Source organism: Phocoena sinus, chromosome X, assembly GCF_008692025.1.
Source record: "Phocoena sinus isolate mPhoSin1 chromosome X, mPhoSin1.pri, whole genome shotgun sequence".
NCBI lineage: Eukaryota > Metazoa > Chordata > Mammalia > Artiodactyla > Phocoenidae > Phocoena > Phocoena sinus.
Genome location: NC_045784.1, coordinates 61,084,461 through 61,349,758, shown reverse-complemented (window position 1 = coordinate 61,349,758; position 265,298 = coordinate 61,084,461). Strand labels below are relative to the sequence as shown.

Genomic DNA, 265,298 nt, shown 5'->3' with positions numbered 1-265,298 from the left:
AGATCTGCAGTATATCTTTTTTGTTGTTGTTATTTCAAGAGAGTGATATTTTAATAATCAAATAGTACATACAAAGAAGTTAAGATTTGTGATATCACACTAATTAGATATTATTAAAAATTTATATCATATGTAAAGCATTCTTAAAATAGCTAAGTTGACTTTTGCTATGATATTAGAAATGGAAATATATATAAATAAAACATGTATATGTAAAACATATTAGGAATTCTGTAAAATTAGTACCTGGTGGTATATAATAGGGCATCATGGAATGAGAAGAAAACAAACTTTTTTTATTTAGCATGATTAAACAAAGTGGAAATGTAGCAAGTATACAAGCTCATTGACCTATTTTAAGAGTAATTTTATTTCTTGGGCTTTTTTTTTGTATTTGCCTCAGTTATTTGTAGACATAGAGGTAAGCCAAATCACTATCTGGGTATATACCTAGATCCAGGTGAGTATAGGGGTGAAATAATGGTGTGAATTGTGTCACATTTCTATTGTAATTATGTATGCCTAAAAAGAGATGGGGACTTTCATTAGAAATTTTTTTTATCTCCTAACAAGAAAAGTGTAATTTAAAAAATTTTTAATACAAATGTATTTGCGTTCATTTCTGAAAGTAAAGGAAGGGTATACAAAGACAAACCACATGCATACAAACTTTTTTTTTTTGACGGTAATTAAGTTAAAAAACACAATAAGGGCTTCCCTGGTGGCGCAGTGGTTGAGAGTCCGCCTGCCGATGCAGGGGACACGGGTTCGTGCCCCGGTCAGGGAAGATCCCACATGCCGCGGAGCGGCTGGGCCCGTGAGCCATGGCCGCTGAGCCTGTGCGTCCGGAGCCTGTGCTCTGCAACGGGAGAGGCCACAACAGTGAGAGGCCCACGTACCGCAAAAAACAAACAAACAAAAAAACACAATAAAGTAGCACAAAATGAACTGAGCTCCTGTATATTTTTAAGAGGCATGTAAAAGCACACAGGATCTTGTGGTGGTTATCAATAAGCTACACTCTATGAAATATTTGTCCTATATTACCACATACATTCCATTTTACCCTGCATCCTAATGCTGCTAAAATATAGTAGAAAGCAGCAGCATAGCACAGGGAGATCAGCTCGGTGCTCTGCGACGACCTACAGGGGTATATCTTTTACAACATTCTTTTCTACATTATTTTTAAGGTTGTGCTAATTTTTTGGTTATGAAAAGTTGAATTTTTCTGTTGCCTTCATTTTCATCTAGTGGTTTGTATATTTTGTAAAAATGGCCTTAGAGGCCAGACACTATAAAACTCTTAGAGGAAAACATCGGCAGAACACTCTATGACATAAATCACAGCAAGATCCTTTTTGACCCACCTCCTAGAGAAATGGAAATAAAAGCAAAAATAAACAAATGGGACCTAATGAAACTTAAAAACTTTTGCACACCAAAGGAAGCCGTAAACAAGACGAAAAGACAACCCTCGGAATGGGAGATAATATTTGCAAATGAAGCAACTGACAAAGGATTAATCTCCAAAATTTACAAGCAGCTCGTGCAGCTCAATATCAAAAAAACAAACACCCCAATCCAAAAATGGGCAGAAGACTTAAACAGACATTTCTCCAAAGAAGATATACAGATTGCCAACAAACACATAAAAGAACGCTCAACATCACTATTAGAGAAATGCAAATCAAAACTACAATGAGGTGTCACCTCCCACCAGTCAGAATGGCCATCATCAAAAAATCTAGAAACAATAAATGCTGGAGAGGGTGTGGAGAAAAGGGAACCCTCTTGCACTGTTGGTGGGAATGTAAATTGATACAGCCACTACGGAGAACAGTATGGAGGTTCCTTAAAAAACTAAAAATAGAACTACCATATGACCCAGCAATCCCACTCCTGGGCATATACCTTGAGAAAACCATAATTCAAAAAGGGTCATGTACCTCAATGTTCACTGCAGCTCTATGTACAATAGCCAGGACATGGAAGCAACCTAAGTGTCCATTGACAGATGAATGGATAAAGAAGATGTGGCACATATATACAATGGAATATTACCCAGCCATAAAAAGAAATGAAACTGAGTTATTTGTAGTGAAGTGGATGGACCTACAGTCTGTCATACAGAGTGAAGTAAGTCAGAAAGAGAAAAACAAATACCGTATGCTAACACATATATATGGGATCTAAAAAAAAAAAAGTGGTTCTGAAAAACCTAGGGGCAGGACAGGAATAAAGATGCAGACATAGAGAATGGACTTGAGGACACAGAGAGGGGGAAGGGTAAGCTGGGACGAAGTGAGAGAGTGGCATGGACATATATACACTACCAAATGTAAAACAGATAGCTAGTGAGAAGCAGCCCCATAGCACAGGGGGAGATCAGCTCGGTGCTTTGTGACCACCTAGCGGGGTGGGATAGGGAGGATGGGAGGGAGCCGCAAGAGGGAGGGAATATGGGGACATATGTATATGTACAGCTGATTCACTTTGTTATACAGCAGAAACTAAAACACCATTGTAAAGCAATTATACTCCAATAAAGATGTTAAAAGAAAATGGCCTTACATTAAAAAATCTTGAAGAGGGCTTCCCTGGTGGCGCAGCGGTTGAGAGTCTGCCTGCCGATGCAGGGGACGCGGGTTCGTGCCCCGGTCCGGAAGGATCCCACATGCCGCGGAGCGGCTGGGCCCGTGAGCCATGGCCGCTGAGCCTGTGCGTCCGGAGCCTGTGCTCCGCGGCGGCAGAGGCCACAACAGTGAGAGGCCCGCGTACCGCAAAAAAAAAAAAAAAAAAGAATCTTGAAGAAATGTAGCCCACCAATTTAGAAATTGTTGCCTTTTCTGCCTTTAAACTCTGATACAGATTGGCATAATATATAAAGACCTATGGAACTAGAACTATTATTAAAGAAATATTACATGAACTTAGCTTCCTATGATAGCAATTTTCTGCATCTATACTTTCCTCTGGCAAACGCTTTACCTCAATTTCTTCAGTTTAGTCACATTTTCTTGGGCAGAACTTGACTGTTCCACTAATTTGCATAAGTGGATTGGCGGATTCTCTTGCAACATTCAAATTTACATTAGGTTTTGAGTTGACTTAGATAAAAAGAAAACATTGTTTTGCAGTTGGATTTATATTTTTCTTTAATGTAGTCACTAGTAAAATGTGCTAGATTTGACCCCTGCCCCCACCAAAGACTCTAGCTGGAAAAAAATGTGGAAAGTGTGAAGCATTATGTGAGAAAAATATTAAACCATATCAGATATATGGAAGTCTTATTGCCTATCATATGTACTGCCATTTTTTATTTGTTTATTTTAAATTTAGCTAAGTCTTGAGCAATTTGGAATCATTAGTTAAGCATTTTATGTCTAATTCAGTAGTCATGAGGGTGGTTATCCCTAATATTTTTAGTTATTTTGAAATGCAGAGTGTTTATTCATTGCACAATGCTGTAATGTAGTGTTTTGAGATTGCCCTGACCAGAAGGTGTTTCCAGTTACACAAGAAAACTCTTTCTATCTAAGATGAAACCTGTAATTCGAGATGTTTCTTCCTTTGTCACTTAGTTTTCCCTACCCTCATTTAATCACAAGGGTAAAAGTCCTAAGTAAGTCAAACTTAATGGCTTTGTCATTCAATCGTAACTGTATCCCCACTTTTTTCTCTATTTGTTTTTTAGGGTCAGAATTGAGATATTACCAGGAAAAGGCACAAAGCCATAATACCATGGCACTATTTCTTTTGACTTGAAGGGGAAAAAGTACTGAATTCTAGCCGATGTTGATCGTACCTTGTCGAGACTCCTCTCATTTTCTGATATGTTTTCACCTAATAAGAAGATGGAGAATATGGAGAATATTATATTAATATCATTTGTGTTCACTATAAGCTATTTGGATTTAGAATTATTACAGAGTTGTAAGCTTGTTATCAAATTAATGTAATACACTTAAACTACTCTTTTGCAAAGTTATTTATTTTTAAACAATTTAACATATATCTAGGGTGAGTTAAAAGTCTTGTGCATCTATATTAGATGGCAGGTATTGTCAGAGAGCCACTGTATATTAATAATAACTGTTGAAATGACTTTTCCATGTTTCTAGAAGCATTTACAAGTGCTTTGTGTGAAACCATAGTGCACAGAGGTCTTTGGACTGCCCTGAAACCCATTTTATCACGTGTACGTAGCTTGTTCCCCACGTTTTCCTCATGTGATACTATGTGTATAAGATCTAGCTATTCAGTGTCAAGTTCAGATTATTCTGATTTTCATCTAAATGTTTTAAAACTTTAAAAAATTTTCACCCGGTGAGCTTTTATTTTATTTTACTATTTTTTATTGAGGTATAGTTGATGTACAATATTATATAGGGTTTCAGGTGTACAATATAGTGATTCACAATTTTTAAAAGTTACATTCCATTTATAGTTATTATAAAATATTGGCTATATTCTCTTGCTGTACGATATATCCTTGTAGCTTATTTATTTTATACATAGTACTTTGTACCTCTTAATCCCCTACCTGTATCTTGCCTCTCCCCCGTCCCTCTCCCCAGTAGTAACCACTAGTTTGTTCTCTATATCTGTGAGTCTGTTTCTGCTTTGTTATGTTCATTTATTTGTTTTATTTTTAAGATCCCACATATAAACGATAACACGCAGTATTTGTCTTTCTATCTCTGACTTATTTCACTAAGCATAATAGCCTCCAGGTCCAACCACGTTGTCGGAAACGGCGAAATTTCATTCTTTTTTAATGGCTGAGTAGTATTCCATTGTATATCTGTATACCACATCTTCTTTATCCATTCCTCTGTAGATGGACACTTAGGTTGCTTCCATATCTCGGCAATTGTAAATAGTGCTGCTATGAACATTGGGTGCATGTATCTTTTTGAATTAGTGTTTTCATTGTCCTCAGATATCTACCCAGGATTGGAGTTGCTGGATCATATAGTAGTTCTACTTTTAGTTTTTTGAGAAACCTCCATACTATTTTCCACAGTGGCTTCACCAATTTACATTCCCACCAACAGTGTAACATTCCCTTTTCTCCACATCCTTGCCAATGTTTATTTGTGTTCTTTTTGATGACAGCCATCCTGACAGGTGTGAGGTGATATCTCATTGTGGTTTTAATTTGCATTTCCTTGATGATTAACGATGTTGAGCGTCTTTTCATGTACCTGTTAGCCATCCGTTTGTCTTCTTTGGAAAAATGTCTATTCAGGTCTTCTGCCCGTTTTTTAAATGGTCTGTTTGTTTAAATGTTTAAAAATTTTATTTTGTGTCATTTTAGAGGGCAAACGTTAATACTGTTCTATTCAGGAAGACAATTTTAATGTGCCTTTGTGTAGCCATATTATAAAATACCTTGAAATACGCCCCGTTATAATGCAGTCTGAAATTAAGTTCTGATTGTATATCAATAAAAATAAAAGTATTTGCCAAAAAATTAATTAAATGTATAAACATTTAATTGTATAAACATTTAGAAAGAAGGAGGTATTGCAATATTTTCTACTTTTGTATATAAAGAGAGCCATTAGACATAGGTAGCACAACCTAATGTGGAAGGTTAATTTTATATGCTACTCAAAGAGTCTAGTTAAAAATGGAAGGTAGGGAATTCCCTGGAGGTCCAGTGGTTGGGACACTGTGCTCTCACTGCCGAGGGCCCAGATTCAATCCCTGGTTGGGTAACTAAGATCCCACAAGCTGTGCAGGGTGCAGCCAAGAAAAAAAATGGAAGGGAAAAAAGAGAGATAAAACTTTAACCCATAGTTTGGCCTAAATAATTTTGATCATATTTTTGGATTCTATTAAATGGTAACTTAAATGACACTTGGAAAAACCTGTACTTGATTTTTAAAATATGTGCTTCTAAAAATCTGAGCTCATGACAAAAAAAGGAAAACAGGAAAGCTGTGTCCATTTGCCATACTAAATGGATCAAAGTGGTTTTTGTCAAATGTTTCATCACAAAACGTGATGAAGGCTAGAGCTATTGTCAGGCTTATTAGGACTCTACTATAAATTTTTACAAATAATAAGCTATAGAAGGAATTTGGAAATTTTCTGTATGCCCCTGATTCTGTCTCTCAATCTGTCTAAGAGAAACTGTTCTCTTTCTACTTGGAGCCATAATCTGAAAATGCAGAAGGTCAAAATATTTATTGCAGGAAATGATCATAGAACTAAAAAATAGGTTTTAAGGAAACCAGCTACACAGGCCAACCATCTTGCTCTTAAAGAAAATCATGTGCCAAAAGCTGCACGGCCAAACAAATAAAAAAACAGTATACATTATAATTTTTTTTGTTTTTTGTTTTTGCGGTACACGGGCCTCTCACTGTTGTGGCCTCTCCCGTTGCGGAGCACAGGCTCCAGACGCGCAGGCTCAGCGGCCATGGCTCACGGGCCCAGCCGCTCCGCGGCATGTGGGATCTTCCCTGACCGGGGCACGAACCCGCGTCCCCTGCATCAGCAGGCGGACTCTCAACCACTGCGCCACCAGGGAAGCCCTACATTATAATTTGAGCCAGCATTCAAAACTGGATAAAAAGATAAAAGTTACTAAAATCTTAAATAGGTTATGTGCAATGTCTCTGCTAAAGCTGTAAGTCTAAACATTTTGTTTAAAATGCCTTCAGAAATTGCGATTTTAATTATTATACATTTCACGTGAGAAATAATGCTTTATGAATGATTCAAAATACCTATTATATATATTTAAACCATAATGGCTTTTCATCAAATGTGAATTTTTTTTCTTTATTGGCCTCACCACGCGGCTTGTGGGATCTCAGTTTCCCGACCAAGGATTGAACCCAGGCCCTCGTCAGTGAAAGCCCAGAATCCTAACCATTAGGCCACCAGGGGACTCCGTGAATTCTTTTTTTTAAATTGAAGTATAGTTGATTTACAATGTTGTGTTAGTTTCAGCTGTACAGCAAAGTGATTCAGTTATACGTATCTATACATATATATATTCTTTTTCAGATTCTTTCCCATTATAGGTTATTACAAGGTATTGAATATAGTTCCCCGTGCTATACAGTAGGTCCTTGTTTTTCAAGTGTGAATTCTTAATTTGAAAATGAAATCATACTATCAGCAATAGACAGTTTTGTTGAATAGTCTAATAAGGAACAATTGCCGGTTCCATAAATAACTTTATATTTCTAAAATAAAGTGTTGGTACACTAGTAATCACAAATTTAGTTTCTTTTAATACTTTTTTAATCCTGTAAAGAAAGTATTTTTATAATCATCCTTTTTATTAATCAATCATGACATGGCAAAATGTTTCGTTACTGTTTCTGGAAAGTGTTACAAATTCTACATCCAGAGATGATGAAAAATTCTTATAGAATTTGTGATAAGTATATATGTTGTGTTAGAAATTTTATAGTTGTGTTGGAGTGTCATGAGATTAATACTTGCAGTCCAGACTGCTGTAGTTTATACTTTTTCTGTATGTTTCAATCAGGTATGTAAAACCATTTGTACTTAGAAGTTCACTTGAATCATCCCAAGTCCACTGATTGTAATATGTGGTTTGGTTTGTAAACAAATAATAGCAATGTCTTGCATATTTCTGGAAATAAATTGTACAAGAATTTATGTATCTACTTCTATATACAGAGTATAAATAAAATTTTAATTTAAAAACACATACCAAACACACACACACACACACACACACACACACACACACACACACACACACTCACACTCACGTTTATTTTCTCACTGTTTCTATGGACCAGAAATCCAGGCACAGGTTACCTGGGTCCTCTGCTCAGGGTCTCACCAGCTGAAATGAAGATGTCAGGCTGCAGACTCACCTGAGGCTTAGGATACTCTTCCAAACTCACGTGGTTGTGGCAGAATTTAGTTCCTCATGGTCATAGGACCGAGGTTCCCACATCTTTGATGTCAGTCAGCTGGAGGCCACTCTCAGCTCGTAGAGGCAACCCACATTACTTGCCACATGGCCCCCTCCATCTACAAAGTCAGCGACGGAGAATCGCCCTCGTGTCAAATTCCTCTCACACTTTGAATCTCACCAGAAAGAGCCCAGTCCCTCCCACTTTTTAAGAATTGTGATAAAAAGTAACATAAAATGTACCATCTTAACCATTTAAAGTGTACAGTTTGGTACTGTTAAGTATATTCACACTGTTGTGCAACAGATCTCCAGAACTTTTTCATCTTGCAAAACTGAAACTCTAGGGACTTCCCTGGTGACGCAGTGGTTAAGAATCCGCCTGGCAATGCAGGGGACACGGGTTCGAGCCCTGGTCTGGGAAGACCCCACATGCCGCGGAGCAACTAAGCCCCTAGGCCACAACTACTGAGCCTGTGTCCTAGAGCCTGTGAGCCACAACAACTGAGCCCACATGCCAGAACTACTGAAGCCCGCGTGCCTAGAACCTGTGCTCCGCAATAAGAGAAGTCACTGTGATGCGCCGCAACAAAGAGTAGCCCCACTCGCCGCAACTAGAGAAAGCCCATGTGCAGCAACGAAGACCCAACACAGCCAAAATTATAAATAAATTAATGAATAAATTAATGTTAAAAAAACACTGAGGGCTTCCCTGGTGGCGCAGTGGTTGAGAGTCCGCCTGCCGATGCAGGGGACGCGGGTTCGTGCCCCGGACCGGGAAGATCCCACATGCCGCGGAGCGGCTGGGCCCGTGAGCCATGGCCGCTGGGCCTGCGCGTCCGGAGCCTGTGCCCCGCAACGGGAGAGGCCACAACAGTGAGAGGCCCGCATACCGCAAAAAAAAAAAAAAAAAAAAAAAAAAAAACATTGAAACTCTAGATTCATTAAACAACTCCCCATTTCCCCCTCCCACAGCCCCTGGTAACCGCCATTTTACTTTCTGTCTCTATGAATTTGACTATTTTTTTAAATAAATTTATTTATTTAGTTAGTTATTTTATTTTTGGCTGCGTTGTGTCTTTGTTGCTGCGCGCGTGCTTTCTCTAGTTGTGGTGAGCAAGGGCTACCTTCGTTGCGGTGCGCGGGCTTCTCATTGTGGTGGCTTCTCCTGTTGCGGAGCATGGGCTCTAGGCACATGGGCTTCAGTAGTTGTGGCTTGTGGGCTCCAGGGCACAGGCTCAGTAGTTACAGTGCATGGGCCCAGCCGCCCCGCGGCATGTGGGATCTTCCCAGACCAGGGTTCGAACCCGTGTCCCCTGAATTGGCAGGTGGATTCTTAACCACTGCGTCACCAGGGAAGCCCTTGACTACTTTAGATATGAGTGAAATCATACAGCATTTGTCTTTTTCTGACTGAAGAGCCCAATCCCTTTTAAGAGCCCAGCTGTTTAGGTCAGCTCCCTTAGGATAATATCTATTTTTTAAAGTTAGCTGATTTGGGATGTGAATTACATCTGCACAATCCCTTCACAGCAGCACCTAGATTAGTTTTTGAGTAAAGAACTGGGAGAAGGTGTGTATTCACCAGGTGGGCAGGAATCCTGGGGGCCATGTTAGAATTCTGCCTACCACAAATGGCAGAGTAACCCTGAAAAGGAAGCAGAGTACTAACTAGGGCCTGTCAGCCAGCTTCACATACTGAGTTCAACTCTCATATACCGTACTAGCCCTTCCAATTTGCCACCTGTGTGCTCCAGGCAACAGAGCACTGAAAAAGAGTGAAACAGCCTGATCCCATAACGTTCAAGATATCAAATTCTTGCTTCAGACTAACTGAAGGATTTGGTAGAGGGGGAAAAAAGCAAGTAAAGACAAGTAAACTAGCTGAGACCAAAAGCCTTTGATAAGTGCATCCCCTGCCCTATCCAGTGGGCAAAGTGGAGATATAACTGATAAGGATCCCATTCTCAAAGGTCCTGACAGCTGCTTCTGGGGTGAAGAGCTGGGCCATAAAAGCATAAACTGAAAGGATAAAGCTACCAGGCTTCATACTGCATATGCTGAAAATAGGTGAAACGGTATAGAGCTGCAAAAACACGTGTGATATCAAAATAGCTCTGGAATTCATCTTCCACCTCCTCTGCCAGTGCCACTTCCCTGGTATTGGCCCAGGCAACTGCGAGAGCCCTCTAACTGGCTTCTAACCCTACCTGACTCTAGTTTTCCACAGTTAACCTTAGAAAATCTAAAATACAAATCAGAATGATGTCTACGCTCTGCTTAAGACCTCTCAGTGGCTGTGCCTCCGATGTCAGTTCCATCTGCTAATCCAGCCTCATCTGCTGGCACATCCCTATGCTCACACTCATACTGGTTTCAGTTCCCTGAAAAGATCAGGCTGTTTCATACATCCAACCATGCCTTTCCCCAATCTGTTCTATCTTGAATGGTCATCCCTCCATCCCAGTCTGCCTAGAAAATTCTTACATATCCTTCACTCCTCCCTCCTTAAGTAAGGATACTGGCACCCAGCCCATGATTTCCCACTCCACCCTAATTCCTGGTGCTCATACTAGGGGATCTCATTGTCCATGGAGATGACAGAACCAGCAACTTCTGTGTCCCATGACTCTCTCAATTACCTTCTCCATTCCGTTTCAGCCACCTGCACTCAAAGCACCACATCTTGAAGTTTACTGAGGCCCAGAATTGCTTACCTCTAACATTGAACCCTTCGGTATTCCATTTTGAGACAAGCTCCTCTCCTACCTGCTTCCTCAGGAGTAAGGGCCTCACAGGACACTGGTTCTTTTACCTCATATGGACCCCTTCAGTCCTCTGGGCCCTCCATTTTCTCCCAGTCTCCCAGCCCCTCCTGGCCTCTTTTCCTTCCTTTCCCAACCTTTCTTAATGTCATGCTTGATCACCAGAACTACTCTCTCCCCAGCAGCCTCAATTCCCTTTGTGTTCCTGCCTGCCAAACCACCCCACAAACCTCTCACCCTGTGTTAGTACTACCAACCACCCTTCTCCCCTCCTTCACCTGGTTGTTTCCACCAGGTGTCTAATCTCTTCTACAAACAAAGCTACATTCACACTCATCCTTGTCTCCATTCCATCTTCCTGTTCAAGATCACCCATCCACTTGGGCCCTATGTGCCATCTTTTTCAATCATCTCCTTTAGAAACTTGCTCCATCAATTAACCCTTCTCTCTTTGATTTCAATCTGTGGTGCCTCTTCTCCTTAAACATGCTTAGGTCTCTCCTGTTTAAAAAAACAGAAAACAAAAATAAAACTCTCTCTTGACCCTGAATCTTCATCAGGTGCCAGTTTCTCTCCTTACTTTCTCAGCTTAAGCTTCTCCAAATAGTAGTAGTCTATGTTTGCTGCCTCTACTTCCTCAAATCCATTCACGCCTCAAACTACTGAAAAATATTTCCATTGAAATTTATTTTGGCAAAAGTCACCAGCGGGCTTCCCTGGCGGCGCAGTGGTTGAGAGTCCGCCTGCCGATGCAGGGGACGCGGGTTCGTGGCCCGGTCCGGGAAGATCCCACATGCTGCGGAGCGGCTGGGCCCGTGAGCCATGGCCGCTGAGCCTGCGCGTCCGGAGCCTGTGCTCCGCAATGGAAGAGGCCACAACAGTGAGAGGCCCGCGTGCCGCAAAAAAAAAAAAAGAAAGTCACCAGTGACTTCCAAACTGCCAAAGCTTTTCGGTCTTGATGCTATTGGACTTCCCTATGCATTTTTTAAAATACTTATTCGGTTTCACTGGGTCTTAGTTGCGGCAGGGGGGCTCCTTAGTTGCGGCTCGCCAGCTCCGTAGTTTGGCATGTGAACTCTTAGTTGCAGCATGCATGTGGGATCTAGTTCCCTGACCAGGGATTGAACCCGGTCCCCCTGAATTGGGAGTGCAGAGTCTTATCCACTGTGCCACCAGGGAACTCCTGGACTTCCCTCTGCATTTGACACTGCAGATAATTGCCACCCCCTTGAAACGTTCCTGTTCCTAGGTTTCCTGTTCCTAGGTTTCCAAAGAACATATATATATGTTCTTTTTTAGATTCTTTTCCATTACAGATTATTAGAAGATATTGAATACATTGCCGTGCGCTATACAGTAGGTCCTCGTTGTTTATTTTATATATAGTAGTGTGTATCTGTCAATCTCAAACTCCTAATTTATTCCCCCCTCCTTTCCCTTTTGGTGACCATAAATTTGTTTTCTATGTCTGTGAGTCTATTTCTGTTTTGTAAATAAGTTGTTCATTTGTATCATTTTTTAAGGTTCTACCTATAAGTGATATCATATGATATTTGTCTTTCTCTAACTTCACTTAGTATAATCATCTCTAGGTCCATCCATGTTTCTGCAAATGGCATTATTTCATTTGTTCTTTTTAATTTTTTTAATTTTTGGCTGCAGTGCGTGGCATGCGGGATCTTAGTTCCCCAACCAGGGATCAAACCCGTGCCCCCTGCAGTGGAAGCGTGCAGTCTGAACCACTGGAACACCAGGGAAGTCCCCTGTTCTCTCTTTTTAAAATCTCTTCCTCCTTCCACCATTTAAATGTTCATGTTTCCCAATGTTTGGTCAAGAGCTGAAAGGGGTCTGAGATGTTACCCCACTTGCACAGTTATGTACATTATATGTATGGATACTAAAGAAACACGAGACACCTGGCTCAGGGAAAAGAGGGGTTTTTTTTTGATTAATACTCACAACCAGATCAACAGCCAGAGTCATATTGCCATGTTGGTCCCCCACACCCAGACCCACAGGTGACAGGGTGAGAACTGATGGAAACTTTCTATGTGAGTGGCGGGTTTCACCCCAAAGATGAGAGAGAACAGTGGATTTTCTCCATTTATATCTGGGAGACAGCCATCCTGCTCCCCTCCGAAAGGAGAGATAAAAAGCTTTGCTCCTCTGAGAGGGGCTGGAAAGGATCCCGGTTCTTACACCAACCTTTTGTAATGTTAACATGTCCTTCCAAGAGCCAGATAAATCCTGTGTCTCCAGCTTTTACAGCCTAGAGATGTCTCCAAAGTCTGGGCTTTATCCGTTTTGAAATGTTAATACTTAGGGAAATAGTGCTCAGTCTTCCTGGAATCTTGGACGCTTCACCTGGGGACCTGGTCTCGGCTGTAACCATTTGGAGCTCTTGGAAAGATAAGAAAAGTTTTATTATCCCTTTGGATCAGAGCAGTGAGCTAGACAAATGACTGGAGATATCCTCATGGTATGTGAAAAGTGAAATGCAGGGGAAGTGAAAGCAAACATTCTCCATCTTTATATTGTGTACATCCCCGTGTCCCAGGTGGCTGGGTCTTTTTACAGGAGCACTGAGAAATTCAGGGAAGTTTTATTTTCCACACCAGGATTCTACCTTCTGTCTTCTTCTGATCTCACTCTACATGCTCTCCCTGGACCATCCCACCTCCTCTTGTTTTTTTAACTGCTACCTCTATGCTAGGACCTTCAAATATCCCACCACCGTCCAGACATCTATATGTGAGTGTTCTAACCCCACATGTTCAAAATGGAACTCATCACCCTGCCCCCAAACTCTTGTATCCTCTACGTCAGTTGGCAGCAGCACCATCTGTGTCATACTTGCGGCTGCCCTCATTATTGGAATAACCTTTCCATACACGGAAGATTTTCCACGTTATGAGCTCCGCCCCCCTCGTGTAAGAGTCAGAACTATCTGCCGGCCTCCCTCGTAGCTAGAACACGGTCCCAGGACTTAGGCTCCTCCACTCAGACACACCTGCATGAGACTGATTCGGAACTGAGCACCATGAGGAAACCAGCTCTACGCAGAGCTTCCATTTTTTGCTATCAGGGAATTCCCAGTGTTTTCAAGGTTGACTTCTTGCAGCAGCAGCGGTAGCAGTTTCCTGTTGGGCTCTGGCTGGGGGCACCTGTAGCATCCGGCCGCTTCTGCAATGGTTTGGGGCTTTGACAAATGTATATGACACATCCACCATTACAGTATCATACAGTATTGTTCCACCGCCCTAAACCCCCCTCTCCCTTCTTCCCCAGAACCTCTGGCGACCACTGATATTTGTATTATCTCCAGAGATACACTTTATTTTTTAGAGCAGTTTTACATTTGTAGAAAAACTAAGATGATAGTACAGAGCGTTCTCGTATACCCACATCCATCCGTATTATTAACATCCTACATTAATGTGATAACATTTGTTACAATTAATGAACCAATATTGGTATGTCATCATTAACCAAAGTCCACACTTTATTCAGACCTCCTTAGGTTTTTTTTGGTTTATTTACTTATTTATTTATTTATTTTTGGCTGTATTGGGTCTTCATTGCTGTGCGCGGGCTTTCTCTAGTTGCAGCTGCGAGCGGGGGCTACTCTTCATTGCGGCAGGCGGGCTTTTCATTGTGGTGGCTTCTCTTGTTGCGGAGCATGGGCTCTAGGCACGCGGGCTTCAGTAGTTGTGGCACGTGGGCTCAGTAGTTGTGGCACACGGGCTTAGGTGCTCCGTGGCATGTGGGACCTTCCCAGACCAGGGCTCAAACCTGTGTCCCCTGCATTGGCAGGCGGAGTCTTAGCCACTGCGCCACCAGGGAAGTCCCCAGACTTCCTTAGTTTTTACCTAATATCCTTTTTCTGTTCCAGAATCCCATCCAGGATGCCACATCACATTTAGTCATCATGTCTTATCTTAGGCTCTTCTTGGTCGTGATAGTTTCTCAGACTTTTCTTGTTTTTGATGACCTTGATGGTTCTGAGAAGTGCTGGTCAACTATTTTGCAGAGTGTCCCTCAATTGGTATTTTTCTGATGTTTTTCTCGTGGTTAGACTAGGATTATAGGTTTGGGGGAGAAGACTACAGAGGTAAAGTGCCATTTTCATTGCATCATAGCTGTGATACATAATATCAACACAATTTTCACTGTTGATGTTGAACTTGATCGCCTGACTGAGGTAGCATTTGTCAGATTTCTCCACTATAAAGTTACTCCTTTCCCCCTTTTGCACATTGTACTCTTTGAAAAGAAGTCATTGTGCATACCCAATCTTAAGAAATAGAGAATAATGCTCTACCTCCTTGAGGGCAGAGTACGTACATAAATTATTTGAAATTCTTCTGCATGGGAGATTTGCCTCTTCTCTTCTACTTATTTATCTATTTATTCAGTCAATCGTTTATTTATGTCAGTATGGACATATAGATATTTATTTTGTACTCTGCCCACTCTCACTTTTATGTTCAATCATTTTTACTTTCTTTTTATGCAATTAACAGCAGTCTGGCATCAACCAACCAACCAACCAACCAATAATAGTTCACTTGACAATGCTAGCACACTGTTCCTCACACTGGGAACCTTTCCTGGCACCTGAAGAATGGTTTCCTTCCAATCAGAGGCAACGATGGCCCTCTGTAAGTATTTACTGAAGTTGATCTTCCCCCTTGAGGAACAGATAAATGAGTTTGGGGAGTGCCTCCCTACACTTGTCAATGAAATGAGGACTTCCCAGACTGGATGGAGAAAATACTTTGAAGGATGTATCAGTCAGAGTTCAACCAGAGAACCAGTAGAAGATATATATTAAGAGATTTATTGCAAGAAATAGGCTTACACAGTTGTGGGGGCTGGTTAGGCAAGTCCAAAACCTGTAGGGCAGTCCATCAAGAAGGGCAGGCCAGAACCCCTGAACAGGCTGGAGCTGCTGTTCACAGGAGGAATTTCTTCTTCATCAGGGAAGCCTCAGCTTAAGGCCTTTGAACTGACTGAATCAGGCCCACCCAGATTATCCAGGATAATCTCCCTTACTTAAAGCTAACTGCTTATGGACCTCAATCACATCTACAAAATACTTTCACAGAGATACAAAGATTAGTTTGATTCAATAACTGGGGACTGTAGCCTAGCCAACCTGACAAATCAAAAACCATCACAGCGACTTCCCTGGTGGCGCAGTGGTTAAGAATCCGCCTGCCAATGCAGGGGACGCGGGTTCAAGCCCTGGTCCGGGAAGATCCCACATGCCAGAGAGCAACTAAGCCCGTGTGCCACAACTACTGAGCTCACGTGCCACAACTACTGAAGCCTGTGTGCCTACAGCCCATGCTCTGCAACAAGAGAAGCCACAAAAATGAGAAGCCCACGCACCACAACAAAGAGTAGCCCCCACTCAACACAACTAGAGAAAGTCTGTGCGCAGCAACAACAACAAAAGAAACATCACAAAGGAGAAAGAGGAAGAGGGGAGAAGTGGAAGAGGAAAAGAAGAAGGGAAAGGAGAACAAGGAGGAGGGAGAGAAAGGGGGAGGGGAGAAAGAAGTGTAGGAAAAAGAGGAAAAGGAGAAGGAACATGCCAGGAGGTCAGCAGAGGGTTTCCATAACCAAGGTTATGATGATAAGTAGAAAAATGTGAAAAGAAAAGCAAGTTGAACCAGCCACATTACACCACAGATATGAAGCATTCTCCATGAAGGCTTTGCACAGACCCACTAAACAAGATGTTTTATCACATACTCCACAGAAGAAGAGGGAGGATTCTGTAAGTGGAAACAAAAGGAAGTGGAAAGAGTTGCCCTTGGCAGCAGTAGCAGAGATTGTGGAAGTGGATGGCTTGCTGCCACAGTGTTCAAGATATCACTGGAAAAAGCCTCCTCACGGCCAATCAAAAGTGATAGTGCCATAGTCTGATCTAGAAATTCCACTTCAAGAGATGCATTCTATATCTACTTATTCTATATATAGTCTATATATTTATTCTACATATATTCTATAAATATATGTTTGAAATGACACATGTAGAAAAATATTCACTGAAACGTTGTTTGCAAGAGCAAAAAGTTGGAAGTAGCCGAAAAGTCTGCCAGTGGGAAACTGGTTAAATAAACTATGGTATAGCTAGCAGTGTAATACTACACATTTACAAAAACAATGAGCAGCTCTCTATGGACTGACTTAGAAAGATCTTCAGGATATAGTGTGAAGTGAAAAAGGCAAGGTGCAAAACTGTGGGCATATTATGCCACAATTTGTGGTTTTTAAAAAGGAATATATGGATATAAGTGGATAAATGTATAGAATCTTTCTGGAAGAATAAACAAGAAACTGATAACTGTAGTTGTCTCTAGGGAGAGCAAGTGAATTGGGGATAGAGGAAGAAGGGAAACTTACTCTTTATCACGTACATTTTTGGAGATTTTAATTCTTGTACTATACATTATATATACAAAAATTAAATATTGTATGCCAAGTAATGTTGAAAGGGGATGAGGTGCTGTCTTCCCACTGTGGATCTGGAGTATGTCATAGAATCTATCAAACTTTCTGACCGCTATCTGCTCAGAGGAGGCAAGTCACTTGCAAAGCAATTCTCTGCAATGATGCTTGGGCAAAAGCTGAAGACCTTGGGAGCAAAAGGGGGCATTTCCATTTCTTCATCCAACTGAAAGAAGGGCTCTGGGAAGAGTGGGGAAGAGTTGACAGTGTCAAGAGAAAGCAGTTTGGGCTTTTGGACCAAGCCTTAAGATATTAGAATAACACGGTGTTCGCTACAGAGACAGCACATTTCATGAGGGTTCGAGAGAGTATTTCCTTGGAAACATGCCAATCTGATCACATGAATTTTAAACAGAAAGCAAAGTAAGCGTTAGAAATATGTTCAAGTGAAACTAAAATCGGTTGTAATGGGGCACATTAAGAATGGTATTAAAAGAGAATGACAAAAAAAAAAAGAGAATGACAGGACTTCTCTGGTGGCTCAGTGGTTAAGAATCTGTCTGCCAGTGCAGGGGACAGGGGTTCGAACTCTGGTCCAGGAAGATCCCACATGCCGCGGAGCAACTAAGCCTGCGCGCCACAACTACTGAGCCTGCACTCTAGAGCCCATACTCCACAGCAAGAGAAGCCACTGCAACGAAGAACAGCCCCCGCTTGCCCCAACTAGAGGAAGCTCGCGCGGAGCAATGAAGACCCAACGCAGCCAAAGCAAAACAAAAAAAAAGAATGACAGCAGAGGAGGTGTCACCACCTTTCTAAGACTGGAAAAGAGGTGAAAACTGATACTAGAGCCCCAGACGCTCTGTTTCCTCCACATACACCTGCAACCTGTTTTTGCCACCACTTGCTTTTCTCAGAGCCCTTTGCACTGTGCCTTCTGGAGCTCCTGTTCCAGGAGAAAGTAACTGCCCTACGCACTGGCTTTCTTTGCTGAGCTTTTCCTTCCAGCCCTTGTCTTAACTGATTGTGGCTTTCTCCTGAGGCTCCTGCTTTCCCGCTCCTCTCCAGGAGACTGCTTCTTCTCTCACACTCTGACCACCACAAAGTTGAGGAGGAGTTGGGGGAATGAGGGAAGCTTTCTCCTTGCTCCCTGTTGCCAAGTCCACCACTCGTGGGTAAACCATTTTTGTTCCTTTGAGACTTGTGGCATCTGGTTTTGTAACTGTCTACACAACCTTAAAACTATGATCCCAGCCTCCTTTATTCAATAAGAATGTTTGAATCTAGCTATCAGTTTTCTTTCCTACCCCATGTCATCAGCTAGATGACTCCAGAATTAATCTGGATGACCATCTGACTCCCTGGCTTCCCAATTTCTTGACTTTCTCAATTGCCTTCAAGAAAATATCCAAATTCCTTAGTATGGGGACTTCCCTGATGCTCCAGTGGTCAAGAATCCATGCTCCCAATGCAGGGGGCCCAGATTGGATCTCTCGTCGGGGAACTAAGATCCCACATACCGCAACTACTAAGCCCGTGCGTTCTAGTGCCGCAACTAGAGAAGCCCACATACTGCAACGAAAAGCCTGTGTGCCGCAATGAAGACCCAGAACAGCCAAAAAAAAATTCTTCAGTATGGCAGACAGCACCCTTCAAATATAGTCACCGGTCTACTTTATTTCCTGGCATGGCTTCTTGGGTACTTTATATTCCAGCTAGAAGAAATATTTTACGGTTCTCCAAAACCACTGTTAATTTATTCCTTCAGGCCCTTTGCCATCCTCCTCCTTCTTTCTGTAACGCCAGTTCCACCCCCACCTAGTTTGCCAGTTGAGCATCCATATGAATGACTCATTTAACAATCCAGCCTTCCAGTTCCTATTCTGCCTTTACTCCAGGAACTTTGATATCCATCCCATTTCAGCCTCCACTCACAGAGCCACATCCTGGGCTTCTTCATTGCCCAGAAAAATAGGACTTCTGAAATCTCACACCCCAGTCTCACAAAAAGCCAGAGGGGACTTCCACTTGTGGCCAAGATGGAATAATTTACCCTCCTGGCCCAAAGAACAACAACAAATGGACAGACTCTATTAAACAATAGTTTTCAGACACTGGACATCAGGTAGCACATGATAATGATCACAGAAAGAGGAGAAACAAACAAGCTGAGTGCCCGAGCATACTGTCAGAAGAGAGTTTCTAGGCCACAGTGCAGAGGGGTGGAATCCAAGCAGAGCCTAGCAGCCTTTGTGAGCTGAGAAGACAGAGTTGGGAGTCCAGGAAGGCCAAGGTAGCTAAAACTCACAGGACAGAATACTAGAGAGAAGAGGGCTGCACAGAGAGAAAGCTCTGGAGATATGCAGAGGATTCGCCTTGAGTCTTCCATCTGAGTACTGGCTAGTGAATACATGTAAAGAAACTACCTAAAGCTGGAGAAAGAACCACCTGAAAGGACTGGAGGGGAAAAATATTCAAAGCTCGGGATTTCCCTGGTGGTCCAGTGGGTAGGACTCCACACTCCCAATGCAGGGGGCCCGGGTTCAATCCCTGGTCGGGGAACTAGATCCTGTGTGCATGCTACAACTAAGAGTCCACATGCTGCAACAGATTAGTCCACATGCTGCAACTAAGAAGTCCGCATGCCACAACTAGGAGCCCGCATGCTGCAACTAAGACCCGGCACAGCCTAAATAAATAAATAAATATTTTAAAAAATATATTAAAAAAAAAAAAAGATTCCGGGCTTCCCTGGTGGTGCAGTGGTTGAGAGTCCGCCTGCCGATGCAGGGGACACGGGTTCGTGCCCCGGTCCGGGAAGATCCCACATGCCGCAGAGAGGCTGGGCCCGTGAGCCATGGCCGCTGAGCCTGCACATCCGGAGCCTGTGCTCTGCAACGGGAGAGGCCACAACAGTGAGAGGCCCGCGTACCGCAAAAAAGAAAAGAAAAAAAAAGATTCAAAGCTCACACAGGGACCAGATAGTTTGCGTTCCCACAGCCTGAGTGGGATATCTTCATAATTCATAAGACAGTGGGTAAAATACTGAGGAGGGTTTTGCCTCAGTAGTAGAGTGAAATTAGCCTGAGACTAAAAGGCTGCTTTGATTCTGGCTTCTAAAAGCTAGACTCAAAAAGATCAAACTGTTTCCAAGTAACAACTTCCCAGAAAAAAGCTTTAAGCACATCTATAGTAGTACAAAAATATCCAGCACCCAATAAGGTAAAATTCACAATGTCTGGCATCCAATATTGTTAAGATGACAATACTACCCAAGGCAATCTACAGATCAATTTAATCTGCATATTTTGCAGAAATAGAAAAACCCATCTTAAAATTCATGTGGAATCTCAAGGGGCCCCCAAAGAGCCAAAACAATCTTGAAAAAGAAGAACAAAGCTGGAGGTCTCACACTTCCTGGTTTCAAAATTTACTACAAAGCTACAGCAGTCAAAACAGTGCGGTACTGGTATAAGGACAGACATGGACCAATGGAACAGAATAGAGAGCCCCAAAATAAACCCTCATATATATGGTCAGTTGATTTTTGACAAGGATGCCAAGACCATTCATTGGGAAAGGACAATATCATTAATAAATGGTGTTGGCTCCCTCCCAGAGCTCGTTCTTCCCTGGGAGGGTGACTTCAGGGCTGGCCACCCCCCTCCCCCCCATTCCCGATCCTCAGCTGAAGTTTGATGAATTGAAATTGGGCCTCTATGCTAACTGATTTCCTTTATTCTCAATAAATGTTGGGTTTGGTTTTTAAAAAAATGGTGCTGGGACAACTGGACATCCACATGCAAAAGAATGAAGTTAGACCACTACCTTACACCATATACAAAAATTAACTCAAAATGGATCAAAGACCTAAACTTTAAAACCATTAGAAGACAACAACAACAACAACAGCAACAACAAATTCAAAAATGGGTAAAGGACTTGAGTAGGCTTTTCTCCAAAGATGATATATAAATGGCCAACAAGCACATGAGATGATACTCAATAGCACTACCCACGAGAGAAATGCAAATCTAAATGACAATGAGATACCACTTCACATCCATTAGGAAGGCTATTATCAAAAAAGAAAAAAAAGGAAACTAACAAGTGTGGTCAAGAATGTGGAGAAATTAGAACCCTCGTGCATTGCTGGTGGGAATGCAAAATTGTGCAACTGCTGTGGAAAACAGTTCGGCAGTTCCTCAAAAAGTTAAACATAGAATTACCATATAATCCAGCAATTCCACACCTAAGTACACACCCAAATGAATTGAAAACAGGGACTCAAATAGATACTTGTACACAAAATCATATCAGCATTATTTACGATAGCCAAAAGGTGGAAACAAATCAAGTGTCCATCAACAGATGAATGGGTAAATAATATGTGATATATACATACAATGGAATACTTTTCAGTCATAAAAAAGAATGAAAGGCTTCCCTGGTGGCGCAGTGGTTAAGAACCTGCCTGCCAACGCAGGGGACAAGGGTTCAATCCCTGGTCCGGGAAGATACCACATGCCGTGGAGCAACTAAGCCTGTGCGCCACAACTACTGAGCCTGTGCTCTAGAGCCCACGAGCCACAACTACTGAAGCCCACGTGCCACAACTACTGAAGCCCGTGCGCCTAGAGCCCGTGCTCTGCAACAAGAGAAGCCACTGCAATGAGAAGCCCACGCACTGCAACCAAGAGGCGTCCCTGCTCGCCGCAACTAGAGAAAGCCCGCGCACAGCAACGAAGACCCAATGCAGCCAAAATAAAAATAAATAAATTTATTAAAAAAAAAAGAATGAAGTTCTCATACATGCTACAACATGGATAAACCTTGAAGACATTATGCCAAGTGAAAGAAGCCAATCACAAATGGACAAATACTGTATGATTCCAGTCATATGAGATACTCAGAGTAGTCAAATTCATAGAGACAGAAAGTAGAATAGAGGTTACCAGGGAAGGGGGAAGGAGGGAATAGGGGGTTATTGCTGAATGGGTACAAAGTTTCTGTTCGGGGTGATAAAGGGTACTGGAAATAGTGGTGATGGATGCACAACGTTGTGAATGTGGTTAATGCCAGTAAATTGTACACGTAAAAATGGTTAAAATAGCAAATTTTATGTATGCATGTTAACCACAATTAAAAAAACACACATACCACAGCACATCATAATCACATTGTTTACAACCGGTGATAAAGAGAAAAATTTTAAAAGCAGCCAGAGAAAAAAGATATGTTATGTATAGAGGAATAAAGATTAAAATGGCAACAGGTTTCTCGTGAGAAACGATGTAAACCAGAAGTCAGCTGAGCAACATCTTTAAAGTACTTAAAGAAAAAAAACCCTGCTAACCCAAAATTCTATGCTCAGGGGCTATAAAAGGGTAGCATGAGCCATCCTGAGATGGAACTGCTCTGTGTTTTGACAGTGGTGGTGGTTGCACAAATATACACATGTGATGAAACTGCACAGAACTAAAGACACACATACAAACACACAGGTTAGCATATGGAAAGCTGGTGCTATGATAAGGTCTATGAATTGTATCCATGTCAGTTTCCTGGTTGTGCAGTGCACTATAGTTATGCAAGATGTTTCCACTGGGAGAAAGTGGGTGAAGGGTGTTGGGATCTCTGTATTACATTTTTTTAAACAACTGTGTAAATCTACAGTTAACTCAAATTAAGAAGTTAAAACAAAACCATACATTTATTAAAAAATAAAACAAAGAAAGGAAAAAAATTTTAGAAAAGAAAAAAACCCAAACCATCCATTTATCATCTCACTGTCTCCTATGGGTCAGGAAACTCGGCACTGCTTACCTAAGTTCTACCGGTCAGGGTCTCTCACAGGGCTTCAATCAAAGTGTCAGCCAGGACTGCATCCATCTCAAGATCTACTTTCACATTCACTCGGTGGTTGTTAGCAGGATTCAGTTCCTTGTGGGCTGTTGCACTGAGGGTCTCAGTTACTTGCCGTTTTGGCCCCTCCACAAGGCAGCTCACAACATGGCAGCTGGTTTCCTTAGAGCAAGCAAGCAAGAGAGAGCAAGAGAGTGCCAGCCAGATGGAAGTCATGGTCCTTCGTAACTTAGTCTTGGAAGCAACGACCCATTACCTTTGCCATCACCTTTGCTGTATTCTATTTCTTAAGTCACAAGGTCCAGCCCACACTCAGGAGGGGACTACACAAAGGCATGAATACCAGGAGGTGGGGATGACTGGAGGCCATCTATCTTCCACAGCAGCCAAAGAAAATACTTTAAAGGATGAATAATAAGGCCATTTGACCCACCAGATATAATTAAATGCATAGTAATTAAAAGTTTTATAGTGGCCTAGAAATAAACAGAAAGATTAAACAGAACGGAATAGAGTCCAGGAGACTCAAGCATTGCTAAGAGCAAAAAATTGGAAAATTAGATGTCTACCAGGGACTTCCCTGGCAGTCCAGTGGTTAAGACTCCACACTCTCAATGCAGGAGCCTGGGTTTGATCCCTGGTCAGGGAACTAGATCTCACATGCATGGCGCAACTAAGAGTTCACATGCCACAACTAAGACCCGGTGTAGCCAAATAAATAAATAAATATTTTTTTAAAAGTGTCTATCAATAGGTTGTTAAAAAATAATGAGGCAGGGCTTCCCTGGTGGTGCAGTGGTTAAGAATCCGCCTGCAGGGGACACGGGTTCGAGCCCTGGTCTGGGAAGATCCCACATGCCACAGAGCAACCAAGCCTGTGTGCTACAACTACTGAGCCTGTGCTCTGGAGCCTGCGAGCCACAACTACTGAGCCCGCGTGCCTAGAGCCTGTGCTCTGCAACAAGAGAAGCCACCGCAATGAGAAGCCCGTGCACCGCAACGAAGAGTAGCCCCCAATCACCACAATTAGAGAAAGCCCATGGGTAGCAACGAAGACCCAACGCAGCCAAAGATAAATAAATAAATTTATTTAAAAAATAATGAGGCAAACTGGAAAAATCTGAAAAAGATTACTGGGTTGCATCAATGTCAATATTCTGGTTGTGATGTACTATACTATAGGCTTGCAAAATGTTACCATTGGGAGATCCTGGGCAAAATGTGCAAGAGATCACTGTTATTTGTTACATTTACCTCAATGAAAATGTCAATTAAAAAAGAATAAGGTGTGTGTGTGTAGATAGAGGACATTCACAATAATTAAGTGTAAAAAGAAATATAACTCCCATCTAACACACACACATATACACACACACTTCTAGATCCTCACATCCCCCTTGAGATACTGTCTCCTTTCTCTGCTCCCCTTAATAGCAAAACTCCTCAAGTATCTACACTCACTGTCTCCACTTCTCACCGCCAATTTTCTCTTTATTTTTTTTTACATCTTTATTGGAGTATAATTGCTTTACAATGGTGTGTTGGTTTCTGCTTTATAACAAAGTAAATCAGTTATACATATACATATGTTCCCATATCTCTTCCCTCTTGCGTCTCCCTCCCTCCAGCCCTCCCTATCCCACCCCTCCAGGCGGTCACAAAGCACTGAGCTGATCTCCCTATGCTATGCAGCTGCTTCGCACTAGTTATCTACCTTACGTTTGGTAGTGTATATATGTCCATGCCTCTTTCTCACTTTGTCACAGCTTACCCTTCCCCCTCCCCATATCCTCAAGTCCATTCTCTAGTAGGTCTGTGTCTTTATTCCTGTCTTACCCCAAGGTTCTTCATGACATTTTTTTTTCTTAAATTCCATATATATGTGTTAGCATACGGTATTTGTCTTTCTCTTTCTGACTGACTTCACTCTGTAAGACAGACTCTAGGTCTATCCACCTCACTACAAATAGCTCAATTTCATTTCTTTTTATGGCTGAGTAATATTCCATTGTATATATGTGCCACATCTTCTTTATCCATTCATCCGATGATGGACACTTAGGTTGCTTCCATCTCCTGGCTACTGTAAATAGAGCTGCAATGAACATTTTGGTACATGACTCTTTTTGAATTATGGTTTTCTCAGGATATATGCCCAGTAGTGGGATTCGATTTTCTCTTAAACCAACTTTAACTAGGCTTTCACTACCACCACTCCACAGAAACTGTTCTTGTCAATAACACAGTTACCTTCATTTTGTCAAATCCATTCTGCCTCAATTCTCAGGCATCATCCTGCCGGAACTCTCAGCAGCATTTTATATAGCTGATCATGACTTACTATTTTTCTTACTGAAGTATAGTTGATTTACGACGTTGTGTTAGTTTCTGGCATACAGCAATGTGATTCAGATATATGTGTGTGTGTGTGTGTGTGTGTGTGTGTGTTTTCTTATTCTTTTCCATTATGGTTTATTACAAGATATTGAATATAGTTCCCTGTACTATACAGTAGGTCCTTGGTGTTTATCTACTTCATATATAGTAGTTTGTATCTGCTAATCCCAAACTCCTAATTTATCCCTCCCCCCCCTTTCCCCTTTCGTAACCATAATGTTATTTTCTATGTCTGTGAGTCTATTTCTGTTTTGTAAATAAGTTCATTTGCATCATTTTTTTAGCTTCCACATATAAGAGATATCATATGTTATTTGTCTTTCTCTGTCTGACCTACTTTACTTAGTAGGATAATCTCTAGATGACTTCCTTATTTTAAATTCTTTTTACTTGGCTTCTAGGTACTGTACTCCCATCCCTTAATTTTCTTCTTACTTCACAGTCTGTTCCTTCTTGGCTTCCTTTAATGAGTCCTCTGCATCTCCCTGGCCTCTGTATTTGTTGGAGGACCTCAAGATTCGGTCCTTTAATCTCTTCTCTTCTTTGCACTCAATTCTTAGGCCATCTCTCCTAATCCCATGGCTTTAAACACCATCTACATAGTGATGATTCCCAAATTCATATCTCTAGCCCCAACCACTCCCCTCAACTCCAGACTCATATAGCCAATTGCTTATTCAACATCTCCACTTGGTTGTCTAAATGGCACCTCAACCTAATATGTCAAAAACGGAACTCTCTTTTTCCCTTCAAACCTTCTTTTCTCTCAATGTTCTCCATTTCACCAAATAGCACCTACAGCCTTCCAGTCTCTCAGGCTTGGGAGTCATCCCTGACTCCTCTCTTTATTTCATACCTTACATGCAATCCATCAGCAAATCTTGTTGGTTCTACCTTCAGAATACATCCCTACTTTTAACCACTTCTTACCATCTCCGTTACTACCAACCTCATCCAAGCCACCACCATCTCTTGCCTGGATTACTACAATCGCCTACTAACTAGTCTCCCTGCTTCCACCATTGCCCCCTAGTATTTACCACAAAGCCTAAGAGATCCCTTAAAACACAGAAATAAAAATCATGTCACTCCAAGCCTAAAATCTTCTAATGGCTCCCCATGCCACAAGGAGTTACATAATCTGGCCCCTGGAAACCTCTCTGACCTCATCACCTTCCACTCTCCCCTTGTTTACGCTGCAGCAGACATGATGGCCTCCTTGCTGTTCCTCTAACATGCCAAGCACCTCAACTGTCTCGGCATCTTTGTACTTGCTGTTCTCTCTGCCTGGAATTATCTTCCCCCAGATTTCCACATGATTTATTTTCTCACTTCATTAAGTTCTCTGCTCAAATGTCACCCTCTCAGAAAGGCCTTCCCTGAACAGTCTAATAACCCACCCCACCCCCAACTCCCTCTCTATACCCTTACCTTACTTGTTTTCTCATGTACTTACCACCACCGTCCATATACAGTCATCCCTCAATATCCTCGGGGAGGCGGGGGGATTGGCTCCAGGACACCCACACACCCACACCAAAATCCCTGGATGCTCAAGTCCCTTATTTGCGTATAACCTATGCACATCCTCCCATATACTTTATTTATTTATTTATTTATTATTTCTTTATTTGGTTGTGTTGGGTCTTAGTTGTGGCATGCGGGGTCTTAGTTGCGGCATGTGGGATCTAGTTCCCTGACCAGGGATCGAACCCAGGCCCCCCTGCATTGGGAGTGCAGAGTCTTAGCCACTGGACCACCAGGGAAGTACCCCTCCCATATACTTTAAAGTTTATTTTATTTTGTTCAGTGCTGTATTCCCAGCACTTAGATCACTGCCTGGAACAGAGTATTCACTCGCTCAATAAATATTTGTTGAATGAATAAATGTATTAATGATTTCTAGCTCTTAGATGAACAGTAACTACATAATTGAATAAATGTATCTCTGTACTCCAGGGCCCAGCATAGTACCCTGTACCTAGTTGGTATCAACAAATTTTTGTTGAATGAATGAAAGAAGCCTGTAAATGTGCTCATATCTTACAAGTATTTAAAAAATCTTCCGATGATCCCATTTCTCCCTCTAGTTATTACTATTATTCTCCTTCCCTTCACAGCCTAGCTTTCTCACCTTCCAATCATTATTTCTTAGCCTAAAAATTTTTATGAAACGTATCACAAATACAAAACAATATATACATACTCTTATGACTTATTTAAATCATATATATAAATAATAAAATCATATGTATGTGATTTAAAGAATAATAAAATGAACACTCATGTAACCCACCAATCAGCTGCAGAAACAGAACATTACCAGAGCTTCTGAAGCCCTCTGTATGCCCGTCTGCACTGCATTCTTCTCCTTTCCCGCAACATATAACTGCCCGCAAGGATTTTGCTTTTCTTTATTATTGCTTTCTCACCTGTTTTTGAACTTTACCTACATAGAATCATACCGTATGAACTCTTCTGAACTTGGCCTTTCTGTAGATTGTGTTTGTGGGATTTATCCATGTTGATATTGTAGATGTAGGTATTCATTTTCACCAATGTGTAGTTTTCCATTTTATGATTATACTGCAATTCATTAAGCCAAATGTCCTGCTGAAGGACATCTGAACTGTTTCCAGCTTTTTGCTATTAAGATCAGTGCTGCTATGAACACCCTTGAACTCTTGTACATACTTTCTGGTACATTTCTGCAAGAATCTTTCTAGTGCTCACAGCTGGAGTAGAATTGCTGAGTCAGAGAGTATGATCATGGGTACTTTTCAGTTCTTACTTGACTTCTTTGTTGCATTTTAAATACTGATTATTGGGAATTCCCTGGCGGTCTAGTGGTTAGAACTCTGTGCTTTCACTGCCAAGGGCCTGGGTTCAATCCTTGGTCGGGGAACTAAGATCCCACAAGCCTCATAGCCAAAAAAACCCAAAAAAAAAATCTTCTGATGGGAAAGAGAAAGAAAGAAAGGAAGGAAGGAAGGAAGGAGGGGAGGGAGGGAGGGAGGGAGGGAGGGAGGGAGGGAGGAAGGAGAAAAGAAAGAAGAAAGAGAAAGACTGACTATTCCTTCATTCCTCACATTCTCTTCCCCCTCTAACTTCTGGATTACACACTTGCTGACTGTTCTTTTGCCATCACCTTGCTGACTCCCCTACCTTTGGTCACCCATTAAATGTTGGATCTTTTCCCCAGAGTTCTGCCCTTGGCCCTGATCTCATTTCCATAACTTCATCTGCCACCCATAGGCTAACGACACAACATGGCCTCTCTCCTAAGCTCCATTATTTCCAATTACTTCCTGAACATCTCCACTTGGATGTCTTACAGACATCTCATCAAACATGACACAACTCCTTATCTACCTCAACCCAAAGCCTATTCCTTCTTTTAAGTTACTCCTCTATTATTCTCCACCCCCCACCCCTAGCTTCCCAAGACAAAAACCTGGAAGAATTCCACTCTCCCCTTTGGTCATTACATTCCAAGTTGCTTTACTCAAGTTGCAACACTTCGGTTCCTCCAATACACCAACCTCTTTTCTGCCTCAGAGCCGTTGTTCTTGCTGTTCCCTCTACCTAGGATGATCTTCCTGAGGCTCAATGCAAGGCTAGCTCTTTCTCATCTTCAAGGCTTAGTGAAAATGTCACCTCCTCATTAGAGACTTCTGCTGTCTATCTTACCTAAAGTAGGTCCACAGCCACCCCAACCTGGCCGCAATGACTAATATTCCACCTTCTTTTATTTCTAACACAGTTTGTGTTTCCTTGTTTACTGTCTCTTTTCCACTCAGGTATAAATTCCATGAGAATAGAGATTTATTTCCATGTTTTTCACTGCTACATCCACAGAGTCTAGAACAGTGCCTGGCACATAATAGGCACACTATAAAGATTTACTGACTGAGTCCTATAAGCCTCCTTATTTCTTGCCCCTCTAACAATTAGTCACCAAGCATGGTTAAGTCTACCTCCTAAACATCTCCCAAATCTATGCCATCTACTCCAACCCAAGTATCATTGTTCTAGTTGAAGTCCACAACACTTCTCACCTGAACAAATGCAATCGCCTTGTAACAGGTACTCTTTCCTCCAGCCTGGCCTCTTCTCTAACACATTCACTAGAGTGAAGCCAGAGTTAATCTCTTTAAAACCAACCCAAATCGAATCACATCCTTCACATTCTTCATTGTCCATCAAGATAAAGTCCAAATTCCTCACTGTGGTCTACAACCCCTTGTGGGATCTGTTTCATAATCTGCTCTGCCTTCCCCACCTTTCCCCTACCCTCACTTGCCCTCCCCACAGGCCCAGTGCTCCAATTCTGCTGGACTACTTGCAGCTCTGCAAACATTCGACGCTGATTCTAGGCTCTGGCTTTTGGATATGTACTATCTGTCTGGAATATCCTCACCCCACCTCACCTGCCAACCCCTCAGTAGCCATTCAAATTCAGCTCAAAGGTCTTTTGAACTGTAAAGCTTTTCTTCACCCTCATCACTGGCCCATAACTTGCAAAATTGATTACTTTTTCCTCTCAACTTTCCCTTTTCCTTTCACATGCTTCCACTGCATTGATCACACTGTACTGTACTCTTGGGTTTTGCTTCTCCTGTCAGTCTGGCTTCCTGTGATGCAACAGAGCAGATGCTGTATCATTCTTCTTCGTAACCTCAGTTGTCTCCTGTAGTAGGTGCTGGAACGGTTATTGAATGAATGAAAATAGGCAAAAACAACTTTTAAATAACATCTAAAATTGACAAAGTTGTAGTGAAATTAGTATGTTCACATAGGATGGGTACAAACTTTTGGAAAGCAATGTGACATTACATATCAAAACCCATAAATACCTTTGTAACAGATAAAAGTGGTTGCTTTGGGGAAAGTGAGTGGAGAAGAAAAGGGAAGTGTGGGTAGGGAAGTTGCTATTCATTATGAGCTCTTCTGATTTTTTGACCGTGTGTTACATAGATAGAAACTTTATAGAATTGTTTTTAACCACTGGCCTAATAATTCCACACTCACGAACTGATGCTAGAGAAACAATTCAACAGAAGTAAAAGCTATATGCATGGGACTTCTCTGGTGGACGAGTGGTTAAGAATCCACCTTCCAATGCAGGGGACGCAGGTTCGATCCCTGGTCAGGGAACTAAGGTCCCACATGCCACGGGTCAACTAAGTCCACGTGCTGCAACCACTGAGCCTGCGTGCCACAACTAGAGAGCCTGTGCACCGCAACTACTGAGCCCCCATGCTCTGGAGCCCACACGCCACAACTGGAGAGAAGCCCACATGCCTCAACGAAAGATCCTGTGTGGTGCAACTAAGACCCAACACAGCCAATAAATAAATAGATACATACATACATATATTAAAAAGTAAAAGCTATATGTATGAAATGTTAATTGTTGAATTATCTAAAACTGGGAAATATTGGAAACAATCTAATGACACAATAATAGGGAAATGGTTAAATAAGTAATGGTAAATTCAATAAACTATTACACAGTCATTAAAAAATGGTATGTGCAAGTATGATCTAATCTTGGTATACATTATATATACACAAGTGTGTAAAGGCCTGGAAGCTAGCTATATACAAAACAAGTTAACGGTGATTTTCTTTGGTGGTGGGATTACAGGTTTGTATTTCCCTCTTTTTTGCCTATCTATATTAATTTCCTACAATGAACAATAATATTTAAATAATAATTATTTTAAAAAATTTTTTAAATAGTAATTTTTAAAAGTTTAAAAAACATATTTTGTACACCATGACTGCTATCAGGTAAAATTATGCAATTACGGGAACAAAGACTGGGAGATGATATGCAAAAATGAAAAGTTATTATGTTGGCATATTTGGATTATAAATGACTTTTTTCTTGTAACAAAACTTATTTTCAACATTTTTATGATGAAAGTAATATATGTTTGTTATAGAAAATTCTCTATAGAAGAAAAATTTTTAAATAAATTTCTTTTTTTAAAGAAATTTTATTTATTTATTGCTGCATTGGGTCTTCGTTGCTGCACACAGGCTTTCTCTAGTTGCAGTGAGTAGGGGCTACTCTTTGTTGTGGTGTGCGGGCTTCTCATTGCAGTGGCTTCTCTTGTTGCGGAGCATGGGCTCTAGGCGTGCGGGCTTCAGTAGTTGTGGCATGCCAGCTCAGTAGCTGCGGCTCGTGGTCTCTCGAGCACAGGCTCAGTAGTTGCAGCGCAGTGGTTAAGAATCCGCCTGCCAATGCAGGGGACACGGGTTCGAGCCCTGGTCCGGGAAGATCCCACATGCCGTGGAGCAGCTAAGCCCGTGTGCCTCAACTACTGAAGCCTGCACGCCTAGAGCCCATGCTCCGCAACAAGAGAAGCCACCGCAATGAGAAGCCTGCACATCACAAGGAACAGTAGTCCCCGCTCGCTGCATAGAGAAAAGCCCGCGTGCAGCAACAAAGACCCAACGCAGCCAAAAATAAAATAAATACATTAAATTAAAATAAAACCCATTCACTTTATAGCAGTACACCATATACACTCAATAAATATTTGTTAATCAATAAATATTTAAAAAAACCCAAAAAACAAAAACAAAAACACTGCACCACCAGGGAAGCCCTCTATGGAAAAATTTTAAAAATAAAATGAAAACCACTCTTCATCCCACTGTGTAGATATAACCAGTGTTGCAATTTTCCTGTATACTTTTTTTATATACTTATTTTTTTTCTATACTTATTTTTTTTCTATATTTTTTTTAACAAAAAATGTGGTCATACTTAATTTTGTATACTGTTTATCTCACTTGACATTGTATCATGAGCATTGTTCCATGTCCCCTGTCCATCTTGTGGCTGTATCTTAATTTAATTCCATATTGTCGAACACTCATGGCTTCCATTTTTTAATTTTTTTGCCGCGCCACGTGGCTTGTGGGATCTCAGTTCCCTGACCAGGAAATGAGCCCAGGCCACGGCAGTGAAAGCCTGGAATCCTAACCACTAGGCCACTGGAGAACTCCCTCCAATTTTTTATATTAAAAATAGAATGCTTCGATGAGCATATTTTACATAAATCTTCATGTTCATCTCTGATTATTCCCTTAGGATAATGTTTTTAAACTGGAGTTACTAGATGCAAAGGATGAAAATTCTTAAGGCTCTTGATGCAGTGTCAAATAGCTTTCAGCAAAATTGTACTGAGTTACACTCCCACACACAGTGTGTCAGTGCCTGCTTTATCATACCCTCATCATAACATTTTCTTTAAAGCAGTATTGTGTTCAAAAACATGGGTTTCAGAAACAGATAGCCCTGTATCCAAATCCTGGCTTTACCATTTATAAATACATGACTGTAGGAAAGTTGCCTAATTATTCTGATCTTCAGTTTTCCCATCTGTAAAAATGGGCATACTACCACCAACCCTGAGGGTTACTGTGAGGATTAAAGAAGATAATATATTAGGTTGGACTTCCCTGGTGGCGCAGTGGTTAAGAATCCACCTGCCAATGCAGGGAACACAGGTTCAAGCCCTGGTCCGGGAAGATCCCACATGCCGCAGAGAAACTGAGCGTGTGTGCCACAACTACTGAGCCTGTGCTCTAGAGCCCGCGAGCCAAAGCTACTGATCCTGTGCGCCTCAACTGCTGAAGCCTGCACACTCTAGGGCCCACGTGCCGCAACTACAGAGCCCGTGTACCACAACTACTGAAGCCTTAGTGCCTAGAGCCCGTGCTTCACAACAAGAGAAGCCACTGCAATGAGAAGCCCGTGCGCCGCAACTAAGACTAGCCCCTGCTCGCTACAACTAGAGAAAGCCCGCGTACAGAAAGGAAGACCTAACGTAGCCAAAAAAAAAAAAACTAGGATAATGTATTAGGTTGAACCATATTAAATCACCAACATTCAATCATTTTGACCTATAAAAATGTTTTCCATATTGTTCAACCTAATACATAAAGCATGCTATCTGACAAATGGTAGTTACTGAAATTATTATTATGGAAGCAGGATAACAAAAATGAATAGCATCCTTACTGAAATCCCTCAGGTTTAGAAGAAATAAGCAGAGATAAACTCCTAAAGAAAAACTTCTGGCCTTTTTACAAAAGCAGTAGAGGCTTCAAGTACAAAAGGGAAAGGGGAAGAAGAGACCAAAACTAGAGGGAAAGAGTTGGGAGACCACCTGCCCTTTCCCAGCTGGAAATATTTCTTGTCATTTACATTCAAATGTCCTTACTCTGTGGAAGATGGGAAAATACAAATTTCCTAAATTTGAAGAAGGAAACAAGGAAACTATATAAATAAGGAAACTATAAACATAAAGAATAGTAAGTTTTGTGTGGATGTTTCACTATTGCAAAACAGGGAGAAGACAGAAATGCTGTAAGCCAGTGTTTCTCAAACTTGGTCTCATAATAAGAATCACCTGGGATGCTTTAACGCTTGTTTCCAAGCCCACATCCCAGTTAAACTGAACCATATTGTAGGGGAGGGGCTGGGGAACTTGTATAGTTACCCCAGGTAATTATGATAATCAGACAAGCCTGGGAAACTGCTGTACAAATACCTATAGCTTTCAAGAAGGCAATGACGAATTCATAATAACCTCATGGATGAAGAAATAGGAAGTAGTTGGTGGATACTGCAGGCAATATTGGTAGTAATAATAAAATTAAGAGGAGTCAAAATATAAGGAGTCGGGTAGACTTGCCTGTAGTTCTTTTTTTTTTTTTTTTTTGCGGTACGCGGGCCTCTCACTGTTGTGGCCTCTCGCGGCCATGGCTCACGGGCCTAGCCACTCCGCGGCATGTGGGATCTTCCTGGACCGGGGCACGAGCCCGTGTCCCCTGCATCGGCAGGCAGACTCTCAACCACTGCGCCACCAGGGAAGCCCCTTGTAGTTCTTCTATAGCAAAGTTATCCCAAATTGCAATTCTCCGTTATTCCTGAATGAACCCATTTTTCTGGTAAAATAATTGGCTGTTTTATTTCTACGGTCAACACCTTCAGTGGACTTTCGTACAAAGCAGCCTTTCCCAACTTCCCTTTTTCCTCTGTAAAATAACATTCCTCCCCTTGGTCTCTGGAGTTGCCTATCGTTTGCTATAGTTGGCATGTTCTTAATTGCTATTCCTCTGCCATTCCTAAATAAACTCATATTGCTGGTTAAAAAAATGTAAGGAGTCTATCAAAAGTTCATTACTTACTTTGGTGGCTTTAACTTATGTTCACAACTTCTTTGCTACTTCTTGCTCTAAGAGATGGAACTTAATTTCCCCTCATCTTGAGTGTGAACAAGTCCTTAGGAACTTGCTCCTAAGGAACAGTACATGGAAAAGGAGAACTAGTAATTTTATAGTGGAGAAACAGCTCCTTAACCAAGTGATTAAGGTTAACATCAACAGTGACAAGTCACGCTGATATTCTGTGCACCGCCTGGTATGATGTGACGAGAAAGGCACTTCACGCTGTGGTCCTCTTCGCCCACATGCATACCACCAGGATAATGAGAAAAATATCAGACAAACCCAAATTGAGGGCCATTCTACAAAATACTGGACCAGTACTCTTCCAAAGCATCAAGGTCATGAGAGACAAGGAAAGACCAAGAAACTTTCACAGACTGGAGGAGACTAAAGAGACATAATGATTAAATGCAACGTGGTATCCTGGATTGGATCCTGGAACAGAAAAAGGACATAGGTGAAAAAACTAGTGAAATTTGAATAGAGTCTCTAGTTTGGTTAATAGAACTGTACCAATGCTAATTTCTTAGTTTTGATAAATGTACCAGATTAAGATGTTAACATTAGGGGAAGTTAGATAAGGGTATAGGGGACCTGTCTGTACTATATTTGAAACTCTACTGTAAATCCAAAGTTCTTTCAACATAAAACTATCGAAGAAAAAAATATAATTTCTTATGTGGTAGGTACACATTTAATGGTTTTATTATTCTTTACATCTAGTACATCCATTATACTCTTTTAAAAAAATTTTATTTTGAACAGTTTTATTTTATATTTTAAATTTTTGTTTATTTGGTTTAATTTTTATTTATTTGGCTGCGTTGGGTCTTCCTTGCTGCACGTGGGCTTTTAGTTGCAGTGAGTGGGGGCTACTCTTCATTGTGGTGCGTGGGCTTCTCACTGCGGTGGCTTCTCTCCTTGTGGAGCCTGCGGTAGTTGCAGCACGTGGGTGCTAGAGCAGGCGAGCTTCAGTAGTTGTGGCGCGCGGGCTGTAGGGCACGTGGGCTTCAGTAGTTGTGGCTCGCGGGCTCTAGAGCACAGGCTCAGTAGTTGTGGTGCACAGGCTTAGCTGCTCCGCAGCATGTGGTATCTTCCAGGACCAGGGATCGAACCCGTGCCTCCTGTGTTGGCAGGCAGATTCTTAACCACTGTGCCACCAGGGAAGTCCCCATCCATTATATTCTTTTCTTAAGTTTATTTTATTGACGTATAGTTGATTTACAATGTTGTGTTAATTTCTGCTGTACAGCAAAGCAATTCAGCTATACAGATATATACATTCTTTTCTTATATTCTTTTCCATGATGATTTATCACAGGATATTGAAGATAGTTCCCTGTGCTATACAGTAGGACCTTGTTTATCCATTCTCTATAGTTTGCATCTGCTAATCCCAAACTCCCAATCCCTCTCTCCCCTACCCCCCATTATATCCTTTTATACACATGAACTATTTTATAATTTAAAAACCAATATAGGAAAAATGTAAGGGATCTAAAACAAGCCATCTGTGGAAGGGACCTACAAAATTTTTAATACCCCAAATTCAATTAAGGTGATTTGGGGTAAGCACAGGATGGATTGTTCCAGTAGGTAAGAAGCTTTTATTTTAGCAAATATATGGGCTTTCTTTAGTTGCGTCGAGTGGGGGCTACTCTTCGTTGTGGTGCGTGGGTCTCTCGTTGCAGTGGCTTCTCTTGTTGCGGAGCACAGGCTCTAGAGTGCAGGCTCAGCAGTTGTGGTGCTTGGGCTTAGTTGCTCCGTGGCATGTGGAATCTTCCCAGACCAGGGCTCGAACCCGTGTACCCTGCATTGGCAGGCGGATTCTTAATCACTGTGCCACCAGGGAAGCCCTACTGAGCTCTATCTGACGAAATGGGATATTAACAGAACAAGGATAGTCTGCAAGTCATCAGATACAAGAGTCCAAGGTAGAGGCCAAAGTCATCAATATTCCCCAGCACTGTCTAGGAGGATGTTCTGGTATCTGGTTATCAAATCCATCCCTATACAGAAGATGGGTACATGAGGTTATGACAGCTTGATCCCAGCCATTCAAATTGGCCCGTGTAACAACCAGATAATCGTGTGCCTCCTGATGTGATACAACAGGAAGCACACACCATCAGTTATGAAACATCTTGTTCCTCCCCCTCCCTCGAAAATAAAAACATTCTGAACTTGACTCTAATCAAGCCTCCTGGTCTAACTTCCCATTTACAGGATATACAGGGAATAGAAGACTACTGGGGATACAGTCAGCCATACTGGGAGAAAGTCAAAGTGACCTGGTTTTCTCAACAACAAATGCCATTAAAAAAAGAGAGAGGGGCTTCCCTGGTGGCGCAGTGATTGGGAATCTGCCTGCCAATGCAGGGGACACGGGTTCGAGCCCTGGTCTGGGAAGATCCCACATGCCGCGGAGCAACTAGGCCCGTGAGCCACAACTACTGAGCCTGCGCGTCTGGAGCCTGTGCTCCGCAACGGGAGAGGCCGCGACAGTGAGAGAGAGGCCTGCGCACCGCGATGAAGAGTGGCCCCTGCTCGCCGTAACTGGAGAAAGCCCTCGCACAGAAACGAAGACCCAACACAGCCAAAAATAAATAAATAAATTTATAAAAAAAAAAAAAAAAAAAAAAAAAGAGAGAGGTGGAACTGTTAAAGATTAGAAAGGACTTAAAAGACGTGAACCAAATATAATGTTTGAATCCTGATTTCAACAAGCCAAATGTATACATTTTTTTGAGAGAATGGGGACATTTGTACATAGATGGGGTATTAGATAGTATAAGGGGATGTTTTTTGGGGGGGGCTGCGCCATGCAATATGAGGGACCTTAGTTCCCCGACCAGGGATCGAACCCGTGCCCCCTGCAGTGGAAGCTCGGAGTCTTAATCACTAGACTGCCAGGGAAGTCCCATGATTATTGTCATTTTTGGTATGTGATAAAGGTAGAGGAGTTTTTAAAGTTTTATCCATAAGAGCTACATAATGAAGAATTTTCTGGCAAAATATGATGTCTGAAAAAAAATATGATGTCTGGGATTTACTTTAAAATACTACAGCACCTCTCCAAGAAAAGTGGGAGGGATAGATGTAAGAAGACTGGCAAAATGTTAATTGTTCAAGCTACATGAGGGGTTCATGAGGGTTCATTATACACCTCTACTTTTAAGTATGTTTGGAATTTTCCATAGTAAAAATATAAAGGTAAAATCCAACTTACTGCCCTGGTTCTGATTGTCTCCTCACTAAGCAACATTCTGATTACAATGTCTTCTCCTGTAGGCTTGTCAACTAGCAGAGAACGTACTAATGAGCAAATATGGGTACTTGCCTATTTGTTAAATTTCTCATTGCTGATTAACAAATTAGTAAATGTTTATATATCAGTTTGCTTTAAGGTTTAGACACAGCTTCTGATTGGTGAGGCAGAGACCATGGGCTGGGATGAATGTGACCACTGGCCAACTAACTGGGTGGCCAACTGGTCTTCCCTGAGTGGACGGATTACCTCCCAACAGTTTTGCATTCACTGTTTTACCAGCGTTCCGTGCTTTCCTACTTGAACTGCAACCCTGGTAAATTGTGATTTAGGAACTGATGAGCTGCGGAATTAGAACAAGGAAAGAAGGTCCACCTCTCTTCTCCTACCCATCATTATTATTTGTAACAATAAAATGAGAGTTAACACATACTGAGTGCCTACTATGTGCCAGACATTATTCTAAGCACTTCACAATGTATTTTTCATTTAATCTTTACGATTATCCTACTATCCTACATTCACAGATGAGGAAACTTAACGTCCAGGGGACTTGCCTAAAGAGCCACAGGAGTCTGACTTAAAAGCATGTTCTTAGGCATTAGGACATATTATCTTCATTTGAAAACAATGTCGTAAGTCATCTGGTTTATTTTGTAAATCACACACAGGAGCATCTCTGAACTGTCTCTAGGCTCTGAAGCAGCATATTACAGACTAGGCAAGTAAATATGTCCCTGGCAAAATGCACAAGGGTAGCATATGTTGGAGAACAGAAGATTTTGTAATGAGTACTGGGGGGGAGCAGACAGGGCAGTATAGCCTCTTATACCTGTATATTGAGAGATTATCTTCTAAGTCTTGGGCACTACCTATGTTAAGACAGGACACCTAGGGAAAGCGCCAGGCTGTCCTCTTTACACAGCTCCCACTGAATCAAAAGCAGTTTAAGTGCTTGAAATTTTAATAATTAGAGGTTTGCATGAAAAGCTTAGAATCTGTGTTATAAAATGAGGAGCCCTTGAAACTAGAAATTAATTGACTAAACTGGTACGTGAAATGTGTATAAATTGAATGGATGTATTACTATATAATAACTTACTTCGAAATAATAATTTAAAAAATCATCATGCTAGGATGGAGTCAAAGAGAACAACTTCTGATTTAGTTGCAAGAAATTTCTCATCTTACCTTTTTAAAGAATTTATATTTTCTGGCAAAAAAATTCTGCCCAGTCTGATATTTATTGCTCAGAGTTAGGAGTAGCCATACTTGCTTGGTGATCTGAGAGTTAAATCTCATAACTTACAATTTGATTCTAAAGTAAAAAAAAAAAAATGAAATGAGAAACAAAACTTTTAAAACCCCAAGTTTTGGGAATTCCCTGTGTAAGGTGGGATCTTAACAAACGGCACCGCGAAACAGAGGAAAGCTTCAAGTGAGCTTTATTAGGGAGCGCTCCCGAGAGAAAGGGGCCAGAGAAGTCGCACCCGGGAGAGGGTTGGGCAAGATTTTATAGGGGAAGAAGGGAAAGGGGTGTGGTGAATCTGGGAGGGCGCAGGGTATTCCTTATTTGGTGGTCTTTTCAGGTATCCTGGGGGACAGTTAGTCCCGCCTCTCGAAAGGCGGGAAGGCTGGGCTGGGCTCAAAGTCCCCAGGTCAGTTTCTGGAACTGGGTGGTCCGGAAAGTCTCCAGGTCAGTTTCTGGAACTGGGTGGTCCGGAGAGTTTCGGTCTGATGCAACCTGTGAATCTGATTGTGTTCCACTGCCTCGGGCCAGTTGGCCTTACACCCTGGCTGTCCAGTGGTTAGGACTTGGCGCTTTCACTGCCTCAGCCCAAATTCAATCCCTGGTCAGGGAACTAAGATCCTGCAAGCCGCGTGGCCAAGCTTTTATTCTAAACTTGAATTTCAGAAACACATCAAGTAACTTGGAAGAAAAGTTAAAATATTTAAATTACAAAAGTTAGTGGTGGACAAATTCTTACGCTTTTTTCATATCTGCATAATTTGGCTTTATTACAGTACTTGGAGCTGTCTAGAGCCGTCAGATATTTGTGTTTTACTTTTATTTGACTGTGTCATAAAGAGTTGTTTATTTTAAATAAAGGAGAGTCAAGTAAACTGAGAAGTTGTTTTCTGGCCCTGCCAGAAGGGAGGTGAAGTCAATACATGGTTCTGAAGCTTTCCCCTCTACCTGTGTAGATTCTCATCCGTAATAGTGACTCACCAAGGCACTGATCTTCAGCCAAGGGGATGATAAAACTCTGGGTGAGAGTGGAAGCAACTCTCCATGTGGGGGGAGAAGATGAACAGGGAATGGGAGTTTGAAAACGTCTCTCAAGTAATTCTGACAAACCCTCCCTTCCTGAGGATTTCTACTTAGTCTGGAATATTTTGCAATTTCACATTAAGATCGAGGTTTCACTTTAAGGAGCTAGAATAACTTAAACTGGTCTAAATGTGTGAACTATTGTTTATTCAGAAGAGATAATAACCACAGCTAACATTTACTGGGTGTGAACCATGTGCCAGGCACTGTGATGAGCACTTCATAGGCACTATCTCATTTAACTCTCACTACAACTCTGTCAGATAGCTGAGGAAGCAATGTTAGTTAATTGCTAGTAAGCTGTTACATGAGTATACATGATACTTAAGTCTGTATTTCAAACCACCACACACTACACTGTTTCTAAGACACTTGGATCTGAAATGTGGGTTTCTGTTGAAATTTTTTTTTTTTTCTGTATGCAGGCCTCTCACCGTTCTGGCCTCTCCCGTTGCGGAGCACAGGCTCCGGACGCGCAGGCTCAGCGACCATGGCTCACGGGCCCAGCCGCTCCGCGGCATGTGGGATCCTCTGGGACCGGGGCACGAACCCGTGTCCCCTGCATCGGCAGGCGGACTCTCAACCACTGCGCCACCAGGAAAGCCCCTGTTGAAATATTTTTTTCCTCATAGTCCACAAAGAGATTCTACTGGAATCTGGAGTTACAGCTGGCAATCACAAGGTTGGAGGAAGTGAAACGACTGATAAATTTACCTCAAGAGAATGAAAAAGTGTTGTCCCAACTTTTCCCTCTATTGTAAATTGGTGATCGAGCCTGTAACTTGCTTATGATATTGTCTAAAGATTTAGGAGTATTTAAATTATGCTCTATTGTTTGCAACTTAGACACCCTTGGTGAGAAAGTTACGTTAAACCTCAGACTACACCTCTTTAAATTACTTTTCTTTTTCTTTTAAATTACTTTCTTAACCAGGAGTCTAATAAGCACCTGATAGTATATACAAAACTTATGTACACACCACTATATTTAAAATAGATAACCAACAAGGACCTCCCGTATAGCACAGGGAACTCTGCTCAATACTCTGTAATAGGGACTTCCCTGGTGGCACAGCGGTTAAGAATCCGCCTGCCAATGCAGGGGACACGGGTTCAAGCCCTGGTCCGGGAAGTTCCCACATGCCGCGGAGCAACTCAGCCCGTGCGCCACAACTACTGAGCCTGCGCTCTAGAGCCCGCTGGCCACCACTACTGAACCTGTGTGCCACAACTACTGAACTCCGCACGCCTAGAGCCCATGCTCTGCAACAAGAGAAGCCACCGCAATGAGAAACCCGCGCACCACAGTGAAGAGTAGCCCCTGCTCCGCTCAGTGCAACTAGAGAAAACCCGCGTGCCACAACGAAGGCCCAACGCAGCCAAAAATTAAAAAAAAAAAAAATTAAAAAAATTACTCTGTAATAACCTAAATGGGAAAAGAACTTGAAAAAGAATAGATATGTGTATATGTATAACTATGTTGTACACCTGAAACTAACACAACATTGTTAATCAGCTATGCTCCACTATAAAATAAATTAAAAAAATTTTTTTTAAAAAATAAAAAAACTTTATGTGTATTTATATCACAGCTTTTACTATATTTTCAAAATTATCCATATCCCCAAACAGGGTAAGATCCATTATTCTAACCACTGTTTGATAGACTGAGAGCTGTTTGATAGAGAACAAAGGTAAAGGCTGAAAATTCCTCGTTGATAAGAAATCCATTAGTTTCAAATTTAAGTATTGAAACCTACGAATTTTGGTAATATAATATCGGGGAAACTTCATCAAATTGTCTAAATCAGGGATTGGGGAAGGACGGGGCTGGGGGTGGGGTGGGGCAGGTCTCCTTATCACTTGGGAGGCTTTAAAAAAAAACCCTCCTCCCAGACTCTGGTGACCTTTCCCACCACCAGAATCTAGAGTCACCCCGTCCCCCGTCTCCCAGAATCTAGAACATTTGTTTACTAATGAATGCTCATTTTAACTCCCAGTGTATTGGGGGAAGAAACAAAGAAACAAATAAGACTGGTTTAAACTCTTGCCTTCAGGGTCATAATATGTGCCCAGCACTATGCTGATGTTATTTTAAAAGATAGGCAGACTGTCAATATTTAGGATAAAGGAATTTAGGAAGTTAGTTGTCTAAAATAAACAGCTTCTAATATACTTTCTTTGATACAGTTGTGAAAACTGAAGCAAAATATATCTGGCACCCTACCAACCTTCATTTTTCATTGATAAATTCTTTTTCCTTCCTAAGTATTTAACTATGTCTCTAGTTTTGGGAACTAGAGCAAATAAATGTGCTCCCAAGTTTTCCCATATAGCTGTTTCCTCCCTTTATAGTATTCCAGATTTCATAAGAAGGAAACACAGGAAAAATGAATAAACTTGTGATCATTGATATGACATACCCTTCACCTACTAAAATGTAATTTAATTCTGCTTACTCTGTTATTTGACCACTTCTTACAGTTAGTCAAATTTTTGGTTGATACAAGTTCTTATTTATACTGTGTAAGTGAGAGTCACAAACACAGGATATAAGTATACATTTTTATTTTACTGTAAATCAGGATGAGTGGGAATTTTTAAAAGTTGAAAAGCTGTAATGTGCAGTTGATTGAAAACACTGCATTCTGAGACCCCAAAATGTGGAAAATCCAAACCTGTACAGGCATTTTTAAATAAATGATTTTTAAAGTCTTACATCTATTTAAACCAACTTGCAGAATTTATAATTTATATGTAATTTGTCAGTTTGTGTATGACACTTATAAATAATAGATTGAATGCATAACACTAAGGGTAATTTATTATTTTTAAAAACCTTGAATATTGTTATTACGAACCAAAAAGCAAAGGATAAATTTGTAATACTATATACCTGATAATTAAAATATTGTGATTCTATATTTCTTCTAAAGTACCTATGTTTACCAAAGGATTATTATGAGTATTGTTGCTAGTATTATTTTAAGGATGATCTGCATCAGAATTATAGATGTGCATGTTAAAAATGCACATTCCAAGCCCAGGAATTTAAATTTACAATAAGCAACCCCTATTCCCATTTTGATGTAACACTAGTTGAAGAACAGTGATGCCAAGCAGGAACCTCTGGGGCTCCTGGGCAGGGAGGCCTTTTTGTCCCCCATTTCTTGCAGGCAAAACTCCAGCCTCCATGACCTTCCCTGAGTTGCAAAGGGCAAACCTGAACAGTTGCTAATCAAGGGCCTGAGGCAAGACTAAAGGGACCAGAGAAGTTCAGGAGATTAGTAGACCCTGCATACACCCTAATCTTGTCAGCAACCCCACCCTTTTGAAACTCTGCAGAAGAAAGAAGAATGCAAGACTGTTACTGCCTTGATCCTTATCACATACCTCTGACTACTACCCCTGACTATATAACCTCTCCCTATTCCCCAGTGAAGGGAGGCACAGTTCTTGAGGTGCTAGCCTACTGTGTTCCCCTTTGCCTGGCAAAGAAAGCAAGCCACTCTTTCTCCTCCATAACACTGTCTCCATATTTCTGTTTGGCATTGCTGCACAGAGAGCCAAGATTTTGGCAACAAATTTAGGGGCTCGTCCGGGATTGACTCGTGGGCAGGAGGCCCCGTAGGGCCCTCGGTTTGATCGGTTGCTCAGGGATTTCTCTCCACATCACCCTCCCCAGGGAGAGCAGAGGGTTGGAGGATTTCTCTGAGGCCAGATTGCCAGGGTTCCCCTGCCATAGGGCCCTGCCCCGATCATACCCGACCCGCCGTCTCAGCTGCAGAACTCCATGGCTGCGGTGGAGATCGGGGGAGAGGTTGCCCTAGCAGCTGCCGAGGCTTTCTTCGCCTTGAGGACACCTTCCTTCTCCCTTCTCCGCATCAGCCCGGACGTCTACCCTGAGACATTAACTCTTGGAGGATCAGAAAGAGGGCGTTTGGTACGTCGCAACAAATCTGCCAGCAATTTGGTAAGTTCCCTGGAGTGCACACCGTGGCCTCTTTGACTTTGTTCCGTTGGGGAACTTCAGTTCCAGTTTGGGGAGTTCTCCCTGTGAAGGGAAATTCCATTTGTAAGGCGCCGCTTCGGACAAAGGTCACAGGTCTAGTGGGACTGGGAAGTCACATTTAGGGCATTTTTGCCATTTGGTTTTTGATTTCTGGGCATCTCTTTGCTGATATTTTTAACTTTGAGTGTGGCTTCCAGCTGGCAAGGTTTGGGTTCGTTTGGTTACTTTGATTTGAGCGCGCAGACATGTTACTAACTGCTCAAGCTAGAATGGGAAGCGCTTCCTGTAAGGTTCCACCCCTACCTGGGAGCCCCTTAGAAAAAATTTTGAATGACTGGTCAACCTATGGCTATGATCCAATGACAAAGAAAAATGGCCTAAAAGTGGGTCTCTTACAATTAGATCTTTATTGCCACAGGATGGGAAAATGGACTGAGGTTCCCTTATGTCCAGGACTTTCTCCTATAATTGAAAGCCTGAGGAATCAGAAAAACTCTCCTGGCTCAGGGAGGAAAACAAGCCTCCCCCACTTCTGCACATTCCCTTACTCCTTCAGATTGTTCTGATAAGCCTTAGTAGACCCTGGAACGTGGAATATTGAGGTTCCCGGCTTGGCCAAAGATATCCAGCCAGTGATTATTAAGTAGAAGGGTTATACAGTGTCTAAATATAAGGTACCAATTTCTTAAACGTAGGGAAGATCCTCAAAAAATGTTTATAAATAGATTGCCAAAATAGGAGGCCACTGGTCTGACTAAACTAACCATAGCTGATATTCAGAGCCTGATAGGAATTTTGGAAGAGGACTCCTCCCCTAAGCTAAATGAGGAAAAGTAAAGCTTTCCAACATGGGTGAATGGGTATGTCAGTCCTTCAATATCATTGAGGTAGCCACCCAATTCGTTGAAAAAGAAAACAAAACTGTCCTTGTTTTACAAATGTAGTCTTTACAGGACCAGAGGTGTGGCTCCGAAAATAATCCAAAACCCACCAATCTCTTTCACCACTCCCAAAACCTTCCCTATTTATTTTAAGAGGCTTATAAGTATTAAACAAAAGGGAAACAAAGTCATCCTAGGAGGAACCTGCCTGTACCATTGAGATGCAAATGTCCTATCTGGTCTTCTCAGGAACACTTAACCTCTGCCATCTTTTTAAACTGGAAATTTTAAAAAGGGTAAAGTAATTTAGAATTTGACTTGTCAAGGATAAATAGAAATCTTTTTTAAAAGTTTTTTTTTTTAAGTGTTTTCAGCCATTCTCTAATGTGGTTTAATTAATTAATTAATTTTTGCTGTGTTGGGTCTTCGTTTCTGTGCGAGGGCTTTCTCCAGCTGTGGCAAGCGGGGGCCACTCTTCATCGCGGTGCACGGGCCTCTCACTATCCTGGCCTCTCTTGTTGCGGAGTACAGGCTCCAGACGCGCAGGCTCAGTAGTTGTGGCTCACGGGCCTAGCTGCTCCACGGCATGTGGGATCCTCCCAGACCAGGGCTCGAACCCGTGTCCCCTGCATTAGCAGGCAGATTCTCAACCACTGCGCCACCAGGGAAGCCCAAATAGAAATCTTAAGTGTCTTTTCTTCTGTAAACACTAGTAAAAAGGGTTTACCATCTAGATAGGTGACCTTGATGTGTTCCATCTGCTAGAAACCCAACTTGAATCCAACCCCTTGTAACTGATGGCTTTTATGTTGTACCTGACTCAGGGCTGAAATTCGAACAGAAACTATTAGGCCTCTATGTTGGTTTGTGTGTTCGTAAGTGTCTATATGTGTGTTGTAGGTGTATGGTATTGCCAAAAATGAATTCGTAAAAGACCTCTACTAGTTGGCTTTTTAAAAATTTAAGTGCTTATGTAAATACTCAGAAAATAATCTGGCTAGAATGAATTTCAGGTTCATGTCATCTGGAAAATATTCAGTACTAAACAGATATCTGGTATTGAAGGTGGCTGAAGCTTGTTGGTTTGATTAATATAGATATGTCAGAGTCATCAATGTCAAGTATAATACTTCTGTTGTACACCTCGGTTTACTAGAGGTCAAATAAGACCTTATTCTGTATCTATTACAAATTTGTCAACAAGAAAAGGAACTCAATGGGAAAAAACTTTTAAGGAAAGTAAGATAAGTGTTTTTAGTAAAAGGTGTGAAGGACTTCCCTGGTGGCGCAGTGGTTAAGAATCCACCTGCCAATGCAGGGGACACGGGTTCGAGCCCGGGTCCTGCAAGATCCCACATGACGTGGAGCAACTAAGCCCGTGCGCCACAAATAGTGAGCCTGCGCTCTAGAGCCCGTGAGCCACAACGACTGAAGCCCGCGTGCCCTAAAGCCTGTGCTCCGCAACGAGAGAAGCCACGGCAATGAGAAGCCCGCGCACCTCAACGAAGAGTAGACCCCGCTCCCACAACTACAGAAAGCCTGCGCGCAGCAACAAAGACCCAACTCAGTCAAAAATAAACTAAATAATTTTTTTTAAAAAGCACTAAAAAAGTGTTAAGAATGAAAAATACTGAAAAGAGTGATACATGATCAGGATTTTCTAAGATTGGACTAAATTTAGTTGGGTACATGGATTTCAATAGGAATGGGCTAGAACAAGACTGGATTTGGTTTCTCCCTCCAAAGTATTCTTTTTTTTTTTTTTACATCTTTATTGGAGTATAATTGCTTTACAATGGTGTGTTAGTTTCTGCTTTATAACAAAGTGAATCAGTTATACATATACATATGTTCCCATCTCTCTTCCCTCTTGTGTCTCCCTCCCTCCCACCCTCCCTATTCCACCCCTCTAGGTGGTCACAAAGCACCCAGCTGATCTTCCTGTGCTATGTGGCTGCTTCCCACTAGCTAGCTATTTTACATTTGGTAGTGTATATATGTCCATGCCACTCTCTCACTTTGTCACAGCTTACCCTTCCCCCGCCCCATATCCTCAAGTCCATTCTCTAGTAGGTCTGCGTCTTTTTTTTTTTTTTTTTGGCAGTACGCGGGCCTCTCACTGTTGTGGCCTCTCCCGTTACACAGCACAGGCTCCAGACACGCAAGCTCAGCGGCCACGGCTCACGGGTCCAGCCGCTCCGCAGCATGTGGGATCTTCCCGGACCGGGGCACGAACCCGTGTCCCCTGCATCGGCAAGCAGACTCTCAACCACTGTGCCACCAGGGAAGACCAGGTCTGTGTCTTTATTCCCATCTTACCCCTAGGTTCTTGACTTTTTTTCTTTCTTAAATTCCATATGTATGTGTTAAAGTACGGTATTTGTTTTTCTCTTTCTGACTTACTTCACTCTGTATGACAGACTCTAGGTCCATCCACCTCACTACAAATAACTCAATTTCGTTTCTTTTTATGGCTGAGTAATATTCCATTGTATATATGTGCCACATCTTCTTTACCCATTAATCTGATGATGGATACTTAGGTTGCTTCCATCTCCTGGCTATTGTAAATAGCGCTGCAATGAACATTTTGGTACATGACTGTTTTTGAATTATGGTTTTCTCAGGGTATATGCCCAAATCAAAACTACAATGAGATATCATCTCACACCGGTCAGAATGGCCATCATCAAAAAATCTAGAAACAAATGCTGGAGAGGGTGTGGAGAAAAGGGAACACTCTTGCACTGCTGGTGGGAATGTAAATTGATACAGCCACTATGGAGAACAGTATGGAGGTTCCTTAACAAACGTGCCTTCTTAAGTCTTTTGTCATTATAGACACTTACGGTTTCAATCTAATGCCTTTGCAAAAAATGCTTCCCCTTCAAGAAGATTTATAGAAAGGACTTTGGATATATACAAGTTTCTGACTTTCAGACCATAATGCTGAACTGGGTAAGAAATTGAAGAATTCTAATGAAAAACCTGATGGCCTCATAAAGCTGTTAACCAAAAAAGGATTAGTTATATAGGATGGAGTGAACTGGTGAATATGGTTATTTTTATGGTTTCTATCTGAAAAAATTACCGGTTTAAGTTTGTGTTTTCCAGGTATAAGGAGACCTTCCCCTCAAACTCATTATAACTTACAGAAATTTGGTAAATTATACTTTTTTGTAAGCAGAATTGAAACATTTATCTTATCTGCTCCCTCCAGAGTTTGGAAACTCTTAGGTTCCCTGCAGCTTTATCAGATAAATTAGGAAGGCTACCCCACTAGTGGTTACAGAAATCCCAAGGTATTTTGGAGACCTCGAAAAGGGAGGAATTCACCTACATCGGTTAGGCAAAAATCTGTGATAAGCCCTTGGTGTGACTTTCCTAGCCCTGAGAGGTCCTTTAAAAGTCCAGTCTGAGACTCCTTATAGAAGTTTCAGCAAGGGCTTCCCTGGTGGCGCAGTGGTTGAGAGTCTGCCTGCCGATGCAGGGGACACGGGTTCGTGCCCCGTTCTGGGAAGATCCCACATGTTGCGGAGCGGCTGGGCCCGTGAGCCGTGGCCGCTGAGTCTGAGCGTCCGGAGCCTGTGCTCCGCAACGGGAGAGGCCACAACAGTGAGAGGCCCACATGCCGCAAAAAAAAAAAAAAAAGTTTCAGCAAGTAAAAAGTCTATATGATCAATTACAGTTATATAAATCATCAAACCAAGTTTACTGAGACCACACTTATTTTGCAAACCATTTAGTTTTAATTTGGTTACATTTAGTAGAAAGGAGGGTAATTTTAGAGAGAAAATGATTTTGCAATGAATGTTAAATCCCAGTTTTGTTAATGGAGATCTGTAATTACTAAGACTCATCTCCCACATAGTTCTTTACTGTTATATTAATGTAAAGTTTAAGCGAATCATTATTATTATTATTTTTAGAACAACAGACATTATCTCACAGTTTCTGTGGAAACAGATATAGGAAAACAGGTGCAACTTAGCTGGGAGTGTCAAAGCCTCAGGCTCCAGCTCTCAGGCAGGCTGCCATCAAAATATTGGCAGGGGCTACAGTCATCTCAAAGCTCAACTGGGGGCTTCCCTGGTGGCACAGCGGTTGGGAGTCTGCCTGCCAATGCAGGGGACACGGGTTCGTGCCCCGGTCCGGGAAGATCCCACATGCCGCGGAGCGGCTGGGCCCGTGAGCCATGGCCGCTGAGCCTGCGCTCTGCAACGGGAGAGGCCACAACAGTGAGAGGCCTGCGTGCCGCGAAAAAAAAAAAAAGTTTCAGGAAGTAAAAAGTCTGTATGATCAATTACAGTTATATAAATCATCAAACCAAGTTTACTGAGACCACACTTATTTTGCAAACCATTTAGTTTTAATTTGGTTACATTTAGTAGAAAGGAGGGTAATTTTAGAGAGAAAATGATTTTGCAATGAATGTTAAATCCCAGTTTTGTTAATGATCTGTAATTACTAAGACTCATCTCCCACGTAGTTCTTTGCTGTTATGTTATATTAATGTAAAGTTTAATCGTATCATTACCATTATTATTTTTTAGAACAACAGACATTATCTCAGTTTCTGTAGAAACACATGCCGCGAAGCGGCTGGGCCCCTGAGCCGTGGCTGCTGAGCCTGTGCGTCCGGAGCCTGTGCTCCACAATGGGAGAGGCCACAACAGTGAGAGGCCAGCGTACAGCCAAAAAAAAAACAAACAAAAACAAAAACTCAACTGGGGGAGAGTCCCCTTCCAAGATTGCTCATGTTGCTGTCAGGTCTTCCTTCTTTGTCACATAGGCCTCTCCACTGGCTCTCTGAATGTCCTCATGACATGGCAGCATTCTACTCATAATAAGGAGTTGGGAGATTGTTGGGGAAGGTCCACTCATTGGGCAGAAGTCAGGTTACAGAGAATAATTCACCAATCACTGTCCAGCAGCGGGGTGTGAATATGCAGGTGTTTCACGGCCACCTGAACGCGCCAGTCTGCGTGGCGGGCAGAAGACACTGTGCTGGACGCACCGCGGCTCAGGTACTGCAAGTCGGCGAGCTTGTGCGGGATAGTGGGCAGGGCACTGCAGATGGCCTCCTCGTTCATGGTAGCGGGTGGCGCGGGCACTCAGGCAGCCGGTCGATTCCCTGCGAGCCGGGTCAGCAGGCCCTACAGCCTGCCGGACATTAGGTCACGAGGGCATCCATTCTCCGCGAGGGCATCCATTCTCCGCGCAGCCCACACCAAGCCACTGCTTATCCGGAGCCAGAGCGGAGTTTAATTGAATTATTAAAGGATACTCTAAGTTTGTTTCTGAATCTTATCTCCGTAATTTCTTTGGATGAAGATCAGATGCCCCATGACCTGCAACCAGGGGATTATGCATACTGGAAAAGACAAAATTTAAAGGACTATCTCCAACCTGGAGAGAAGGACCCTTTTCAGGTACTCTTAACTAGCTTATGCACAGCAAAACTGAAGGGAATTGACTTTTGGATTAATTTCCACTCACAAAGGGCCCCTGCACTGGAGTGGCCTATAGAGAGGATGGCTGACCTTGAAAATCACCTCAAAACAATGCTCAAACAAAGGAGAAACTACACTCACACCTGGGCGAGAAGACGACGACATCAGAAGTAGACAGCTTGCCCGAGATCCTGGACCTGGCTCATTTCCCCTTCCCTTGAAGCTCTCTTACCTCCCTTCAAAGCGGGAGACGGGGTGCTGCTGAAGTATGAAAAAGAGCAATGACCTGAGCAGCAGCAGCAGCCTGAAGAAAAAAATGAAAGGGATCTTATCTTAGCACGTTCTTCTTACTACTCACGCCTCTCTAAAATTAGATAGAGTAAAACCGTGGGTACATCATACCAGAGTAAGAAGATTATCAGCTATTGACCAGCCAAGCCTGCCTACAGCCAGCACAGACTCCTGAGAAACAGACATCTCACCCTTTGGGAAACTTTAAGTATTTGTTCCGACAAGTGGAATGAAAGTTGTTTTCTTATCCTTTCTCATACCTTCTACCTATAGACTCACATGCTGATTATTTCGATAATTCTAACTGCTAGACATGTGGTCAGCTTCCTATTTCTGGGTCTTCAGGATTGCCTTGATAGGTTTTCCCCATACAGGGAATGGTTTGGAAACAACTGGCTACAATAAGTCTCTCTGAAGTGCCGGTTCCAGACTGGGCTTCAGACTTACTCCCCTGAATTCCCAAGGAAATGAGATCTGTTCTGTCTACTAACGTTCTAGTTGTCACTCCTCTTACTTCTAACTGGGTCTGCTACACCAAAATGGCAAAACAAAGGTTTGAGTTCTTAATCACACAAGACTCGGATCCAGGACTTGGAACTCAAATATTTCTAATTTGTTATCTATTCCCCAAAATTTAGGCAGGAATACGCCCCAGCTCAGCAAGAAGTAGTTAAAGCTGTTGTCGCCCCGTTCCCTAAAAGATTTGGGGAAAGATACAGCTGAACTGGCGATGAAAACCGAGTCCCCCTAAAGCTGAGTTCCTCTGCCGAGTTTACGATTAACATCTCTATCCAAAACGATTGTTCCCTTTTCTTGTCCAACACCTGTTCTCCTCAAGATTGAGGAATATCAAAGAAAAGGAAGGGACCGATGCTGAGTAGGGCCCTCTGGGGCTCCTGGGCCGGGAGGCCTTTTTGTCCCCCATTTCTTGTAAGCAAGACTCCAGCCTCCATGACCTTCCCTGAGTTCCAAAGGGCAGACCTGAACAGTTGCTAATCAAGGGAGGAGCAGCCACAAAACCACCTGAGGCAAGATTAAAGTGGCCAGAGAAGCTCAGGAGATTAGGAGACCCTGAACACACCCTAATCTTGTCAGCAACCCCACCCTTTTGAAACTCTGCAGAAGAAAGAAGAATGCAAGACTGTTACTGCCTTGATCCTTATCACATACCTCTGACCACTACCCCTGACTATACAACTTCTCCCTATTCCCCAGTGAAGGGGGGCACAGTTCTTGAGGCACTAGCCTACTGTGTTCCCCTTTGCCTGGCAAAGAAATAAAGCCACTCTTTCTTTCTCCTCCATCACTCTGTCTCCATATTTCTGTTTGGCACTGGTGCACAGAGAGCTAAGATTTTGGCAACAACAGCTGATACAGAGGATAGCATAAATTTGGGAATGTTGCTGAATCAGTTTCCCAAACTTCTAAGGTAAGAATCACTTGGAGGGAATTCCCTGGCAGCCCAATGGTTAGGATTCTGTGCTTTCACTGCCAAGGGCACGGGTTCAATCCCTGTTCGGGGAACTCATATCCCACAAGCTGCGTGGCGTGGCCAAAAAATCACTTGGGCCATCTGTAAAATATACACACCACCAGTCTTCCCCAGACATTCTGACTCAAGAAGGTTGAACTGGGGCCTGGGAATCAGTACAAGTACACCAGTGGCTTATCTTCAACGTCAGGGGGAAACAAATTAGATTATTATACTTAGGCAAATATTTGCACCGTAATACCAAAGACCCTGGAATTGCCAAAGGAGATTAAACTACCAATAGGAAAAAAATTTGTCTATTTTTACACTGATATGGAACTGGTGTTTTGGAAACAATCCTGACGTTACCTTCTCAGGCTCCACCCCACTCCCACTGAAAAATTTCCCACTGCTTTTAGAATACAGACAAAACTCCTTACCATGGTCCACAATGCCCAGAGTCATGGCTTCCTTCCTACTGCTTCTCTATATCCAGTACCCATCTTTCTGGTCTTAATTTAAAGACGGCCCTTCTCTAGGCTAAGGCTAATCTCTTCTACCCTTGGTGCTCCTGAGGAAGTTTCCTCATTTGTAAAATGGGAATAATATTGATCTCATAGATGGTTCAGGATTAAATGAGGTCAGGTAAGAAGAGCTCTCTGCACAGAGGGGCTGGCACAGTGAATGAGAGCTATTATTTCTACTTCACATTCAATTCAGTTCTTAAACCCACTTGCCATCTGGTTTCTGCATCCACCATTCCAAAGAAACTATTTTCATTAGGCTCACCAACTGCCAAGTCCAAATGACATTTCAGTCCTTATCTGACTGACCTTTCTGCAAATACTGGACATTGCTGACCATTCCATCCTCTGAAATTCTCCTTTGGCATCCCAAAAAACTGTATCCTGGTTTCCTCATACTTCTCTGGCCAGTCTTTTAAAGTACCTTTTGTGGTTCCTTCATTGCTTACTTTTTCAAATTAAAAAAAAATGTTTTATCACAGTAATACATGCATATTTATACGCCAATGAGAGCTACTCAGCAAGGTCTTCCTTGACCATTAAGTTAGAACCCTCACCCCATACCCTCTCACATCACTTTGTTTTGTCTTCGGAGTACTTCTCTCACTCTGATTCACTTGTTTGTCTCCCCGCCCCCACTAGATCCTGAACTCTTTGAAGGAAGGGGGTATGTTTTATTCACTGCTGTATTCAGAGCACGAAGAATAATGCCTGGCACCCACTAGGCTCAATCAGCATTTGACTAACTGACTGAAATATCCCCCACATTTAATCAATCCACTTGTAGATTCTACCTCCTCAATTCTCTCAAATCTTTGCCCATTGTTCTTGCTTCACAACTGACTCATATCTTGCTTAAATGACTGCCACAACCATCTCCAGTCCTATTCTATAGTCCATATCCCAAATTGCAGCTAAAGTGACCCAAATCCTTCAATAGATTCCTACTGCCTTTAGGATTATGTCTAGATTCTTTAGCAAAGCATATAGAGCTCTCCATTATCTGGACCCTGGCTAATTCTAGTTTCAGCTTTTGCCAGCCCCTTCCATATGCACCATGCTCTAACCATCCCTAACTATTTATAGTCACATGCAAACTGCTTTACCTTTTCTGCTTCTACACCATGACAGCTCTGTTGCTGAGGACCTTTGGGGAAAAATCACACAATAAAGTAAATCGGTACCATTTAAAATAAACAGCCTTTAACCTCATTTGTTCATTGAACACCTATAACAATCCTTTTATGGATCCCATGTCAGCTCCAGCTCCCATTTCCCTCATGACCATTAAAAAAAAATACCAAGAAACACTTCAACATTAATAGAAGGGTTTACAGTGAAGAGAATGCGCCCCTCCCCAACCCTACCTCACTCCTAGAGGTGTACAGTTTGAAGCGCAACATGTGGAATCTTCTCTGTGAATATGCAAATATGGATTTACATTCCTTTTGTCTCCTAAACAAGTGAAATTAAGTGTCACCTACTATTCTAAGACTTATTTCTTCAAGAATATCTTTCCATATTAGCACATGTAGATTTTCCTCATTCTTTTCCAACAGTTGCATATTTTTTGACTGGACGTACCGTAATTCAACCTCTCTGCTACTAATGGACATTTAGCAGGTTTTCCGTTTTTCATTCTCTCAGCAGTTCAACACTTTTATTCGAGCTCCCATCCCATTTTCACTTTTCTCACAAGGATGATTTTACTTATTCCACAGAGGAAACTGAAGCTATGAAGTGTGAATTCCTCCAACTTTCTATCTCCCTCATCTATAGGCTGATCTGTAACTCCAACTCCTTCCTTCCTTTGTCTGGGGCAGGCGGGGGGGGGGGGGGGGGGGGGGGGGCGGAATCTCTTCTCCTATAGGAGGAAATGCTATCTATGCTAACATTCCTTCCTGTTTTCACAGAGGTCTTTCCAACAATTATCTTCTCTTGCTTTTTTCCAACCCCTCCTTCTCTATTGCTTTCTCCCTTAAGCCTACGTAAGCGTAAGCGTACTTATTTATCTTCCTTTTTTTTTTTTAAATTTTGGCTGCGCTTCGCAGGCGCCGCATGTAGGATCTTAATTCCCTGACCAGGAATCAAACCTGCGGCCCCTGCAGTGGAAGTGCAGAGTCTTAACCACTGGACAGGCAGGGAAGTCCCTATTTTTCTTCCATCTTAAGACTCTCCCCCTCTTTTATTCCTCACAGCCTAGCTTCTTGAAGGGGTAGTCTATGATCTCTCTTGTCACTTCCTCATCTTCCATCTGTCCCTCAACCTCCTGCTGGCTGGCTTCTAATCTCACTCTCTTGCTAGCTAAGGTCACCAGGGACCTCCTAGTTGCCAAACCCCAAAGCTCTCAGGCTTTATTTTACTTTACTTCTCTGTGGTATAGATGCTAAGTCTTTTTCTTTTTTCCTTTAAACCTCCTTCCTTGGTTTAAGAAATATCATTCTGCAAGTTTTCCTTCTATTTCTGACCACCCCTAAAAATTGGTCTATACCAGCATTCTGCCCTCCATACTCTTCTGACTCTACACAGGCTTCCTGTGTGATCTCACCTACTCCCAAGTTTGCACAAATCCTAAGCTTTCTACCTATCATAGTTTAAACACACATGCTTCCCAACCGAACTTAGCTATTTCTCCTACCTTCCACCCTCAATCTGTTCAGTGAATGGCCATCACCATTTACCCAATCACCTAAGTCAGAAACCTAGATTCCACTTTTTTTTTTTTTTTTACTTTCCATTATCCAATCAGTCACCACGAGGTACCTCTCATTTCATGCCTACTGCCAATGCCTCAGCCAGTTTTAAGTCTCCGTCATCTCTCATCTGGCATCAGCCCGCCCCAGCCCATCCATTTTCCACACTGTGCCAGTGATCTAAGATGAGCATTTGAACCTGAGCCTTGTAAATAATCACTACACTACATACGTCTCCTATATTCCATCCATCCAGAACTACTTGTTCAATGAACAGACCATGTACTTTCATGCCCCTAAGCATTCTGTTCCCTCTGCCTAGAATACTTCCCCCGCACTGACCCCGGCAAACTCCTCCCTACTCTTCATGATCTATCTGAAGGGTTCCCCTCTACGAAGGCTTCTTATCCTTACTTCATAAGCAGAGTTGGTAACTCCTTATCACCATGAAACTTTGTAAATATTTATTGCAATGATCATTTCTTATTAAACTTATTTATATTTATGTGTCTACCACTCATTCTAGACCTTAAGTGCCCTGCCATCAGAAACTGTATCTTAACGTCTGTATCAGCATCTAGCAGACTACTTGATAAAAATAGGTGGCTCGATAAATGCTGAATGAATGAATACCATGTACCCATCCAATCAAGCTAAACCAAAATTCTGGAAGCCACCTTTCATTCTTCCTTCTCCACTCCCAAATGCCAATTGGTCATCAAGTCCTGTTGATTCTATCCCCTAAACAGCTCTCAAATTCACCCCCCTCCTCCCCATCTTAATGCCACAGCCCTGGTTCAGGCTCCACTATCCCATACTTGAACTAGATTTGCCCCTCTCCAAACCACTCTCCGCACTAGTGCTGGAATTTTTTTTAATTTTTTTATTCCAAAAATCATACATTCTTGTAAAAAATTCAAATACAGAAATAAAAGCACAATACCCCACCCAGCATACACACAAGCATATAGCCCCCTTCCCTCCAATCCCCCTCCCCTCCAATCCCACTCCCCAGAGGGTTATCACTGCAAACAGTTTTGTGTATATCCTTTCAGACCTTTTCCTTTGCATATACACATATAAGCACATATAAATACACACACATGGGTTTTGTCATTTACAAAAACAGTATCACACTTGTTACATGATTGTTCAATTTTTCCTCATTTAATATACAGAAAATTTCTAAAACACAAATCTGATTATATCACTCCACTAGAGCGCCTCATTTCTCATAATATGAATTCATATGCATTAGCATCAAAATCAAAGCTCTTGACGATATGCTTCCTATCCATCTTTCAGTCTCATCTCTAGCCATTCCAGCATTTGAGGGACTGGAACATAAACCACCTTAAATCCTTTCTGGAACAAGGCTGGTACAAACAAACAAACTAGGAACACACTCTGCCATTTCTGGAGTTCGTCCTTTTCACTTCATGTTACACTCTGCCTGCACTTTTCCATCTGGCAAGCTCCTACTAATTAATTCTTCAACAATCAGCTTAAAAATTACCTCTAGGAAGACTTCCCTGACTTTTTCAGACATGATCACTCTTCTGTTTTCCCCTATACTTTATATCTAGCTTCTTAATTGCACTTATCTCACAGTACTGTAATGATTTATTAACGTCTTGAATTCCACTCCCCCTCCCCCAACTTGACGGTGATATTGTTCAGTGAAAGGAATGCGTCTTATTTAATTTTGCATCCCAAGGTTTTGATGGAATGCTTACCGTGGAGCAGACGCTCAGTAATGAATCTGTTGAGGATTTTATGATTCTAGGAACATTTACTGAGTACCTACTCTGCACAGAACCATATCCTAAGCATGAAAAGAAACAGAAGACACAGTCTTCGCCCTAAGGAACTTACCATTTCCCTACCATTTCCCATGGGGGGGAGGGACAGAACGCACTTACATGGCAACATATCATTTCTGACATACAGGCTGTTTCAAACATTTATAGTTATTTGCCTCCAATTCATTTAGGAACAAGGCATTGTATAATCAAATAAATAATAAAATACTGGGCAGTTCAGTTTGTCCAAGAGGTTTATGTTTTTAGTGTGGCATAGAGTCCACCAGAATCCAATTCTCTGTCCCAGCAGAGGGGCTGTCCCCTGTTCCAGCCTGCAAATTAGAAAACTGAGATGATACCATGCTTGGAAATTTTCTAATACATCAAGAGGACATAAAGTTATTAGTTATTTCATGATTTCTCTTCTTTCCCCAGGAAAGAATGATACTAAGAGCAATAAATGGAGTTAAAGGGGGCACTGGAGAAGAAGATTACTCTGTTAGTGGTAGGGGGAAGGGGGTTGCTTGGTTTTAAATCAAAGGGTGGCACTGCCCCCAAGAAGATCAGGAGAGGTGATTTTTTTATCAGTTACTTACTTACTAATTTTTTTTTTTTTTTTTTTTTTTTTTTTTGTGGCACGTGGGCTTCTGACTGTTGTGGTCTCTCCTGTTGCGGAGCACAGGCTCCGGACGCGCAGGCTCAGCGGCCATGGCTCACGGGCCCAGCTGCTCTGCGGCATGTGGGATCTTCCCGGACCAGGGCATGAACCCGCGTCCCCTGCATTGGCAGGCGGACTCTCAACCACGGTGCCACCAGGGAAGCCCTTACTTACTAATTTTTAAAGGCTACGGTACTAGTTAATCTGGTGATTTCAAGATCAGACACTGTACAAATATAAACAAATGGGGGAAAGGTGAACCACCTAGGCTAGAGAACAAGGAAGGCTGACCAAGGAGGCCCAAAGGAAGTCTCATTCATCAGAGTCCAAGTCACTGTCCCCAGCAATGGAGTGGAAATCCTCACTGTCCTCCTCGTCCTCTGACAGGTGGACCTGGCTTAGTACGCTCGGCCCAGAGCGCTGCTCTTCCTCCTCCTCATCTTCTTCCTCCTCTGATACCTCATACCCACCGATGCTGCTGAAGCTTGTGTCTTGGGTGTTCGACTTGGGATCAGGCTCCTCATAGCTCCCATAACTGAGAAGAGAAACATGTCATCTCTCAAGCTCGGACACCATCCTCTAGCTGACCAGTCCCGTTCTTGGTGCCACCAAGGGATCAGCCCATCTCACCTCCCCTGGACACTAAAATGATGGTTCTGGACTGTTCTACAGGTCCCTGAGAGAAAAATGATCCTATTCAAAAACATCAACTTGCCAACTTCATATACGCAAGAATCTGAATGAAAGAAACTCCCCTACACCTGAACAACAACACACTGCCAGCTTACATGACCATAAATGCTCTGAGAGCCTCATAGTTTCGTCTGCCACTTACAGCTTCACTCATCTACATATCCAATTAGTCAACAGTCCTGAAGATTCTACCTTTTCAATATATCTTGTCTCTATCCCCTCCTTTCCAGCCCTATTCTGCCTGCCTTGGCTTAGTCCTTTGTGATCCCTGGCCGCCTGCACCACTGAAATCAATCTTCATGCCTCCAGTCTTGCTCTCCCCCAATGAATTCTTCACATTTCTGCCAGAGTGCTATTTTTGTTTGTTTGTTTATTCTTAATTTTACTTAAAAAAACCCACAAGTAATGCACGTTCACTGGTTAAAAAAAAAATTAGAATATACACCAGAAAAAAAGAAAAAGAAAAAAAAACACCAATAACTCTACCACCCAGAGATAATCTTTTGGTATATGACCTTCCAGATTTTTTTCTATGCACTTCACTTTGATGCTTAAACATTTTCTTTTTCTTTACAAAATTGGAATACTCTACATACTCTTCAGGAATCTGCTTTTTCACTAATGTTTATAATGAACATCTTTCCATGTCAATAAACATACATCTATACCATCATTTTAATAGCTGCATGGTATTCCACTGTATGGCTGTAACAGGATTTATTTCAGTCTCTCACTAGAACATTTAAGCTGTCTTCAATTTTCCCACTATTAGAAACAATGCTGTGATAAACATCCTTGTACAAACATCTTGATGAAGGTATTTTATTGTTCCCATGGAATAACTTCCTAGATATGGAATGTGGGGGCCAAAGGGGATGCACGCTTTTTAAGTTTCTGATTTATAATGATAAATTGCTGTATCTCTCTCACCTACCCCTTTCAATTTACATTATCAACCAGTCATTTCAGAATGTCTTTTTCCTCATGCCTTTTCCAACACTGGGCATTATCATTCATTTTAATCTTTGCCCATCTTATAGGTAAAAAAATTGCATTTCATTGTTTTATTGCATTTCTTTCTTAGGGAAGCTAATTTTTCATATATTTATTGGCCATTTACATTTCTTTTGTAAACTGTTAATTCATGGCTTTTGCCCATCTTTCTTTTGGGGCACAGAGCAACTTTTCCAAAATACAGATCTGATCATACTACGCTCATTCAATGTCTGCCCCAAATTTTCAGACCCTTCATGATTTGGTCCTTACCTACTTCTTTAATCTGTCTCTATTACACGGATCATGATCAAAACCTCCAGCCACACTGAGCTACTTGCATTCTCTAGAAGTGTTTCATGTCTCTGTGTCGTCATACATGCTGTTCTTAGTCTCTGGAATGTCCTTCACTTTCCTTTTCATTTAGCTGATTCCTATTCTGATTCAGCTCAGCTTCTCTAACCAGCTCCCCTACTCCACTCCTACCCAAGTCCCAGAAAAATCCTGTCGCTGCCTATCAGAGCACTTTTCTTGTTACACTGTGATCATCATCTGTTTGCCTGTTTTAGATTTCCCACTAGACTGAACTCCTTGAAGCAAGGACAACATCCTTGCTTTTGTACTTGTAAATATTTGCTGGATGAATAGACTCTTAACTGCTTGCTGGATACCTGCGGCTTAGATGTATCATATGTACCTTAAATCCAACATGTCCACAGACAAATTCATTTTTTGCCTCCTTTCCCACTCCATCTAATACCTGTTTTTCCTCTTTCTTCTCTCAGTGACATTCCCATTCATTATATATCTAATCTCCTTACCTCCTAAATCCAATTGATCTACCCTCTGAACAGTTCTTGAATATGTCCCTTCCCTTTCTTCCACTCCTAACAGATTCTAGCTGAATTCCTTATCACTGCCCTAGAGTTATTTAACACACAAATTTGATGTTACTTTCTTTTCCTTAAAGTGATGATTCCCATTAACCACAATCCAAGTGTCTTAGCATACCAGTTAAGGTCCTCTACAGTATAATCCCTTGCTACTTCTAGAGTCACAACGCCCAGCAACCTCCCTTCTGTCTGGAATTTACTTTGCTATATTTCTGCACCTTTGAACATACTGTTCCATCTCTAAGGATCTCCTCACCTGCTGCCACTTATCTACTTTTAGACTCCTATCCATCCTGTAAGGCCCAGTTCAAATGTTCCCTCATCTGTGACACTTTCCCTGATTACTCCAAGCAGAGCGAGATACTCCCTCCTCAGTGGTGACTTGGCACTTTGTACTTAACCTATGCTATGTAGCTCTTATCACACTGTATTTGTAATAATTTCGTTGTATCAGTCTCTTCCACTAGACTGTGAGCTCCTCAAGGGCAGGATATGTCTTGCTCCTCTGTGTATCCCCAAGGGCCTAGCACAGTGCCTGGCCCTAGTAGGTGCTCAGGAAATGTTTGATGGATGAAAGTAATCTGATGCTGGACCCTCTGACATCATAGCTGGGCACTGATGCCACAGCCCTGTAGCGTGTTGCTACCAATTACCTGATGTTGCTATCCTCCAAACCATGAGAAGCCTCCCCACCGTCTCCCTCATAGGACATCATGCTTTCTTCATTTTCCATGCCCATCCTTGTGTTCTCCTGAAGCATGCGGGGCTGTTTGGGTCTTATCCCACCAGATCCCACATCAGAGTCACTTCCACTTTCACTCAGCTGGATAGCTGTGAAAAGAGACAGACCTTGAGATAAGTTTGACAAAGAATTAACATCATTGGCTTAGTCTTCCAGAACTAGTTAATCCCATGCATCTACAGAGGCATCTTGCCTGGACTCCTCACCTCAGAGGATTGCCTAGGGTCAACACTGACAAGATCTGTAGTTTGGAAAGAGAATTAAAAAATCATTTCCTTTTTCCATTTCAGTGCTATCTATCTGTTCTTCCCCCCCCATCATCTCCTCCTATACTCATCCCCTGCCATTGCCATTAATCCACAAAAAAATCCCAAAGCAGGATCTTTTTTCTTCATTTCCCTTCCCTATTGCCACATATAACACTTCTATCTCGTTTTTATCAAGTATTTAAATCAAAACCGCTGCTTTGGCATTGCCTTTTTGACTGTCATCTTTTGTACCTCCTGTGTTGTATTTTTTCACCTCTTCTAAGACTAATGAATCTGATCAGCCTATGAGTGAGTGCTCAGTACCCTGAGGTCTACTAATGGGACTTCAATAAAAGAGCAATTTCTGGTAACAGCATATGTGGCCCAGAGCTTCCTCCCAAGTCCTGAGGGTGCCATGGTGAGCTACGTACCAGAGAAAGGGTTATCTCCTTCTTCATCACTCCCGGCATCTTCCTCATCATCTTCTCCTTCAGACATAAGCAAATCCTCATACAGGACACTGGCTTGAGGCTGTTGCACAGTTCCCTCCTCTTCATCTGCAAGATCACCATCTGCATCTTCACCTTCCTAAATGAGACCAGTTGAGGATCAAAGTCCCATTAATCGACCAAGTAAAAGACCAGAAGCCACCACCAGCCGCACCCCCCTTGCTGCCTTACAAGAAGTTACATAATTTTGGTGGATAGATTTGTTTAGCTGGTTCTTAAAGTCAGGTTGGGCCTCACTATGGAGACCTTCTGATAGCGCCTGGGGATTTGGCCTGTCCTGTACTACTGGGGCTCCTACCATATAAGGGTATAATGTAACCATAAGCTTTCTGTAAGCATACTCACTGGGGCTGGAGTCTTAGGTTTCCCATCCTCCTCATCATCATACCCTTCAATATCTACATCAGAGTCTTCCTCGCCCAGCCTACCTCGGCCCTGGCGCATCTGAGTAAGGAACACAAATAGCACATCATTGAGGGACGTGCCAGTAGGAGGAGTTAACCAAGGGCTCTCACTCAGGACCGATGCTCCTCCCTGATATCCCAGCCAACCCCACAGCTAGTGGGGGCTGTTTACACAGCTCAAGGCATGTGCATTTTCCCCCATTCATTCTTTGGAAATCACAGGTAGGGTTAAAAGAAAAAAAAACAAAGAACAGGAAGGCCTTGGTCTACTATTACTGTATCATCACAAGGAGACTCCTCCTTTCTAAACCAAGCTTTCCCTAGCTTGTGTTGGACTCTTTGGGACAGAAAAACCCTCCTGGATTTTGCACTCTCCAGTGGAACCCTGACTGAGATCAGCTGATAAGATTTCTGGATTCAGATCAGGAGTATCTGCTGATACCTCAAGAAAAAGCCAACTTAAAAAACTTAATTTTAAAAATAACTTTAATTTAGGTAACTCATATACAGTAAAGTAGCAGGGCAATTATTTTGAACTCTGTCTCTGAATGCAGTTGGTCTTTCTAATCACCTGTCAGGCTGCTGTGATGCCTCACACATTTTTCACACTTGTACCTTCCCTTAAGTTCTGCTGTGCCTGACTCTGCCCATGGTGACAGATAGAAGACAATGCCAGTCATGCAACCTGCCACCGTCCCACCTTGAAATCACATTTCCAGGCCTTCATTCTCAGGGCCAAGGGGTCCAATCATCATCCTTGACACATGTCCACACATCACCACCATCACTCCCCCATCCCCTACCCCCAAGCATACTACCAATCTCACAAAGAGAAAAAGAATATCCTACCTGTGTCACCTGCTTTTCTGGAGTGGCAGTGGGAATATCCAGGACAGACATATTGCTCTCATCTTGAAATACAGAGGCATCTCGAGACATACTGAGGGATGTGTTGGTATCATACAAGTCAGGAGGCTGTGGCACAAATCATACAACTTAGCTTCTATTTAGTAAAGGGAGCAAGAAATACAGAGAACTCCCCTTTAGAGCATTCACTGCAGAAAAAGGTCATGCAGAACAATCCATTTAAAGAGAAAACATAGTTTTGACATAGTTTTATGGACAGCTTTTTGGGAATCTCACAAATGTTGCTCATTCTAGCAGAGAGGCATCTGATGCATATGATCAGAAGCCTGAAGCAGAAAAGCATCAAAGCTATGGGACAATTCTATGTCCTAACAGCCTTTATGGTCAATAACCTAATTTCTTCTAAGCCTTGTCTTATTGTTTTTAGGCCCAGGGCTTCATACCAGTGCCATTTAGATTGTTTGGTTTAGAGACATCTAATAGAAAATGGGATAAAGAAATTTCAGTTCCAACCAGAGCATGGAATGGGGTAAGAGCTTATGAGCTCACCAGAGGATGCTACAAGGCAAAATGGCATGGTGAAAAACCATGGACTTTGGAGTAAACTGCCCTGGGTTTGAGTCCTGGCTCTACCATTTGCTAGCTGAGTAACTTTAACAAATTACTTAATTTCTCTAAGCCTTGATTTCCTCAACTGTGAAACATGGATGATAATGTCTACCTCACAAGGTTGTTTGGGAGAATTAAGAGATGGGTATATGCTCCTTACCCAATGCTTGGTAGTCAACAAATTATAGCTTCCTTCCTTCTTCCCTCTCCTGAAGAGAACAGGGGTTTAACAAACCGTCTATTCAGTGAAAGGAGGGCAGGAGGGACTAAAAAAGAACAGGCTGGAAAAGTAGGAAAGCATTCTCTAAAAAGCTGGCTGAGGGTAGAAATATTATGTGGCTATTAAAAATGTTTTCAAAGACTATTTAATGAAATAAAATGCTCATGATATAATGTGAAGCGAAAACAAGACAAGATCATAATGACCAATTTCACTTTAAAAATGTGTCTATAGGGCTTCGCTGGTGGCACAGTGGTTGAGAGTCCGCCTGCCGATGCAGGGGACACAGGTTCGTGCCCCGGTCCGGGAAGATCCCACATGCCGCGGAGCAGCTGGGCCCATGAGCCATGGCCGCTGAGCCTTCACGTCCGGAGCCTGTGCTCCGCAACGGGAGAGGCCACAACAGTGAGAGGACCACATACCGCAAAAAAAAAAAAAAAAAAAAAAAAAAGTGTCTATAAACGCACACGTACACGCATTACAGATTTGAAACACGCCAAAATGTTCACAGTGGTTGGTTCTTTCTGACTGGTGGACTTGATTTTAGGTAACTTATTTATTCTGTATATTTTCCAACGTGTCCCAATGAACATGTTACTTTTATCAACAAAAAACCCACATGTGTTACTTTGCTGTTGGTTTTGTTGTTGTTGTTTTTAAAGCAAACAAACAAGGCTGATTGGGAACAGGGTTTTGGAGAAAGAGAGGCAAAACAGAATTCAAAGCATTACACTGCAAATAAACTAGTTGTGGAACAAAAGAAGAGAAAATCAGGGAATGAAACGCTATGTGGGAAAATGTAAAGCAAGCAATTTTAGAGAAAGTGTTAAGCTGAATGTATGGTGCAATACAAGCTGGGTAGAAATAGTTGAGTGAAAATACATTATTGATTACCACCATTTAGAGCTGGAAGTAAAGTACGATTACTGTCATGTTTCTACACAACAAAATTGTATTATGACAGGTTAAACTTACACAAACACACTTTAATAGCATTTGGGTTTGAGAGTAGTTATGAGTAAGGACAATCACTCATGCGCATCTTCCTCAGGTTTAGAAATAATGCACTGGGCTTTCTAATTTAAAACGTGTATATATGAGTGAAGGCAATGATCAGAGAGTGAACTGGAATAATGAAGAGGCAATACCTACACCCTACTCCTCATAGGAGATCCTCTTAACTGCACAAAACAACAGCTACTGCTCCGGAGGAAGAACAGTTGCCAGGTTTTCCTCCACCATTTGAGATAGTGTGGGAGGGGAAGGGAAGAAAGGAAGATGGCTTCTGGGTCTAAGGGTCTGACTCACCAAAAGGCTAGCCTTAGGCTGTCATAGAGCAGAGCAAACACGCCACTCAGTAGTTAAGACTCTCCTGGGGAATGATGGCTAAAACCCAGGCTTTAACTTACCACAAAGGGTCTTGTGGAAGCTGTGGGCCTATTAGCAAATAGGACCTTCCTGGGCAACAGCACTCACCCAAGCCCCCTTGACCTAATCTGCCCACACACTCCAAGAGCCTTTCCTTGTTCTGGGCCTGGAAGATGTATCTTAGGGCTCTTTATACTTGGCCCCTCAGTGGCCTAGGTTTTGGGGTGAAAGAGAGAGTAAAAGATAGATAAGGAGAGTGCATGAATGAGATATAGACAGCAATTATCCAACAGAGATCACACAGGTTGCATTATTAGTTCAGAGTGAAACCTGAACAGAATGGAAAAACGTTTTCCAGTGGGAACTAGGAGAAATACGCATTAGAATATTTGGTTAAATTTGAAAGGGCCTCTGAGAACCCTGTAGGTGACTTTCATACAGATAAGGAAATAAACATTTCCTGAATGTCTACTATGTGCTGGGCAAATGACCTTGTTTAATGTTTACAACAATCTTGAAAAGTACATTTTAGAGAAACGGAAACTGGATTAGAGGGGTTAACTTAACTTCCCAAGTGCACAAAGCTAGATAGCAGCAGAGCTAAGACTCAAACCCAGGACTGTTTTATACCAACCTTCATGTACTTTCCACTTTACCATAGTGCCTCCAATACAGTTATATTCTGGTAAGTCTTATTATTCAAATATACCAGCCCTCTGAGAGTATAGTATACATGAAAGAGACTCTTAGTATATTCAAGGGTCAGATCAGAAAGACTAAAAATTTCTTATTAATCTTGCTCTCTAGTCTTTCACATGAAAATTGAAGAATATTATAAAACATTACCTGTCTTCATTTATGGGGAGAGCGAGTCAATCCAGGAAAATGGGTGACATCTGAGCTACACTGAGATATCTCAGAAGGAATGAGTAATCAGGCATCTATAAGGCACAGGAACAATGTGGCCCATGTCTATACTCTAGGGATGTCCTAGAACCCCAATGCATGAGGCAAGGGAGCCCCAGAGACTCAAGAGAATGCCTCTGGCCATGGTAGTCAGGAATCTGGTATTCCTAAATACTGCCTAAACAACTAAGACCCCACCCCATTCATTCATCCCATATCTGTCTCTTCTGGATTCAACAAGGCTACCAAGACCCACGGCCCTCACTCACCTTAGCCTTTGAGAAGACAAGAAAGCACACGAAAGGCATATGAAGAGGAAGGACAGAGAAGAAGGGTATCTCAGTAAATACATCTGTTAACATGCTCCCAAGTTCCCAAACCAAAAAGAAAACTGTAAGAGGAGGCTTCTAGTCCTCAGACTCACCTGAGGTGTGTAAGGCCCTGGGGTCATTGGGTCCAAGCTTTCTAATTCTGCTTCCTCCAAAGCTGCTTCTTTAGCTGTGCAAATATCCTTCTCAAGTTGAGTCAAATGCTCATCATACTGAGAAATAAAATTAGTGAATTCATTCAACATTTGTTTTAGACACTGGGGATACAAAAGTTGTAAAAAGAGCAAATGAAAATCCCTGTCTTCGAAGAGCTTCTATTCTAGTGGCAGGACACATATGGTAATTAAAGTAAATAATTACATAGTTTATTAAGAACATTTAGTGCTAGGTAAGAAAATAAAGCAGGGAAGGAACTAAGGGATGTGGGCTGAGGTTTGGGGTGGGATATTACATTTTAAAACAGGATAGGCAGAGAAGGCCTCCTCATCACTCTAGGGAACAAAGGGATTCCAGAAAGCTAGATCCTAAGGGGACCTCCTCTTTACCACTTACCTCAGTCAATGTCTGGTAACAGACATTCACAATCTCCTGAGCAGTCTTGGTATACTGACTTTCAGGCCCTAAAAATGAAAAGAGAATGCCATTACCTTTGCAGACTTCAGTTCCAGAAATTTACATTCTGTCACCAGCGGTAGTGCCCCATTACCGTAGATCCGAAGAATCATGCTTCAGCTTTAACTTGCACTCTTGCTCTACTTTTGGAGGTAGAAAATTTCAAACACATACAAAAACAGAGACACTAATAAAATGAACTCCCACGTACCCATTACTCAGTGTCAATGATTATCAATACATGGTCAACCCTGTTTCATTTACACCAACTTTGACACTTCCCAAATTATTCTGAAGCAAATTGCAGCATTTCATTTCATCCATAAATTGTTCAGTATGTCTTTAAGGACTCTAAAAAAATAACTATGTATGATACTATAACGGTAGATACTTGTCACTATACATCTGTCAAAACCCACAGAATGTACAATAACCCAGAGTGAACCCTAATGTAAACTATGGACTTTGGGTGATAATGATGTGTCAATGTAGGTTCATTGATTGTAACAAATGTACCACCTTAGTGGGGGACGTTGATAACAGGGGAAGCTGAGCATGTGTAGGGGCACAGGGTATATGGGGACTCTGTACCTTCTGCTCAGTTTTGCTCTAAACTGCTCTAAAAAATAAAGTCTATTTAAAAAAACAAACAAACAACTGTATTACACCTAAAATAGTAAACAATAATTCTTTAATATTATTAAACAGCCAGTCAACATTCAAATTTCCCCAACTGTTTTACAAATGTTCTTTTACATTTGATTTTTTGGAATCATAATCCAAATAAGGTCCACACACTGCATTTGACTGATGTAAGACACTTTAATCTATTAGGTGATTCTTAACCAAACTACACAGCTCCCCATACAGTTTTGGTCACAAGTTGCAAACTGGTGGCTTGCAGGTCAATCCAATTTTATTTGGCTCACAAAAAAAACCAGTTCAGGTGGTGATCGTTTCATAACATACAGAAATGTCAAATCATTGTATTGTACACCTAGAACTAACATGCTGTTGTAGGTCAATTATACTTCAATTAAAAAAAATCACTTCAGTTTGGGAAAATGGATTGAGCTGTGCACTCATAATATATACACTTTTCTGTATGTAAACTATACCTCAATAAAAAGTTTTAAAAAAAATCTTAGTTGGCAACATTCAACAACCAAGAGATTTCATGTAAAAACCCAAATGTCTGGCTTCTCTTAAAAAAGTAAAAGATGTGGCAACACAGGGTTAACATTCTCATAATGCACCGATGGGCTGGATCTGAGTAGCAGCTGTCCCTTTTAGATAAGGCATGTGTTTCCCAGGTTACCTTGGTCCCTACCAGGTCTGCTTAATTCATTTACGCCTGGACCCTGAAGGCATCTGAGTTTTTACTCCCTGCCTTAATTGCTTTATAATATTCTTTAACATACTGTTCATTCACCTTTTCATTCATAAAACATTTTTGAGTACCTTCTAGGTGCCAGGCACTAGACACAGAAAGGAGTAAGATATAGACCATATCCTCAAGAAGTTATGGTCTAGCACAGTGAGATAGACTATAAACAAATGGGGCAATACAATGCAGTGAAAAAATCTATACAGGGCTCAGTAGAGGCACAGAGGAGGAAGTGGCCAATTCTGGGATGTAAGAAGGAAAGCAGAATTAGGAAAGGCTTCACAGAGGAGGTGACGCTTGAATTAAATGTACTATTTATCAGGATGTAAAGGATAAAAAATATACCACATGTGAAGTTTTCGTGCCATAACTACTCTGACTATTGCAAGCTATTATACAAACAAATAAGTCTCCTTCAGTTAAAATCTCTCACAAGCATAGGTCATCTGTTCTTTTATTTATTTATTTATTAAGTTATGGCTGCGCTGGGTCTTCGTTGCTGCATGCGGGCTTTCTCTAGCTGCGGTGAGTGGGGGGCTGCTCTCTTCGTTGCGGTGGGCAGTTTTCTCATTGCCGTGGCTTCTCTTGCTGCGGAGCACGAGCTCTAGGCACGCGGGCTTCAGTAATTGTAGCACTCGGGCTCAGTAGTCGTGGCTTGTGGGCTCTAGAGCACAGGCTCAGTAGTTGTGGCGCACAAGCTTAGTTGCTCCGCGGCATGTGGGATCTTCCTGGACCAGGGCACGAACCCGTGTCCCCTGCATTGGCAGGCGGATTCTTAACCACTGAGCCACCAGGGAAGTCCCAGGTCATCTATTCTTTATAAAAGATAAGTAAAGCTGTGTCCTCACACAAGCTGACTGTGCCAAACACAAACCAGAAAGGAAACGCAGTCAACCAAAAGATATTCAGGACATGTATAAAGACAGCCAGAGCTGGCTCACAGTCAAGAACAGTCTGAGTGATAAGAAGACCGAAGCTGAAGTTTCTGAGTTCTAATCTTCTAGGGCCACCAGTAGGTTGGTCCTCAAAGTACCGATGGACACAGACTGCAAAAGTTATCAGACAAGCTTTCATGTTGATAGAAATGCATGATGTTAGAGAAAACAGGCTGCATACAGGTTAGAGCCCTCCTTCACCAGGCCAGTACAACATCAGCTTATTGCAGTATCCTGGCTCTTATACCTACCTACCTGACTCATCCCTCAAACTCCAGCCTATAGAATAAGAATTCAGCTCTTCTGTTTTGAAACCTAAACATACACCAACGCTTTCAATATCTCAGTGCTCTCATAATACAAGGAAAAATTAGTTTATACATTTGCAAAGTTTTCTCTTACTTTAAACCATTTAAAAGATGTGACCTCGGGCTTCCCTGGTGGCGCAGTGGTTGGGAGTCCGCCTGCCAGTGCAGGGGACACAGGTTCGTGCCCCGGTCTGGGAAGATCCCACATGCCGCGGAGCAATGAAGCCCGTGCGCCTAGAGCCCATGCTCCATAACAAGAGAAGCCACCGCAAAGAGAAGCCCACGCACCACAACAAAGAGTAACCCCTGCTCGCTGCAACTAGAGAGAGCCTGTGTGCAGCAACGAAGACCCAATGCAGCCAAAGATAAATAAATTTGTATTAAGAAAACCCTAAAAAAGTAAAATAAATACCCACTAATAAAGCCCCCAGAATATAGAAAAATACAGTTATGTAGCTGACATACTTCTCTGTGTGTTTTGATTACTAGCTGTGTCTGTTCTCAGTTTTTGACAGTCCATGCTCTCAAGAGCTACAAGGGTTTCAGCTATTTAACTCTATTATTAACTCTATTATATGCAAAGTGGCACTGAAGTATAATATTTTGGATCAAAGATGGTGGTAGAGTTGGCAAACCACTGTTAACACCACCAAAAACGGATAAAATTACACAGATATTTTCTTAACCCTACCTATACCAGAAATTTATTTGTTTGCTCATTTATTTATTTATTTATGGCTGCACTGGGTCTTCGTTGCTGCACATGGGTGGTGAGTGGGGGCTACTCTTTGTTGTGGTGCATGGGCTTCTCATTGCGGTGGCTTCTCCTTGCGGAGCACGGGCTCTAGGCATGCAGGCTTCAGTAGTTGTGGCACGCGGGCTCAGTAGTTGTGGTGCATGGGCGTAGCTGCTCCATGGCAAGTGGGGTCTTCCTGGACCAGGGCTTGAACCCATGTCCCCTGCATTTGCAGGCGGATTCTCAACCACTGTGCCACCAGTTAAGTCCCTACACCAGAAATTCTTGAATGGAGTGGTAATGAGTGAGATCCATGAACCCCTGAAACTGTAAACAGAATTCTGTATATAATACATATTTTTCTGAGTAGAAGATCCATAGTTTTCCATCAGATTCTCAAAGGGGTCCATAACCATCTCCATAATGCTAAAAATATTGCTCTATATTCTGCAGCAATCAGGTGCTTACTAAAAGGATGATCAGGGCTTCCCTGGTGGCGCAATGGTTGAGAATCCACCTGCCAATGCAGGGGACACGGGTTCAAGCCCTGGTCCAGGAAGACCCCACGTGCCGCGGAGCAGCTAAGCCCGTGCGCCACAACCACTGAGCCTGTGCTCTAGAGCTTGCGAGCCACAACTACTGAGCCCACGTGCCACAACTACTGAAGCTTGCGTGCCTAGAACCTGTGCTCCGCAATGAGAAGCCACCACAATGAGAAGCCCGCACACCGCAATGAAGAGTAGCCCCCACTCGCCGCAACTAGAGAAAGCCCATGCACAGCAACGAAGACTCAACGCAGCCAAAAATAAATAAACAAATAAAAGTAGGATGATCAGCTTTAAGTTTCACAGCTTAGGAAGAGAAGAGTCATCCAGTGAAAAGACATACACAGACAACAGGGCCTCTGTGGGAATAATAAAGGTACTGTGGCTATTGTGGGGAAAAAGAGGAGGCAGAAACTGAATTCCAATTTCCCGGTCCCTAAAGGATTACTATACAGAAAATCAGAATTTATGAAGAGTAATTTCCAGGATGACATGAAAATGAATGTGAAAGCTAAAACTGTCTATGAATTATCACTGTGCCCTACAGGAGAACAAGTGACCCATTTGCAAAAAGAAATGTTTTTCTGAATAATTTTGTTTTTCTTCTCTCTCCTTATTTAGTAAATCATGGCAAAGCAACTGCAAATATCAAAGAAATATATTTATATTTATACTTTGCCTCATTCATAAGGATTGGCAGTAGCCTACAGAATCACATGTAATTCAAATCAAATGTCCTTAAATAGTGATAATTCCAATGACAGCTTTGGAAAGTTGATATTCCACCAAAATCAAAGAAAATTACTTTTGTCATTTCTAAGTTAATTTTCCTCTTTAGTAATGTCAGGAGAAGAGAAGAAAGTTACAAGCTTTGTGGTTCTAGTTAGAGAGGGAAAACAAGTATTATTGTTATCTAAAAGGTTTCAGAGAAAAATACCAGTTGAGTTGGTGAGCAGTCCTGTGCAACCAAGAGAAGAGGGTTTGTGATCACTCCTAAGCTCCTATTTCCTTTGAGAACATTTCCACAAATACTAAAAATAACCTTCCTCCTAAGATGAGCACTGTGCCAAAACAAGCATAAATTATTATCCTGACAGTGAACAGTGTGGGGGATATGCATGTGTTGCAATGTGAATCATTAAAATTAAAAAATAAAATCTCAGTAGCAGTAGAAAGCTTAAAAAAATCAGTGCCAGATTTAAAAAGAAAAAAAGGAAAAATGTGCACAGCTAATTCCTAAAGAAACTAGAATTACTGAATTCAATTATGCATAGTCCACAGATCCCAAAAAAGATGAGCTTGGGCCCTCCTAATTCTTAGATATTTATCTCAAACTAGGTCCAGAAAAGGTAAAAAGAGAAGTGAATCTAACCTTTCAGACTGTAGCTAGGCTCTTTACATTAGGTATGACGTAGATCAAATGCAAATTAAGATGTTTAGTTTCCAAGATAAGAGGTTTGAGCTCTCAAACCACTGTAACAGAACTTTACTCAGAATCTGGATTAGAAACTCAAGAAGCTAGAAAATCCAGAGGGGAACTGGGGTAATAAATCTCACTGGGCATGGGTAGGATTTACATTCAGGACCTACCTCATTAAAAGTCCCAAAGAATGTTAAAATACTTTTTTCCCCCAAATGGACCATTCCATTTAGCAACTTAAAAAATACACATATAGCCTTAGCTAAACACACTCATCCCATATTTCTACAATTAGAAAAACAACAATATAGACAATTCAAAACACCTTTTCTTGTAGAATAAAATTTACAACAGCCTAACTCTTCATTTTTAAGTACTTACTGGAAGCCAGGTATAGTGCTAGGCTCTGATGATACAAAGATACAAAAATAAAAAACAGAACAAAACAAACAAAAAACAAGAGATAAGTCCTTGTCCTTGATGCCCTTTCACGGCTTCATGGAAGATAAATATACACAAATTCATAATTTCAATAACATACCAAGCACTAAGGGATCATAGAGAAAGTAGCAACTGTGTCAGAGAATGAGGCAGTGTTAAAGAACACTTCTTTGAAACTGTTTTCATCAGGTCAACAGTGATATGCTAACTGCCAAATCCACTCAACATTTTTCAGACTCAACCCTAGAAGTGCTATGTTACATATGCAATTGACGTTCACTTCTTTTCCTTGAAATTCTCTAAGCCCGAGCTTCTACTGCACCACACTTCACTTTTTCTGGGTACTCCACCTCTTTCTTTGACCGTTAGTTCATTCAACAGATATTTACCGAGTGTTCACTATGTGCCAAGAATTATCCTACACACTGGGGATATGAGACAGACATGGTTCCTGCCTCCATGGAGCTTAGAGCAATCACTTTTATTAGATTTAGGCCATTTTTCTTTCTGTGCCCATTTTTCTTTCTATACTCTTTGCCTAACTCTACATGATGCCAACTGTAATAGCTTATATAGAATAAACGTGGGGAAGTTAACATTGATTTATATCCTTCATGGTAATAAGGTTTTGTTTTGTTTCTCCTGGCACCACAGAAAACACACTGCCTTGACAATACATTACAGAAACTCCCAGGCTGACAGAAAGCCTATTTTTCTATATCTCCTTTTTCTTTTAATAAATAATAAATAATAATTTTTATTTTCCCAAATGCTGTTTTTGGAAATGTGGGCTTTGTTGTAGCCTTAACACTTTCTGGTGCATATTTGTTTTCTAGCATATTATCTCACTCACCATAAGTACAGGACTTTCAATGAGATGATGCCTTGTAACAGACTGCTATATCACTATTTACTAGCTCAATACAGTACATAAGAGAAGAGGGCTAGTAACTTATGGACATCCTATGTCTATTCCCTATCAAACTCAAGCAGATAATGAATTCTTGAACAACAAACAAGTATTCTCACAGAAATGAAATGTCAAAAGACAATTATCACTGGGCAATCTCCCTCTACTTCAGCCACAGTATTTATTTATACACACACACACACACACACAATTTTATTGAGGTATAGTTGATTTATATATTAGTTTCAGGTGTACAACATAGTAATTCAAAATCTTTATCGATTATACTCCATTTAATTATAAAATATTGGTTGTATTCCCTGTGCCATACAATATATCACTGTACCCTTTTTATACATAGTAGCAGCCACAGTATTTTTTAAAATTGAAGTACAGTTGATTTACAATGTTGTGAGTTTCAGGTGTCCAGCAAAGTGATTCCATTTTACATCTATATATATCTATTCTTTCCTGATTCTTTTTCATTATAGATTATTATAAGATATTGAATATAGTTCCCTGTACTATACAGTAGGTCCTTGTTGATTATCTATTTTATATACAGTACTGTGTACCTGTTAATCCCAAACTCCTAATTTATCCCTCTCCCCACCTTCCCCCTTTGTTAATTGTAAATTTGTTTTCTACGTCTGTGAGTCTATTTCTGTTTTGTAAGTAAGTTCTTTTGTATCATGTTTTTAGATCCACAAAAAAGTGATATCATATGATCTTTGTCTTTCGCTGTCTGACTTACTACATTTAGTATGATAATCTCCAGGTCCATCCCATGTTGCTACAAATGGCATTACTTCATTCTTTTTTATGGCTGAGTAATATTCAATTGTGTGTATGTATGTGTGTATATATATATTACATCTTCTTTACCCATTCATCTGTTGATGGACATTGCTTCCATGTCTTAGCTACTGTAAATAGTGCTGCTATGAACACTGGGGTGCGTGTATCTTTTTTTTTCCTCGCCGTGTCGTGCAGCATATGGGATCTTAGTTCCCTGACAAGGGATTGAACTCGTGCTCCCTGCAGTGGAAGCATGGAGTCTTAACCACTGGACCACCAGGGAAGTCCCCTTGCATGTATCTTTTTGAATTAGAGTTTTCACCTTTTCCAGATAAATGCCCAGGAGTGGAGTTGCTGGATCATATGGTAACTCTATTTTTAGTTTTTTTTAAGGAACCTCCATACTGTTCTCCATAGCAAGCAGCCACAGTATTTTTAAAAGCAAAGTAGAAATCCAATTTAGATTTTTTTTCCAGAAACATTCAAAATGATATTCAGTTCACTCTTTTGCCTTTTTGAGTCACATATGAACAGATTTTATTTAAACAAGATCACATACTTAAAAATTGTCCATAATATAATGTCAACTGAAAAAAGAAAATTATAGAACAGAATATATGCTTTCATTTGTCAAAAAAAGAAAAAGTATATGGTGTGTACAGAAAAAGGCCCAGAATGCTTCACACCAAAACTAACACTACTCTGGAGAATGGGATGGGTAAAGGGGAAGGACAGGGAGATTTCTCCTTTTCACTATATACAATTCTATATGGTCTGATTTTTTTTAATGCACATGTAACATTTTTATGATGGAAAATTTTAGTTTAAGTTATATACTTGAATTTTACAGAAATAATTTGGCAAAGATTTTAAAACACTGATAATAATCTCCAGTGTTGGACAGGCTGTAGGGAAACAGGCATTCTCCTTCACTGTTATTTTTATTATAAACAGGTACAGACAGCCCTTTTGGAACACAATTTTAGAACATCAAAATTTCCTACAAAAATATTCCTACAAATGTGCAAGGATATCAATTATGATACATATTTATGCTATGGAATACATTAAAAAGAATGATAGAGATCTCTATGTACTAACAATAAGACAGGATCAGTAAAGATGTCAATTCTCCCCAAACTGATCTATAGGTTTAACTCAATTCCTATCAAAATCCCAGCAAGACATTTTTGTAGATATAGACAAGATTCTTCTAAAATTTACATGGAAAGGCTAAAGAATAAGAGAACAATTTAGAAAAAGAATAAAGTGAAAGGAATCACTCTACCTGATGATAAGACTTACTACATAGCTACAGTAATCACGGCAATGTGCAGAGGGACAGATACGTAGGTCAGCGGAACAAAGTAAACCCAGAAACAGACCCACACATTTAACTGATTTTTTACAAAGGTGCTCACAGCAACTCACTGGAGTAACAGTCTTCTCAACCAACAATAATGGAACAATTGGACATCCACAGGCAAAAAGAAAATGAACCTCAACCTAAATCTCATGCCATATATAAAAATAAGTTCAAAATGGATCATGGGGCTTCCCTGGTGGCACAGTGGTTAAGAATCTGCCTGCCAATGCAGGGGACACGGGTTCAAGCCCTGGTCCGGGAAGTTCCCACATTCCGTGGAGCAACTAAGCCCGTGCACCACAACTACTGAGCCTGCGCTCTAGAGCCTGTGAGCCACAACTAATGAGCCCACGCGCCACAACTACTGAAGCCCGTGTGCCTAGAGCCTGTGCTCTGCAACGAGAAGCCACTGCAATGAGAAGCCCGTGCACTGCAACAAAAAGTAGCCCCCGCTCGCCACAACTAGAAAAAGCCCGCGTGCAGCAATGAAGACCCAAGGCAGCCAAAAATAAATAGATTAATTTAAAAAAATGGATCATGGATTTAAATGTACAACAATAAGAGAAAACCTTTGTGATCTTAGGTTAAGCAAAGTCTTCTTAGAGACATACTGGAAGCACAGTCCAAAAAGAAAAAACTGATAAATTGGATTTCATCAAAATTAAACATTTATGCTCTTCCAAAGTTACTGTCAAAAGACTGAAAAGACACAGGCTAGAAAAAAATCTTTGTAAATCATATATCTAGGGACTTCCTGGTGGTGTAGTGGTTAAGAATCTGCCTGCCAATGCAGGGGACACGGGTTCGAACCCTGGTCCAGGAAGACCCCACATGCCACGAAGCAACTAAGCCTGTGCGTCACAACTACTGAGCCTGTGCTCTAGAGCTCGTGAGACACAACTACTGAAGCCCGCGTGCTGCAACTACTGAAGCCCGTGAGCCTAGAGCCTGTGCTCCACCAACAAGAGAAGCCACTGCAATGAGAAGCACGCGCACCGTAATGAAAGAGTAGCCCCTGCTTGCCGCAACGAGAGAAAGACCACAAGAAGCAACGCAGCCAAAAAAAAAAAGTCATATATCTAATAAAGGACATACCTAGAATATATAAAGAACCCTCAAAACTCATTAATCATAAGAAAACAACGCAATTAAAACCAGGGCAAAGAAACGAACAGACGCTTCACCAAAGAAGATATATGGATGGCAAATAATCACATGAAAAGACGTTTAACATCAACAGCCATTAAGGGAATGCAAGGTAAAAACACAATGAGATAGATGAATGGATACAATTTTTTAAACCAGTGGTAATACTAAATACTGTGGAGAAACGATGATTCATAATTGTTGGTGGGAACGCAACATGGTACGGGCACTCTGGAAGAGTACAGCAGTTTCTCACAAAACCACACATACGGGCTTCCCTGGTGGCGCAGTGGTTGGGCGTCCACCTGCCGATGCAGGGGACGCAGGTTCGTGCCCCCGTCCGGGAAGATCCCACATGCCGCGGAGCGGCTGGGCCCGTGAGCCATGTCCGCTGAGCCTGCGCTCCGCAACGGGAGAGGCCACAGCAGTGAGAGGCCCGCGTACCACAAAAAAACAAACAAACAAAAAAAAAAAACCACACATACATCTACCATCATATTCTTAAGTATTTATTCCAGAGAAATGAAAATTTATATTCACACAAAATCCTGTATACTAATGTTCACAGGAGCTTTATTCATAAGCAAAATACTGGAAAACTGAATGTCTTTCAATGACTGAATGGTTGAACAAACTCTAGTGAGATGGAACACTACTCAACAATTTAAAAAATGAACTACTGACACATACAATAATTTTGATGGATCTCAAGAGAATTATATTTAGTGAAAAAAATCAATCTCAAAAATATTATATTATTCTTTATATAACATGCTCAAGTTTCAAAACCATAGAGATGGAGAAGAGCAAAGAGGTTGCCAGGGAACAAGGAGAATGGTGGGTGCACGTGGAGGGACATGGATGCGAAGGGGTAGCGTCAGGGAGTTCTTTTGTGATGACAGACCAGTTCTAAACCTTGATGGTGGTGGTGTGATGGCATAAAACTGCATAAAACTATCCACATGCACAAATGAATATAGATTTTTTTAAAGGTGCAAACTGAATAAGGTCTGTAATCTAGTTAATGGTAATGCATCAATATCAATTTCCTGATTTTGATATTGAACCACAGCTATGTAAGATGTCACCATTGGAGGAAGGTGGGTGAAGGGTATACAGGACTCTACACTATTTTTGTAATTTCTTGAGTCTAAAATTATTTCAAAATGGAAGCTTAAAAAAGAGGATCAGGATATATTCATGAGCAGAGAGCAAATTACAGAATAATTATCTATAAAAATGACAATTTTTGTAAAAAAAAACCCCAAAGTTAAAAACTATTTATGTGTAATTACTTAACATGTTTTGTGTAAGTACAGAAAAAAGTATAGACGGGGCTTCCTTGGTGGCGCAGTGGTTGAGAGTCCGCCTGCCGATGCAGGGGACACGGGTTCGTGCCCCGGTCCAGGAAGATCCCACATGCCACGGAGTGGCTGGGCCCATGAGCCATGGCTGCTGAGCCTGTGCGTCTGGAGCCCGTGCTCCGCAACAGGAGAGTCCACAACAGTGAGAGGCCCGCGTACCGCAAAAAAAGAAAAAAAAAAGTACAGACGGATACACACCAAACTGTTACCTCTAGGGAATAAAACTATGGGAGATAGGAGCGGGAGGGCAGGAACAAGCTTTTTTTTTTTTTTTTTTCCAGGAGAAGGATGGATTTACCACTTGCAGCAAGTAAGGAGAACAATGGGGATCTTTCCCAAAGCAGTGTCTCCGGAAGATGCTTTAATATTTAATTCTATCTATTTCTGTATTGTTTGACCTTTTTCTAAGTATGAATTATTAAAGAGGTCTATCTGACAGGAATGTGAATGATAGGTTAGAAAGAGATAAGTCTAAAGGCTGGGACACTGGCCAGGTGACTACTTATTGTAATAATCTAGGCAAAATATAATGAGGGTTTTAGTGATATGCTTGAAGTTGGGGATTTAGTCAAGGGAAAGAATCAAAAATAACTCTGAGGTTTCCAGATGTAGCTACTCAGTGACGCTAGTACCCCATTCAACCCAGACTGGAAACAGTAAAGGAGTGAGTCAAGTAAGGGACAGAGGGAGAAAACTGGAATAGAGAAAGGTTGGAAGAACACTCAGTTTGAAGCATGTTTCAAGTTCCACTGGGACATCCAACAGGAAATGTTCAGCAGGTGGTTGGGATATAATACAGATCTTTCCCCAGAATAGAGCTGAGAGTCATCAGGGAAGAGGTAGTAATTAAAGTTGTAGGAACAGGCAGAAGAACATTCAGTAAAGGAGATTGAAAAGGAATGGTCAAAGAGGTAGGAGGAAAGTAAGAGCTGAAAGTTGTTATGCAGCCAATTATACTACAGTTTCAAGGAAGAAATGGTCAGTAATGTCAAATACTGGGGTGAGATCAAGATAAGGACTTGAAAAGTGCCCACTATACCAGGCAATTATGTAATACTGTTCACTTGGTATGCCGGGCAGGGTAGAACCAGATTAAAGCTAAGTGAGGCATGAATGGCAGGTAAAGAATAGGAGAGAAACGTTACATATTCGTTTAAAAAAAAAAGAAATCCTCATCCATGATACAACATGGATGGTTGAACCTTGGAAACATTATGCAAAGTGAAATACAAGCCAGACACAAAAGGACAAATATTCTATGTACTGTATGATTCTATTCATATGAGGTACCTAGAAGAGGCAAATTCACAGACAGAAAGTAGCACAGAAGTTACCAAGAACTGGGGGAATGGGAGAATGTGGTTACTGTTTAATGGGTACTGAGTTTCTGTCTGGGATGATGAAAAGGTTCTGGAAATGGATAGTGGTGATGGTTGCACAACACTGTGAGTGTACTTAATGCCACTGAATTGTAAACTTAAAAATGGTTAAAAAAGGTAAATTTTTATGTTGTGTAGATTTTACCATTTTTACGATCAAAAGAGATTTTATTCTCTTCAATGATGTGAGAGACTGAACTTGTATGTAGGAATACGTATACCTTGGCCCCAATCTAAGGAGAGTCACTGACAGAAAAAAAGAAAACCTTAATATTTATTAATGGCCAAACTTACAGAGTAGTCTCAAGGACAGACTCAGAAACTAGTATACAGAAATACTTTAAGCATTATATTAACCTACGAACAATACTATTCTTCAAACTGATTGAAACCTTTAGATTTAATAATCACTTTGGGGGTGGGGAGCACATGTACAACAGTAGCAAAACTTTTAAATTAACTAGGAATAGGGACTTCCCTGGTGGCGCAGTGGTTAAGAATCTGACTGCCGATGCAGGGGAAAGGGGTTCGATCCCTGGTCCGGGAAGATCCCACATGTTGTGGAGCAACTACACCCGTGCGCCACGACTACTGAGCCCACGCACCGCAACTACTGAAGCCCACGCGCCTAGAGCCCGTGCTCTGCAATGAGAGAAGCCACTGCAATGAGAAGTCTGCGCACCGCAATGAAGAGTAGCCCCTGCTCGCTGCAACTAGAGAAAGCCCACGTGCAGCAACAAAGACCCAACGCAGCCAAAATTAAAATAAATTTATAAATTAATTAATTAACTAGGGAAAAACTCAACAAGAAAAAAGTAGATGCTCAATAGCAACAAAAACTATAAAACATACAGAAATAAACAAAAGATTCCTAGAAATTATACAAAAAACCTAGAAGTCTTTGTTGGGGGAGGTAAAAGAAAATCTGAATAAATGAAGAAACATGAGCTCCTAGATGAAGAAGCGTATTATTATACAAATATACACTCTCTTCAAATTAATCCACAAATTAAAATGTCAATATTATCTACCTACCTACCTACCTATCTATTTATGGACAAGATAGAATCTAACAAAAATGATCCTAGAGTGTATTTTAGGGTACTTGGGTGAAGACAGTCTAGCAGAGGAATTTAAGATGATAAAAGTCTGAATGATGATCACAGTGATACTATCTGGTGGTAACAGTGCAGACTGGATAAACAAACACATAAAACAAAATAGAAAGCTCCAAAATAGGTTCAAGAATATATATAAGAATTTAGTATATGATAAAGGTGGTATTTTGTACTAATGTAGAAAAGGACAGACTGTTCCATAAATACAACTTGAACACTTTGGCTAATCCTTTGGAAAAGAAAATAAGTTAGATATTTACCTTATACCTTAGATTCTATTTTTAAAAATCAATAAACATTCAAACGTTTAAAATGTTATATGTATTAGAAAAAAATATAGTTGGATATCTTGGGGGTAGGGAAGGTCTCTTAAACAATTATACCAAAGATAGAAATCATAAAGGCAAAGACTGATAAATGTAACTACATAAAAATGAAGTTTCTATATGTCAGAAAATACCATAAACCTAAAAGACCTCTGGGCATGATAGAGTAACTGCTATTGGACTAGCCTTCCCACTGTAACCAGAAAACTGGAGAAAACACATGAAACAACTGTTTCCAACCAGGAAGTATATTGAGAGAAAGGAAATAAAGGACGTGAGCCCTATAATTGTCCTTAGCTTTCTGCCGAACCCAAGAAAAGCACAGCTAAGTCTTGCTAAGCCATAGAGCCAGATAGTGGAGTCTGAGGAGGCTAAAACATCTGTAAACTGCAGGACAGATCTGGAGAGAAGAGAACTCCACAGAAAAATAACCTAAGATCTTCGCAGTTTACCTTACATTTAAATCAAACGTTAAGTATTAATGGCTCTGCCAACGATTTAAGACTTTGTGGCTTTGTTAAGACCAGTAAAAAATGTGGGCTGTGTTTTTCAGACAGGATTTCTTTATCTGTATAACTCTCTCACTGACATGGAATGTTGTGTGCCTTTTAAAACTATTGCAAATAGTTCCAATCCCAAGTTTTGGGTTTCCTTGATTATTAACATTCCTTCAAATGTAATTTGAACATGAACAGAGGCTCTGAGATTGATTCAGTACCTATGTGGTATCTGGAAGGCCTAAAGGCCTAAACTCCAATATCAGTGTGCAGTCCATCACCACCACCTGAAGTACAAGACTGTGTCCTCCAATGTGTACTGCATACTTCCAGATGCAGTTTCATCTGGAGTATTACTTATCTTCCACTTGTTGCCCAATGATAACCTTAGTGTTAAGCATTCTAGCTATGTACAATATAGCTCATGTGTCATATACATGATAATACAGGATAAGTCAATGAAGGTATATAAAATGCTATGGAAATACGCCACTATGCAGTGTGATATTATGTGTGAAGGATCTGAATGGAAAGAGTCAAAATAATGTTAACTAGAGATACCATTCTAGTAATTTTGGTTAGTAAAATTTTTTGAAATAAAAATTTTAAAGCAGGGAATAGAGTCCACATGGACTTTGTTACTGGCTCCGGACGCGCAGGCTCAGCAGCCATGGCCCACGGGCCCAGCCGCTCTGCGGCATGTGGGATCCTCCCGGACCAGGGCATGAACCCGTGTCCCCTGCATTGGCAGGCGGACTCCCAACCACTGCGCCACCAGGGAAGGCCCTGTTACTGTTAATTAGAAACAGAGGCAGGTTCGTATCTGGCCAAACCAACAGTTTTAAACAAAAGTATTATTTTGTGTATAGTACCTGATGGTAGGAAACATCTCATATGTGCCTTCAACTCCATGATGGGTGTCCTTTTAGTATAAAAAATGTGACATTTCTTATCTCATGACACCATTTACCCTTACAGCCCTATTCAGAGGTTTCTTACACTCTCACCCACTGGTTAAGGATGGGGGGAAGACAACGTTCCAGGCTGTCCACTGCTACTACCAAATTATTATTTACTTCCCCTTGGGGAAAAGAAAAAAATCCCTCCTACTTTGAGGCTTGTTTTCTACTATGCCAGAGGTTGAAAACCAGCTGCCTTGGAGCCAGATTTGGCCTGCAGATAGATGTTTTTATTTGGCTTGCACAGTTAAAAAAATTTTTTTAACTATTTGCAAATATGTAAAAATTGGGAAATGTCATACACACAAAAATCCAGACTTTCAGCTTCTCCTGAAAAATTAAGATACCTAGTGACACTGTATACTCATCTCCTTAGGAAAACAATCAGATGTAGTAAAGTACAAGCCTCTTCAGATGGAATATGTACTCTTCCAGTTTACCACAATCCACACCTGGCCCACCTCACTCATTTACATTACTTGCCTGGCCCCTATAGGCCACCTGAGTCTGAGATCTTTGCTCTTCACCTTTACTCACCATCATTAATCTACTCACATTCACCAAGAACTTGCACACCTGGCACAATCTTCTTGGCTCCAAATCTCTCCCCATCATGGTGGGTTACTCTAACATTTACATGTACCACCCATCCAAAATCCTTGCAAATCCTCATGCCAATGGTTCGCACCTCCACTCCAGCCAAACATATCCACGACTATATCCAGAATGTTGTCTTTACTAAAAACTGCTTCACCTCTGAAAGTTTCAATGCCAACATCCTACACTTCCTTATCACAGCCTTGTATCTGTCTAGTTTTTTCATTCTCTCTCTCTGATCTCAAGGAAACTTGCATCCCCATTAACTCCTGTCTCTATCAAGCCTCTCCTGGCTTTAGTTCAAAAACTAAGGCAATGTGTAGCAGTATACTGAAGAAAGCTATAGGATCACTGTCATTTATCTTTCTTCATCAGCAGTTTTACTTGAAGATGGAGGTGAGTGTGGGGGAGGGGGAGGATATAAAATAATTTGGTAAGAAATTTGAAACATGTTAAAGTACAAAGAGATTCCGCCTGATACAAAATCAGTATAAATTTAAAAGATAAAACATGAATTGCCAAAGAAACTTCAAGCTTTTGTAAAGCTGCTTTGGGATACTCCCCCCAAACTAGAGGCTGTGTAGTCATAATTCTCTGCTATAAAGGGACCTTTGGTGACAAAGTTTGAGAAGCTCAACGATCAACTTTTTTTTTTCTTGCTAACACTGTCAATTCCCGATCTTTGCGACACATCCAAAAACAAAATCCCAATCCTGAATCAATTCTACCATCTGCCTTGTTTCCTCATGTGGTTTGATGAGCACTGACAAGTTACCCAACTGTGCCAATTGATGCTGTTATAAAGATGAATGATCTCCAACTTCAGCTGGACCCTCAAAGGCTGCTCAATATTTCTGAAACGTCTCTAAGTCAGCTCCTTTTCAAATTTCCTACAAGAGATAATTCAAACCCTTATCTACATTTCTCTTCAAATTCTCTCTCCCACCACCTCACCCACTCTTAGCAAAAGACCCCATTTGCTACTTTGCAGAGAAAATGAGAGGCTACTGGGCAGAAACTTTCTCAATGTTTACATTCCCATTCTCATAGGGAGCTTATCTTATATTCTTATTTTTCTTCTCTTTCACCTATACAAACATCCCCTCTGTCCAACTGCCTTCGTCCCCTCCAAAACACTGATTACAGTCTTCCGTCTTCCCTTCACGGGCAAATTTCAGTCTCTACTTAATTCTTATTCATTTATATCCTCTGTAGTCTGGCTTTTGATTCTACCACTGCACTGAAATAGCTCTTCTAATGACCGTTCTCTTTGGTCTTCTCCGTAGCACTTGACCTGTTGGCCATTTTCCTCTTCTCTTGGTTTCCAGGACATTACTCTCTTCTGGTTTTCCTTCTTTCATTCTGGTCACTCCTCAGTATTCTCCACCTGATCCCTTAAATGTTGATTTGGTATTTGTCGAGTATATTCTCATCCTACATTCTCTCTTAACAGTGGGTCTTAACTTTTTTGAGTCACATACAACTTTCGTAGTATGATAAAGCTATGGTCTGAAAAACATACAACCATATTTCACCTACAGCATCAGGGGGTTCAAGGAATGTACCCTACTCCCTATTTGAGCTCATCTACTTGTATCTTTATATGCTGATGATTTGAAAAAATATCCATATGTACAAATAGTACAGACTTCTCTTCTGAGCTTTGGACCTCTATATAGCTAACTACCTACTGAAAGTCTTCACTTGGATGTCCTACCTTAATACAATATAGCCCAAATTGAACTCTACCACTTTTCTCCAAAACCACTCCTCCTATATTTTCTATTATAGTCAGCCCTCTGTATCCACAGGTTTTGCAACCATGGAAATCAACCAACTGTAGGTCGAAAATATTTGCAAAAAAAAATTCCAGAAAGTTCCAAAGAGCAAAACTTGATTTTCTTGCACACTGGCAACTATTCACATTGTATTTATAACTACTTACACAGCATTTACATCGTATTGGGTATTGTAGGTAATCTAGAGATGATTTAAAGTATATGGGAGGATGTGTGTAGGTTATATGCAAATACTATGCCATTTTATGTAAGTGCCTTGAACATCTGCAGATTTTGGTATCCATGGGAGTCATGGAACCAATCCCCTGCAGATATCAAGGGACAACTGTATTAGTCAATGACACCACCAGTTTGCCCAAGTCAGAATTCTGAATGTCATCTGACTTACCCATCCTTCCAAAAAACGGAAATTTCTTTATTTTTAATTACAAAAGTATTTCATGCTCAATTAAAAAAATTCAAACACCTAAGTACAAAAAGGTATAAAGTGAAGATTATCCTCCACCTCTCCCTTTAGTAATTTTACTCTATGTCAACAATTGAACAAAATAGTGACTGAGCCCTTTAGATGGGGGATGTGCTCTCCAGTTCATCCATTCCTACTGAGCCTGTTTTACTCATTTATATAAATGTTACCTGTCTGGCCTCCACAGGATCTGAATTTGCAACTCCTTCTGTAAATACTGTTGAGTGATCCAGTTTTCAAGAGTACATATCTTGGATATATTTTGATATCAGCATATGTTAGGTACAGCTTTATTTGTTAGCTAATCTACCATTCTGATGGCTAAACAGTATTCCATCATATAGATGTACTGTAATTTAACTAATTTCCTATTGTTGGATATTTAGAATGTTCCTATATCTTTGCAATTACAAACAATGTTGCAATTACAAACATATGTACATTTGTACGTATGCCTTTGCAAACCTGTGTGGAGTATTCCTTTGAGATGAACTTGCTTTGTCAAAGGGAATACACATTTATAGTCCTCTAAAAAGTTTGTACTGATTTATGTTCTCACCAAGAGCATAAGAGTACTTGGCATCATTTTGAATTCTCCCTCTCCTTTACCCATACCCTCAACTTCCAACCATTTATGAAGGTATCAATCCTACTTCCTCAATATCTCTACCATCTGTCCCCATCTTTCCATTCTTATTGCTACTTAACTTAGTTCAAGCTCTCAGTACTTTTAACTTGGACTGTTGCCAATAGTTTCTTTACTGGTCTCCATATTTCATTTTCCCTCCTATCTATTCTTCAGATAGCTTCCAGAACGATCTTACTAAAATACCTGTTATGGTGGTCTGTCCTTTTAAAGGCATACTAGGCCTTTCATGACTTGGCCCCATCTAACTTTAAAAACTAATCTCTTAACACCAAAACTAGCTCCCACTTTGCACCCTAGCCAAACTCAACTATTTGCACTGCCCTATCCAAGGCACTCTTATCTTTTTAGCATTTGCACTATCTACCTGGAACTTCTTCCCCACCCTTCTCCACTTGACTATTTGTTTGGCACAGCAGGTGCTCACTAAAGAATTAGCTACAATAATCGTCATCCTTCAAAATTTAGCTCAAAAATCACCTCCTCATGAAAGAGTTTCCTGCCTTCCATACCAGTAGAAAACGTGGAAAACATACAAAAGATGAAAATGAAGACAACCGTAACCTTACATCTCAGAAATAATCACTTATCACCAGCACGTCTTTTTTCTATGTATCTTTTCTTAAAAGCATAACTGAGATGACATAAAGTTATGTTCTGCTTTTCTCACTTAACATTCTAAGCACTTTTGTCATTAGCTTGTTTTTTTTTTTAACACCTTTATTGGAGTATAATTGCTTTACAATGGTGTTAGTTTCTGTTTTATAACAAAAAAATATAGAACGCTTCATGAATTTGCGTGTCATTCTTGTGCACAGGCCATGCTAATCTTCACTGTATCGCTCCAATTTTAGTATATGTGCTGCCAAAGTGAGCACTGTCATTAGTTTTTAAAATAAGCTTTCAATCTTTACACAGCAATCCATCATACAGGTGGCACAATAACTAGTCATTCCCTTTACATTAACCGTTCAGGTTATTTCTAATTAATATAAATGACATTATCATGAACAGCTTTGTCTGTACCTGATTAGGATAGATTATCCTACCACATGCTAAGCACTTACATGCATTATTTTATTTAATCCTCACGATAGCCCTCTGAGGAGGGTATTATTATTTTCCCCATTTTACAGAAAAGAAAGCAGAGTCTAAATTACCTGTCCAAAGTCACAGTGCTATGAAGTGGTGGGGCCAATATTCAAATTCAAGTCTACCTGACTATAAAGTCTGTTCACTTAACGATTTTTAGGCCTCAATGCTGTCAAAGAGCTTTCTAAAAATGTCTAACAATGTTACATTGCCAACAGCATGTGAGAGTACCTGTCTCACTAGCATTTTGAATACTTCCATTAAAAAAGAAATTGAAAAAAAAAAGAGAAATTGAGCTCATCTTAATAGACAAAAAAATGGTCTGTTTCAATTTGCATTTCTTTGATTACTAGGTACAACTGAATATTCATTTTCTTTTGGTATTTAATTTTTGTCTTCTGTGATTTGTCCGTCTGCCCTCTTCTCATTTCAATTAGCATCTTCTGGGTTTTTCTTGTTGCCTTACATAAGCTCCTCATAAATCTGCCCTCTATCTTCAGGCAGCCATTACCAGGCCAAGCATCCTCTCTGTAACAGTCTTGCTTGCTTATTACTTGTTATACTCATTTTTAGACACCTGTGAGCCTGCCAACTTCTATTACCAGAATTTTGGCTGATTAGCTTTAGGTGTTTTCAGGAGCCAATAATGGAGAAATAAATGACCTGACAGAGGTCATTTCCACTTTCCAATCAGCAATAAGAAGGGCACAAGGGACAACGCAGATTCTTTTAATGCAACCCAGATGGAACAAAAATGGAAGGCTCATCTCCTACAACTTCTCTCGTTTTTAAAAAATTTATTTTATTTATTTCTTTTTGGCTGTGTTGGATCTTCGCTGCTGCACACGGGCTTTTCTCTAGTTGCGGCGAGTGGGGGCTACTCTTCATTGCAGTGTGCGGGCTTCTCACTGCAGTGGCTTCTCTTGTTGCGGAGCATGGGCTCTAGGCATGTGGGCTTCAGTAGTTGTGGCTCACGGGCTCTAGAGCACAGGCTCAGTAGTTGGGGCGCATGGGCTTAGTTGTTCCGCGGCACGTGGGATCTTCCCGGACCAGGGATCGAACCCGTGTCCCCTGCGTTGGCAGGCGGATTCTCAACCACTGCGCCACCAGGGAAGCCCTCCTACCACTTCTCTTAATGAAATATATAGGTTCTAGTCAAGTACAGTTCCTTGAACTTACCCTGTTCTTTCATTCCTCCATGATATTCTATTCTCTAAACCCAGAATACCCATTTCCTCATCTGTCGTTCTGGTTGTCCCCTCCATCACCTCCTCTTTCTAATTCTCTGTCCCTTCTATCTGGCAAACTTAACAGCCACACTACTTGGGTTCCTGAATATTGTGGAGAAAAGTCATACAATCAGGTGGATTTTTAGCTGAGACCTCAGTATGCTAGGCAATTCTCTCAAATGCCCTTAGCTCCCTCTTCTGTTTTGCTTCAGGAGTTATCTGGGATTGTCATTTTGCTGCCTAATTCTTTCAACGTTTTTCCATTTAGGATAATGTAAAAAGCTCTTAAGTATGACATATGGCATACACCAGGCCCTCTTATGATTTGACACCTGTCTACTTCTCTATATATAACCAGTCATCCATCAACATGTACACTTAACTGCAACCCCAGTAACTTGTTTCTTAAACCCAAGATGCAATTTCAGGTCTCTGTGCCTTCATATATTGCTGTTCTCCCTGCCTAGAACACTTTCTCCTCATTTTTTGGTTAGCAAACTCCATTGATCCTTTAGAACTCAGCTTAAGAAAACTCTCTTCCAGAAAGCTTCCTCTAATCCCACTCTGACTTAGATATCCTGTTCCTGTTTTCCTTTGGCACTCTGTGAATTCATCTAGCATAATACTTAAGTTCTGTAATTTTTCTTTTCTGTTTCCCCAACTAAACTATAACCAATTTGGAGGCAGAGAACATATCTAATTTGACTTTTTATTTGTAACATCTATCAGTGCCAGCACATATTAGGTGCTCAACTGATGTTTACTTAAGTGAGCCATTCAAAACTTAACTGTATTAACTTGTTTATGAAGCCTTCCCTAGGTGAAGGTGTTCCTTCCTCTCCTCTAGGGCACTTTGTACATCCTTCTAATATAGCCCATGCCAAGCTGCATTTTAACTGTTTCTCTTCATTGACCTGAAGAGAAAGAGTGTCTTTCCCACTGGTAGATTAAGTAGCTAGCACAGCACCTGAGATACATTATGCAACCATTTCATATATTGAGCAAAAACTCCATGCTCTGAGGAAGCACACCATGGTCTATATTTAACACATTTCCCTAAGCTCCATCTAAGGGCCTGGGGCATAGGTGAGTTTTTACATCTCATGGAAAGCAGTGATGGCCCAAAGTAATATCCATTTGATTTTTATTCTCATCTCATTTTTTGGTGCTTTCCAAAGTTTAGAAAATAAATATACGTTGTTTTTTCATCATTAAATGTTATTAGCAAACTTTACAGAACACACTAAAGTACGTGCCTGTTTTAAAAAAAATGCAGAGTAAGTCACATGACTGATTCTGCTATCATGGCTCAAGGCTGCTTTATGCACTTAAATTTTAATAATGCTAACTAATGTTGGATGGATATATTGATGGAAAGAGTAAAAAAGGAGAAATACCCACCATTGTATTTAACACTGTTGGCCAGAATAAGGTTGACATCGTCTAGAAAGCTCTCCCGACTCTGATACTTGTGCTTGGAGATATTCTGTAATTAAAAGAATCAGGAACTCAGATACACAAAGTTACTTGATTCCCAAAAGACATTTTAGACCAAATCACTCACCTTACGTATGGTCTCTAAATCCATTGGACTGACAATCACTTTGTAATAATCTGGAACAAACTTCTTATTAACTGGGTGATGAAATGGCCAAGACTAGCAAAAAGAAAGCATGAGAAATTAAATGGAAACCATTCTTTATACCAGAGATTCTCCAACTTCACTGGGTCACAAATATTCTTAAGACTCCGACAAAAGCTATGGACCCTTTTCCCAGAAAGACACATAATCATACAAAACTCTGCATATAATTTAAGGGGATTCCTTTATGGGTTCATGTGCCCTGGTAGGGTAAGGACCCCTGCTCTATATTCACAATTAAAATCTCTCATTCCCTTGTCCCATGCAGAACGTTTATAGCAGGGGTCCCCAACCCTTGGGCCATGGACCGGTACCAGCCTGTGGCCTGTTAGGAACCGGGCCGCACAACAAGAGGTGAGTGGTGGGCAGGCGAATGAGCGAGTGAAGCTTCATCTGTATTTACAGCTGTTCCCCATCGCTCCCATTACCGCCTGAGCTCGACTCCTGTCAGATCAGCAGTGGCATTAGATTCTCACAGGAGTGTGAACCCTACTGGGAACTGGCACATGTGAGGAATCTAGGTTGCTGCTCCTTATGAGAATCTAATGCCTGATGATCTGAGGTGGAGCTGAGGTGATAATGCTAGTGCTGGGGAGTGGCTGCAAATACAGATTAGCAGATGATAATTAATGATAATTAGCAGAGAGGTTTGACTGCACAAGAGACCATAATAAATCAATTGCTTGCAGATGCATATCAAAACCCTATCAGTGAGTGGCAAGTGAAAACAAGCTCAAGCCTCCCACTAATTCTGCATCATGGTGAGTTGTGTAATTATTTCATTATACATTATAATAATAGAAATAAAATGCACAATAAATGTGCTTGAATCATCCCGAACCCATCCCCCACCCACCATCCGTGGAAAAATTGTCTTCCACGAAACCGGTCCCTGGTGCCAGAAAGATTGGGGACCGCTGGTTTATAGCGTTACTGCATACACAACATATGCCTACAACACAAAAGGAAACTCAGTTCAGAATTTCCTAGGGAGGATCATTACAAAATGATACAAAGAATCAACATGGTACCCCTGCCATAAAGTTGCAAGACAAAAAATGAAACAAAAAACAACAAATGCAGGACTTCCGTGGTGGCACAGTGGTTAAGAATCTGCCTGCCAATGCAGGGGACATGGGTTTGAGCCCTGGTCTGGGAAGATCCTACATGCCTCGGAGCAACTAAGCCCGTGAGCCACAAGTACCAAGCCTGCACTCTAGGGCCTGCGTGCCACAACTACTGAGCCCGTGTGCCGCAACTACTGAAGCCCGCACGCCTAGAGCCTGTGCTCCACAAGAGAAGCCACTGCAATGAGAAGCCTGCATGCTGCAACAAAGAGTAGCCCCCGCTCACCGCAACTAGAGAAAGCCCAGGCGCAGCAGCAAAGACCCAACGCAACCAAAAATAAATAAATAAAAAAAAGAAAAGAAAAAAAAAAAAAGACAACGAATGCTGGGTAATTATCAAACTCTCATTTGTTAAGAAGCACCTCTAAATCCAAAACCTCCCATTAGCTGGCATCCTAACTTCTCTCCAGGGCTATTCAGGAGCATTAAAATACTGAATGTCAACAACAGGTATAAAGAACCTCTCTATATCACAGATTCCTGGCCTCTTTGATTTCAACGATAATGCACTCATAGAGCAAAATGGTTTCTTTTTAAAATTACATACCAGTTTGAATTGACAAACACCACACTCCAGACTCCCCAACATACACATGCACACATCCTTTCACCCTTTCCTCTCCCCTGTATTATCCTCACAATATTTAACACACAGACCACTTACATCTGGAACTGCCATCATTTTCTGGGTGACAATGTTGTCCAGAATAAAAGAAAATGCCACTTGGTCATCATCATCCAGCAAGGGGTTGATAGCTTTCTCTAAACGAGCCAATTTGTCTTCTTTCTAACATGAAACAAAGCAAAGGAAAGGCAGAGGTTTCCCTGAGGTATAATCACCATAGAGTATTAAGGATAATTTAAGGTTCAGTTGTCTATTGCCCTTGTCCCAAAAAGTCTAACTTTGAACTGTGGCCTATTCAGTTCCAGACAAAAAGTCCAGATAAGAGAAATAATATTCCAATAAAAGGATCAAAAGAGATGTACTGACCAATTCCTTTAGGTATTCTATCTTCTATTCTTGTAGATCATCAAAAATATACATCACTGGGCATCAATAGCTTAGGTCCCACAACAAAAACATCTTCACCAAATTAAGTTTTAATATTAGACTGCTTTTGCCGTAAAACTATTGCTGAAAACACTGAACACATTATTGTTGAGTAGTGACTTCTGTGTAAGGGAATCTAACCCAACAAATTCATTTTAGACTATACTAGGAAAAAGTTTGTGTGTCAACTGCTCCATATCCTCATCCACTAAAACTCAGTCTTTTGTTTTTTTAAGTCTTTAAATTTTAGTCTTTCTAAGGGAGGTATGCAGTGCTAACTAATCATGGTTTAAATTTGTATCTCCCCAATGATCAATCAAGTTGAGAATCTTTTCATGTTTACCGGCCATTTGGTTTTCCTCTTTTATGAAATTTCTACTACAATATTAACATCATCATACTTATATTTTTTAAGCCTATTAAGGTACCATTTTTTTTGTTGTTAAGAAGATGAAATACAGATAGATTATCTTTTAAAAATTAAAATTTCTCCCTGCCAAAACAGTCTCTTAGCTTCAGCTGACTTCCTGGGAAGTCAATTTCCTAAGAGTTATATGGATTTTATATTTTAATCGCAGCCCTACTATTTAATAGCCATGATGCCCAAGACAAATTAGTTTCTTCTGTGGACCTCAGTCTTTCCATCTACAAAAGGGAGGGATTAGACTACATGATTTCTAAGGTCCCCTCCAGACTCTAACGTACAAAAGACCTGCTACTCCCTCATTTCTCTACTCTTCCTTCTGTTACATTCCCTACTTCCTCAATACTGGTACCTGCCAGCTTCATTCTACTGCTTTTCTCTCATTTTAAATGTCTTACCTCTTTAAGTTTTTCATCACAGAGATCCAGCATGGATTGAGAGATCTGGGTCAATGAGTGCTTCGGCCCTAGATTACAGAGGAACATTAAAAGAGATGGGACCACTAAAAATGGGAGGCAAGGGCTTCCCTGGTGGCACAGTGGTTGAGAGTCTGCCTGCCGATGCAGGGGACACGGGTTTGCGCCCCAGTCCAGGAAGATCCCACATGCCGCGGAGCGGCTAAGCCCGTGAGCCATGGCCGCTGAGCCTGCGCGTCCGCAACAGGAGAGGCCACAACAGTGAGAGGCCCGCGTACCGCAAAAAAAAAAAAAAAGGGGGGGGGGGAGGCAAGAGCTACCAACACCTCTCCAGACTTTTAACTCATTTACTTAATCACCTAATATGTGCCAGGCACCAGCCTAGCTGCTGGGTTAGACAGATGTATCAGTCTTATCTCCATTTTTCAGTGCCTAACACATAGCAGATGCACAATATGGATGAATAAACTAATTTTAACTCTCTCCCTTATTTGTGTATATCCATACATAGCGGTACTACTGTCGATACTGCTGCCTTTAATACCTTGAAAATAAAACTATGGATGGGGAATGACAATTTGTTTAAGGATGGCTAAGGAGACCAATGAATGATTTATAATTTTTCCAGACTCAGCATACAAAATTTGTGACTGCAATTTTTGTTTGCAGAACTCATGGTTTGTGATGCCCACCCAACATACGGCTAATCCAAAGCCTTTGTCAGAAAAGAATCTCCACCCCACCTCAGACTATTACTTTAGTTTCCCTGAAATCCATAACAAGAGCTTCACAGAATCCTCCAACTATCTCCTACATTCCCTGCTTATTACCCTAATTTAAGCTCATCATAGGGATAGTGAAAACATTTTCATGTAAAAAAACAGTAATTCTGGCTACTTCCTTTCAGTATACTTTCTTATCTTCCTCTGTCAATTCTTTTGTGTAAGTGCTCCCCAGAGCCTAAAACTCAGCTCTTTTCTCAACTACTTATTAATTTATTAACAGGGATTTGTTTATTCATTCAACAACTGTTTAATGACTGTCTGTGATGTGTTCAATATTGAGAATAAAGGGAAAATAAGACACAGTCCCTACCTTAGAGAGTTCTTGGTTTAGTCAAAGAAAATGATATGAAAATAAAACATTGCACGACAGGGTGTAAGTGCTTTAAGTATCTACAGATGAAATGATATGACGTCTGGAAATACAGGCTAAACAATGAACAAGACTGGCCATATATGCTGGTGATTGTGGAACTGGGTGAATAGGTGCACTGAAGTTTATTTACTTTCTCTCTACTTCTGTATATGCCTAACAATTTCCATAATAAAGTTTTAAAAAAGTGAGTGTAAGTGCAAATAGAGGAATACACTGATTACTATGAACTGTGGAGGGGTTGCAACGTGTTTTAAGTTGTTTTACAACAATTAAATCTGAGTACCAGGGAGGAGTAGGGAAGGCTTGTTGTGAATGACAATCGAGCAGTGTTATTAAACAAGAGAAGTCTATCAGGTAGACAGTAGGGTTGAAAAACATTCCAGAGAGAGGAAAAAGTATGCAAAAACATGTTAAGTAAGCAAATTCATGGAAACACGAAACAATACATTTCACAACAGGAATCACAAGTAGTTTGGTACAACTGGAATACAGGTAGGTATGTGTGGAGGAGAAATAGGAAATGGAACTTGGAAAGGCAAGAAGGGACATATTACAATGGTCTCATAGGAGATACAAAGGCACTGGAGATTTTAAGCTAGAGAGTAATTTTTCAAATTTGTGTATCAGAAAAAAATACCCTGTCAACAGTGTGAAGAATTAATAAGGCAAGCAGCAGAGAGAAAGTCTGGAAGCTATTGCAAGAGGTCAAACAAGAGACGACAAGGGCTTCAACTAAGATAGTAGCAATGGAGACCAAAAGGAAGGGGATGTATTCCAGCAAAATTTAGAAGGTACAATTTATGCAACTTAGTGATCTATGAGTATAGGGCAGGGAGAGTGGAATAACAATGGCCAACATTTCTAGGTTGTACAACTAGATGGACAGCAATACTAGCAATGGTGGCACTACTACTGTTATTACTATTATCAGCATTTGGGTATGAGGAAGAAGGAAGATTTTGAGTTAGAGGGGGATGTGGAGAAAGTCATAACTTAGATTTCCAAATTTTTACGAACACTGCCACCTAAATGACCCACAAGTACCTCAAGCTCTGTATTTCCAAAGTCAACTCTTACCTTCCCATTCCCCTTCCAAGCTGATTTTTGTTTACGCATTTATCCTCGTCACCTTGAATGACAGTTGGGACTAATAAATTTATTATTCCTTTGTATGTGTCTGGTACTCTGCTACGCCCTCGGAATACAAAGATGAATAGTCTCTCTAGGACGTCACAAAGTGATGGGAAAATCAGATATATGAACAATTATATATAACACATAAGAGCTATAAAACTTGATTTAATTGTGTTAGGGGGGCACAGAGGATTGAAAAAATGGGTACTTTGGGCAATCTGAATAAGTCTTTATGAAGAGATGATATGAGTTGGTCTGGAAATATGAATGGAAATGGAATAAAGGGCACTCTGCAGACAAAGGGCAAAGACTGTACAAAGACATGGTATAGGATATTTAGTTAAATACAACACTGAGCATAGCCAGAGTCTCTATCTATAGTAGGTCTGGGAGCCAGTCTCTAGATGAGACTAGATAAATGGGTCAGGCCTGCTTGTGAAACGTATTAAAATCTAGGTACTACTATTGTCCCATGTGTATAGGTAAGAAAACTGAAGAGGCTATGAGAGGTTAAATAAGTTGTCTAGGGGCTTCTCTGGTGGCGCAGTTGTTGACAGTCCGCCTGCCAATGCAGGGGACACGGGTTCATGCCCCTGTCCGGGAGGACCCCGCGTGCCGCGGAGCAGCTGGGCCCGTGAGCCATGGCTGCTGAGCCTGCGCGTCCGGAGCCTGTGCTCCGCAACGGGAGGGGCCGCGGCAGTGAGAGGCCTGTGTACCGCGCAAAAAAAAAAAAAAAAAAAAAAAAAAAAAAAGTTGTCTAAGGTAACTCAGTTAGTAAGTGGCAGAGCCATAGTTCATACTCTATCTGTAACCTTAATCCCTACACTAAGGATACAACTGGAAACCAGAAAACTTTATCCTCTACATGCAGAAGCTATACTGTTTCTTGAACTCTTTAAGACTCAGAAAACAGATTTCTTCCTCCTTGCCTTTCCAGCTTTTGAGCAAAATAGACATATAACAGCCCCTATAACAGATGTGTAGACCAAATCAAAGACAAATATAGTCAACAAGCATATACTCTGCGGGGGTTCCATCCACACTGAATGCCTCTCCCTTCTATTTACTTACAGGCTCACTCCTATCTCTCACTGCTTCTCCTGCAATTGTTTCATTTCAACAGATTCTCTAAATTCTCTAGAGGATACATAAAAAAGTGGGAATACAAAGAAGCAATACTTATTAAATGATTAAAATGTACATTACCTGATTTTCATAACCCCAAAATGCACTAATACATTGTAGGTCCTTTCAATCAGTCCAATCTAGTCTAAATTTAGGACTAATAAGGGATAAATAAGGATCTGAAAGGTGACCTTTGCAGTCAAAGAAGAGGTGATTCTTACCATTGTAGGTTGCACTATTTTTCACAATTAGCTCCAAATGCTCTCTGAACTCTTCCCGAGATGGGTAGAGGCGTTTACGCACATTTTCACGGAGCGTTTGTAAGTCCATTGGTCGGGTGATAATTTTGTAGTAGTCCTTTACAACCTTTGCATTGACTGGAGTGTGGAAAGGGTACGTCTGTGCAAACAAGAGCCAGCACCATCCATGAGCAAAGAACAACTGCCAGACCAATTCTTCAAGACTCTCTCACATCTTACCTCTACCTGGCCGTCAACTCTCAAAGGAATCTCTAGATGGAGCAGGTCTGTTTCCTCTACTAAACTGTTAAAAAATAAATGAAAAACTATATCCCAAAGAATCAGGAGTTCCAGGTTCCTAGGACTATACTCTACTGCCATCTATCTGAAATCACACAGAACAGCCTTGCCATCCATACTGTAGATCTGAACGAAATGAACTCACATTTGGAAGATCTCTCATGTCATTGATGATAGACTCCAAAATGGATGACAATGTCACCATGGGGTCTGTCCGGCGCCGGTGAATGGACTTATGAGGTCTCTAAGGAAAAACAAATCAGAATGCTTCTTTAGATTAAAAATAAATAAATAAACGCCAATACATATATATTTTGGAAACCCTGTAATGCACAGTACACGTAATTCTCAGGGCAAGGCCAAAGGGAGAATCTAAGGCTATATCAGGGCCATGGCTTAGAGGGCTGGGGGAATTAATGAGAACCCTATGTGGTCAGAAAGCAGCAATGCCAATACTCACATTTAAATAGTCACAGTGAACAGTGGTTCCAACTCGCCGTTTCTTCTTGGGAGGAAGTTGCTGCTTAGGGAACTTGAGAACCAGAGATTTTCTGCGAACCTCATCTGCACTGCAATCAATAACACTTTCATAGTGTGCAGTCCCTATTTCTAGTCCCCAGAAAAAAAGCAACTACAATGAAAAAGTCCAAAGTACCTGAGCATGAGCCTGGGGAGGAAAAAGCCAAACCAAAGGCCAGACATCCACATTCTAAGGCTCAGATCAGGCAAGGCCTCATAGGATCTCCAAATTAATAAAAAACTAGGCAAGCCACAACTTCACCTCAGTTTCCTATTTGGAAGATAAGGGAACTAGGCTAAAGGAATTTCAAGAATCCTCCCAGCTCCAACATTCTATCTTTGGGTTAAAGGGCTAGGAAATTTAACTTACTCAGAATAGAAACAAGGAAGAAATTAAAGCAGGTTTGAAAAGAAAAACTAATTTGAGTCTCCCTCAATCATTAAAAGCCCATCCACCTTTTTCCTTTCCATCATATGGGATCAAGATACTACATTTTCCTTTTCTAATGTGCTTCAAAACATGACTACTATAGATATTGATAAATTAAATTAACGATGGAAAACAACCCTCAAATCTAAACAGAAACAGAAACAATATAACTGCATATCAAATTAAAAATTATATACTCAAAAAAGAATTCAAATATATTTTGAATAGAATACCCTGACTGTACAACTTCAGTGGCATATAATCCAAGGACAACTAATTACAGAAAACACCTTGAACCTACTGTACAGATTTGCTGTTGGTAGTAGTATTGGTATTGTAATTCTCAAACTATTTTGTAAATATCATAGGACAGAGCAAGATGTTGGGAACCAAAGAAAGGATACAAATATGAAACGGAGGAAGATGAGGAAGAAGCTGTAGATACAATTTGAATTGGAGGTATTGATATGAAGTTGTGATTTACAATGTATGTATATTTCCTAGTTCTGCCTACTAAGAGCCTAGAAGCAATGACATCCCAGTGGCAATGAGCATACCTAACACCTAGATATTGTTTTCTAAATACCATTCTCCAATAAAAGGAACCAGGAATCCCTGAGAAATGGCTGATTCTGGGTCTGGGACAGGGAAATTTCAAGGATAGCCTGGAACATCTCGTGCCAAAAAGCAAAGAAGTTTTCAAAATTTATAGTGTCATTTCCAAAGGACACAGGTCAGGCCTGAAGGGATCAAATTTGGGACAATCTGGCCATCAAAATTAATAATGATGTTAATAGATTTTTAATATATTAAAGTTTCCAAAAGAAAGAATTTCAGAATCTATAGTAATACCCAAACAAAAAAGGGAGGGGGAAGCTCTTTACAGAATGCCAGTTAACGTAGAAAGAATGAAAAGAATTAGAAAAACCACCATTAAGCAACCCCCAATGTAATAACTGAGTTATCAGGTAATGATCATCAATGGATGTTAAAACTATTGAGAGAAAGATTGTTAGCAGGATAGACTGCAGTCCCTAGTGACACCCTGAAGGCAGCCTCTGAGCAGAGGACCCAGCTGAGCTGTGCCCAGACTCCTGACCCACAGAAACTGTGAGATAATAAATGTATGTTGTTTCAAGCTACTGGAAAAAAAAAAAAGGGACTTCCCTGGTGGTGCAGTGGTTAAGAATCCATCTGTCAATGCAGGGGACACGGGTTTGATCCCCGGTCCGGGAAGATCCCACATGCTGCAGAGCAACTAAGCCCAAGAGCCACAACTACTACTGAGCCTGCATGCCACAACTATTGAAGCCCACGCACCCTAGAGCCCATGTGCCACAACTACTGAGCCCGCATGCTGCAACTACTGAAGCCTGCAAGCCTAGAGCCTGTGCTCCGCAATAAGAGAAGCCACTGCAACAAGAAGCCCACGCACCGCAATGAAGAGTAGCCCCCACTTGCCACAACTAGAGAAAGCCCACGTGCAGCAATGGAGACACAACACAGTCAAAAAAAAAATTTTAAAAAACCCAGGATATTCACCCACATATTAATCACAATGGAAAAAACATACCTTTATTATAGAGGAATCTGAAGATTAACACTTTAATAAGATAATCAAAATACTGAGAAAACCTGACGTTATCTGCTTCCTGATGTGGTGCAGTAAGTACATAATACCACCTATGTTGTAATCTTGCCAAAGACATTTACTCTGAATATAATCAATGCGAAAACAGACAAATCCAGAATGTGGAATGTTTTATGAGACCATTGGCCTGGACTCTTCAAAACATTCAAAGTCATGAAAACTAAAAAGGTGGGGAGGACAGTTGTAGATTAAGAGAGACTCAAAATACTTAATGTTTGAACTGGAATTGGATCCTGAAGGGGGGTGAGGGGCAGGCAATAAAGGACATTGACACAACTGGGGAAATTTGAATAAGGACTGAATATTAGATCCTATTGAATTAATGTTAATTTTCTTACGTGTAGTAATAGTATCATGTTTGCCACATCTTTATTCTTTATGTGTGCTAAAGAATCTGAGTGAAATGCCATGATGCCTAAAACTTCCAAATGTTTCAGCAGAAAGAAAATGTTTTAGATATATAAAGATGAAACAAATGTGACAAATGTTAACAGCTGGTGAATTAAGAGGAACAACAAACTTTATTATTCCTTCAGCTTTTCTGTAGGTTTGCAATTTTCAAACTAAAAATTTAGGGGAGAATTTGTTTTATTTAAAAACTTTTCTACTTGATTATCAAATTCTCTGAGGGCAAGAGACAGATAAGTATAAGCATAGTTTGTCTCCTTAATCTTTCTGGATGGTCCATTATCAGAACATCTGAGATCAGGGACCTTACAAATATTACAAGTGCCTGGAAGTAGAATGGGAAGAGCATCTACTATATGCCAGGCACTATATTACATTTTTTATACAGTCTCCCTCATTTTACCTTCATAGCTACCGTTGTAAGGGTGATTTTATTTTCTAAATAAGTAAACTAAGACTCAGAAAAGTTAGGTAGCATGCCCAAGGGCAAGTGGTGGAGCTTAATGAGTGCTTCACAAGACTAATTTTCATTACTGGCAACAATTAGTGAGGAAAACCCATCAAAGTTCCTATGTCCTCAGTTCCACTTCAGAGAATACATCACATCCACCCCTGCCACCCATGAGATACCACCAACAGATCTCTCCCACCTGCTATCTCTTACCTCTCAATTAGCTGTTTCCCTAAGACAATCTTGGTCCCTTCAACCTTGATAAGCTCTTCATTATCATTATGAATGACTGTCTTTTCCAACTCTTCCTCCTGCTCCTCTGTCATGGCAACAGGGTTGGAAGGTGGGGCATTTGTTTGATAATAAAGGGGGCAGAATTTGTTTGTTCTCATGTGCCCAATGGCACCACAAGCCCCACATTTCAGCTGCAAAAGGAAAAGTACCAACATGTCAGAGGTAAGCAGGCTTCTTCCTGTTAGCTTTAAGAAATATATAGAAGGTAGAAAAGAAACAAAGGCAGGCCCAGAAATTTTATTCTAACAGAATCGTTATACGCCTTTCAACCAGAAGGCACTAGACAAAAGTGCATGTATGGAAATGACACATTAAAAACAAAATGAAATCCAGAGACTGAACATTACTTTAAAAACCAAGTGAGGGAGAAAAGAGAGCGGATTTCTACCCCCAATTTAAGTTGTAAACTATGAAAATATTAAATATGCATAAGAAAGGCTACTGGAAGCCCAAGGCTGCATTCAGCCTCACAGGCAGCCAGCATGGGTGTATTCCCAGCCTCAAGGAAAAGGCTTAATAATACCAAGTCTCCGGGAATTCCCTGGTGGTCCAGTGGTTAGGACTCCATGCTCTCATTGCAGAGGGCCTGGGTTCAACCCCTGGTCAGGGAACTAAGATCCCACAAGCCGTGCAGTGTGGCAAAAAACCCCAAAAAACAAAAAGCCCAAGTCTCCATCTTACTTTTGCAACTGCCCTCAGTTTCATCTGTAAAATGGATCAATACTGTATCATACAATACTTACATAATATCACATGGAAGAAAGAAACATTAAAATACTTAATGACCTCAGTACGTGTTAATAGCAGTTCCCATTTGTTGAGAATTTTAGTTTATAAAGTGCTTCCCATGCATTATATACTTTAATACAACACCAGTGTGAGATAGGTATCATTTTATACAAGTGAAAACAGGTTTGGAGAGGTTACGGTCAGAGTTACTAAATGGCAGAACAAGAACCTGAACCCAGATCTTCTGTTTCCGAGTCCATGGCTCTTTCCACTGTACCACAGTTACCTCATTTTGTGATGCACGTTACAGTTACACTGCACAGTAATATCTGGAATCCCACCTAAATTATGCAAAGCAACCTGGATTGTATGATTTTTTCTGTTGCTTTTTAATACGTGCAATTGAAAAACAAGATGTGTTCATATATGTACATACATGTACATGTTAAAATCCACCACGCCGATCTCAACTCACAGAAAATATTTCTAATGGATGAAGTATAAATGACACCCAAAGACACCAGATCAAGTCTGGTGTTGTCAGTACTAGTCACAATAGTACTAATAACACCCAAGTGGCCACATCAATTCAAACTAGTTTTCCACAATACTGCCCTCATTCCCAGTAAGGGAGGATGCCAAAAGCTAAAGGAAAAGGTATGCTTTCTTAGTTATGATCACACCACATACACTTACTTTTAGGTCAGGACGCTCCTTCATTTTTTTGGGCTTCTTCTCAGGAGGACCCTTAAGCTTCTCCTTTTCCTGGTTTCGCTTAAGCCGCCTCAGTTGCTCTTGAATCCTCCGCCGTTCTTTTCGCATCTCTTCTCGATGCTGCTCATCAAAAAGGGCAAATTTGCGACTAAATGATGGGGGAAAAAAAAATCACAGATCCATAAGCAAACTTAAACCAAGAACACTGTCCTGATAGCAAACATCTCAGGACTAAGGTAATCCATCAATAATGAAACAAAAGGGGCTACCTGGCATCCCCATCTAACCTGCTCATCATTCTTCCACGTGCAGAGAGGCACCTCTCTCAGAATGAGGAGCCCTGAGGAGTCCCTAAGATTTTTGCCAACCAACCAATGAAAATACAAAGGACCCAGTGGAACTAAAAACATGCCTTTATTTTGCAGCAAATTTGGAATTCTCCCCATGATTTGGCTTTGTTCAAACCCAAAGTTCTAAAGGCAAAATGGTTCCCAATTAAAACAGACTTCCAGGGACAACTGTGCAGAATCCTGTCACTAAAACTCAAGCATCGGGAGGAACCAAGATGGCGGAGTAGAAGGACGTGCTCTCACTCCCTCTTGTGAGAACACCAGAATCACAACTAGCTGCTGCTGGACAATCATCAACAGGAAGACAGTGGAACTCACCAAAAAAGATACCCCACATCCAAAGACAAAGAAGAAGCCACAATGAGACAGTAGGAGGGGCGCAACCACAGTAAAATCAAATCCCATAACTGGTGGGTGGGCGACTCACAGACTGGCAAACACTTATACCACAGAAGTCAACCCACTGGAGCGAAGGTTCTGAGCCCCATGTCAGGCTTCCCAACCTGGGGGTCCAGCAATGGGAGGAGGAATTCCTAGAGAATCAGACTTTGAAGCCTAGTGGGAATTGATTGCAGGACTTTGACAGGACTGGGGGAAAGAGAGACTCCAATTTTGGAGGGCACACACAAAGTAGTGTGTGCATTGGGACCCATGGGAAGGAGCAGTGACTCCAAGGGAGGCTGAACCAGACCTACTTGCTAGCGTTGGAGGGTCTCCTGCAGAGGCGGGGGGTGGGGGTGGCTGTGGCTCACCGTGGGGACAAGGACAGTGGCAGCAGAAGTTCTGGGAAGTACTCCTTGGTGTGAGCCCTCCCAGAGTCTGTCATTAGCCCCACCAAAGAGCCCAGGTATGCTCCACTGTTGGGTTGCCTCAGGCCAAACAACCAACAAGGAGGGAACACAACCTCACCCATCAACAGTCAAGTGGATTAAAGTTTTACTAAGCTCTGCCCACCAGAGCAACAGTCAGCTCTACCCACCACAGTCCCTCACATCAAGCGGATTAAAGTTTTACTAAGCTCTGCCCACCAGAGCAACAGTCAGCTCTACCCACCAACAGTCCCTCCCATCAAGCCTCTTAGATAGCCTCATCCCCCAGAGGGCAGACAGCAGAAGAAGGAAGAACTACAATCCTGCAGCCTGTGGAACAAAAACCACATTCACAGAAAGAAAGACAAGATGAAAAGGCAGAGGGCTAATACCAGATGAAGGAACAAGATAAAACGCCAGAAAAACAACTAAATGATGTTGAGATAGGCAACTTTCTGGAAAAAGAATTCAGATAGTGAAGATGATCCAGGACCTCAGAAAAAGAATGGAGGCAAAGATTGAGAAGATGCAAGAAATGTTTAACAAAGACCTAGAAGAAGTAAAGAACAAACAGAGATGAACAATACAATAACTGAAATGAAAAATACACTAGAAGGAATCCATAGCAGAATAACTGAGGCAGAAGAACGGATAAGTGACCTGGAAGACAGAATGGTAGAATTCAGTGCTGCAGAACAGAATAAAGAAAAGAGAATGAAAAGAAATGAAGACAGCCTAACAGACCTCTGGGACAACATTAAACGCAACAACATTCGCATTATAGGGGTCCCAGAAGGAGAAGAGAGAGAGAAAGGACCCGAGAAGATATCTGAAGAGATTATAGTCGAAAACTTCCCTAACACGGGAAAGGAAATAGCCACCCAAGTCCAGGAAGCGCAGAAAGTCTCATACAGGATAAACCCAAGGAGACACACGTCAAAACACATAGTAATCAAACTGGCAAAAATTAAAGACAAAGAAAAATTATTGAAAGCAGCAAGGGAAAAACAACAAATAAAATACAAGGGAACTCCCATAAGGTTAACAGCTGATTTCTCAGCAGAAAATATACAAGCCAGAAGGCAGTGGCATGATATACTTAAAGTGATGATAGGGAAGAAACTACAACCAAGATTACTCTATGCAGCAAGGATCTCATTCAGATTCCATGGAGAAATCAAAAGCTTTACAGACAAGCAAAAGCTAAGAGAATTCAGCACCACCAAACCAGCTCTACAACAACTGCTCAAGGAACTTCTCCGAGTGGGAAACACAAGAGAAGAAAAGGACCTACAAAAACAAACCCAAAACAATTTTAGAAACTGGTCATAGGAACATACATATCGATAATTACCTTAAAAGTGAATGGATTAAATGCTCCAACCAAAAGACACAGGCTTGCTGAATGGATACAAAAACAAGACCCATATATATGCTGTCTAGAAGAGACCCACTTCAGACCTAGGGACACATACAGACTGAAAGTGAGGGGATGGAAAAAGATATTCCATGAAAATGGAAATCAAAAGAAAGCTAGAGTAGCTAACTCATATCAGAAAAAATAGACTTTAAAATAAAGAATATTACAAGAGAAAGGAAGGACACTACATAATGATCAAGGGATCAATCCAAGAAGATATAACAATTATAAATATATATACACCCAACATAGGAGCGCTCTAAATACATAAGGCAACTGCTAACAGCTATAAAAGAGGAAATTGACAGTAACACAATAACAGTGGGGGACTTTAACACCTCACTTACACCAGTGGACAGATCATCGAAAATGAAAATAAACAAAGAAACAGAAGCTTTAAATGATATTTATAGGACATCCCATCCAAAAACAGCAGATTACATTTCTTCTCAAGGGCTCATGGAACATTCTCCAGGACAGATCACATCTTGGGTCACAAATCAAGCCTCAGTAAATTTAAGAAAACTGAAATCATATAAAGCATCTTTTCTGACCACAACGCTATGAGATTAGAAATGAATTACAGGGAAAAAAACGTAAAAAACACAAACACACGGAGGCTAAACAATACGTTGCTAAATAACCAAGAGATCACTGAAGAAATCAAAGAGGACATCAAAAAATAACTAGAGACAAATGACAATGAAAACACGATGATCCAAAATCTATGGGATGCAGCAAAAGCAGTCCTAAGAGGGAAGTTTATAGCTATACAAGCCTACCTCAAGAAACAAAAATCTCAAGTAAACAATCTAACATTACACCTAAAGGAACTAGAGAAAGAAGAACAAACAAAATCCAAAATTAGCGGAAGGAAAGAAATCATAAAGAGCAGAGCAGAAGTAAATGAAATAGAAACAAAGAAAACAATAGCAAAGATCAATAAAACTAAAACTGGTTCTTTGAGAAGATAAACAAAATTGATAAACCATTAGCCAGACTCATCAAGAAAAAGAAAGAGAGGACTCAAATCAATAAAATTAGAAATGAAAAAGAAGAAGTTACAACAGACACCGCAAAAATACAAAGCACTCTAAGAGACTACTACAAGCAACTCTATGCCAATAAAATGGACAACCTGGAAGAAATGGACAAATTCTTAGAAAGGTATAACCTTCCAAGACTGAACCAGGAAGAAAGAGAAAATATGAACAGACTAATCACAAGTAATGAAATTGAAACTGTGATTAAAAATCTTCCAACAAACAAAAGTCCAGGACCAGATGCCTTCACAGGTGAATTCTATCAAAAATTTAGAGAAGAGCTAACACCCATCCTTCTCAAACTCTTCCAAAAAATTGCAGAGGAAGGAACACTCCCAAACTCATTCTATGAGGCCACCATCACCCTGACACCAAAACCAGACAAAGGTACTACAAAAAAAGAAAATAACAGACCAATATCACTGATGAATATAGATGAAAAAATCCTCAACAAAATACTAGCAACAGAATCCACAAGACATTAAAAGGATCATACACCATGATCAAGTGGGATTTATCCCAGGGATGCAAGGATTCTTCAATATACACAAATCAACCAATGTGATACACCATATTAACAAACTGAAGAATAAAAACCATATGATCATCTCAACAGATACAGAAAAAGCTTTTGACAAAATTCAACACCAATTTATGATAAAAACTCTCTAGAAAGTGGGCATAGAGGGAACCTACCTCAACATAATAAAGGCCACATACGACAAACCCACAGCAAACATTCTCAGTGGTGAAAAACTGAAAGCATTTCCTCTAAGATCAGGAACGAGACAAGCATGCCCACTCTCACCACTATTATTCAACACAGTTTTGGAAGTCCTAGCTATGGCAATCACAGAAGAAAAAGAAATAAAAGGAATACAAACTGGAAAAGAAGAAGTAAAACTGTCACTGTTTGCAGATGACATGATACTATACACAGAGAATCCTAAAGATGCCACCAGAAAACTACTAGAGCTAATCAATGAATTTGGTAAAGTTGCAGGATACAAAATTAATGCACAGAAATCTCTTGCATTCCTATACACTAATGATGAAAAATCTGAAAGAGAAATTATGGAAACACTCCCACTTACCAATGCAACAAAAAGAATAAAATACCTAGGAATAAACCTACCTAAGGAGACAGAAGACCTGTACACAGAAAACTGTAAGACACTGATGAAAGAAATTAAAGATGATACCAACAGGTGGAGAGATATACCATGTTCTTGGGTTGGCAGTATCAACATTGTGAAAATGACTACACTACCCAAAGCAATCTACAGATTCAATGCAATCCCTATCAAATTACCAATGGCATTTTTTATGGAACTAGAACAAATTGTCTTAAAATTTGTATGGAGACACAAAAGACCCCGAATAGCCAAAGCAATCTTGAGGGAAAAAAACGGAGCTGGAGGAATCAGACACCCTGACTTCAGACTATACTACAAAGCTACAGTAATCAAGACAATATGGTATTGGCACAAAAACAGAAACGTAGATCAATGGAACAAGACAGAAAGCCCAGAGATAAACCCATGCACCTAAGGTCAACTAATCTATGACAAAGGAGGCAAAGATATACAATGGAGAAAAGACAGCCTCTTCAATAAGTGGTGCTGGGCAAACTGGACAGCTACATGTAAAAGAATGAAATTAGAACACTCCCTAACACCATACAGAAAAATAAACTCAAAATGGATTTGAGACCTAAATGTAAAACCAGACAGTATAAATCTCTTAGAGCAAGAAACGCTCTTTGACATAAATCACAGCAAGATCTTTTTTCATCCACCTCCTAGAGTAATGGAAATAAAAACAAAAATAAACAAATGGGACCTAATGAAACTTCCAAGCTTCTGCACAGCAAAGGAAACCATAAACAAGACAAAAAGATAACCCTCAGAATGGGAGAAAATATTTGCAAATGAATCAATGGACAAAGAATTAATCTCCAAAATATATGAACAGCTCATGCAGCTCAATATTAAAGAAACAAACAACCCAATCCAAAAATGGGCAGAAGACCTAAACAGACATTTCTCCAAAGAAGACATACAGATGGCCAAGAAGCACATGAAAAGCTGCTCAACATCAGTAATTAGTAGAGAAGTGCAAATCAAAACTACAATGAGGTATCAACCCCACACCAGTTAGAATGGGCATCATCAGAAAATCTACCAAAAACAAATGCTGGAGAGGGTGTGGAGAAAAGGGAACCCTCTTGCACTGTTGGTGGGAATGTAAATTGATACAGCCACTATGGAGAACAGTATGGAGGTTCCTTAAAAAACGAAAAATAGAATTACCATATGACCCAGCCATCCCACTATTGGGCATATACCCAGAGAAAACCGTAATTCAAAAAGACACATGCACCCCAATGTTCATTGCAGCACTATTTACAATAGCCAGGTCATGGAAGCAACCTAAATGCCCAACGACAAGACGAATAGATAAAGAAGTTGTGTTACGTATATACAATGGAATATTACTCAGCTATAAAAAGGAACGAAATTGAGTCATTTGTTGAGACGTGGATGGATCCAGAGACTGTCATACAGAGTGTAGTAAGTCAGAAAGAGAAAAACAAATATCGTATATTAACACATGTATGTGGAACCTAGAAAAATGGTACAGATGAACCGGTTTGCAGGGCAGAAGTTGAGACACAGACAAACTAACAAAAAAACAACTAATACTAAACTTTCTTTGGGTTATTTCTATGGACATACGTTATTATAAATGTTTCAGACATTACATGAAATTTCTAAAAATCTTATATGTTCTGGTATAATGTTATAAGTCATACTTCTAGTTATTATTTTAAAACGTGTATCTCAGAAATAACGAAATTTCCATGTCAATTGCGTTATTATGAACTTTCATCAAATCTTTAACCATGGTCATTTTCAAGTCTTTTGTCATTTACAGACAGTTCTGGGTGTCCTCTGATGCTTTTGCAAAAATGTTCCTATAAAAGGTTTTCATCTTCAAGGAATTCATGGAAAAGACTCTGACAAGTACAGGTTTCTGATAACTGACTATACTGCTGAACTGAAGTGAATAAGCATTTTCAGAACTCTAATGTAAAACTGATCAATTCATACAAGTGCTAACAAAAGATCAAGATGGGGCTTCCCTGGTGGCACAGTGGTTAAGAATCTGCCTGCCAACGCAAGGCACACATGGGTTCAAGCCCTGGCCTGAGAAGATCCCACATGCCACGGAGCAACTAAGCCTGTGTCCCACAACTACTGAGCCTGAGTTCTAGAGCTCGCGAGCCACAACTACTGAGCCCATGTGCTACAACTACTGAAGCCCGCACGCCTAGAGCCTGTGCTCTGCAACAAGAGAAGCGACGACAATGAGAAGCCCATGCATGGCAATGAAGAGTAGCCCCCGCTCGCCACAACTAGAGAAAGCCTGCATGCAGCAACAAAAACCCAACGCAGCCATAAATAAATAAATATTGAAAAAAAAAGATCAAGATAAAAAAAATTAATTACATGGGACTGAGTGAACTAATGAGGATGATTATAATTTTTGTGACTTTCTGTTTGAATTAAAAAAAAAAAAAAAAACCCCCACCAGGACTCGGAGGCAAAAAATATACAAATCAGTTTTCACTGCAAAGTAAAGGAGCTGTTATAGTGGAAGATTACTGGACTGAATGTCAATACCATGACATAGTATGAGTGTGTTTCATGTTTGGTAATTGCAATCGTTGCTTTTGTTGTGGTCATCCATTTACAATGCTTGGTGTCAGTTTACTTATCTCTTGTAAAAATAAAATAGTGTGTGTGTGTGTGTGTGTGTGAAAAAAAGAATATTCAAAAAATAAAAAATATTTAAAAATTAAAAATATAAAAAACTCAAGCATCCACCCTCACTCCCTTCCCCATCATTATCATTCTTCTTATCGCACTGGAAAGTGGGGAGGGAGTCAAACTCACATGAATTCCTCATCTTTCGTGGTCCGTATACGCACATAGGCATCAATGACAGCTGGCTTTCGGACGGTCTCACAGCGAACATATTCTTTCCCCTCTTCATCGCGAAATGTGCGATAAATCTTGAGACAACGGCCGGTGGCAGAAGAGTTAAGGCTAGTCACAGAAGCTGTGTCATCATCTCTGTGATTGTTTCCTGATGCTGCTGAGCCTGCTGCTGCAAGGCAGAAAAAGATTTCCACAAATTCCCCCTACCACCCAAATGGCCATTTTCTTGGGGCTGAGGGGCAACCCTGAAGCTCAACATGCCACAGAACTATGTTTCTACAGAAAGCATCAGTCACCACCAGCCCCAAGAATACACTGAGTTGTCCTTTCCTGACTTCATTTTACCACTGTCAGAGTTACCATTTTTGTAAGTACAGAAAGTTCTGAAAGGATCTCAAAAAACACGTTTGTTATATAGAGGACAGAAGAGCAGTAGCTGTATTCTGATTCCTCTGAACAACAGCACAAGAATAAAGTCCAAGCAGGAAGCAGTTGATGGTCACATTACAGAAAAGCACCCAGGGGAAAAAGATGGCACCACAGGGCTTCCCTGGTGGCGCAATGGTTGAGAGTCCGCCTGCCGATGCAGAGGACACGGGTTCGTGCCCCGGTCTGGGAAGATCCCGCATGCCGCGGAGCGGCTGGGCCCGTGAGCCATGGCCGCTGGGCCTGCGCGTCTGGAGCCTGTGCTTCGCAACAGGAGAGGCCACAACAGTGAGAGGCCCACGTACCGCAAAAAAAAAAAAAAGATGGCACCACAGAAAAATTCCAGAGTCTCAAGGCCTAGCGTACGCTTCTCAAACTTTTAATATGAACGAATAGGAATCATCTGAGGATCTTGTTAAAATAGATTCTAATTCAGTAGGTTTGGGGTGAGACCTGAGATGCTGCATTTCTAACAAGCTCCCATGTGATGTAGATACTGCTGGTCCAGGACCACACTCGAGGAAAGGCTTTATCACATCTTCACAAAGTAGCCAGAACAACAGAATTACACAAAGCTTTCACAGGGAGGAAACAAAGGAAAGACTACTGTGAGTGAAAATAGTCATTTAAACCTTCATCTTCAGCCTTTATCCTCCCTCTCAGTATCTACAACCAAGTTTTCAATTGCCTGCTTGACATCTATACTGGGAGTATCATGGGGACCTCAAACACCACATATTACACCTTTCCTTCTTAAACCTGCTTCTCTTTCTGAAATTTACTACTTTAATCAATGGTACCACCATCTTTCTAGCAAGCAAGAGTGAAATCTTAAGGTCCCTTTCATTTTTCTCCTCTTTTCATTCCCAGTGACCAGATCCCAAACCAATTTAGGCCTTTCTCATCCCACCGTCAACTTACGCAATTTTGGGTTGGTGATTTTAAACTTTTTAGGGTCTAAGACTCCTTTAAGAATCTTCTGAAAGCCATGGATCTTCTCAGAAAAGGCACATTTGCACAGAATTGTACATGTGATTTCAGAGGGTTCATTAACAATCCCCCAATTCATCCACAGATTCTGTATTAAAAACTCTTACCCTCTAGGATGAATGCCCAGAAAACTCAACTGATGTACAGCACGGATAGCCCTGGCTTGGCCAGGCCTAATACAGACAGAGGCCATAGTGGACTGGCAACATCTCTTCAATTTGTGCCCCACAGACAAACCTACAGTCCTGTTTGCAGAATCTCTCTACCTCTTCTATAGGCTTTTCTACACTCGTCCCCTACTACTTCTGCCTCCAGCTCTACCTCAGTTATTAGCGTGGTTATTTACACTTTCTTCATCTTTCTTTTTCTTGTCTGTCTGTGAAGTCACTACCCTCACCCAGTAGCATCCGCTGCAGTTCCTTCCGCTCCTGCTCCTCCCGCTCACGTGACAGCTGAGAGCTGGTTTTCTTATTCTGCAACATGTTCTCGATGTTCTTTCCCATCTCCTCAAAGTCACTGTCTTCAGCTGAGCTGCTATCTGTGTCAGTTGATAAGATTTCAGTTGATGACAAAACCCTAAAAAGAAAAAACAATGTTAAGAAGAGGGAAACATAAACGTGTGGAAACAACTGAAGAAATACAGTTTTAGTTTAGGCAAGAGTATGAAATTGAGAAATCAACCTTAAAAAAATATTCAAAATCCACTAAGACATGGGACCCTGAACAGAGAAGCTCTACGAAGTTTTCCCAGAAATTTAGTCACAAGGCAAGTTCAAAATATGAAATAGTACTGCAACTCTTTCACAATTCCTGGAAAAAGCCTGAGAAACAAATCAGTACATTGGTCATTTTAAATAGAGCATTACCATCCTCTAACCACTAAGCCTACTGTTGCCCATCACCACTGTAATGGCTGCCAGGCCCAAGCAGGCCACAAAAGTTGCCATGGAACCTAGCAGTTCTTGCCATTCAAAACCTTTGCCAAGCTGCTTTGAAGGGAGTAGGTACTCTAGCAGTATTATGAATAGACACCACCCTGAAATCTCAGATACCTGACCACTAGTCACTTTATTAGGTGACCTTCTCTTCACTATAAAATAATGTCTGGGACCCCTCCCCTTTCCAGCCTGGATTTTCTACAGCACTAAAACAACACACTTGTTCTGCAGGTCAAAGATGCGCTGACATTCCTCTTTGTAACGCTCTTGATGCTCAGCGACAGAAAACCTTGATCCACGGGCAAATTTACTCATGGGCCCCTCTCCAGAGCGGGCCTGTTCTGTTGACATTGTGCGTACTACATCGATCACTTCCCAGCGGGACAACTTTTTAATCTACAAGAGACACACACAAATCATTCAGGGATTTCAAAGGACAAACCAGGGTACACGGTTAGAGAGTTAGACCAAAAAAAAAAAAACCAAACAAACAAAAAACACAACAATGAAATCACCCAAAGCAGGTTAAACAGATAGCTTTGGGAAAGCTAACTCCTGAAAAAGTATCTTAGATCCAGTTTACCACAACCTACCCTACAAAATTCTCCAGATTAGTTCCTAACATCTGCCTCCAAGTTTCTCCCTCTCTATACAAAGCCCCTAGGAGCCGGTAAGTCTTTCTCTTCCACACCCACCTCTTCCTCAGGCACGCCAAATTTACGTAGAAGTTGCTTGGCATTTTTCAGTGACAGGCGACGGAGGTCTGCATCTGTTCCTGTCACTGTCTTCTTCACTGGCTGAGGCTCCTTATCATCCTACCTCAGAAACAAAACAAGAGAGAATACTAGTAAAACTCTTTATAGTAGGCATTTAAGTCATCCTGTCAACATTTTAATGGTGTTCCAGATCCTCACCCATTCATCTCCATTCCTTAACCTCTATTTCTTCCTCCCTTGATTTTTAACCTCTAGAAATTCAGACAGTCTCACCTTCTGCTGTGTTGGTTTGTTTGGAATCTTCACATAGGAGAATCCTTCACCACACCCTGTGGGATCTGCCACCCCAGTCACCTCCAGGAGACACTTGCCCTTCATGGCAGCAATGAAGGCCCTTGTGGTGTTCCAAGGAGCAGTGCGAACCTGAGGTACAGAAAAAGATTCAAAGGGTGGTGGGAAACTTTTGCTCTATGTCTAGCCATACTTAGAAGGTGGGGATAATTACAATAATGTACAATTTGATGCTTCCTTTAACTGCCCACAGAGATCAATAGTTACATAAAGCTGCCCAGTACTCAGCCTGCTGCTCTTTCCTATGGTACTTAAATCGTGATAATAAATAGAGGCCAAGATCTCAGTCAGTATAAGTAGGAATATGTTGAACAGTGGTACCTTCAGCCCCATATCCCTTGGGTTTGACTGAGAGTTCTCAAAGACAGTGTTCCCCCCACCCTCACGATGCTCAAAGAGTTAAGTTAGATTGATGATCAAATCTGATTGTCCAATTGCTCAAACGCCTTCTTCAGAATGACTCTCACAATTAGATGATAAGCATGCTTTACAAAAGCACTGGCCCCAATCCCAGTAGCAATAAATTAAAGTGCATTCTACCTCTGCCACTGGTTTGGTCAAAAAGGCCTGTCCTCTCCTGGGACCCTGAATAGTGTTCATCGACCCCATTAAATAATCAGGCAGTTAAGACAAGGGGAATGTGCTTGTCCAAACAGACCAGTCAAGAGTATAAATTATTAGCTAGAAAGAGACCAATTCTCTACTTGAAATTCAATCTTGAAGGCCATTCAACAGAATCTTTAATTTTGGAAATTCTTAGACATACACTCATTGTTAACTCCAACCTCAAAAGAATAGTACAACAATGCTTCTTTAGTCACTCTGCCTGACCTCACTGACAATCATTCACTCATTTAACAAATATTTATGGAATACCTACCACATGTCAAGCACTACTTTCTCAAGGACCTCATATTAGTGAGGGACAGACAAATAAACCAACAAATTCAATACTGCATAATCAGTGCCATGATAGGAAAGTAAAAAGTGTTGTATGTACACAAAGAAGGAATGGATGGTGATCCAATCTGAATGAAGGGTGGGAGTGAGGGCCAGAGTTGGGGAAAGCTTCCAGGAGAATATATATAACTTGTAGATGAAGGTCAGATGACAGAGGAGTGGAGAGAAAACATTCTAGGCAGAAGGAAGAGCAGTTGCAAAATCCCAGAAGACAGCAGAAAGAAATTAAGGGAACTGAAAGAACTTCAGTATGTTTGGAGCTTAGAGTATAAGATGGGCAGTGACAGATGAGAGGAGGTGAGAGTTGTATTACAATACAAGACCAAAATCATGTAAAGCCTTATGAATCATGTTAAGGATTTCTTCCTAAAAGAAGTGAGGACCCAAAGGAAGTCTTTGGGCAAGAGAGTGATATGACCAAATTTTTGTTTTAAAAGATCATTTAATTTTTTGATAAAGGGTACTAGAATAACTGGACATTCATATGCAAAGAAAAATGAACCTTAGGGCTTCCCTGGTGGCGCAGTGGTTGAAAGTCTGCCTGCCAATGCAGGGGACACGGGTTCGTGCCCCGGTCTGGGAAGATCCCACATGCCGCGGAGCGGCTAGGCCCGTGAGCCATGGCTGCTGGGCCTGTGCGTCTGGAGCCTGTGCTCCACAACGGGAGAGGCCACAACAGTGAGAGGCCTGTGTACCACAAAAAAAAAAAAAAAAAAAAAAAAAGAACCTTAACCTACACCTTGCACCCTAAACAAAAATTAACTCAAAATGGATCTAACCATAAGATCTAAAACAATAAAACCTTTAGAAGAAAATATAAGAAAAAAACTTTGCAACCCTGAGTTAGATTAAAATACCTTACATATAACACCAAAACCACAAGCAACAAAGGAGAAGATTTACAAGTTAGACTTCAGCTCTTCATAAGACACTGCTAAGACAATTAAAACACAAGCCTCAGATTGGAAGAAAAATCTTTGTAAATCACATACCTGATAAGGAACTCGGACCTAGAATACATAAAGAACTCTCAAAACTTTAGAAGAAAACAAACAACTAATTAAAAATAAAAATGGGCAAAAGAGATACAGACCCTCCACCAAAGAAGATAACTGGATGATAAATAAGCACATAGAAAGATGCTCAACATCTTTAGCTATCAGGGAAATGCAAATTAAAACTGCAATGACAGACCACTTCACACCCACTATAGGAGAGCAATAATAAGAGTAATAATAATAAATAGAAAATAACAAGTGTTGATAAGGATGTTGGAAAACTGGAACCCTCATACACTGCTAGTAGGAATGTAGATGGTGCAGCCACTGTGGAAAAGTCTGGCAGTTCCTCCAAAGGTAAAACAGAGTTACCACACAACCCAGCAATTTCACTTCTAGGTATTTACCCCCCCAAAAAAAATGTATGTCCATATAAAGATTTATACATGGATATTTAAAGCAGCTTTATTCATAATAGCCCAAAACTGGGAACAACCAAAATGGCCTTTGACAGATGATTAAACAAACTGTGGTACATCCATACTGTAGTATACTACGCAGCAATAAAAGGAACAAACTATTAATACACACAACCACCTGGATGAATCTCAACATAATTAGAGTGAAGAACACAGACAAGAAAAAATTTATACTTTCAACAAATGGTGCTGGGAAAATAGAACACCCACGTACAAAATAACGAAGGTGGACCTTTACTTTACGCCATATACAAAAATTAACTCAAAATGGGACAAACACTGAAGTGTAAGAACTAACAATGTAAAACTCTTAGAAGAAAAAACAGGGGAAAAGCTTCCCGACACTGGATTTGGCAATGATCTCCTGGATATGGAACCAAAAGCACAAGTGACAAAAGTAAAATTAGGTAAACTGGACTACATCAAAATTTAAAATTTCTCAGCAACAAAGGACACAACGGAGCGAAAGGCAACCTATGGAATGGGAGAAAATATTTGCATAACATATATCTGAAAAGAGGTTAATACCCAGAATATATAAACTCCTGCAACTCAACCGCAAAAAGCAAACAACACAATTCAAAAATGGGCAAAAGGGGCTTCCCTGGTGGCACAGTGGTTGAGAGTCCGCCTGCCGATGCAGGGGACATGGGTTTGTGCCCCAATCCGGGAAGATCCCACATGCCGCAGAGCAGCTAGGCCCGTGAGCCATGGCCGCTGAGCCTGCACGTCTGGAGCCTGTGCTCCTCAACGGGGAGAGGCCACAACAGTGAGAGGCCCTCATACCGCCAAAAAAACAAACAAACAAAAAATGGGCAAAGGGCTTGAACAGACATTTCTCAAAATAAGGCATACAAACGGCCAACAAGCACATGAAAAGACACTAATCATCAACAAAATGCAAATCAAAACCACACTAAGATACCACCTCACACCCACTGACATAGCTACTTATCAAAAAAACAATAAATAAATGCTGACGAAAGAGTGGAGATGTTGGAACTCTTATACACCATTTATAGGAATGTAAAACAGTGCAGATGCTCTGAAACACATTATGGAGGTTCCTGAAAAAACTACTGATAAAAATAGAATTACCATATGATCCAATAATTCCATTACTGGGTATATATGCAAAAGAATTGAAAGTAAGGTCTTGAAGAGATACCTGCACACCCATGTTCATAGCAGCACTATTCACAACAGCTAAGAGGTGGAAACAATGCAAATGTCCATCAATGGATGAATGGATAATCAAAATAATATTCCATGGTATACGTGTATGTGTGTATATATATCACAGAATATTATTCAGCCTTAAAAAGGAAGAAAGGGCTTCCCTGGTGGCGCAGTGGTTAAGAATCTGCCTGCCAATGCAGGGGACACGGGTTCGAGCCCTGGTCCGGGAAGATCCCACATGCCATGGAGCAACTAAGCCCGTGCACCACAACTACTGAGCCTGCGCTCTAGAGCCCATGCGCCACAACTACTGAAGCCCGCGCGCCTAGATCCCGTGCTCTGCAACAAAAGAAGCCACTGCAATGAGAAGCCCGCTCTCCGCAACAAAGAGTAGCCCCCGCTCGCCACAACTAGAGAAAGCCCGCGTGCAGCAACAAAGACCCAACACAGCCTCAGACGATAAAAAACAAAACAAAAACTCTAAAAAAAAAAAAAAAAAAAGGAAGGAAATTCTGACATATGCTACAACCTGAATGAACCTTAAGAATATTTATCCCAGATGAAATAAATCAGTGATATAAAAACAAATACTGAGGCAGAGGAGAAAATGGTGGAAGAGTAAGACGCGGAGATCACCTTCCTCCCCAGATACACCAGAAATACATCTACACGTGGAGCGACTCCTACACAACACCTACTGAATGCTGGCAGAAGACCTCAGACCTCCCAAAAGGCAAGAAACTCCCCCATGTACCTGGGTAAGGCAAAAGAAAAAAGAAAAAAGAGACAAAAGAATAGGGACGGGACCTGCACCAGTAGGAGGGAGCTGTGAAGGAGGAAACATTTCCACACACTAGGAAGCCCCTTCGTGGGCGGAGACTGCGGGTGGCGGAGGGGGGAGCTTCAGAGCTGCGGAGGAGAGCACTGCAACAGGGGTGCGGAGGGCAAAGCGGGGAGATGCCCACACAGAGGATCGGTGCCGACCGGCACTCAGCACCCCAGAGGCTTCTCTGCTCACCCTCCGGGGTGGGCGGGGCTGCTGCGAGCTGAGGCTCGGGCTTTGCTCAGAGCGCAGGGAGAGGACTGGGGTTGACAGCGTGAACACAGCCTGAAGGGGTTAGTGCACCACAGCTAGCCGGGAGGGAGGCAAGAAACTTTTTCTTCCCTCTTTGTTTCCCAGCGAACGCGGAGAGGGGTTTAGGAGCGCTGCTTAAAGGAACTACAGAGACGGGCGTGAGCCGCGGGTAAAAATGCAGACCCCAGAGACGGGCGTGAGCCGCGGCTAAAAGCGCGGACTCCAGGGACGGGCGGGAGATGCTAAGGCTGCTGCTGCCGCCACCAAGGGGCCCATGTGCGAGCACAGGTCACTCTCCACACCTCCCTTCCGGGGAGCGTGTGCAGCCCGCCACTGCCAGGTTCCCGGGATCCAAGGACAACTTCCCCGGGAGAACGCACAGCGGGCCTCAGGCTGGTGCAACGTCACGTAGGCCTCTGCCGCCGCAGGCTCGCCCCGCACTCCGCGCCCCTCCCTCCCCCCAGCCTGAGTGAGCCAGAGCCCCCAAATCAGCGGCTCCTTTAACCCCATCCTGTCTGAGCAAAAAACAGACGCCCTCCAGCGACCTACATGTAGAGGCGGGGCCAAATCCAAAGCTGAGCCCCTGGGAGCTGTGAGAACAAGGAAGAGAAAGGGAAATCTCTCCCAGCAGCCTCAGAAGCAGCGGATTAAAGCTCCACAATCAACTTGATGTACCCTGCATCTGTGGAATACATGAATAGACAACAAATCATCCCAAATTGAGGAGGTGGACTTCGAGAGCGAGATTTATGATTTTTTCCCCTTTTTCTCTTTTTGTGAGTGTGTATGTGTATGCTTCTGTGTGAGAATTTATCTGTATAGCTTTGCTTCCACCACTTGTCCTAGGGTTCAATCCGTCCGTTTTTTAAAATTTTTTCTTAATAATTAACTTTAATAACTTTATTATACCTTACCTTCTTTCGCTCGTTTCTTTCCTTCCTTCCTTCCCTCCTTTAGACAACGAATCATCCCATATGGAGGAGGTGAACCTTGAGAGCAAGATTTATGATTTTTTCCCCTTTTTCTCTTTGTGAGTGTGTATGTGTATGCTTCTCTGTGAGAATTTATCTGTATAGCTTTGCTTCCACCACTTGTCCTAAGGTTCTATCCGTCCATGTCTTTTTAAAATTTTTTTTCTTAATAATTAATTTTAGTAACTTTATTACACCTTACCTTCTTTTTCTCGTTCGTTCTTTCCTTCCTTCCTTCCTTCCTTCCCTCCTTTAGACAACGAATCATCCCAAATCGAGGAGGTGGACCTTGAGAGCAAGATTTATGATTTTTTACCCTTCACCTCTTTTGGGGAGGGTGTATGTGTATGCTTCTGTGTAAGATTTTGTCTGTATAACTTTGCTTCCAACATTTGTCCTAAGGTTCTATCCGTCCCTTTTTTTTCCCTAAATAATTATTTTTTAATTTAATAACTTTATTATACTTTATTTTATTTTACTGTATCTTCTTGCTTTCTTTTTTCTTTCCTTCCCTCCTTCCTCCCTCCCTCCTTGCTTTCCCTCTTTCCTTTCTTCCTTCCTTCCTTCTCTCCCTCCCTCCCTCCCTCCCTCCCTCCTTCCTTTCTTTCTTCCTACCTCTACTAATTCTCTCTCTACTTTTTCTCCCTTTTACTCTGAGCCATATGGGTGAAAGGCTCTTGGTGCTGCAACCAGGACTCAGTGCTGTGCCTCTCAGGTGGGAGAGCCAACTTCACGACACTGGTCAACAAGAGACCTTCCCAGCTCCACATAATATCAAACAGTGAAAATCTCCCAGAGATCTCCATCTCAACACCAGCACCCAGCTTCACTCAATGACCAGCAAGCTACAGTGCTGGACAACCTACACCAAACAACTAGCAAAACAGGAACACAACACAACCCATTAGCAGAGAGGCTGCCTAAAATCACAATAAGTCCACAGTCACCCCAAAACACACCACCAGACGTGGACCTGCCCACTAGAGAAACAAGATCCAGCCTCATCCACCAGAACACAGGCACTAGTCCCCTCCACCAGGAAGCCTACACAACCCACTGAACCAACCTTAGCCACTGGAGACAGTCATCAAAAACAACAGGAACTACGAACCTGCAGCCTGCAAAAAGGAGACCCCAAACACAGTAAGATAAGCAAAATGAGAAGACAGAAAAACACACAGCAGATGAAGGAGCAAGATAAAAACCCACCAGACCTAACAAATGAAGAGGAAATAGGCAGTCTACCTGAAAAAGAATTCAGAATAATGATATTAAAGATGATCCAAAATCTTGGAAATAGAATGGACAAAATGCAAGAAACATTTAACAAGGACCTAGAAGAACTAAAGATGAAACAAGCAACCATGAACAACACAATAAATGAAATGAAAAATACTCTAGATGGGATCAATAGCAGAATAACTGAGGCAGAAGAACGGATAAGTGACCTGGAAGATAAAATAGTGGAAATAACTACTGCAGAGCAGAATAAAGAAAAAAGAATGCAAAGAACTGAGGACAGTCTCAGAGACCTCTGGGACAGCATTAAACGCAGCAACATCCGGATTATAGGGGTGCCAGAAGAAGAGAAAAAGAAAGGGACTGAGAAAATATTTGAAGAGATTATAGTTGAAAACTTCCCTAATATGGAAAAGGAAATAGTCCAGGAAGCACAGAGTCCCATACAGGATAAATCCAAGGAGAAATACACCAAGACACATATTAATCAAACTGTCAAAAATTAAATTCAAAGAAAGCATATTAAAAGCAGCAAGGGAAAAACAACAAATAACACACAAGGGAAACTCTGCAAGCCAGAAGGGAGTGGCAGGACATACTGAAAGTGATGAAGGACAAAAATCTGCAACCAAGATTACTCTACCCAGCAAGGATCTCATTCAGATTTGATGGAGAAATGAAAACCTTTACAGACAAGCAAAAGCTGAGAGAGTTCAGCACCACCAAACCAGCTTTAAAACAAATGCTAAAGGAACTACTCTAGGCAAGAAACACAAGAGAAGGAAAAGACCTACAATAAGGAACCCAAAACAATTTAGAAAATGGGAATAGGAACATACATATCGATAATTACCTTAAATGTAAATGGACTACATGCTCTCACCAAAAGACACAGATTGGCTGAATGGATACAAAAACAAGACCCATATATATGCTGTCTACAAGAGACCCACTTCAGACCTAGAGACACATACAGACTGAAAGTAAAGGGATGGAAAAAGATATTCCATGCAAATGGAAACCAAAAGAAAGCTGGAGTAGCAATTCTCATATCAGACAGACTTTAAAATAAAGACTATTAGAAGAGACAAAGAAGGACACTACATAATGATCAAGGGATCGACCCAAGAAGATGATATAACAATTGTAAATATTTATGCACCCAACATAGGAGCACCTCAATACATTAAGGCAAATACTAAGAGCCAGAAAAGGGGAAATCGACAGTAACACATTCATAGTAGGGGACTTTAACACCCCACTTTCACCCATGGACAGATCATGCAAAATGAAAATAAATAAGGAAACACAAGCTTTAAATGATACATTAAACAAGATGGACTTAATTGATATTTATAGGACACTCCATCCAAAAACAACAGAATACACATTCTTCTCAAGTGCTCATGGAACATTCTCCAGGATAGAGCATCTCTTGGGTCACAAATCAAGCCTTGGTAAATTTAAGAAAATTGAAATTGTATCAAGTATCTTTTCCGACCACAATGCCATGAGACAAGATATCAATTACAGGAAAAGATCGGTAAAAAATACTAACACATGGAGGCTAAACAATACACTACTTTATAACGAAGTGATCACTGAAGAAATCAAAGAGGAAATTAAAAAATACCTAGAAACAAATGACAGTGGACACACAACGACCCCAAACCTATGGGATGCAGCAAAATCAGTTCTAAGAGGGAAGTTTACAGCAATACAAGCCCACCTTAAGAAACAGGAAATATCTCAAATAAACAACCAAACCTTGCACCTCAAGCAATTAGAGAAAGAAGAACAAAAATACCCCAAAGTTAGCAGAAGGAAAGAAACCATAAAAATCAGATCAGAAATAAATGAAAAAGAAATGAAGGAAACGAAAGCAGAGATCAGTAAAACTAAAAGCTGGTTCTTTGAGAAGATAAACAAAATAGATAAAACATTAGCAAGACTCATCAAGAAAAAAAGGCAGAAGACTCAAATCAATAGAAATAGAAATGAAAAAGGAGAATAACAACTGACACCACAGAAACAAAAAAGATTATGAGAGATTACTACAAGCAACTCTATGCCAAAAAAATGGACAACCTGGAAGAAATGGGACAAATTCTTAGAAATGCACAACCTGCCAAGACTGAATCAGGAAGAAATAGAAAATATGAACAGACCAATCACAAGCACTGAAATTGAAACTGTGATTAAAAATCTTCCAACAAACAAAAGCCCAGGACCAGATGGCTTCACAGGTGAATTCTATCAAACGTTTAGAGAAGAGCTAACACCTATCCTTCTCAAACTCTTCCAAAATATAGCAGAGGGAGGAACACTCCCAAATTCCTTCTACGAAGCCACCATCACCTTGATACCAAAACCAGACAAGGATGTCACAAAGAAAGAAAACTACAGACCAGTTATCACTGATGAACATAGATGCAAAAATCCTCAACAAAATACTAGCAAACAGAATCCAACAGCACATTAAAAGGATCATACACCATGATCAAGTGGGGTTTATTCCAAGAAAGCAAGGATTCTTCAATATACGCAAATCTATCAATGTGATAAACCATATTAACAAATTGAAGGAGAAAAACCACATGATCATCTCAATAGATGCAGAGAAAGCTTCTGACAAAATTCAACACCCATTTATGATAAAAACCCTGCAGAAAAGTAGGCGTAGAGGGAACATTCCTCAACATAATAAAGGCCATATATGACAAGCCCACAGCCAACATCATCCTCAATGGTGAAAAACTGAAAGCATTTCCACTAAGATCAGGAACAAGACAAGGTTGCCCACTCTCACCACTCTTATTAAACATAGTTTTGGAAGTTTTAGCCACAACAATCAGAGAAGCAAAGGAAATAAAAGGAATCCAAATCGGAAAAGAAAAAGTAAAGCTGTCACTGTTTGCAGTAGACATGATACTATACATAGGGAATCCTAAAGATGCTTCCAGAAAACTACTAGGGCTAATCAATGAATTTGATAAAGTAGCAGCATACAAAATTAATGCACAGAAAACTCTGGCATTCCTATACACTAATGATGAAAAATCTGAAAGTGAAATCAAGAAAACACTCCCATTTACCACTGCAACCAAAAGAATAAAATATCTAGGAATAAACCTACCTAAGGAGACAAAACACCTGTATGCAGAAAATTATAAGACGCTGATGAAAGAAATTAAAGATGATACAAATAGATGGAGAGATATACCATGTTCTTGGATTGGAAGAATCAACATTGTGAAAATGACTCTACTACCCAAAGCAATCTACAGATTCAATGCAATCCCTATCAAAGTACCACTGGCATTTTTCACAGAACTAGAACAAAAAATTTCACAATTTGTATGGAAACACAGAAGACCCTGAATAGCCAAAGCAATCTTGGGAACGAAAAACGGAGCTGGAGGAATCAGGCTCCCTGACTTCAGACTATGCTACAAAGCTACAGTAATCAAGACAGTATGGTACTGGCACAGAAACAGAAAGATAGATCAATGCAACAGGATAGAAAGCCCAGAGATAAACCCATGCACATATGGTCACCTTATCTTTGATAAAGGAGGCAAGAATGTACAGTGGAGAAAGGACAGCCTCTTCAATAAGTGGTGCTGGGAAAACTGGACAGGTACATGTGAAAGTATGAGATGAGACCACTCCCTAACACCATACACAAAAATAAGCTCAAAATGGACTAAAGACCTAAATGAACGGCCAGAAACTATCAAACTCTTAGAGGAAAACATAGGCAGAACACTCTGTGACATAAATCGCAGCAAGATCCTTTTGGACCCACCTCCTAGAGAAAGGGAAATAAAAACAAAAATAAACAAATGGGACCTAATGAAACTTCAAAGCTTTTACACAGCAAAGGAAACCATAAACGAGCAAAAGACAACCTTCAGAATGGGAGAAAATATTTGCAAATGAAGCAACTGACGAAGGATTAATTTCCAAAATTTACCAGCAGCTCATGCAGCTCAATAACAAAAAAACACCCCAATCCAAAAATGGGCAGAAGACCTAAATAGACATTTCTCCAAAGAAGATATACAGACTGCCAACAAACACATGAAAGAATGCTCAACATCATTAATCATTAGAGAAATGCAAATCAAAAGTACAATGAGGTATCATCTCACACCAGTGAGAATGGCCATCATCAAAAAGTCTAGAAACAATAAATGCTGAAGAGGGTGTGGACAAAAGGGAACACTTGTTCACTGCTGGTGGGAATGTGAATTGATTCAGCCACTATGGAGAACAGTATGGAGGTTCCTTAAAAAACTACAAATAGAACTACCATATGACCCAGCAATCCCACCACTGGGCATATACCCTGAGAAAACCATAATTCAAAAAGAGTCATGTATCAGAATGTTCACTGCAGCTCTATTTACAATAGCCAGGACATGGAAGCACCCTAAGTGTCCATCGACAGATGAATGGATAAAGAAGAAGTGGCACATACATACAATGGAGTATTACTCAGCCCTAAAAAGAAACGAAATTGAGCTATTTGTAATGAGGTGAATAGACCTAGAGTCTGTCATACAGAGTGAAGTAAGTCAGAAAGAGAAAGACAAATCCCGTATGCTAACACATATATATGGAAGTTAAGAAAAATAAAAATGTCACAAAGAACCTAGGGGTAAGACAAGAATAAAGACACAGACCTACTGGAGAACGGACTTGAGGATATGGGGAGGGGGAAGGGTGAGCTGTGACAGGGCGAGAGAGAGGCATGGACATACATACACTAACAAACGTAAGGTAGATAGCTGGTGGGAAGCAGCCACATGGCACAGGGAGATCGGCTCGGTGCTTTGTGACCACCTGGAGGGGTAGGATAGGGAGGGTGCGAGGGAGGGAGACGTAAGAAGGAGGAGATATGGGAACGTATGTATGTGTATAGCTGATTCACTTTGTTATAAAGCAGAAACTAGCACACCATTGTAAAGCAATTATACCCCAATAAAGATGTTAAAAAAAAATACTGTATGATTCCACTTAGGTGAAATACCTGAAGTAGTAAAATTCATAGGGAATTCATAGGGACAGAAAGTAAAATGGTGGTTGCCAGGGGCTGAGGGAGGGAAAAACGGTGAATTACTGTTTAATGGGTAATAGTTTCAGTTTTACAAGATGAAAAGAGTTCTGGAGATTGGTTGTATAACAATGTGAATGTACTTTAACACTACTGAATACACACTTAAAGGTTAAGATGGTAAATTTTGTGTTACATGTATTAAAAAAAAGAGTACATGTAACTGTACGATTCCATTTACCTAAAATTCTAAAAAGTGCAAACTCATCTATAGTGACGGGAAGCACATCAGTGGTTGTCAAGGAGGGACAGGGAGGGTAGAGAGAAGGGAGGAGAATGGAGAAAGGGATTTCAAAGAGGCACTAAGAAACTTGTGGGGGTGACAGATACACTCATTATCTTGTCACAACAATTTCACAGGTATAAACATACAATGAAATGTACCAAATAGTACACTTTAAATACGTGACGTTTATTGTATGTCAATCATCTCAATAAAGCTGTTTTTTTTTTTAAAAAAAAGGATAAATGGGATGTACCAATAAAGATTAAAGCCATACCTCATCATCAATCTTCATCTGGAAATCTTCCTCATTTTCCTCTTCTGGAGCAAAAAAGGACTTCTCACCATAGCCAGCATCCTGGAAGAGGACAAATCCATGCATAAGACAAAGCACAAGTTTCACTGAATACCAAGTACAGAACACCAAAGCCCATTTTGCGTAGAGAATGGATTCTGTAAAGTCTTAGGCGTACCTATCACCATTCTACATCCTTAGGCTAATACATGTGAATAGTTAAGGCCCGTTAGGAAGAGGAATAGAGATGCTTATTAACTCAATGGGACAGAGTTGTGCTATCTCACCCCAGCTAGACCTTTCCTATTTTGGCCTCAGAAGGACATTATGCTTCTCTAAACCACATGTCCAGCACCATCATCATCTCTGCCCACCTGGAAGGCTATGGCAAACAACTAAGAAGTACTTTTCCTGCTAACACACCTGTCTTACAAAGAACAGTGATTAAAACCACCACCCAAATGAATGAGCAACCATTTTCAAAGCAAAACAATATGCCCTAAGTCCCTCACTAAGCCTTCCCACTGGTATGTAGCTACAATGCAGTTTACCCCAGAACTGATGTACACAGAGTACACCATACAGTGTGACTTTATAAATAGTTGGTAATAATCTAGTAATCATCATTTGTAAGCCAGTGAGAAAAGTCTTCACCCTCATCTCTCTGAAAAAAACCCATAGGCATAAGTAGTGCCTAAGAGGAAGGTGTTCACCTTCAGCCGCTGCTCTGCTGCTATCATGCTATAATAAGCGCAGCACTGCTCTGGAGACACCATAGCCCTGATCTCCTCCTCAGTTGGTAAACGAAAATCAGACTTCAGCACCCACCAGTTTGAGTCCATGCCTAGAAAAGATAGAGAAAATGAGACCATTCTGAATTCCAAAGGCCCTTTCATTGACAGCAACAGGGATAGCAAAACAAGACTGAACTAGGCAATGTCCCAGAAGGTATCAGGCCTAGCCACAGTTAGCCTGACTGTCCGGCAAAGAAAAGCCCTGCTGCTAGGTTTCCTATATTTCATGTAAGACATCCAACAATCACACTGAATTTCCTGACAGGCAAGATTAAATAGCAAAAAAAAAAAAAAAAAAAAAATTAAATAGTAATCAGAGCCTCCATAATTAGAAGATTTGCTACCTCCTTTTGATGACTTTATTACTTTTTTCTACTTTACTAACTGTATGTTTATCCTTTTAACTGGAAGCCGTAATTCCTTTCTTGGAGAGAGGCAGAGAGGACATATAATCAGTCACAACTGATGACCTGTGCGTTTGAAGTCAGCGCAGAGCTTTAGCCTCTTCCGGATGCTGCTTTCTGAATGGGAAGGAAAGGCTTTTTTTATATCTTCCATTCGGATCCGTCGTGGCCGATCTTTACTCTTCCAGAACAGGCGGTAAATAAAAACCTGCCCAACAAACCGTATTTTTTTTATTTGGCAAAGTAAGGATAAAAGTCCTCCCCAGGGTCCCTTCCCCTGCTAATGCCCTATGTGTTTTGATCTTTCCTGGTGTGCCCAAGTCCACATATCCTTTTATGTACACCCAGAGCCCCTCCCTATCCTCTCATTCTTACCTGGAGAAAGTCTCGGATATGTGTATTGGCCCTTTTGGAGTTGGGCCCAGGAACTTCAAACAAGGGGCACTGCTGTCCAACCACAAAAATATCCACTAATTCCCGAATATAGTAACCTTGTCTTGTGCGAATGATAAGGAAATCACTTTCTGGCATCTTATGAAGATAAATTGGAGCACGAAAAAGGTTGTTCTCAAATGCCTAACAAAAACAAAAACACAAAAGTTATATACAGAGAAACCCTGGAAATTTAGTAAACTAATGAGAAAGGGAAATCAAGCTTGTTTGCTCTCTATCCCCATTATGCCATCTAAGGTCTATCGAATAACGTAAACAAATTATAACATGGAGTATCAAATGGGATTAGACAGATAATTTTTTACCCACTGGCTACCTTTAAGAGTCAGTAGTAGGAAAACTACAGAATTTGGATTCAGATGACACTGGCTCTGCTACTCACTGTATGATGTCAGATAAATTACTTAGTATCTATGAGCTTAATTTTCCTCATCTCCAAAATGGAGATATTTAAAACGCCTATACCTCACACGATTGCTATAAAGATTATATATGAAAATCACTTTATAAACTAACAAGTACCATACTATTACCCTAGACCTAGCATAGCCCTTGACATAATATGTGAGATCAAAACATTTGTTAAGTAAATTAATAAAAAAATAAAACAACAAAAACAACTAATGAATTAGAAAGTGTGCTAGAAAAGACAGACTAAACATGCAGGACAGAAACATTTGAGCTTCTTTAAGTAGCAGCCAGATGAGGATCAACTATCACAAGAAGCTGTGATTCTAAGGAAAGACTTTTCAAAAAAATCAAAAAAGTAGAAAGAGGGAGGATCTTCAATAGATAGGTGTGGAAAGAAAATTCTAAATGTGAAAAAGTTACAGGGGAAGGTAAAAAAGCATCTCTCTGAGAGACTACAAAAGTAGCCACAAAAGAAGGGGATGGACTGGTAGAAAATCTCAATAGGGCTTCCCTGGTGGCGCAGTGGTTGAGAGTCCGCCTGCCGATGCAGGGGACACGGGTTCGTGCCCCAGTCCGGGAAGATCCCACATGCCGCGGAGCGGCTGGGCCCGTGAGCCATGGCCGCTGAGCCTGAGCGTCCGGAGCCTGTGCTCCGCAACGGGAGAGGCCACAACAGTGAGAGGCCCGTTTACCGCAAAAAAAAAAAAAAAAAAAAAAAAAGAAAATCTCAATAGAAAGTTACAGGGGTAGGAACTCCAGGAACAGTATGAAGGTGACACTCAAAATATGGTGGGAAATGGATTACAGATGTAAAGGATAAAAAAACAATGTGCTTTGTAGATGCTTTGAGAGAATAAGCAATAGAAACAATGGAATAAAGTAGGTACAAGAGCAGGTAAAATGGTTAAGATTGCCAAGAGAAATGAAGTGGGGTGGGTGTGGGGGGGAAACAAGGTAGAAGAGTGCTAAAGATTTCCTCACATCATTTGTGGACCTCTGTACATTGCCTTAACAAAATATGTAAAAGCTAGGTTACCAAAGAGCATCTCTATACCCATCAGAACAAAGAGGGGAAAAAACCATTTCACTACAGCTGGGGACTGTAAGTAGCACAGTTCAGGGTGGTTCAATACTCAAAGTGACCACAACTAATATAATCAAAACATACCCATCTTACACATACAAATTAAACATCCATAAATTAACTACCGTAAATTTTTTTAAAGATTTGTTTAAAACGTGGACAATTTTTAAAGCCTTTATTAAATTTGTTACAATATTGCTTCTGTTTTTTGTTTTGGTTTTTTTGGCCCCGAGGCATGTGGGATCTTAGCTCCCCAACCAGGTATCGAACCTGCACCCCCTGCATTGGAAGGTGAAGTCTTAACCACTGGACCACCAGGGAAGTCCCTATAGTAAATTATTAATCCCAGGTTGACTTCCCTATGACACCCAGATGTTTCTGGACTTCTTACCACTAGGTATTTTCAAAAAACTATTTCAAATTTAACTTACTGAATAACATAATAAGGAGCCAGTTTCAATAAAAAGATGCAAAAAATTTTTCTATTATAATCATTTTTAGTTTATATTGCTCTTTCCCATACTTAATGTATAAACAGTATCTCAATCAACTAGAATTGGTCCTTTTTGGGCTGACTAGCTCCTCATCTGTCAATTTCCTTAGGACAGAGTTACAACAGGAAATAATTCCTCACCTGCAGTAATTGTCCAGGATGGAGTGAGCCTAGAAAAGGAGATGTATGGCAGTAAACAGTTTCTCCATATTTACAATCTGGGGCTCCGGGATCTTTTCCGGGTTTCTATAAGGAATGCAGCAGACCCAGTTACTATCCCAGAATATAATCAATAAGCCTACACAAAATATTCCATGAGCACAGCATTCTACTAATAGTACTACCTGCAAAATGGATATCATTCCTTTCTCCCAATAAATTTCTAGTATAAAATAAGAAAATACACGTTCACATATGATCACTGGATATTTAACTACAGCTATACTAACAACAAAGATTTTCTGAGCAGACTCACCCGCTTATAGTAGTTTTTAATCTTGGTTGCCATGCCAACCTGCATCATTAATGGTCCATTTTCCTCACTATATTCTGCAAGAATAAGATCTCCATCTTTGCCTGTGAGGTCCTGAGGTGTGCGCATGAAAAACATCTCTCCACCACCTGAAGCTTGCCTCTCTTGTTCTCTCATCTGCCGAGAACAAAGACAATACAGTACAGCTACTGACAGGACAATAATTACAGAGTGATGTTGTTCATTGAGACATCAAGAACTTTTACTTGCCTTTTTTTTTTTCCAATTTCATTGCAAAAATTTTCAAACATAAAGTCAAAACTATGAACACCTATTATCCCACCACTTAGATGTAACTTTATATTTTGCCATATTTGTTTCACCTGTAACTATCTCTCAATAGATTTTGCTTAACCGCTTTTCAAAGTTGCAGTTATCATGGTACTTCACCGCATTTTAACATACATCTCCCAAGAATAAGGATATTCTCCTAAATAACCACAGTAACATTCTATCACATCTAAGAAAATAAGTAATATCCTAGTATCATCTAATATCCAGTCCATCTCCCCCATTTGTACTCCAGTGTCTTTTATAGCTGTTTTTTTCTAACCAAGATTCAATCATACCTTAGCCTTCTTTTTGATGTGCTTTAGCAAGGGCTGGACTGAGTGGGGACCTGGCTGAGATAGTGCCCCAAAAGAGTACTTCTTTAGAGGTGGGCGATGGAACTGCCGTAGTTTAATGGGCCCCATGTGGGTGGGAAAGAAGGGCTGCCGCAATTCCACAGCAGGAATTGAGTGCTAAGACAGAAATACAAAGGTTCACATTAAACTCCAGCCTAGGCAAGATTTACCCATATCCTCCATCATAAAAAGCAGTGGTTCCCATTCACCACAGAAAAAATGCTACTTTTACCTGGATAATATTTCCTCCAAAGGTGCCTCGAAGACCCTGTTGCTTAGGGTAGTAATATTCATCATTGGAGAGATTCCATGGATCTTTCACTTCTGGCTGAGACATGTTCTAATGATAGATCATCAAACCTTAGTGAGACTACTCTTCTCCATTACCTTTCTTTGTTCTTCTAAACACCAAACCCCTTTTCCCTTCACAGACCTGCTGTGGTTCCTCCTTGATGACTCCCGTTTTCCCTAACAGAATTCGACTCTTCTTCAGAGATGATTCCTTCTTACTCTCCTTGGAGGGGGAGTTAGAAGTAGCCTCTTCCTTTTCATCTGGAATTTCTGAGGAAACAAAAGTCACCCTGGAGTTGTTATCCCTTAAGATTCACCTTTCCTAATGACACCTTTGCAATTCCTAACCAGATTTCTCATCCTTCTCCAGACCACTTCCAGTCCATAATCAACTCCAACCAAACTACACTTCTGACATCTACAAGGTACTACTTTCCAACATTCCTATCTTATGAGTTTTCCCTAAACAATACACAAATACTAGAAACTGACAACCACAACTTTGCTCTCTCAAACTGCTATCAAGAAGCTTCTAGTCTTGACCTTCCCAACCCTTCTGATTTGCTCCTGCCCCCAACATTAGCAGAGCAAGCTGTCAATTATGGAGGAGAAACACTGACCCAGCCAGTACCATACCCAAAATGAGGTTCTCATCATTGGGATCAAGTGTCAAAACAGGAGGCTCCAAGAGCCGGGGCATGGCCTGAGCATCCCAAATGATATTGTCCTCCCAGCGTCCATATACTAGCTCCTCATTGTCAATGGGAAAAATGGAGTACCAAGGTTTGTCATCATCCAGGGTTGCTGCAAAACCTAGTCAAAACACGAGAAAACAATAACAAACAAAACATTTATGCCCCCTTCAGTTCTAGCAAAGGGAAAAGGAGCAAATGCTACTAGTTACTCATGTGGCTACTGAAAAGAAACCTAGTGGATACAGTGTATTTTAAAAAATGTTGCAGACAAAAATGCTCACTGCAATGTTTTTCTATAATAGTCAAAATTTAAACAGCTAAGTGTTTAATAATGGACTGATTAAATTATGGTAATAAATGATATGGTAAAATACGCTAACAATAAATGTAGTAAAATATGTTATATTTAAAATACAATAATTATTGGTAAATTATGAAAACATCCAAGTATGACTGCTATGTAACTAATAAAGTGTTTAGATAGAAGGAAGGAAAGAGGTTCAGCTCCAGGTCAGCCGGCAGTCGCATCCTTCCCATGACCTCCGCCCACAGCGGGGCACAGGCCTGAATAAGGAACTGGGCGTGCTCTGCAGAGATTCGCAGCCTCTGAGGGCAGCAAGAGGCAGAGGTGCAAATGCTGGTGAAGGAGATGGGAGGTGTGTACGTGTCTGTGCTCTGGAACCTCACAAACTTCGGCTTCCACACTCTTCCTCTGATTCGTCTTCCCGAATACCTTCTAAAAGTTCTTGCCGTGTGGATGAAAGGCTCTTGGTGCGGCAGCCAGGAGTCAGTGCTGTGCCTCTGAGGTGGGAGAGCCAACTTCAGGACATTGGTCAACAAGAGACCTCCCAGCTCCACATAATATCAAATGGCGAAAATCTCCCAGAGATCTCCATCTCAACACCAGCACCCAGCTTCACTCAACGACCAGCAAGCTAGTGCTGGACATCCTATACCAAACAACTAGCAAGACAGGAACACAACCCCACCCATTAGCAGAGAGGCTGCCTAAAATCACAATAAGTCCACAGACACCCCAAAACACACCACCAGACTTGGACCTGCCCACCAGAAAGACAAGATCCAGCCTCATCCACCAGAACACAGGCACTAGTCCCCTCCACCAGGAAGCCTACAAAACCCACTGAACCAACCTTAGCCACTGGGGACAGACACCAAAAACAACGGGAACTACGAACCTGCAGCCTGCAAAAAGGAGACCCCAAACACAATAAGATAAGCAAAATGAGAAGTCAGAAAAACACACAGCAGATGAAAGAGCAAGATAAAAACCCACCAGACCTAACTAATGAAGAGGAACTAGGCAGTCTACCTGAAAAAGAATTCACAATAGTGATATTAAAGATGATCCAAAATCTTGGATATAGAATAGACAAAATGCAAGAAACATTTAACAAAGACCTAGAAGAACTGAAGATGAAACAAACAACGATGAACAACACAATAAATGAAACTAAAAATACTCTAGATGGGATCAATAGCAGAATAACTGAAGCAGAAGAACAGATAAGTGACCTGGAAGATAAAATAGTGGAAATAACTACTGCAGAGCAGAATAAAGAAAAAATGCAAAGAACTGAGGACAGTCTCAGAGACCTCTAGGACAACATTAAACGTACCAACATTCAAATTATAGGGGTTCCAGAAGAAGAAGAGAAAAAGAAAGGGACTGAGAAAATATTTGAAGAAATTATAGTTGAAAACTTCCCTAATATGAGAAAGGAAATAGTTAATCAAGTCCAGGAAGCACAGAGAGTCCCATACAAGATAAATCCAAGGAGAAATACGCCAAGACACATATTAATCAAACTGTCAAAAATTAAATACAAGGAAAACATATTAAAAGCAGCAAGGGAAAAACAACAAATAACACACAAGGAAATCCCCAAAAGGTTAACAGCTGGTCTTTCAGCAGAAACTGCAAACCAGAAGGGACTGGCAGGACATATTTAAAGTGATGGAGAAAAACCTGCAACCAAGATTACTCTACCCAGCAAGGATCTCATTCAGATTTGACAGAGAAATTAAAACCTTTACAGACAAGCAAAAGCTGACAGAGTTCAGCACCACCAAACCAGCTCTACAACAACTGCTAAGGGAACTTCTCTAGGCAAGAAACACAAGAGAAGGAAAAGACCTACAACAACGAATCCAAAATAATTCAGAAAATGGGAATAGGGACATACATATCGATACTTACCTTAAATGTAAATGGACTACATGCTCCCACCAAAAGACAGATTGGCTGAATGGATACAAAAACAAGACCCATATATTTGCTGTCTATAAGAGACCAACTTCAGACCTAGAGACACATACAGACTGAAAGTAAGGAGATGGAAAAAGATATTTCATGCAATTGGAAACCAAAAAAAAACTGGAGTAGCAATTCTCATATCACACAAAATAGACTTTAAAATAAAGACTATTAGAAGAGACAAAGAAGGACACTACATAATGATCAAGGGATCGGTCCAAGAAGAAGACATAACAATTGTAAATATTTATGCACCCAACATAGGAGCACCTCAATACATAAGGCAAATACTAACAGCCATAAAAGGGGAAATCGACAGTAACACATTCATAGCCCCACTTTCACCAATGCACAGATCATGCAAAATGAAAATAAGGAAACACAAGCTTTAAATGATATATTAAACAAGATGGATTTAATTGATATTTATAGGACACTCCATCCAAAAACAACAGAATACACATTTTTCTCAAGTGCTCATGGAACATTCTCCAGGATATATCATATCTTGGGTCACAAATCAAGTCCTGGTAAATTTAAGAAAATTGAAATTGTATCAAGTATCTTTTCCGACCACAACGCTATGAGACTAGATATCAATTACAGGAAAAGATCTGTAAAAAATACAAACTCATGGAGGCTAAACAATACACTACTTTATAACGAAGTGATCACTGAAGAAATCAAATAAAAAATACCTAGAAACAAATGACAATACAGACACGACGACCCCAAACCTATGGGATGCAGCAAAAGCAGTTCTAAGAGGGAAGTTTATAGCAATACAATCCTACCTTAAGAAACAGGAAACATCTCAAATAAACAACCTAACCTTGCACCTCAAGCAATTAGAGAAAGAAGAACAAAAATACCCTAAAGTTAGCAGAAGGAAAGAAATCATAAAAATCAGATCAGAAATAAATGAAAAAGAAACGAAGAAAACAATAGCAAAGATCAATAAAACTAAAAGGTGGTTCTTTGAGAAGATAAACAAAATAGATAAACCATTAGCCAGACTCATCAAGAAAAAAAGGGAAAAGACTCAAATCAATAGAATTAGAACTGAAAAAGGAGAAGTAACAACTGACACTGCAGAAATACAAAAGATCATGAGATTACTATAAGCAACTCTATGCCAATAAAATGGACAGCCTGAAAGAAATGGACAAATTCTTAGAAATGCACAACCTGCCAAGACTGAATCAGGAAGAAATAGAAAATATGAACAGACCAATCACAAGCACTGAAATTGAAACTGTGATTAAAAATCTTCCAACAAACAAAAGCCCAGGACCAGATGGCTTCACAGGAGAATTCTATCAAACATTTAGAGAAGAGCTAACACCTATCCTTCTCAAACTCTTCCAAAATATAGCAGCGGGAGGAACACTCCCAAACTCATTCTACGAGGCCACCATCACCCTGATACCAAAACCAGACAAGGATGTCACAAAGAAAGAAAACTACAGGCCAATATTACTGATGAACATAGATGCAAGAACCCTCAACAAAATACTAGCAAACAGAATCTAACAGCACGTTAAAAGGATCATACACCATGATCAAGTGGGGTTTATTCCAGGAATGCAAGGATTCTTCAATATACGCAAATCAATGTGATACACCATATTAACAAACTGGAGGAGAAAAACCATATGATCACCTCAACAGATGCAGAGAAAGCTTTCGACAAAATTCAACACCCATTTATGATAAAAACCCTGCAGAAAGTAGGCATAGAGGGAAGTTTCCTCAACATAATAAAGGCCACATATGACAAACCCACAGCCAACATCGTCCTCAATGGTGAAAAACTGAAAGCATTTCCACTAAGATCAGGAACAAGACAAGGTTGCCCACTCTCACCACTCTTATTCAACAGTCTTGGAAGTTTTAGCCACAACCATCAGAGAAGAAAAGGAAATAAAAGGAATCCGAATCAGAAAAGAAGCAGCTGTCACCGTTTGCATATGACATGATACTATACATAGAGAATCCTCAAGATGCTACCAGAAAACTACTAGAGCTAATCAATGAATTTGGTAAAGTAGGAGCATACAAAATTAATGCACAGAAATCTCTGGCATTCCTATACACTAATGATGAAAAATCTGAAAGTGAAATCAAGAAAACACTCCCACATTTACCATTGCAACAAACAGAATAAAATATCTAGGAATAAACCTACCTAAGGAGACAGAAGACCTGTATGCAGAAAATTATAAGACACTGATGAAAGAAATTAAAGATGATACAAATAGATGGAGAGATATACCATGTTCTTGGACTGGAAGAATGAACGTTGTGAAAATGACTCTACTACCCAAAGCAATCTACAGACTCAATGCAATCCCTATCGAAGTACCACTGGCATTTTTCACAGAACTAGAACAAAAAATTTCAATGTGTATGGAAACAGGAAAGACCCCGAATAGCCAAAGCAATCTTGAGAACAAAAAACGGAGCTGGAGGAATCAGGCTCCCTGATTTCAGACTATACTACAAAGCTACAGTAATGAAGGCAGTATGGTACTGGCACAAAAACAGAAAGATAGATCAATGGAACAGGATAGAAAGCCCAGAGACATACCCACGCACATATGGTCACCTTATCTTTGATAAAGGAGGCAAGAATGTACAGTGGAGAAAGGACAGCCTCTTCAATAAGTGGTGCTGGGAAAACTGGACAGGTACATGTAAAAGTATGAGATGAGATCACTCCCTAACTCCACACACAAAAATAAGGTCAAAATGGATTAAAGACATAACGTAAGGCCAGAAACTATCAAACTCTTAGAGGAAAATATAGGCAGGACACTCTGACATAAATCACAGCAAGATCCTTTTTGACCCACCTCCCAGAGAAATGGAAATAAAAACAAAAATAAACAAATGGGATCTAATGAAACTTCAAAGCTTTTGCACAGCAAAGGATAGCATAAACAAGACCAAAAGACAACCCTCAGAATGGGAGAAAATGTTTGCAAATGAAGCAACTGACAAAGGATTAATCTCCAAAATTTATAAGCAGCTCATGCAGCTTAATAACAAAAAACCAAACAACCCAACCCAAAAATGGGCAGAAGACCTAAATAGACATTTCTCCAAAGAAGATATACAGACTGCCAACAAACACATGAAAGAATGCTCAACACCACTAATCATTAGAGAAATGCAAATCAAAACTACAATGAGTTCTCACCTCACACCAGTCAGAATGGCCATCATCAAAAAATCTAGAAACAATAAATGCTGGAGAGGGTGTGGACAAAAGGGAACCCTCTTGCACTGTTGGTGGGAATGTAAACTGATACAGCCACTGTGGAGAACAGTATGGAGGTTCCTTAAAAAACTACAAATAGAACTACCATATGACCCAGCAATCCCACTACTGGGCATATACCCTGAGAAAACCATAATTCAAAAAGAGTCATGTACCAAATTGTTCATTGCAGCTCTATTTACAATAGCCTGGAGATGGGCCTGGAGATGGAAACAACCTAAGTGTCCATCATCGGATGAATGGATAAAGAAGATGTGGCACATATATACAATGGAATATTAGCCATAAAAAGAAACGAAATTGAGCTATTTGTAATGAGGTGGATAGACCCAGCATCTGTCATACAGAGTGAAGTAAGTCACAAAGAGAGAGATAAATACCGTATGCTAACACATATATATATGGAATTTAGGGGGAAAAAATGTCACAAAGATCCTAGGGGTAAGACAGGAATAAAGACACAGACCTACTGGAGAATGGAATTGAGGATATGGGGAGGGGGAAGGGTAAGCTGTGACAAAGCGAGAAAGAGGCATGGACATATATACACTACCAAACGTAAGGTAGATAGCTAGGGGGAAGCAGCCGCACAGCACAGGGAGATCAGCTCCGTGCTTCATGACCACCTGGAGGGGTGGGATAGGGAGGGTGGGATAGTGAGGGTGGGAGGGAGGGAGATGCAAGAGGGATGAGATATGGGAACATATGTACATATATAACTGATTCATTTTGTTGTAAAGCAGAAACTAACACACCATTGTAAAGCAATTATACTCCAATAAAGATGTTAAGAAAAAAAAGGGAAGGAAAAAGAAAAAAAACTATTTCTTAGATTTAAAAGACATTTTTGGTTTTCCTCTGAATTATAAAAGCAATCCAGATTAACTCAAGAAAATCTGGAAAATACACAAAAGGTATAAATAAAACTGCGAAGCTGTTTGTGATCTTACAAACTATAAGGAACCACTGTAAATCCCATAGTATATTCCCTTTTAGTAAACTTTCTGTTTATACAGTGTGTTTTTCTTTTTCACTCATGCAAACAAGGTATCAAATATGCCACTTCATATCTGGGTTTTTTTTTCCATTTAAAATGAATTTCCCATGTCATTAAACATTTTTATGAAGAGCTTTAAATGACGTAAAATAATATTACATTATGTGAAAAGCACAACATGTAAAATTGAATGAGCTCAGCTACATACACACACAAGACAGAAAACTGAAAGAAAAATACACCAAAATGTTAAAGCTGATAGTCTCTAGATGGTAGGATTACCAGTGATTTTTGACACTGTACTGTATCTTCACAGTTTTCTACATTAAGCATAGCATACCTTTTTTGAGTGTCCACGTGTATTTAAGAAGGAAAAAAGCAAATTGCAGAACGATAAAGATAAAGGGCCTTTGGAAACAAAAGTAGACTATAAAGATAAAAGCATTGTTACAGTTCAGAAAGATCTTTAACTTCAAAGTAGTTTTCACATTTTTCTAATGAGAAATCAGAGTCCAACCTAGTTCATTAACAGTGTAAAAAAAACATTACAGACTAGAATCAGGGCTCAGATCCAAAACATTTCACTGTCCCTCAGCAGCCAAGATGACAGCTAAGCCTACTTAAGATGACTGAGATGAAGGACAGTTTGTGCTGGACACAGCGGGCATAGATGCACACCTTGTTGAACATTGTAAGCCATGGCATTCCTAGTCATGCTGGAAGGAAGCCAGCCTGCCAAGCTTGCACGCTGTGGTTTTGTCCCTTTGTGTTTGACATCCTCGCCATCCCAGATGATATCATCCTCCCAATGCAGCTGTGTCACCATCAGGAAGTTTTCATCAGCCAGAAGATCAGTGCCACTGCTTTCCTCAAGTTTCCTGAAGTCCTACACAAGTAGGAGAGGAACAACAAATCCCTGAATGGTCACTTGTCAGAGTTCCCACTCCAAATGCCACAAGAGATACATCAAGTGTGGTCCCTGACTTGAGAGAAGAACCTGATAACAAAGGGGTATCTGCCTCCTCCCACTCCTAGTCTGGCACAGCACTCATCTCACAAACAGAATCCCTGCAGTGGGGCCAAGTTGCCAGGGTGATATACCACACCAAACAAAAGGCTTGGACACCTCAATCTCCCACCAAGGAAACCCTACCCAGTGTCTCCCCGGTTGAAAAGTAAAGTAAAACTGATAGGGCTCTGGGCACAGTGATTCCTTTCTTACATACCAGTGTTACTTACCTCCATCATTCTACATTTCATCACAGGTTCAAGTTCCATCTTTCTCAGTTTGAAGCCATAGTCAAACCCACTGCCATCTTCAGGAACACCCAGCATATCATACCACAGTCTAGCAGGACCATAACGCCACTCAGCCACTCTTGGCTTAGTGTCTGTCACTTTATCTGTATCTCCAGTTGACTGGGAAAACTTGGACTCCACAGGAGCCATCATTGTGATCTGTAACAGAATAAAGTAGAAGGGGAGGAAGATATCCTGATCCCAGATGCCCTAAGGCTACAGGGAGTTAAGAGGCAGGAGGGGAACTTAGAGGAGCCATAAGGATGATTCTTGAACAGGACTGGAGTTCGAATGTAAACAATGGAGGTATATCATGGCATACTCTATCATTCAACTTTCCTACTCATCAGTGTATCACCATCTGCCTGTCCCCAATACTTTTCTATTACAACAGGGAAGGGACAGCCACTGGGATTGAAATCGTGATTACTTAATGATAATCAGCACAGGACACTACCTGCTAAGGTATCATTTTCAATTTAGACATAAGCTAGGGAGAACTCATTTGTTCCCCTCTTAGGTCTTAATTCCAGATCTCTACTTTGCCTACTTCATCATCAGAGAGACACTGCTCTGGAGGTGGTGGTGGAGCGTAGTCGTAGTTCCACAAAGATTTCTGGTTGACTTCTGATTCTACTGAGCACTCCACCTCCTGGATCTGCTCTTCCTGTATTAGTTCACGGTGCTTCTTCTTCCTCTTTCTCCGAGCACTCCGCCAAACAGATGGGACATTCTTCCCTGGTCCAAAAAGACGTAGGAAGCGTAACACCTAGAACACAAAACGTGCTTCTATGTCAGAGACTCAATGTCAGATAGGAAAACAGTAGCTCTGAGTCTGGAAACTCCCTTGAGGATTCCACTCAACTGTGAGGGAGGGATCAAGAAATGCTGAACTCAGATTTATAACATCTGCCAAGAAAGTAAAATGTTCATTAATAATTTGGATTAGTTCTTTTAAAACAGAAAGGACAATTTCTAATGAGAACTATATAAATCACATGTACTACCAATGCACAAAACTTAAAAAAAGGAAACCTTTAGATTCTACCCATTCCATATTCAGTATCTTAACAACACAACTCAGTATCTACAAGAGGGCAGTCGTTTGCAATGTGGACATTCTCCATAGAAAGTACCTTCCCAGGACGAAATTCTGGGAAAAGTTCTGTGACACTCGGCAACAGCTTGGTGGCATCATGCTGCATAATCCCAGCCAATGGTAGGGTCAGCTTTCCATCCTCAGATTCTGCCTGTGTTGCTTCCTGAGGTCCCATCTCAGATTCTGAGTCAGAGGAACTACTGAAGTCCACTTTCTCTGAGGCCAAAGAGGAAGGGGCAATGATGGAGGGCAAGATGATGCCTTCTCCATCCTCAGACACTGCAACAAGGAAGAGAAACCCCTTTGGCATGTAACTGTGAGCATATTTCCTCAAATTCAGCCAACACCCACTCTAGGCTTAAGCATGGCTCAATGGCAGGGGATACAGTTCCAAGCACCCAGATTACTAGTAGGCAACCCAGAAAACTCATTCCAACTCATTATCTCCCACCATCCCCAACTCACCTTGTACCTGGTACCCTGGGGTTGTGATGAGAGAAAACAAACACTATTACTACATTTACTACTTTCTGTGAGTATATTAGGTTAAAGAAATGTGACCAATAGAAAAATTACATAACACTTTTATACCAGTCAGGCCTTGTGTCCGATTCAGGGACCCATAAACTGGAGAGATTTTTTAAGCCCACAGGGTAACAATGAAATTATTTAGCATAAAATAAGATCTATGCCACAAATGCTACTTAGCCTGCAGACTAAAAAGAAAATGGCTTAAAACTCTAATAGGAGACACTTAGGTTGACATAAGCCTCAAAATACAGGAGATCAAAGATACTGCTCTTCCCCAATCTTCTAGCCTAGAACAGGGTTACTTACTGCTGTTGCAGACATAGGAATAGGTGAGACGATCATTAAAAACCCTGCCTTTGAAATCTCTGACTCTGACAGGTGGCTCTAAATGATTTATACACATTCTAGGTGCCTTCCTATTTAATCATTTATTTTAAAGAGAGTCATCTAAACAGGTAGATTCCAAATACCAGTACAGATCAGCTGCATCAGAAACTACTTGGGGGAATTCTCTGAAATCCCTGAGCTCTACCTCAGATCTTCTGAATCAGATTCTCTAAGGGTGAGAGTCAGAAATCTGTATTTTTTTTAAAAGACTCGAGGTGATTCTGATGGGCAGCCATGAGCATCCATGGAAGCAACCATGAGTATTTTAACATGAGCGCATGTTAAAATACTGTTGTCAAATGTTTTAAAAGTAAAATTTCCCTTTAATACTGAAATTTGAAAATTGTATGAATCACTTCTAGAAGTTGTGTCCTTTCCTAGCAGCTTAATTTTAATAGCCCACTATGAGCATGCCAAAAATTTGGACCAGGAATGGAACTTGCTCCTCAGACAAAAACAGTCTCTACTTACCACCAGTAATAGCATCCTGGTCCTTATCCTTCTTCATTGGTCCTGGGGGTGGAGGTGGAGGAGGCATCAACTTGCAATCAATGTCTTCACAATCAGCATCATAGTCATCCTCATCATAATCTAATAAAACCATGAAAGTGATCTCCTCAATATCCAGAATGTCACACAACAGCCTTGAGCTCCCTTGTCGTTCAAGAATTTAAAGCACCACATGAAGAACTAGGCAGATGCCTTGACAACACACAAGAGATACAGTTTCTGCCTTCAGAAAGAGATGGCACCATATTGCCAAGTGCTGTGAACACCATGTATATCTCACACAGGAATTTAGGAAGCTCCGAAGAACTGTTTAAAACCTTTGCTCCTTCTCCTGGTCAAACCCTGTTCCTTTATTTTCATGCTACTCAATCTCATAACTGAATTGAACATTCTTCTTTCCTCTGTCAGCTTAAGACTGGACTTTTTCCTCACCTCCCAAGTCTCTGACACATTTTTTTCTGTCTACCTTCTGTAGTCTGTTATTTTCACTACCCTTTAACCAGTGGCATCACTCAATACTTAGTCCTGAACACTATGCTTTTATTCCTCTATACACGCTCCATTCCCTTTCTAAAGAATCACCTTTATCCAGACTAAACTCAAATCTGTTAAGTCTTGCCCTGACTTAGCCCCTCTACAATTGCACTGCATGTTCTGCTGCCTGAAGAGCTTTTCCATTCATATATTCAACAACTGCATTCCGTATCACACTGAAATATCCTTCAACTCTTTTAAATTCCCTTTTGTTACTATCAATACCACCTCCATCCTCATTTTCCGAGCTTATGATTTTAGCCTCCTGTCTCCTTCATCAATCTCTTACCCCCAACACACCTTTTCCAATCAATCATTAATAGTAGTCATTATAGCAACTTCTATTCACTGAGCTCCCATTATGTGCCATGTACTTTTACCTATTTTATCTATAATCATCCCAATAATGCTACAAAGTAGGAATTATTCTGAGATACAGAAGCGAAGTGACTTAGGGTCATACAGTTTTAAGTGACAAAGTCAGAATTCAAGCCTGGTTTAACAACAAAGTGTCTTTCCAACACGCTTGCTCACTCACCAAGTTCTACCGATGTTTTATCAGCAACTCTCAAGTCTGACACTGCCTATCATTTTCCACAATTGTCACCCTATTCCAGACCTTGATAACTTTTGATAACTTTACATCTAGCCCACAAGAACTGTCTCCAAGTTAGTCTGCCCCTTCACCCTTTTTCTAATCAAAACCCCAAAGCAACAAGCATCACTTTTCATTTAGGAAGGAAAGACAACTAACATTTATAGAGCATCCACCACGACACTGTTCTATGTAGGTGCTTTCATACCATGTGATAATGAACTTGAATTCCCACCAAAGTCCTATTAATGAGGCAGGTATTAATACACTTATTGCAGAAAGAAAACTGACGGATTATTACAAATGAGAAATCCAAGCCTCAGAGACTGAGCAACTTTCCCAGGGTCAAACTAAATATGGAGTTGGGACTTGAACCTATGACATTCTGACTCCAAAGTCCATCTTCTTTTCATTATACCATCCTGCTTCTTACTCAACAATCTATATCAGTTTACAATCCTTTATGGCAGCAAACCCCAAATAATGCGTACATAAAGGTGCTATCAAATTGCTCTGTGGTTGGTTCTTACTACTTGGTGTATGTTTTCCACTCCTTCCAAGAAAACTTGCTGGCCAATTCCCCCCACACTACTTGCTTATTTCTATCTCCCAACCTTTATGCAAGCCATGTTTCCAAACCACAATGCCCTGCTGCGACCTCTTCATCAAACCTTATCTTTCAAAATTTTACTCAAAATTCACCTCCATGAAGCCTCTTCTAATGACCTCCATCTACTTCTAATTATTCCAAAGAAACACCCTTATCAATCAAGCCGTGTGAAAGGGCCAATGCCAGGGAAGGAGGAAGCTAAGGGCATAGATGAAGGTACCCTCAGAGGACAAGAGAACTTGGAAATGAGCTTCCCACAGTACTGAGACTCTATCAAATACAGCATCCTCCTTTTCCAGGAGGCCAGCTCACACAACCCAACTAAGAACCCCCCACCTATCCTCTTCCTTACCATCCCTAGCCAAGACAACAAATCCAAAACTGAAAACTATAACATGCCCTGAAAAATCAGATCTGCTACCACCTCCCCCTCAGCCTAAGTCAGGGTGCTCAAACAAATAGTTATGCTTTTGACTTAGCTAGTCCGGCAGCCCTTCAAAATTAAGTATAACACTCTATGCAGAAATATAAGCTGGCAACTGGTTTATGTCTTATTATGAATAATTATGTTTTGCAGTCATTTATCTCACCTTCCCCAAATGATAACATATCCCTGAAAGTAAGGCCTGTATCTTCTATTTTTCTAGGTTACTTCTTGTGTATGTGGTACAGTTAATCCTCTTTATATAAAAAGCATCCAAATATATTAACTGGCTCTGAAGAAACTAAGTTCAGCTCTTTACCAAGGTTTTACCTATACTTCTCAGCAGCCTGAAATCTAATTCAAAGAGATGAATAATGAATTAACAGTGAACAACTTCATACAAAAGTCCCAAACAGTGAAAGGTAGTACAGGGCAGTGGAAAGAATGAACTAGGATCAGCAAGTCTAGGTTCCAGACCACAAAGCCGAGCTACTCAAAAATCAGAAAATGGATTTTATTATCTTTGTACTTTACTATCACAGTTTATAACACATAACAGGTGCTCAATGCCTAATAAACTGAAATGCTGAATTAGTCAAGGTCTGCCACTAGTAACTACAGAACTTTTGATAAAGTTCCACATTTTATTCAAGTTTTCTGAAGTTCCAGGTTTCCGTATCTATGATGAGGTTAAGAATAATCCCTAAAACCCCTTCAAACTCTGACATTTTGATTCTATAATGTAGCACCTTATACCAGGAGGAAAACCCATGTTGTGAGCAAGCATTAGGCGCACTGTGTCGGCATACAGGTAGTGAGTGATTAACAGAAGCTGAGCCCGATAAATACATGTGCTTGTTTATATACAACATAGCACACTTAATCTTTCTTCAACTACCAATTCCTTGAGGGCAAAGACTGAGCTTAAATAGCATCTAAAACAGTACTGTGAACCCCATAGGTACTCAAATACCAGATGATAAGAAGAAAAGAATTATCATCCTTATTTGGCATTCACCAAGAATTTGGGACTAACCAGTATGAGGAATAAAAGCCTGAGTATAGTAACGCTGCCCCAGAACACAAAAGAGGACAGCAGCTATTTGGAACTGAGCTGACAAAGGGAGAGAAGCAAAGACATAAAGAGCAGAAACAATGACAGAAAGCTTGGATAGAAACAAACTGGACTACACAGCAAGAAAATGTACTGGAGTGTTCTTACTTATGGCACCAAAGAATCACCTGCATGGCAAAGGGGCTGCAAGGTCCCCATTGTTTGCTGGTATCTTCGGCTTTCATCTTCTGCTACCTCATTAATGTCTGAATAGTCCACAGCATCTTCTGTACTCCTGATCCATCCTATAAAATAAAAAGGGGGGGGGGTAGATCTAAACAAAGAGCAAGAAACTTTCGCTCCCTTAGATAATTCCCACTGAAAAGTACATGTACAGTAAGTGGCTAGCCTCCTCCCCCACCTTACTCCCCATGACCCAGACTTCACCTTCATCATTTACCAGGGCACCATCAGTCCCGATCAATTCTTCATTTGCTGTGAGTTCAGTGATCAGGCTGCCCAGACCCAAAGCTCCCAAGCCTGCCAAGCGCTTCTTACACTCCTGAAAAAGGGACAGCACCAGAATCAAAGACAATACCTAAACCTAAGTTTGCCACACCACAAGGCTTATTTCCCAGATCCACGACAAAGCTATAAATCCATCTGAAAAACGACTCGGCAGCGTGCTAAAAGCAGCATCATATCTGAGAACTGTAAAGTACATCTTCCACTAAACTCCACATTGATCAGATCTTTATTAACACATCATGTCCAATTTCATCACCATCCTTTAAACTAATGTAAGGAAAGATTATTCAAGGAATCCCCACCAAGACTAAATAAGCGGAACAGCAGTTGCCTGAACGAAGGCTAAGGAAACTGAGGTCATTCCGATCAGAGAACGCAAGGCAAGAACTTTACCGCTGTCTCTATTGTGTGTTGCAGGGAATGAGGAATATTGGTATTTTCTCCTTGGGGAGACGAACTTAAATGAAGCTAGGTGAGTGTCAGGCGCAAGAAACTATTTCATGAATGTCAGTGAACGGTGGGAAAACTATGTAAGAAGTGCACTGGGACCAGAAGGAGTCTGCCCTGGATAGTTTGAACACTGGCTGTTCTAAGAACTGGGACCTGAACCACGTGATTTGGTGCAGGTCCTGTCCTCTCGCTCTAGAGCCACCTCTAGCCAGCGATGGCACAAACGCAGTTTCAATAATCTCCAAAGTTCTCGTAGCAAAGGTTTGAAAGCACTCTCACTAGGTTAAGCTGCTATTTTTCCATCTAACTAGCTCCAAAGCCACCCATATCAGCGCCGCTGACGTCCCAGAGCTTGCCTACTGTTCTCCTCTCTTGTCTCCACCCTCGCCCAAACTGAGCCCCCTCGCTCTCCATTACTGCACAATCTACTAGCATGGCAACCGCTTCTCCGGTCCTCTTCGCGTACGTTAAGTGCGCCCTCTCACTGGGGGACGGCCGCATCGCCCTCTTTTTCCAGTTCCTAAAACCACTCAACTCTCGTCACTCCACCTTTTCCTTAGCCAATCCACCCCCAGCTCTATCCCCACGCCCATCCCCTCACATCATCCAAGACGCTTTCCCCCTCCAGCTGCCCGGCTCCGTTAATGTTGCCGAAAAGGAAACCGGCTAATGAAAATGGGCCGCCTCCAGCGGAATCTTCATCGCTGTCCGTGTCTGACATGATGGCGGCGTCGACGCGGGCAGCCACTACGGGGAAGAGGAAACCCCAGCCCTGTCCCATAGTCCGGAAATAAACTGTCATGTCGACCAGAAGTGACTCACAGAGTTCAGTGACCCTACCAGCCGGATGCGGAATAAAGAAAAACAGAACCGGAAAGGCCGCCAGTCCTACGAGAAAGGAGAATTGGTGTCACTACATGACTAGAGGCTTTTGATTGGACTATACGCGATCAGGAGGCTGGATCTGTGAAAAGCGGTTAGTCAGAGAAAACGTTCGCTCCCGCCCCCTTCCACTTATCTAAGCAGGAGCTGTCTCAGGGCACTGGGGGGGAGAGTGCTTCCTAGGTCACGTGATCTACGTACTGGTAACCGCAGGTAACCACGCCACAGGACACGGAAGTAAAGATTAGAACCGGTTTTTCTCGTTTATGTTGTCTCCTCCTGTGGTGTTTCGTTCCAAAGAGAAACTGGCAGTGTGCCAAAGGTACCTTTGCAGTTAGTTGTTTTGAATTGAAATTTACCCTTAGAAATGGATTTCCTCCCCCCCCCCCTTTTTTTTTCGGGAAATGTGAAACTAAAAGATAAAACGAACAGGCGAACCTTCACCTAGATTCACAGTTTTAACATTTTGCTAGGTTTGTTTTCCTGAACCATTTAAAAGTGGGTTACAGATATCGTGATTCTTCACCCCTAAAAATACTTTTTTCTACACAACCACAATACCATTAGCACATATTTAAAACTTAACATTAATTCAATATCATTTAACATACAGTCCGTATTTAAATTTCCAAAATTGTCCTAATTGGAGCATTTTACATTTCAATCCGGGATCCACTCAAGGTTCATGCATTGTATTTGTTTATCTCCCTTTAGTCTCTCAATCCAGAATCGACCAGCTTTTTTCTTTGTGTTGCATGACCGTACGTATTTAGAAGAATCCAGGGAAGTTGTCTTGAAAACATTCTATATGCTGAATTCGTCTAATCTTTTCTTCAAAGTGATTCCGGTTAAATATCTTACCGGTCATCAGAAGGCACAATGTCAGGTTGTCCCAATGTTGGTGATGCTAAATTTGATCACTTCAAAAAGGTGGGGCTTCCCTGGTGGCGCAGTGGTTGGGAGTCCGCCTGCCGATGCAGGGGACACGGGTTCGTGCCCCGGTCTGGGAGGATCCCACATGCCGCGGAGCGGCTGGGCCCGTGAGCCATGGCCGCTGAGCCTGCGCGTCCGGAGCCTGTCCTCCGCAACGGGAGAGGCCACAACAGTGAGAGGCCCGCGTAACGCACAAAAAGGTGTCCACCAGATCTCTCCGTCGCAATGACACATTTTTCCTTTTGTATTAAGTAAATAACCTATGGGGTGGTACTTTGAAATTCTGTGAATATTCTGTTCCCTATCGCCCTTGCACCCAAAGGTTTTAGCATCCGTCGATGATCCTTGCCTGAATCAATTACATTGGAAGAGTGCAAAAGGGTGATTTTTCTAATTCTTAATTCCTTCTACATTTATTAACTGGACTTACTCAGTAAAGAACTTTCCCTTTTCTTATCTCCTTTCTTGTATTTTTATTTTAATGTGTTACAATCTAACACCATCATCATCCTTTTTGATCTTCAAACTGTTACAGATTTGTCCAATGGTTACCACTTCACTCTGGCTCCTGTGTCCTTTTGACATGACCCCAATTAGTCTTTGAGCACTTCCTTGCTTTTTGGCACAAGATGTTCCAGGCTCACTCTGTGCATTCCCTGTCCTGGATCTGATATAAGCCATTTCTCCAAGGAGCCCTGGTTCCTTTTAGTGGGGAATGGTGTTTAGAAACGGGGGCATCCAGCGGCTAAGACTCCGCCCTCCCGTAGAAACGGGGGCATCCAGCGGCTAAGACTCCGCCCTCCCGATGCAGGGGGCCCAGGCTCGATCCACATGCAGCAACTAAGAGTTCGCGTGCTGCAGCTAAAGATCCCGCGTGCCACAACTGAGACCCGCCACAGCCAAATAAATAAATATTTTTTTTAAAACAAAACTGGGTCATCATTGCTTGTAGGCCCTTTCAGTGGAGAGAGAGAAAAATTTTAAATGAATGAGTTTATACTAATACCTTCGATTCAAATCTAATACCACAGGGTTCTCCCTCGCCGTTCCCCATTTCATATTTGTATCTTGCTTCTCTTACAATGAAAACTGTGGTTCCTAACACCAATATATTACTCTTTGCAGAATTACAAGACCAATACCACTACCAACAATTAACCTAAGTAAGGTTCAGAAGTTCTTCGCAGTTTTCTGTCCTTAGACTATATCCTATTAAAAATTACGTGAATCTTTTTTTTTCCTCTGTGGAGTTGTTTCCGTTTGTATTCAACTTTAGGATTTGCTTTTATTGTCCTTTTTAATAAAAAGGACAAAAATTTTATAAAATTTTTATTTTTAAAAAATGTAAACTTTTACATGGTTCAAAGTCAAAACTATTTAGAAAGCTATTTCCAGAGAAGTCTTGCTCCCATGCCTACGCTCTCTGCCCATTGTCACCCACTCCCTGTAACCATTTTCATTAATTTCTGGTTTATCCTTCGTTTGTTATTTTTTCAATTGAGGCATAATTGACATTAACATTAGTTTCAGATGTACAGCATGATTTGCTATTTGTATTTCCTTTTTCTTTTTGAAAATATATGCAAATGAGTATGTTCTTATCTCTTCTTTTTCGTTATATATCCATGTATTGTTTGATTCCGTTTATATGAAATGTTCAGAAAAGACAAAGATTAGTGGTTGCCTAGGGCTGGGGGTGGGAACGGGGATTAACCGCATGAGGGATCTCTTTGGGGTGATGGAAGTGTTCTCAAACTTAATTTTGGTGATGGTTGCATGACTCAGTAAATTTACTAAAAATCATTAAATTGTACACTTGAAATAGGTGAATTGTACAGTATGTAAATTATACCTCAATAAAGCTGTTTTTAAAAAAACAAAACATGGTTTTGCACTTCTTTACTCACCAGCGCTATTTACAGTTGCCAGCCAGGATTGGGGGGGGTTCTTTGTGTTTTTTTGGGGGGGAGGAGATCGAACCCACTCCCCCAGCAGTGAAGGCACAGAGTCCTAACCACTGGACCACCAGGGAATTCCCTAGTTCATTTTTATAACAAACGGGAAGATTTTTCTGAGATAACTGGAAGAGGCAAAAAATATTAAATGATATATCTTATCTTCACAACCCAGCCCCTAGCACAGTCAAGCCTGTAACACAGTAGGAGCTTGGTAATTGTTTACTGAATGTAGTGTAATAAGTGAGGAAAATCACCAACAGGGAACTAACTGGTCTGTCATTATTGCAAACCAGGAAATGAAGCTAAATCCTGGGGATGAATAGGTAGGGGGTGGGCAGGAACTAGACAATCAATGTTAGCAGGGCAGACAGTTCCTTACCCTGATTATCTGATGTAGAGAAATAAGCACAGCTACACATAGGTGCCATGTGCAGTATGACAATTATAGTTATTTCATCCTTTGCAAGCTGAAAAGCATTTAGAAACAAAGCAAAGGGGTGGTGGTGAGGAATTGCTTTGATTTTTAGAAAGCAATGGACCCAGTAAAATCAGAAAAGTGTATTACCCTTCCTTATGAATAATTTAAAAGTGATATTAGCATGTTAGTCTTCCTACAAATTCCTTTCAAGTATAAAAACCAAGATGTCAGTGTATGCTTAAGACTACTAAATCAGACCAATACAAAACCACTCTCTCAGACTAGTGGATCACACCTCCATTTATTAGAGGACACAAATTTGCCCAAACTAAACCCAGGCTTACATTTGGGAATTTGCCAGGCAAAGGGAGAGCAGGAGGCACTATTAAATTAAAAGCCAACTTAAAAGATTTCAGTAGCTAAATAGAAAGTTCCCAGAGACCCAGGTGACAGCCATGTTTGTAACCCCTTTGAACCGTGAAGTCCTGTGAGCACCCAAGGTGGCATCAATCAGAACATCCTGAGACTGGAATACACTTTCATTTGGCTGCCTTTGGGAAAACCCAGTGACTCTACCCAAGGGCAGTGGGCACAGTGCCCAGAAGCCAGTTGACTTCTACGGTGGCCACGTTACTGTAACAGCAGCCCCACTTTCCAAAGTGCTACTGGGCCTTAGTTGAGGAGGTCCACCCTCACCTTCTTCCAGTTGACTCACTTCTCATACAGAATCCCTGCCACCCCCAGGAGGCCCTGAGTCACACACTGGAAAACAGATACAGTACATTGGACCTGAGATAGAAGGCAAGCGCTGGACAACAGTATTCATCCTGGATCCTCCACAGCTTTAGACAATCAGCAGTGTAGAAATATACACCAGTGAAGTACTATGTGAAGTGGAGGTACAGTCATGAAGGAAAAAGAAAACAAAACACTAGTCCACCGTGAGGGGAAAGGCAACCAAAAGAAAAGGAGGAAGAATAGAGAATTTACATAACCATTTTTAGAAATTATTTATTTATTTATTTTGGCTGCACCAGGTCTTAGTTGAGGCAGGCGGACTTCTTAGTTGCAGCAGGCGGGATCTAGTTCCCCAACCAGGGACCAAACCCGGGCCCCCTGCATCGTCAGCGCAGAGTCTTACCCACTGGACCACCAGGGAAGTCCCTACATAACCTTTTATCTTCTGTCAATACTTGATATTTGACGTCCAGTTTCCAGGTTCTCCAAGAGTAGGGTTGCCAGATTTAGCAAATAAAAATACAGGATGCCCCATTAAATTTGAATTTCAGATAAACAGCAAATAATTTTTTAGTGTAAGTGTGTCCCAAATATTGCACGGAACACACTTATACTAAACAATTATGGTATTTTATCTGGCAACCCTATTCAGGAGGTTCAGTTAGCCTGAGGTTACTCTGATCATATCCCGTCAAAGAGCAACAGCATGATGATTCCAGAGCGAAGCTCAGGCACTCCACCCACCCCAAGGGGAGTTTTAGCTCCATTTCCCAAACTCTCAAAAATCCCATGCTGTTCTGGCAGGGTGAGAGGATATGTGCACGGTGGAGTTGTCAACCACTATTTGCCAGGTAGAGAAGTTAAGGTTTCCTTCCATATCAAATGAAGAAGGTCAAAAATACAACTAGGGAGAAGGAGCAGCAGGCCCGCTGGGATATGGAATCTGACTCCTTCCACCCTGAGAGCAGGCTGAGCAACTCCAGCAACACCACCACAAGGGCGACGACAGCCCTGCGGCCTGGAAACCCAACGTACCCCAGCTCTCTTGGGGCAACCTCAAAAGGCACACAGGGCTGAACAAACACACAGGGAGATACACAGAGGCGGGAGGAACGGGAAGAGAGCAAGGTAGTCTTTATAGTGACTCAGAGGAATGACAGCAGAAGAGAAGTATCAGAGGGAATCACAGAACCCCTTGACAGTGACTGGCAGGACATTTTATTTCGTTGGTCGTTTCATTGGTTTTATTTAGGGGGGTTAATCTTCAGTGGTCTTTCCTTCAAGTGGAAGGATGATGAGAGAAAAAAGAGCCACACAGAAGCCTCAGAGACACAGCTCTTCAGAGGGACTGTTCATTACACATCACCGTGCCTATTGTGCTAGCAGAATCCAAGAGCAGATCTGAACATCAGATCCCACAGCCAATATACTATCATGACTAAGTACCAAACCCACCTCCTGAGGATGGAAGAGGAACCAATAACAAGGCCATGGCTGGTAAACATTCCTCTCAAAGGCAATGAAGAGGGAAACAGCACAAAGAACAGGACCACAGTATGCTTTTTTCACAGTCTCCGCCATGAGAATTCCCAGTCCCTTGTAATCCAGCATCTCTGAAACTGTGTTCCCAGAGATGTTAATAGGTGTTGCATGGGGCCAAAAAACAAAAGTTCAGTGAAATAAGTTTGGGAAATATTGCATACTTATTAAAAGTTATAACTTCCTGCAGTAGAAGAAACTATTCGGCATTATTTAAATCACTGGTTCCTGCCTTATTTGACCACAGAACCCTTTTAAGAAACATCTATTACCATCTCACAGAACTCTAGAAATGCTGCTTAACCATTATTGCAAAAATATCTCCTCTCAAGAATGGAAAGAGCATGTCAACATTGGGAACACCCAGGAATCACACATAAGATGGTTTCCAAAAATTAGTATATCAGAAAGCTTAAGGCAATGATTTGAAAATTTGGAGAACCCTGTCCTTCTGTGAGGCACTTGCTCAACGGTAAATACAGCCAGGAACGCTGAAATTAGATTTTAAACAGCCAAGCAAAAGCCTACAAACAACAGTGCTAGGCTGCTCTGCTTAGTCGTGGCCTGGCCAGGACAGAAAAGAACAGCACTTGGTGGCATCTCCTCTTACCACTTCGACAGGAGAGACACACACACTCACTCTCTCAAACTTCCTCCAAAAGGTTCAGACCAAACTTCAAAGCAGCCAAGTGCAAACTAGCCTCTCCTTGTTCCTCCAAAAGCTGAATAACCTGGAGTCTAGGGTTTCCAGGGGAAGAGATAAGTGGCTCACACTGGCATTGTTAAATGCTGTCAAAGGAATTCCCCCTTATTCTCCTTAGGTGTAGTCCCCAAGCAGCACCCCAAAAGCTATAAGAGGACACACTTCTTGCTGTTCTTCTTTGTGGCAGGGTAAAGCACAGCCCGGACAGCTTCTGAAAATACCTCATGGACCCCATCCTGCATCAGGGCTGAACATTCCAGATACTTCACAGCCCCCACCTGCTTAGCCAGGGAAGTGCCTTGCTGAGGAGTTGTGGGCACTAGGCTCTGTTCCTTCAGCTTCTTCACTGTCTCAATGTCACTTCGCAGGTCCCTCTTGGTGCCTACCAGCAAAACAGGTACATTGGGGCAATGATGGGAGACCTCTGGGTACCACTTATGCCTCACATTGGCATAAGAAGATGGGTTGCCAATGGAAAAACAAATGACGAAGATATTGGTCTGGGGGTAGGAGAGTGTTCGCAGTCGGTCATACTCCTCTTGGCCAGCTGTGTCCCACAGGTTCAGGCTGACGATCTGGCCGTCCACAGATGTCTGGGCACTATAGTTGTCAAAGACAGTAGGGATATACTCCTCGGGAAAGGCGTTTGTTGTGTAACTGATGAGGAGGCAGGTCTTACCTACAGCCCCATCTCCTACAACCACACATTTAATCGTCTGCATTCTTCCCTTGGAGTCCTACAGACAAGAGAGAAAGAAAGAATGTTCACAGACGTCTGGTTAATTTAGGGAGCCTAAGCCGTATAAACATTTCTCTCTGAGAAGAAAGAAAGGAGGTGAGACCCCCCCACCGCCACCGCCACTTGCCTGGCCTCTTAACACTATGGAAGAGTCAGCTGCGAAAGGTTGCAGAGGGCAAGAATTCTTACCATGGAGTCCATGGACTGCTAGAGGATAAGCTTCAGTAGATTCTAGAAGCCACCTCTGCAGTTGTGTGCAATATTATGTGCATAAGGAAATTTTTCTGGAAAGAAGATCCAAAGCTGTCATCAGACTCTCAAAAATGACTGTGAGCCCAACAAGATAGGTATTTATGTTGCAGTATCATCATAAGGTCTGCATATACAGTATCAAAGGTTCTAAAATATAGCAGATGCTAAATAAATGTTAACTAATTAAAAAACAAAAAAAAAATTGGTATAGAAAGAAGGTTCCCAAGGTTGAAACGAAAGGAAACATGTCTCTTACTTTGGGTCTGTGGCTATAGACTCAGCAAAGGAACACTCTGTTCCTGAAAAACAGTGACATCATAATATTGGAGAGAAAGGTAGGCCAGTCAGACTCAGCCATATAGAGAAGTGGCTAAGAGTCCAGACTCTGAAGTCAGACCTCCTGGAGTCAAAACCAGTCCTCTCTTTTCCTAAGCTTTGTGAAAGTCGGGCAAGTTTTTAACCTGAAGCTTACATGAAAGAATGCATGTGCTGTACTTATTAGTGCCTGCCACATAGGAAGTACTCATTAAGTGTTATAAGCTACTATGACTTCACAGAAATTACTAATCTGCTGGGGAAGGCAAAAGTTCTATAATGTGAGTACAATGCTAGACAAACCAGGGGGTCTCACCCCTTCCGACCTTATCTGAGTAAAACTACAGGTCATAACACCACTATATTCTCGTCCATTTCTTCATGAATCAAGTATTTGCGAGTTACTGGTACAACACAGATGATCTCCAAGGAGCATGTTTACTATGAGCTCCCATGTCTGTATCCCCTTATTAATATTCTGTCAATGCCCTACTGTGTCAGTGCCTCCACAGCACTCCATTTTCTTTAGCTTCTTAGCTAGTACCCTAATTTCAGATCCAATCCTCACAGCACTAACTTCAAGTGTCCGAACATGGAGGAAAGGGGACACATTATCATATGTATTTGATTATGGAAAAAAATTTGAGAATCAATTAGTTTCTCACCTTGGGAATGTGGGGGAATAGACACATTCCCCCATCCTGCTGTCTTATTAGCTAAGGTCTACATTAGGTCCATATCATAGACAAAAACCAGACAAAACAAAACAGCTCATTTTGGGTCAAGGTATAAAAAAGTTGGCCTTCTCAGCATGCTTCGCACAGGCCCGCTAGGGGTAGCTCTCTCCTCATACAGCCAGCTCTGCCCAGTGAGGCGTTCCACCTAGAAGGCTTCCTTTCCTTGGCACAGGTCCCACAGCTAAAAGTCCAGAGCCTGATTCAGCTCTAGTAGGAAATCATCCCAGAAGACTCACTGACCATAGCTGTCTTTTTCCATCTAGGAATACGCATGAGGATCAAACACACAAGGTCAATGGAAACAGGGCAAAGTCACCACCACACTCCTTGAGAATAGCCTTCCTTGACTTTCCCAGTTTGGATTAATTTCTTTTGCCTCTGATAGCAATCACTCCCTGTACAACTCATCTTTCCAGCCGCCTCTAGGTATCATCCGGTGTCTCTGCTCAAAGTGACAACAGTGCATCTGAGGGGGTTGCTGAACCTGAGCAAAACTCTTAGGCACAAAGACCGTTTTGCATCCCAAGTTCAGCTCCTCACCTCTATAACTAGGAAGAGCCATCTACACTCTTTTCTACTTGTTTACGTCTACCAGTACTCCTGGTATATATAATAAATACCAGGCCTACATGATGAAATGCACCTAGAACATCCCAGGTCTGAACAAAACCAAAACATCCTCACCTATAGCAAACTCTCAAAGAAAGGGAAGGTTCAGCAGAAGTGGGGGGGCTGCTTTGTACAGCTGACTCATTCATTCAGCCCACATATTCATTATACGATTTTCTCTGCTTGTGTGTATATTTGAAATTCTCCATATTTAACAAGTTTAAAAATAAGACTAAAAAATATAATCCAAGAGAATTGAAGACAGGATCTCAAAGAGATAATCGCACACCCACGTTCATTGCATCATTATTCACAATAGCCAAGAGGTGGAAGCAACCTAAATGTCCATCGATGGATAATGGATAAAGAAGAAAAAAATATATATATATATAATTCAGCCTTAAAAAGAAAAATGAAATCTTTTCATACACTACAACATGGATGAACCTTGAAGACATTAAGCTAAGTGAAATAAGCCAGTCACAAAAAGCCAAATATTGCATGATTCCACTTATATGAGGTATCTAGAATAGTCAAATTCATAGAAACAGAAAGTAGAATGGTAGTTGCCAGGGGCAGGGGGAGGGGAAAATGGGTAGTTGTTTAAGGGGTATAGACTTACAGTTTTTCAAGATAAAAAAATTCTAAAGATCTATTGCACAAAAATGTGCATATAGTTACTGTACTGTACACTTTAAAATGGTTAAAAATACTAAAAATAAAAATAATACTTTTTAAAGGGCTGGGAACTCTGAGAGAAGGCTAGGAGTTACAAGAGAGAGGCAAATATTCTGTTTATCACCCATATGAGAAAAGCTTGTTTCATTCGGCTCCAGCATCCAGCACAATGCTGTCCGGTTACAGATCACCCACAGCTTTTCCCTCATCACCACCACTATCCACACACTCTCCCAGGCACTACTATGCACAATGCACTGCTAGGAGAGACTCAAAGAAGGGTTAAAAAAAAAAAGAACGATGATAGAAGTTTATAGTCTTAGGGTAAAGGCAGGACTTCTATAAAAAGGTAAACAATAATACACAGTAAAGCATGGTCCAGAGAAAAATAAGTTGCTATGAGGAAACAAGGGGAAATTAAAAACTGAGAGAGCCTGTTACAGGCATTGTGTAAAATAGTTTCACATATCTTATTTAAGCTTCATAGTAGCACTGTAAAGTAGACATCACCTCAGCTCAGAGATCATTAAATATGCCTCTAGGATTGGAAATTGGAAGAGGCCTGGAGCTGCAGAGACCAACACCTCAGAAGGCATTCACTTTTAACCTTGGAATTACAGTTTCTTCTAAATCTTCCATTCTCATCTGACAAAGCATCCTTCTTCACATGTACATTTCCCAGCAGTCACTTTTGTCCTAGGTTAGAGGCACAACATAAAAGACCCCATAACTGGACTTCCCTGGTGGCGCAGTGGTTAAGAATCCGCCTGCCAATGCAGGGGCACGGGTTCGAGTTCTGGTCCGGGAAGACCCCACATGCCGCGGAGCAACTAAGCCGGTGTGCCACAACTGCTGAAGCCGGGGCGCCTAGAGCCCGTGCTCCGCAACAAGAGAAGCCACTGCAGTGAGAAGCCCGCGCACCCCAACGAAGAGTAGCCCCCGCTCCCGCAACTAGAGAAAGCCCGTGCGCAGCAACGAAGACCCAACGCAGCCAAAAATAAATAAATTTTAAAAAAAGACCCAGTAGCAGTAAAGACAAGAATGTAGCTCAGAGTATTACTATTTCTAGCACATTCTCCCCCCAAGTCTCACCCTTTCCAAAAGTCAAACCCACTTGAAATCACTCTAACTTTCTGAAACTAAGACAATTCAGCAGAAGACCCTCATTTTTATTTACTACTTTCTGCAACTTAGTTATCTACTAAATCCGGGAAGCTTTTTCACATTGAAGACTGACTTTTTGGTTCAAGTCCAGTCAAAGACACCCCAGGGCGAAGGAAGCCATGTGAACACTCCCCAACCCGGAGCCAGGGAAGACTATCCTGCGCTTGGAAACTTAACCAGGGAGGCAATTCTAGTGACCCATCGATAGCCACCGCAAGCCCGCTCGGCCTTTCCCTCACATCCTTTCCACCAAGGGTCCTTGGTTCTGGGACTTCAGATGGACTCGTGAGCCTGGGACAGAGAGGTGCCTCACGTCGGATTCACAAATAGGAAGAGCTGGCTCGATCTCCCCCGCTATACATACAACTCATCCCACTCTCAAATCCCTTCCATCCAAGGAGTGGCTCATATACTAAGGTAACCGTCCCGGGGATGGGGAGACTCGAAGAGAAAAGAGCGGATGAGGGGGCCGCCTGGCGGGGAGGTGATTCTCCATAAGGATTACCCGGCAAAGTAGTCGTCCTCCCGCGCTGTTAAACCGCAGCTAGCAGAGCCCCCCAGGCGTCTCTCGCTGGGCTGGGCAGGCTCGGCGGGCTCGGCGCCACATCCGGGCAGCTACCGAGTCCCGCCCCCGTCGTCGGACGCAGTCTCCCTCCGGTGCCCCGCGACCTCCTGGGATATGGAGTTCTAGCGCCCGCTGCGTGCTCTGCAAGTCGTTGGCTTCTAAACTACACCTTTGGGTAATCAAGGATCTCTGGGGTGCCAGTTCCTCGGTTCGGAGGTCCCCGAGCTTCACATTTCCCGTGACAAAGTGAGGCCGCTTCCTCCTCCCCAGACCGCTGTTTTCTCCTCAAGGCAAATATTAACAAAAAGAGGCAGTCAGGGAACTGAAAAAGTGTTAGTAAAAACGGAGGCGATAAAAGAAAATGTGGTAGTGAGTTAAGGTAGCTGTCACCATATATTAGTTTGCATTTTCTAGAGTTTTATATAAATGAAATCATACAGTATGCACTCTTTTTTTAACAGCTTTATTGAGATATAAATTCACATACCATACAATTCACTCACTTAAATTGTACAATTCAATAGTTTTTGATATATTACATTATTAATTTTTAAAAATAGTAGTAAATATATATAACAAAATTTGCCATTTCAACCATTTTTAAGTGTACAATCCAGTGGCGTTAAGTACATTCGCAATGTTGTGGAACCGTCGCCCTTGTCTATTTCTGAAACTTTTTCATCACCCCGAATAGAAACTCTGTACCCACTAAGCAATAGCTGCTCATTCCCCTCTTCCCACAGCCCCTGAAAACCAACCTCTAATCCACTTTCTGTCTCCATGAATTCGACTTTTCTAGCTACTATTCATCTATTGATGGACATTTGGATTGTTTCCAACTTTTGACTATTGTGAATAATGCTGCAATGAACACTGGTGTACAAGAATATGGTTTTGTTGATTTTTCTCTATTGTTTGTTTTCTATCTCACTGATTTCCACTTTGATCTTCATTATTTTTGTTCTTTGAGTTTTATTTGCTCTTCTTTATACTGAAGTGAAAGCGGAAGCTATTGTTTTGAGACTTCCTTCTGTTCTGATATAGGTGTTTAGTGCTTAAAAATTACCCTGTAACTTGTTTCAGCAGAATGTCATGAATTATACGGTGTGGTTTCATTTTCATTCAGTTCAAAATATGTTCTAATTTCTTTTTTGATTTCTTCTTTGTCCCATGTGTTGTCTAGAAGTGGATTAGTTTTCAAATATTTGAGGATTTTCCAGAGATGTTTCTGTTATTGATAGGTAATTTAAATTCCATTATTCATATTTTGTGTGACTTGAATCCTTTCAAATTCATTGAGACTTGTTTTGTGGCCTAGAATATAGCCTATCCTGGTAAATACTCCATGTACACTTGAAAAGAATGTGTACTTTGCTGCTATTGGGTGGACTGTTCTATAATTGTCAACCAGGTCAATTTGGTTGATAGTGTTATTTACTTCTACTATATCCTTGCTCATTTTATGCCTACTCGTTCTATCAGTTATTAAGAGTATTGAAATCTCTGACTTGAATTGTGGATTTGTTTATTTCTCTTTGCAAGTTTATCAGTTTTTGATTCATGGATTTTTTTTTTTTTTTGGCCATGCCACGCAGCGTGTGGGATCTTAGTTCCCGGACCAGGGATCGAACCCGCACCCCCTGCAGTGGAAGCGCAGAGTCATAACCACTGGACAACCAGGGAAGTCCATGATTCACGTATTTTGTAGGTCTTATATTAGATGCACAAGCGTTTAGAATTGTTATGTCCTCTTCATTAATTGACCCCTCTATCATTATGAAATTACCTTCTTTATTCATGGTATCTTTGCTCTGAAATCTACTTTGTCCAATATTAATATAGCCCCTCCAGCTTTCCTTTGACTAGTATTATCATGGTACATCTTTTTTTTTACATACTTTTACTTTTAACCTATTTGTGTCTTTGTATTTAAGGAGTATTTTTTGTAGGAAGCATATGGTTGGGTCTTGCTTTTTTTACCCAATCTGATCATCTTTACCCTGTAACTGGGGTGTTTAGACCATCTACATTTAACGTGATTGTTGATTTGTGATTGTTAGGTTTGAGTCTTGCTATTTGTTTTCTATTTGCCCCATCTCTTCTTTGTTCTCTTTTTCCGCCTTCTTTTGGATTAATCAATATTATTTTTATTCCACTTAATCTCCTTTGTTGGCTTATTGGCTATACCCTCCCCCCCTTTTTTTTTTTTTGGGCCACATCGAGCGGCATGTGGGATCTTAGTTCCCCAACCAGGGATCAAGCTCGTGCCCCCTGCATTGGAAGCATGGAGTCTTAACCACTGGGCCATCAGGGAAGTCCCTAGCTATACCTCTTTGTTTTTTTATTTTAGTGGTTGCTTAAAGGTTGATAGTGTACATCTATAAGTTATCAGTTTACCTTTAAGTGTTTATTATACCACTTCACAAACAGTATAAGAACCTTACATTATTATACTTCCATTCTCTCTTCCTGGACCGCTCGTTATGCATTCTACTTTTATCTCATGATACATTGTTATTATTTTTGTTTAAACAGTTGCTTTTTTAAATTTTATTGTTTTTGGCTGCGTTGGGTCTTCATTGCTGTGCTCGGGCTTTCTCTAGTTGCAGTGAGCCAGTGCTACTCTTCGTTGCGGTGCACCGGCTTCTCATTGTGGTGGCTTCTCTTGTTGCAGAGCACAGGCTCTAGGCGCCCTGGCTTCAGTAGTTGTGGCACGTGGGCTCAGTAGTTGTGGCTCGCGGGCTCTAGAGCGCAGGCTCAGTAGTTGTGGCGCACAGGCTTCGTTGCTCTGTGGCATGTGGGATCTTCCCCGACCAGGGCTTGAACCCGTGTCCCCTGCATTGGCAGGCAGATTCTTAACCACTGTGCCACCAGGGAAGCCCTAAATAGTTACTTTTTAATACTGCATTATTTAGAGCAGTTTCAGGGTCACAGCAAAATTGAGCGGAAGGTAGAGAGTTCCCATGATATGTCTGTTACAATCAACAAACCTACATTGGTACATCATTATCATCCAAAGTCCACAGTTTACCTTAGGATTTATTCTTGGAGTTGTGCATTCTACGAGTTTTAACAAATGTATTCACCATTATAGTATTATACAGAATAGTTTCACGGCCCTAAAAATCCTCTGTGGCCTGCCTATGCATCCCTCCCTCCCTCCTAACCCCTGGCAGCCACTGATCTTTTTACTGTCTCTTAGTTTTGCCTTTTCTAGAATGCTATATAGTTGTAATCAATCTTTAGCCTTTTCAAATTGGCTTCTTTCACTTAGTAATATGCATTTGAATTTCATCCGTGGCTTTTCATGGCTTTATAGCTCATTTCTTCCTTTTTAAAAATAGAGTTTATTTTTCAGAGTAGTTTTAAATTCAAATCAAAATTGAGCTGAAAATAGAGAGTTCCCATATATTCCCTGCCCTCTCACATGTACAACCTCCCCCATGATCAACATCCTACACTAGAGTGGTACAGTTTTTACAATTGATAAACCTACACTGATACATTATTACTACCCAAAGTCCATAGTTTGCATTAGAGTTCACTCTTGGTGGTGTACATTCTATGAGTTTTGACAACTGTATGATGAGATGTATTCACCATTATAGTATCGTGCAGAATAGTTTCACTGCCCTAAAAATCCTCTGCGGTCCACCTATTCATTCCCCTCTCCCCCCAGTATCTGACAACTACTGACCTTTTTATTGTCTCCATAGCTTTGCCTTAGTTGGAATCATACCATATGTAGCCTTTTCAGATTGGCTTCTTTCACTTAGTAATGTGCATTTGAGGTTCCTCCACGTCTTTTCCTGGCTTGATAGCTCATTTCTTTTTAGTGCTGAATAATGTTTCATTGTCTGGATGTACCACAGTTTATCCATCTACCCACTGAAGGACATCTTGGTTGCTTCCAAGATTTGGCAATTATGAATAAAGCACTATAAACATCTAAGTGCAGGTTTTTGTGTAAACATAAGTTTTCAACTCATTTGGATAGACACCAAGGAGCGTGATTGCTGGACCATACGGTCAATTATCTTTTTAAAACAGCTTTATTGAAATACAATTTACATACCATAAATTCATTCACTTTAAGTATACAATTAAATGATTTTTAGTAAATTTACAACATTGTGCTACTATCATCACAATCTGATTTTTAAATTTTTTTTCATGTCTGGTTTTAAAACATTTCCGTCACCCCAAAAAGATCCTTCATGCCCAGTTACAGTCACTCCCTGTTCCCAACCCCCAGGCAACAACCACTAATCCACTTGTCTCTATAAAGTTGTCTTTCCTGACCATTTGACATGAATGGGATCACACAGTATATCATCTTTTTGTATTTGGTTTCTTCCACTTAGCGTAATGTTCTTGAGTTTCATCCACAATGTAGCATGTATCAGTATTTCATCCCTTTCTATTGCCAAATTATATTTTTTCTTTTTAAATCAAATATATAGAGGTATAATTTATATACCACTAAATAAGCTCATTTTAAGTTTATAGCTTGATGACTTCTGACAAATGTATGTACCACGTAATTACTACCACAATCAAGACATACATTTCCATCACCCCCAAATAGTTCCCTTGTACCCCTTTGCAGTCAATCCTTACCACCCCTGGCCCCAGAGGACCACTGTTCTGCTTGCTGTCACTGAAGATTAATTATACCCTTCTAGAACTTCATATAAATGGAATCAGAGCATTTACTCTTTTGTGTCCTTTTTTTTTTTTTTTGGAATAGGATATCTCAGATAACTGAGCAACTGCTCCAGAGAAGCATGGTTTTCAGCACAGTTTTATATCTTGTCAGAACAAAGAACATCAAATAAGTCAGGGATACATTCCTTCGGAGTTTCAAAAAAAAGCAGATCAGTACATACACAGTGAGTCTCTATGGCCCTGGCACCTGGGAAGGGAGTCTTATCATCAAAGGAGTACTAGCACTGGTATCCCAAAAGGGAGGCATTTAATCTTTATTTTTAATATGGACATTATTTCTGGTCAGTGTACCCTTTTCTTTAATAATTACAGCAGGTGTACGATGTATGTTTGATAGGCCACAAGCAGGTTGTTTTAGCTAGCATAAAATTCAAGTTAAATCATGTATAAGCCAGAATGACTTCCCTCATACCTCAATATGTGAAAATTTCTTTCATCACATTGTATATGATAGCTTGATAGTTACCTTCTTAACTTGTATAAGTATTTTGATTTTTCAAAAACCATGAGCTGCTAATTATTTTCTCAGCATAATATTTCTGAGATTTATTCGTGTTGTGGGGCATAACAGTAGTTCATTCCCTTTTATTCTTAGTAGCATTCAATCGCAAGGATATATAGCAGTTTTTTTCTAGTTTGGGGCCATTATGGATAAAGTTGCTATGAATATTGTATATAAGTCTTGTTGACGAAAATATTAAATAATCTATAATAGGAAGAGAAAAGAGTTTTATTTGAGCCAAACTGAGGACTGTAGCCCAGAAGACAGCCTCTCAGATAACCCTGAAGAACTGCTCCAGATAAGCATGGTTTTCATCACAATTTTATATCTGGTCAGAGCAAAGAACATCAAACAAGTCATAGATACATTCTTTCAAGGTTTCCAAAAACAAACCAAAAACCAAATCAGCATGTGCACAGCGAGTCAGTACTGGCCTTGGCACCTGGGAAGGGAGTCTTATCATGGAAGGAGTATCAGTATTGGCATCTCAGGAAGGGAGGCATTTAATCTTTATTTTTAACATGGACATTGTTTACTTCTGGTCAATGCATCCTTTTCTTTAATAACTAAAGCAGAGTTACAATCTATGTTTGTTAGGCCACAAACAGGCTGTGTGCATAAAATTCAAGTTAACTCAAGCCAGAATGACTTCCCCATACCTCAATATTTGAACATTTCTTTCATCAATCAGTCTTTTTGTGGACATATGTTTTCATTTCTCTTGAGGGATACCTAAGAGTGGAATTGTTGGGTCATTGGGTAGGTGTATGTTTAACTTTGTATGTTTAACATTTTAAAAAACTATCAAATAGTACAGCAAAGTGGTTGTACCATTTAAAATTCTAATGTATGAGAGTCCCGGTGCTCCACATCTTCACCATCACTTAGTATTGTCTTTTTAATTTAGCAGTTCTAGTGGGTATATATAGTGGTATTTCACATGCATTTCCCTGATGCCCAATGACTTGAGCAGCTTTTCATTTACTTAATTGCTATTGATACATCTTTCCTGGTGTAGTGTCTGTTCAAATCTTTTGCCTGTTTTGCTATTAGGTTGTTTTCTTATTTGGAGTTGTAAAAGCTCTTTATATATTCTGGATACAAATCCTTTATCAGAATAGGTATTGTGAATATTTTCTCCCACTCTGTGGCTTGCCTTTCATTTTGTTAAATGAAATAGCAGAAGTTAATTTTGATGATGTCCAATCAAATTTTTCTTTTATGCTTAGTGCTTTTTTTATCCTCTCCTATATAAGAGAACATTGCCTATATTCTTATATATTTTATAGCTTTTGTTACTGTTGTGAATGAAATTTCATTTTCTACTTAGTTATTGCTTATATAGAAAGTTATTGATTTAGATATATTTTATAAGTGGCCATCTTGCATGTAAATATTTCTTTTTTAATAACTTGTAAGTTGACTCTCTTGGATTTTCATATCAACTGGAAAAAATGACAGTTTTGTCTTTTTCTTAATATTTATTTGGTTGCACCAGGTGGGCTCCTTAGTTGCAGCTCGCTAGCTCCTTAGTTGCAGCATGCAGGCTTCTTAGTTGTGGCATGTAGGATCTAGTTCCCTGACCAGGGATCAACCCGGGCCCCCTGCATTGGGAGCGGGGAGTCTTAACCACTGCACCACCAGGGAAGTCCTGACAGTTTTGTCTTTGCCTTGCCAGTATTTATACCTCTTAGTTTGATTTCTCATTTCATGGCATTGGTCAAGACTTCCAGCATAATGCTAAATGGTAGCTAAGTTACCTATGAAGGTCCGAGATTAGATTTTGGAGAATAACAGTGAGACTGGAGAGAAGCTAGAGTCACTACAAGGAAAGAATCAATAGAACTTGGTAACTAACTGAATAAGGGGAATGAAAGAGAAACACAGGTTAGAAATAATTAGGATATTAAGCTTAGGAACAGGGAGAATGAAATATCCATTATCAGAAATGAGGAAACGAAGAGAATTACTTGGCATGAGGGAAATAGTAAGCTCAATTTTAGATATTTTCAGTTTGAGTTTACAATAGGGCTTTCATGCAGAAGTGTCCTGTAGGCAGTTAGAAATAGAGAACTGGAGTTTGGATGAGAGGCCTGGGCTAGAGATGAAGATTTTAGTCATTAACAAAGGTGATGTTTATTTTTTAATTGATGTATAGTTGATTGACAGTATTATATTAGTTTCAAGCAAAGGTGATAGTTGAAACAGTAATGTAGATTAGTTACCTGAAAAGGAAAGTTAAAGAAAAAGAGAAGAGTTCAACATTGGGTCTCAAGGGTACAGGTAGGAGGAAGTAGAGGAGCCAAGAAAAAATAAAAAAGAAGGATTTAGAACAGAAGAACATGCAGAATAGCTTTAAAAGTTATGAGGAATAGCCAACAGTGTCAAATAGGAAAAAGAGCTTAAGGGAAACAAGGAGTGGGAGTGGCAGAGCTTCCGAAATTGTCAATAAAAATATCTGAAGGATGGGGCTTCCCTGGTGGCACAGTGGTTAAGAATCCGCCTGCCAATGCAGGGGACACGGATTCGAGCCCTGGTCTGGGAAGATCCCACATGCCATGGAACAACTAAGCCCGTGCGCCTGTGCTCTAGAGCCCATGAGCCACAACTACTGAGCCTGCGTGCTGCAACTAATGAAGCCCACGCGTCTAGAGCCCGTGCTCCACAACAAGAGAAGCCACCACGATAAGAAACCTGAGCACCGCAACAAAGAGTAGCCCCTGCTTGCTGCAACTAGAGGAAGCCCATGCGCAGCAACGAAGACCTAACGGCAGCCAAATTAATTAATTAATTAATTTAAAAAAATCTGAAGGTTGACAGCTGCAAAGTAAAACATTTTTGAGCTACTAAAGGAAAACTAAATACAGACTAGGTATTAGATGATATTGAGAAAGTATACATTTTATTGAGTGTGATAATGTTATTGTGGTTGTATTTAAGTCTTTATCTTTTAAAGATATGAGCCAAAATATTTAAAAGTGAAATGATATATCTAGGATATGCTTTAAAATACTCCAGCAAAGTTTTAATAATAATAATATTAATAATAATAAATGCGAGGGATAAATAAGACAATAATAACAGAGTATTCGTTATTATTGAAATGGGTGATGGGTTCATCGGGGCTCATTATACTATTCTCTCTTCTTTGTACATGTTTGAAAGTTTCCACAATGAAAGGTTTAAAAATGCATAATTTGGTATGACCTCCAAGATATATCATTAAGACAAAAGCAAGATTCAGAACATGTGGATGGTATGCTATCATTTGGATAAGAAAAAAATTAAAAGAAAGACCATGAATGTTTTCTTGTATATGCATAGAATATCTCTGAAAAGATTCTCAAGAAACTGATAACTTTAGTTGTTTCCTAGAAGGAGAACCTGTATGGCTTGGGAACAAGAGTGAGAAGGAGATTTTTAAATTGTATATACTCTTAAAACGTTTGAAATTTTGAAACTATGTAAACATTCAAAAAAGTAAATAACACTAAAAATAAATAATTTCTGATAATATGGTTTTGACTGTTGTACAATAGTTAAGAAAGGACTGCTAAAAAAAAATTTAAAAAGAAAAAAAAAGGATTCCTAAAATAAAAGGTATAATGTAGCCAAGAATTTTAATAAGCCTAGAACCAAACTTTCAACTAATTTTACAAAAACATTAGAGGTGGGAAAGAAATATGAGGGAGAACTATAGGTACTAAATAATTATTGCTATGTACAGAAAAAGTGTAAGTTTAAATATGTTTTTAATATAGGAGTTATTACTCATTGACTAGAAATAAGAACTAGAATTAGAGGGAAAAAAGGAACAAGGACAACTTGATCAGCCAAGCAACCAGACAGATCAATGCAGAAACAGAAGACTTGAACAAGACTATAAACCAGATGAATGTTGGCTCAGGGCTTCTGGATAGCCTCAGGATGGGAGGTGATAGCCAGGGGAACCAACCATGTGATTAGAGGATTGGAACTTTCAGCCCCATCCCCTGACCTCCAAGGGAGAGGGGCTGGAGATTGATGTAATCACCAATGGCCAATGATTGAATCAAACATGCATATCAAACATGCACTCCCAGAAATATCCTAACCAAAGGAGTTTGGAGAGCTTCCAGATTGATGAACATGTGGAGGTACTGAGAGGGTATCGCACCCAGAGAAGTCATGGAAGCTCTGCACTCCTTCCCCCATAACTTTATGTATCTCTTCCATCTGGCTGTTTCTGATTTTTATCCTTTTATAACAAACCAGTAATCTAGTAAGTAAACTGTTTTCCTGAGTTCGGTGAGCCATTCTAGCAAGTTATCAAACTCAAGAAGGGGGTTGTGGGAACCTCCAATATGTAGCTGCTTAGTCAGAAACACAAATGACAACCTGGACTTGCAATTGGCATCTGAAGTGGGGGCACACTTGTGGGACTGAGCACTTAAATTGTGGGATCTGATGCTATCTCCAGTTAGATAGTGTCAGAATTGAGTTAAACTATAGAACACCCAGTTGGTGTCCGCTGAGATCTGGAGAATTTCTTGGTGTGGGAAAAACACTCACACATTTGGAATACAGAAGTATTCTATGAGTAGAGTAAATGAGTATGTCCCTTTCATAGACAATCTACCAAAAATGGCCCGTAAAGAAATAGAAAATCTGAAAAGACCTATAACTAGTAAGGAGATTTAGTCAGTAATTGAAGATTTCCCAACAAAGAAACACTCAGGATTAGATGGCTTCACTGGTGAGTTCAATCAAACATTTAAAGAAGAATTAATACCAGTACTTCTCATTCTCTTCTAAAAAATTGAAGAGGAGGAAATACTTCATAACTCACTCTATGAGGCCAGCATCACCCTGATACCAAAGCAAGACAAAGACACCACAAGAAAAGAAAACTACAGGCCAACATCCCTGATGAACATGGATGCAAAAGTCCCCAACAAAATACTAGCAAACTTATTTCAACCGCACATTAAAGGGATCATATACAATGGCCAAGTGGGATTTATCCCTGGGATGCAAGGATGGTTCAACATATGCAAATCAATCAATGTGATATATGATATTAACATAATAAAGGGTTTAAAAATCACATGATCATCTCAATAAATTATATCTATATGTATGTATACACACACAGTTGTAGGGAAAAAAGCGATCTACAGATTCAGTACAATCCTGATCAAAATTCCAATGGAATTTTTTGCAGAAATAGAAAAATCAATTCTAAAATTCATTTGGAATTTGAAGGGACCCTGAATGGCCAAAACAGTCTTGAAAAAATAACAAAGTTGGAGGACTCACACTTCCATATTTCAAAACTACCAACTACTACAAAGCTACAGTAGTCAAGACGTGTGGTACTGGCATAAGGAAAGAAATATAGATCAATGGAATAGAACATACAGCCCAGAAATAAACTTTCACATATATAGTTAATTGATTATCAACAAGGTGCCAGAAGATTCAATAGGAAATTGACAGGCTTTTCAACAAAAGCACAGGCAACAACAACAAAAAATAGATAATTGGAATGTATCAAAATTAAAATCTTTTGTGCATCAAAGGATACTATCGAGGAAGTGAAAAGATAATGTATGGAATGCGAGAAAATATTTTCAAATCATATATCTGATAAGGGAATAATATCCAGAATAGAAAAAGAACTCCCACAACTCAGAACAAAAAAACAAACAGCCCAATTCAAAGGTGGGCAAAGGGACCTCCCAGGTGGTCCAGTGCTTAAGACTCCAGGCTCCCAATGCAGGGGGCCCGGATTCAATCCCTGGTCAGGGAACTAGATCCCTCATGCCACAACTAAAGATTCCTCGTGCCGCAACTAAAGATCTCGCACATGGCAACAAAGATCCCGCATGCTGCAACTAAGACCCGGCACAGCCAAATAAATAAATATTAAAAAAAAAAAAGATGGGCAAAGAGCTTGAATAGATATTTTTTCAAAGAGGATATATACAAATGGCCAATAAACACATGAAAATATGCTCAACACATCATTAGGGAAATGCAAATCAAAATCACAATGTGATACAACTTCATACTTATTAGGATGGCTATGATAAAAAATGGAAAATAACAAGTGTTGTTGAGGATGTGAAGAAACTGGAACTCTAGTCAATTTATGACAAAGGAGACAAGAATATACAATGAAGAAAGGACAGTATCTTCAATAAATGGTGTTGGGAAAACTGGACAGCCACATGCAAAAGAATGAAACTAAACCACTATCTTACACCATACACAAAAATTAACTCAAAATGGTTAAGACTTAAACGTAAGACCTGAAACCATAAAACATCCAGAAGAAAATATGCGTGGTAAGCTCCTTGACATTGGTCTTGGTGATGAATTTTTGAATCTGACAGCAAAAGCAAAAGCAACAAAGGCAAAAATCAACAAGTGGGACTACATCAAGCTAAAAAGCTTGTACACAGCAAAGGAAATTATCAACAAAATGAAAAGGCATCCTATTGAATGGAGAAAATAATTACAAATCATACATCTGAAAAATACAAAGAACTCATACAACTCAATAGCAAAAAAAAAAAAAAACAAAAAACAATCTGGGCAGAAGATCTGAACAAGACATTTCTCCAGAGAACACATACAGATGACTAACAGGTACATGAAAAGATGATCAACATCATTAATCATCACGGAAATGCAAATCAAAACCACAATGAGATATCAACTCACACTTGTTAAAATGACTATTACAAATAAAAAAACAAACACACACAAAAAACCCAAGAAATAACAATTGTTGGCAAAGATGTGGAGAAAAGGGAACACTTGTGCACTGTTGGTAGGAATGTAAATTGATGCAACTACTATGTAAAACAGTATGGAAGTTCCTCAAAAAATTAAAAATAGGACTACCATATGATCCAGCAGTTCCGCTTCTGGGTATTTATCTAAAAAAACCCAAAAATACTAATTTGAAAAGATGTATGCACCCCCATGTTCATTGCAGCATTATTTACAATAGCTCAGATATGGAAACAATGTAACTATCAATGGATGAATGGATAAAGAAATATATTATTCAGTCATTAAAAAGAATGAAATCTTGCAATTTGCAACAACATGGATGGATCTCGAGGGCATTATGCTAAGTGAAATAAGTCATACAGTGAAAGACAAATACCATATGATCTCTATCATATGTGGAATCTGAAAACAATAACAACAACAACAATCTCCAAGCTTGTTGGAGATTGTTTATTTTATTTTAAAAAATAAAAATTCTTCTTAAAATTTTAAAAAAATTAATTTTTTTTTAATTTTTAAAAAAATTTTTTAAAAATTTAAAAAATTTTAAATTTTATTTTAAAAAATAAAAATTATTTAAAAAAATAAAAATTGTTTATTTATTTTTTAAAAAATAAATTTTTTTAAAATTGGAACTTTTGTACATTGCTGGTGGAAAGGTAAAAATGTTTGCAGCTACTGTGGGAAATAGTTTGATGGTTTCTCAGAAAGTTAAACATAGAATTACCATATGATACAAAAACTCTACTCCCAAAGAAATTGAAAGCAAGGACACAAACAGATACTTGTACACCAATGTTCACAGCAGCATTATTCACAATAGCCAAAAGGTAGAAATGACCCAAGTGTCCATTAACAGATAAATGGATAAATAAAATTTGGTATATACATGCAATGGAATATTATTCATCCATAAAAAGGAATAACATTCTGATATATGCTACAATAAATATGAATCTTGAAAACATTATGCTAAATGAAATAAGACAGAAAAGTTCAAATATTGTACAATTACACTCATATAAGGTACGTACAATAGGAAAATTCATAAAGACAAAAAGGGGGCTTCCCTGGTGGCGCAGTGGTCAGGAATCCGCCTGCCAAGGCAGGGTACATGGGTTCAAGCCCTGGTCTGGGAAGATCCCACATGCCGTGGAACAACTAAGCCCATGCACCACAACTACTGAGCCTGCACTCTAGAGCCTGCAAGCCACAACTACTGAGCCCACGTGCCACAACTACTGAAGCCTGCACACCAAGAGCCTGTGCTCCACAACAAGAGAAGCCACTGCAATGAGAAGCCCGCGCACTGCAACCAAGAGTAGCCCCCGCTCGCCTCAGCTAGAGAAAGCCCACACGCAGCAACGAAGACCCAACGCAGACAAAAATAAAGATAAATAAATTTATATTAAAAAAAGGCAAAAAGTAGAATAGAGTTTACCACGGCTGTTGGGAAGGGACAATGGAGAATTACTGTTTAATAGGTACAGAGTTTCTCTTTGGGATGACGAAAAAGTTCTAGAAATAAATAGTGGTGAAGATTATACAACATTGTGAATGTACTTAATGCCAATTAATTGTACACTTTAAAATGGTAAATTTTGTGTTACATATTTTTTGCCATAAAAAATGCAAAAAGCAAATCAAAGGCCAAAGGAGAAATTCAGAAAATATATTTCAACCCACATAACAGAGGCCTGATTTACCTAGAATACAAACAGCTTTTACAAAGCAATAAAAAAGAGAAATAGAAAACTAGGCAAAGGACAAGAGCAATACACACACACACACACACACACACACACGAAAAGAAATATATGTGACTTCTAAGTATATTAGAAAACTTAGGGAATTCCCTGGTGGTCCAGCGGTTAGGACTCTGCACTTCCACTGCAGGGGGGACATGTTCAATCCCTGGTTGGGGAAGTAAGATCCGCATGCCACAAGGCGCAGCCAAAAAAAAATAAACAAACCAAAAAAAGTTTAACTCTACTCATGATAAAAAGATTGTGTTAAGATACCACTCTTTTCCTAGAAAGATGGCAATATCAGAAAGTTTGATAATATGTTGTTTTGGCGAGGCTGTGGAGAAACACTCTCATATTCTGTTGTTGGATTGTAAATTGGTATATTTTTTGTAAGGCAACTTATCAAAAAAATTTTAAAGTGTGCTCACTTTGGCAGCACACATAGTAAAATTGGAACGATACAAAAGATTAGCATGGCCCCTGCGCAAGGATGATATGCAAATTCGTGAAGCGTTCCATATTTTTGAATGCATGTATAACTGAATCACTTTGCTGTACACCTGAAACTAACACAACATTGTAAATCAACTATACTCCAATAAAAATTTCTTAAAAAAGAAAAGAAATTTTAAGTACATATGCCTTTTTATTGGTAAGTAACAGAAAACCCAACTCCAATAGGCTTAAACAATAAAGAGGATTTAGGACTTCCCTGGTGGCACAGTGGTTGAGAGTCCGCCTGCGGATGCAGGGGACACGGGTTCGTGCCCCAGTCCGGGAAGATCCCACATGCCGCAGAGCGGCTAGGCCCGTGAGCCATGGCCGCTGAGCCTGCGCGTCCTGAGCCTGTGCTCCGCACCGGGAGAGGCCACAACAGTGAGAGGCCCGCGTACCACAAAATAAATAAATAAAGAGGATTTATCAGTTCAAATAACTGCAAATTCCAGGGGATGAGTGAGCTCTGAAATTGGTTTGATTTTGTGGATCAACAATATCACCAGGGACCTAATTTCCTTCCATCTGTCAGTTCAGTCATCCAAAGTGCAAGCTCCACTGTAAATCTGACTCCCTTCTTGGTAGCAAAAGGGCTGCAGCACTTGAAGTCTTCACATCAGCTACACCATACTGTCCAAAAGAAGAGACAAAGCTGGCTTTTGTTCTCTCTCAGAAGAGCAAAGAAAAACAAAAACAAAAAGAAACCCTTCTTCCCCCAAATACTTCAAAAAATATCCTCTAACATTTCACTGACTTGCATCATTGGCCCATTCCTGAAATTTCCCCTTGACAGGACAATAGTATGCATTGATTGGCTAAGGCCTGGGTTGCTTGAACCAATAACTGAGACATGGGGGATGGACTTACCCTGATTGGGTTACATGTGTGGTGCACCCCCTCCAGAAGCTGGGAGTGAGATCAATTCTACCCCCTTCAAACTTTATGACTGCTAAACAATGGGGAAGATATGGAATGGATGTTGGGCAGGGATAACATCAACCACTATATACTTTGATACAGCAACCATACTTCTAGGAATTTATCCTAAAAATATGCTGACCCATGTGTACAAATAAGTATGTTCAGGGAGATCATTTGTAATAACAGGATATTGGAAACAACCAAAATGCCTGGGACTGGTTAAATAAATTATGATGTAGCCATACAAAAGAATAAGGCAGATATAAATGTATTGATATGACACAATCTCAAAAATATATTAAGTGAAAAAAGCAGAGTGAATAGCCTGCTACCATTTGTGACAAAAAGAGAGAAGAAATGGATATATGGATATGATATATTTTAAGTGAAAAAAGTATGATAAACTCCCATTTTCATCAATAACCAGACAGATAGATATCCAAATGCATGTGCACACACACATATATACCCATTTATACTTGTATATCCATGGTTTGCATAGAATATATCTGGAGGATAAACAAGAAATTGACAGTGGGGTTCTCTGGAAAGGGAACCAAGGGAACTAAGGAATAGGGGTAATATATAACTTTAATTGTATATCCTTTTATATTGCTTGAGTTGTTTTTTACCATGTGCATGTATTTTTAGTTAAAAAACAAAAATATTTATTAGTTATAGGCTTCTATTTTTTACCTGTCAGATTGTCGAAGATAAAAATATTTTTTAATAGTTTTATTGGTCAAGATGGCATAGTAGGAAGACTCTGAGCTCACTTCCTCTCACAGCCACACCAAAATTACAACTATTTACAGAGCAACTATTGATGAGAAAGGCCAGAATCTAGCAGAAAAGATCTTCTACAACTAAAGACATAAAAAAGGAACCACAATGGGGCTTCCCTGGTGGCTCAGTGGCTGAGAGTCCACCTGCCGATACAGGGGACACGGGTTCCTGCCCCGGTCTGGGAAGATCCCACATGCCGCGGAGCGGCTGGGCCCGTGAGCCATGGCTGCTGGGCCTGCGTGTCCGGAGCCTGTGCTCCGCAACAGGAGAGGCCACAACAGTGAGAGGCCCACGTACCGTAAAAAAAAAAAAAAAAAAAAACCACAATGAGATGAGTAGGATGGGCAGAGTCACAGTATAGTCAAGACCCACACCCCAGGGTGGGCAACCCACAGATGGGAGAATAATTACAATTGCAGAGGTTCTCCCCATGGAGAAAGGGGTCTGAGCCCCACATCAGGCTCCCCAGCCCAAATGTCCAGCATCAGGAAGATGATCCCCCAGAAAGTTTGGCTTTGAAGGCCAGTGGGGCTTACTTTCAGGGGAGCCAGAAGGCTGTGGGAGACAGAGATTCCATTCTTTTTTTTTTCTTTGCAGTACGTGGGCCTCTCACTGTTGTGGCCTCTCCCATTGTGGAGCACAGGCTCCAGATGCGCAGGCTCAGTGGCCATGGCTCACGGGCCCAGCCGCTCTGCGGCATGTGGGATCTTCCCGGACCAGGGCACGAACCCGTGTCCCCTGCATCGGCAGGCGGACTCTCAACCACTGTGCCACCAGGGAAGTCCAGAGAGATTCCATTCTTAAAGGGTGCACACAAAATCTCACACACTCCAGGACCCAGGGCTGCAGCAGTAATTTGAAAGGAGCTTGGGTCAGACCCACCTGCTGATCTTGGAGAGTCTCCCAGAGAGGCAGGAGGCAACTGGAGGTCACCCTGGGGACACAGACACTGGTGCTGGCAAGTGCCATTTTGGAATACTCCCTCTAGTTTATTAGTCTGGGGACCCAGCCTTGCCCCTGCCCACCAGTCTATAGGCACCCATACTGGGATGCTTCAGGCCAAGCAACTAGCCAGGCAGGGACAGCCCCACCCACCATCAGGCAAGCTGCCTTAAGACCCCCTGAGCCCACAGCTTCCCCTGGACACAGCCCTATCAACAGAGGGCCCAGGACCCAGCCCCATACACCAGAGCACAGGCACTAGACCCAGGACCCCCAGGGCCCTGTAGCTAGAGACCACAGGACCCAGCTCTGCCCACCAGTGGGCAGGCACCAGCTTTAGGACACCCTGGTACCTGGACCCACCCACCAGTGAGCAATCTCTAGCCTTGGAACCAGCCTCACCCACCAGTGGGCAGACACCTGCCCAAGGACAACTGCAGCCCCACAGCCTGCCATGAGGACTCAGACCACCCACCAGCAGGCTGGCACAAGCCCTGGGACCCACTGGGCCACGCCCTTACCCACCAGCAGGCCAACACCAGCTCTGAGACATCTTGAGGGCCTCAGCCAGCTGCTCTAGGATCCATCCTCAATCACCAGTGGGCTGACACAAGCTTCAGGACACCCCAGACCCTGCAGCCATGTCAAGAACTGGCCTCAACCACCAGTAGTCAGACCCCAGCTCTGGGACCCCTGGGCCCTTCAGCCAGAGACCCCAGGACCTGGTTCTACCCACCAGTGGGCTGACACTAGCCCCAGGACCCAGCTTCACCCACTGGTGAGTGGGCACCAGTGGTGAGATCTCCTGGACTCAAACCCCACCAACCAATGGGTGGACACCAGCCCCAGGATCACCACAGCTCCACAGCCTGCCTTGTCAGCTGAAACATCAGCAGGCAGAGAGTAGCCCTGGGAACCCCACAGACCATGACCCTTCCCACCAGCAGGCCAACTCCAGCTCTGGGACACCTTGGGCTCCTCAGCCAGTGGCCCTGGAATCCATGCCAGTGGGCTGACACCAGCTTCAGGATACACAGGACCCTGAAGCCAGAGACACCAAGACCTGGCTCCACATACCAGTGAACTGGCACTAGCCCTGGGACCCCCTGGGCCCTAGCCACACCTACTAGCAGGCCAGCACCAGCTCTGAGATGCCTTGGACTCCTCAGCCAGCCACCCCAGGATCTAGCCCTATTCACCAATGGGCCAGTACCAGCATTGGGACACCTGGGAACCTGCAGCCAGCAATGTCAGGAACCAGCCCCACTCACCAGGAGGCCAACACTAGATCCAGGAACTCCAGTCCCACAACCACCCACCCTAGAACAAGGTTCTGCCCACCAGTGAGCAAGCACTAGCCTGGGACCCCCCAGGGTCCCTCAGCCAGGATCTCATGACCCGGCCCTGCCAACTAGCAGCTGGTAGCCTCCATGCAATGCAGGGCCTGACAACCAGTCAAACCAGGGGTGAGCCATGCCTATGAGATCACCCACAGTAGTCAGCCCACCATAACAGAAGGACCCACCCAGCCAACATAGGGGGCACCCCTAGAGCATATAGCTCTGGTGATAACAGGGAGGTGTGCTGCTGGGACACATAGGATGTCTTCTACAAAAGGCCACTTCTCCAAGGTTAGGAAACATAACCAACCGCCCAGATACACAGAAATAAAAACAGCAAGTTAGGCAGAATGAGGTGACAGAGGAACATGTTCCAGATGAAGGAACAATACAAAACCCCAGAAGAAAAACTAAGTGAAATGGAGACAGGCAATCTACCCAATAAGGAGTTCAAGGTATTGATCATAAAGATGATCAAAGAACTCAGGATAAGAATAGATGAAGAGAGTGAGAAGTTAGAAGTTTTTAACAAAGGGTTAGAAAATATAAAGAAGAACCAAACAGATGAAGAATACAATAAGTGAAATGAAAAATACACTAAAAGGAATTAACAGTAGACTAAATGATACAGATGAATGGATCAGCAAGCTGGAAGACAGAGTAGGGGAAATCACTGAAGCAGAACAGAAAAAAGAATAAAAAGAAATGAGGACAGTTTAAGAGACCTCTGAAACAACATCAAGCATACTAACATTCACATTACAGGGGTCCCAGGAGGAGAAGAGAGCGAGAAAGGGACAGAGAACATATCTAGAAGACATAATAGCTGAAAACTTCCCTATCCAGGGAAAGGAAACAGATAGCCAGGTCCAGGAAGCACAGGGTCCTAAACAGGATCAACCCAAGGAGGACCACACCAAGACACATTGTAATTAAGATGGCAAAAATTAAAGATAAAGATAGAATATTAAAAGCAGCAAGGGAAAAGTAACAAATACCATACAAAGGAATTTCCATAAATCTATCAGCTAACTTTTCAGCAGAGACCTTTCAGGCAAGAAGGGAGTGGCACAATACATTTAAAGTGAAAAAAGGAAAAACCTACAACCAAGACTACTCTACCCAGCCAGGCTTTCATTCAGATTTGATGGAGAGAGCAAAAGTTTTGCAGATAGGCAAAAGCTAAATGAATTCATCACTACCAAGCCAGCTTTACAAGAAATGTTAAAAGGACTTCCCTAAGTGAAAAAGAAAAGGCCACAGCTAGAAACATGAAAATTACTAAAGGGAAAAACTCACTGATAAAGACAAATATAGTAAAGGTAGTAAATCATCCATGTACAAAGCTGTAGGAAAGTTTTAAAATAAAAGTACTAAAGTAATCTATATCCACAGTAAGTCATTAAAGACTACACAAGACAAAAAGATGTAAAATACAACGTCAAAAAAGCGATAATAGGAAGAAGGGAGTAAAAATGCAGGGCTGTTAAAATGCATTTGAAATTAAGAGATAAGCAGCTTAAAGTAATCACATATATGTGTATGTACATGGATTTTATATATATATATATATATATATATATATATATATATATATATATATATATATATACCTGATGGTAACCACAAACTGAAAATCTGTAATAGAGACACACACAAAAAGAGAAAGGAATCATCCAAACTAACACTAAAGATAGTCATCAAATTACAAGGGAAGAGAACCAAAGAAGAAGAAAGGATAAAAAAAATTACGAAAACAACGCCCAAATAATTAACAAAATAGAAATAGGTACATACCTATCAATAATTACTTTAAATGGAAATGGACTAAATGCTCCAATCAAAAGACACAGAGTGGGGACTTCCCTGGTGGTCCAGTGGTTAAGACTCTGCACACTCCCAATGCAAGGGGCTGGGTTTGATCCCTGGTAAGGGAACTAGATCCCGCGTGCCACAACTAAGACCCAGCACAGCCAAATAAATAAATAAATATTTTTAAAAAAATGACATAGCATGGCTGAATGGATACAAAGACAAGACCCATATATACACTGCCTATAAGAGACACACTTCAGATCTAAAGACACACACAGACTGAAAGTGAGGGGATGGAAAAAGGTATTCATGCAAATGGAAATCAAAAGAAAGCTGGGGTAGCAATACTTATGTCAGACAAAATAGACTTTAAAACAAAGACTGTACAAGAGACAAAGAAGGATGTTACATCATGATTAAGGGATCATTCCAAGAAGATGAAACAATTGTAAATATATATGCACCAAACATAGGAGAACCTAAATACCTAAAGCAAATATTAACAGACATAAAGGGAGAGATTGACAGCAACACAGTACTAGGTGATTTTAACATTCCACTTACATCAATGGACAGATCATCTAGACAGAAAATCTGTAAGAAAATTCTGGCCTTAAATGAAACATTAGTCTAAATGGACTTGATAGATATATATAGTACATTCCATCCAAAAACAGTGGAATATACATTCTTTTCTAGCGCACATGGAACGTTCTCCAGAAGAGATCATATGCTAGGTCACAAAACAAGTTTCAGTACATTTAAGAAAACTGAAATCATATCAAGTATCTTTTCCAACCACAACACTATGAGTCTAGAAATCAACTACAAGAAAAAATAATTGCAAAAAAACACAAACACCTGGAAACTAAACGATATGCTACTAAACAAACCAATGGATCACTGAAAAAATCAAGGAAGAAATTTTTAAAATATCAATACCTGGAGACAAATGAAAATGAAAACACAATGATCCAAAATCTATGGGACACAGCAAAAGTAGTTCTAAGAGGGAAGTTTATAGTGATACAAGCTTACCTCAGGAAATGAGAAAAATCTCAAATAAACCACCAAATCTTACACCTAAATGAAGTAGAAAAATATGAACAAACAAAACCCAAATTTAGTAGAAGGAAAGAAATCATAAAGATTAGAGAGAAATAAATGAAATAGTGACTAAAAAAAACAATGGAAAAGATCAATGAAACTAAGAGTTAGTTCTTTGAATAAAAACAAAAATAAACAAACGGGACCTAATGAAACTTAAAAGCTTTTGCACAGCAAAGGAAACTATAAACAAGACAAAAAGACAACCCTCAGAATGGGAGAAAATATTTGCAAATGAATCAACGGACAAAGGATTAATCTCCAAAATATATAAACAGCTCATGCAGCTCAATATTTTAAAAAAACAAAAAACCTAATCAAAAAATGGGCAGAAGACCTAAATAGACATCTCTCCAAAGAAGACACACAGATGGCCAAGAGGCACATGAAAAGATGCTCAACATCACTAATTATTAGAGAAATGCAAATCAAAACTACAATGAGGGACTTCCCTGGTGGCGCAGTGGTTAAGACTCCACGCTCACAATGCAGGGGGCCTGGCTTCGATCCCTGGTCAGGGAACTAGATCCCACATGCATGCTGCAACTAAGAGTTTGCATGCCACAACTAAAGGAGCACATGTGCCACAACTAAGGAGCTGGTGCACCAAATAATAAATAAATAACTACAATGAGGTATCACCTCACACCAGTTAGAATGGGCATTATCAGAAAATCTACAAACAACAGATGCTGGAGAGGGTGTGGAGAAAAGGGAACCCTCTTGCACTGTTGCTGGGAATTAAATTGATACAGCCACTATGGAAAACAGTATGGAGGTTCCTTAAAAAACTAAAAATAGAATTACCATATAACCCAGCAATCCTACTCCTGGGCATATACCCAGAGAAAACCATAATTCAAAAAGACACATGCACTTCAATATTCATTGTAGCACTATTTACAATAGCCAGGTCATGGAAGCAACCTAAATGCCTGTCAACAGAAGAATGGATAAAGAAGATGTGGTACATATATACAATGGAATATTACTCAGCCATAAAAAAGAACGAAATTGGGTAATTTGTAGAGATGTGGATGGACCTAGAGACTGTCATACAGAGTGAAGTAAGTCAGAAAGAGAAAAACAAATATCATATATTAATGCATATACATGGAACCTAGAAAAATGGTACAGATGAACCAGTTTGCAAGGCAGAAATAGAGACACAGATGTAGAGAACAAACATATGAACACAAAGGGAGGAAAGTCGAGGTGGGGTGGGATGAACTGGGAGATTGGGATTGAAATATATACACTAATATGTATAAAATAGATAACTAATAAGAACCTGCTGTATAAAAAATAAATTAAATTAAATTAAAAAAATATTTTAATTAAAAAAATAAAATTGTACCCTACAAACTTGCCATAAAAAAAGTTAGTTCTAAAAAAAAAAAAAAAAAAAAAGTTAGTTCTTTGAAAAGATAAATGAAATTGATAAACCTTTAGCCAGACTCATCAAGAAAAAAAAGGGTCCTGGGCATCCCTGATGGTGCAGTGGTTAAGAATCTGCCTGCCAATGTGAGGGACACCGGTTCGAGCCCTGGCCTGGGAAGATCCCACATGCCGTGGAACAGCTAAGCCCGTGCATCACAACTACTGAGCCTGTGCTTAAGAGCCCGCAAGCCACAATGACTGAGCCCACGTGCCACAACTGCTGAAGCCTACATGCTTAGAGCCCACTCTCCACAACAAGAGAAGCCACCGCAATGAGAAGCCCGTGCACCACAACGAAGAGTAACCCCCGCTCACCGCAACTAGAGAAAGCCCGTGCACAGCAATGACGACCCAACATAGCCAAAAAAAACCAAAAAAACAACACCACAGGAACGAATAGGATCATAAGAGATTACTACAAACAACTATATGCCAATAAAATGGACAACCTAGAAGAAATGGACACATTCCTAGAAATGTACACTCTCCCAAGACTGAACCACGAAGAAATAGAAAATATGAACAGACCAATTGCCAGTAATGAAACTGAATCAGTAATAATAATTTAAAAATCTCCCAAAAAACAAAAGTCCAGGACCAGATGGCTTCACAGGTGAATTCTACCAAATATTTAAAGAAGAGTTAATACCTATCCTTCTCAAACTATTCCAAAAAATTGCAGTGGAAGGAACACTTCTGAATTCATTCTACAAGGCCAGCATCACCCTGATACAAAAACAAGACAAGGATATCACAAAAAAAGAGAATTATAGGCCAATATCATTGATGAACTTAGATGTAAATATCCTCAACAAAATATTAGCCAACCAAATCCAACAATACATTAGAGGATCATACATCATGATCAAGTGGGATTTATTCCAGGTGTGTGAGGATGGTTCAATATCCACAAATCAACCAGTGTGATACACCACGTTAACAAACTGAAGAATAAAAATCTTATAATCATCTCAAAAGATGCAGAAAAAGCTTTTGATAAAATTCCACATCCATTTATGATAAAAATAAACTCTCCACAAAAAGTGGGTATATAAAAAAAAGGGAAATTCCATGGCAATCCAGTGGTCAGGACTCTGCACTTCAATGCCGAGGGCCCAGGTTCAATCCCTGGTCAGGGAACTAAGATCCCACGAGCCATGCAGCACAGCCAAAAAAAAAAAAAAAAAAAATGTAGGTATAGAGGGAACATACCTCAACATAATAAAGGCCATAAGCCCACAGCTAACATTGTACTGAATGGTGAAATGCAAAAAGCATTTCCTCTAAAATCAGGAATAAGACAAGGATTCCCACTCTTGCCACTTTTATCAGCACAGTATTATAAGTCCTATCCACAGCAATCCGACAAGAAAAAGAAATAAAAGGCATCCAAATTGAAAAGGAAGGAAAATTGTCATTTTTTACAGATTGCATGATACTATACATAGAAAATCCTAAAGACACCACCAGAAAACTACTAGAGCTCATAAATGAATTTGGTAAAGTTGCAGGATACCAAATTAATATACAGAAATCTGTTGCATTTCTATACACTAACAACAAACTATCTGAAAGAGAAATTAAGGAAACAATACAATTTACAATTGCATCAAAAAGAAGGAAATACCTAGGAATAAATCTAACTAAGGAGGTAAAAGACCTGCACTCAGAAAACTATAAAACACTGATGAAATAAATTGAAGATGACATAAACAGATGGAAAGACATACTGTGTCAATGGATTGGAAGAATTAATAGTTAAAATGACCATACTACCCAAGATTATGTACAGATTCAGTGCAATCCCTAACAAAATACCCATGGCATTTTTCACAGAACTAGAACACATAATTTTTAAATTTGTATGGAAAAACAAAACATCCCAAATAGCCAAAACAATTTTGAGAAAGAAGAACAGAACTGGAAGAATCATGCTCCCTGACTTCAGACTATACTACAAAGCTATAATAATCAAAACAGCATGGTAATGGCATGAAAACAGACAAATAAATCAATGGAACAGAATAGAGAGCCCATAAATAAACCCAAGCACCTATGGTCAATTAATCTATGACAAAAGAGGCAAGAATATACAATGGAGAAAAGACAGTCTCTTCAATAAGTGGTGCTGGGAAAATTGGACAGCTACAAGTAAAAGAATGAAAGTAGAACATTCTCTAATACCATATACAAAAATAAACTCAAAATGGATTAAAGACTTAAATATAAGACCAGAAACCATAAAACTCCTGGAAGAGAGCATAGGCAGAACTCTCTTTGACATAAATTGTAGCAATATTTCTTTGGATCTGTCAACTAAGGCAAAGGAAACAAAAGCAAAAATAAACAAATGGGACCTCATTAGACTTAAAAGCTTTTGCACAACAAAGAAACCATCGAGAAAACAAAAAGGCAGCCAACTGAATGGGAAAAAATATTTGCAAATGATATGACTGATTAGGCGTTAATATCCCCAATATATAAATACCTCATACAGCTCAATACAAAAAAAACAAACAACATGATTAAAAAGTGGGCAGAAGACCTGAACAGATATTTTTCCAAAGAAGACATACAGAGGTTCAACAGATACTCAACACTGCTCGTCATCAAAGAAATGCAAAATCAAAACCACAATGAGATACCACCTGTCAGAATGGCTATCATCATAGAGACAACAAATAACAAGTGTTGGCGAGGATATGGAGAAAAGAGAACCCTAGTACACTGTTGGTGGGAATGTAAATTGGTGCAGCCACTGTGGAAAACAGTATGGAGATTCCTCAAAAAACTGAAAATAGAACTACCATACAATCCAGCAATTCCACCCCTGGGCATATATCCAAAGAAAACGAAAACACTAATTTGAAAAGATACATGCACCCCAATGTTCATAGCAACATTATTTACAATAGCCATAATATAGAAGCAAGCTACGTGTCCATCAACAAATGAATGGATAAGGAAGATGTGTTAAACAATGAAATTTTGCCACTTGCAACAACATGGATGGACCTGGCGGGTATTATGCCTAATGAAATAAGTCAGACAGAGAAAGGTAAATACTGTATGTTATCACTTATATGTGGAATCTAAAACATCAAATAAATGAATGAATATGAGAAAACAGAAACAGACTCACAGATACAGAGACAAAACTAGTGGTTACTAGTGGGAAGAGGGAGGAGAAAGGGCAAAATAGGGGTAGGGGATTAAGAGGCACAAATTAATAAGTATAAAATAAATAAGCTACAGGGATATACTGTACAACACAGGGAATATATCCAATATTTTATAATTTAAATGTGACAATCTATAAAAATTTTGAATCACTATTATATACCTGAAACTAATATAATATTATAAATCGACTATACCTCAATAAAAAAAAATTGTTAATAGTTGGCAAGGATGTTGGGAAACACATCCTTAAATATACTGTTGGTGGATTTATAAATGAGTACATCCTCTTTGGAAGGCAATTTGGCAAAATCTATTAAAATTAATAATGCACATAATTTTCACTTAGCACTTACACATCTAGGATTTTATCCTACTGATATACATATTGGCAAAGATGCACGAATAAACACATGCAGTGCAGTAGTATTTATAGTAACAAAAGACTGAAAACCATTTATATATCCATCAATAGAGGATTTGTTAACTACATTATGATATATCCATAAAATGGAAGTTCATTTTAAGAAAGCAGACTTCTACACAGCAATGAAAAAGAACATATATATATATATATATATTTTTTTTTTTTTTTTTTTTTTTTTTTTTTGGCCACGCTGCGTGGCTTGCAGGGATCTGAGTTCCCTGACCAGGAATTGAACCCAGGCCCCCGGCAGTGAAAGCCTGGAATCCTAACCGCTCGGCCGCCAGGGAATTCCTAAGAACAAACTACTGATATATTCAAAATAGATGACGCTCACAGACGATGCTGAATGAAAGAAGCCAGATGCAAAAGAGTACACACTCTGTATGATTCCACTTATATGGAACTCAAATACAAGCAAAACTAATCTATGACTATAGAAGCCAGAAAGTGGTTAATCTTGGGACTGAATAATGACTGAGAGAGTTCACAAGGAGCTAGCCTCTGTAGTGCTGGAAATGTTCTGCATTTTGACTTGGGGGAGGTTTCATAGATGTATACATACACAAAAACATATACTTCAGATTTGTACATTTTTCTATATGCAAGTTATACTTCAATCAATAAAAAGAAAGAAATGAGGGGACTTCCCTGGTGGTCTAGTGGTTAAGACTTCACCTTCCAATACAGGGGGTGTGGGTTCAGTCCCTGATCAGGGAGCTAAGATCCCACGTGCCTCGTGGCCAAAAAACTAAAACAGAAGCAATATTGTAACAAATTCAATAAAGACTTTAAAAATGGTCCACATCAAAAAAAATCTTAAAAAAAAATAAAGAAAGAAATGAGGTAAATTATATACTGATATGGAATGAATTTCAAGACATATTTTAAGTGTGTATGGAGATATATATCTCTGTCCATATACACATATATGGTGCACTGGCAGTAAAGCAGAGGAAACAATGAATAATTACAACTCTACTGGGTAATTGCTAGAGCAGACTTTTGCTCTGAAGTCATCTGATCCCTCGTGGCCTATGGCCTTAGTTTTAAAAACCCCATACTTACAGCTGATGTCTAATTGGAGTTCAGGCAAAGAAAGAGAAAACAGTGGAGCAGCAGTATTTGAAAAGAAATAGCCGAGAAATGATGAAAAATGCCAATCTTAAAACTCAGGAATCCCAAACAGGAAAAAGAAAACAAAGAAAGAAATCCCCACCCAGACACATTTTAATGAGACTTAAGAACATCAAAGAAATCTTAAAAGAAACAAGGGACTTTTAGAAGTATACTACTTATAGAAGTATACAATACTACCTAGGACATATTCTTGCCCCTCAATAGAGGAAAAAGTAGAACCTAAATCTAAATCTAATCAAGTCTCTAGTTCTAATCAATATTCGGGAAATATAAGGAACAGGGAAATGTTACCACAGGGACGCAATTACTAAAATCCATTTTATGCAAAATGCTATAGGACAAACCACCCAGTTTCTTGAACTAATAAATCCCATGGGAGAAAAAAAAAGGGGGGGGGAAGAAGGAAGGGGCACCTATAGATTAAGAGATTTGAGAAACATATCAACCAATTGCAGTGTATAGCCTGTATTTGGATCCTGATTCAAACAAACTAAAAATAAACACACAAACATTTATAAGACAATCAGGAAAATTTGAACAATGACTGTACATTTGATGTCATTAAAGAATTGTTAAGTTTTTAGAGGTGGTGGTTTTGTTGTAATGTTTAAGAAAAGTCCTTATATTTTAGAGATACATACCAAAATATTTACGGATGAGATGAAATAATATGATGTGGGATATTTGCTTCAGAATAATCTTGTGTGGGTGGAGGAGCAGGGGTTACTGAAATATAGATGAAACGAGATTGGCCATGAGTTAATAATTACTGAAGCTAGGTGACAGGTACATGGGAATTCAGTATACTATTTTCTTTACTCTTGTATGTTTGAAATTTTCTATAATGAAAGTAGGGGAAAAGAGCCAAAAAGAAAAGACAGATTGATTACCTACAAATAAATGACTGACAGCTGATTTATCAACAAAAAAAATCAGGGTTTAGAATAGTGTTTATAGTATGCCACTATTTGTGTAAAAAATAACATATTCACATATATGCTTACATTTGCATCAATTTATCTCTGGTAGTTCACCTAAAAATTGTTAATAGGAATTGCTTCTCGGTAAGGGAACTGGGAAACTAGGGAATACAAATGGGCAACTCTTCACGTACCATTTTGTACCGTTTGAATTTTTTACCTTATGCTTGTAGTACCTTAAAAATATTTTCTCAGTAGGCTAGGGACAGGAGAATTTTATAACTTGATAAAGAATATAGAAAACAACTGCAATCATCATACTTAATAGTGAAATACTAGTGGCATTCACCTTAAAGTCAGAACAAAACCAAGAATATTCACCTGCTTTCACAACTATTACTGAACGTTGCTCTGCAGGTTCTAGTCAAAGCATTAAGACAAGAGAAGATATGTTGGGCTTCCCTGGTGGTGCAGTGGTTGAGAGTCCGCCTGCCGATGCAGGGGACACGGGTTCGTGTCCCGGTCCGGGAAGATCCCACATGCCGCGGAGCGGCTGGGCCCGTGAGCCATGGCCGCTGAGCCTGCGCGTCTGGAGCCTGTGCTCCGCAACGGGAGAGGCTGCAACAGTGAGAGGCTCCCGCACCGCGATGAAGAGTGGCCCCCGCTCTCTGCAACTGGAGAAAGCCCTCGCACAGAAGCGAAGACCCAACACGGCCCAAAATAAATAAATAAATTAAAAAAAAAAGAATCCGCGTGCCTACTGAATAATATTCCACTGTCTAGATATATCACAGTTTATCCATTCACCTACTGAGGGACATCATAGTTGCTTCCAAGCTTTGTCAATTATGAATAAAGTTCCTATAAACATTTGCATGGAGGTTTTTGTGTCGCTGTAAGTTTTCAATTCATTTGGGTAAATACCAAAGGGTATGACTGCTGGATTGTATGGTAAGAATACGTTTAAAGTTGTAAAAAAACCACCAAACTGTCTTCTAAACTGGCTGTGTTATTTTGTATTCCCACCAGCAATAAATGAGAGTTCCTGTTTCTCTTAAAAAAAACAGAAAAGAAAAGAATCCGTCTGCCAATGCAGGAGACATGGGTTTGATCCCTGGTCTGGGAAGATCCCACATGCTGTGGAGTAACTAAGCCTGTGTGCCACAACTACTGAGCCTGCGCTCTACAGCCTGCAAGCCATAACTACTGAGCTTGCGTGCCACAACTACTGAACCCCACACGCCTAGAGCCTGTGCTCCACAACAAGAGAAGCCACTGCAATGAGAAGCCCACGCACCGCAACAAAGAGTAGCCCCTGCTCGCCACAAGTAAAGAAAGCCTGCGCATAGCAACGAAGACCCAACGCAGCCAAAAATAAATAAATAAATAAAATTTTAAAATGTTGTAAAGTAAGCGTCATAAAATGTCCCTGTTTATATATGATATATCGATAATCTAAGAGAATGAACTGATATACTATTAAAATTAAACAGAAATAGAGTTTAAGTTTTAAATCAATAACTTTTCTCTATAAAAACAATATCCAATTAGAAAATATAATGGGGGGAAAGATCCCATTCACAGCAGTGAAAAAAAAATGATAGGAATAAACCTAACAAGAAACGTACAAAATAATGACATGAATAAAATTACAAAATATTGGGCTTCCCTGGTGGCGCAGTGGTTGAGAGTCCGCCTGCCAATGCAGGGGACACGGGTTCGAGCCCTGGTCTGGGAAGATCCCACATGCCACAGAGCAACTGGGCCTGTGAGCCACAATTACTGAGCCTGTGCGTGCAATGAAGAGTGACCCCCGGTTGCCACAACTAGAGAAAGCCCTTGCACAGAAACGAAGACCCAGCACAGCCATAAATAAATTAATTAATTAATTAAAAAAAAAAAAATTACAAAATATTACTGAAGGCTCTAAGTATGAATATTTGACAAATGGATAGATGTATAATATTCCTGAATGAGAAGTTTCATAATTTAAATTTTTTTTCAAAGAAGTATAAATTCCTATAACAATCTCTTTGGGATTTGAGAGGATAGGGTGGGAGTACTGAACAAGTTGGTTCTGAAGTTCATTTGGAAGAACACATAAAAAGAGCCAAGAAACTTTTAAAAGATAGAAATGAGGGAAGACTTACCTACTAGATATCAAATTATTATATAAAGCTGTGATATGGTTCAAGAATAGACATATTTATGAATGGAACTGAATAGAGAGGCAGTTACGTGTGAGAATTTAGTATACAACAAATATAGCATTCCAAATCCTGTCTGAGGCACCACTAAAAGTGTACCAAAATAATATATAAAATACATACAAACCCAAAAGGACAAAAAGTTCTTGGGGTTTTCTAGATGCAAGAGAAATGGTAGCTGAAATAGTAGCTGGGAAGAAATTTTGGTCTAGTACAAAGGATACAGATAAGAAGGGGCCATTTTACCAGTAAAACTATGGAAAGATACAAGACACCAGGTACACCAGAGGATGGACATGACATATGGGGCTGAAAACAGAGTTTAATTGAAATTCTGTACATTAATACAGTAAACCCCCCCTTATTTGCAGGGGATACTTTCCAAGACCCCCAGTTGATGCCTGAAACCACCACGGATAGTACCAAAACCTATATATACTATGTTTTCCCCCTATACATACCTATGATAAAGTTTAATTTATAAATTAGGTACAGTAAGAGAATATCCGAATTGCCAGCATCTACTCTTGCACTTTGGGGCCATTATTAAGTAAAATAAGGGTTTCTTGAATACAAGCACTGTGATACTGAGACCTCTGATAACCTCCAGGAGGTTACTAAGTGGTTGATAAGAGGGTAGTGTATATAGCATGGATATGCTGGACAAAGGGATGATTTACATCTGGAGTGGGATGTCACAAGATTTCATCTTGCTATTCATAACTGTGTTCAATTTAAAACGTATAACCCAATCAAAAAATGGGTGGAAGACCTAAACAGACATTTCTCCAAAGAAGACATACAGATGGCCAATAGGCACATGAAAAGATGCTCATCATTGCTAATTATTAGAGAAATGCAAATCAAAACTACAATGAGGTACCACCTCACACCAGTCAGAACGGCCATCATTAAAAGTTCTACAGGGCTTCCCTGGTGGCGCAGTGGTTGAGAGTCCGCCTGCCGATGCAGGGGACGCGGGTTCGTGCCCCGGTCCGGGAAGATCCCACATGCCACGGAGCGGCTGGGCCTGTGAGCCACGGCCGCTGAGCCTGCGCGTCCGGAGCCTGTGCTCCGCAGTGGGAGAGGCCACAACAGTGAGAGGCCTGCATACGGCAAAAAAAAAAAAAAAAGTTCTACAAACAATGAATGCTGGAGGGTGTGGAGAAAAGGCAACCCTCCTACAATGTTGGTGGGAACGTAAGTTGGTACAGCCACTATGGAGAACTGTATGGAGGTTCCTTAAAAAACTAAAAATAGACCTACCATATGGCCCTGCAATCCCAATCATGGGCATATACCCAAACAAAACTATAATTTGAAAAGATACATGCACCTTTATGTTCATAGCAGCACTATTTATAATAGCCAAGGCATGGAAACGACCTCAATGTCCATCGACAGATGAATGGATAAAGAAGTAACATGGATGGACCTAGAGATTATCATACTAAGCAAAGTAAGTCAGAAAGAGAAAGACCAATACCATATGATAAAACTTATATGTGGAATCTAAAATACGACACAAATGAACCTATCTACAAAATAAAAACAGACTTACAGATATTGAGAACAGACTTGTGGTTGCCAAGGGGGAGGGGGGTGGGGGAGGGAAGAACTGGGAGTTTGGGATTAGCAGATGTACACTATTATATATAGGATGGATAAACAACAAGGTCCTACTGTATAGCACAGAGAACTGTATTTAATATCCTGTGATAAACCATCATGGAAAAGAATATATATATATATGTATATATGTATAACTGAGTCACTTTGTTATACAGCAGAAATTAAACACAACATTGTAAATCAACTATACTTCAATAAAATTTTTTTAAAACTTATGAATTGCTTATTTCTGGAATTGTCCATTTAATATTTTCAGACAACATTTGACTGAGGGTAACTGAAACTGTGGAAAGTGAAACCATGGATAAGGGGGACTACTGTATTCAGTAAAAAATGCTTACCCTTTCCTGTAACCAGAGGAAGTGCAAAATAAAAGTGAGATACCATTATTTGCATATCTGGTTGGTAAAAATACTTTTTAATGATAACATAAAGTATTGATGAGGGTATTAGGGAAAATGGTACCTCATACACTGTTGGGTGACCATATAAATTGAAACAGCCTTTGTGGAGGGAAATTGAGCAGTATCTATTAACACTTTAGATGTGTAAAGATGTATATACTTTCCTTCCAGCAATCCCACTTCTAGGAATCTATCCTCAAAAAATAGTAGCACAAATATTCAAAGATACATGTATAACGATTTTCATTGCTGCATAATTTGTAACAATAAAAAATTATAAACAACTTGTGTTCACCAATAGGGGAATAGTTAAATAAATCATGGCATATCCATATGAAAAAGTACTATGCAACACAAAAAAGCATGTCAGAGATCTATATATATTGACATGGAAATATCTTAAAGTACAATAAAGTGATATGCTTAATGATTAAGTAAGTTACAGAAAAATATTATAGAATGATTCCAAATTGGCCAAAAAGAAAAAACAAATTTCTCCATATAAATGCAGGTATCTGCTCAGATTTTTACTATGTCTGTACATGTTATATGCCAATATCTGTTTGTAAATATATAGAAAATATTTGTAATGATACACACCAAACTCCTAACAGTGACTTTCCCTGAGAACAATTTAAGTGTTCAAATATTGTATTTTCCATTTTTTTCACATCTGCGAGTTTTTTTGTTTTTTTAAAGATGAAGGCAGCTCATACAAAGTAAGTTGAATGTTTAAGTGTCACATTGAGGCAGATGATACTCAAATCTATCTTCAGTGCTGACTTTTCTCATGAACTCTAATTTTGCATTTACAATTCACTGCCTGCTAGCATTTCCACTCTTATGCTTTGCCATCATTTCAAACTCGTACCTAAAATAAAATTCATTATCGGATTATTCAAATAATATTAGTTCTAGTTCTCGGTTTTCCTGTTTCTGTTAAAAGTACTAGCCTTCTACCATTACTTAAGTTTGAAGCCTTGGAGTAATTATTTTATACCCTTCCCTCCCGTATCAGAAAAAAAAAATCAAGTCCAAGTTTTTTTCTTCTTTTTAAATAATAACTTTTGGGGAAAAACAAAAGACCCCAAATAGCCAAAGCAATCTTGAGAAGGAAAAATGGAGTTGGAGGAATCAGGCTCCCTGACTTCAAACTATACCACAAAGCTACAGTAATCAAGACAGTATGGTACTGGCACAAAAACAGAAATATAGACCAATGGTACAGGATAGAATGCCCAGAGATAAAAAACCCACACACATATGGTCACCTAATTTATGACAAAGGAGGCAAGAACATACAATGGAGAAAAGACAGCTTCTTCAGTAAGTGGTGCTGTGAAAACTGGACAGCTGCATGTAAAAGAATGAAATTAGAACACTACCTAACACCATACACAGAAATAAACTCCAAATGGATTAAAGACCTAAATGTAAGACCAGACATTATAAAACTCTTAGAGGAAAACATAGGAAAAACACTCTTTGACATAAACCACAGCAAGACCTTTTTTGACCCACCTTCTAGAGTAATGGAAATAAAAACAAAAATAAATAAATGGGGGCACTTCCCTGGTGGCACAGTGGTTAAGAATCCACCTGCCAGTGCAGGGGACATGGGTTCGAGCACTGGTCTGGGAAGATCCCACATGCCACGGAGTAACAAAGCCCGTGCACCACAACTACTGAGCCTGTGCTCTAGAGCCCATGAGCCACAACTATGGATCCTGCATGCCTAGAGTCTGTGCTCCACAACAAGAGAAGCCACTGCAATAAGAAGCCTGAGCACCACAATGAAGAGTAGCCCCCGCTCGCCACAACTAGAGAAAGCCTGTGCGCAGCAACGAAGACCCAATGCAGCCAAAAGTAAACACATAAAATAAATAAATTTATTTAAAAAAAACAAATGGCACTTAATTAAACCTAAAAGCTTATGCACAGCAAAGGAAACCATAAACAAGACAAAAAGACAACCCTCAGAATGAGAGAAAATATTTGCAAATGAAACAACAGACAAAGGATTATCTCCAAAATATACAAACAGCTCATGGAGCTCAATATCAAAAAAACAAATAATCCAATTAAAAAATGGGCAGGGCTTCCCTGGTGGCGCAGTGGTTGGGGGTCCGCCTGCCGATGCAGGGGACGCGGGTTCGTGCCCCGGTCTGGGAGGATCCCACATGCCGCGGAGCGGCTGGGCCCGTGAGCCATGGCCGCTGAGCCTGCGCGTCCGGAGCCTGTCCTCCGCAGCGGGAGAGGCCACAACAGTGAGAGGCCCGCGTAACGCATAAAAAAAAAAAAAAAAAAAAAAAATGGGCAGAAGACCTAAATAAACATTTCCCTAAGGAAGACATACAGATGGCTAAGAGGCACATGAAAAGATGCTCCACATCACAAATTATTAGAGAAATGCAAATCAAAACAACGAGGTATCAGCTCGTGCCGGTCAGAATGGCCATTATCAAAAAATCTAGAAACAATAAATGCTGGAAAGGGTGTGGTGAAAAGGGGACCCTCCTGCACTGTTGGTGGGAATGTAAATTGATACAACCACTCTGGAAAACAGTATGGAGGTTCCTTAGAAAACTAAAAATAGAATAGAACTACTTTTTTTTTTTTAAATGATGTCTTTCTTGGTCAGGACATTTCAGCTGGCTGCTTTTTTTTTTTTTAAGATGTTGGGGGTAGGAGTTTATTAATTAATTTATTTATTTTTGCTGTGTTGCATCTTCGTTTCTGTGCGAGGGCTTTCTCTAGTTGCGGCAAGCGGGGGCCACTCTTCATCGCGGTGCACGGGCCTCTCACTATTGCAGCCTCTCTTATTGCAGAGCACAGGTTCCAGACGCGCAGGCTCAGTAATTGTGGCTCACAGGCCTAGTTGCTCCGTGGCATGTGGGATCCTCCCAGACCAGGGCTCGAAGCCGTGTCCCCTGCATTAGCAGGCAGATTCTCAACCACTGCGCCAATAGCAATCCTACTCCTGGGCATATACCCTGAGAAAACCGTAATTCCAAAAGAGACATGTACCACAATGTTCATTGCAGCACTATTTACAATAGCCAGGACATGGAACCAACCTAAATGTCCATCGACAGATGAATGGATAAAGAAGGTGTGGCACGTATATACAATGGAATATTACTCAGCCATAAAAAGAAATGAAACTGAGTTATTTGTAGTGAGGTGGATGGACCTAGAGTCTGTCATACAGAGTGAAATTACTCAGAAAAACAAATACCAAATGCTAATGCATATATATGGAATCTAAAAAAACGGCACTGATGAACCTAGTGGCAGGGCAGGACTAAAGATGTAGATATAGAGAATGGACTTGAGGACACGGGGTGGGAGGGGGAAGCTGGGGCGAAGTGAGAGTAGCATCGACATATATACACTACCGAATGTAAAATAGTTAGCTAGTGGGAAGCAGCAGCATAGCACAGGGAGATCAGCTCGGTGCTTTGCGATGACCCAGAGGAGTGGGATAGGGAGGATGGGAGGGAGGCTCAAGAGGGAGGGGATATGGGGACATATGTATGCATATGGCTGATTCACTTTAGTGTACAACAGAAACTAACACAGTATTGTGAAGCAATTATACTCCAATAAAGATCTATTAAAAAAATAATACCTTATATGTTTCCTTCATATCTTTCTTTGCCACCATAATTCAGGCCCTTCATTCAACAAACATTTACTAAGCACATATTATATATGTGCTAGGCAGTTTTAGGTGCTGGGTATAGTGAAGAAAGACATATGCTAGTCAAAGAGAGAAATAATGTATAAGCAAAAAAATAATTATGCAATAATATTGTTAGCATTTATAATGCTTATCCCGTACTAGGCACTGTGATAAGCTATGAGATAGATATGTTATCTCATTTAATATTCCTAATGACCCTATGATATAGGCACTGTTATTAATCCCATTTTATAGTTGGGGAAACTGAGGTCCATAGCTCTTAAGTAGTTTAAGGTCACATAGCCAGTAAGTAGTCAAGATTTGAAACCAGGCAGCGTGATGTTATAGTTTGTCCTCTTAACTGTTATGCTATATTGCTTCTCATGTAAGGAAACCTCAGTTGATGATAAGGGATATGGGGAAAATAAAATAGGGTAATGTGAGAGTAACTTGGAGAGTGGGTGCATATTTAGGGAAGATGGTCAAGAAAGGCTCTACCTTTTTTTATGGAAGAACTCAAGTTTGACCTGTGAAACTTCTCACTCAGCAGTTTGCCAATTGCATAGGCATCATGCAGTTACTATGTCTGTATTTCCTGCAAATTGGCAGCTGGATCCAAAGACTAGATCAAACTGAGGTTCCATCCCTTTCGTATGACTACAGGATAGACATAATGTCTGATGTCTTTTTATAATCTTAGAAGCTGCTGATGCTCACTATCTCTATTTATCAAGGATTGCAAAATGGTGATATTCTAAGTTCATTTCTTTTTATTAATTGGAATCGTTTTGGAAAACATGTCCTTTAATCTACTATTTTGTTACCCAGTTCTCTAGGAAAGGAAGGATAAATGCTTGATTCTCTCCCTTTATTGATTAAATTTTGAAATAATGAGTTGTTTCTCTATCATGAGTGGTGATATTTGAGCTGAGACTTGTGAGTGACAAGAAAGAGCCAGCTATTCAAAGACCTGGAGGAAGATTATTCCAGGTAGGGGGAACAGATAGTACAGGGGCACTGAGGAAGGAGTGAGTTGCATAAGTTCAAGGAACACAGAAGACCAGCAATGGCCACATTACTTTCACTCCTGTGTTATGGACTGAATGTTTGTGTCCCTCTAAAATTCATACATTGAAATCCTATCCCCCATTGTGATGGTATTAGGAGATGGGGCTTTGGGGAGGTAATTAGGATTAGATGAGGTCATGAATGGGATTAGTGCCTTTGTAAGAGTCATGAGAGAGCTTGCTTCGTGTCTTTGCTCTCCACCTGGTAGATGTCCCTCATCAGAACTTGACCATACTGGCACCCTAATCTCAGACTTCCAGCCTCCAGAACTGTGATGAATAAATTTATGTTGTTTATAAGCCACCAAGTCTATGGTACTTTGTTATAGCAGCCTGAACTAAGACATATCTCTTAAATCCATTATTCTCTCCTCCATTCTTACTACCACACCCACTTAGTCTGAAGTCTCATCTTTCTCCCCTGCACCACTGTGATTATCTTCAACTGGTTTCACTGCCTCCAAGTATCTATCTCTTCCACCCTAGTCAATTAACTTCTTACCTACCAAAAGCTTTCAATTCAGTGTATAATTCTTTTTGGTGTGAACACATCTATAATTTTATTAACGGATGTCACTGGCAAAATAACAGTGATTTAATGGAAGGAGGTGTTTGCTGGAAAGTATGCTGGACACCAAAGAGCACAGGCTTTCTACTCAAACCTGGATTTGTGTCCCAGCTCTGACACTTGATAGCTATGTGACCTAGACAAAATTACGTAACCCCCCTGAAGCTCAGTTTCCTCATCTATTAAAAAAAATAATAATGCTTTTAATACATTGTTGTGAGAATTAAATGAGAATATAAAATCTCATTTGATATATATAATATAGAGAGATAACAGAAAAAATGTGTATATATATACATATTTTATTACAGTGCTTAGATCATAGTAAAGAGTAGTGTTTTTTTTGTAATTACTCCTCCCACCATGTGTCTTGCAGAATTTCCAGCTTTAGTGATGAATTCCACCTGTTTAAACTTCAGTCATTGCTAAGAGCTGTCTGACAGCCATCTGAGAATATCCAAAAGCTAAGGACCCAACGGGGATCTTAGAAGAGGAGCTTGATATCGCATCCCTGTAGCCTAGCAGAGTCCCTTCGACAAGCCTATCTGGGAACCAGCGAGGCCCTTAGTTGATCAGTGATATCTCACACTGATATAACGCTTTCCCAACCACTTTTTGTCTCTGATCACCTCATCCTTAACCTAAGTGGGACCCCTGGGTACTTTACCTCTCACTTCATCCAGATCAGTAATTATCTCCCAGTTACACCAGATTTAGTGTTACTGACTCTGGGACCCCTGCTTCCACTGTCCTCTTTCTCCCTTTCTGCTCCCAAAGTCCAAAAACACTGCTAGAGGGAGAACCAAGCAGACCAATATGAATTCATGCTGTCCAATTTCAACTTGGCCCTTGCAGCTGCTCAGCAACCCTTTTATTTGTCTCATACATTCCCTGGCACTCTCCCCACAGAGGCTGTTCCAGACCTTCCTCTTCTCATATTCCAGCTCCTCCTGTTCCACTCCTTCAGACTAGTACACAAACTTTCATCAGATGTTTGACAATTCAGTAACATTTTAAAAAGCTTTTAAATGGAGAATTTAAAACATGTAAAAAAGTAGACTGGATAGTATAATGAATCCCCATTTACCAAACACTCAGCTTCAACTAGTATCAACTCTTGGGCACTCTTGTTTCATCTATTTCTCCGTCCTGTAATATTTTGGAGCAGATCCCAGACATGACATCACTCCATACCTAAATATTTCAGTATGTATCTTTAAAAGTTAAGGATCCTTTTTAAAAAAATCATAATGGTAATATCATTAGCACACATAAAAAAAGCAATATTTCCTTAATATCATCAAATACCAAGTCAGCATTTAAATTTCCAATAGTTTCATAAATGTCAAAAGAATTTTTTACAGCTTTTTTGGTTTCAATTAGTATCCATATAAAGTCCACACATTGTGATTGGTGGATATGTATTATATGTCACTTTTAAACTGAAGGTTCCCCTTCATCTCTTTTTTTCCTTGCAATATTTTTGTTGAGGAAGTTGGACTGTTTTTCAGTAGCTTCACAGTCTGGGTTTTGCCAATTCCATCTCTGTTGTATAGATTAACATGTTTCCTTGACCTCCGTTTGTTGTATATATTGGTAAGATCAGTAATGTCTGTACAGTGCATATTCTATATTCATTGTCCTGCTTTCAATGGTGTGAGGAAATTGTCCATGTGACCGAAGAAATGGAAGGTGTCTGGCCCGGAGACTTACTCAGGAAGGAGCTAGGACCTCTTTAGCAGGACTGAAACAGATGGCTCGATAAATAGTAACGGAGGTCCAGGCAAGATAGAATGGGTGAGGGGCCATGTAGTGTCAGATTTCTACTCTGCTGGTATGTAGAGCAGGACAGTCAGGGAAGCAGATCATGCTGAAGTCAGAACTAGAAAAGGAGAGGTAGCACTTGAGGCAGCAGGTGGGATTATTTCTCAGGGGATTACTCTACTTGCTATACCCTGTTTTCTAAATATATTGTACTCATTTCCACCTCTGTGCCTTTGCCCCGGATGTTTCCTCTGCTTGGAATATCATCTCCTGTCTCTCCACCTATCCAAATCCTACTTATCTTTAACAACCAGTGCAAGTTCCCTCCTTTCCGTATTTTTGCTTGTAGAGTCATAAAGTATCTCTGAAAGGATAAATAAGAGATCAAGAACATTGATTGCTTTCCCGGGAAGGAAACTGGATGGCTAGAGGACAGGGCTGGAAGGGAGAAAGATATTACTGATTTGCTGCAGGAGGGACAGTTAATCAGATGAAAGTATCTAATATGAAATCTGTGTAAGTAGAAGCAGGGAGATTGGAATTTGTAGTCTGAGGAGAAAGAAGAAGTTCTGGAACAGCCTCTGTGGGGAGAGTGCCAGGGAATGTATGAGACAAATAAAAGGGTTGCTGAGCAGCTGCAAGGGCCAAGTTGAAATTGGACAGCATGAATTCATATTGGTCTGCTTGGTTCTCCCTCTAGCAGTGTTCTTGGACTTTGGGAGGGAAAAAGAGGACAGTGGAAACAGGGGTCCCAGAGTCAGTAACACTAAATCTGGTGTAACTGGGAGATAACTACTGATCTGGATGAAGTGAGAGGTAAAGTACCCAGGGGTCCCACTTAGGTTAGGGATGAGGTGATCAGAGACAAAAAGTGGTTGGGAAAGCGTTATATCAGTGTGAGATATCACTGATCAACTAAGGGCCTCGCTGGTTCCCAGATAGGCTTGTCGAAGGGACTCTGCTAGGCTACAGGGATGCGATATCAAGCTCCTCTTCTAAGATCCCCGTTGGGTCCTTAGCTTTTGGACATTCTCAGATGGCTCTAGAACAATGACTGAGGTTTTAATCAGTAGCCATGTGACCTCAGGCTAGCTATGTCCTTCTCTGAGCTTTGGTTTCCTCATCTATAAAAATTGAGGATAATAATACCTACCCCACAGAGCAGATGTGAGGATTAAATAAAATAATGTGGGTAGAAGTGCCCCACACAGTGGCATTCTATACATGATACTTTACTCCCTCAGCAGATGAATACAATCTTCCTTAATCCTAAAGTTGATGCAATGGTATGGTAGATATGTTATCACTTTATAGACTAGCAAAACCTGACTGTCAAGAAAAATCCTATTTTCAGGGAATTCCCTGGCGATCCAATGGTTAGGACTCGGTGCTCTCTGCTGAGACCCGGCTTCGATCCCTAATAGGGAAATTAAGATCCCACAAGCCACGAGGCAGCTGAGGGAGTAAATCTGACTCAAGTAGACTCAAAAAAGAGATATCAGTCCCCTAATTAAGAATCTACATTTAAGGGGATTCCCTGGTGGTCCCGTGATTAGAACTTGGCGCTTTCACTACCACGGGCCTGGGTTCAATCCCTGGTTGGGGATCTAAGATCCTCCAAGCCACGTGGCGCAGCCAAAAAGAAAAAAATCTACTTTTAAAAAGAAAAGGCCGGGCTTCCCTGGTCGCGCAGTGGTTAAGAATCCGCCTGCCAAGGCAGGGGAAACGGGTTCGAGCCCTGATCCGGGAAGATCCCACATGCCATGGAGCAACTAAGCCCGTGCGCCACATCTACTGAGCCTGTGCTCTAGAGCCCGCGAGCCACAACTACTGAGCCCGCATGCCTAGAGCCTGTGCTCTGCAACAAGAGAAGCACCGCAGTGAGAAACCTGCACCGCAACGAAGAGTAGTGGCCACTCGCCGCAACTAGAGAAAGCCCGTGCACAGCAATAAAGACCCAACACAGCCAAAAATCAATTAAAAGAGAAAAAAGGCCTATAATGCCTTTTTAACTCTCTTTTAAATCATGTTCAAAATCCTTGATGTAGCATTTTAGGCTCTTGCCAATCTAGCGACACTTCACTTGACTTTTTTGTTCCCTTGCTTAAACATACCCTTCTGAGGGAATTCCCTGGTGGTCCAGTGGTTAGGGCTCTGCGCTTCCACTGCAGGGCGTATGGGTTCAATCCCTGGTCGGGGGACCAATACCCTCTGATATGTTAGCAGTGGTTACAAACAGCAAAAGGACTAAGCTTGGAGAGAATCTGAAGAGGAGCATTTACTTCTTACTCCATATACTTCTGCATTGAGTCTTTTACAGTGACAATATGTATTGCTTTGGAATTTATAATAAAACACAAAAAGTAAAATAGAACAACTTCCTACCCAAGACTGGCTCTCCCTACTCTTCCATATCTATCCAAATTTCTCATTCTTCAAATTTCCATTCAAAATATATTTCTTAACCCTCACATTTATGGTTAAGTGGTTTTCAACTAGGGTGCTAGGACAATTCAATGGGGACAGAATAGTCTCTTCCACAAATGGTCCTGGGACAACTGGATATCCATATGCAAAAATGTAAAGTTGGACCCCTACCTCGCACCACATACAAAAACTAACTCGATGGATCAAAGACCTAAATGTAAGAGCTAAAACTATAAAACTCTCAGAAAACATAGGAGTAAATTTTCATGACCTCGGATTAGGCAATGGTTTCTAGGATATGACATCAAAAGCATAAGCAACCAAAGGAAAAATGGATAAATTAGGCTTCATAAAAATTAAAAACTTTTGTGTATCAAAGGACACCATCAAGGAAGTGTAAAGACAACACAGAGAATGGGAGAAAATATTTATAAGTCATATATCTGACAAGAGACTTGTCTCCAGAATATATTTTTAAAATACAACTCAATAAAAAGACAAACAACCCTATTAACAAATGGGCAAAGGATTTGTGTAGACATTTCTCCAAATAAGATACAAAAATGGCCAATAAGTACATGTAAAGATGCTCAGCATCATTAGCCATCAGGGAAAGTCAAAGTAAAACCACAATGAGATTCTACTTCACACCCACTAGGATGGCTGTAATAAAAAAAGACAAGTAACAAAAGAGTGTTATTGAGGATGTGGAGAAATTGGAACCCTCATACACTGCTGGTGGGAATGTAAAATGGTGCAGCCTCTTTGGAAAACAGTCTGGCAGTTCCTCAAAAGGTTAAAAGTTACCATTTGACCCAGAAATTACATTCCAATTACACTTGGTATATATGCAAGAGAAATGAAAACATATGTCCACATAAAAACTTGAACATGAATGCATGGGAGCATTATTATAGGAGCGTTATTCATAATAGCAAAAAGTGGGAACAACCCAAATATACCTCAACTGATGAAGAGATAAACACAAATGGTATATCCACACAGTGAAATATTATTTGGCCATTAAAAGGAATGAAGTACTGATACATGCTATAACATGGATGAACCTTGAAAACATTATCCTAAGTGAAAGAAGCCTGTCACAAACAACCACATATTGTATGATTCCATTCATATGAAATATCCAGCATAGGTAAATCTACAGAGGCAGAAAGTAGATAAGTGGTTGCCTAGGGCTATGAGTTTGGGGGGGACACTGGGAGTGACTGCTAATGGGTACAGAGTTTATTTTTGGAGTGATGAAAACATTGTAAAATTGATTGTGGTTGGTTGTACAACTCTGAGTACACTAAAAAAAAAACCCTGAATTTTACACTTTGAACGGGCAAATTGTATGGGATGTGTATTGTATCTAATTAAAGCTGTAAAAAATGTACTTCTTCCATGGAGCTTTCCCTTTCTACTACAGTCCACATTAATCACTCCATTCTCTCAACTCCTACAGCTTTTCAAAACTGTACTGCACAATTTAGCACTCAGTTAAACTACCTGATAATGTTTATTATTATCTCATGTAGAGCCTTGACTTGTCAGCCTGACTACAATTTTCCTGAGAGGAATGAATGAGTCTTCTGTTTCTCAGATACCTCTAAACCACCTAACATATAACTGGGCACATAGTAAGTACTCAGTAAATACTTGGTGGTTGTGAAGAATTGATTACATGTGCTTTTTTCACACACGTGTGTTGCACACACACGGAAGTTGGAGGGAACGAATACAATCTTAGATAGTGAGGTGAGAGAACGACACTATGTGAAACTGCAGAATACAAGATTTATTTAAGGGAAAAAAACAGAATGGTTGGGACACTTTTGTTCTCCCCTCCTTCTGCCTCCTGCTGCTCAATGACACCACATGGCCAACCATATCCTGGTCTCTGAGATCCTAAGGGAGTCACTGAGGTCCTATCTAGACACTTGACTGTCTGGTGTCACTACTCCCCCATCACTTCCTCCTCTTCCTCCTCCTCTGTCCAGCTCAGGTCATCATCTGAATCCTCAGATTCTTCCTCATCCATCTCTAACCCAACCCCTGCCTTAGCCTTCTCAGCCAGTGCATCGGGGTGCTCCAGCTGGGCCCAGGATCCTGGGTCAGCCTTGACCAGGGAGATTTCAACCCGAGATGGCATCAAGGAGACAGAGCTCTGCTCCACGTTTATGACCTGAGGAGGAGGGAAAGATAGTGGAACACAGAAGAGAAAATGAGGAAATCAAAGGGATTGGAGTCAGGGTAGGATGGTGATGAATGACAGGGAGAAAAATAAAAAATGCAAGGTGGGGAAAAACATAGGGAAGAAATAAATAAGGGAGAGAGAGAAAGAGGAAAGAAAGGGGAGTTGGCGGGGGGGAGAGGGAGAAAAAGAGGGAGGAAGAGGGAGAGAGAGAGAATATCAAAGCAAATGAAGAGAAAACCTCCACTTTCCCACTACAACTCCTTCCCTCAAGACACCCTCTGTTCATTCCAGCCTGGCCCTTCTTTTTACCCCATCTGCCTCCCCCTCCTGTGCCCCCTTATCTTCACTTACCCCCCAGAGCTTCATCTGTGCTTGGAACACACGGTTACCATCAAAGACAATGTGGACATGAAGCTGAGAGAAAAGAATTACAGGGGTAGTAACAATCCCAGAAGGTCAGAACAAGTAATTACGACAGAGAAGCAGGCCAGTGGTGTAATCCCTACATCCACGGGTCAGCCAGATAAATCTCCCTGACCTAACAGCTCTACCTTCCTCTCAGAGGACTATGGAGCCTACATGTTTACTGCCTACGACGACTCTGCCTGTAAGATTATAATATCACCCAATTCACTGGCTTCCCATCCAGCATCAGACGTTCCTCACCTCAGTTTGACTGGCCTTCACCCAGTTGAACGCAGGAAGTGGAATCTGGCCGTACACAGTCACCACTACTAAGGAATCTGTCTGGTGCCAATCATGACGGCAAGACGCTGGCAGCTAAAAAGACGACGTGAAAAGTGGGTGGTAAGAATGAACTCTTAACCCAAGGGGCATTCTCATGGTATATGTGGAGAAGAGACAGAGAGTGTCAGAAAGATTAACACTACCTCATATTGCAAAACCACTGGGCTGGTAAAGGATAAGGAGCAGAATCTTATTTGGTCCATGCAAAAGGGAGAAGATACAGAGCTTGGCCATGAGGTACAGGGAGAAGAAATTATTTTGGAATTGGGTTCTAATCAAGAGTTCAGTAAAGTCGGGACTTACCTGCTTCCCCCAGTCATGTCTACCAACTCTGCACCCTGGCTGTGCCAGGAATGCCCCAAAATCCAGGGTCTGGATACCACAACAACTCCAAGATTTCATCCTGAGGTAGGAATATAATTCAACTGACTCTCCTTTCCCCTCCCCACAAGCCCCCACTTCCATCTTAAGGTCAACATTGGGAGAAACCTGTCTCACAGCCCACCCAGTCCCCTCCATCACCCCTCATGGAATCGAGGTGCTCCTGGGTGGTAGGTACATGGAGTAGCATCACTCTCCGGGCCTTGGTAAACCTAAGACAGATAAAGGAGAATCAGGAAAAGAATTGGGTCACTTAAAAATGTACCCTATGCAGCCTCATATCTATACCCAGTCATCCCTCAGGCATGGCATCTCTCAACCACATGCTTGAGTCCTCCACAAACTCACTCACAGCATCACATCCTGGGTTCTGGCAGCTGGCACCAGTCTGGATCAGACTACTGTCAAGTCCTGGGCAAAGGAAACAGAGTCAGGAACCCTATTCATTTCCTCCACCCAACTGCCACTTTCACTAAATTCCTGCCTGTGAAGCCTGTCCTACTAAAGACCCACTTACCTGCTCCAGGTTCTTGGTCTAATTCCTTCTGTTCCAGTGCCATTCCCAGGGCTTGAGATATATTTAGCGGAAGCAGCTTTGGAGGCAACTCTGACCTAGGGAGTATGGGTGGGGTGATTTAGTCCTGACCCACTAACCGTGATCAACAGCGCCAACCTTCCCACCAGTGGTAATGGAATTGAAGAAGTCTGGTGAAAGTGGAGCAGGGTTAGAGAAGATGGGTAGCAACCCCATTGCCAATTTTCTTCTCTGTGGACATGCCAAATCCTTGAACCCTGGGGAATTCCCCAGGGCTCCTCTTGCCCATCTATTCAGTTGCTCTAAATCCAACCATATTTCTCTGCAGAACTGCATCATTCCCTCTTCTTCTTCATCTAATTAGTTGTAGACCTAATATGACTTTCTTCTGTTGCTCATACTATTTCCACAAAATTAACTTATTCTTCTCTGCAGTCTCCTGGCTGCCAATACTACCACATCCTTTACTTGACGCAAAACTTATTTTAAAGCTCTTTTCCAAAAAGAAAAAAAAAGGAATTCTCAACAATCCCCCTTGTATTATAACTAAGTATGTATTCACGAGAGGCTATCTACTCTATTGATTCAAAATACCTATCCCATGACTTCCCTGGCGGTCCAGTGGTTAACTGTGCTTCCACTGCATGGGCACGGGTTCAATCCCTGGTCAGGGAACTAAGATCCCACATGCCAGACGGAGCGGCCAAAAAAACTCAAAAAAAAACAAAACAAAAAAACCCCACAGAATACCTATCCCATCACCCTGTGCCACTTTAGCACAAAGGACATTATTTCCGGACACAAATTTCACCTAAGGCACCAAGCCTTGACCCTTGGGTCTCCTCACATCTCTAGTGACTAGTCCCCAAACCTCAATGACCCATTAATCACCCCTAGTAAGCTCCGTTAATGTAGGAAAAACCCAGGGACCTCCTCCTCTTTACTTGGGCCTCTCCCGGCGCAAAGTCTCTGCTGACTTTGGAATCGTATTCGGAGGTTTTTGCTCCTGAAGTGAACTGCTTGTGGCAGGGCCCTCAGGTTGAGGGGTCTCAGGGAGCTTCTCAGCACAGTGTGGTCCCACAGTACAGCCCTAGTACAGATAAGGAGAGAGGATTAGGGATAGAATCCTTCTGTTAGGGGCAGAATCCCAGGAAGTAAAGAATTTACCTTGATGTTTAAGAACTCAGAGAAATCTACAGTTCGCTTCCGGCAGCAGGACCAACCCTGATAACAAGAGATCCAGCTCAGCTTAGATTCCTGGCTATATTTCTTGTGCAAAATGCTCTTGCTATCCCCCCTTGCCTATTCCTTACCTTAAGTGCATCATGGAAGATTGGGACCCCAGGGTGATGGCAACAGGAATCTGTGGATACCGGTAGAAGGATCAAGGAAGGAAAGATACTATACCAAACATCACTTCTTACCTTTTTTCCAGGTTTATATGCTTACAGTCTTTCCATATGATGTAAAAAAAATCAGTAAAGACTGAAAATCACTCAGACCAATTAACTATGGCAGGTACACTAAATTTTTCTTTTCTTTCTTCCTTTAACAGACTGCCCACAGCTGACAACTCCCCCAGCACTCACAGAGCTCCTGGCAAGGTCAGGATTACTCACCAGGAAGGTTGGTTTGGGGGTCAAAGTGCTGCCCACAGCCTTTGTTACGGCAGAGTAGAGACATGGAGGCGTTGGTAGAATTATTGAAAGGGTGTTTCAAGGAGTCTGGCTGCCGAGTGGGGAACACCTCTTAGTCTGGAGGCTTTTAGCTGCCTGGAAGGGCCAGCTGTTTCTATCTTTAGTTCAGGAGGCGTACACCTCCTAACATGGGCAAGGGAACTTCAATTGGTCTGCCCAGCCAATAGGAAAGAGCTCAGGAACATTTTAGCTCTGAGGCTCAAGAAAAAAGGATCAAGCAGAGTAGGGCTTGGAACTTGGGTGAGGTCAGCTAACCACTGCTGAGACGGTTTTAGATTTACCATGCCAATTCCAAGCCTCTGACATACCAGCAGCTGCTCAGAAATGAATACCGATTTTGAGCCCCCTCCCAGCTTGAAGGTGTCCCAATTCCTCCAGCCCATTTTCTCCCTTTCAGAGCAGCAGCTTTCCTCCCATCCTTATTACTTCTGTGTACCACCAATAGCCCCGGATCTTTGTCAACCACTTCAGTCATAGCATGCATCCAACCTCCCCATGTTTGCCTAGATGGATGATTAATACTTTAAGCAAAAGGTCATAAAGGATTATTCTTATAGCCTTGTGCTCATCTGAGGCAGAACTCCCCTCCCTCCTTGCCCCTTCAAAAACAGCACAGAAAATTAAAAGGCTTAAAATGTATTTTAATAAGTTGATGTTGCATTTCTCAGAAAAACTCCAAAGGTATCAGGGACAAATCAATCATGGTACACCAATAAAAAATGCACAGCATAACTACCTAAGATAGGCAAAGCTAAGAGCTACTGCCTGACCTTCAGCATACAGCAACCCTATTCTCAAGATTGTACTAGGCCTATCAAGAAAAGCTGTGAACAGCAATATCATAGACACAAAAGGGCCATTTCTGAGTTGTCCTTACCCAAGAAAAAGATGGAGGCAAGTTTAACACAACAGTTTTTTTAAAGATACACTAAATGAAAATCTCTAAGAGAAAATGTCTTCCTTAGGACACAAAGGCATAATATATGGGATATAACAGAACCGTATGTATGTTGCCTGTGACCTCTGTGGACATCTGCCTGAATTCCCACCTGGGAGTGAATGGAGCAATGGGGCCAAGGTCATTGGGGGATGTTTGGTTTTTGTGGTATATGTGGCAATGTCTCTGGGATGGGGGGTGTAAGGACAAGAAAGCAAATAGAACAGGGTGGACAAAGAGTGGAATGATTAAGATTAATGGCCCTAACTGGATCCATTTTGTCATGGCTCCGCGGCCCTCAGGCTCTCAACAATCACATGAAACTTTAGGAATGCACCACACAGAACTGGTTAGTTAAAGGATATACCACACAGAACTGATTTGTTAAATATCGCCCCTCCCTTACCCTCTGCCTCCAGCATACTCCCTAGAGTACTACAGGCAGGGAAGACCTAACTATCGGGAGGAATCCCTAACACTTTTCCAGGGTAGAATTCACCTAGTACACTTTTCCAGGGTAGAATTCAACTAGTCCAAAAAGGGTCCTTCTTTTAAGGGTTTTGGGAAACTAGACACTGCAATTTTATTAGTATCGGCGACGTTTGTTTGGAGCAAATTCAGCTCCAGGAGCTGCACGGTTGAATGCAGGAGGGGTTCCACCAATTGCCCCAATTCCTTCCATTGTAGCAGCTTGGCCAAAGCGTTCAGTTGTTGGTGGGGTCTTCAAGAGAAAGAGAGCAATGTTATAATAGAACCTATGCCCTAGCTTCCCACCCATCTGTAGTCCCTCCCCGGAGGCCATTTCCACCCAACTATTCAAGGCTCCTGATGGTAGGGTTGACCAAGCCTGTTTAGAACTCTAGTGGCTATCCCTAAAAGGAAAGTAGCCTGAAATACAGTCCTACCCAACCATCCTACCTTTAACTTTTTATTTGTATTTCTACATGCTAAGCAATATTACATACTAAATTCCTAGGCTGGATAAGTGCTAGCCAAGTCCTTTTTCCTGAACCAGGTATATGGACGAGGGCAGGTCATCACCCTTCAGCAACCTTAAGCCTATCTAACTGAAACATTTTGACAGTAGAACTAAAACCACCTCAGGATTGTATGAGCCATAAAGCTTTTGGACTCACATCTATTTTATGTGATAATGCCTAGCCTTCGTTGCCTTCCCTCCAAAGAAGAACCTGTTCACCCAGGGTAGCAACTAAACAGTCAATCAAGACTACCCAGTCAGAGAGTTATTTGCTTAACTCCTGGGTAAAATATAGTTTGAGACTGGGTTTGCACAAGACTCCAAACAAAGATCCTGAGGTAATATTTTATGGATAACAGTGATCCTAAAAACTGTTATCTGTAGCAAAATTGTGGCAGGCCCAGGGATCACGAAGGCAAAGTCTTTCCTCCTCCTATTACCATTTAGAGTTACTATAAGGCCCTGCAGTTTATTACCAATCCCAAGGTTCCATCTGGCATCATAGTGGCAGGTCCTGGAGGAGCTGGGGTACCAGCTGGCACAGGAGCAGGGGGCATAGCGCCTCTGTTGTTTATGCCCATAGCACCTAAAGCAGAGCAGTGTGATCAGTATAGGAGACAGAGATTGTCAGTCTTTTTCTATGCCGAAGGAAATAATTCAAGATCTCTGGGCTAAGACATGTTACCCTCCCACCAAAATGATGCTCCCAGAAATGTCAAGCCTCTTAAATTTGGACTAGGTAGGAGAAGCTACCTAGTTTACCAGAGACGAGACAAAAAAGGAAATCAGAGCCATTAACCCCTTAAGTCCTTACCTCCCATAGCCATCTGGCCCATTCGTATCTCCTGCTCTCTCTGAAAAACAAAAAATACTCAAGACAGTCCACGACAGCACTGCATTCATTCTACCACAATCCACTGAGGCCCACATACTAAGGGAAGTAGACAGTGATAACACATCCTAAGTGCACTGAGACCAAGCTGAGGAAGAACATCAACAACAGCTCCTTGAACTCATTACAGCTGTACAATGAATTCAAGATTAGAGCTACTAGGACACAAGTCAGAGTTTCCTATTAGGAACAGAAGGAAAGAGGAAAGAAAAGGAGAGACATAGCTGATTTCTTCTAGGGCTCCAACCTGTACAACTGCCAAGGACATCAGAAGACCAGTCAAGGCTGCTACAGGACTGGGTCTATCTGATCCTGCAGTCACTGAGTTTAAACAGCATACAATGGCCTCCCAGCTTTTCATCCTAAATTGCCTGTGAGGCAAGAAGAGCTCCTCTTCAAACCTTACCTTTCCTTCCTATGAATGCTTCTTTCTATAAGGAGTGTCATAGAATGGAAAAATTGGTCATAGCCTAGTGTGTTTTAATAGTCCTAATGGACAATTCATGATGAGTTTTTCATATCATGGGCACATGGGAGATAATACCGCATCAGGGAATGTTCCCTTGAATCCTTCCTGCTGTCGTCGCATCATTTCTTCTTGTTGCCGCCGCATCTCTTCCTCACGGCGCCTGCGCTCCTCTTCCTGCCTACAGAGAAGTCACCAATATATTTAAGCAGAGGCATTCCAAAACTCGAACAGATTATCTTAATAGGGGACTCAGCCAAGGAGATCAAGAGCCTACTGAAAACTATCATAGCTCTCCAGGAAACTCACTGTTAAATGTGCCCAGCCCTAAAACAACCCAGATGTGTCCTTCAGGGAAAAAAGTTCTTTCCCAAAGGAGCCAGTCTCATAAGACCAGCACTCAGCTGCTTTCCTCTTTAGCGCAGTCCCAGGAATTCCTAGAATCATGGGTACCTGAAACATCTCCCATCTAAAGGGAGAACTTGAGAAGCAGCCAGGAAATATTTGCCAACATATTTACAAATGCATGAGGTAGCATGGTGGTAGGAAACAGGAGAGAGACATTACATTTTAAAGTTGTCAGATAAAAAGGGTTGGAGAAAAGAGTTACCTGAGCTCCAGTTGCTTTCGTTTTTGCACTTCTTGGTTGTGCAGCTCTTCCATCCTCCTAAGTTCTTCTTGACGCCTCATCAAATCTATGAAAACAACAGACTGATTGAGAGTATTCTTCATGATCCTCATATAGGCCCAGTAATTTTCCATAAAGATAGATCCAGAAAGCAAAGGGGCTATTTAATCCCTGAGTGGCCATCCGAGGTATCCAGATTCCAAAAATGAAATCAAACCTATTATTTCCTTCTCCACAGAATCCAGTATCCTCTGCCACATCTCCAAGCTCATTTGCCTACCAAGATCAACAAAATATTTCAGAGAATAAAAGTTGAAGTTTAGGCCTTTCTCTACTGATTGATAAAGAAACTCCTGAAAAAAGTTACTCTGTCCTTCTTCTAGTTATAAGACTTACAGGCCGATACTCACCCTGCCTCATTAGCATGACCTGGTGCTCATGGCGAGCAGCCTCCATCTCCATCTCCAGCTTCTCACGAGCTTCCTTAATGTTTCGGTCCACTTGGTCCTGCTGCTGCTTCTCCATCTCAATAAGTGCCTTCCAGCGCATGGCATACTCATACTCAAAGGAGCCAGGCTGTGCAAATCTGGGTGGCTGCTCTCGCTCCCTATACACAAGGTTCCTAGGTTACTAAAACTTTTGTCCAAGATTTTCCCAACGAAACACTACATTCCTCCCGAGGGCCAAGACGATGGCTGCCAGTGAACACATACAGCAAAGATGTGCCTCTTTTACACATCTCTTTACAAGCTTCCTTAAGAACAGGCAAACACCTAACAGGGAATCTATCAGGACCACATACTTGTGAAATTGCTGGTTCTTTATAACCAGCTTCTCTGGGAGTCCCTCTTCATCATCTAACTGGTCCATGGGCTCCACAGTCACAGGTCGAGGAAATCTGGGAGAGAGACGCTCAGTGTTAATCAAATTATACCGGCACAGTGAACTAGTTAGGGGTCAGGACTGGACAATTAAACATACTTCTGAAGGGGTTTTTATACCCAGTCGTAAGTAACCACGCCCTTTTAATGGCATTATGTGGAATCTGGGGTTGACAGGATACAGTCACGTTTCAGATCTCTGAATACAGTCTTTAAGTAGGTGGAGGACTTAAGTGCAGCCTTTATTTATTTATTTTTAAATTTTATTTATTTTTTTTGGCTGCATTGGGTCTTTGCTGCTGCGTATAGGCTTTCTCTAGTTGCGGTGAGCAGGGGCTACTCTTCGTTGTGGTGTGGGGGCTTCTCATCATGGTGGCTTCTCTTGTTGAAGAGCACTGGCTCTAGGCACACGGGCTTCAGTCGTTGTGGTGTGTGGGCTCAGTATTGTGGCGCATGGGCTTAGTTGCTCCGTGGCACGTGGGATCTTCCCGGACCAGGGATCAAACCCATGTCCCCTGTATTGCCAGGCAGATTCTTAACCACTGGGCCATCAGGGACGTTCCAAGTGCAGCCTTTATATATGGTATCTACAGAACTCAAGGTAACGACTTGGGGTAAATACTAAAAGAGATGCTACATGCACAAAACAACTTTTTAGAGTTCTAAAACTTCACCATAAGGGGAGACTTAACACTGATTAAATGACAACCTACTGAAAGACTGCAAAGGTTTATTTTTTAATCCTCATACCATTTCCATTAATTTAAGAGTACACTGAAAACTCTACTAGAGCTGAATTATATCAAAAGTCTTTAAATGAACACAGGAACATGGTTCTTAAAGGCTAGCTCCCCAGACCACAGAAGGAAGTAGCATTTAAGGTATGTTTCTGAAAATGACCCCTCACTCACGTGGTTAGCAGGAAGGAGCCTTCACTGCATCTGTCCAGAGCTTTCCGAGCCGCTGGCTTCCCTGAGAATTCAACAATGCCTTTTCCTGAGGGCCTTCCTCGATCATCCACAATGACTACAGCCCTCTCCACCTGGCCGAACACAGAAAAGGCTTCCTCCAGCAGTTCATTGGACACATACTGAGGAAGGTTTCGGACTGTAAGGGATGCACTATGGCAGGCAAAGCGCACACGCAGCTGCTTTCCACGGAGCGGCATGTTGTCCAGTTCCACTTTGGCAATCTCTGCTAGGGTTCGTGTTTCCTAGGAAGCAGAGGAAAGTCAGAATAACTCAGTTGGACAAAGATCACCTACACAGCCATCAAGAGCCTCAAGAAGAATAGCTCAATGTCTCCAAAAAAAACCCAAAAAAAAAAAAAAAAAAAAAAAAAAACAAAAAACCCTTGGCAACAAGCATACAAAGAAACATGGATAGAACTGGAAGAATGGAGTCAGGTGTTTCAGATAACTCTTTGGTTAGCCTAATTTCTCTGGTGGCCTTGCAATATATCAACTGAAAATTCTAGAGTTAATACCACTTACATGGTCACTGGTATCATAGGCTATTCTCTGAAGTGTTAACAGATCATCTGGACAAGAATGACCATCATAAAGCCTACCCTTAAAATACAGCAGCCAGAATTATTTTAATTTTTGCTAGCTACATACAAGTTTAACCAGAATCACTACGCCCTACAAGAGGCCTCTTTAGAACCACAGACCTTGATGGGACCCTCCACATTACTGAAGAGGAAGCTGAGCCCTAGAAAAAATGACTTGCCTATATAGTTAGTGGTAGATCTGGAATGAAGACTAGTTCTGACCGTAACATCCAGTGATCTTGCTAGCACATTATGTCCCTCATTTATGGAGCTAGATAATGCCCAGAAACGTTTCCCCCATGCACTTAAACAAATTTCCTAAATCAAATCAGATTTTTTAGAAGATCTACACTTAAAATTTTTTTTTAAATAGATACAAATAAAACTGTTCCCTCAACGTTTTGACGAACCTTAAGTGAGATAACATATGTGTAAGGGCTTTGGAAATAAATTATATAAACCTTGATCATTACTAAAATAAAAACCTTTTTTCATTTTTTTGGGAAAAAAGTCTAATTTATTAAAATATTTGTGGGGAGCAGTAAATAGAAGGGTAGAGATAAAACAAAATTAACTATGAGTTGATAGTTACTGAAGCTGGGTAACGAGTACATGCAAGTTCATTATACTATTCGCTCCACTTCTGTATGTTTAAAATTTCCGAATTAAAACAAAAGAAGTTCCAAAGGGCATACTTTATCCCCAGAGTCCTAGGTAAATAAACCTATGTTGTCCTTGAAACAAAACAAAAACCTATGAGGAAAAATTAAAATAAAATCTGCATTTTTGTCCTGTTCCACCAACTATAACTATAAGCTTTTAATATCATCTGAGAATTATTTCTACTGCCTAACTTTCCATATCCATCATTGCCCAGCTTCCCCACCTTTTAGAGCACACGCTCTAAAAGCCCAGTTGCTCACCAAGCGGATAAAGCCAAAGCCCTTGTCCTTATGAATGAAGACTTCGCCTGCCTTCCCATATTTCTCAAATAGTTTCCTCATTTCCTCCTCAGTGATGTCAGGAGGAAGATTGCCCACAAAGAGCCGGCTACGCTGGGTGAAGGTCTTCTCTCCTGGTTTCCTAAAATTCTTCAGGTCAATAGTCAAGCCTTCATCTGAGAGAAGACACACAGTCACATTCTCAAAGAGTTACAACTGCCGCTAGATGGGCAATATAATTGCTGTAGAGAAGTCAAACACCATTTCCCAATGGAATCTATCCACTAACCACTTATCGGTAAATTGCACCTTAGAATGTGAAAGCAGTAGGCAGAGATCTGGGGAGACTTCTCAACAACTCTACTATGGGCCAGGAGCCACCCCGGACTAACTCAGAGACAGAAAGAGAAAATTAAGCAAGTCAAGGAGCCCTAGATCAGAAGGGATCAGATTTTTACATTTAAAACATAATTGTTCCATTTCCCAATCCCTCACTAATCTTCATAACCTTAACAGTTCCCATTCTTTCAGGCTTGGGGTAATGGAATGAAAAGAATGAGTTAGGGAAGAGTATTCTTTGTAGGAATCTCTGGAAATAAAAGAGGGTTGAGGTTGGTTGTAGTCTTAGAGGCACACAACAGGTGCTCAAAATTTGCTGAATGGATGGAAACATACCTTTAAAGACCTTTTACTCTGATTAAAAATGGGGTGGCACAGAGACTTCCCTGGTGGCACAGTGTACAGGACTCCGGGCTCCCAATGCAGGGGGCTCAGGTTTGATCCCTGGTCAGGGAACTAGATCCTACATGCATGCCAAGGCTGGGAGTTCGCATGCCACAACTGGGAAGCCTGCCTGCTGCAACTAAGACCCGGTGCAATCAAATAAATAAATAAATAATTTTTTTAAAAAATGGGGTGGCACAGGCCCCAAGATAAAAATATAATACTTAATACCAGATTTCTTCTCCATTAAGTCTTAAAGACCTTTTCTATATTTTCTCTATGTACTAGTCATCTGATGATTACCTCTAAGAACCAAGCTCTGAGGTAAAGCATGCAGCCATCTGTTTAGCAACAGAATGTGCCAATGCAGCAAAGCAACCTGTACTCAACTGCTATCCTACATGTCTGCTCCTTATTTCAGAGAATCAGCCTTTTTCTATCCTAAGTATTAAGAGGTAAATAGAGAAAAGAACAACAAAGGTGTGCTACAAAGGCCCATTACTTTATAATCCCAAGAATCTAATCTGAAAATCAAGAAACTATTCCCAAGAAGGGACCTATTTCTACCCCACTACCTAGCATGTACTCACTTTGGCTGCTGGCTTGTTGCCCATTTGCAGGTATTGGTGGAGGTGGTGGCTGCTGCTGTTGCTGCTGGTGGTGCTGCTGATGGTGATGCTGATGATGTTTCCTTGGAGTGTGGTTTTGTTTCTCCAAGTTAAAAGTTTTATTGCTCTGCATTTTTGCACCCTAAAAAGAAACGGTAGAAGGTCAAATACATTCAGTGCTAAGAGCACAATCAGCCATCTTCCTGATGACTTGTATGTCATTAATCACCTTTGGTATTATTTTTAACAAGTATGGCAAAGGAGTACAATTCAAAAATCTAAAAACCACCAGCACTAGCAGTTATGTTGTACATAGAAACTAGACAAGTACTAGATAAGAACAGCCTGCACTAGAATGACTTGAGGAAACTTCCAGTTCAGTAACTATGTGGATTAATAGGAAACTACTTTCCCAAAAGAATCTACTCCCTAAAAATTGGCCTTATCATAATATTAAAGCACACTTTAAAACGCAATGACTGGGCTTCCCTGGTGGCGCAGTGGTTGGGAGTCCGCCTGCCGATGCAGAGGGCGTGGGTTCGTGCCCCGGTCTGGGAAGATCCCACGTGCCGCGGAGCGGCTGGGCCCGTGGGCCATGGCCGCTGGGCCTGCGCGTCGGGAGCCTGTGCTCCGCAACGGGAGAGGCCACGGCAGTGAGAGGCCCGCGTAACACACACACAAAAAAAACAAACAAACAAAAAAAAAAAAACAAACAAAAAACGCAATGACTAAAACAGATTCTAGTTATCACAAGGACTAATAATAAGTCTTGTTCTTCTCTGGTACCTTGCAGTCCTAGCCTACAGTAGATACTATGGAATGAACAGCAGGAAAAGTATGGGCTGTGGAGTTAGATATACTTAGATTTGAAGCATGGTCCTAATACTTACTTACTAGCCATGTACTACTTAGTAAATTACTTCTGCACCAGTTTCTTAAGTTGTTATAAAGGGAATAATAAAAATACCTACCTCTCAAAGTAGCTATAAAGATTAATGAGTATGTGAAAACACTAGTTCTGTACTGGCATATAGTAAACACTTGGTAAATACTGCTATTAATCACAATGGAAAAATAAACGACTACCAAAGCAATAAAAGCAGCAAATACAAAATTATACAATCATAAAATCTTAAATTCTGTCATTTAAAAATCAACATAAGGGAGTTCCCTGGTGGCCTAATGGTTAGGATTCTGGGCTTTCACTACTGTAGCCTGAGTTAAATCCCTGGCTGGAGAACTGAGATCCCATAAGCCACACAGGTGTGGCCAAAAAAAAAAAGCAGCGTAAGATTAAATGAAAACTCCTGGTATAATCCAGACTGAATACAAAAGTTGATGGTTTTAAAATGGAAATTTCCTAATGGATCAGGTTACCAAAGTGAGGACCATCTTCCTCATCCAAAGGCAGTTCTCCAGTAAATTAAAGGGCAAAATCAATCCTGAATCTTTTCCCCTCAACACAGGACCCTCCAGTCAGATTTAACTGAAGGAAAGATGCAGAAAAGGACCTTTTCCCTGAATACTCTATTATTAACATCATGATTCCTTTAAAATAAATTATATTCCTCAGACAAAAAAAATGTGACAAAGGCTTAATAACTGTTGATTTTGGATTATGGGTATATAAGAATACTTCTATGTGTATAAAAACTTTCTAATACATTTTATATCATATCCCACCAAAACTGAAAACATCAATGCAATTAAGTTCTGTATCCAAAAGTTGTTTCATAAGACAATAGATAACAAGAGCTATCAAGATGTTCCTATTCTTTTAACTCAGGAATTCTACTTCCAGTAATTTATCCTAAGAATATCATTTTAAAATTTAAAACTACATCCAAGAAATACTCACTGTTATGGGCTTTCTGGTAACAAAAATGATAAAAATGACTTAGGTACCCAAAATTAGAGGCAGTGTTTTTAATAAATTGTGGTACATCTATACAACGGAATGTTACATGGCATTAAAAATTATAAAGACCATGTAAACATGAAAAATGTTTGATGCTTTAAGAGGGGAAGTGTTTTTTTAAATGCATGAATGTAGATAAGAAACAGAAGGTGGGCAAAAATGAAATCTGTCCTGCTTGTAAACTGATAATTTTTTTACTAATTTTTTAAACTAATTCATTCAACAAATATTCACTGAATGCTTACTATTTGCTAGGCACTATTCTAGGTGCTTGGGATGCCTCAATGAACAAAGCAGATTCTTGCCTTCAGCAGTGATAGCCTTCCAGTGAGAGAAAACAATATATATAATAATTAAATTACACAGTACTTAAGAAGAGGTTAAGTGTAGGGGAAAATAAAGAAAAGGGGGTGGAGGGAGGGAAAAAATGGACAGGGAGTGGAAGGGGGAAGATTGCAATTTTAAATAGACCTGTGAGGTTAGCCTCACTATAAACCTGACATTCAAGCCAAGACTTGAATTCTCATTTGTATCATTTCATCAATCTTTTGTTTCTCATTAATAAGGTACAAAATACATCTTTAACATAGAAAACGTAGAAATAAAAATAAAGAGAACCCCAAAGACCCACCACTACAAAAGTCACTGTTAACATTTTGGTATACCCTTTCAGTCACTGATTTATACATTTGTATGTATTCTAAATGGTATATTCCATGTCACTAAATCTTCTACATTTACTGTTAGCAGACAAAGTATTCAGCTGTCAACCAAGCCCCTATTGTGTTGGGACACTTGGGCTGTTTCTAACTTTTCACCATTATAAACAATGCTCACAGCTAAATCTTGGGGCACCTCCATGACTAAATATTCCTCCCACAATTTCCATTTTTGCTTATTTACCTTCAAGACATACACTATCATTTCAAAACTGCAATCATAAATGCATTGTTGTATATTCACCCTTTCCCCATTTCTATAGTGTCAACTTAATTATACTTGTTAATGGCTACATAAAGTCCAATTGGATGTACACTAATTTACTAAACTACTCCCTATGAGACATTTAGGCTGTTTTCAGCTTTTTCCTATTACAATGCTGAAATAAATACCTTCTTGCTTATAGCTTTCTGTTTATTTCCTTAGGATAAATTCTTAAAAATAGAATAATTAAATGCCTTTGTGACTCTTGCCACATAGTGTAACAACTTTAAGCACCATGAATAAGTGTACCAGTTTCACAGCAAATGGGATACCTTAAAAAATGTTTTTAAAAACAAGATATAAAAGTAGGAAATTAAAACACAAAATTTAAAGTCTACTCCAGCTACAGGTGAGGATAGGTAAGTGGGCATTAGAACCAGATCTTTTCCTATTTGAATCCCATGAATCAAACACCTCCATTCCCCTGACCCCAAAGTGACCTACAGCAGAAACTTGAATTATCCACAGCCATTTCTCCAACTAGTTCTTACCTCTGGCTAGAATCCAAGGAGCCTCTTTTTTTTTCCTCCAGCCTTTAATATAAGAGTCAGTGGCCCCAGCCTCAATACCCTGCATCCCATTCAGGAACTCACAATGTATATGTTAACAGAAATCCTTATAGCGATCCACTCAAAACTGAAATATTAAAAACTATATTTACATCCTAACCACACCTCACCACTCCATTTCAAAAAAAGCCATTTTACAACTTAGTAGAAATGATCTTGAGCACTGGGATGTCCTAAACCATTTAGAATTACTTCAAGGGAGGTTATTTTTGGTTTTAGAAAGTGTAGCCTGGTAGTTAAGATGATAATACCAGATATTTATTGACCACTATATGTCAGGCACTGTGCTAAGTCCGTATTATCTCATTTAATGCTCATAACTATCATTCTTCTGAATAAGAAAACTGATGCACATCCAAGGTCACACAAAAATGTGATGGAGCATGGAGTAGAACTCAGGTCTGTTGAACTCTAAAGCTCATACTCATCCCTATGCTACAAACTGTGTAATCAAGCTCACCTTGATTTTAGAGTTCAGAATCCAAAAAACTTACTAAAATGTCACTTAACTTCTGAGCCTCAGTTTCTTCACCTGTAACATCTATCTCACAGGGCTGGTTATTTTGACTAAATGAGGTTACTTGTTCCTGCTGGCAACCACTACCCTTATTTCTACATATGGTGGGTACTCCAGTTAGACAAATGTCATCAATTACATTCTTCCCCTGCTCTTCTGCATTCTAGCAAAAATATTTTTACAACCAAACTGCCTACCTTTTTGTGTTGAATAAATGTCTCCATACTGCCAATCTTTATAATCTTTCCCTTCAGTTTTTTATTTCCCAAGCAGGCATTCAACGGTGAACACTAAATATTGTATAAATCACCTAAAACAGTGCCCACAAAGTAGCAAGTAGTCAGTAAGTGTTGTCCCTATAATGTACTTCTGATGATGACCACCAATATAATTTGTAAGTATGTGCAGGTATCTTGGTAATAAATTCACTGCCCCCTAACCATGGGCCTCTGAGAAAAGAACAAAGCATAAAGATCATTACTAAGGATTTCTGTCTACTTATCTGCCCTTAAGTCTAACCCTGATGGACTTTCTTGAGAGAAAACACATATTTATGTTAGAAAAACTGGTGCTATTTGCAACACAACTGCACAAATGTTGTTCAGGTACAGACCAAACACTACATCACATATATCTGAAATCTAAATAAATGTCCCCTTAATTTTCAGGAAAAGGATCAACTTTTTAAGTGGAAACTGTGGGGGTAAATCTAGTAAAAGTCTACCAGACGGAGATGGCTGCCTGGATGTGGACCAGCCTGAAAGCTGTAGGAGGCACTGGCATGGTAAGGTCCTTTCCTAAGAGTCTCTTAAGACCTTTAGTAATAAGAAGTCGGACAAAGAAACAATGTAAGTGCAACCAGTACCCTCCCATTAGAGTTGCCAGACGTATCAAATAAAAACACACTACAGTTAAATTTGAATTTCAGGTGTTAAAAAATGAATGATTTTTAGTATAAGTCCCATGCAACGTATACTAAAAAATAATCTGTTGCCTACGTGAAATTCAAATCTAACGGGGTGTCCTGTATTTCATCTGGCAACTCTACCCCCTACACCTACCTCAACTTCCACCGAAGATAGCAAAGTGCCTCCCAGTCCTCTCTAACCTCGACTTCTCTGTTAAGAACACAAAGAAAAGCATCAACTTACGACAATAATTTTTCCAAATGTAAAATACCCGATAGAAAATCCATAACATTCATTTTCATTTTAAAAAGTGATGTCATAGATGGGTCGAGTAGCTAGGCAACAAGACCAAAAAAAAAAAAAAAAGCCTCCAGAAACCTGCCTAGGAAAGCGGCGAGGTCTGGACTAGCAGATGAACTTCCCAGCTAAGAGTTTCTACAAAAAAATATCGCTGGGAGGGGGGGCGCTTTCTCCTCCGGAATTAATGGCCTCAAGAGGTCGAGAGGAGGAGCACCCGACAAAGCGCCTCCTCCTGCAGCCGCGACTTCAGGGCTCTCGGATAATAGACCCCACACCCTCAGGCCCAGGTCGGCTCAACAGCCGGGGAACTTACTGACAGGGCTCAGATTCCAAGATGTGTCGCACAAAGAAAAGAGGCGGGAAGGGAAACGGGAACCAGGTTAAAGCCGAAGGCGAGGCGAGGGGAGAGCGATGGGCCTCCGCGGGTGGGCTGAAGAGGCCGTGTGGCGGCGGGGACAAGGCCTCAAGGGGCCTCGGAACGAACGGCCCAACTCCCTCCAAACCCAGCCTCGCTCTCGCCTCTATCTTCACCGACTGTCGCGAAAAATCCTACTCCCCTCTCGAACAAGAACTAAGTCGTCCCCAAACTCACCCTCTACCGACTGTTTTCTCCTCAGAGTAAAGGCGACGCTACACGGCCTCCACCGTCCCGAGAAAAGAGCGCGCGACCGCCGGAAACCAGACGACGGAGCTCTGTGGCTCCCAAGGGCTACAAAGTGGCGTTCTCTATTGGTTATCTTACCTGCCAATCAACGTTTATCTCCAGAGGCGGAATCGGTTTTCCACGATTTCTTCGATCTTATTGGCTACCGAATGCGAAAGACTTGAGTTCGTGTGAACGACAGTTGGGGACAAAGAGCGAGGCTTTGTACCGAGTGCGCATGCGCAAGTTGCGTCCGCTAGAGGCGGAAAAGGAAGGGGGGAGGGGGATAAAGGGTTGGAAGGAGAGGCATCAACGGACTGACTGAAAGACCGAAAGACCAAGTGATGGGAGGGGGAAAGGAGAGGGGAAAAAAGGGGGAGAGGAAAGTGGAAAGAGAGTGAAACAGAAGAGGAGAAAATGTGCGCGTAGGCGTGCTCTGAGAATTCCTGCACTGCGCCTGTACAAGAAGCTAGAGTAACAATGTCATTGTATTCAGTGTAGTAGATCTAGACTTTTCCTACTGAAAAAATGCCCCGCCATGTTTCTTTTTTCACACTTCCTCATTAGGGCTTGCACTCTGACACTCCTTACTTAATCTGATTTTCTAGTTGCTTCTCCTGCTGCCGGGTTTACTCCTAAAGCCCAGCTGAAATAGTCATCACTATGGCTATGGTTATAGAAAGGGATGGGGGAGGGGGGATCGATACTTTAGTCTCTGTGTGATTACAAAGAACTGTAACCAGTACCCTCATTTCCATGGTAACCAGGGAACCCAGCAGTCCAAACATCACTATTCTCATGATTTACAGAGAGACTCAACAGGTGTCATCATTGCCATGGATACATTGTAGGCCTCCAGATCAGACTGATTCTATATTCCAAAGGATGTCAATTAGGTAATCACCTTCATTTTTCAGTAACGCCTAACTAGCCCTGTGGTTAATCAAGGGCTACAACACTCAAGTGATAGGTGTTTGTAGTTAATTCCCACTAATTAACTAATTCACACTCAAGGTTTCAGGGTGTTCCAACTGGCTCCACCTTATGTGGGGACACAGTGATCTAGAGCCTGTCTAGAACCTTCTGCAATGACAGAAATGCTCTATATCTTCTCTGTTCAGTACAGTAGCTACCGGCCATATGTGGCCATTGAGGGCTTGAAATATGATGAGTGCAAGTGAGGAACTGAATTGTTAATTCCATTTCATTTTAATTAGCTAAAATTAAGTAGTCACATATGGCTAGTGGCTACCATATTGGACATATCTAGACCAATGGAATTGTTATTTTTGAGAATAAATAACACCTCTATTACGAAAAAAGAATTCCTCTATTCTGAAAAAGCCATTTTTTCTTGCTTACAGAAAAAAAAATCAAACAATACCCAAAAGTAAAAAGAGAAAAGTCTCTCCCTCTATTCATCCCAGTGATTACAATTATGACATTATTGCATTTCTATTTTCTATGTTTGTACTGTCCTGGTCAAAGGGAAAACTTCATACCTTTTTATACATGTAGGATTAAGCTATACATATTTTTCTGAGCCATGACTTTCTCACTTAAAATACTTTAGCTATCTTTCCATATAAATGCATAAACATCTATGAGGACTTTTCATATCTAATATTTTAGAGACTCCAGCATGATGGTTTCTAGTATTTCTGTTAAGTGAAAAAATACATAGTTACAAAAAAGCTACTACGGGACTTCCCTGGTGGCGCAGTGGTTAAGAATCTGCCTGCCAATGCAGGGGACACGGGTTTGTGCCCTGGTCCAGGAAGATCCCACATGCCGTGGAGCAACTAAGCCTGTATGCCACAACTACTGAGCCTGCATGCCACAACTACTGAAGCCCACATGCTACAACTACTGAAGCCTGCACGCATAGAGCCCATGCTCAGCAACAAGAGAAGCCACTGCAATGAGAAGCCTGCACACCACAACAAAGAGTAGACCCCGCTCGCCGCAACTAGAGAAAGCCCACGTGCAGCAACGGAGACCCAATGCAGCCATAAATAAATAAATAAAGCTACTATGGATTCAATACCATTTTAATGAACTTATACTTTGTTAATCACGACAGCTGTTTACACCATTGAAAAACTAAAATAACAAATGAAAAGAAAAATTGTACTTTTGTGTAGCTCCTCAAGGCAATCACAACATAAGCAGAGAAATGTTAATGTAAACAAATAACTTCAATACTGTAGGCAAATAAAATAATAGTATCATATTAGAGGTAAAGGTAGCTCTGCTTGAGTGGATCAAGAATGCCTTCACAGAAAAGAGCACCTTTGAATTGGGTCTTAACTAAGAAGTTGAAGTCAGAGAGATCAGTGTGCAAAGGGTCAGAGACAGAATGACCTATGTTTTAGGTAATTTGTCATGGCTGAAGAGAAGTGGGGCGGCTGAGTGACAGGAAATTAGCCTAGAGAGATAGACATAGGCCAAACAATTAAGGGCCTGTGCCATGCTTAGAATTTTTTACTTTAATCTGTAGGTGATGGAGAGATATTGAAGGGTTTTGTAAAAATAATGGGTTTTTTTTCTGATTTTAAAAGTAATATATACTTATTGAAGGAAACATTCAAAATACACAGAAGTATATTGGGCTTCCCTGGTGGCACAGTGGTTAAGAAAAAGAGAATAACTTCCGGGTTAAATTCCCTGAGAGCCTTATCAACAAGGTGTTGAATTTTTTTAAAACTAGTCCCTTATCAGCTCTGTAGATGTGGTCCATGAGTTTTGGTGGACGTGTTTTCATGCCTTCTTTTAAAAGCAAAATAAAGTTAGTCCCTTCTGGCCACTGTTAACTTCCACTGAGAGGCTATAAAAGTGCTAGCAACTACAGATACTTTTTTAATGTGCACTGACTGAAATCCCAAAGAATAGCAAGCCCTTATTTTATGAGGCTTTCACTGATGCTGGGTGTGCCCCCACCAGATGCACACTTTATGTTATGAACAAGATCCTTTGCCTGGTGTGGATTCATTGCTAATCTATGCTAGGAAAAAAAAGATACCACTGGAAAATGCATTGAGGAAGTCAGCTGAGAATAATATACTCATACTTATGGTTTTTTTTTTCATTACTACTCAGTACACTGAAGCATATTGTTCATGTTGAGGACGAGTAGATTGGTAAAGAGAATGAATTAAAAGACATTTATAGGTCTCATATTTTATCACTGGTAAATTATCTCTGTTTAAAATCATATGCTTTGTGGCCACCTTGAGGGGTGGGATAGGGAGGGTAGGAGGGAGAGGCAAGAGGGAGGAGATATGGGGATATATGTATATGTATAGCTGATTCACTTTGTTATACAGCAGAAACTAACATATCATTATAAAGCAATTATACTCCAACAGAGATGTTAAAAGAAATCATATGATTTCATGAAACAGATTGCTTTTTTTTTTTTTTTTTTGCAGTATGTGGGCCTCTCGCTGTTGTGGCCTCTCCTGTTGCGGAACACAGGCTCTGGACACGCAGGCTCAGCGGCCATGGCTCACGGGCCTAGCCGCTCCACTGCACGTGGGATCTTCCCGGACCAGGGCATCAACCCATGTCCCCTGCATCAGCAGGCGGACTCTCAACCACTGTGCCACCAGGGAAGCCCCACAGATTGTTTTTTTTGTCTCCTTTTTTTAAGTTTTATTTTTAAAAATAAATTTATTTATTTATTTTTGGCTGCCTTGGGTCTTCGTTGCTGCCTGTCGATTTTCTCTAGTTGTGGTGAGCGGAGGCTACTCTTCATTGAGGAGGGGGGGCTTCTCATTGCGGTGGCTTCTCTTGTTGTGGAGCATGGGCTCTAGGCACACAGGCTTCAGTAGTTGTGGCACGTGGGCTCAGTAGTTGTGGCTCGCGGGCTCTAGAGCACAGGCACTGTAGTTGTGGCGCATGGGCTTAGTCGCTTCATGGCATGTGGGATCTTCCCGGACCAGGGATCGAATCCGTGTCCCCTGCATTGGCAGGCAGATTCTTAACCACTGTGCCACCAGGGAAGTCCTGCCTCTCTCTTATAACAACACTTGTCATTATATTTAGGGACCACCTGGAAAATCTCCACATCTTAAGATCCTTAACCTGGGATTGCCCTGGTGGTCCACCAGTTAAGACTCCATGCTCAGTGCAGGGGACCCGAGTTCGATCCCTGGTCAGGGAAGTAGATCCTGCATGCCACAACTAAAGATCCCGCACGTGGCAATGAAGAGCCCACATGCCACAACTAAGACCCGGTGCGGCCAAAAGATAAATATTTTAAAAAAAGATCCTTAACTTAATCACATCTGCAAAGTCCTACTTTTTTTTGCCATATAAGGTAACATTCACAGGCTCTAGGAATTAGGACATGGATATCTTTTCTTTTTTTTGGGGGGGGCGAGTATTACTCAGCTTACCACGATCACCCTGGCAACAGTATGTAGAAAAGATTGGAGGAGATAAGCTAGAAGATAAGGATACTGGCTAGAATACAATCATAATAATTTCAGGTGAGGGACTTCCCTGGTGGCGCAGTGGTTAAGAATCAGTCTGCCAATGCAGGGGACATGGGTTCGAGCTGTGATCCGGGAAGATCCCACATGCCACAGAGCAACTAAGCCCGTGTGCCACAACTACTGAGCCTGTGCTCTAGGGCCTGCGAGCCACAACTACTGAGCCCACGCGCCTAGAGCCCGTGCTCCGCAACCAGAGAAGCCACCACTTTGAGAAGCCCAGGCACCACAACAAAGAGTAGCCCCCACTCGCCACAACTAGAGAAAGCCCGCGCACAGCAACGAAGGCCCAACGCAACCAAAACTAAAAACTAAATAAATTTATAATAAATAAATAAAATAAAATAATAATAATTTCAGGTGAAAGGTGGGGAAGGCCTGAACCAAGACAGTGGTTGTAGGGATAGAGAAGAGGAAACCAAATCTAAATAATTAGAAGGTAGGATCAAGGGGACTTAATCAATTAAACGTAGGCGGTAAGGAGTAGAAGACTAGAATGATTTGAACATTTCTGGTTTGGGTGCCTGGTTGTTTGGTTATAACCAGGATAGGAAATAGAGGCAGAGGGTAAGTCAATTAGTGCATTTTGGTTTAAGCTGAGAGGAGCCAGCCAAGCAACAGACGAAAAGGGTCAAAGCAAGGCTCTGAGAGGTCAATTTTTTTTCTAATTATCATTATCAATCACATAATACTTACTGAATATTTTCAAGATACTGAACATAATAATACGGGGTTTTTCAGTACTAAGGATGACTTCTGTCCTCAATAAATTACCAAGTAACTAGATAAACAGGTAACATCAATCAAAAAAAAAAAAAAAAAAGGGAATGGCCTAGTGTACAAGAACTATAAGTGGATACCACCTGTATTCAACATTGTACTAGAGGTTCTAGCCAGGGTAATTGGCAAGAGAAAGCAATAAAAGGTATCCAAAATGGAAAGGAAGAAGTAAAACTATCTCTACTTGTAGATGACATGATCTTGTATACAGAAAATCCTAAGGAATCCACTAAAAAAAGATTAGAACTAATAAATGAGTTCAGCAGGGTTGCAGGATACAAGATCAATATACAAATGTCAATTGAATTCCTATTTACTTGCAATGAACAATTTGAAAATGAAATTAAGAAACAATTCTATTTACAATAACATGAAAAAGAATAAAATGCTTAGGGACAAACTTAACAAAAGAATGCAAAAATATAATCTGAAAACTATAAAACATTGTTGGAAGAAATTAAAGAAGAGCTAAATAAATGGACTTTGATTAATCAAATAAGTGTTAGCAAGGATGTGGAGAAACTGGAACTCTGCTGGTGGGAATATAAAATAGTGCAGCTACTTTGGAAGACAATTTGGCAGTTCCTCAAACAATTAAACATAAAGTTACCTTTTGATCCAGAAATGCCACTCCCAGTTATCTTTTTGTTTTTTTTTTTGGCTGCATTTGGTCTTCGTTGCTGCACGCGGGCCTTCTCTAGTTGCGACGAGTGGGGGCTACTCTTCGTTGAGGTGCGTGGGCTTCTCACTGCAGTGGCTTCTCTTGTTGCGGAGCATGGGCTCTAGGTGCGTGGGCTCCGTAGTCGCAGCGCGCAGGGCTCTAGGGTGCACGGGCTTAGTTGCGCCACGGCACGTAGGATCTTCCCAGACCAGGGCTCAAACCCATGTCCCCTGCATTGGCAGGCGGATTCTTAACCACTGCACCACCAGGGAAGTCCCAACTCCCAGTTACCTACCCAAGAGAACTGAAAACGTGTTCACATAAAAGCTTGTAAAAGTGAATGTTTATAGCAGCGTTATTCATAATAGCCAAAAGGTACATCAACTGATGAATGGTTAAGCAAATACGGTATATCTGTACAATGGGATATTATTCAGTCATAAAAAAGTAATGAAGTTCTGATACATGCTACAACATGGATGAATCTTGAAAACATGCTAAGTGGAAAAAGCCAGTCACAAAAGACCACATATTATATGATTCTATTTATATGAAATGTTCAGAATAGGGGAATCTATGGAGAAAAGAAGTAGAACAGCGCTTGCATAAAGCTTTGGGAGATGGAGAGATGGGGGAAGATAGCTAAAGGGTACAAGGTTTCTTTTTAAAATGATGAAAATGTAAAATCGACTGTGGTCATTAATGGTTGCACCTATCTGTGAATATACTAAAATCCATTAAGTTGTATACTTTAAATGGGCAAATTGTATAGTATATGAATTCTATCTCAATAAAGCTCTTATTAAAAAAAAAGAAAGTATAAGTGGGACCTAAAGAAGTAATAATAACCTAAGTTGATTTCCCAAGGGACAGCACCGTAGCAGAAAGTCCTGTAGAGATCCTGGAACCCATATAGACCCTAGGGTGTGTGTCTCATAAAGTCAGTTGACCTCCTGTGGAGTGAATTAGGATATATTGCCTCTCAAATTGGGAGAGATGTTTGGACAGGAGAGAGTGAATGTTAAAGAGTGGCGTGTAGTCAGAATCACACTAAATCAGACTGCCACCGTTGGACTTGCTGATGAGGAATAGGCGCACTTTTACTACATTTCACTCACTTTTCTTCATTTTTTTTAAAGTTTCGAATAATATTGTGTTTTAAAACTTTCTTAGCAATACAAAAAGAATTTTGCTCTCAATAGAATATTCGTTTGATAATTTTCACTGAAGCAGTGTTATTGACTCTCTGCTTAATTTTTTATTGAAGTATAGTTGATTTACAATGTTGTGTTGATTTCTGCTGTACAGCAAAGTGATGCAGTTATACATATATACACACTCTTTTTTATATTCTTTTTAAAATTATTTTTATTTATTTTTGGCTGCGTTGGGTCTTTGTTGCTGTGCGCGGGCTTTCTCTAGTTGCGGTGAGCGGGGGCTACTCTTTGTTGCGGTGCACAGGCTTCTCATTGCGGTGGCTTTTCTTGTTGTGGAGCATGGGCTCTAGGCACGCAGGCTTCAGTAATTGCAGCACACGGGCTCAGTAGTTGTGGCACGCAGGCCCTAGAGCACGTAGGTTTCAGTAGTTGTGGCTCACGGGCTTAGTTGCTCCTAGGCATGGGGGATCTTCCCAGACCAGGGATGGAACCCATGTCCTCAGCATTGGCAGGTGGATTCTTAACCACTGTGCCACCAGAGAAGTCCCTATATTCTTTTCCATGATGGTTTATCACAAGATGTTGAATACAATTCCCTGTGCTGTACAGTCAGTAGAGCCTTCTTTTTTATCTATTCTATATATAATAGTTTGCATCCACTGACCCCAAACTCCCACTCCTTCCCTCCCCCAACCCCCTCCCCCTTGGCAACCACAAGTCTGTTCTTTATGTCTGTGAGTCTGTTTCTGTTTCATAGATAGGTTTGTTTGCATCATATTTTAGATTCCACATATAAGTGATATCATGTGGTATTTGTCTTTCTCTTTCTGACTTACTTCACTTAGTATTATCATCTCTAGGTCCACCCATGTTGCTGCAAATGGCATTATTTCATTCTTTTTTATGGCTGAGTAGTAGTATTCTTTTTAAAGATAAAGATGAAGATTCCTTATCTTTGCCTGCCTGCCTTTGCTCCCCTCTTGCTTCACTCTTACCTCTTTCCTTATATTATAGAAATATTACTACAATTTGAGTTCATTGAGGCTTTTTTCCCCCTCTCTCTCCCTTATTCATTCATCCACCAATTCATCCAACAAACATATCAAGGACTATGCTAGATGCTGGAGACAGAGATGAGTAAGAACTGGTCCCTACTGTTGAGGAGCTCACAGTCTAGCATTTCCCCAAAGTCTCTCTAAATGGATATTTCCTTTTCTTCATTCCATGGTACTTTAGAATGGTATAAGACATTAAATAAGAATCCATATGTTTCCAGAGTCGGTTCTAAAGAGTGAACTTCACTCTAATCAAATGGCTGCCAAATAGAATAGATCCAATTGTTTGATCAAGTTACATGTAGCCTTGCCTGTCATAAAAAAATAATAAAAGTTTGACACCCAGCGTAGTTAAGTAAAGCATGGCACATGCAAATGATGGAATAATATACAGCCATTACAATTATGTTGTAGAACATATTGTACAAGATAATTCCAATTTTGCAAAAAAAAAGTATGCAAAAAGAAAACAAAGGACTGGAAGGATATACATCAAAAAGAGTAGTGGTTATCTCCAGGTATGATGGATAGGATAAAAGTGATCATTGCTTTCTTCTTCAGACCTTCTATGCTTTCCAAAACTTTTACAGTGAACATTTATATTTTTGTAATCAGAAAAGTATATATATAATTAAAATGAGAGAACTCTCATGAAGACAGGGACTGAGTTTTTACCTGTCTTATAGTATTTACAGAGCTTTAGGAGTGCTTTATAAATGGTGAATAACAAGTAACAGAATTGAGTACTATGCCATAAATGTAACAAGGCTGAAAATGAGAGTGTTGAATTGCAGGCCATACTCTTACTCAACACCTTCCCTGTCGCCCCCCATCAGCCCATTTATGTTAGAGCTTTTCATCTGTGGCTGATACATACTCAAACCTATCAACTATGGGCACTCTTGGCTTACTCAAAGAGAAAAAGTAGATATTTATTTTAAGGACATGAAGGTTCCTGGGTGTGAAGTCCCAAACCTTTCATAAGTCAGCTCTATTTCTCTTATAATAGTAACAAGTATCTATTAAACACCTGCTATACGTCAGGCAAGTGCACACCTCAATCTTAGTAGCATTGCTATGCGGTATCATTATCCCCAGTATTTCTTTCCAGTCTTTTTCTAAGTATACATGTATATAGAATTTCTCTACAAAGTTGGTATCATATTTTTTTTTTTTTTTTTTTTTTTTTTTTTGCGGTACGCGGGCCTCTCACTGTTGTGGCCTCTCCCGTTGCGGAGCACAGGGATGCGCAGGCTCAGCGGCCGCGGCTCACGGGCACAGCCGCTCTGCGGCATGTGGGATCCTCCCAGACCGGGGCACGAACCCGTGTCCCCTGCATCGGCAGGCGGACTCTCAACCACTGCGCCACCAGGGAAGCCCTTGGTATCATATTTTAACTCCTGTAAAAAATGTAACATTATATCTGGAGCGTTTTCATGTCTCATTTGCTTTTTTAATAGACTTTATTTTTTGTTTTTTTTTAAAGAAGATGTTGGGGGTAGGAGTTTATTAATTAATTAATTTATTTTTGCTGTGTTGGGTTTTCGTTTCTGTGCAAGGGCTTTCTCTAGTTGTGGCAAGCGGGGGCCACTCTTCATTGTGGTGCTCCGGCCTCTCACTATCACAGCCTCTCTTGTTGCAGAGCACAGGCTACAGACGCGCAGGCTCAGTAGTTGTGGCTTACGGGCCTAGTTGCTCCATGGCATGTGGGATCCTCCCAGACCAGGGCTCGAACCCGTGTCCCCTGCATTAGCAGGCAGATTCTCAACCACTGCGCCACCAGGGAAGCCCCTGTAGACTTTATCTTTTAGAGTAGTTTTATGTTTGCAGCAAAATAGTAATTTGTAGTAACGGTTGTTAATTACTACATCCATTGTATGAATATAACCAAAATTGATTTGACCAATTTTCTATTGTACATTTAGATGGTTTTCTTATCTCTGTTTTAAAGATGAGAAAAATAAGACCTGGTGACTTGACAAGAGACAAATCCAAAGTCAACTGGTTAAAAAGCAGGCAGAGTTGAGATTAGAATTCTGGTCTATCTGTCTCCAGAACTCACACACATTGCCTCTGAATACACCATCAGTCCCCTTTAGATTGTCTCCCCTCAGTTTGAAACCAGGCATTCTCCACAACCAGAGCAGTCAAGGATCCAAGCATGTGTTGAGAAGGGCAGGCAATACAAAAGAACGACGTGACCCAACTGAGATGGAACAAATTGAAAATGCAAAATGAGGTACAGGGACACAGAAATAAGCAGAAGGTGTGAGATGGGTGCACAGTATACTGGTTAAGATAAAGAGAAAGCTGCGTTTGGGAAACCTAAAGGGGAAAACTCTTGCTTTTATCTCTGTATATAGGAGAGAGCAAAGATAACCTCAAGGCCATGGGGGGAGCCAGGAAGGATAAGGTTTCTGAGAAAGTGAATGAGATAAGGGAGGATAAAACTCCGGAGGACTACAAGGCTAGCAGAGGCTTAGTGTGGGAAGGAAGAAAGGCCCAGGTCAAAGAGGCAGGCCAGAGCAGGCACTGGACACCAAACCTAAAAATGTGATGGGACTCGCTTCCAGCCTGAGCCTCTTCTAGTATCTCAGATACTAAATACCCTCCAGCATTTAGGGGTCGGAGTGGGAAAGTGGAGAGAGCGGGTATTGTAAAGTGCTCTAACTCTAATGGGGACTGAGAATGGATCCTGGCACACATTTTTTAAAGCCAGTAGGCCTAATGCTAATGCCTCCTCCCCCTACCCCACTTCCCTAGCTTCAACCCCAGCCACACCCACACGCTAAGGACCATCCAGGAGGGGGAGTGTGTGTGTGCGCGCGCGCGTGCGTGCTCGTGCCTAAGAGAGCCTGAGAGACAGAGACGAGACAAAAAGAGACCGGGAGAGAGAGAGTGCGCGCCAGAGTCGGGGGGGGGGGAGAGAGAGGGACAAGGACAGAAAGAGGGAGGGAGGGAGACAGAGACAGAGAGACAGAGAAAGGAGGAAGGAGAGCTGTCGGCATCGGTGAGGAAAACTACTGAAGAGATAACGCTGGGGGCTCCTGCGCGAAGACTCAGGGAGAAGATCTCAGAACTTACCCTAAGACCGTGGAAGGAGTGGGGGAATGTCTTTGCAGGACCTGGTTTTGGGGTCATCAGGCAGTAACGGTTACTGCATAGGCGTTGTCACTGAGCCAGAGCCATTTAACTCGCCCTGGGTGGCTGGAGACCAGGCTTAAGACACCCCACAACTCTGAGTCTCAGAATGGTTAGGGGGGCCCGAGGCTGCAGACAAGGGGAGGAGGGGCACGTGAGGGTTGGGTCACTGCCTCTCCCCACCCTTCGCTGTCACTCATTACCCCAACAGTCGCCCAGGGGGCGGGCCCCGGAGAGGTGGGGTTGGGGGGGAGGGTAATCTTGGCAGGCGCCTGCGGCATGGCGTAGGTAGGGACTGTTGAGGGGGGCGGACGCCGGGGGGTTGAACACGAGTGGGAAGCGGAGAGAGACACGGGGAGGGGGAGGGGACCGGGAACCATTTGAATGAGAGGAGGGGATCACGGGTAGAGTGGGCTCCAGGAGGTAGGGCGGGCACGGGTGTTGACGGGGGCCAGACTCTCAAGCCAGGTAAGGGAAGCAGGTGCGTAGATCTGTTTTTTGTGGGTTAGTGTACTCGGCCCTTTGGTGGAGAGGGGGTGCCGCCTTCCCCGGGGGCGGGCTTCCAAGCTCCGGAGGCTAGCTTTTCCTCCTCAACTAACGGGGCCCCGGGCGGGGGCTCAAGCTCCATCTCCAGTGCCGACGTTCCACTCCACAATTTCCAGGCATCCACTGGGCTGGGAGTCTCGCGCCGGGGGCCGGCGCTGTCTCGCGAGCCCCCTCCTCGAGCCAGCCAATGGGGTTGGTTGCTGGCGCCGCCCGCCCGCCTGGTGCAGAGCGCTGGGCGCTGTGAGCGGCGCTGCCATTTAAAGGGGCCGCGACCCCTGTCCCGGCTGCTAGGGAGGGAGGTGGAGAAGGAGCGCGGGGCCGTCGCTGTCTGCAGTTCTAGGCTTGTAGCCTTTACACTAACCCTGCCGCAGGTAGGGGTCGAGCCTGATAAAGCCGAACCGAACCTGCAGGCGGGTTCTCGCAGTAGCCGGGAGGGGGGTCTAAGGAGAGATCGTAGCTCCAAAATGTCTTCCTGTAAATGCCTGAGGTGGGGGGTGGGCAACAGGAGAAGGAGGACTGGGGGAGCAATAGGAAAGGGGGACTGGGCTGAGGAAGTGGGCGACCCTGAAAGGTAACTGGGGGGGGAGGGGTTAGGAAGGGCAGTTTGTGGGGGCGAGGGAAGGGCTGAGGGAGGACCATGCAACGCGGGGGGGGGGGTGGGGCCAGACAGGGTGGGTAAAGACTGGGGAACTGGGGGGCTCTAGGAGAGAGGGGAGGGGATAGAAACTGAGAACGCGGGGGCGGGAAAGGCTCCTGTTGGCAGCGGCCCTGGGAGACTCTAAGGGGGCGTTCAGCCCGCGTTGTGGGGGGGAGTGAAAGGTGAGGGGGGAGGGGAACTGGGAGTTGCAGTGGGGTGGCGGGGGCTAGGCGGGCGGGTGGAACGACGGACTGCCTGGCGAGTGGGGCACAGGGCCAGGGCGGGGAACGCCTCTCCCCACAGGGGGCGCTGTATGTTGGTGGGGGGAGTGGTCATTTGCACTAAAGCCTGTGGAAATGCTTGTCGGTTGTGGTGGGGGCGATTCAAGAGAAATCCAAGTGGATGATGGGGTGTGTCCCAGAGCCTATATAAGAAGGAATTCTGGCGAAGACCACCTCTTCTGTCCTCTTTTCTACCCCTAACCTACAGCCTATATCCAGTCATCCTCATGGACCCCAGTGATTTCCCCAGTCCGTTTGACCCGTTGACCCTGCCAGAGAAGCCCCTGGCTGGAGACCTTCCAGTTGACATGGAATTTGGAGAGGATCTACTGGAATCCCAGACTGCCCCAACTCGAGGATGGGCCCCCCCTGGCCCTTCTCCATCCTCAGGAACCCTGGACCTGCTTGATACCCCTGCTGGCCTGGAAAAAGACCCTGGAGTCCTGGATGGAGCCACTGAGCTGCTGGGGCTGGGAGGGCTGCTCTATAAAGCCCCCTCCCCCCCAGAGGTGGACCATGGTCCTGAGGGGACCCTTGCATGGGATGCAGGAGATCAGACCCTAGAGCCTGGACCAGGGGGCCAGACCCCTGAGGTGGTGCCACCTGACCCAGGGGCTGGGGCAAATCCCTCTTCACCTGAGGGGCTACTAGAGCCTTTGGCTCCAGATTCTCCAATAACCTTGCAGTCCCCACATATTGAAGAGGAGGAGACCACCTCCATAGCTACAGGGCGAAGGGGCTCCCCTGGGCAGGAGGAGGAGCTTCCCCAAGGGCAGCCACAGAGCCCAAATGGCCCCCCCAGCCCTTCAGTGGGAGAGACTCTGGGGGATGGAATCAACAGTTCTCAGACTAAACCTGGGGGCCCTAGCCCCCCTGCACACCCTTCCTTGCCAGGTAGGTTGCCTGATCAGCTGGAAAATCAAGGATGGGGAGAGGGTGGGGGTAAGGAGGGTGGCTGTGTGTTTGGGGAAGAAGTTGTGGGAGGCGGGTGGAGAGATAAGCGTAGGGATGTGTATGGAGGAGTTGGGAGTTTGGAAGGAGGAGTGGGGGTGTGGTGAAGAAGGTTAAGGAAAGTAGGGGTAGGGGGAGCTCAGTGGCTGTGGAGGAGAAATAGGGGTGAGTTTTCAGGGGGTGAGTTGAGAAGGCTGGGTTCGGTGGCAGAGGTTCCCTTTTTCTTCCCCCAGTGGGGTTTTGGTACCAGGGTCCTCCTTCCTTCGGGATTTGGGGAGGACACCAGGCTTCTTGGTTCTAAGATCTTTCTAGCTGTTTTGTTCTAGATGAGACTGGGGTTTCTGGGTTTGATGAATGATAACTAGGCTCTGGAGCCACCAAGTGCATAGTGATTTCAGAGGAATGGTAGACATGCAGGGCCTAGGATTGTGTCTCTGATAGGGGAGGGCCAGCCTAGACTTGAGAGGCTCGCATTTCTCCCCAATTCTGCCTAGTGTTGTGCCTCTCCCAGGCTGTGACCAGGGTCTTAGGGCTTATATAACCACCTGAGTCCAGGGGAACCTCCCCATACATTAATGCTTCCTTTTTCCCTTGCTACCTTTGGGTGGTTGCATTTGTTTTTGTTGATAAACTATAAATGCTTGATGAAAGGTGTGTTACTTGTATTTCCTTAACTCCCAATGATTGGGACAGAAAGCTGGTGGGAAGGTAGGATTTTTTTCATGGAGAATAGCTGCGCGCCACCCCCCCTCCTTAGTGCAGAGCTCAAGGTAACCCTGAGAGGGGCCCCAAGAAGCCACAGGCACTCGAGTTTTCCCTTTCAGTTTTGAGTAAGTTCTTCCCCAGGAATGGAGGTGGGGGTTGGGCCAGGGAGGGGGTGGTGAAGGCAGGCTCAAGATTTAGGTTGCTTTCTGCTTCCTTTGCAGGAGATGGCCTGACTGGGAAGGCAAGTGAGAAGCCGCCTGAGAGGGTGAGGGGGGGAGGGGATTGGAAGGAGTCTGGTTCCCCCTGTAGCTCTGGGAAGGACAGACCCTTCATTTTCCCTCCCAGATGTTGCTCTGTGGAGGGTGTGTGTGAGGAGAGTTAGGAGGAGGGAGGGAGTGCTTGTGTCTATTGCTTCTTAAGGAGAAGGTCCAGCCTCCTTTTCTCCCCTCCTCCTAAGGGCAGGGCCAAGGGTCCCTACTCTCCCTTCCCCCTCCTATTTCTGTACCCCCCCCAAACCCTGTACTAGTGCAGCTGGCCCTTTAGCCTGCCCCTGGTGTCAGCTTTCCTCCCCTCCCCATGTTTCCAAGGTGCAGAAGAGAAGCGAACGCGTTAGAAGAGTAGAGCCTCCAAAACCTGAGGTTGTGGATTCCACTGAGAGCAGTGAGTAGGCCTTGAGGAAGTGTGACCCAGTGGGATGTGGCGGCCACGGATCTCAGGGCTCCTGTAGTGCCGCACTCTGCAGAGTGCAAAGCGCCTGTCTCTGCTCTGGGTTGGCATGGGAACCAGGGGCAGTGGGGGAAATTGAAAACAAGAGCAGTGAGAATGGAGTTTCCTGTTTCAGCTCTGCCATCCCTGTCCCTGAATCTTCTCACTTGGATCCCTTCCTTCCCCTCCCTGGGAGGTTACAGAGTAACTAAGGGAGAGTGACACCGGGTGGCTTGAGATTCCAGTGTAATAGGGGCGGGGTATAAAGCCAAGAACTACAGGGATTGGGGATCCCAGGATCAGCTGAGCTACCTGTTGGTCAGGTGATGGCTGGAGGCCTGGTCCCTCAGCCTTTTCTCCCCGCCCCTCCCCCCTCTTCCTCAGTTCCAGTGTCAGATGAGGATTCTGATGCCATGGTAGATGACCCCAACGATGAGGACTTTGTGCCATTCCGGCCCCGGCGCTCTCCTCGCATGTCCCTACGCTCGAGCGTGGCACAGAGGACTGGGCGCTCAGCGGTAGGCACCAAGATGACTTGTGCCCACTGCCGGACACCACTGCAGAAGGGCCAGACGGCCTACCAGCGCAAGGGGCTGCCACAGCTCTTCTGCTCTTCATCCTGTCTCACCACCTTCTCCAAGAAGCCCTCCGGCAAAAAGACCTGTACCTTCTGCAAGAAGTACGTGAGGGTCCCGGGCTGTGGGGAGGGCAGGGATCGGGCTGGGAGTAAAGGGTGAGACAGAGACTATGTTAGCAAGAACCTAGCAAAGTGGAACTGGGAGAGAGGTGATTTAGGGAGGGGATCCGAGAGTATTTTGGTTCTGTGGTCATTGATCCCAGAGGAGGGGGGTGGAGGGTGATGAAATGAGAGGGTGATACTGAGTGAATGTGCAAACCTGTCCCCACCTCCAGGGAGATCTGGAACACCAAGGACTCAGTTGTGGCGCAGACTGGTTCAGGAGGCTCCTTCCACGAGTTCTGCACGTCTGTCTGTCTCTCTCTGTATGAGGCCCAGCAGCAGCGCCCAATCCCCCAGTCTGGGGATCCCGCCGATGCCACTCGCTGCAGTATATGCCAGAAGACTGGAGAGGTGAGGAAGCTCGATGGGGGCTAATTTACAGAGCCTGGCCAGCCCTGAGCTGCCCCTGCAATCCTGGGGCTTCAGGGGCCAGGCCCTGTGGAAGAGGGGAGTGGGGAGGGGTAGCAGCCATCGTGAGGGAGCGTATTCAAGGATAGAGCTTCTCCAGGATGTGTGCAGCTGGCCTTCCTTGCCTCCCAGGACCTCACCATCAAGTCGGCAGCCCGATGTGCAGGTTGGGGGGTCCCTGGGCCCACTGTCTGCTGTGAAGGTCTAGGGTGAGGCGGGGCGGGCCGTCCTTGCACTAGGGTGGGTGGTGGTGGCCAGGCCCTAGCTCAGGGTATGTGTGTGTGTGTATGTGGCAGGTCCTGCACGAGGTCAGCAATGGCAGCGTGGTGCACCGGCTCTGCAGCGACTCTTGCTTCTCCAAATTCCGGGCCAACAAGGGACTGAAAACCAACTGTTGTGACCAGTGTGGGGCTTACATCTACACCAAGACCGGGAGCCCTGGCCCCGAGCTCCTCTTCCACGAGGGCCAACAAAAGCGGTTCTGCAACACAACCTGCTTGGGGGCGTACAAGAAGGTGGGGCCGAGGGAGTAGTGCATTAGAGGGCTGTGGAAGGGGGTGCGGTCCTTGGGTGAGAAATAAAGGTGCCTGATGGGTCGAGGGCTGGGAGAAATAAAACAAATAAAGGGGGTTTCAATTGTATCTGTTATGTTTTATTTTTGAAGCTGGCTGGTGGACACACAGGTCTTTGTTATCTCATCATCTATACTTTTTTTGTATGCCTGAAATATTTCATGTTTTAAAAATTTAAAAAAATAAAAGTGAAGGGACAAATCCAGCCTCAGCCTCTCCTTCCCCATCCTCACAGAAAAACACACGGGTGTACCCATGTGTCTGGTGCAAGACCCTGTGTAAGAACTTTGAGATGCTATCCCATGTGGACCGTAATGGCAAGACCAGCTTGTTCTGTTCCCTGTGCTGTACCACCTCTTACAAAGTGAAGCAGGCAGGGCTCACTGGTAGGTGCAAAGCCCTCTTCTCTGAGACCCCTGCTGGCCTTCCTTCCACCTCCCATACTCCCTTCTTCTAAAGTAACCCCTGCTGCCCGACTTCAGCCCCAACCACATCTTCCCGTGGATTTCCTGTTCCATCTCTGCACTGCCTTACACCTTCTGTGTGCTCTCTCTCTCTTTCTTTCTCTCTCTCTCTCTTTCTCTCTCTCTCTTTCTCTCTCTCCTTTTCTCTCTATGCCCCAGGCCCTCCCCGACCCTGCAGCTTCTGCCGCCGCAGCCTCTCTGACCCCTGTTACTACAACAAGGTTGATCGCACAGTCTACCAGTTCTGCAGCCCCAGCTGCTGGACCAAGTTCCAGGTACTCCAAACCCTGGACCAGGGATAAAGGGTGTGGCGACGTAGAGAGGGTATGAGATTTGGGGTAGGTAGGCCTGGGCAGAGCAAAGAACAAGCCTGACTTCCCCTACCCCTACCCGCCCACCACACACATCTTGCCCCTCCCTTACTTGTCTTCCTTCCCTCCAGCGCACAAGCCCCGAGGGGGGCATTCACCTGAGCTGTCACTACTGCCACAGCCTCTTCAGTGGCAAGCCTGAGGTCTTGGACTGGCAGGTAAGATCCCCACCCCCACCCACATCTCGCTACACAGAGACATCTGTCTGAAGGGGTCCTTCCACTTGGCTCTCGCCAGGTCCAGATGTCACAGCCCTGTCCTCCCCGCCCTGTGCCCCTGTCCCAGGACCAGGTGTTCCAGTTCTGCTGCCGTGATTGCTGTGAGGACTTCAAGCGTCTTCGGGGTGTGGTGTCCCAGTGTGAGCACTGCCGGCAGGAGAAACTCCTGCATGAGAAGCTCCGATTCAGTGGGGTGGAGAAGAGCTTCTGCAGCGAAGGTAAGGAGATGGGGAAGGGGCAGAGGGCTCTGTACCTCACAGCTGGGGAGAATGGCAGATTAAGTAAGGAGGGCTTTCAGTGTGGTCCGCGGGGCCAGGGCCTTCTGCTCAGGATGCTCTACCCCATCTGTCCCCAGGCTTTGGGCACGGGAGCTTGTTAGAGGTTTCAGGTGCACCGCCTTGAAAAGGTTGGGTCTCACGGCCATGGAGATTTCTGCGTCTCTGGACTCTTCCCTCTCGCCCCCTTTCCAGGCTGTGTGCTGCTGTACAAACAGGACTTCACTAAGAAGCTGGGCTTGTGTTGTATCACTTGTACTTACTGCTCCCAGACCTGCCAGCGCGGAGTCACCGAGCAACTGGACGGCAGCACCTGGGACTTCTGCAGCGAGGACTGTAAGAGCAAGTACCTGCTGTGGTACTGCAAGGTAAGGGGGGCAGCACGTTACAAAGGAGGGAAAAGGTGGCAGGGAGCATGGGCTCTTGTGCTGCCATCAGGGTGTGGGCTGATCTCCAGGGAGGGGGCTCCGGCTTACCCAGCCTCCAAGGGAAGCAGCACGGCTTATCCCAGGGCAGAGGGCCCAGCACATTTTAGGGAGGCAGGTCTGACCATCCTGTTGACACCCTCAGGCTGCCCGGTGCCATGCCTGTAAGCGCCAGGGGAAGCTGCTGGAGACCATCCACTGGCGTGGGCAGATCCGTCATTTCTGCAACCAACAATGTCTGCTGCGTTTCTACAGCCAGCAGAACCAACCCAACCTGGATACCCAGAGTGGGCCCGAGAGCCTCCTGAACAGTGAGTCCTGGGCAGGGGGCACAGTCTGTTAGAACTGGCCTGGACTCTTCTGGTCCTGGGCCTGGCCCCTTTCTTCTTCCTCTCCCGCTTTCACCTCATCCCTGGCCAGAGGTCCTAGTACTGCATTCTCTTTCAGCTTCCAGACTGAAGAGGTACTAGGGGAGTCTCGTTTCAAGGTTCTGAGAGTTAGATCCTACAGATTTTCTATAAGGGATTTATTGTAGGGAATGAGTACCTGCCCAGGTAGGGTGGGGCATATGGGGGCTGTGGTTAGTTTTAAGAGAGAAGGAAGTGTTGGCATAAGCTCTGCCTTTAGAGTGAAGGCTGTTGTTTCTAGAATGTTACCCTGGCCCCTCCGCACTCCAGGGGTACTAAACTCCTGAGGGCCATCTAAATGGAAGGCCTTAAATTATGGGTCATTGGGGGGACACTATTTTTCATCCTTGGCATCCAGGAGCAAAGAATCTTTTTGGCCACTATTGCTGGGACCTAGAGAAGACTAGACCTGGGGGCGGGGGTGGAGGGAAAATTTGAGACTTCCCATTCGTATTTGGTGTTCTCTTAATGAAGCTCTCCTGGAGCAGGGGTGAGGAAAATGGAGAGCTAGTGTCTCAGATGAGAGCTTTCGTTTGCTTTGATCTACAGGTCAGTCTTCTGAGGCGAAGCCCCAGACACCCTCTCAGACCAAAGTGGAGAACAGCAACACTGTAAAGACCTCAGAGGAAAATGGGAATCTGGGCAAGGTCAGGGCAAAAGCCAGGGGGTAGGATGGTCTCAGAGGAGGGTACCATAGTCAGCAGCACTTAAATTCCTTTGTCTTTGCAGATCCCTGTGAAGATCCGAACAGCCCCCGCTGCTCCCACCCCTCCTCCACCCCCACCGCCCCCAGCAACACCCCGCAAAAACAAAGCTGCCATGTGTAAACCACTGATGCAGAATCGGGGGGTCTCCTGCAAGGTGGAAATGAAGTCCAAAGGGAGTCAGACAGGTGAGTGAGGGTGCCGAGACGCCACAGGCTGTATTCCATGGCCTTGGGCCTCCAGCCCTGTGCCTGGGAGCTGGACAAGGGGGTTTCTTAGGTGGCCGAAGTGTCCTGCATATTGTCGTCCTAGAATCCCAGAGTTGTCTCTCAACATTTGGTTCAAGGGCAGTTTTGTGACACTGAGCACGTGTTAGAGCTTTGCGGGGGTAACAAGCACCAGGTCCTGGGTCAGATGTGACCCATCTGGCAGGCGCTCTGAGAAGACCCCTTTTTTGTCAGCAGAAGAGTGGAAGCCACAGGTGATCGTGCTGCCCATCCCAGTGCCCATCTTTGTGCCAGTGCCTATGCATCTGTACTGCCAGAAAGTCCCGGTGCCTTTCTCAATGCCTATCCCGGTAAGTTTTCCTGCCCTTCCTGGTGGGGGCCTCCTTTACCCTCCCAGGCTTGAGACCCACCCTGCCCCCTCCCTCTCACCAGCCGTTCCTCTCATCTGCTGGTATGGTTCTTGGCGTTTAGTTGGGATTCGTGCCTCCAGGTGCCTGTGCCCATGTTCCTGCCCACTACCTTGGAGAGCACAGACAAGATTGTGGAGACCATCGAGGAGCTGAAGGTGAAGATCCCTTCTAACCCCTTGGAGGCCGACATCCTGGCTATGGCAGAAATGATTGCAGAGGCCGAGGAGTTAGACAAGGCCTCATCTGACCTTTGTGGTATGCCATGGACAGCGGCGGTGAGGGAGACAGGGTGCTGCCGGTCTGTCTCTGCCTAAGGGGGCGGAGAGTGGTGATCTCGGTGCCTGGCGGGATGGGGGAATAGTTGGGATCAGCCCCTGAAAGCCAGTTGAGGGTGCCAAGTAGGAGCTGCAGGGACTAAGCCAACCTCTCTGCCTCCCAGATCTCGTGAGCAACCAGAGTGCAGAGGGACTTCTGGAAGACTGCGACCTGTTTGGGCCAGCTCGGGATGATGTCCTGGCCATGGCCGTCAAGATGGCCAATGTGTTGGATGAGCCTGGGCAAGACTTGGAGGCGGACTTCCCCAAGAGTGAGTAGGATTCAGGGCGTGCCCGCTGTGTACAGTAGCATTTGCGCTATCAGGAAAGGAGTGTTCCTTGTTACCCCGAGCATGAGCCTAAACAGAAGACTGTCACAGGGAGTAGTGCCAGAGATACCAGGACAGGCAGACTATTCTATGCTTGAATCTTGTTGTTGTTGTTTTTTTAATTGTGGTAAAACACATAACATAAAATTTACCATCTTAGCCATGTTTAAAAGTTTACAGTTCCGTAGTGCTAGGAACGTTCCCATTGTTGTGAGGTTTTGTGTGTATGTGCCTCTGAGCACGTTCTCAGTATATAGCTTTGTCCTGGTGACCACGATGAAGCTGTCTGGGAGGCTCATCTCTAGTCAGGTGAACAGGTAGTAGGGGTGGGGTGGGAGGACTACAGGGCTGAGGTCTTAGAAAATTGATTTCTTCTTCCTTTCCCCTCTAGATCCTTTAGATATTAACCCCAGCGTAGATTTCCTGTTTGATTGTGGCCTGGTAGGGCCTGAGGACGTGTCTACTGAACAAGACCTTCCCCGAACCATGAGGAAGGTGAGGGCTGGGGCTGCTGTATCCACAAAAGAGAGATGGAGGCTCAAAGGGCGGGGTGGGGGGGTGGCTTTCGTAGCCACATCAGCAGCCTTAGTTTCGCCTTCCCTAGCCTCCTTTCTCCACCACTGTGAGTGCTAAGGTACAGCCAAACTCTGCTCTCTCCCCAGTTCATCAGAGGTTATAAGAGCTGTTCCTGGGGTTCTGCGCTGTGGAAGCTTGCTGTGTTCTTTCATCAGTCCCCACCTCCCCTGGTGGTGAACACTGTCCTGACTAGCTTCCATGGTGCCCTGGCCTTACCTCCACCACTCCCTCCTTTCTCTTCCCCTCCAGGGTCAAAAGCGGCTGGTGCTTTCAGAGAGCTGTTCCCGGGACTCCATGAGCAGCCAGCCTAGCTGTACTGGACTCAACTATTCATATGGTGTCAATGCTTGGAAGTGCTGGGTGCAGTCGAAATACGCCAATGGAGAAACCAGCAAGGGTGATGAGCTGCGCTTTGGCCGTAAGTACCCAGGCGGGGAGCAGGGGCAGAGCTGTGATTCAGCTGTAGATGTCTACAAGTGATAAGGCTGTGATCACTTAAGGGTATCCTGTGAAGATGGGGAGCAGTTGCAGAATAAGGGGAGATGCCATCTAGGTTTCAAGGCTGAGGGCTCTTTGTGTAATTGGTGGGTTTGTTCTGGAGCTGGACGTGACTAAGGGGTGAAGAGGTTAATGGTGGAGCTAAAGGAAATTCTTAATGTGCAGTTGTCTTAATGCCAGCCACCTCCACTGTGTATCACTGCAGCCAAACCTATGCGTATCAAAGAGGATATTCTGGCCTGCTCAGCTGCTGAGCTCAACTACGGTCTGGCCCAGTTTGTGAGAGAAATCACTCGACCCAACGGTGAACGATATGAACCTGACAGTATCTACTATCTGTGTCTTGGCATCCAACAGGTACCCCTTGCGCCCTGCCTCACTTGCTGTCACTTAACACAGCAGGCAGGGTCCCACCAGAAATGATCCTGTCCCACTCCCTGTTCCTTACCTTGTTTCCTGCCTTGAACAGGCAGCTTGCCTTTCATCTCCTACTCTAGACACGACAAGAAATGAGAATACTCTTCTAAAATCAAAGCTGTGTTCCAGGACTTTTGACCAAGGAGCAGTCTTCATTGCTCTGCGGGTCCCTTTGTCATCCTGAAACTCACTTTAGGAGGGGAGGGATGGGCAGAGCTGGGTTCCCTGAGTGGTGGGGTAATGTTTGGTTCCCACTGGGAGACGTCAGCCATGCCTCAGCTGACAAGGGGGTCTGGGCTTGTGAAGAAGCGGCTGTGACACATCTCTTCCAGACTTCCTCCTCTTCCAGCAAGGCCTCAGCTCCTCAGAGCTGTAGGTATACCTGGGGAAAACCACTCTGGATCACTAAATCCAGCAACTGTTTCCCATGGGCTCCTAACGGTCAAGGTCGCCATGCGTGGGGCCTTCAGTCTCATCGTCTTTCCTCTAGGGCCTAGAGTCTAGCTCTATGTGTGTCTGTTTTTCTTTTTCCAGTACTTGTTGGAAAATAACCGAATGGTGAACATTTTCACGGACCTTTACTACCTGACTTTTGTTCAAGAACTCAACAAGTCTCTGAGTACCTGGCAGCCCACACTCCTCCCCAACAGTAAGGGACAGGGACTTAGCAACCCCTCCGCCCTTTCCTCCTTTCTTCCAGTGCACCATTCTGAGTCCAGGGCTCTTGGGTCTGCCACTCTTCACAGAAGGGTCTGAGCATAGACGTGTGTAGTGGGGTCCCTCAGGGTTAAGAGCTAGAGGAGCCAGAGCCCCTGTCCTTGAACATAAGGAGGGGATCAAGACTTAGGTCTGAAGAGCTATCTCTGGGACCCAAAATGGTGACCAGGGTTTGAGTGGTAAGTGAAGGGAAAAAAAGGAAGAAGTTGTGGGGCTCCTCAAGGTTTACGTCGACCTGCCTGTAACCTGAGGATGGTGAGCGAAGCTCTGAATGCAGGTGGAAACTGTTAAAAAATAATATCCCCCCCAAAAAAACCCCACCCAATACCGAACCAAAACAAACCCCAAAATCCAGCCCCCCTGTGCAGTATAGCGAGGCGTCAGGGTTTTACGTGCAATGGTCCCTCACCGAATGAGTCTGGCGTGCCCAGTGCTTGTGAGCCGGACATGTGGGAGCAGAAGTGGTTGGGTTTGTGTAGTCAGTCCCTCCTGACCAGCCTCTCCCCCTTGCCCGTTGCAGATACGGTGTTCTCCCGAGTGGAGGAAGAGCACCTCTGGGAGTGTAAGCAGCTGGGGGTCTACTCGCCCTTTGTCCTTCTCAACACCCTCATGTTCTTCAACACTAAGTTTTTTGGGCTGCAGACGGCTGAGGAACACATGCAGCTCTCCTTCACCAACGTGGTGCGGCAGTCCCGCAAGTGTACCACCCCTCGGGGCACCACCAAGGTGGTGAGCATCCGCTACTACGCCCCTGTCCGCCAGAGGAAAGGGCGAGGTACGAAGCTGCCCCCTCCTTTGCTTTTCCCCCCTCTCTACTTTCCCCTTCCGTGCCCCACCGTGCCACCAGGTTGGCCCTCTCCATTGCCCCCAGCTTCTCTATCCTTCCGTTCCTGGGTTTGCAGAAAAGATGAAAACAGCCAGTCCTTCAATCCGATGGGCAGTGGCTATTGCATAAATAGGAGGTCACCAAGCTGCCTGTTTCCCACTTTTCCTCATTTCAGGGCAGTTTACTTTTGGGGCTGGGGGGGTGGGTGTTGGACAGGTGGGAAACTGTTAGGTGTGTTTGGCTGAGGGGAAGAGTTGACAAGAGTGAATGACAGCCTTTCCATCGCTCTTTGCTAGTGGGCATAACTGCCACAGCACCTTGGTTTCCATTCTGGCCCTGGAATCAGTTCCCAAGGTCCCTTCTGAGCCTGAGCCTCTACCAGGACTAATGTGCCAGGGGCTGGCGCCATCGCTGTTTATCCCAGAAGGCAACCCCAATCTTGCAGTAGGGTCTGTTTTGTCAGTTTTTCTGTGTAACTTCTGAGATCACCTCTTCAGGAAATCAACTTGGGGAAGATGATGGAGACTTTAGCAATGAAAACCAGGGTACACTGCAGAGCAACACCCTGCAGAGCGTTGGGTTGGTACAGAGAGACTGACAGACTCTTCTTCTGCCTTTATTTCTCCATGAGACTGTTTTGTGTCCTGAGGCCTTCCCCCTGTGCCCTAGACTGTGCTCTTGGAGGTGCCTCGTTGAGACTGCACTTTTAAGGAGTCTGGTTCATTCGTCTCCTCCACAGACACCGGTCCTGGGAAACGGAAGAGAGAAGACGAAGCCCCCATCTTAGAGCAGCGTGAGAACCGCATGAATCCCCTCCGCTGCCCTGTCAAGTTCTATGAATTCTATCTCTCAAAATGGTGAGTTGGCAGGTTCGCAGGAATGGCATTAGCGGTGGGTGGGGGGGACCCACAGGCTCTACTTCGCCCAGGAACTGATCTCTGTCCTCCCGCCCCACCCCCACCCCCACCATTGCAGTCCCGAAAGCCTCCGGACTCGCAACGATGTGTTCTACCTGCAACCTGAGCGGTCCTGCATCGCCGAGTCACCTCTCTGGTATTCTGTGATCCCCATGGACCGCAGCATGTTGGAGAGCATGCTCAATCGTATTCTGGCTGTGCGTGAGATTTATGAGGAGCTGGGTCGTCCCGGGGAGGAAGACCTGGACTAAGCCCACGTGCTTCCCGGATCCATCTTTCACACCAATGTCTGTCCCGTGGCCACGTCCCACAGGGCGATTGGCCCAGGAACCAATGCTACTCATTCTGAAGGGCCCTGACTGCCCTTTTCTACTCATCCATTCCCTGCCTTCCCTAGGAGTCCCCGGCTTTTGTCTTCTCCCAAACCACTTGACAACCGCAGGGCCCCAGTTCTCTGTACTGAGGGACTGGTCTCCCAGTGATGGGCAAAAACCAACTAGGCCATTTTCTTTATGTTTCAGAGTAAACCCCTTCTCCTGGGGCCAGACTCTGGGTGGAGTGTTAATGGCTCTGGTGATCCTGTTGGCTTTGGGTTTCCTGACCCATCCCACATAGGTAAAGGCCCTTGTTCCTAGGTTTGGCCAAGGGAAGAACCCAGCTGCCTTCTCTGCCCTGTGCCCACTCCCTTCTCTACTCTTCCCCGGTACCAAGCTAAAGGGTCTTGTATGAAATATACGACAGAAACCATGAAAGTAACGAGGGGACCATTTACCTAAAACACAGAGCTTAGGCACTCTTCCCCTCCCATGAGATAACTGGTGGTTGGAACCTCCTCGCCACCTTGTTCCCCCTCTCCACCCCTGCAAGCATCAACCCTTGGTGCTGCGATTAAAAAAAATCTTCCAAATGCTTTCTTTCCCTCAAAGGCAGAGAATGACTCTTTAAGTATGGGGAGCAGACTCCTGTCCCCTTGGTTTATGTGTTTGTCTCTCTCTGCCATCTTAGGTTGGCATGAGCCATGGTGTCAACATGCTTAGCCCCCTTCTGTAACTGCTTCCCTTTAGTTCAGTGGACAGAGTTCCCAAGGCAAAAACTACCTTGTGACTTGGGTTGGGGCTGGGTTCCCCACTCTTGTTCTTCCCCCATCGTGAGAGCCAGGCCAAGCCTGTGGGGGCCCTGGGTCATGCAGGATGGGATCTGTAGTCAAAGGATAGGTGAGGAGCTGTGGGCGTGGGTCCTGCCCCCACTGCCTCCATCTCCTCTCTTCCCCCTCTTGCCTCTGTAGTTCCAGAAAACTCTTAGCACCTGGCAAAGGGGGTACCCAGTTCTTTCCCTGTTGGCTTTGCTGTTCCCCCGCCTCCTTTTTGTGTTTTTATAACTGTCACCAGTTTAGCCACTGTTTAAATTGTATATATTGTTCTGAGGCGCCTGGCCTGTCCCTTCAGTGAGCCATGCCCGCCCTTGTGTTGTAGTGAGAAGCTGTTGTCACGACTAACCTTCTGTCTCTGGAATTGTTTGTTTCAAATAAAGAGTTAAAATTGTCTTCTGCCTTCACTGGGGGAGGGAGAGCAGTGTATGGAGAGGTGAGGGATATAGAGGAGCAATGCTGGACCACTTCAGATCTCTCAAGGTGTAAAGAAGTGAGGTGTCCCACCACAGGTTGAGAATCATTTTTACCCAGCTCACTGAACGGACCCACTAGGAGTATGGGCCTTTTTATAACAAATTTCCAAACACTTAAGGGAAAAATTTATTCAGCAGCTGTCTATTAAGGACCTACTATGTTTAAGGACCTAGATTCCATGTTTCAGAGAAGACAGAGATTAACTAGACCGGGATCCTATCCCCAGCAGGCTCCTGGGCTAGAGGGGAGACAGAACGGTGCACAGTTAGTTAATTGCAAGACCGGCAGAATGAAATAAATACCTAGTGCTATGGGAGAGCAGAGGAATAAGGAACTCATTTCAAGTTTACAGGGGGGTTGCGTGCAAGTTCACGAAGGGAGGTGGCATTTGACCTGGGCCTCCAAGAGTAGGTAGGAGGGGTTGGGGGACCAGCACAATCAAAGGCTGCGATTTTCTAACCCGGGAGGGACAGGATCAGATCTGTTGCTTTAGGGAGGAGATCCCTAGGACAACATGAAGGATCGGAGGTGGGGCAGATCTGAAAGCCAGGACAGCAGTGAAAGGAGTGTGGCTAAGAGATTCTGTGAGCCTCGATGGGGAGAGAGAAGCAAAAGAGAGGATGAATTCAAAATGAGTTTCAGACATTGTGAAGGTCAAGTCTGCAGGCTATGGAGGAGTGGGAGGAATCGAGCATGAAACCAAGGTTTCTAGCCTTGATGATTGGGAAAGTTAGATACTTTTATTTTTTTTTAAACATCTTCACGATACTTTTTATTTTTTTAACAAGAAAACAAATCCACACTTCATTTACTTTTCAATAAGTTTAAATCCTCGAAGGGTACGGCGTCACATGGATTCTGTGTCCGATGGCCTTAGCACGAAGGTTCCTTCGGAATTTGGCACGAACCATGCCACTGATTCCATGAGTGCAAGTTACCTTTCCCCAGATTACTCTGGTTTTGTTAGGTTTTCCACCAGGAGTTACTGTGTTGTTCTTTGCTTTGTACACCTAAGCACATTTCTTGCCTAGATAGAATTCAGTTTCATCTCGAGCATAAGCACCTTCAATTTTAAGAAGAGCTGTAGGCTCCCTCTGGTTCTGGAGACACCGCTTATAGTCAGCAAAAGTGGCCTTGGGCCACAACCTTCGAGACATATTTGTCGTTTTAGAAGTCCTTTTCCCAGCAGGCCTCCACAGGCTCCAAGATGCCTGAAACAGCGAACGTGAGACACTTTTAACCGAGTTGGGAAACAGAGGCAGGGTTTTGTTGTTTTGTTTTTTGGGTTTGTTTGTTTTTTCAGGGGAGTAGGGGTAGGAGGAGGTTGGTAACAAGTTGAGGTTTTGATCACGCTGGGTTTGAGACTCCATTGAAACATCCATGTGGTGAGCTGTGCAACATGGCATAACAGAAAGAGCACCCAAACTGGAGTTTTTAATCATAGCTCTGCCACTAAAACTTGGGCGAGCCTACCTTTCTGTGTCTCCCCTAAAAAATACATTCATATTCTGCCCTGACTTTCTCACAGAACTGTTGCAAGGGTCAGATGAGGAAATGGATATGAAAGCAATACTGATGCTAGATATTACCATATAAACTAGGCAGTTGGAAATGTGGGTCTGAGGCTTAAAAGAGAGATGAGTTGTCTGTTTTTTTCCAGCTCTATTGAGATGTAATTGGCATATAGCATTGTATAAGTTTGAGGTGTACAGTGTGTTGATTTGGTGCACTTATATATTGCAAAATGATTACCACCATAGTGTTAGCCAACACCTCCATCCTGTCATATAATTACTGTTTCTTTTTTGCGATAAGAACTTTTAAGATCTCTCATAGCATCTTTCAAGTATATGATACAGTGTTGTTAACTATAGTTGCCATGCTGTACCTTAGATCCCCAGAACTTATTCATATTAGAACTGGAAGTGTATACCCTTTGACCAACATCTCGCCATTTCCCCCACCCCCTGGCCCCTGCAAACCACCGTTTTACTCTCTGTTTCTATGAGTTCAGCTTTTTTGGATTCCACGTATAAGTGATATCACACAGTATTTGTCTTCCTCTATCTCACCTTGTTTCGCTCAGCATAATGCATGAGGTGTCATTTTAGAAGTCATCTACAAAGGGCTCCTAGCTGAAGCTCTGGGAGTGGACAGGATCATTCAGAGGAAAATAAGGAGAGAAAAGGACCAAAAAAATGGTACCTTGGAGAATATCTCCAGTTAACCAGCGAAAGGAACTGAGAGGGAGAGACCAGAGAAGTAGGAAGAGCCACAGATCTGCCAGGTGCCAAGGGTAAAAGCACCTGATGAAAAGCTATCCTCATACCCCAGGCCAGGATGGAGTCTGTTAATTTGCTTTCACCTTCTTCCATCCTCAGCAGGGCCCAAAGCCATCTGGCTCTCCTACCTCCTTCCCCTACTGGAACGGAGAAGGGTTTGATGTCATTTGTGCAGCTAGATTTCCGCTCTGTGCCCACCCTTGTGCTAATCACTAGGGATACGAAGATGAGTAAGAACTTGGAGTCTGTTCTTGAGGACTCCCCAGTCTGATAGGACCAAGGCTGGGACTAAGGTGAGGCAATTAAGGTACTTAGGGTGCAAAGTTTAAGGAGGCACTCACTGCTGCGGTCAGGCGAGTATAGGGTTGGCATTTGAGCAACCCCGAGAGCGAATGCCTCTTTAGATCTTGTACCCCAGGTGCCTTGATTGCCTCACCCTAGTGTGACCCTGGGGAAGACTCACATGTCAATAAAATGGTCAAGGTAGAAGGTAATTGTTATTCATTCCGTCCCAGGGAATCAAGAAAGACCACAGAGGTGCTGTGGGAGCTGGGTTCTCATGAAGAGTGGATAGTTTATCAGGCAGCCTAGAGGTACAGTGTGCACAAAGGCATGGAGGTAAAAAAGATCTCGGAGTGTCTTCAGGGAAGGATGGTTGGGCTGCAGAGGACGTGGAGAGGGCACAGTAAAAGGGGTGAGGAATGGTGGGAGCTGTTGCTGGGGAAGAAGGGATCGGGTTGTGAAAGGCATCCAATGCCACGCCCTGCTAGGGTGACCAACCATCTCGGTTTGCCCAGGACCTTCCCAGTTTTAGCCATGAAAGCCCAGCAACCCGGGAACCCCCCCGGTCCTGGCAAACTGAAACAGTCATACCTTATCCTCAAAACAGTGGAAAGCCATTAAAGGATTTTCACAAAGAACTGGCAGGGTAGGCTTCATGTTTTAAGGTAACTCTAGCACGTCTGGGTGGGTGGAGGAGAACTGGGTGCTGAAGAAACCTGGGAGGCCAGTTATAGGGAGCCAGTGGCACAGAAATGGGTACGTGCTTTGCCTATGGCCTCTGGCAGACATGAGTTCCGGATCCCTGGCTCAGCCCTTTCTTTCCTAGCTGTTTGGTCTGACCAAGTTACTACGTGGCCTGTTTCCTCATCTGTAAATCGGGGCAGTAATGGTGCTTACCTCCATGAATAGTGAGGATTAAGGGAGATACGGTTTAGCACAGTGCCCAGCACACAGCAAGCACTTAATAAACATTAGTTTTTTTTAAATTAATTAATTTATTTATTGATTGATCTTGGTTGCGTTGGGTCTTCGTTGCTGCCCGCGGGCTTTCTTTCTCTAGTTGTGGCGAGCGGGTGCTACTCTTCATTGTGGAGCGTGGGCTTCTCATTGTGGTGGCTTCTCTTGTTGCGGAGCACAGGCTCTAGGCGCGCGGGCTTCAGTAGTTGTGGCACACGGGCTCAGTAGTTGTGGCTCATGGGCTCTAGAGCGCAGGCTCAGTAGTTGTGGTGCACGGGCTTAGTTGCTCCGTGGCATGTGGGATCTTCCCGGACCAGGGCTCAAACCCGTGTCCCCTGCATTGGCAGGTGGATTCTTAACCACTGGGCCACTAGGGGAGCCCCCTAAACGTTAGTTTTTATTGTCCACATTATCAGTCAGGAGATAATTTCAAGGCCTGAAGGAAGGCAGCAGCACAATGGGACTGCTGAGGAGGAAAGGGACTTGAGAAAGATTTGGGAGGCTGACTTACCAGACTTTCTTCGTTGGTGAATTGATTATATTTTAGCATGAATGATTTTTTGTTGGCATTAATCCCCCAAAGTATCTGCTTTTCAAGACTTTTATCTCTAATTGTGGAATGAAAGGCTTTGTCACCTTGAAGGGAAGGCGGAGGGGAAAGAGAAAGGGACAAGGGAACTGCTGGAAAACCAAGCATGTGTTTGAGATCCCTAAGGTTAAGGGAAAGAAATGGTGGAATTTTCAAAAGCTTATCTTGATTTAGGGGGTTGAAAGGTAGGGGTTCTGAATAACTCTCTTGCCCCATCTTGCCTATACTCCCCACATTGCCTTGCTTCCCAGGGATGGACAGTTTCTGCATCCTGCTCCAGGCAGAGATCTCAGAAGACGCCCTCTCCCTCCAGACTGCCCTTCCCTGTCTGAGCACAGGACAGCCCCTTCCTCAGCTTTCACCGTTTCTCTCTCTTAACCTTAGGGCCCCCACAGAGCACATCTTGTTTTCCAGCAGTTTAATATTTTCATATCGTACTGAGCTTCCCCCACCTCACCCCTCCATCATGAAACCCTTCCTGAGGGAGCGTAGAGTGGTTACTTTGGTGTAGAGGAGATAGCACAGATTTTGGATTAGAATAGGCCTAAGTGTTCATTCTAGCGCTGCAGTTTTCCGCTGGACATATTACTTAACCTCTCTGACCCTCCATTTCCTCACCTACAAGCATGGGTATAGTAATAGCTATGTTGCCATTACTGAGATGATGTATGTAAGTGCTTAATTTGGCACCAAATCTGGTCCATACTGGGTGCTCCATAAGGAGCCTCCTTTCCTTTCATCCGCCTAAGTTGTTTGTAAGTCTGGGAATAAAGTTTCAGACTTTATTATGATTGAGACACATGCTTTTCATTAAAACGACATTAAGAATTAAGACCGCCACCCCCTGACAGCCATCCTTCCACTTATATCTGAATGTGGCCATATGTACCGCTACGTGTGTGCAAACATGCTGACTTGCGTACTTCAGCACACACACGGCAATTGACAACTAGACAGTCAAGAAAGCACCGTCAGGTGAGACAAAGAGTTTAGTTCAGTGTTTCAAAGAGCTGGTGAATTGTTGGAGGGTGGCAAAGATGGTGAGAGGAAATAGAAATACACACCTGGATAGAGCTTACTATCAACCCGGCACTATTCTAAGTGCTTTTTGTGTAATGAATGCATTTGATCCTCACTACAGCCCTGTGACATATGTACTATTATTATCTCTATTTTACAGAAGAGGAAACCAGGCATAGAGTGGCCAAGCGACTTGGCGAAGGTCAGTATGCCGTACCAACTTTTCACAGGGGCTTTAGTTGACGTGGAAGACATCCGGTCACCGTCCTCAGTAAATTACCCTTTCTCTCTGAAGTCCATTGAAGTCCACTGTCAAATCGCTCTGCCATTTCTTCCACAGTTCACCGTCAACCTTAATGCATCGATCTTGGATCTCCTCAAGATCTCCACAGTCTGCCTACCATGATGAGTACAGAATTGCCTACAAGCCTAGTAGGGGCCTAACTTTTAAAAAAAAGAAGGGTCCTGCCTGCGACAGCTGAGAATTCAAATTCCTGTGTAAGTTTCTCCACACAGCTTATGAGACCCTTCATGACCTGGCCCCAACCTACTTTGCCAGTCTCACCTCCTACGACGCCCCCCACCCCCCATCCCCGGCATTCTTTGCTCTAGAACACACTCTACTCCTTCAAGACTCTGAGCCTTTGCACATGCCTCTATCCTCTTCCCTGCTGCCCTTAATTCAACAGGCTAAGCACCTACTGTGTGCTAAGGTTGTGAAAGTAATTACCACACAGCTTGACAAGCACTCTAATCAACCGCACTACTACAACGTCCTGTGGGGATTCAGAATGGGGGGAGGACTCCTTCTCCCTGAGGGACTTGGGGGGAGGGGGCGAGGAGAAGAGAGTTGAGGGCTTCACATAGGAAATGACTTTTGAGCTGAGCCTTGAATGATTAGGAGTCTGCCAGTCAAGGAAGGGGAAAGAAACCGCTAAATTATCTCTGGCTCCTCCATCTCCCCACACTCAGACATCAAGTCCTGCTGTCAATTCTACATCCGAAGTGTCTCTTACGTTGGTCTCCTCTTACTCCTCCTGCCACTGTATGAGTCCCACAGGCCTCACTTGGGCTATTGCCCCAGTTCCATAGCTGGTCATTCTGCCTCTCATTTTTCCAAGCCCCAATCCACTGTCTGTAGCTGCCAGAGTGAGCTCCCCAACCGCAAATCTGAAGGTGGCACTCCCCTACTCAAAACCCTTAATGGTTTCCACCAGCCATAGGACAGTCTTAACCCCTTATAGTGACGTACAAGGCCCATCATACGACGGTCATAGTTTATCTGTCCTACCTCCCCTCTAGCCATTCCCCTCCTCAAATCCCGCGCAGCAGATTATTTGTCTAAGTCTGAAGACAATACCATACACTTTAAGACATCTGTGTGGTTTCTGCCTGCTTTATTCCCCCTCCCTAGAGTGCCCCAATCCTTTCCCCACCTGACAGGTTCAGACTGGCCTAGTCCAGGGATCAAAGAGAGCCCAGCTTGGTGGACTTTTATAGCACCTTCTCTCCCACAGGTCAGGTCTGGCATTTAAGAACTGTGGAATCAGTAAATGGAGCAAGCAGTCCCTTCTAGCCACCACTGTGTGCACCCAGGCTGTCTGATTGGGCATCTGAATCAGTTCATGGTTGCCATGCCAATTCTCTATGGAGACTGCAGCCTGCTTTGAAATCCCAACTCAGTTGGCTGGGGCCTTGACTACTCTCCTAGTTCGGCCAGTCCCTTCATCCAGGAGCTGACTCTGTTCCTTTGTCCTCAGCTCCTGGTATCTCTGCACGCAGACGCCTTTAAAAGACCATAAATGTCCCTAGAAGCACCAGTGCCATGAGAGAGAGTGCAAGAAGCTCCTATTACCAGGCCTTTTCTACCTCCAGATCAGACCCCTTGAATAGTGACCCTTAAATGGATCATGCTCAAGAGAAGTTTGCGACATCTCCTGGACTTTGCTGTTTGGACTGCTGTCCATTCCCTCGGGGAGCCAACCCTACTGTTGCCAAGTTCCTTCCACTATCTCCAGCCTAGCTGAACCGGCCTCACTCCTTTCTGGCTCTTTGTGAGTTCTAGCATGCCCTAAGGCTGTGGCCTCAGTGCTTGTGATACTATCATTCCTTACTTTACAGTGTGTAACCGGCTTTTGAACACATCTTGTTTGATTCTCACAAAAGCTCTGTGAAAGAGGTAGAGAGGTTATCATCAATCCTATATTGCAGATGAGGAAGCTGAGACTCGGAAAGGGTAAGTATGATGTGTCCAAGGGGCCAGAGCTAATAAATGGAGCGCCAGGTTTCCGAATTCCATCCCGTCTTCACTACCCTGGTCACTCTTCCAAGTGTCTACTGTGTGGCAAGTACTAAGCCCCGCTTGCCTCCTGTTTCTCCCTTACACGATTGTGACAGAACAAATACAAAAGTCAGTCCTGGGGTTAGCCCGCCACACCCTCCTTGCTATCTTGTGTACACCAGCTCCCCTCAAGCTTCCTTTGGCCTGCTCCCACCTGCTTCACAGCAAACAAGAGTGAGAGTCCTCCTTTTGGCTGGAACACCCAGCCCGGTAGCTTTATTGTCCCACCACTGCCCCCTGGAGAGGAAAGCCTGGATCTGGAGATGGAACCTCTTTCCAAGGGGGATTCGTAGAATCTTCTGAAGAGAAACTAGATGTCTGAGGTGAGGGATTTAACGTTTCTCAATGTGAGAAGGGCATGAAGTTCCTTTGTTGAACCAGGATGGATTTTTAAAAAGAAAAGCTTTCTCTCAATGGCCTTTTGGACAGAGAGGAGATGCCGTTGTTTGTGTTGTGTTGTGGGTGGGTGGATTTCAATAAGAAAAGAAATCTCCCTACCATGAGGGGGTGGGGACCTCTCCTCTGACAGAGTATGCTGTCTGTTTCTAAGGAGGAAGGAAATTTCTTGCAGGAAAGGAATGTCTCTCTTTTAAGAGAGGGGGAAGCTCTCTCTCAGGATTGCTGAGTGTGTGGGAAAGGAATACTTACTCTCCTTTCTTTTCTAAAGGAGAAACCTCCTTGAATGAGGAGCCCTTCCAGGCTTTCTGTCTGAAGGGAAAAGACTGTTTCTGGAGAACAATTCTGATAAGATTATGCCTGATTTTCTCTTCCTTTCTGATATACTTCCCACAGGGAGTCAGCATTCTCTGAGAGGGAGTGTCAAATTTTTTCTATTAAGAGGTAGGGAAGCTGAGGGGAGAAACTTACTGTGGGGAAAACTCTTACTCCGAGGGGCCGTTGGTGAGGGCAGCGACTCTGTGATGGGGAACCCTCATGAAACTGGGGGAGTCCTTTGGGAATCCGAGGAACCCAGAGTGTTAACGGGAGCTTAGAGAGGTGCTAGGCCAGCCCTTGTCTGCTCACGAGGAAGCTGAAGCTTGGGGAAGGGAATGCCTTGCTACTAAGTGACAGAACCAGGAGTTGAACCCAGCTTTATCAAGGGGCAGCCTGGACCTCTTCCTACCACAGCTGACCGAGGGAGAGGGAGCTACCTGCTTCTTGGGCGAGTGATGCTGGCGAGGAAACTGCTGCTGCTGCTGTGAAATCTTTGACCTGTGTTAGAGGCATCTCTGGGGTGGGAGGCATTGATTCCTGAGGGAAGGAAACTGGGGAGGAGGGTAGAATCTGGGGCTATGTCGGAAGAAAGGGGTCAAAGTCACTGTGCAATCCAATGGGTGGCTTGGGGGCATCAGTCAGCAGTGAACGCTGAGTTTCGAGGAAGAACAGGGTATATTTCTCCCAGGAGTGCAGGGGACGTGTGGATGGAGCCACGGGGATGCCGGCTACCCTCTCCGACTTGCGAACTTTCTCTATCATTTTCTGTCTCTCCAGGAGGAGTTGTCGTTTTAATCTTTTTAAAATCAGAGGAAGGGGCCCAAGGAAACTTTTTGAGGGAATGTAGATGTTTTATAATAGATCGTGGTCATGTTTACGAAACTGCCCACAATTACCAAAACTCAATAAACTGTATACTTAAAATGGATGAAAAAAATCACATCAGAGGAAGGGGTAAGTGAATTAAAGCCCAATAAAGCTGTTATTAAAAAATGGGAGGGGGGGAACCCCAAACCAAAACAACAAAAAACAGGAGAGAATGGCCCTGGGCCTGGTTTTGCCCGGCCTGGGGGGTGGCAATCCCTCCTTGGCAGTCTCAGCTACTCAAGTCACTAACTCTTTTGCCCATTCCTTTCTTGATCAGCAAAAAGCCAAGGCCAGCTCATCCAGGGGGAGGTCAGAGGTTGCAGGAGAAAGAACTTCACAAACACACAAGCCACCTCTCCGTTTACTGTAAAATCCTGTTTAATGTGTAACATTTCAGGCCGAGAGAGGCCTTAGGGACTAGAGGCAAAGGCAGCCCTGACCAACCCCCACTCCAGCTTATCTGCCTGCTTCTCCCCCCCTACCTCCTCCACCCCAGACATGTCCTCCTTTTCCTCGGGCCCGGCAAGCACTCTTCCTCCTTTTCTTGTGTTTGCTACCCTCCCTTCTCCACCCACACGTCCACAGCACCCTCCCTCCACTCCACTTGCCCACATCCCTCCCTACTGATGTGACTCCAGAAATAGGGTATCTGACAGCACGGGGTTAAGATTAGTTTCATAATTGGAGATGTTGTCAGAGCATCCTACCTCTGGTCCCCAGTGGTCCCAGGGAGAGAGAGAGTGAAGTGGAAGGGGTGCGGGCAACGAGCGCGGCCCACACGCCCAGTAGCCTTGAGCCCAGTAGCCTTGAGTGCTGGCGTGGGTGGCCTCCAGCTCCCCACCCCTTCAGCCCCTGAGGCAGAAGGCCCTGGGAGGAAGGGAAGTTGGGAGGGAAGGAAGGTTTTGATGGAGCAATCCCTAGCAGTCCGAGGCCTGTGCACCAGCAGGGGAGAAGGAGGGGCAGGCCGGTGCAGGGTGGGGGACGGGATGGGAGGTTGCCTGGTCTGTGGCATCAGCAGGCTGAGCAGCGGTCGCTCTTCTCGGCCAGCCCGGCCCCGGTGCCGGGGCTGCGGCGCAGTATGTCTTTCAGGGAGCCGTCCTGCTCGCTGAGCAGCTTGTTGATCTCGTTCTGCTTGTACTCAGGTGAGAGGCGGTGGCCGAAGCCCCCGGAGCCCTTGCGGGAGGGCGGATTGGAGCGGCGCTGGGCTCGGCGGGCGCAGGCCCGGAAGATGAGGTACACCACCTCGGCCACGTTGAGGATGATACAGATGCCGGAGGCGGCCAGCATGAAGACAGTGAAGACGGTTTTCTCCGTGGGGCGGGACACGAAGCAGTCCACTGTGTTGGGGCAGGGGTAGGCCTCACATTTGACCAGCCTCACCATGGCATAGCCAGGGTAGAGCAGATAAAAGACGTACATGAAGGCGGCCTCGAACAGCAGCCGGAAGACCACGCTGATGACATAGGTCCACCACAGTGTCCCTGAGATGTGGACCTTGTGCCTCTTCACCTCCTCCAGGTGTAGGGGGTCCCCGTGGCCCTCAAGTCGCAGCATTTTCTTTTCTATGTGCTGCTGGTGAGCCACGTGCATGGCCACGAGGAGAGCTGGGGTGGAAACCAAGATGAGCTGCAGAGACCACAGACGCACATGGGAAATGGGGAAAAAGTGGTCGTAGCAGACGCTGTTGCAGCCAGGCTGCAGGGTGTTACAGATGAAGGAAGACTTCTCATCACCCCACACGCTCTCGGCAGCCACCACCAGCACCATGATTCTGAAGATAAAGATGACCGAGAGCCACACTCGGCCAATGGCAGTAGAATGCCGGTTCACACCACTGAGCAAGGTGTACAAACCCGTCCAGTTCATCCTGCCTCATTCACACCTGCAAAACATGAGCCACAGAGCAAGCTGTCAGGAAGCTGGGGCCGAAAGCCAGGCACCATAACACTGCCTGACACTCCGTTACCCCTTCCAAGAGCCAGTGACAAGGAAGGAAGAAGGAGAGTCATAGCTTTCCTCACCACCCCCTCTCCCGTGCTAGCCTCTCCTTCTCTTTCTCTTCCTCCTCCTTCTCCTCCCTCATTCACTTGATGACTTGACCTCCCTGAGCCCCATCTCCCTTCTTCGCCTTCATCCAACGTTCTTTCCTCTCCTGCCCTTTGTTGCCAGGCCCATCTTGTTCTGCTGTCGGCCCATCCTCTTTAGCTCCCCCTCCCCCAGCTCCTTAAGTCTGGACCTGGGGCAAACCCAACAAAGCCTCATTACCTTGGGGAGCGCCTATCCCTGAGGCCACCCAGACAGGTCCCCTATGGTCTCATGTCTGTGCAGGGGGAGTGGTCCCTGGGTCCGCGCCTGCGTCCCAATTCATCGCCGCCCGGTGCTGGGGAGTCATATGCTGCTTTATACCCAGTGTCTGCACAATGGGACCTTTGTGGGGCTCTGAACAACGCCCTTTAGAATTCAGATCAAACGCCCTGACTTCCGCCCACCCTACACACAGAGCACTTGTGTCCCAGCGCCGGACACCCAGCCTGCACCCACCTGTTCTGTGCCCGCCCGGTCCATCGCCGCACCCGCCCCATAGCCCCACCAGAAGAATGGCCACAGCGGGGCGGGCGGGGGGAAGATGGAACAAAGACAGGTGCATGTAAGAGGGGACCCGGGGGAACCAGGAGGCTCTGGGCTGAGGCCCTCTCCGGTGACTCTACTAGAAACTTAGATTCAGCAGGATTTTTCCTAGGCTTAGATCCCCTCCAGGGAACGGGTGAGCTTGAGCTTAGGAAAGGGAGCTCACATTTATCAAGCCAGGAACTGTGCTAAGCGTTTTCCCATACATTCTTTCTTTTGACCCATTTAGCAAGCGTCTAAGGACTGTTACCCCAGTCTTTCCAGCTGAGGAAGCTGAAGCTCAGCTAAGTTAAGTAACTCACTCAAGATCACACAGCTGAAGTGTTTGAGTAAGATGAAACACAAAGGTATCCGCAGCAGAAGTCTAGGCTCTTTCCACGGTATAATCCTTGTGCTTTTGCTGATGGTGTCCACAAAAGCGAAGCCTAGCCGTTAATGACAACAACAGCAGCAGCAGCAGCAACAAAAGCAAAGGCTAATGCTAGCCATAAAAGCACAAGAAACAAGGAAGCTGCTGACCAGTGTGTACAGTCCAACTCCAGTGTCATGGGGCAAACCCTGACCATCCCTCCTTGAGCCCATATCGAGGGTGGACAGGTGAGGACAAGCCAGGAGGAGAAAGCAAACGTTAAGCAAGCAAACAGAAAGTCAGAAGACGGAATAGGTAAGAGTCACCTAGCTTTGGGTGTGAATCCTGGTTCTTCACTGGCTACGACTTTGGGCTGAGTTACCGAACCTCTGAGTCTGCCGTGTTCATCTATAAATGGGGCTAATACCCAGGGTTATGGTGAGGTTCAAAGAAGCAACCTGCAAAAGTTCTTAGCCCAGCTCCAGTATCATAGTTGGTGATCAAGGGAAGTAAAAACCTTATCAGGAAGAGAATACAATGTGGCTTCGGAGGAACTAAGTGATCTGCCAAACCCAATATCCCTCTTTTTTCCTTCCCAATGCTGTTGTTGACCTATAGTGTCTCTCTGAGACAGAACAGACTGTTCCATTGCTGCCCTGCCCCCAAGTCAAGCATACATGGTAACTCCTGGTTTCCTGAGCTTGCCGGTTGCTCTAGGGAAGAAATTCCCCTCTGTCCCTTAGGCAGGCAAAGAAGGCCTCCTTCTACCTCCCACCACTTCTGCCATTAAGTTGCAAGGAGATCATGCTGGAAGCCGGGAACTGGCTGTGAGAACACACAGGCCTGGATGCAGGGACAGTGGTTGTTGTAGGAGAAAGGGTAGGGTATTAGCAACTGGAAAAGCTGTGGGGAACGGAACGGAATGACAGGAACTAGGGGACGAAGGGACGGCCCATGGGAGATAGATTACTTCCCTGAACAAGGCTCCTTCATTTAGCTTAACAAAAAAACCTCAGCCAGTTCATGCTGTGGGCCTAAACCAGTATGGGAAAAGCAGGGACGCAGGTGCCCTTTCTCCCAAGCCTGGGATTCTGAAGGCAGAGCTGCTACAGGAGGTACCCCGGGAAGAAACGCTTCATCCAGTGAGACATGAGTCAAAAACAGGTGGTCGAGGAGCATTATGAAGAATAACCATTTCCTGAGCCCCTGTTATGTGCCAGGCCCTTGCACGCACACGATCTCATGTGAATCTCAGAACAACCCCGTGACGGAGGTGTTATTTGTAATCCTCATGTCACAGACGAGGAAACTGAGGCAAAGGAAGGTGAAGGGACTTATCCCAGTGTCACAAGGGTCACGCAGTGAGTACGTGCCAGAGCTGGGATTTGAGCCAGGTCAAGCTGACTCCAGAGCCCATACCCTTTCCCATAAGGTTTTACTGCCTCAGTAAATCATTTTTCTTTCTATGAGTGTGTTTCAGAAACAGAGAGATCGAAGACTGGTCTGGCTTTTATTCTCCTCTAGCCCTTCTCCCCTTTCCTATAACTGACAGCTGTTTTCCTCTCCTCCCTTCCCAGGGCTTTTGGGGGCCTCCTGATTTGTTCTGTTTCCCCTTCCTTACCTTTCTCCAGCTGCTTCCTCAAACCCCAAAGCAAACTTCACGTGTTCTCTTCTCTCTGTCCCTCAGCGGTGCCCCACAGACAGCCTGGCCACCCCTGAGTTTCTAGGTTCTTGTAGCTCTCTGCCTCCCATCTTCTTGAGCCCTCTGGGACATATCCAGGAGCTCCCTTTGGGGCCCCTAAGGACCCTTGTGCAGGCACTGGGATCTCAATTTTTGCTCTCCCTTTGGAAGGAGAGCTGATCCCTATGTCAACATCAATACCTCAAGGGTTTCATTTCAAAAGCATCCAGGGGACTTACCTGATTTTGAAATCCAAACTGTTTTTGTGACTTTGGGTTAAAGTCCAGGTATTGATATGCTCTGTGTTGCTCCAGGAGTGTTTTGCTCTCATGTTTAATTGGGCAAGACTTCTCTGACCATGTCAGCCTCTGGCCTTGTCCTCATATTCAGGTTTGCCCAAGCACTCGAGCACAGTTCCAAATCAGGAGATCGTCCTTAGTGCCTCCAACTAATATTATACCCACTTCTCAGACAAGGCAGTCGAGGCTCAGGGAGGTTAAATAACTTACCTCAATGACAACTGCACTGCTGCTAAATGATAGAGTCAAATTTCAAATTTGTTCTCCTCTGACCCTAAAGCCTTTGTACACTGGCAGCCTCTCTTCCTTAAAGGACAATGCATTCTGAGACCAGGCCCATAACTCAAAAACGTATACTCCTTTCCACATGTGCCAGCATGCGTGGGTATGCGTGCACACACGCACACTTTCATCAAGTCTGTCTCTCTCTTTCTGCTCCCACCTCTTCCCTGTACCTCCTTCCAACTCCTTGTGTCTTTCTGGTTTGGGGAAGAGAGGCCCGGCTGGGCTGGCTGAGGTTACACTCAGCTTCAGACTCCACACTCCCTCCCCTGTTTCACAGGCAGCCTCTGGCCAGGAAAGGACAGGGACCTTTCTTTGAGATTTTCTTCTGAATTCTGGGCTGCCTTCATCAGTTTGGTGCGGCTAAGACCAAACTCCTCCAGCCCTCTGCCTCTTCACCTGCTTCTCTTCCCTGCCTATCCCCTGTGGTTCCACAGCACCTCAGTCACTGCACTGTTCCCTCTACGCTGCCATACGTATCCTGTGGCTGGGCTTGGGTCAGGGCCAATCTAGCTCATTCCAGTTTTCTTCTTCTCTCACTCTGCCATGGTCTTTCCACAGAACTCCTGCTAATATCAGCTCCCTTCGTCACTGTTTGGACTATGCCCTCTTACGGCTCCATCGGCTATCTGACTTCCTGTTGCTCTCTACTTGGGCTTATTATAGCAGCCACCATTTATGAAATACCTACTGTGTGCTAGAAGTGGTCTGCTCCTTAACTCTTATCCTCACTACAACCCTGTGAGCTGTGGGTTATTGTCTGCAATTCACAGAGGAGGAGATGGAGGCTCAAAGAAGCTGAGTAACTTATCACACAGCTGGTAAGCCAGTCCTGGAGCTCAGATTAGGATTCGTGTTGGCCCCTCACCAAAGCCTGGGTCCCTTCCCCATTGCTCTGCTGCATCCTCACATATACTTCTCTCCATTCAAACCCCTCTTGTCTCTATTCTCCTCTCCCCATCTCATTTTCTAAAAGTCCATGCATTCTGAAGTGCCATTCCCAACAGCTGGAACAACTTTTAAACAGCTGGGGCGGGGGGGGGGGGAGCCACCCGTCTTTTAGATCGCCCGATCATCAGTTACTCCAAGCTCAGCTTGAGTCTCCCTGTCTCCCTCAAGAAGACGGAAACACATGCTCCCAAATCTTGGCCCCGTTGGCTGGTCCTCTGGGCCTGCTGAGTGCACTGTATACATCCGCTGGCAGCCCCCATGTTGGTTGCATGCCTGGTTTACCTTCTAATCAGGGAAGGAAGACAGCACCTGGCAGTGCCCAGAAGCCCCCACCGAACCCTGACCCTGTGTGGCAGGAAATGTCTTAAAGAGATAAACTTGGGCACCCTGAGCTTGGTGGGGGCCCCTCAAGTCTTTCTGGGGATTTGACCCTGTGGAGATGAGGGGGATTCTTGTCTGGGAAAAAAAAGAGTGAGAGCAGAAGCAACACGGAGCCTGGAAAGAGGATGAGTTGGGGGTTACAGAGAGAAACTAAGCAAGCCTGGCGGGAGGGGCCTCAGCCCAGCTCAGAGGGAAGCAGAGAAGGGATCTAAGTGGCTGAATGCTGAGCCCAGGAGAAGGCAAAACCCGGGCCTCTCCCCAGCCCCCGCTTCTGCCCTCCTGGGCCACACCAGCCCCCGGGGCCCACCTCCCTCAGCCCCCAGCTTCCTCACCTGGTTGCTGCTGCCCTTCCCCAGGGAATGTCTGCAGGCGTGTCTGCACTATGTCACTAGGTACTGTCAGCCCAGTCCAGGGGAGGGACAAAGAGCCTAGGGCTGGAGCCAGATATGGCCCACAGCCCAAGAGGAACCAGACAAACATTAACCAGCCCTACTTCCTCCCACACACAATCATTAAATAAGATTGATCCCCTGAGCTCCCAGTGGCTTTGGAGACACGAATCACATAGCCTGAAGTTACTGCCCTGTCCCAGAGGAAGAGAGGCATCATCGTCGCCCATGTATGCATATTTAGCCCAGTCTGGGGGGCTGAACTGGACCTGGGCTCATTAACAGCCCTCAGCCTTCCCCCACCCCTGGCCATAGGTAGATCCAATGTGTGCCATCCCTTCCATCTCCCCTCCAGCTCCCAGTCTTTAAAATGACATGACTATGGGGAGGAAAAAAAAAAAAGCCATGGGCAATGCTTACTGGCCCCTTGAGGCTGAGGTGAGAGCAGCGCTTCCCCCACATGGCAGTGCCAGGGTGCTCTGTGGCCCTCTGTTTATTGCCCATGCCCTGAGCGGCTAGGGATGGACCAAAGTATTTCCAATCCCATCCCAGAACCTCAAAACCTCTTCAGAATTGCCTTCTACCCTCGGGGCCAAGGCAGTTGAACCACAAAATGTATCGTGTGCAGCAACAGATCTTGGCAATCATTAAGGTAAACAGAGAATGTCAACCATTAACTGAGGGATCAGTCCAGTTTGAAGGAAGGTATACCTGAAGATCCTGCTAATTCTGTGACCTGAGGGGCAGTGAAGAAATAAGTGAAGTCAGCAGAAACTGGTCCCCTGCCTTCTCTTCACCCCAGCCCAAGCTCACTGCCAGAAAGAGAGCCAGAGCTCCGGCTTCCCTTGGCCATACCCGGGCATATGGGTACATCAATTGATAAGTCTTCACTGGACACCTGTTGGGTACCCAGTACTGGTTACATGCCAGGGGCAGATGGCAGGAGAGGGGAAAACATCCTAACTGTTCTTAAGGAATTTATCAACTTCCGGAGGAGACAAGACCAAGACTCAAAAGTTGCCATGAGGGATTTCCCTGGTGGCGCAGTGGTTGGGAATCTGCCTGCCAATGAAGGGGACATGGGTTCGAACCCTGGTCCGGAAAGATCCCACATGCCGCATAGCAACTAAACCCGTGTGCCACAACTACTGAGCCTGCGCTCTGGAGCCCGTGAGCCACAACTCCTGAAGCCCACATGCCTAGAGCCTATGCTCCACAACAAGAGAGGCCACGGCAATGAGAAGCCTGTGCACCGCAATGAAGAGTAGCCCCCGCTCACCAAAGCTAGAGAAAAGCCCACCCGCAACAATGAAGACCCAACGCAGCCAAAAATAAACAAACAAACAAACAAAAGTTGCCATGAAAAATATTAGTGTATGTTCAGTTATGTGGTTCTGACTTGGACTGCTGAGGGAGTTCGAAGAAGGGGAAGATGAGGGTAAATTGAGGCAACCAGGGAAGGTTTCCTAGAGGAGGTGAGGCTTGAGTGGAAAAGTAAAGGATGGGGGGGCTTCCCTGGGGGTGCAGTGGTTAAGACTCCGCCTGCCAAGGCAGGGGACATGGGTTCGAGCCCTGGTCCAGGAAGATCCCACGTGCCGCAGAGCAATTAAGCCCGTGCACCACAACTACTGAGCCTACGTGCCACAACTACTGAAGCCCGCGTGCCTAGAGCCTGTGCTCTACAACAAGAGAAGCCACCGCAATGAGAAGCCCTCGCACCCCAACGAAGAGTAGCCCCCACTCGCCGCAACTAAAGAAAGCCCGCGGGCAGCAACAAAGACCCAAAGCAGCCAAAAATAAATAAATAAATAAATTGTGTGTG

General features: G+C 42.3%; 6 protein-coding genes, 2 non-coding genes and 1 pseudogene across 41 annotated transcripts; 2 read left to right on the top strand and 7 right to left on the bottom strand.

Annotated features, from left to right (window-relative positions):
- Positions 1-48,837: 48,837 nt before the first annotated feature.
- TAF1 (TATA-box binding protein associated factor 1) lies at positions 48,838-147,477 on the bottom strand. Of its 18 annotated transcripts, none has more exons than XM_032619591.1 (41): positions 147,256-147,453; positions 146,124-146,238; positions 145,865-145,981; positions 142,421-142,540; positions 141,069-141,310; positions 140,483-140,701; positions 139,873-140,091; positions 139,312-139,519; positions 132,017-132,193; positions 131,523-131,650; positions 131,322-131,429; positions 131,033-131,206; positions 130,407-130,580; positions 130,073-130,177; positions 127,866-128,066; positions 127,557-127,698; positions 127,006-127,136; positions 126,275-126,355; positions 113,677-113,826; positions 113,383-113,502; positions 112,908-113,083; positions 112,147-112,325; positions 110,289-110,502; positions 102,690-102,855; positions 101,184-101,395; positions 97,972-98,080; positions 97,657-97,755; positions 97,194-97,371; positions 93,538-93,605; positions 92,329-92,451; positions 90,460-90,552; positions 90,297-90,381; positions 67,372-67,439; positions 66,915-67,031; positions 63,370-63,495; positions 62,462-62,560; positions 62,039-62,195; positions 61,271-61,448; positions 53,992-54,032; positions 50,743-50,903; positions 48,838-50,309 (listed from the first exon to the last, which is right to left on the bottom strand). In XM_032619591.1, exons 1-40 carry the CDS (start codon positions 147,433-147,435, stop codon positions 50,764-50,766), a joined length of 5,739 nt encoding a protein of 1,912 aa, XP_032475482.1. In that variant the 5' UTR covers positions 147,436-147,453; the 3' UTR covers positions 48,838-50,309; positions 50,743-50,763. The 18 variants fall into 18 exon arrangements, 17 of the variants coding, with proteins under 17 accessions (XP_032475482.1, XP_032475480.1, XP_032475485.1 ...); XM_032619589.1 differs by having other exon boundaries at positions 48,838-50,520; positions 50,832-50,903; XM_032619594.1 differs by having other exon boundaries at positions 48,838-50,497; positions 50,832-50,903.
- Positions 87,346-87,452, bottom strand: LOC116748231. The gene has a single exon (XR_004348241.1). It is a non-coding gene; the product is annotated as a U6 spliceosomal RNA (small nuclear RNA).
- A 5,332-nt stretch (positions 147,478-152,809) lies between the features above and the next one.
- LOC116747440 (rho-related GTP-binding protein RhoG-like) lies at positions 152,810-158,931 on the bottom strand. The gene is made up of 2 exons (XM_032619604.1): positions 158,825-158,931; positions 152,810-154,562 (listed from the first exon to the last, which is right to left on the bottom strand). The coding sequence occupies exon 2, from the start codon at positions 154,545-154,547 to the stop codon at positions 153,972-153,974; it is 576 nt and encodes a 191-aa protein (XP_032475495.1). The 5' UTR covers positions 154,548-154,562; positions 158,825-158,931; the 3' UTR covers positions 152,810-153,971.
- A 14,134-nt stretch (positions 158,932-173,065) lies between these two features.
- LOC116748227 lies at positions 173,066-173,170 on the top strand. Its single transcript, XR_004348238.1, has one exon. It is a non-coding gene; the product is annotated as a U6 spliceosomal RNA (small nuclear RNA).
- Positions 173,171-173,537: 367 nt separating this feature from the next.
- ITGB1BP2 (integrin subunit beta 1 binding protein 2) lies at positions 173,538-206,514 on the bottom strand. 2 transcript variants are annotated; one of them, XM_032619778.1, is made up of 11 exons: positions 206,389-206,514; positions 206,083-206,132; positions 205,937-205,993; positions 205,714-205,859; positions 204,752-204,846; positions 204,587-204,645; positions 204,376-204,446; positions 204,157-204,256; positions 203,773-203,886; positions 203,458-203,520; positions 202,690-203,094 (listed from the first exon to the last, which is right to left on the bottom strand). In XM_032619778.1, exons 1-11 carry the CDS (start codon positions 206,450-206,452, stop codon positions 202,867-202,869), a joined length of 1,047 nt encoding a protein of 348 aa, XP_032475669.1. In that variant the 5' UTR covers positions 206,453-206,514; the 3' UTR covers positions 202,690-202,866. The 2 variants fall into 2 exon arrangements, with proteins under 2 accessions (XP_032475670.1, XP_032475669.1); XM_032619779.1 differs by lacking the exons at positions 202,690-203,094; positions 203,458-203,520 and adding an exon at positions 173,538-173,770.
- Positions 206,515-207,086: 572 nt separating this feature from the next.
- NONO (non-POU domain containing octamer binding) lies at positions 207,087-221,139 on the bottom strand. Of its 4 annotated transcripts, none has more exons than XM_032619318.1 (12): positions 220,861-220,973; positions 220,122-220,178; positions 215,055-215,214; positions 213,724-213,917; positions 212,161-212,462; positions 211,171-211,266; positions 210,779-210,975; positions 210,351-210,435; positions 209,819-209,921; positions 209,197-209,236; positions 208,859-208,968; positions 207,087-208,124 (listed from the first exon to the last, which is right to left on the bottom strand). In XM_032619318.1, the coding sequence occupies exons 3-12, from the start codon at positions 215,203-215,205 to the stop codon at positions 207,990-207,992; spliced, it is 1,413 nt and encodes a 470-aa protein (XP_032475209.1). In that variant the 5' UTR covers positions 215,206-215,214; positions 220,122-220,178; positions 220,861-220,973; the 3' UTR covers positions 207,087-207,989. The 4 variants fall into 4 exon arrangements, with proteins under 4 accessions (XP_032475209.1, XP_032475212.1, XP_032475213.1 ...); XM_032619321.1 differs by lacking the exon at positions 220,861-220,973 and adding an exon at positions 221,011-221,068 and having other exon boundaries at positions 207,480-208,124; XM_032619322.1 differs by lacking the exons at positions 220,122-220,178; positions 220,861-220,973 and adding an exon at positions 221,011-221,139 and having other exon boundaries at positions 207,480-208,124.
- A 10,910-nt stretch (positions 221,140-232,049) lies between these two features.
- On the top strand, positions 232,050-247,382 carry ZMYM3 (zinc finger MYM-type containing 3). Of its 11 annotated transcripts, none has more exons than XM_032619309.1 (25): positions 232,050-232,070; positions 233,874-234,559; positions 235,543-235,586; positions 235,909-235,981; positions 236,411-236,705; positions 236,939-237,116; positions 237,470-237,688; positions 237,981-238,131; positions 238,369-238,484; positions 238,652-238,738; positions 238,866-239,016; positions 239,269-239,441; positions 239,644-239,809; positions 240,455-240,552; positions 240,635-240,797; positions 241,071-241,186; positions 241,327-241,501; positions 241,686-241,832; positions 242,281-242,384; positions 242,715-242,883; positions 243,169-243,320; positions 243,915-244,029; positions 244,618-244,872; positions 245,663-245,780; positions 245,899-247,382. In XM_032619309.1, the coding sequence occupies exons 2-25, from the start codon at positions 233,893-233,895 to the stop codon at positions 246,089-246,091; spliced, it is 4,125 nt and encodes a 1,374-aa protein (XP_032475200.1). In that variant the 5' UTR covers positions 232,050-232,070; positions 233,874-233,892; the 3' UTR covers positions 246,092-247,382. The 11 variants fall into 11 exon arrangements, with proteins under 11 accessions (XP_032475200.1, XP_032475199.1, XP_032475208.1 ...); XM_032619308.1 differs by lacking the exon at positions 232,050-232,070 and adding an exon at positions 232,470-232,489; XM_032619312.1 differs by lacking the exon at positions 232,050-232,070 and adding an exon at positions 232,618-232,669 and having other exon boundaries at positions 241,074-241,186.
- A 906-nt stretch (positions 247,383-248,288) lies between these two features.
- LOC116747941 lies at positions 248,289-248,621 on the bottom strand (annotated as a pseudogene).
- An 8,238-nt stretch (positions 248,622-256,859) lies between these two features.
- GJB1 (gap junction protein beta 1) lies at positions 256,860-263,508 on the bottom strand. Of its 3 annotated transcripts, none has more exons than XM_032618718.1 (2): positions 263,420-263,508; positions 256,860-258,398 (listed from the first exon to the last, which is right to left on the bottom strand). In XM_032618718.1, the coding sequence occupies exon 2, from the start codon at positions 258,380-258,382 to the stop codon at positions 257,528-257,530; it is 855 nt and encodes a 284-aa protein (XP_032474609.1). In that variant the 5' UTR covers positions 258,383-258,398; positions 263,420-263,508; the 3' UTR covers positions 256,860-257,527. The 3 variants fall into 3 exon arrangements, with proteins under 3 accessions (XP_032474609.1, XP_032474610.1, XP_032474611.1); XM_032618719.1 differs by lacking the exon at positions 263,420-263,508 and adding an exon at positions 261,414-263,096; XM_032618720.1 differs by lacking the exon at positions 263,420-263,508 and adding an exon at positions 261,115-261,167.
- Positions 263,509-265,298: the final 1,790 nt, after the last annotated feature.

Excerpts from the sequence above, each read along its gene's own strand:
- TAF1 (XM_032619587.1), bottom strand. The coding sequence starts at position 147,435 with ATGGGACAGGGCTGGGGTTTCCTCTTCCCCGTAGTGGCTGCCCGCGTC. Across the intron at positions 126,356-127,005 it reads CAGCAGAGCAGCGGCTGAAG|GATGCTGGCTATGGTGAGAA; the intron begins GTGAACACCTTC and ends GTCCTCTTCCAG. Across the intron at positions 63,496-66,914 it reads CAGGGCCTTACACACCTCAG|CCTCCTGACTTGTATGATAC; the intron begins GTGAGTCTGAGG and ends TTTGTGCCACAG.
- ITGB1BP2 (XM_032619778.1), bottom strand. The coding sequence starts at position 206,452 with ATGTCTCTACTCTGCCGTAACAAAGGCTGTGGGCAGCACTTTGACCCC. Across the intron at positions 204,847-205,713 it reads TTGCGCCGGGAGAGGCCCAA|GTCAGAGTTGCCTCCAAAGC; the intron begins GTAAAGAGGAGG and ends CATACTCCCTAG. Across the intron at positions 203,521-203,772 it reads TGAAGGCCAGTCAAACTGAG|CTTCATGTCCACATTGTCTT; the intron begins GTGAGGAACGTC and ends CTTTTCTCTCAG.
- NONO (XM_032619322.1), bottom strand. The coding sequence starts at position 215,205 with ATGCAGAGCAATAAAACTTTTAACTTGGAGAAACAAAACCACACTCCA. Across the intron at positions 213,918-215,054 it reads GCAACAAGCCAGCAGCCAAA|ATGAAGGCTTGACTATTGAC; the intron begins GTGAGTACATGC and ends GTCTTCTCTCAG. Across the intron at positions 208,969-209,196 it reads GGGCCAGATGGCTATGGGAG|GTGCTATGGGCATAAACAAC; the intron begins GTAAGGACTTAA and ends GCTCTGCTTTAG.
- ZMYM3 (XM_032619309.1), top strand. The coding sequence starts at position 233,893 with ATGGACCCCAGTGATTTCCCCAGTCCGTTTGACCCGTTGACCCTGCCA. Across the intron at positions 238,485-238,651 it reads GCTGCTGGACCAAGTTCCAG|CGCACAAGCCCCGAGGGGGG; the intron begins GTACTCCAAACC and ends CCTTCCCTCCAG. Across the intron at positions 242,884-243,168 it reads TGATGAGCTGCGCTTTGGCC|CCAAACCTATGCGTATCAAA; the intron begins GTAAGTACCCAG and ends GTATCACTGCAG.
- GJB1 (XM_032618718.1), bottom strand. The coding sequence starts at position 258,382 with ATGAACTGGACGGGTTTGTACACCTTGCTCAGTGGTGTGAACCGGCAT.
- LOC116747440 (XM_032619604.1), bottom strand. The coding sequence starts at position 154,547 with ATGCAGACGATTAAATGTGTGGTTGTAGGAGATGGGGCTGTAGGTAAG.